The sequence below is a fragment of the Adiantum capillus-veneris genome, chromosome 11 (assembly GCF_014529385.1).
Source record: "Adiantum capillus-veneris isolate H3 chromosome 11, ASM1452938v2, whole genome shotgun sequence".
In the NCBI taxonomy this organism is placed as follows: domain Eukaryota; kingdom Viridiplantae; phylum Streptophyta; class Polypodiopsida; order Polypodiales; family Pteridaceae; genus Adiantum; species Adiantum capillus-veneris.
In genome coordinates this window covers 24,612,670-24,901,027 of record NC_140941.1, presented here as the reverse complement: position 1 = coordinate 24,901,027, position 288,358 = coordinate 24,612,670, and the positions used below count along the sequence as shown (strand labels likewise).

General features: G+C 43.3%; 3 protein-coding genes across 4 annotated transcripts; 2 read left to right on the top strand and 1 right to left on the bottom strand.

The window, feature by feature from the left end:
- Positions 1–21,592: 21,592 nt before the first annotated feature.
- Positions 21,593–23,239, bottom strand: LOC147447009 (NDR1/HIN1-like protein 26). The gene has a single exon (XM_086524231.1). The coding sequence runs from the start codon at positions 23,091–23,093 to the stop codon at positions 22,230–22,232; it is 864 nt and encodes a 287-aa protein (XP_086380357.1). The 5' UTR covers positions 23,094–23,239; the 3' UTR covers positions 21,593–22,229.
- Positions 23,240–70,782: 47,543 nt separating this feature from the next.
- Positions 70,783–170,520, top strand: LOC147447008 (Transducin/WD40 repeat-like superfamily protein). Of its 2 annotated transcripts, none has more exons than XM_086524230.1 (18): positions 70,783–70,918; positions 71,068–71,167; positions 71,273–71,305; positions 91,387–91,487; positions 113,046–113,079; positions 113,363–113,441; positions 113,573–113,664; positions 114,143–114,217; positions 114,299–114,381; positions 114,487–114,619; positions 136,371–136,460; positions 136,675–136,740; positions 136,879–136,970; positions 137,423–137,500; positions 137,581–137,653; positions 169,741–169,832; positions 169,918–170,017; positions 170,099–170,520. In XM_086524230.1, the coding sequence occupies exons 1-18, from the start codon at positions 70,857–70,859 to the stop codon at positions 170,156–170,158; spliced, it is 1,443 nt and encodes a 480-aa protein (XP_086380356.1). In that variant the 5' UTR covers positions 70,783–70,856; the 3' UTR covers positions 170,159–170,520. The 2 variants fall into 2 exon arrangements, with proteins under 2 accessions (XP_086380356.1, XP_086380355.1); XM_086524229.1 differs by having other exon boundaries at positions 91,378–91,487.
- Positions 170,521–217,337: 46,817 nt separating this feature from the next.
- Positions 217,338–240,363, top strand: LOC147447007 (uncharacterized). Its single transcript, XM_086522918.1, has 12 exons — positions 217,338–217,494; positions 236,400–236,484; positions 236,577–236,628; positions 236,799–236,819; positions 236,931–236,984; positions 237,405–237,455; positions 238,782–238,844; positions 238,930–239,031; positions 239,115–239,153; positions 239,234–239,356; positions 239,443–239,535; positions 239,956–240,363. Exons 1-12 carry the CDS (start codon positions 217,386–217,388, stop codon positions 240,112–240,114), a joined length of 951 nt encoding a protein of 316 aa, XP_086379044.1. The 5' UTR covers positions 217,338–217,385; the 3' UTR covers positions 240,115–240,363.
- Positions 240,364–288,358: the final 47,995 nt, after the last annotated feature.

Here is a 288,358-nt window from a genome sequence, read left to right as displayed (position 1 = left end):
GCGAGATAGCACCTTCACCTCCCTATGCAAGTCTCTATTTAGGGTTGCTTCTGCATGAGAGCCTTGTGTAGCTTGTGATGCTTGCCTGAGTTGATTTGAAGCTCCTCCTTAACTTGGTGCACTTCCATTGATGCACCTTCTAGTGCCAATGACATCTCTTGCCGTGTGACGGTGATTGCACTGTTGCGAATGTCCTCAACCGTCATATGAGGTGTCCTTGAGCTGAAGTCCACTACTTCACCCAAGACATAATGCATGTATAACATCTTGGCAAACCACAATGGACAATCCATATGATGCATAGGATGGCCCATAAAATCGAGATATATGTTCTCTCCATTGTCTCGTATGTCTGTATTACTGCATTGTGATAGCTTGAGTCGGCCTTTCTTGATGTTGTCATCTACAACGCCTGGCCATATGGCTTTGACCATTTCTCGGTCAATCTAGAGTTCACCTCTTTCCATTGTGTACCCACTGGGTTGGCCCACTGGGAGCAACGAGCTGCAATTCGAGCGGTGTCATTCACTCCACCGCCTTGACACATGGATCTAAGACGCTCAAAAGCGCGCTTAGCCCTTTGATTATCATTATCCATATCTTGATTAAACACTATACTTCAGTTACGCCATACAAACTTAATGATAATCAATTGCTATAAGAGTAACCACCATTTTACGACAATCAATTGATATAAGAGTAACCACCATTTTACGACAATCAATTGATATAAGAATAACCACCATCTTACGACAATCCATTGATATAAGAGTAACCACCATTTTTTAAATCAATGAATGACAATCAGTGATTCCACGTGGCTTATTTCTTGAAACTTAAGAGAAAAAACAAAACTCATAGAAAATTTGTTGTCTATTGAGATATAACAAAGTGTTTTTATTACTCATACATCATCCATGGAGCATAAATCACAAATTTTAAAAGTGCTTTTATAAGTCAAAAGTCTCAGAAAACCCTGCTTCATAAAGTACATCATATATCCATCAAAAAAAGGCTACACTCATTTCAGAGGGAGGGCGTAAGCATCGTTCTGGCTAGGCTTCAAATCTTTCTAATTCTTCGTCCAAAAGTGCCAAGGTCTTTCTCTCTGTGGATTTCTTCCTCACCCAACCTTCCACAACAATCCTAGATATGGCTTGTACCTCCACTTAAACCTTATGTTTGAACCAATCTGTGTTGTAGTAGTCAGAGTTCTCTCCACAAAACTTACAAAATTGCCATATCACCCATCCTATGGCGTACACATCTGTGGCCTTGGTCCATGGGCACGGGTGATTGCCATCTAGTAACTCAGCAGCTCGCCAAGGATGAAGCTTTTGCCAGTTTTCATCGGTATTGTTGTTCTTTTGTGTCTCTAAGCCAACATGCAGAGACAATCCCCAATCAATTATTCCAATATGGGGAGTGAGATCCTTGGTAAAGTCCAACATGGTGTTCCATGGATGGAGATCATTGTGGATCACTCCCTCGTCATGTGCGAATCGCAATGCCTTCACCAAGGCATGGATCAACGAGGGAGCATGATTGCACAGGCTCTTGATACGTGTTTTCTGGTCTTCAGAGGGCTGCTCCCATTTAAAGTCTGCAGGGATCTTTCCTTTCCCCTCTTGATGCGCTACAAGCGTCGTGAAAGAGCCATGTGGATGGGGCACTGTCTCCATAAGATCACCTAAAGTTCCCCCATTGAAGTAGGGGAATATCAGAAATCATGGCAACATTACAGAGTGGGCAATACTCCTCACAATCCCTCTATGGTTGAGATCTACCCCACTTTCTGATGCAAAGCTTTTCCACTGATGCTTGGCTTGTCCATGGAACTCCTTGGCACAATAAGTATTCGTTGCAGGAAGGAAACCGATCCCTTTGATTTGAACTTGCCACCCTGTGCCATAAGCCCCTGACCCAAGTTTCTTGATCTTCTTAATGGACTTATTTGGAATGCCCAGAGTCATACTACATTCAGAATTGTATATACTGCTCTCCAGGTGACTGGCAGAAGCAGTAGAACCCGATGTTCCCTCAATGGCAGCCTCCTCAATAAACGGTTCTCCAACTTGGTTGCTCCCCACAACTCTGGTGACAGCCATTCGCATTTTCTTGCTTAGGCCAAACTGTGTGTCTATGTGGGATGCTCGCCTTGACCTCTCCTTTTCAGCTCTCCATCTAGTGTTCCAATGCTCTAGCTTACCCTTGTCTACTTCTTGAGGGCATTCCTCTTTCAAATCAGAGGCCACCTTGGGCAAATTGCCCACCCAACTGCTCAGTAATGAGTTTATTGATTCGGTTGTTTTGTTTGGATATAACAACAACATTTTGCGGGCAATCTCACTGTATAATGATTGCAATCTAGACTCATCTGCAACAATCTGCGCTATATCATCGGGATCTAGTGCACTGACGATCGTAATCAACAATTGTCTAATTTTCTTTTTGAACTCTATCATTGAAGTAGCAGAAGGATCCATTTTGCCTGCAATGGTATTATTGCAAACAACACATTGTGAAATATAACTATGTGCCACTGCATTTGGATCTTTTCTACGTGAAAGAAAAAGTGCAATATAGACCATAGATCTCGTACGCTTTTGCAGTGACACACCTAATCGCAATTGCAACCATGTGCCAATGCCTCACCGTACGACAACTTACAAACACATGCTCCTGTCATTCTAGCAGCAACACACCTAATCACAATTGCAACCATGTGCCAAAGCATGAATGATTGGGAGCAACATAAAACATAGTCACCCTACGCTTTTGCAATGACACACCTAGCCGCAATTGCAACCATGTGCCAATGCATCCACGCACGGGGACTTCTTTCAAACAGATGCTCCTGTCATTCTAGCAGCAACACACCTAGTCGCAATTGCAACCATGTGCCGAAGCATGAATGACTGGGAGCAACATAAAACATAGTCAACCTACGCTTTTGCAATGACACACCTAGCCGTAATTGCAACCATGTGCCAATGCATCCACGCACGGTGACTTCTTTCAAACAGATGCTCCTGTCATTCTAGCAGCAACACACCTAGTCGCAATTGCAACCATGTGTCGAAGCATGAATGACTGGGAGCAACATAAAACATAGTCATCCTACGCTTTTGCAATGACACACCTAGTCGCAATTGCAACCATGTGCCAGTGCATCCACGCACGATGGCTTCTTTCAAGATTCAAGCATATGAAGCATTATGAAATTATTTGAGCACACATTCATGCATTATATACTACCGTCAATCTAGCAGCAACACACCTAGTCGCAATTGCAACCATGTGTCGAAGCATGAATGACGGGAAGCAACATAAAACATAGTCATCTTGTGTTTTCGCAATGACACACCTAGCCGCAATTGCAACCATGTGCCAGTGCATCCACACACGGTGACTTCTTTCAAACAGATGCTTCTGTCATTCTAGCAGCAACACACCTAGTCGCAATTGCAACCATGTGTCGAAGCATGAATGACTGAGAGCAACATAAAACATAATCACCCTACGCTTTTGCAATGACACACCTAGCCGCAATTGCAACCATGTGCCAATGCATTCACGCACGGTTACTTCTTTCAAACAAATGCTCCTGTCATTCTAGCAGCAACACACCTAGTCGCAATTGTAACCATGTGCCGAAGCATGAATGACTGGGAGCAATATAAAACATAATCATCGTACGCTTTTGCAATGACACACCTAGCCGCAATTGCAACCATGTTCCAGTGCATCCACGTACAATGATTTGATAAAAGAAATTTTAAACCTTTAAGTTTTAACGCAAAAAACTCAAAAAAACATCAATAAAATAAGGAAGGGTTTAAAAAATTACTGCTACACTGCTTTGAGAATGTGGAAAGCTGCCAGAAAGTTTGGTGAAGACTTTTCAAAGTACCTATTTTGTGAAAAGATAAGCACCGGCGTCACCTTTATATAGCCACGGCGGGCCCGGCGGGCAAATAGCTTTACCCGGCGTGACCGCCGGGAAGATTCACTAGCCCGGCAGGCCCGGCGGGCCAACTAATTAGCCCGGCGGGCTATGAGCCAGTCTTCAGGTCTCCCTGGAGATCAAAAAAGATGAATGTCAATTAACAAAATATTTTTTATTTTGCATTTCTATTGTTATTAACCTGAAATTATAGTGTGATCACGTCATTTTGAAATCCCTGCCTCTTTGATGACTTGATCCACATTCTATGTGATTAGAGTATAAGTACTACATTTTGTAGTTGACTCGGTGCTAGCTGTAGAAGAGGCATTGTTGGTGTTTGTTTCTACATCCTCTATTACCTCCCCATACATCTTACAATTATCGACTAGATACAATGCTTTCCTAGTGACTTGCTCAAATGTGGTGTATGCTTTCAGGTGCAAGTCCTTTTTTAGAGTTTTGTTTCTCATGCCTTCTATAAAGAGAACCGATAAGCAATCATCTTGTGGTAACTCTCGCAGTCAACATCTTTTGATGTATTGCTTGAAGCAAAGTGAAGCTTCTTTCACCTTTTCATTTTTCTTTTGTTTAAAGGCATAACATAACAAGATAATGAAATTAAGAGAAGCTCAATTATTGAACTTAACTTATTATAAGTACACATAAGAAGAGAATGAAATTAAGAGAAGCTATGTCTTGAGTGTCAACACTGGTTCACACATCTGGTAGAAAACCTATCACACTTGAATCATGGAGAGTAAGCCATATGTACTTAGGTTTATCCACCATCCACAACCATAACAATTGAAACACTCTACAGCTCTTGAAAAAGGTAACCACTCTTGTGTGGCACACGTGAATCTTGGAGAGGAACCCATATGTACTTGTGTATCTCCACCATTTGCGGTTGTATCAATTGGACCACTCTACTATGCAACCATCAATGTACATCAGGCAGTGATACTACAAAGTACAAAGTATGTCAGTAAATGGCTCCAGATATAGTAACAAGACTTTGGGATTACAAGAGATCCAAAGATCAAAGTGCTCAAGAAGAGAGAGAGCGCAGCATTACAAGGTGTTGTCCAAGATCTAACTAGGTGTGACAAGGTGTCCCAAAAATGAATAGTGGGTCCTATTTATAGGTCCTTGGACTGGTTTAATTGAATGTGCAATGTCAGTTACCATGGTAAGTCACTAATTTTGAAAGCCTTTGGTATCCGTCAGCCACCTATCAGAGGTTGTTTCCGCCTTCTACATTCCTCCTCCCCTTTCTTGAATTTTGGAATGATATCAAAATTTTCAAAAAATGTTGGTGTCAAAGGTAGCTCCACTGCTTCCTTTATCTCTTGTATTTGGACAGCCAACCAGCAAGCATCCCTCTAGTGTCTGCATAGGACAGCAAAGGTGCCTTGTAAAACCGTTGGATCTAATTCATCTTGGAAAAGGCTAGTGGAAGAGCACCAGTAGTTGAACCAGTGTACGTCCAAACCAACAAACCCAAGTGCCTTCTTCCTTTTAGATGGTGCATGGGATGTGTCTGAAGTGGTACTAATGGATTCTGTGAGAGATTCCTTTAAGCTTTCTATTTTTTTTGTCATCATGTTAAGTGTTGCTTGCATGTGTTGTGAGGTGGACTTCCTTCCCATACAAGATTCAGATAAGGATGTTTCAAGGGAAGACAACTTACGTGTATTTGTTGCTCTAAACAAGCCATAGAGTGAGTATCAAGGCATCTCAGGAATGATGACTCTCGGAGGTGTTGGTGTACGCAAAGATGGAGTAGTCGGTTGTGAGCTCGAAGGGTTTTCTGCAGAAGTATGCGTGCAAAGTGTGGGTTGGTAAACCTTTTGCATAGTTATACGTATTTGCACCATGAATGCTCCACTCTTCGCTCGCCCTCGATTTTTGTGCACCAACTGTGACATGCACACATGCATTCATTGGTCCAATGCATAATTACTGGCAAGATCCTCTTTATGATTTCCTCATTCATTTTCCCCACATGAGCATTATTGGATACTAGTTTCTCATACATCTGGATATGGGCTTCAAACTTTTGGTATCCAAGTTAAGTGTCCCTTCAGTTATTGATCTGGTGTTGATGTTGCCATTGGTTGTGGTACTTGCCTAACAAAGAACAAGTCGAGTGGTTTGTCTTCAACCTCTTGTATTGGATCTATTGGAAGCTCTTCTATTCTAGGATAGTACAACTTAATTTTGGCCCCATTCTATACTCCAGGAAACAATAAACCCGACAAATCTTTGAGTCTTACTATCCACTTCATAAGGGTCTGACCAAGCTATCTTCAAATTCCGCTTCTTTGCCCCCACTTTAGACTGATATAATAGTACCAGATCACCCTTCTAAAATTCTCCCTCACCTTGATTCTACTGTCATGCCAATGTTTCCTCCATTGTTGGACAACTTCTTGTTCTAGCATTGCTCTTTTCTTGATTTCATCTAGCTGTAGCAACTCATCCAACCATTTTTTAAAATTTTGATTGAAGTCTAGTCCATGCTCAATTGCTAGTCTTAAACTAGGAATGGCAAATTCCATTGGAACCACTGCTTCAGTACCATAGACCAGCTTGAATGGCGTCATCCTAGTGGTTACCTTATGAGCACTGCGGTATGCCCATAATGTTGTTTGAAGTTTTGTATCCCATTGATGCAATTCCTTTTGCACAATTTTGGTCAGAATGGGATAGTATGGCGTTGATTTTCTATGCTTTTCTGAAAATAGCTCCATCAAGATTTCCATCATGTCATTGATGAAATGAGTGTCGTGAGCTGACATTACTTTAATAGGACATCCATATTGACATATGATATTCTCATAAATAATAAAGTAGTGGATTTGGCAATGTTTTTTGGAAGCACCTTAGCCTCTACCCACTTGTTGACATAACATGTAGCCATAATGATATATCGGTTCCTTTTGGGAGTCACCTTCTTGAATGGACCCATGAAATCAAGTCCTCATTTCATGACTACTCTTGGTGGCTGTACTAGTGTTAGAGGTTTCATGTCTGTTTCTGTAGACCTTCCCATTCTCTACTGGCAAATATCATAGGTTTTGCAAAAATTGCTGACATCAACCATCATTGTTTGCCACCATAATCCTACCTGAAGAATCTTCTAATGAGTGATGTTAGTTGAGAAATGGCATCCTGTGTCTCCATTTTGAGCCTCTGTTATAACTTGCATTCTTCCCTTCAATGGCACACATCTTTGAAGTACACCATCAATGCCCAACCGCTAAAGTGCTACAACAATGATGGTGAAATTCAGAATTTTAATAATCAGTTCCTTCTTCTTGTTTTGAGACCAGTCATCTAGAAATTTGCCTTGTTGAAGAAAATCATAAACCTCCTACCACTCTAGATTAGGGTCTTCTTCATTTGTGCTCTAAAATAATGTAGTATCTACTGGTTCGTCTCTTAGAGATGTTCAAAACAACCGTCCATACTTCTGGAAAGAAAATCAACTACACAATGTGTTTTCCCTAGCTTGTGGAAAATCTTGAATTTAAATTCCATTAAAAACATCATCCAACTAACTAACCTTCTTAGTATAATCACTTTGATGATCACAAATAATAAAGCCTGATGATCAACACAGAAGTGAAATAACTTGCCCAATAGATAGTTTTTGAATTTAGTAGCATTGAATACCATTCCTAGTATCTCTCTTTCTGTAGTTGAATAGCCTTGTTTATCTCTATTGACCAGATAGTCTATCTTCCCATTGGGTTGGGCCAGTATTACCCCCATTGCCATACCAGAAGCATCAACACGTACGTGAGAGTTAACATCCCAGTTTGGTTGGTGGAGGACTGGCTTCTTGCTACTCGCATATTTTAGCCATTGGAAACTGCATCCACATTCCTTAGTCTAGATGAACTTGTTCCCTTTCTTTGTTATTCATATAGAGGTAATGCCTTGGCTGCAAACATATGAACAAATCTATGATAGAAATTTACATACCCCAGAAATGAACTCAGTTCTGACACAATAGTGGGTGCTCTTGCTTACTGAATGCTCTTGATCTTAACTTCAACTATATTAATGCCGTTACTTGGCCCAGCAGGCAGCTGGCCCTTCTAGACCATAAATACAGATTTGAATGGGTTTAAGCAGATCCTCTTTTCCTTGCACCTTTCGAAGACCATTTCCAGAAAAAAGAAGTGCATTTCTTCCACGGAAAAGATAGTAAAGTCATCCACAAATATGGCCAAAAACTTATGTAAAAATTCACAAAATCTCCATCATGCATCTCTGGAAAGTCGTTGGGGCATTGCAAAGCCCGAATGGCATTACTAAGTATATAAATGCTCCCCATTCAGTGATAAATGTTGTTTTGGACCTATCTTTTGGTGCAATCTTCAATTGATTGCAGACACTATAGCCGTCCATAAAGCTATATATTTCATGGCTTGCAATCTCATATATCGTCATGTCTGTAAATGGTAATGGAAAAGGATCTTTAATGGTTTGGGCATTCATCTTTCTATAGTCAACACATAATCTGAGCTTGCCATTCTTCTTAGGGACTATCACTATGGGAAAAATCCAGTTACTACTTGCTATCTGTGTAATGAAACCAACTGTGAGAAGTTTGTCAATTTATTCCTTAACCTTTTTAGCATAATTAGGGTTCATTCTATACCTTTGCAGCCTAATTGGTTTGGCATGTGGCTTCAGTGGTATCCGACATCGGCAAACCTCTAGATAGACTTCTTTCAGGTGAGTATGTTCCCATGCAAATATGTATTTATACTTTGTGAGAGGTGCCATGGCCTTATATTTAATCTCCTACTTCAGATGTTTGTTGATCTTGATTATTCTAGGGTTTTTCTCGGAGTTGAGATTCCATTCCTCTAGTTCTTGATCATCTGGAAGTAGCCGGTTTGGCCCACCTCCCTTTCTTTTGGCCATTGACTCTTCTTCTTTTCCATTTTGAATGCCTGCAACGTAATCATTGAAAGGGTTGTTGACTTCTAGAATATCATTTTGAACATCCGATGATAGTGCTGCTAGATTTTCCTCATCATAGTTCACTGAACTAGTTCCTCCCTCCTGTCTGAATTTGAACTTCTCTGATGTTGACTATTCTAGTAAGCGGCCATCAATATGAATTGTCCAGTCTCTAAAATTCAGCTCAGTAATTTCTCTGGATACTGTTGATTCTACCGTTTATCTTGTTCTTCATCCATCAGCAATTCACTTGGATCATTTTTGTTAACGGAAAGATGTTAATGGATGCAAGCATTCTTTCAATCTTTTTAGTCCCATATTTCTTACATAATACTTCTGGCTTTAGAGCCTTTCTCCATTTTTTGGTATTATCTGTCTTAATTTTAATCCTTATGTTGGATCCTTAGATTGTCAGGGTTTGATTTGCATAGTCATGAATTGCTCCAGCAGTCTTGAACCAAGGGCCTCCTAGCAACATACCATAGGCTCCTTGTACATCGAATAGCACAAAGCTAGTTTTGAACTTTTCTTTTCCGACTCTTATTTGCATGTTCTTAATAAGTCTAATAGCTTGGACTGCTCTATGGTCAACCATCCTTACTTTGAAGGGACTTAACTTCATCTCCATTATTCTTAGATTTTGCCTTAGATGCTAGCCGAGAATGTTGACTCCTACTCCACCATCCAAAATTACCCCAGACAATGGTTCCCATTGTTTGTGAAGCTCTGGATTATTGGGACCTCAACATCTCAAACAGTTGAACGCATTCACAAACCTTCACATAAATCACATTTTGTTTGTTGCTAGCACTGCTGCTATCCGAATTAGAAGATTTGTCCTCTTGAATGTCTTCACAGTTCCATCCCGTGTTCTCTCATTTGCTTGTTGGTTGGCTATGTGCTGAATCTGCTTGATCCTTCATCTAACCATTGCCTCTAGCCTCAATCAAGTCTTCTTTGACTTGCCTTGTCATCTCATTTACCATAACCTCCACCGTAGCAATCATAGAATCCTTGACGCCATCTGTTGTCTTCTCCTTAATAGGTTCTGAAGACTGAGGTTGTAGCTTTTGAATGGCTCAAGCTTTAGAACATTTTGGTTGTTTTAACAATTTACTTGACAAATTCTCATTGTTTTTTGTTGCTCCCTCTGTTCTTGTCATTCATCTACGACCTTCTCTTTTCCCTTAGCCTTCTGTACCTTTCCCTGTTGTTCCCACTTTGGCTTCAACAATCTGGTTATCTTCTTCATCTAAAAGCTCTTTGATCAATAACCCCATACTTCTAGCGACCACCCTGACTGAAACTGGTTCTGGTGGTTTTTCCTCAGATGATGTCTCTGGTTTTGTCCTTCTAGACACTAGGCAGCAAAGTGGTCATACTTGCCACATTGGTAACAATTCATATTCCATTTTGAAAATCTCCTCTTCCTTTGTCTGTGCTAGTGCTATTCTGGGTACCGTCCTTGAGCAGCCCCAGTACTTGTGATGGCTTCATTCTCTTTACACCCCACTGGCTCCATCTACCTAGGGTACTTCAGGATTAGTGAGTGCAATCATTGACAAATCCTTTCCTTTCTTGAAATGGTGAATCCTAATCCCAATGTGACCAAAGGCTTTACAATAGGTGCACTAAGAGCACTCATTAGACATATGATCCTTTGATCTACACTTGGAACACCAAATTTATGTCTTCTTTAACGAGGGTTTGGTTTTTGCAATCTCAACTATTTTTTTTGAACATTTCCTCTATCTTCCTAGTTCATGACCCCTTCTTTTTTCCTTTATCCCTTGTCATCTGATTCACTTTTAGATGAACTAGAACTAGAACTTTCTACTATAGAAGACTCCTTGTCACTGGATTGTCTTCTCTTATGGCCCCTTTCCTTCTTAGCTTGTTGCTCCAGTTTCAGTGCTCTCTGTACCAAATCATTAAACTTCTTAGTTGGCACTGATACTTCTTGCTCTCTCAATTTCGTACTTTGAAAGCCATTTGAAAACAAGGCTCTCATTTGTTCTCCAAGGGAGGTTCTTGCAGTTGTCTAGTTAGTTCTTTGATTTTCTCCACATAGCTCCTTACGGACAACTTTTCTTGCTTGATCTTATCAAGCTCGCACAGAATGTCTTCATCCCCTGTTATCTGAATAATCCAGCTTAAAGGCCTTGATGAGTTTGTTGTATGATTTTAGTTGGCAAGTTGGATAATGGTAGTATCATTTTTGAGCTGCTTCCTTTAATTGTTTGTGGGAAGTATTTCCCCCATTCATCTTCATCAATGTCCTTCAGCTATGCGTATTGCTCATGGGCTTGAATGTGTACGTCAAGATCATCCCTTTTTCCAGCTTTGAATACTAGAAAAGAAATCTTCAGATTGCTAAAATTTTCATTGCTTCGACTGGCTTTGGCTTTGTGTATCGGCTTTGTTGGGGTAAAGGCGCCCGGGCCGGACGTTCGATGTCTAGCCAACAGTCCACATGCGTACTTGTCCTTATTCATTATACATACATGAATAAGGAGCACCTCACTCACAACTTCCTAAGAGGTTGCTCCACCCACAGATACACACACACACACACACACACACACACACACTGTGTTCCGACTCGAGGCAGGCAACGCTATATTATGTGTAGCTTTTGAAAGCATCGAAGCGATTTGGGGGCGGGGGGGGGGGATACCACGACATCTCGAGCAATAGCTCTTGAACTATCAATTAGTCACTTGAAAGGAGACCTAGGATGCAGACGGCAACAATCAAGTTTGAATTTGGCAAATAGAGCTAGAAGCAAGGCCAACAACAGGCTGTGAGAAGGGCATCGAAGTGGGAACAGAGCTAGACCGTGCACTCGTTCATCAAAGTTAGAGACTCCAAAATTTTTGACAAGCCGGCAAAAATCAAAGGATTTAAAAAAATATATATTTGAAGTAGCTTACACATTTAATGTGTGTAGTCCCTTGCTCCCACCACAACGCCCTCAAGCACCCCCCCCCCCCCCCCCCTCGACTTTCGACCCCGTTCTCACACACCCCGACTCTCCGAGATAGAGCAAGCTAAGAGTGAGTGATTGAAGAAGACTAGAGAGAAAGCTGAGAGTGAGAAATTGAGAGACAGAGATAGGGTGTGAGTGAGAGGTAGAGAGAAAGCGTCCGCTTTTGGCGTGTGCTCATGCACACAGGCACATGCAAATGTAGACGTGTCCAGGTACGGGTGAGTAAGCCCGGACATCACCCTACATTGGCTTGATTTCATCGACCTTCTTGGCAATTTTTCTCTTGCTTCTCTGCATCGTTTTCAACACCAGTTTTGGTGTTTTTTTCGCGTCTCGGTGTTTTCTTCTACGGCTTCGTGTTTAGGGCTTGGCACATTGGTTTCAACATCGATCATGCGGCTATTTGACTAGCGTGCTTTCGCTTGGCAGCGAAAGATGGCATTGGCAACTTTCAACCTCGACACACAGGCGACGATAGAGCGAGAGCGGCATCGGCTCATCTCTAGTGCCCATTCCGGAGCGGATTCGGCTCCGATGTATTCTCCTCAGCCATTATCGCTTCCACACTTTCCCAGTTTTGGCTTCGATGGCACATACCAACAGATACGGCTCTAACGAACCGTTCTAGAGCAGGTTTTTGCCTCAGGCACACTTGGCTCTTGGTAGACGTTTTCGATCAACGAGTTTACCAACCGATGAGGTAGTGTTGTGCCAGTTTCCCATCGATTTTGCTCATAGGTTACACAGTGCAGTCCATAGAGCTTTTGGCACGGTTTGGTGCAGTTTCATGATATGTATGCATTATGCGGATACAATTTGAGCTAGCTATAGCTTGTAGGTAGTAGGTTCACAGGTGTTTTTGAACAGGTACACATCCATAGAGCCACTCAATCAGGAGTGAGTTGTTTTGCCAAGGTTTTGGTAGTCATATGTATGCCATTTGTGGATTTTTCTACTAAGACACTGAGTGTCTATTTCCATGCGTAATTGGTGAGATTTTTAAGTTTTTTGCTCAGTTTTCAGGGAAAACTTTGCTTGATTTTTCTCAAACTCTTGCCATGGTTTATGCGTTTCTTTAGTTTACTCTTTGATGGTATAGTGGTCGATATATTCCCACTTTGACATTGATCGAGTGTTTACTCTCACTTTTGATAGGTTTTGTAGTTTGGACACACTTTGGTGTTCTTGTACCCACTCTTGCAGGAGTGAGGATTAGCATATGCTTGTGTGGCTATAGACAAATAGTCGCAAGTTTCACAGGTTTTTGTATATTTTTGCAGGTAGTTTCTCTTGTGGAATGCATTTTAAACTAGTTTGCGCTCTACTTACGTATATGGTTATGCACTTTACGCTCGGTTGAGCTGTTTGTCCTAGTTTATGCTTGTAGATAGAAAACTTTGGAGAGGTTTTATGCATATGTGAGCATCGGTTTTGATGCAATTCATCATGGTTTTCATGATTGTGTAGTGGTCGAGTGATCTCCCACTTTGTTGCCATTTTGGCATTCACTTATGGCAGCAGACATGTATGACAGTGAGAGACGGTGGTCTTGTTCTTGTCAATATCTACGATGTGGAATTGTGGTCACAGAGGGCAAATTAGGTGTCGATGTTTCAGGCGTATGAGACAGCACCGGAGTTGTATGCAAGATGCAGATACGGATTTGACTCATGTTTAGAGAGGTTGTTCCAATGGCAACCTATGTCAGTGATGGTGTGATGTCATGCTTGCCTCGAGTGTACCTCTTGCAGGTATGTCTATGGATAGCACACTTTCTCCATAGTGGTTACTAGATAGTGATGTTGCTTTCCATGTCACACCATGTCGTTAGTGGTTCAACACATTTTCTAGTGGGAGACTTGGCTGTGTGCACTTGGCCGATGGTTTGGCGTTTGACATAGAGGGTGTAGGAGATGTTTGTTTGTCTTTGCCTAGTGGTGCATCATACATGCTATGGAATGTGCATTATGTTCCTCAACTAAGATAGAGCTTGATCTCAGTGAGTCAGTTAGTAGACTTTGGTTGTTAGAAACTTCTTAGATAGAAGTCTTTCCAAATGCATTGCGGTTCATTAGTGATTGCTAGAGGAGCCCACAGCGGCTTGGTATATCCTACGCATGTGTTTGAGGTTTGAGACAGTGTAGTCTCGATTTTGTTGCTGGCATACTTTGAGCGAGAGACAAGATGTGTCTCTTTCACGGGCGATCTCCACCATGCTCATGAGATAGAGCAATTAGATACATCGTAGGTGCCAGTAGACTCTATAGAGACAGAGGTAGAGCGGCAGTGCTCTAGTGAGACACAATAGGTGTTGTCAGAGTTTGTGCAGGCAGAGGTAGAGCAAGTATGCTCCCTAGAGACACAGATAGGGACAGAACTGACAGATATGGAGTTTTTTTATACACTCATGTTAGAGGCTGATGAGTTGGTGCCAGGACGCACAATTTTGTCTATGGGTGAGAGGGACGTAGGTTTCCTAGTGTCGGTGTTGACACATCCATACGTGATGGGTAGTCTTGATGATGTAGTGATTACAGATAGCACAAGGGAGGCAAGTACAGCGAGGTTTTTGCAGATTTTGTCAGCATTTGGGCGTCTCATGTTCGACTTGTTAGTTTCAATGCTCGATCTAGCAGTTGCACTGGGAGAATTTTCAACAGGGGTTGTCAGTCATGCGATGGCTGACACTAGCACGATGCATAGTGGAGTATTGTAGACCATACAGAGTAGTCTGTAGAATTTACATGTAGGCTCTAGCGTGGCTACGCACACTCGCCTACCACTAGAGCTCATACGACTATGTGTAGATCGACATAGTGAGCCAGTGGGCATAGGTTGAGAGAGTCTCTCACCTAGTTTATTGTACATACTAGTAGTTTAGCTAGTAAGTCTCACTTATTTGTGCATTGCATTTAAGTGGGAGATTGTTGGGGTAAAGGCTCTATGCTTTTTGCTCGGGCTGGACGTTTGGTGTTCGGCCGCCCATCCACATGTGCACATGTCCTTATTCATTATACATATATGAATAATGATCACCTCACTCAGTACTTCTCGAGAAGTTGTTCCACCCACACTAGTCTCGTGCTTCTCCCCTTCCCCGCACACACCACACCACACACGCACGCATGCATCCGCACACACGTGCACTCACATGCTTTTTGTCTTTGGATTTCTTCCTACTATAGTGGTCAGTGTTGGCATCATAGTTCTCTATTTCAGTCTCTAAAACTATGTCTTCTAGTGTCTTCTTAGCTAGCTTATGTAATGGTCGATGAGTTCTTCTACTTCCTTCACTTTCATCAGTATGTTTGTGACATTTTTGAGACCCCAGAGACCTACGCCTCCTCTCAGCCCATTCAACCCTCCTTCGCCTGGAATGCTATAAATCTTGTGATTCCTTAGTAATGCCCCCTCTTGGAGCAACCTCAATCTCATTTTCAAGTTGCGGATCAGTGTCAGAGTTTGGCTCTGTCTCCTCTAGAATCGGACTGAATTGATCTGGGTTATCCCTTAATTGATTAGTTGATTGTGGACCTCGTGTGCTCCTTCTGGGTGCCATCGCTGATATGCAGTAGCTCTAATACCAGCTGGGAGGTAGTTCATCTGTCTTAGATCAACTTAGCTCAAACCACCATGATCGCCAAAATGGAATGAGCTGGATATGTTCAGATAGCTATTCTAGGTTAGTACTTAGAGTTAGTGATATCAGACTTAGAAGGATTAGATCAAACTTCATAACACTGAAAGACGGAACTGGAAGTGAAATGATAAGAGACACATAGACTCGAATTGAAATTGTATTTAAAGAATAATCAGAGAACAACTAGCAGTGATATTGCAAAGTACAAAGTATACCAATAAATGGATGTAGATACAGTAACAAGACTTTGGGATTACAAGATCAAAGTGCTCAAGAAGAGAGAGAGCGCAGGATTACAATGTGTTGTCCAATATCTGACTATGTGTCACAAGGTGTCCCAAAATTGAATAGCGGGTACTATTTATAGGTCCTCGAGGTTAACTGATTGTGCACTATTAGTTATCGTGGTAAGTTATTGCTTTTGAAAGCCTCTGGTATCCGTCAAACACTTTTTACATGTTGTTCCCTCCTTCTACATTCCTCCTCCCCTATCTTGAGTTTTGGTTTAATACCAAAATTTCCAAAAAATGTTGGTGTCAATGCTTCCTTTATCTCTTGTATTTGGGTAGCCAACAAGTAGTCAGCCCTCTAATGTCCACATGGGACTCCAAAGGTGCCTTGTGAAACCATTGGATCTACTTCATCTTGCAAAAGGACAGTAATAGAGCACCAGTAGTTCAACCAGTGTGAGTTGAGCCAAAGGGCCTTGAGAGCAAAGCCTTGTCTTACAAGGAGGCCTAGAAGTTATGCCATTTACACTTTGTTTAAGGCTCTCTACTTTGGACATTTGGGTAGGTAAGGAAACATCCCATCCAAATCTCTCTCACTTTTAGCACAAGGGATTTGGCCAAGGTTCTCCAGCTATGCTTCAAAGGGAGCATAGCATGCCAAACAACTAGATTGCATTGTACTTCATCGAGTAGACCTTTATGCATGACATACTATGCAAGTGTGTGAATTGGGGAGATAATCCATGCAATATAGGGGTATGTTTGGGCCGTGCCAAAGAGAGGGCCCAAGCACACTATGCACTTGCAAAACCACGTGCAAGGAAGAGGTCCATGGTGCACAAGAAAAACCGTCATTCGTGCTCTTGCCAAAGAAGCACAAACAAACTGTTGAGATGGCCTCCAAGGGGCTCGTTTGGCAATCCAAGGATAGATGATGGCAACATTGCAAATGGATTTTTCCCAAAGCTAGGCAAGAGTTGGAGAGATAAGGTGATGGCGGCCAGATATGAGGCCAAATATGGCCCCCTTTTCGTGCTTGCTAACAACATGGTTAAACTAGACGGTCTCCTAATGTCATGAAAATGAATTTTTGTCTACTTCAATGATTTTCACTCTTTAATATTGACCATTCTAAAGAGAGAGAATAAGAAGAGGGGAAGAGCCAATGCAAGGTGTATTTAAGGTGTGTCTCGAAACCAAAAGGAGAGGCAACATTTAGTGTCGAGGGAACTCCTATGGGGATCAAATGTGTTTTTATAGGACAAAAACAACTTAGAAATGTGCTCCAAATGCCTCTAAAAATGTGCAAGAATGCAAGCCAAAGGGGAAGAGGAGTATATTTAATGTAGCTTGAGAACCCTTGCTTATCTGCACATACACAACTCTTCAAAAGGAGAGGTGGAGAGCTTCAACGTGCACTAAGAAGGAGTAAAGAACTAAAGGAAAGGTCTAAAATGGGAAGACCTTCCGAAAACAAACCTAGTGAGACTATTATTTTGATGACACAAAAAAAATGATGCGATCTCTAGAAACGGCCTATTAAACTTATCAAAAACAAAGAGATTTGTTTTCAATGGTTTTCCATTAGAGAAGCGGAAAGGGCTATACGACAGAGATTTCTACAGCAAATAAGGCATGTGTATAAGCTACAAAGCAAGGCTACTTGCTACCAAAAGGCTTACTCCTCTCCCTCTCTCTCATGTAGATCTCCATAGCTATGATGCTTCATCATGCTATCCTAAGCTACATCATCAAGACGAACACTATGTCTTATTCTGGTACATACTGTTGCTTCCTTTCAATCTTCCCCTCTCCCTGGAGTTCTCTTGGCTCACTAAGCATTTAAAGGGCTTAGGATTGAGATCTCCAATGTGTTGTGATGTGCTAGGAAACAATTATGCTAATAGACCATACAGCATACTTTCTCCTTGATTACATAAGTCTATGGTGTGTATGACAAAGTTATATCGATCAAATGACTCTCTTTGGAGAGGTCATTAATACAATCCTTTTGGGGAGGGGGGAGGGAGGGTCAACTCCAAAAATCTAGCCCCTCTACTAGTGTCCATTGTCTCTCTTATTCTTTTATCAGTGTGGGAGCAATTGTGTGTAGATCTAGGTAATGCATGCATCGACAATGAACCTACATTCATGCAAGTAAATCATAGGATTACTCATAAATAATCAAATTTTTTCGTTGCAGTAAACCTAGTTTTTTGGTACCCAAGCATAGGATATGATCATCAAGACATTTAAAAATGTAAAACCTTTTGCCATTGCTATTTATCAATGAAATTTAGTCACTACTTTTTTCTAATCAATTTTAAGTGTATTGATTAATTTGAGAGAGGGACACACACATTTCCACACACCCACATCCGCATGTTGCAAGGGGTGAACTATAGCAGACGTGCATAAAACCCCTCCCCTTTATTGTTAGGCCAACTCCCCTTGACCTGTCGACTCCTTTTTTGGCTTTCCTTAGAGGAGAGTTGAGTTAGGCATACTTCCATTGTTTTCATTTTCAATGATGATTTAGACTTAACTTAAATGTCATTTTGGATTTAAATTATTAAATGAATCCTCTTATTTCACCTTTCATTTCACATCCTCACATGGCTTGACTTCTCTTTAATTCTATTCGATTAAAATGCTAAAGTGAAGCTTCATCTTTTACACCTCTACTAAATTCTACACACACACATCTATATATGTATGTATGTGTGTGTGTGTGTGTGAGCGCAAACCATGCTAAAGGGAAGAAAAATTGATGATATATGTGAGAACTTAATTCAAAAATCCTATAAATTTTAAAAAAATTGCTAGCATTTCCGGTTTTCTTCTTTGCGAGGAGGAAACTCGGTCGCTCAATAAAGAGACATAGCAATGCTTCACCTTATATAATTCTAGTTAAACTCAACCTAATGATTTTATAACTCTCTTATTATTTCTTATTATTGTTTTAGAAAGCCATAGTGACCCTTTCACTTGTTTAAAGAAAAGCTTGAAATGATGCAAGGATCTCCTAATTTTAATTGATTAAAGTGCAATAAAGGTCAATGTGTAATGAAGACTGGTGCAAATGTTCAGGAAATGTGTTCTGAAAATATTTGATTAAAGAAATACGAGTCCTTAGACTCCGGCTCCGACTCAGTGCTTGAAAAAAACCTAGGTTTAGTGTAATCCCACCTCCAAATTTTGAAATTTACCTCTAAATTTTATTTTTGAAGGTGAGAAAACCTACAAATTTTTGAAAAAATTAGTGTATTTTGGTATAAAAACCTTCAAATTTTGTCAATTTACCTCTGTTTTTTCACATATGTAGGTTTGCTAAGTTTTTGGAAAAAAGTTTTTTTCGAGCACAAGCTGAGAGGTAGCTTTTCAGTTGACAAGAATCTGCTTTTTCAACAAGGTGAAGGCTGACATTGGCATTTTGAAAGAAATCGTTGAAAAGAGCGCTTTAATGAATGGACAATTTACAAACACCTTTGAAAAGAAAGCCAAGAAGCCCTTAAAGTCCCCAAGGCCTTCTGAAGTTAGGGGGATGAGGGTTTTGTGGAGTAGGTATAAATACTGCTTACAATAATAAGATAAAAAGACCCATTCATAAACAAAACAAAAGCAAAGATATTTTATGCTTCGTAAGCAAAGATAGGTGTAATAAGTATAGAAAGTAATAAAATAATTTAGCAAATTAGACTTCTATGAGGTACTTAAATGAAAGGCTTCTTTCATAAATTTAAATATTTTAAAAAATCAATAAGTCAATTCTTCACAGCATAAAATCAAACTCTTATGAACACACTTCTTGAACTACTATTCTCTAAGGTCTTTTTGAGCAAGCCAAAAAGACTTAACACCAAAAGTAAAGATTCAATTTTTTATTTTTTTTATTTTTGGCAATAATGCCCCTTTATACATGATCCATGGCCATTTTTGGCACTTTTCCACTGGCATATGATGTCAGTAGATAGGTCAAAAGCAGGCCCAAAAGGTGTGTACTAGTTTTGCCTCTTGATATTCAAATGGTTTTCCACAGGTCATTGATGATGCTACACACTTTTTGGCTTTCTAAAAGAAACTCTTAGTGTTGTGTTGGGCTAGGGAAACTTTCATCGTTTTTAGTGAGGATGGAGAGTACACATCCTGACATGTTTTTACTTTTCTTGCATTCTATTGTTTTAAAATGTTAAAGTGAAGCTTCACAATGCATAATTTTAGCAAATTTTACACACACACACACACACTTTTTTTTTTTGCATTCTATTGTTTTAGAATGCTAAATTGAAGCTTCACCTTGCATAATTGTAATATATTCTATACACACATACACATATATTAATTAGTTTTTTTTTTATTTCACCTTTCATTCCATAACTTCACATGGCTCGTACATTTCTTTCATTTCATAGTTTGATTCCAATCGTTAACGTTCGAGGAAGTCTCTTTTATTAAGCGGCTACTGATCGAGTTTCCTTCTCACAAAAAGAAAACCGAAAATACTAGCAAAATTTTTGAGATTTGCAAAATTTTTGGACGACTTTCTCACATATTTCATCTGTTTTTCTTATGTTTACCATGGTTTACAGCTAGCTAGTTTCGATTTTCAATCGGCTCAAGGCTAAGCTGAGACAATCCTTTCCCAAACACTAATACCGGTTTAATTCAACCTAACAATTTTATCACTTTCTTATTGTTTTTGAAAGCCGTCGTGACCCTTTCACTTGTTCTCATATATATTGAGCTCATTTCTATGCTCACATTTGAAAATTTTGGAGGGCCTTTTAAAAGAGAAAGAAAAAAGAGCTCTTCCAATGAGAGAAGGGCCAACGTTACGTAAAAAAGTAGATGATAGTAGCAAAAATATAAAAAAAGTGTCACTCACTCATTCAATGAACCAATGGTCCTTGAAAATGATCACCTTGGCGCCACTCATTCAATATGGCTTTTGTCATCATTGAAATGCAAAAAATAATCAAAAAATTGTTAGCTAATGTTAAAAGTTGAAGATTCAAACACCGCCAATGCATCTGGAATGCCAAAAAAACTAAAAAACGAATGTCTACTTGCCCTTTCCTGTCACCCGGAGAGGGAGAAAAGGCCAAGAAACCCATAAAAGGTTTTTGTGTCTTTTAAGGGTTTTTTGGCCTTTTCTCCCTCTCCGGGTGTCAGAAAAGGACAAGCAGACAATCATTTTTTAAGGTTTTTTGGCATTCCGAATGCATTGGCAGTGTCATGATCTTCAAATTATAAGACTAGCTAATAGTTTTGTGATTTTTTTTGCATTTGAGTGATGATGAAAGTCATATTGAATAACGACGCCTATCTCATGGAAAAGACAATCGCATTTAATAAAAAGATAACCGTTTTCAAGGATCATCAAAAAATTAGTTTCACTTTTTAGAGTATCTAATTGTCCTTTTGAACGTACTTAATGAGTGCAAATGCATTTTAAGAAAATTCTCTAAAGAGAGAAATAGAATTTCTTAGAAGTCTCCGAAATGACCTTCAAAATCTCCTAATGATAGATATGTAACTCCATTTTGCAATGAGAACTTGATTAATTTCCATCATCTTGTGTTCTTAAGCTTTTTCCAATATTAATTAGGATTAGCGTTGACCAATTATGAATGGGAGACTAACATGTCCTCCTTAATTATGCTAAGGGCCTATCACATTATTCACATTAGTGACTTGATCTATTAATATATCATAAAAAAGAATCACAACTAGAGTATTAATATATCATTAAAAAGAATCACAACTAGAGTCATGCTCAAAGCAAGCCAGGGCATTAACTGTTCACAAAAATCATAACCTCAATCATGAGAATAAATACATCCAAAAACCAACTAGTTTACAAAGGCTCTTGAACGAAAAGCTATAAAAAATAGAAGATTTCAACTATTGATATGAAAAAGTAGGTCCAGTCAATGTGGAAAATGATAAAGTTTGAATGTCCGCCTAACTCTCTTCTCTTCTCCTCCAAGGCTTGATTTAGAAAGCCATAAATGCCATTCCAGCTTACAAAGCTCTATGCAGTAAAAAAAGTCCATGCAATCGGGTAGTCGTGTTAACCCAAAGAAGGTGAGTTTAAACTCATATGGGCATCAGAACCAGAAAGAAAAGAAGCTTTGGATAGCTTCACATGGGGCAATTAAATAAATATAAAAACCTTAAAATTTAACTTGTATGTCTTTCTCGCTCGCTTCTCCTCTATGAGGTCTATGAGATGGCCAAAAAGATAGTGTCTAGTGATTTTGTTGTATGGTGGTGTGTGACGAAAAATTGTTTTGTTTGGTCTCCTCAACTTTCACAAGGTACCGGACGAGCCCTTTTTTTGATCCATAAGTTACTAGGCAATGAGCTAGTACCTTTTGGGAAGTAATTGAAATTTGTAGAGCATGCATGTATGTTTGGCACTTCTCTTGGGATCAAGTCCTAGAGTCTGAGGCGAAGGAGCTTGAATTTGCAACCATCATCAAGAAGTTGGACATTGCCGCGGGTAGGGTTGCTAATTTGAAGATGGCACTTAACACGCACTTTAGAAGTGTGAGATGTCCAACTCCCAATTTTGATGCGCACATGAACGATGGTACGTGCGTGGAAGGTGAGGCTATCGTCATTAGTAAGCCTTGCTTGCAGGGTGGCGCCAAGAGAGGGAGTGAGTGTGATATTGTGGCCCACCATGGGCAATTCCACATATGAGATGTTTCTATGGCCTTGGTAGAAGCGAGGGATCGAACCCTCACCGATCTCCAGCCCTTCATAGAAAAGAGCCGCCCTTATGCTTCTGTAGTCGATTCCGATCTTCTTGTTTGGGTTGCTCATTTTCACCATCAACTGCACCTCTGCGTTCAAGAAGAGCGCGCCCGCCGCCTCTGCTTCAGCTGCTGTGGTGCTATTGCTCATGCTGAACTTTGTCATCTTTGCCTGCGTAATGGTGTACTTGGGCAGCTTTGGATGCAGCACGAGGAAGAATAGCAGCACGAGGATCCCCAGAAACACCACAAATGTGCCCACGATTGCACCCACACAACAGCAGCAGCGCCACATGCATCGTCGGCGGCGGCGTCGCACTAATTGCAGGGGGAGGCCTGCATGCTCTCTTGCTGGGTCTTCTTGCTGATTGAAAGGCACCTGATTGACTGCGATTTGGGTTGTTCCTAGAAGCCTCTGCTTGTGCTGCTCATGCATTTCAGCAGGCGTTTGGGGGTTGGCCTCCTGTTGAGGATTGGCATGTTGGCCTTCAAATGGACAAGGGTAGTGGATGGGAGCACCATAGGGATGCACCTTGTCACCCATAATTGATGATCTGCTGCTTCTTGTAAATCAACGAAGTAATTAAGCTCTGCAAAGGCTCCAAATATGCAGATTGAATAAGAATAAAAGAATTGGATGTGGGCTCAAAAAATAATTGAATCCGAAGAGAAGAGAATTACTAAGCCACAACCTGGGTTAAGAGAGATTTATAGGGCGGCATGCGAGTTGCCAAGATTGACACGCTCACAACGGGCGAGTCAAAAATAGCGTGTGGTGTGTGGTGTAGTTGTTGGTTTTCCAAGAGACGAGAGAGAGAGAGAGAGAGAGAGAGAATATCTAGAAGCAGAAATTTAAAGGTTCGGTCCTAGACTTTCAAGTCTCCTTTCTTTTGCGCATTCACAAGGCCCTCTTTACCTTCTACTTAGATGCTTAACTCGTTAATATGTGGGCTTAACGTTGGGAAGGGGGTTGGGGTGGAATCTCATAAGATCTTGGCTTGGGGGTATTCAAGACCAAAAGGGAAAGGAAGAGAGGAAAAAATGTCCAGGTTACAAAAAATGAGGTGAACTTGTTGGTAACCATTATTTATAGGTCATTTTACCTTACCATACCTCAGAGAATGAGTCTTTGCCAACTCGGTCTTAACCTAGCGGCTCTATGCCTAGGGACCTAGTTTTTACTTTGATAGCATCCTTGGTCATGTGCATGGGCGGCAGCGGGGCAAGATACATACATACATACATATATATATATATATATATATATATAGAGATAGAGAGAGAGAGAGAGAGAGAGAGAGAGAGAAAGGGAGGGGGGGGGGGGGGGGGGGGGAGGGGTGGAAAGTCTAACTCATCTACATACTTTTTGTAATTATCTTTAGCTTGCCAAAAACTTTGGAGGGCCATTCATAGCATATCATTATGTTCTTGTGACTATCTCCACCAATAAAAGTGAGATTGAAAGCCATACATAAGCATAAATAGACTAAACTTAACTTGGTAGTCACATGTTTGGTATTCTACTATTTAAATGGTCACACATTGTAAACACTTCTACTGTTATTGGTTTTCCACTTTGTGAATTGTTTAATTGCTCTCTCTAAGTACTCATTATGAATGCTACATTAGGCGTTTGTGGGTTTTTTTGTGTGTGCATCTACAGCAAAGCCAAGCACAAGTTTTATTTCTTTGGGGAGCTTACAACACAACAAGCTTGTTGCCCACTTTGGCTAGTATACCCATAATAATGTGTTGACCTATTAACGGTAGTGAGCTCAATGCTCCAAATTTAGACGGTGCACAATGGGTGGACTCCACCATGGAAGTTAAATCTGACCTAGAACCATTGGCAGATCCATAGGACTGTAAGTATCGGGTGCACAATGTTGCATGTGTGGAGCGGGAAGGGAAGAGTTGGGTGCCCAATGCATGAGTGTTTGATGTGGGAAGGGAAGAGAGGAGATAGAGAAGAGGAGTCTTTGGGAGAACCACACTATACTAGAATAAGTGTATTTGAGAGGTTCCTTTTTTATGTATGAAGTAGAAGAGTAAATGGTAAGTGTATGTATGGGTTTAGTCACGGGTGGCCCCTATAGCCTCTACCCAACCAATCTTCCACTTAAGGCCACTATGGTCGTAAGTGGCTATGACTAAAGTTAATATGTACAACCATAAAGTGCAACAGTTTCACCCTTGTACAACTATGTTCACCTTACAGTCATTAACGCGATGCAATGTGCAAATTGCCCCATGGCCAAGCTCTTTGTAAGAGCACCCACCACTGGGTTTTCATCAGTGTGAACCTTGATAATCTCCAACCGCTTATATATCAATGCATCCCAAATCAAATGATACCTCATCTCAATGTGTTTTGACTTGGAGTAACACAAAATTCCTTGCCAAAGCAATGACACTCTAACTATCACAATGCAAAAGTAGAACATGCTAGTAAGTGTCTAAGGTTCCCACTAGAAATGTCCACCATAGAGCTTCCTTGGTGGTATATGATGCTACAACATACTCAACCTTTGTAGTAGAAGAAGACATACAATCCTAGAGAGATGACCTCCAAGAAATGGCTCCGGTAGCTAGATGTATACCTCCTATTTTATTTGCAACGCATATAATCCGCATCCGTGTAACAAAAAATAGATGCATTGCTATTAATGAAGCGTAAGCACTTGCTTGTTGTACTCTTCAAGTACAACAAGCAATTGTATACCTCCTATTGTATAATCCGTGTCTGTGTAACCAAAATAGATGCATTGCTATTAATAAAGTTTGAGGCACTTGCTTGTTATATACTTGCTTCGTGTACCCTTCAACTACCTAGGAAAATGTTTCACCACTATCTTATGTTCCTTTCCACGATTAACCTTATATCGAGTAGCTAATAAAAGCTAGGAGCCAAGAAGATCAATACTTGTGACCTAGAAGTTGAATGATGGTTCACTTATCATCTCGATCCTTTATGTTGATGATATGCTCATTGTCGAGAATTCTAAAGATAAGATTGCTATCTTGAAAAATTCCCCTAGCACACAATTTGCGATGAAGAATTTGGGAGATGCAAGTCACTTTCTTTGTATGCATATCAAGAGGGATAGAAAACATGGAATAGTAGACTTATATCAAAAAACATACATCCACAAGGTCTTGTAATGTTTTAATATGGAAGACTACGCTTATATCATGAATCATACATCCACAAGGTCTTGTAATGTTTTGATATGCAGGGGGAAAAGCTTTCATTGAGTACCCCAATGCACGCAAATGCAAAAATTAGCAAGAATGATGCTCTTAAACCTAATGCTAAGAAATATAAAATGGAAAAGGTGCCATATTCTTTAGCACTCGGAAATCTTATGTATGCCATGGTAGCCACGAGATCTGGCATTGCTTTTGCAGTGGGAGAGGTTAGCAGATATATGGAAATTCTTGGTAGAAAGCATTGGGAAATAGTGAAGCACAACTTGAGACATTTGAAAGGTACGTCATACAAGTGCTTACGCTTTGGGAATAGTGATGCATCCATGGTCGTTACATGGATGCGGATTATGCGGGTTGTGTGGATAATCGAAGATCCACATTTGGTTATGTTTTCCTATTTGCTAGAGTAGCTGTGTCATCAAGAGAATGTCTCCAGGATTGTACATCATTGAGAAGGGAATAGACAAGTTCAATAGGGAAGGGTTCCACACATGGCAAATGAAGCTTAGGGCCCCCTAGATGAAGAAGATACTATGGGGAGTGGTCAAAACTCCACCAGATGAACAAGAGGGCGTGCATAACATGGCATTTAGTGCACAAGCTTTAGAAAAGGACAAACGAGCACTTGGGATCATTATCACCGCACTTCACAACAACTATGTCCACTTCATTGATGAATGTACAAGTGCACATAAAGCATAGGTTGTTCTTGAAGAAAATTTGGGGCTAGAGTTAAAAGAAGTAAAGTGAGAGCCTAAAAAGACAACTTTACAAAACCACAATGTATGAAGGAGAGGACATAGCTAGCCTTGTGAATAGACTTAAAAGCATCATAACCCAACTTACTTACATAAAGTGTGATGTACCAGAAGATGACAAAGTGACTGTGCGCACTTCCACCCTCTTATAACAACTTAGTCACCATCCTTGAAGAGAAAGAACTGGCACCAACATTGCAAGATGTCATTAATTCTCTTCAAGAAAAAGAGAAGAAGCAAAAAGGCTCATTGACATCACCAGGTGGATCTTTTCTTGTATCATCACCAAGGGTAGGATATTCAACATGTTCATCAAGTGTAAATAAGTGTTATGATTGTGGGAGAATGGGACTTGTAGCAAAGGATTTCTACCCAACAAGTCTTGCAACAATTGTGGTAAGAAGGGGCATCGTACTTCTTGATGCTACTCAAGTGGAGGCAACAACAGTGGAGAAAGTAGTAGTGGCAGCATCAACAACAGAAACTATAAAGGCAAGAAACTTGTCATAGGATCAGCTCATGTGGTGGATGATGTCCAAAGAACAAGACAAAGACCAAGGCGAGAACAACGTGGTCTACTCTGACAACATACTGTGAAGATTGTAGCCTCTCCAGTTCAAGATGTTTGATCGTTTTTGAAGGAATCTCTTTTGTTGCTTCTCTGCCTGTAAGAAATTTTGCTATGTGCTTGGATTTTGGTGCCTCACACTATACTCAATTGGAAGATATGGTAGTTTGTGGGAAATTGCCCCTATGTGGGATAGGGCCCCTTGTGTGGTTTGAAGCAACAGGACTAGCACGGGAGACTGAGGCCTTTAATGGGAAAGGGGGTGTTTGAGATTAAATATTTTACCCAAAAAAAAGAGATGAATTTGGCTATAGAGAGAGGACAAGCCGAGTGGTTCAGTAGTTTGAGGCAATCAGCGAGCGCAGTGGATTCGTATTATGGCAGGTGAGTATGGGGTTGAATGAGGTGGGGAGCAGCCGGGGCTAAGGTTGCAGGTGCCGAAGCAGAGGGATGAATGCTACTTTTTTCTTTTACCAAGTAAGCATTTGCATTGATTAGTAAGACAAAAAGTTACATTGAATCACCAAGGAAGGGGTAAAAAGACTGGAAGATATATAGGGGTCAATATACTATCCGAGGATTTACAAAAATTGATCAGGGCTCCAAGGCTTGAGAGGCTACACATACAAAGAACATTCATAGATTATCTGCTTCATTTTGGAGTCTGAGGCAAACTCTTGGGCTTCTTCAATTTTCCTAGCCAGCTGGTGAATGTCATCATTCAACTCTTGCAGCCAATCATGGATGACATCCACTATCCCATTGTTTATCAGGTCTTCCTGCCAACGAGTCTCTGAGTACTGACATCCTGTGCCTGTAGATCATGATTTGGTCCAGTTTGAGATTGGCATCCTACACAAAACATTCAAAAAAAATACCTTCAAACTTGGTACATGGAAATTAGCAACAAATATGTAGGAATTTTTGAGCTTCCATATGACCCACAAGAACTCAGTCCTAAATCTATTCCAAAAATTCTGATAGTAATCTAGCTGAGTCCCCTAACAATAGGTGCTTCCAACTAATCTAAAATCCCAAAATGTTGAGAAGAGGCTCAAGGATAGGGTGATTGGTTTGGCAATTAAGAAGTAGGTGAGGGATGTCTTCCACTTCTCTCCTGTATCTGGCACACTTCCCATCACTCTGGTTGCCTTTTCTACTTTTGGTCCCCTATCCAAAGTGCTTTGGGCAGGATTATCCAAAGAAGCACATATTGTTCAGGCTGAATACTTCTATTCCAAATGGCTTGAAACTTGTGGTTCCATTGAATCTTGTCTAGTCCAACATGCCATCTCTTATGTTGAAGGGGGGAAACCAGCTCAGAAGTGAAGTTAGGGGGATTCCTCAGAGCTGCACCACTTTTCCATCTATTATTCTTGGAAGAAGGGGGAACAAAGGATTAATCACAAATCCATTTTAGGTCCTTGGGGAATTGCAAAATCCTTCTTTCCAACAGTTGCACCTCCTAGGGTTGCAACTGGCATGTCTTGATTAGCTGGTCAGTGGATAGCCAAGAATTAGTTGTTTTGTTCCAAAGATCCTCCCATGTTATAAACCCCTTGTGGTGGATTCTCCTGGTTGTTCTAGCTTGAGTTTGGGTAATATAGGGATGGGTTCCCTAGACCACCAAATAGAATTTTCTTTTCTTATCCTGATCTTGAAAGTTTACCTGGTTAAATTCCAAGTAGGGCCTACCTCTCTCCCATGCCTGCCAAACTGACTTGAGTAAAGAAGATCCTACGAAGTAATCTCATGTGGCCCAATGAATGTAGAGACCCAAGGGAGCTTTCTCCAAAGCTTTTGTCCTTTGATATGAAATTCCTTCAGCTTCCTGAACAGTAAACAATTCCATTCAGTACGTCAGGTTGACAAGTGCCATGGTCACTATCTTGATGGAAAGTTTGTTTGCCGAGGCTTTGATATTTTTAACAGCAAGACCTCCAGGTTTTTTGGGGAGAATGCAAATGTCCCATTTCACCTTAGCAGCCCCTTCTTGAAAGGGTCCCCTGCCCATAAAAAATTCTTGCAGGTTTTAATGATATCACTTAGGGTGGGATTCTGGGGGTCTCCAACAGCTAAGAAAGTACAAAAGGTAAGCAGTCATAAAATGGTCTACCTTAACAAACACATAATCCTGATTGGGTTTTGTTGCTTGTTTGTAGAGTTAGTGATGCCCATCTAACCCAGGAGTCTTGTTGGGTTTTAAGGCTTCAAAAGATGATTTTAAATCAAATGTACTAAGGGGGCAGTTAGGAGATAGGACGTAGCTAAATAGATATTTGAGTAGCTTACTTAATGAAAAGAGACAAATTATCACACACGAGAGATTATAGAGTAGAGAGAGAGAGAGAGAGAGAGAGAGCACACATGATATACGTGGTTCACCCAATGTTGGGTACATTCATGGGAAAGCAGCCACTCAATGGATTTAGCACTTCAAACAACAAGGTTACAAAGGGATTATACCCTTAATAGAGCTCCCACCTTTCTTCACTCTCCCCAGCTCACACCCACCTTGTTGCATCAACTTCACACTCCAAAATGTGTGTAGAAATGGCCTCCTTTTATAGGCCAAAAGGATTGCCCTCTCTCATGAGAGGCAACCGTGTGTAGCCGCCCTTGTGTAGACAAGTCCAAATGGACTCTCCAATCCACCCATGTGTGGCCTCCCTTGAGAAGACAAGTCCGCCTTTGAAATTGGCCAGCGGCCATTGACTACCGGCCACCGGCCAAACGACCGGCCATTTTTCGACCATTTTTCGACCGCGGTCCAGCCATAATATTTCGATGAAAAGGAATTTTCCGGCAAAGCCTGAACATTTTGATTTCTGGCGAGTGGTTTTTCTTCACAAACCCCACGATGGCTTCTCCTCATAATGGGGCCTTCCAAATGTGCGTTTTTTAATACAAAAAATTACAAGGGGTAAATCAGGCTCCATACTTAACAATCTCCCACTTGGAGACTAATCTCCAAACCAAACCCGTGTTACCATATACATGTGGTAGTGATGTGTGTGAACACACTAGGACTGCCGGGGCATTTTTTCCCTCTTTAGGAGGTTTTTTCCCCCGAGCATTGTATATACTCCCATCACTCTAGGGCTATCTATCTTTCCATTGCACACTAAGTAATACACTCTCTATTGTGTGCCTTGAGCTTCCTTCGTCTTCTCCAAGCTGTGTGTGTTTCTCTGCAACCCTAATTCCAACAATTGGTATCAGAGCAGGTTGCGTCCTCCTGGGCTTAGTCGCCAGCTGCTCCAGCACACACCTGCTCACTTTCTCCGATTGCAGTGAACTTTGGCGAGCGTTCGCAGGTCAACTAATATTTTGGGACAGCTCGTAGAGCTAGGTCTGCTCAGATTTTTGATTCGGGCTCATTTCGGCCTCCGTTTCCACTACAGGCAGGTCTGCACAAGCAATTTCGTCATTTTGTGCAAAATTTTTGTCAGTGCCGTTTTCTGCATAACAGGTGCCTTACAGTCTTCTACGGTTTGTGCTATATAGCAAGCATTGTTCCCGCTCTGTTTCTCCTATTTTCGGGCAATTTTCACATCATGTGCAACATTTACCATGGCTAACAACAACAACACAGATGTGTTCAAGATGTTTGCTGTTGAGGACAGGTTGGATGGGGACAATTACCCTGTGTGGGCTTATATGATGCAACATGTTCTTTTGTCAAAGGGCATCTGGAACATTGTGCAGGGCATTGATGTATGTCCTGGTTCTGAGGATGTAGGCAATGTTGAGGATGTTGCAGGTCTTGCTGCAAGGATTGCTGCTGTTACAGTTTTTTTGCCGTCTATGGCAAAACACGCTCGTTGGGATGTAAAGGATGCACAGACTCATGCATTGATTGCGTTGTCTGTGAAGCGCACCATTGTTCCTCACATCCGTTCAGTGAAATCTGCAAAACAGGCTTGGGATATTTTGGCTGGTCTTTATGCAAGCCGCAATGAGGCTAAAATTGCTTTGCTACGTAAAGAGCTGGAGTCGAAGATTATGCATGAGGAAGATGATATGGACACTTTCCTTGCTAGTGTCAAGGATATCAATGAGCAACTTATTTCTGCAGGTGAAGTCATTTCAGACAGTTCCCTTGTGCAGACTGTTCTTGATGCCTTACCAGATTCTTACCAGACTTTTGCTAGTACTTGGAGACTTGTGACCCAAGGAAATCCAGAAGTTGTCAAGTTTGATGCATTATGCACATTGCTGTTGCAAGAGTCACTTTCCTAGAAAAAACAGGACTAGACAACATGCAGTTGAACAGGCTTTTATTTCTTCTCAAAGAAAGGGTGGTAACAGCAATGCAGCCACTTCTTATGGTTCTGCTGCGAGTGGCAAAACTTCTATTCCCAATGCTTCTGCGGGAAGCACTTTGTCTGGCAATTCTGGTGATAAGGGCAAAAAGAAGATGCACTGCCATTATTGTAAAGCTAATGATCGCTTGATCAAGTTGTGTCCTAAGTTGAAGGCCAAAGAGGCTAAGAAGAAAGAGGGTGGTTCCACTACAAATGTTGGTTCCACTATAAATGCAGCCATTGTTGAGTCTTCTGTGAAAGGAGACTGTGATGCTGATGTTGATGCAGAATGGGCTTTTAGTGCAGAGTGCACTTACAATCCTGTTGTCCATGATGCATGCTTGTTAGTTGCTGCAGATTCACATGTGTGGTATCTCGACAGTGGTGCTACAAAGCACATTACCTCACATCATGAATTGTTCACCTCTCTTGAGTTTGTCCCTCATGGGAATTTTGTCACTTGTGCCAACAATGCCTCTTATCCAATTCAGGGAGTTGGAAAGATTGTGCTTACTGCTGCAAATGGCAGTTCCTTCACACTTGTTGATGCACTTTATGTACCTGGGATCAAGAAGAATCTCTTGTCTGTATCCGCACTTGCTAGACTTGGACTTGTAGTCAAATTTGTGGATGACAGATGTACAGTTCATGATCTCAGTTTTGGTGATGAAATTGTTGCATCCGGCCTTTTGTGCCGTGGGCTATATAAGCTCACTTTGTATGACAAGTGTGGACAAAATTTTGCAAATGTTGTTGCAGATTCAAGGGCTATTTCATATGCAAAACTTTGGCATGCACGTTCTGGTCATCTAAATTTTGCCAGTTTGCTGCGTTTGCAGAAATCTGATATGGTTGCTTCTTTGCCACCTCTTGAAGCACTTGTCAAACATGGCCTTTGGCCTTCGGGCATTTTTACGGCTAGGGAAGGTGCCCATGGTCTTTTCCCCTCCACACATACCCCTTTGCTACAAATTCTCTGTGGTGTTGTTGTGGTCCCAAGGAAGACGAAGAAACCTTCTGCAGTAAAAACTTTGGCATTTTTTGAGATTGCAGAAAGTGGCTATTGAACAACATAAGGGATCATAAACGAGGCCATAATCATATAATCTGTACTTGTCGCTATAAGCGAGGAGAGTGGAAGATTTGCAAGATTCCACAACACCAGCACGGTTTGGTATTGTGGACACTCTTACATCTTTGAATTAAGGTTATGGACCTAATAAGCATGGCTAATTATTGGAGATGCCGATGCACCGTACGGCTAAGAGATTTTTGATATCTAGGTATTCTTCCCTTTATTTGCTAGCAACACACAAAAATGTCATGGATTCCTTGTTCGATTTTTTGGATATGGAACTTTTCAAGAATCTTCTTTTTTACTTTGAACTTCCTTCACAAGAATCTACTCCTCCTCCTCAAAGCGTGCTTGAAATTTTGGAGGATACTAGCAATCTAATCAACAAAAATGAATACGTCACAAGGAGTGACTTTCAACAATTTGAAGAACGGTTTTGAAAATTGGCAGTTCGCGTCCACTTGCTGGCTACAAATCACCTTACGGAGTTGATCATCTTGTGCATTCCACAGGCTACAATATCTACACTTGGCAGGTGTCAAACTAATCTCAACCAATGTGGCAAAGAGGAGACTTTTGATAGTAGACTTTAAGAAAGCCAAATTGCAAAAGTTTATGTTTCAATTGTATGGGAGAGCATCAACGGAAACATTGTCCCCAGGTACTTGATTCATAGGAATTTTTATGGATTCTGAGTAGTCAATCAATTGTTTTTGCATGCTCTTTAGTGGTTATCTACCCTTTCAAATAACAATAAGATACAATAACCCTTTCAGTTACTTGTATAAGATACAATAGCTTGCTTATCATAGCATATTCAGTCAAGATCTCATCCATGTTACAGTGATGATTTTCTTCTTTAAAGATTTTGACAAGTTCGACTCTTCTTTTTTTAGACACATGTGTGTCAACGGGAGCATCTATTAGCTATGAGCACCATCACTCCATAAATACTTATGTGCAACATGGCTTGCCTTTTGCCATATGGCATAGTGGTTTCCAAAGGTTTGGACTATGCTAATAGCACGTTTTTACGTCACAAGAGAGTGTATATGGAGCATTCAACGACATTATCTTCCGTCATAGATATGGCTATGAGCAAAATTCCAGAAAGTTTTATTTTGCAAACTCAAGACACCTCGCCACAGTAAGGCAACAAGGATAGACAATTTCAAAATTTTCTATATTTTAACTTTAAAATTGGCAATGCTTGCCTATTGTACAAATCAAAGTGCTTTAATAGCATTTACAAGACGCAAGGCGTCTAGCTCGTGCCACGCTCTTGTCATTGACTTCAAATCAACGACATTGGCACACAGTTTTGGACATCCGACACCCTGCGGATATAAGCTCACAAATTACGTAAGACAAAGACTTGTGATGTATCCATGCATGGTGAGGCACGACACTTTTGGTATCGGCTCCATTTGTAGAGGCCGTCGATGTCGCCCCAGACTTACACCTTTGCATGCATGGCATGCCAATGAGAATGACATAATTCCATCTCATTACTATTTACGCTTTTGCTATAATACTAACTACCCTGTCAAGGACAAGATAAGTGACTGATCTCTCAATACATTTTTTATGTTTACTCACAAGCAAAGTGCAGTATTTAAGTCACCTTGATACAATCACGCTCACTTACAAGGTAGGTGGGTTAAGATGTGACTTATGGTATCTCTCTCTACCAGGGAGTTGTACACACACACTGTCGTATGATTATCGGATAAGCTATGATTCAGACCATGTTTGCATAGAAGCTTTCGTAAGGTGCATACAACACATTAGAATAAGGGGTCTTCCTCAGCCCAGCGTTCTCTCTCTCTCTCTCTCTCTCTCTCTCTCTCTCTCTCTCTCTCTCTCTCTCTCTCCACCTTCTATGTGAGAAAGGTGACACTAGGCATGATGTTAGTTCAATATGGTAACAACAAGGGCTAAGAGGTAACAAGAAGGGCCAATAGCTGTCTATTACCACCTATTTTGGAATGGCTAAGAGCCATCTGTTTGTAATCCATCAATGATTGCTTTCAAGCTCCAACAATTATATTCAGTGGAGTACCCATTCATTATAATGGACAAGCAAGCGTCCTACCATTAGCCATTTTTTTGTGCATGATTGTCATACTACACACCTTAAGTGTGAGGATCAAGTGGAGTTTTTGAATGTCTTAAACTCGTAAGGGCTTATCTCTACCAAGGTGTATAGATGCAGCATCATTTCAGACAGCACGGCTGGTCACAAAAAACCAAGATTACTGATTTTTTAGGTTTGGAAAAGACCTAGTGGTGAATACGATTCCATCTTCAGTGGATCTCCTATTTCATCTATAGCACTAAGAGTGTCTATATGTGTACAGTTTTTTGGGGGTACGACCTAGCTAGTGATTACTAAATCACTTATTAAGTGTGATGGTCAATTCTTGGAATCTTCACACTTGCACTTTCAAGGAAAGAAGTCCATATGCTACCAAGGGCTAGTGGATAATTTCAACTTCCAAAGTTGAATTCAGATATTGTTGGCGGCTAGTTGAGCACTTTCCATATAGAGGTCTAACCAAGGGGTTTGCCATGGCCCCTTTTAACCAAGGGGTTTGGATTGCAAAGGCAACATCCAAAGTTATATGTGCAATACTACTTGCATTTCACTAATTTTCAGCTAGTGTTCCTAGGCCTTTGCAAGCGAGAAATTTGGGCAAGTGCCTTTCACTCTACAGATAAGTGTGCACTATGTTCAAAGGTCCAGGTACACATCTGATTTAGTTTTGTTTGATTTTCCATGTAGGATGCATAAACTATGTTTGCATCCATTTTTTCTCCTAAAAGAAATGACAAGGTCATCTAAGAGCCAAGCAATTTGGGTTGTAGTGTCCAAAATAAGTTTCTACATTAAGCAGTTATGGTGTAGAGTTTGATTTGGCACATATTGTCACATGGGAAACAACATGGTCTAGGAACTCAAGGAGTTCAGTTTAGCCAGTGTAGAGCAAGGCTAATTAGGGTCCCTCTCACTCCCGTCATAGAGTGTTTGCAGTTACCTCCGCGCACAAGTACATCTCGTACTTGAAGGATGTTCTTTTTTCAGACACTGTTACATGAGACATATTCCACATTTGGAGAATATGAGTCTTTGGGACTGACACTGGTGCCAACTATTTCAAGTATGTGGGCACAATCACTTGCAGATGAGAGGGAGAGAGAGTGTTCAATGACGTGTGGAACACTCATCGGCTCCCTGATGGTTGCTACTGCACGTTGCATGAGTACCGAACTAGTGGCATCAACTCCCAAACTCGCAGCATGCATGGAGGTTGGCAGAAGAGAGTGAATTGCAGATTGTCGAGGCTCGCCCCTGCATGGCAGGTTGCCAGTCTCACCTAAATATAATTTAGTTATGATCAATGTGGGGCTGTAGTTCTTGGCTGCAGATGTGTGGTGTTGTATGACAAAGGGTTTGTGGGCGGTTGCAGCATGATCAGCGCCAGTGATTGGTAGAGAGAGAAATCTGAGTGCGACTTATATTTTCAGCATCCAGTGGTTGAGGAAGGTTGTCTAGAGCTACTTGTTGATGAGGGAGAGCGAAAAATATGTTGTGTGTGTGAGGCTGGGGGACTTGGAGTCGGAACAAACCACGGCGGTATTTGATGCACATGACAAGATGTTAGCGTGAGTGGATGTCGGTAACACTCATGCATGCAATACATTATACATCCACATGTTATTGACTTTGTCGGATGGCAAGCCAACACTAATCAAGAGATCTCATCGACGGCTGTGGGCCATTATCATCATTCTGTGTGCCTTCACACACACTTCATTTGAATCAGTGTTATTGTTCGAAACCTCTCTCCCCGCTAAATTCTAATAACTTTCGATGCCATTATTTTGGGTTGCACTCTAGGGTTGGTTAATCTACAGGACGACAACCAGTTTTTCTTTTTTGAGCCTCTTGAAATTGTTTCCCTATACAATTGAATCTCAACGACAACTTCTCAGTGTGATAGTCAATTCTTGGAATCTTCACACTTGCACTTTCAAGGAAATAAGTCCATATGCTACCAAGGGCTAGTGGATAATTTCAACTTCCAAAGTTGAATTCAGATATTGTTGGCTGCTAGTTGAGCACTTTCCATATAGAGGTCTAACCAAGGGGTTTGCCATGGCCCCTTTTAACCAAGGGGTTTGGATTGCAAAGGCAACATCCAAAGTTATATGTGCAATACTACTTGCATTTCACTAATTTTCAGCTAGTGTTCCTAGGCCTTTCCAAGCGGGAAATTTGGGCAAGTGCCTTTCACTCTACGGATAAGTGTGCGCTATGTTCAAAGCTCCAGGTACACATCTGATTTAGTTTTGTTTGCTTTTCCATGTAGGATGCATAAACTATGTTTGCATCCATTTTTTCTCCTAAAAGAAATGACAAGGTCATCTAAGAGCCAAGCAATTTGGGCTGTAGTGTCCAAAATAAGTTTCTACATTAAGCAGGTATGGTGCAGGGTCTGATTTGGCACATATTATCACATGGGAAACATATTGTCATGAAGTAGTATTACACTCTCATTATTCTAGATTTGAGAGAGGTATGTACTTCTTGCTATTAACCACTCTTATCTCTCTACAAGCATTTGATTTGTGATAGTTGGCATCACTAATTAGGTTGATTAAGGTGGGTCTTAATCTTGTAATTAGTGTGTGTGCCCTATAGTTTGCTTGTGTGTAGATAGGTTTTATGAAACTCTAGCACCATTCACCTAGTGTGTGTAGCTATTGATGAAGTGCCGTGATTGACATGTGGTGATTGGAGAGGCCAACACCAGTGTAATTAGTGTGTGCTTATCATCAGTGTGCTTGGGGTTTCTAGTCTATGGTAAGTCAGACTTCGGTGGACTTGATGTAGGAGTTGATTGATTAGTGATTAGAGTATGTTTAGAGTTAGTCTTGCCATGGCTAATCTCTACTTGCATTGGAGAGGTGACCTCTTGAATCCTCTATTTCTATTCATCCAATGCTCGTGCTTCCATGCCCTAGCCGGGTTGCCAATCCACGGATTGATAATTATGTGTGGATTGCAATTAGGTCGTGCCTACTCAATGGCATTTGGTATTCAAATTGGGATGAATAATTGGTAGCAATTACCAATTGTGATGATTAGTAGACTAAAAAAGATTGGTGTGCATTGTTGATGGCTCAATTGATATGCAATTGGGGATGATTTTGTGTAATACCATTGTCATGTATGCCATTTTGATTAAATATGGTAAGAAATTTATTGATTGTGCATTTGCAAATTCCATAATCAAGTAGCCTCACAAACCAATATGACAAACCTAAAAGGTTTGGATGATTGCAACTATTTGATATGAGCAATTCAAATGCACTAATCAATACTTGGAGTGTGGATTTGCAAAAAAGACGAATTTTTGTATCGGATGCTTGGTTTGTAGTCATTTGTGTGTGGAAAAGAAAAATCCTTCAAGCTTGCATTGACAAAGGGTGGTATCGTGTATTATGTTTTGACTCAATTGAGAGATAAATTTGTAAATACATGAACAGTTGGATGGGATTGGGTCATGAATATTTCATTGAGACCAAATTTTAAACGATTTTGCAAAATTGATTGAGGGATTAGGCAATAATTATGGGGGTTTAAGGTTAACTTGATGTGGGATAGTGCATAGCACCTTGCTTCATTGCGTGCTTCATTGAAATATGAGTGTGCATGGAAAGTGATTGCATTGGCACAAAATCCGTTGCATTTGAGTCGCCAATGCCCAAGTCGCTAGCACAAACCATGCAGTCAACCTCTTGCTACAATTGCACATAGCCCTTGTTACAGTAGCATGGCCATCGATCTCATAGCATCCATTGGAAATTGACCCAGTATTAGCGAGTCTATCCCTTTTTGGTGGGACCCCATGACCACACACACCTACTGGAAGTTGCAGTGCTACACACTCAATTGGCTGCAATCTTTGCCATACTTGGTGCAAGACACAAATGCAAACACGTGCACACATGAAATTTCTGTGCGGGACTCTCCTATAAGGCAAGCCTCACAAAACCCCCCTCACATACTCAAAACAGACAAGCAGCTATATTGAATGGTGATTTGTTGCTGCCGTGCTCATAGCCCTAGGCCCAAGCTTGGAATCTCTCCATGAACACAGATCCTTGACTTTATTCAAACGCACGCACCCACGATGCCCTGAACCAACCCCACCTCGCGAATCACCACTTTTGGCTTGGAGTCCTCAAACACACACGGTCCCACCTTGTCATTTTTGCAACACGCACACACACACTCAACGTTTTCTGCAGCTGTTTTCTGCAGAGCTGGCCCACCCCGCCTTGGCTCGCCACCACATATGGTCCCTAACTTGGAGGCCTGGATTGGCTCACAGCACCCCGCGCGCTCGCACTCTCTTTAGGGAATGGTCACGTGAGGCTTAGTTAGAACTAAGCCCTGATATCCTCTGGCAAGAGCTCAGCGCCATGACCGTCTGCAAAACAGGTAGAGAGAAGAACAGCAAAGCGCAAGCAGGAGAGAGAAAGATGGCACTGATCGGCAGTGGGTGGGCATAGTTGTGTGACTATGCCTTTAGCACAAAAAAAATCCATGCTGAAACGGGTGCACCACTACAGTCTGCACCCATGTTCTCAATACCTACGCGCGGTTAACTGTGCCGACATACCCGCTGCACACGAGCCATTCAAGTCATCGATTCCCTTTCCTCCCACACCACAGCCCCACACTGTCGATAATCTGGGCACTCAATCCCCGCCCTTGTTGCCGATTCATCTTGCTCCTACCTCTTGCATCTTTGCACAACCTGCTGTTGTAAATACACACCCCATCAACGAGCGTGTGTACACAGTGCACACCATGTTACCATCTCCACCGACCCCACAACCAACCGTCAGACCGAATCCGCATGCAGGCCCACACCAAATACTCTCTCTCTCTCTCTCTCTCTCTCTCTCTCTCTCTCTCTCTCTCTCTCTCTCTCTCTCTCTCTCTCTCTCTCTCTCTCTCTCTCTCTCTCTCTCTCTCTCTCTCTCTGACGACCCTGTAGCTGCAGCCCATCGTGATCAAAAAAATTAAAAAGAGTGTTCTCTTAGGAATTAAGTGAAAATAGAAAATAAAGATCCGTTCCCACATCTTTCATCTCCCCTCCTTTCGAAACAAAAATAACCATGTAGGATACGACCAATTGGCAACAACATGGAGCGATTCAGTGTTCAATTTTGAGCTACATAAATTCAAAAATAGCTCATTAAGAGGAGCACAAAAACAAAAAATGTTTTCCATCGTTGTTTGCTTCAAAATGACTCAAGGATGAATGAGCTATTTTTAGCACACATTTCATTTACATGGATTCTAAGGTGATGGAGCATGTTTTTTTCAGTGCTTGTTTTTAGTGCTTAAGTTCTTCATAGCACTAAACGCCAAACATTATTGACTCATGGTGCAAATAGCATTGCATTGGATGGACATTATGCTTTACATGGATAACATTATGGGACATTGTGTACTTAAACTTGGCTTGCTTATGCATTTTATTGCTTGCTTCGAATGCAAAATTCCTACATATCACTAATCCTTAAGCTTCTTTGAATGACCATGGGAGAGTAGTAAAATTTTGATCTTGTAAGATTTATATGCATAAGTGAATCTCATTGCACCAAATTTTTGGCTTGTGCATGGTTTGATGCTCAAGTTCATTGGCATTTTCATTGCACTACATGAACAAATCTTTTTGGCAAGCATACGAGCTTCATTTGAAAGCTACCTTGACACTAAATTGATGCTTGGGGAAGAGTGTGCATTAAAATTTGAACTTGACATTGCTTGTGCATTTTAGTGCCTCATTTTAATCATTGCAAAGCACTAAAATTATGCTTGTTTGATGGTCAGAGAGAGAATGAAAATTTTGGGCTTGTGACTGAGCATGATTTTAGTGCTTGTATTAGGTGCTCAAATGCTTAAAAGCACTAATGATTTGAGTTGTTTTGAAGGGGTGTGGCAGGAGTGTGCTTTTGTTGATCCAAGAAGGGGTCATCATTGCAATGTATTGCAAAATGTGGCTACTTAGAGCCATTCCACTTCTTTGGATTAAAAATTGTATACATGCCAGCTCATAGCTTGGTTTAAAGTGGAAATGTTTTCATTGGAGCTAGTGTAGACAATTTTTTTGAGAGCTTTCAAGTAAAAGTTTGACTATTGAGAGCCATTCATTTTCATTTCATCAAGTTGCAGTCATCTTTAGCTCATAGATTGCTCTAAAAATGTAAAATTTTATGTGAGCTAGTTGTTAGCCAACTTTTTGGAAAGCTTTAAATTGTAAAATTTGGCTTTGAAGAGCCACTTCATTTCATTCAAAAGTTGCATTATTTTCAACTCTTGGCTTGTTTTTCCATATTTCAAGTTGAGCTAGAAATTAATCTACTTTGAATCATGCATGAGAGATGGTAAAAATTGCAAAATTTGCTTATGTAGAAGCATTTTATCTCTCATGGTTGAGATGTATGCATAAATTTTCTACTTTAGAGCACCATGTGCATAACCAAAGGCACTTTTTTCTTTTGGGTTTTTTCCCTTTGGCATATCTGGGTATTTAAGACCCTAGCTTTAGGTTTTCATTAATGTTTTTTGTGTGCTTTTGAATTTCAATAAAAGTCTTTTGGAGCTTGTGTTTACACTTAGCTTCAAAAGGCTTCTTTTGCAAATAAAACGATCAAGAGGCTTCTCTACACAAAGGGGATGCTTGCTCAAGGATGCTCAAAAGAGCATGAATAGGTGTAATCCTTCCATGATTTTGCTCTTTTGTTTATCTCTTCATTCTCTTGCTTGGCTTAAGTGAAATTTTACTTCTAAGCTAGGCATCCTAAAGTTTCAACACTTTGCTTTGTGAAAATTAACTCATCAAAAAATTAAGTTTTATGTGTGCTAATCATAGGTAATTAGCCTTGACCTTAGGTTAATAAAGGTTCATTTCTCATTAGTCCTAGATTCTTAGTGATAGTCTTAATACTCCATTCATTTTTAACATGACCTAGGGCTATGATTAGAGGCTTTAGTCCTTTAGTCCAATTGCCATTAGCATCTCATATTGGAAGAAATAAAAAAGTGCTAAAAAATGAATCAATGAAGCAACAAAGTGTCAAGAAAAAGTAGCAAAAATGCTACTAGATACGTGAAAAGAAAATTTCTATGTTATGTTGTGTCTTTGTGAGGCCTAGCTCCTTATTGGCACTTGGTAGGCTAGGGGAATCACCTTGGCTCGCTTGGTCAAGGCCCTAAACCTATGCCCTGGGTTGATAGGGATTAGCCATCACCTTGGTAGGCTAGTAGGCTTTTGGAACATCTTCTTGAGGGTTCAACGAGTCGAGAGACACACCTAGACTTGCCTTGGGGTGGTAGCCTTGTGATGTGTTTTACTTTTTTCAATGAATGACAAAAACAAAACTTCCATGAGCTTCAAAAAGCTGTGACAATGTACTAATAGATTAAGAGCTTTTTTATAGCCTATAGACATGCTAGACTTCAATGATTTATTAAGATTGGTCACATAGTTTTTAGGCTAGTAGTTTTATGAACTTGCATTAGCCTAGGGTCATAAATGATTGCTTGTGTTTCATACATAAAACTGAAATTTCAAGTGGTTTAATCTTCACGATAGTTTAAGTGTCTTTTTTGCTTTATGTTGTCTAGTTTTTTACTATGATTCACCCATCTTTTAGAAGCAAAAAATTCACTTTGCATGATTGTTCATTGTGTTTCATGTTTTATTCATTCTTGGTGGCCTTTGATGCTCATTACTTGTTCTTATGTTTTGCAGGTCAACATTTCTTCCATGGACTTGCTTTCTATCATGTCATTGTGTCTTGCTTCACCGGCAGACAAGGACGTGCGCCAAATTAGGAAGGGAGGAATGCTAGCAGTGCTAACACAGGCTACACCGATTATGCATCAAGCGGGAGATATGCTATGGATGTCACAATATTTCTTACTCACTTTGTATAAGTCTTGGGCTCACTTGGAGTTCCAAAGTTGTATGGTAGTTTGAGGGCTCAAGCCTAAACCCATAGTAGAAGGGATTGTGGTAAAAGCCTTTAAAAAGAAGCCTTTAGGCAAGGAGGCTTCATTCTTGAGTATCCAGTCTTGAGGATCCACTTTTTGAGAGCTCTCTCTCTTTAGAGTGTTCACTCTGGGAATCCCCTTGATCTATCAGTGGACATGCTTGCTGCACTGGAATCTCCACCATCTTTGGCAGTAAAACCTCCTCTTCATCAACCAAGCACTCGACTGTAGCATCATCAAGCCCTTCTACTGCAACCAGCTACTCTTCAAGGTTAATCATCTCTACTGGCCTATCAACTTCAACCGCTTGTACTTCAATCACCTCTTCTATCGCTTCATCATGCTCTGCCAAGGTAGAGAGAAACTCTCTCCACACTGCATCATCTTGGTTGTCATCCATAAGTAGGTCCACCTCATCCCTTGTGGCAAGAATATGCACCATCTCCATCCACATATCTCCATTGGTAGGCAAAGACTTCTCCACTTGGTCTCCCTCAAGCACAGTGAATTGCTCTATCCCCTACTCTTCTTGAACATTGGCTATCACCATATCATCAAACACATAATAAGACAGCTTTACCTTTACCAGCTCAGGTTCATAAGATTTTGTTTCCTCGCCATAGGATGTGGACTCATCCGCTCTATGCTCCTTCCTTGTCTCCCAACAACTTGACCTTGTATCTTCTCCATCACCAGCATCATGTACCAACTTCGTACCAGCATCTTTATATGTTTGTTGCTCCACAATTGCTCGACCATCTCCATGGCTTTGCACACTTTCTTCATCTACTTATGAACCCTTAGTATCCACAACCTGATTGCACTCCACTACCTTTTCATGCAAACTTTCCACAAGAATAGGCTTTACCTCTTTAATCTGCTCTAGAACCTCAACATTTGCTACCGCTTTTGTACCCTGGTTCTATTCAACATGGGGCATCTCCCCGTTGACAAGCTCATCCACCATCGGCATAGGTACATCATAAACTGGAAACCGCTTTTGTACCCTGGTTCTATTCAACATGGGGCTTCTCCCCGTTGACAAGCTCATCCACCATTAGCATAGGTACATCATAAACTGGAAACCTCCAAGGAGCATAACAATCATTAACCTTACCTCAACAGGCTCAACACTTCAAACAACTGGAACTGACCAAAGAACACTCTGCTACCGCTACAATAGGCACATAATCTGCAGGATTCAACACGCTCAACTCTTAGCTTTTGCTTACCTTTTGGCTCTTTGTCTTGGCCAGATAGACCATGTCTTCATATGTATCCATGCCATACTCGACCTTTTCTCTGATTCTCGAATGCAAGCACTCTAGCAGCTTTGACAGCTTCAAATACTGATTGCCTTTTACCCCAGCAGCAATCACTAATTGCTTTCAATAGGCTTCAAACTGCTCAAGGAAAATGAAAAAAAATTTACTTACATCCTGGCGTACCACCTTCAGCTTTGCACCAGCTCCTTTTGGAGTATTCACTTCTCAAAAGTGCTCCAAAAATTGATTTTGTAGCTCTTGCCATGATCCCTAATCATTGCTCTTTTAACCATTGAACCAAATCTTGCCCCATCCGTGCATCAGGAGCGGCACTATCTACAGCTTTTTTGCATTCATCAACATATGCATCGACAATAGCCATAGCTCGAAATCTGCTAACCAATCCTCAGGAAATTCAATACCCATAAATAAGGGGCCAAAAACTTGGTTGCACCATCTCTGCCAGCTTCAAACTCGACCACTGAACACTTCGACCTTTAGCAAACGGCTTTCTCGCAATACTCACCAATCTTGTTTAATGGTACAGGTCTTGTGTTCAATTAAGGTTTTTCCAATTCTCGGATCCCTTCTTCAATCTGTGACATTGGATCTTTTACCCCAAAATTCTCCAAGCATTTTCCAACAATCACCCACATGTTTGATTTTATCCGGAGGAGCTTTGCTACCATAATAGTACAAGTCACAAGTGTAGACAATATGTCTATCAATCCCTTAGAGTCCATAGTCTTTCTTGATGAGAGAATTTCTGATGGCGCCATCTTTACATTTGATTTGGCTTCGTACTCTCCCAGGTATGAGGGTAAGGTTTTCAAAGATTGAGGTTGACTCTCTAAAGAGCATATCGATCCCTTATCCCCCTAATATGAGCGAATGTCTAGATCAGCTTGAGATCCTGCCTCGAACTTCTCAATAGGTGGAAGAAAAAAATCCCTCACCTTATTGGTTTTATTGACTCTCTGACTCAACTCTTTCGCATCGTTTGCTTCTTGTATTTTCCTCCAAAGCTCGTCCAAGCCATCATCCTCTTTGTAGGCCTCTGGTATCATAGGATAGAGACTCTCATATGCCTGATATGTGTTCGTTCTCACTACCCTTGGCTTTTCTATTTAAGATATGAAATTCTTGATGGTCCCTTTAGTTTCATGCCTCGGTGGGATTATTGGTGTTGGACCTGGAACTTCTATCCAACTCTTTGGCTTACTTGTCGATGACTCTAGCAAAGCTTGGGCAATTTTGATCATTTTTTGACACATCTCCAACCTTTGCTTTCTAACTCTGCATAAGGATACGTCATCCATTTTTGTTCCTAGTTTTGCTTAGTTTGAAGTCGCGCTTCGTAGGCTTTCACAAGTGCATCTAGAGGTTCATTCACTTTTCAACTAGTACAAATCCTCCAGAACTTGCACTCTTTGGTCTCTTTTTCTTATTAGTTCTTTGGTCTTACTCAAAGTTAGTTTGGTTTTCTAATCTCTAATTTGTCCCTGGTTTGTTTTAACTCCTCTATTAGGGATGTCTATTCATGTTCCTACCTAGCTTTCATGCATGCCTTCCTAGCTTTCCACGTGTTTCGTTGACTTTTTTGTTCATAACTAGGTGCATTTGTATTAGTTCCTCAATTATAGGCTATTCCCTTGCTTTTTGAGCTTGCACTCTTGTGACAACTTGTATAGGTATCACCGTTTCATTTTCTAAACCACTACTTGATGGGATCGCCCCCATTATGTTTAATGTTGTTTTCACAGTTTTATTTGGGTTTTCTGGACAGTCACTGATCAAATGAGTAATACCGCAATCTGGACAATACACATTCACTCTCATAATCTCTCTGTGAGGACAGTCTATCGTAAGGTGGTCACTGCCACACTTGTAGCACGGTCCTAAGGGTTGGTGAGGCGCTCTTGGAGCCACTCTTTGTTGATAGGCAGGTCTTGGTCTTGTTAACCAACCCTTGGCAATGAACAATAATGTGCATTCATCCAAACTGTATCTACCTTCTCCTGCAGCATGAGCTGCTTTTGGTGGTCCAGCATTCCCAATCATGCTCCAAGGTTCAAGTGCTTTTGGATCTTCGGGTGGATAGTATGTTGAACTAGCCTCGTATTCACTTGGCTCTTCGTAATACACAAGCACATGCACTAAATCTTGTCATAAAATCTAATATTTAACTAACCCAAATGATGTTCTCATATTAAATTGGTCATTTAATGTGGGAGAATAAATGGGAACAAGAGTTAGAATATAGACATGTGCTTATGGATCTATCTTGACACAAGGCCAAAGTCAATGGGTCCAAATGAGAGATGGTATGCCAAAGAGTAATGCTAGCTAATGAAGCTTGAAAGACCTTAGGGTTAGCTTCATTAAAGACCTCCATTGGTTATTGTTAAAAGTTCTAGACATAGGACCTTAGACAAGCTAGGGTTGTGCTTGAGGTGCTTGTCGTGCTTGCTGACTAAGGTGCTTGAGGTGCTTGTCATGGTGCTTGTCGTGCTTGCTGACTAAGGTGCTAGAGGGGATTAGTGTTCCAAAAATTCAAGCAGGTGCCTACAAAGGAGGGGGAGAGCCCCAAGATTAGGGGGGGTGTTGAATGGTTCCTTCTTCACCCAAAGGACACCCCTTGCTCAAAGAGTCAAATGAAACACATGTCAAGCCCCTATCTAGGTTTTCCTCATATTGTGCCTAAAGCCTATTGGTTAATCGCTAGAGGGGTCCAATGATAATTTAGCTAATTAAATTAATTGTTTATGCATTTATCAAGTCCTATCTCTCAAAGGGGAAAGGAGGACACTTTTCCTAATGCTAGCATGGTTGCTTGATATGCACTATGCATGTCATTGGCTAGGCTTGTAGGGGTCCAATCAAATGCAAGCATGAGCTACAAGGAGGGGTCGTCCAAAGCAAGCTAGGGGTGTGCTTGGGGGGTATACTCTCTCTCACACACACTCACATGCTCATTCTCACTTGGTGAAAGTGCAAGAACTCCATCTCCTTCTCCAAGCTTGTTGATAAGTTGAGAGCCTACACCAACACTCTTGGCTATGGAATGCAAATCCAACCAAGAACCATGTTTCAATGCTTAAGCTTTCCATCTTCATTACTATGCTATTATGCTATGCTAAACAAGAAGAGTGATGATAAGCCAGGAACTATTTCTTTCTCATATGAATGTTTCTTCTTCCTCTTCCCTACCCTCATTCACCGCTAGCTCTCTCCACCTTCAAAGGTGTTTAAGGTCTTGGGACTGAGGCCGGGGATAAGTTAATGCTTTCATTTAGCTAAATTACGGGCATAATTATGGTGCATGAAGCTCTCTATCTTCATTGCACCATCAAGGTCTTAAGGAAAACAAAGCTTGTATTGTATCAAGTGTCTCTTTATGGGAGAAATTATAATACAACAGCCTTTTGGAGGGGGGACCGGCTACACATAAATTCGGTCCTCAACTATTGTCAAGTTCTCTAATTGTCTCTCTTGGAAAAGTATTGTTCATTCCAAGTTAATTAAGTCTAATGGTTATGTTGCTACCACTAATTAAGTTCACCCTCTATGTTCTCAAAGTAGTCTCATAAAAATGCTCACTTTAGTTCTCTTAATTCCATTATTCTCAATGTTCATAGGCCATTTCCATTGCATTGGTATCATAGCTATTGGTTTCTCTTTTCTTGGTTAAGAAGAGAGGTCCTTAAGTTGTCCATGAAAGGTTGGACTTGTTTATTGCAATAGGGTAAGTGGGATAGGGATCTATTATCTTGGTTGAGAAGTACTTCGTTTGAGGTACACCATTGCGAACTATAGTCTTGATAATGAAGTCTCTCGAGGCTTGCCTTTGGCTTAACCATTATTGAGCTACTAGCAAGCTCAATAGGAACCATAGTCAACTGAGCAATGTTAGACCCTCTCCACTAGTCTTTGCAATCAACAATCTCTAAACCACGGGTGTGGCTGCTTAAGAACTAATTTTCAAAGGTAAAGAAGAGTAGCAACTAAGGTTTTTTAGGGTACCAAAGCACATAGTAATTTATACATAAGTTTAATTAGCATGGCTGACAATAATCAAGAGAATAGAATGAATATTGACAACTTTGATTTTGCACATGAAGGTGCTAATGATGATGCCCCCATGTTTGTTAATTATCATGTTACCAGGTTGCAACAAGCTATGGGCAGCCCTGCATTGCAGGCCGAAGCTATCTAACAACTTCGTGCTACGAGATTTCCCTACCTCTCCAAGAAGAGAGAGAGCTTAGGAAGCCTCTTGATGAGACTCCCAGAAGAAGACTCTCTCCCATAAGAGAGGAGTAATCCAAAGAACAAGAAAGAAGTGAATCACTAAGTTCCTCTGAAGATGTGGCTCTGTTGGGGTATAAAGCCCACTCTGGTCGCCCAGGTAAGTGGGCGGGCCGTCAGGTATGTACACATATTCTTTTGTTAAAACCTAATAAGAACTCACTATGCTCTACACATTACAGTAGAGCGAGTTCACCATATCGTCGTGCTCTTCTTCTCGCACTCTCTCTCGCGTCGCACTTCCGCTCGTACTCCTTCAACTGGTATCAGAGCTCAGATCAAGGCTCGGGGCAGCACTGCAGGAGGCTAGAGCCACCAGCTCAGATTGGAGTGAAATTCGACAGACAAAGACACGGCCCCAAATCTTGTGGGAGAGCCCATAGGGCATGGTGTGCTCAGAATTTCATTCTGAGGTCATCTCCGTCACCGTTCGGCTTCGACAAAGTTCTGCGCAGGCCATTTTCGACAACGTGGTCTCAGCGGGTGCGATCCGACTCTGCAAATTTGGGGTTTCCGGCCTACGACTACGGGTGCTGAGGATATCGACACTCCCAGAGTGTTGATTTGTGGCTGTCTACACATCGAAGGACGGCTCACAGTTCTTGGAGGCGTGTCACATACGACACGGGCGCATCTACACACAGACTGTAGGCGACATCCACTAGTTCATCAGGTAGCTTGTGTTTGCTGCTTGATATTCTAGATTTCATCCTGACATTGCAGGTACTTCCACATGGGATGTATTCTTAGAGATGATGTATGTCTGTTGAGGGTTTGCTGGCTGTGAGTCACGCAGCAAACAACCGTCGCAGCGGTTACAGCATACAGTGGGAAATTTGTGGATGTATGACTTTGTGGGAAGTCTATGTACTGTCAGATTTACTGCAGCCTTTGTTGAGGGTCGAGTGAGGTTTTATTGAGCTGGGGGATTCTCGAATGTTGAGATCCATTCGGTGATACAGGTCTTGGAGCGATCCCTCGAGCACCCTTAGATAGGCAGCTAGGATGTATTGACTGTGAGTTAGACAGTTGGGATTGCATCTTTGCTTTACTGCCGTTGAGGCATTGTCGCAGTCTATGCTTACAGGACAGTGACAGGACAGTCAGAGACAGTACAGGTGCAGGACAGGTTTACCCACAGCTTACAATGTTAGAAAGACATTGGTTTTTTGAGCTGTTTTTTGGTCTGTTTTTAGTACACCATAGCCATTTTACAAAGGAGACTCTGCCAAAATTTCTACAGAATCTGAAGCTTTCTTAGTTCATTTGACAGGTTGATATTGGTTCAGAGGTCAGTTTACAGGGGAAACTCTGCCGAATTTTTCCCAGGAAAGTAAACTACTGTGAAGCGTAGCTATGGCTAGATCACAGGACACTGCTCTTTACGATATCAAGAAGCTGGATGGAACCAATTTCCCATTGTGGAACAAGCAGATTTGGCACGTGTTGGTACAAAAGAAGCAGATAAAACCTATAAAGCTCAAGGGGATAAAACCAGAAGATATGGACAAAGATGAATGGAGCGAAATGGATGAATTGGCACTTTCTACCATTATGCTGACTTTGGCAGAAAGCGTTTACTTCAATGTAGCAGACGAGATGTCGGCTTATCAAGCATGGTTAAAGCTGAGTGATCTTTATGAGAAGCAGAGTGCAGCTTCACAGGTATACTGGCTTAAGAAGCTTGTTGACTTGAAGATGAAAGAAGGGACACCTATGTCCAATCATCTGAATGAATTCAACACAATCTATAGTCAGGTGTCAACTCAAGGTGTCAGGTTTAATGAACCTGTTAGAGCTATGTTCCTGTTGATCACATTGCCGGAAAGTTGGGACACTTTTCGCACAACTTTGAGTAATTCTGCACCTCCAGATGGTTTGAACATAGCAGGTGTAGAAGGAAGTCTGCTTACTGAAGAAACCAATAGAAAGACAATGGACAAAGGCAAAGGAACAGCCTTAGTTCTCAGGGGAAGGACCAAAGAAAAGTACAAAGGTGGAAAGAGGAATCAGTCTCGTAGCAAGCCCCGCAGTGCTAAAGGCAAGAGTGACATAGAATGCTACCATTGTGGCAAGAAGGGTCACATGAAAAGAGACTGCAGAGAATGGAAAGTAGAAAAAGGCAAAGAGAAAGCTGAAGACCATGGTGAGAAGAACAAGTCCTCAGTGAAGATTCAAGAAATAAATGTGACAAACATTGTTGCAGAGGATGACAGTCTAGTGTCAGGAGACATCTACTTCTTGAAGAATACAATGGACTCAGCTCTTCTTACAACATCTGATGGAAATGCACTGAGTGACTGAATTATAGACTCAGGGGCATCACTTCATGTGTCTCCAAACAAGGAGTGGTTTACCTCTTTTGTGACCACTCAGATCATGTTCGGCTAGGCAATGGGCAGACATGTAAGATCTTAGGTGTTGGAGATGTTCAATTGAAGTTTCAGATTGGCTCTTCTTTCACGCTGAAGAATGTGAGACATGTTCCCGCAATTACAAAGAGCTTGATCAGCACAGGTTTACTTGATGATGCTGGCTACGTCACCACTTTTGGACAAAACATGTGGAAGATATCCAAAGGTTCGATGACAGTAGCACATGGAGTAAAGTCTGGAGGACTTTACATGATTTATGTATCAAATGTCTCTAAAAATGTAATCAATGTAACCAAGCAGCCGAACGTTTCTTTGTGGCATAGCCGGTTAGGACATATGTTCAAGAAGGAAATTGTCTCGTTCTGGTTATTTGTCTGGCTTGTCATTTAATGATTTTGAATTCTATGAACATTGTCTGTATGGTAAGCAAACACAGCAGCCACATAAGCATAGAAGCAATAGAAGAGATACACAGTTGGTACTTGTTCATAGTGATTTGTGTGGACCTATGCCTAACCTATCTCTAGGGGGAGCTTGTTACTTTATGACATTTATAGATGATCACTCGAGGAAAGAATGGGTTTACTTTCTCAAGCACAAGGATGAAGCGTTTAGGGTTTTCAAAACGTTTGTGACACTTGTGGAGAATCAGAGTGGCAAGAAGCTTAAATGCTTACGCACTGACAATGGTGGAGAGTATGTTTCAAAGGCCTTTCAGGACTTTTGTGAGTCAAAAGGTATAAAACGTGAACTTACTGCTCTTTACAATCCTCCTCAAAATGGTGTTGCTGAGAGGATGAATAGGACCATACAAGAGAAGGTCAGAAGTATGTTGTCTAATGCACAGCTGCCAAATGGGTTTTGGGTTGAAGCTGTATCAACAGCTGTTCATCTTTTAAATAGATCTCCTAGCAAGGTTTTGCAGAAGGATTCAGTGGCAGAGATGGTATGGTCAGGCAAAATGCCCTCATACAAGCATCTCAGAGTCTTTGGCTGTGAGGCATATACTCACGCTCCAAAGGAATTTAGGAACAAACTTGAGCCAAAGAGTAGAAAGTGCATCTTTCTAGGCTATGGTAATTCTGGTGAGATGGGGTACAGACTTTGGGATCCCGAATCCAGAAAGGTTATCCGCAACAATGATGTTCACTTTAATGAAGCCAAATATCATTCTAAACCAGAGAAAGTTGAGGAGATTAGAAGAGTTGTCTTCCAAGAAGATGGACCTGTACGTGCAAGACAAAATGTCAGGGCTCAAGAAGAGCAAGGACAGGATAGATTGGAACCACAGGTTGTGGCTGATCCTGAGCCACCTATTGTGCGTAGATCTAGACGTGTCATGCGACCTCCTGATAGGTTTGTTCCATCTATGAACTATGTCATGTTGACTGATTGCAATGAGCCTTCATGTTAAATGGAAGTAGTGCAAATGAAGGACTCCGGGAATTGGCAATTGGCCATGCAGTCGGAGATGACAGCTCTGCATAAAAACCAGACATGGAAGCTACTTAAATTACCACGGGGCAAAAAGGCTCTACCCTGTAAATGGGTTTACAGGTATAAGATCACCGCTCATGATAGTCAGCCAAAGTACAAAGCAAGGCTTGTTGCCAAGGGCTTTAAGCAAGAACAAGGCATTGACTTGGATGAAGTCTTCTCTCCGGTGGTCAAAATGACTACATTGAGATGCTTTCTTGCATTGGTTGCCATATTAGATTTGGTGTTGCACCAAATGGATTTCAAGACAGTGTTCTTGCATGGTGATTTAGATGTGGAAATTTACATGCAGCAGCCAGAAGGGTTTGTTGAGAAAGGCAAGGAAGATTGGGTATGCCAGTTGTTAAAGAGTCTTTATGTCTTAAAACAATCACCGAGGGCATGGTACCATAAATTCCACAAGTTTATGCTTTCTCAAGGCTACAAACGTAGTGAGTTCGAGCACTGTCTATATACAAAGAAGGCTAAGGATGGTAGTTGGTTGATCCTTATTTTGTATGTGGATGACATGTTGATTGCTGGCAAGCACTTGGAAGAAATTTCAGCTTTGAAGTCAAAGATGGCAAAATCGTTTGACATGAAAGACATGGGTGAGGCAAGTCATATACTTGGTATGCGCATTGAGAGAGACAGATCCAAGAAGTTGATTTGGTTATCTCAAACAGAGTATATTGACAAGGTTTTGCAACGTTTCAATATGGAGAAGGGAAAGGCATTGAGTGTTCCATTGCCACCATATGTGAAAATTAGCAAACAAGATTGTCCTGTGTCTGAGGAAGAACAGGCTGAAATGGATAAGATTCCATATGCGTCTGCAGTGGGTAGTTTGATGTATGCAATGATTGCTACTCGCCCAGACATTGCATTTGCAGTGGGAGTAGTAAGTCGATACATGTCAAACCCAGGCAAGAAACATTGGGAGGCAATGAAAGGAATATTGAGATACCTGAAAGCTACAAAGAGTATGCGTATATGCTATGGGAGTCAGGAGCTAAGTGTAAAGGGTTTTACAGACTCAGATTATGCAAGTGACTTAGACAACCGAAGGTCTACGTCAGGGTATGTCTTTACATTGGCTGGTGGAGCAGTATCATGGCGTTCTAGATTACAAGATTGTGTTACGTAGTCTACTACAGAGGCTGAATATGTTGCAGCATTAGAGGCATGCAAAGAATCAATTTGGCTTAATCGACTAGTAACAGGTTTGGGAATCAAAAAAGAGATGCCTGTGTTATATTGTGATAGTCAAAGTGCTATACAATTGGCTCGCAATCCAGTTTATCACTCAAAGACAAAGCATGTGGATGTGAAGTATCATTTCATCAGGGAAATGCTCGAGGATAAGCAACTTTAGCTTGTCAAAGTTCACACCACAGAAAATCCTGCTGATCTACTTACAAAAGGACTTCCCTCAGAGAGCTTTGCGCATTTTCGCAAGCAGTTAGGTGTAGGGTAGTACATCACTTCTCTACATCTCTTGTATATTAGCTTGTATAGTAGCTTCTCTCACACTTAAAGTACCACATTGGACTTTAAGTGGGAGGTTGTTGGGGTATAAAGCCCAATGTGGGCGCCCAGGTAAGTGGGCGGGCCGCCAAGTATGTACACATATTCTTTTGTTAAAACCTAATAAGAACTCACTATGCTCTACACATTACAGTAGAGCGAGTTCACCATATCGTCGTGCTCTTCTTCTCGCACTCTCTCTCGCGTCGCACTTCCGCTCGTACTCCTTCAGGCTCCACGAAGACGGCGGTCAAGATGATCACCAACTCCTCTCAAGAGGAAATGGCCAACCCATAGTCCTTCTACTTGTGTCTCCATAAGGGAAGAGAGTAAACGAAGGAAGAAAAAGGCAATAAAGAGGTCACCCTCTTCTCCTTCTTCTTCACCTTCCTCCTCTTCCAACAAAAGCAGAAGCTATTCTCCTAGATAATACAAGACAAGAGGACATCGCAAATCCTACCCTGCTTGGAGAAGGTCCCAAAAGCTTAAGAAGTTCAAAGAGGGACGAAAGAGTATCTCTTTTCTTACCTATGATGGCACCTTTGGTGCTACTAACAAAGTATTGGCCTTCATCCAACAATTCGACACTGCCTTTGGAGACGAGGGCTTTATAGAGTCCTCCAAGCTATGCTATGTAGCTATGCACTTCCAAAACTTTGCTCGTCAATGGTGGGCTAGCCTTTGTGGCAACGGCAAAGCCCCAAAGACATGGAAAACTCTACGAGTTTCCATCATGAAGCAATTCCTTGCAAGCGATGCAAAGGACAGAGTGCTTACTGAATGGTGGAGTTTGAAGTTGATCTCCAATGAGTCTATCCACAAATATGTGGAAAAGTTTTCAGATTTAAATCTCAAGGCTACCGTCTTTCAAAAGAAAGCCTTTGCTGAGCAAAAGCAACAATTTTGTACGGGATTACCTGAAGACATGGCCGAGTATGTCAACTCCCAATGGCTTGGCTCTATCACCAAAGTAATCCACCACACTATGGTTGCTTCGTGCATCAATTCTAGTAAGGGGCTAAAAGGAATGCCAAGCCCATGGAAAACAAAGACAAAATTGAATCAAGAGGAAAGAACAATGTCCAAAACTCTTCCCAAGGCAATTCTAGTAACAACAACAACAATCGGTCCAAGGAGAAGGGAGTTTACAAAGGTAAAAATAAACTCTCTCATGAAGAGGTAGAAGATTTTTGTAAGGGTCATAAATGCTTTAAGTGTGGGGAGCAAGGACATGGCTATCATTCTTGCCCCAAAATAAATGCCCACAATGAAACTCCTAGAGCTTCCACGATTGAAGCTCCAAAAGAGGATGCTCATTGCAAAGTATGCTTGGGGTGTTAAGTATGGAGCCTGATTTACCCTTGTAATTTTCTCAGGTAAAAGCGCACATTTGTAAGGCCCCCATTATGAGGAGAAGCCATCGTGCGTGAAGGAAAATCACTCACCGGAAACCAAAATTTTCACGGACAAAAATCAGGGGCAACTTTAGAGGCGGCCCCCGAGACTTTTTTTTTCGCCGGAATATTATGGCTCGACGGCGGCCGGAAAGTGGTCGAAAAACAACCGGTCGGTTGGCCGGTGGCCGGTAGTCAATGGCCGATGGCCGGTGGTCGGAAGTCAATGGCCGGTGGTCGGTGGCCGGTGGTCGGAAGTCAATGGCCGGTGGCCGAATTCAAAAGCGGACTTGTCTTCTCAAGGGCGGCCACACATGGGTGGATTGGAGGGTCCGATTTGGACTTATTCGCACTAGGGCAGCTACACATGGCTGTCTCTCATAAGAGAGGGCAGCCCTTTTGGCCTATAAAAGGAGGCCATTTCTACACACATTTCACAGTGTGAAGTTGATGCAACAAGGTGAGTGTAAGGTGGTGAGAGTGAAGCAAGGCGGGAGCTCTATCAAGGGTTTAATCCCTTTGTAAACTAATTCTTCTTTTGAAGTGCTAAAGCCATTGAGTGGCTGCTTTCCCGTGGACGTAGCCCACATTGGGTGAACCACGTATATCGTGTGTACTCTCTCTCTCTCTCTACTCTATAATCTCTTGTGTGTGAAATCTATCTCTCTCCATTAAGTAATCTACTCAAAAATCTATTTAGCTACATCTTATTTCCTAACATGGGGAAAGGTAAGGGAGCATGATGCCTTCATCTTGTTTGACCTTGGCTCTACTCACAAATTCATATCAATGGAGTTGGCCACCAAGTTAGGCATTCAAGCTCAAGAGGTGGGAGATGTTGTTGTAGCCGATGGAGCCTTCAAGGGGCAAGAAGCCGTAGTTACTCCCTTGATTGCAAAATTGAGGCTTCATGTCCAAGGCTATGTTGACAAAGAATATTTCTTCATCTCTCCTCTCAAACATGAAGATGTCATCCTAGGGGCACCATGGTTTGACTGTATGGCTGTTAATGTAAAGTTCCTTGAAAGAAGGTTGTATTTCGAGTATACGGAAAAGAACGTGTACATAGATGCTGATGAGCTTGGTCGTACCATACCCCTTGTAAATTCTCTTGCTTTTGACAAATCAATGAAAAGTTCAATTTCTGCGTACATGAATTTTGTCAAACAATCCATAAAAGGTCCTTATGTTTTATCAAATGAAAATGCTAGGAATCAAGAAGAGTTAAACTTGCCTAATTTTCTAAATGGATTCCAAGATGTTTTTATCGATGATATCCCTATGGACTTACCTCCAAAATGAGGGGATGATGACCATCAAATTGAGCTCCTACTAATAAGCTCACCGCCTCACAAGCCTCCTTATCGAGTTTCCCAAGCTCAACAAGAGGAGATTATGAGACAAGTACAAGAATTGGTAGACAAAGGGATGGTGAGGCCTAGCTCCTCTCCCTTTTGTTCTCCAATCCTTTTAGGGCAAAAGAAATATGGTACATACCGCATGTGTGTGGACTATCGAGCGCTAAACCATATCACTATCAAAAACAAATTTCTTGTACCGCGGGTCAAAGATTTGTTTGATAAGCTACAAGGTTCTACCTACTTCATTAAGATTTGACCTTGAAAGTGGCTATCATCAATAAGGATATTGAATGAAGATATCGTAAAGAACACGTTTCGTACAAAGTTTGGTCTTTATGAATATCTAGTCATGCCTTTTGGCTTAACTAATGCACAGCCACATTCAAACATTTAATGGAGAAAATTCTTAGACCCCACTGCAAGTTTACACGAGTGTTCTATTAGGGTAAGCTCACACTTGTGGCACCACATGGGAATGACCCCTTGTCTACTAGGATGGATGAGGAGATGACATGGTCGAATGAGAGAAGGATGCAACCTCTCTGGCCAATGATGTAAAAGCACTAAGCCTACTTAAGAGGCTTCTTTCTAGTTAATCGCTTGCACTTTGAGTCTATCATTGTGTCTATGCTCTCACCTAAAGTTATTGTTATTACCATAGCCAAAATCCTAACCTCCATCTCTCTAACCCTAACTCTAACACCATGGTGAAGCTAAGGCTCCATCCACCATAGCGCAACACTAACCATTGGTGATTAGGGAGACACTTCCTCTACCATATCTACCAACAAGTGGTATTAGAGACTACGGTTCACCCCTAGGCCTAATTGTTTTGCTTTTCATCTTGCCCTAATCATTATCATCACTTAATGAGCTTGGGCACGCTCTTGGAAATACCAATGAGCCACTACCCTTCTTAATTTTAGATTTGTGATTAGTGGCACCTAATAATTGTGTGTGTGCATGCAATTTTTCACTTTTATTGTGTTCATTTTCAACCCATTTTGCATTAGCATTACTCTTGTTGTAGTGTTCATCTGATTGTGTGACTTGTGTGTGTGAAACGTACTCCGCGACGCCGTTCCATAAAGCTCTCACATGCTTAAGTCACTTCTCATTTGTCTCATCAATCAAGATCTCCTAAGTCTCTGCTTTTTCAGCTTGATTAATCTCTACTTTGTGCTTCATTATCTCTTAAACTTTTCATCTAACTTTAGGGATGTGTGTGTGTGTGTGTGTGTGTGTGTGTGTGTGTGTGTGTGTGTGTGTGTGTGTGTGTGTGTGTGTGTGTGTGTGTCAAGCCACTCTTAAAGAGGGTAATAAGGTCGTTTGTATTTTAGTGAATCTCATTGGTCTTACACTTGGTAAAGTCAAGGGGGAAGGTCACCAAACTTGATTGTTGCCTACCCGGAATCTTCGATACGTGCCACACTTGAACTACGCATCATTTGCTTTACAGCTACCTTCGGCCACATTGATCAGCTTTTCAAGTGTGCCATGTTCATCAATTGCCTATCAAGCTACTTCATCTTTGCCCCATCAATTGATCCACATTGTCTGAATGTTGCCTGCCCTGCTCGTTTGAGCTTATCACTGCAAATCTTGTCTACTACCCTCGGCAGCACAACACCATCACCATCGACTGCCTAGCCACAGCCAAGGGCAATATCCCACGATCGGTTAGCCCAACGTTGACTGAATTCAGATCATCTTCATAAACTCACTTTGGGCCTGCCAACTTATCCCCGACTCTACCTAAGCAAGGGATTCCCATAGGCCTGCTCTCAAACCCTTGCAAAAGCTTTGCCACAAATCCTTGAACCACTTGTAAATCCCATTAGCTTTTTAGCCATATCTGTACACGCAAATAGATGATGGTTAGAGTGAAAATATTACAAGGGTCGTGTTCTTGTGTATAATGTGTCTTTATGATTTTGTGCTATGGCTCTTGCTCTTTTACTTTTTATCTTGTTTTTGTGAGTATAAGGATTTATATATACATTCCCTAAGATTGGAGATTAAGAATTCAGGGAGAAAGGTTGAGAGGGGAGTCAGTGAATGATGAATGTTAGCAAACACTCCCCCTTTCCTTGGGTCGATCATATCGTTTGAAATGATGTCGTCGCCCTTTGAAACCAGTTGTTCCAAGTTGTTATAGGTGAAGGCTTTAACCAATAGTTTTTGACCGCCCCTTGCATTTCATCTAGTTGCAAGGGTGGTAAGGTACTCTCCCATGATTTTATTTGCAAGATTTTTGTAGGTGGTGAACTTACAACGGGAGGTGCAAACTCTTTCTTGCTTGTATGGATATGTACAATGGTAGGTGGAGGTTATGTCAAAGCTTCTATTTCCGTATAGGAACTACATGAAGAGCAAGATGTTGGGGTATAAAGCCCAATGTGGTCGCCCAGGTAAGTGGGCGGGCTGCCAGGTATGTACACATATTCTTTTGTAAAAACCTAATAAGAACTCACTATGCTCTACACATTACAAAGAGCGAGTTCACCATATCGTCGTGCTCTTCTTCTCGCACTCTCTCTCGCGTCGCACTTCTGCTCGTACTCCTTCAACTGGTACCAGAGCTCAGATCGAGGCTCGGGGCAGCACTGCAGGAGGCTAGAGTCACCAGCTCAGATTGGAGTGAAATTCGACAAGCAAAGACACGGCCTCGACAAAGTTCTGCGCAGGCCATTTTCGACTACATGGTCTCAGCGGGTGCAGATCCGACTCTGCAAATTTGGGGTTTTCGGCCTACGACTACGGGTGCTGAGGATATCGACACTCCCAGAGTGTTGATTTGTGGCTGTCTACACATCGAAGGACGGCTCATAGTTCTTGGAGGCGTGTCACATACGACACGGGCGCATCTACACACAGACTGTAGGCGACATCCACTAGTTCATCAGGTAGCTTGTGTTTGCTGCTTGATATTCTAGATTTCATCCTGACATTGCAGGTACTTCCACATGGGATGTATTCTTAGAGATGATGTATGTCTGTTGAGGGTTTGCTGGCTGTGAGTCACGCAGCAAACAACCGTCGCAGCGGTTACAGCATACAGTGGGAAATTTGTGGATGTATGACTTTGTGGGAAGTCTATGTACTGTCAGATTTACTGCAGCCTTTGTTGAGGGTCGAGTGAGGTTTTATTGAGCTGGGGGATTCTCGAATGTTGAGATCCATTCGGTGATACAGGTCTTGGAGCGATCCCTCGAGCACCCTTAGATAGGCAGCTAGGATGTATTGACTGTGAGTTAGACAGTTGGGATTGCATCTTTGCTTTACTGCCGTTGAGGCATTGTCGCAGTCTATGCTTACAGGACAGTGACAGGACAGTCAGAGACAGTACAGGTGCAGGACAGGTTTACCCACAGCTTACAATGTTAGAAAGACATTGGTTTTTTGAGCTGTTTTTTGGTCTGTTTTTAGTACACCATAGCCATTTTACAAAGGAGACTCTGCCGAAATTTCTACAGAATCTGAAGCTTTCTTAGTTCATTTGACAGGTTGATATTGGTTCAGAAGTCAGTTTACAGGGGAAACTCTGCCGAATTTTTCCCAGGAAAGTAAACTACTGTGAAGCGTAGCTATGGCTAGATCACAGGACACTGCTCTTTACGATATCAAGAAGCTGGATGGAACCAATTTCCCATTGTGGAACAAGCAGATTTGGCACGTGTTGGTACAAAAGAAGCAGATAAAACCTATAAAGCTCAAGGGGATAAAACCAGAAGATATGGACGAAGATGAATGGAGCGAAATGGATGAATTGGCACTTTCTACCATTATGCTGACTTTGGCAGAAAGCGTTTACTTCAATGTAGCAAACGAGATGTCGGCTTATCAAGCATGGTTAAAGCTGAGTGATCTTTATGAGAAGCAGAGTGCAGCTTCACAGGTATACTGGCTTAAGAAGCTTGTTGACTTGAAGATGAAAGAAGGGACACCTATGTCCAATCATCTGAATGAATTCAACACAATCTATAGTCAGTTGTCAGCTCAAGGTGTCAAGTTTGATGAACCTGTTAGAGCTATGTTCCTGTTGATCACATTGCCGGAAAGTTGGGACACTTTTTGCACAACTTTGAGTAATTCTGCACCTCCAGATGGTTTGAACATAGCAGGTGTAGAAGGAAGTCTGCTTACTGAAGAAACCAATAGAAAGACAATGGACAAAGGCAAAGGAACAGCCTTAGTTGTCAGGGGAAGGACCAAAGAAAAGTACAAAGGTGGAAAGAGGAATCAGTCACGTAGCAAGTCCCGCAGTGCTAAAGGCAAGAGTGACATAGAATGCTACCATTGTGGCAAGAAGGGTCACATGAAAAGAGACTACAGAGAATGGAAAGCAGAAAAAGGCAAAGAGAAAGCTGAAGACCATGGTGAGAAGAACAAGTCCTCAGTGAAGATTCAAGAAATAAATGTGACAAACATTGTTGCAGAGGATGACAGTCTAGTGTCAGGAGACATCTACTTCTTGAAGAATACAATGGACTCAGCTCTTCTTACAGCATCTGATGGTAATGCACTGAGTGACTGGATTATAGACTCGGGGGCATCACTTCATGTGTCTCCAAACAAGGAGTGGTGTACTTCTTATGTGACCACTAAAGATCATGTTCGGCTAGGCAATGGGCAGACATGTGAGATCTTAGGTGTTGGAGATGTTCAATTGAAGTTTCAGAATGGCTCTTCTTTCACGCTTTAGAATGTGAGACATGTTCCCGCAATTACAAAGAGCTTGATCAACACAGGTTTACTTGATGATGCTGGCTACGTCACCACTTTTGGACAGAACATGTGGAAGATATCCAAGGGTTCGATGACAGTAGCACATGGAGTAAAGTCTGGAGGACTTTACATGATTTATGTATCAAATGTCTCTAAAAATGTAATCAATGTAACCGAGCAGCCGAACGTTTCTTTGTGGCATAGCCAGTTAGGACATATGTCCAAGAAGGGAATGGAAATCTTGTCTCGTTCTGGTTATTTTCCTGGCTTTTCATTTAATGATTTTGAATTCTGTGAACATTGTCTGTATGGTAAGCAAACACAACAGCCACATAAGCATAGAAGTAGTAGAAGAGATACACAGTTGGCACTTGTTCATAGTGATTTGTGTGGACCTATGCCTAACCTATCTCTAGGGGGAGCTTCTTACTTTATGACATTTATAGATGATTACTCGAGGAAAGTATGGGTTTACTTTCTCAAGCACAAGGATGAAGTGTTTAGTGTTTTCAAAACGTTTGTGACACTTGTGGAGAATCAGAGTGGCAAGAAGCTTAAATGCTTACGCATTGACAATGGTGGAGAGTATGTTTCAAAGGCCTTTCAGGACTTTTGTGAGTCAAAAGGTATAAAACGTGAACTTACTGCTCCTTACAATCCTCCTCAAAATGGTGTTGCTAAGAGGATGAATAGGACCATACAAGAGAAGGTCAGAAGTATGTTGTCTAATGCACAACTGCCAAATGGGTTTTGGGCTGAAGCTGTATCAACAGCTGTTCATCTTGTAAGTAGATCTCCTAGCAAGGTTTTGCAGAAGGATTCAGTGCCAGAGATGGTATGGTCAGGCAAAATGCCCACATACAAGCATCTCAGAGTCTTTGGCTGTGAGGCATATACTCACGTTCCAAAGGAATTTAGGAACAAACTTGAGCCAAAGAGTAGAAAGTGCATCTTTCTAGGCTATGGTAATTCTGGTGAGATGGGGTACAAACTTTGGGATCCCGAATCCAGAAAGGTTGTCCGCAGCAATGATGTTCACTTTAATGAATCCAAATATCATTCTAAACCAGAGAGGGTTGAGGAGATTAGAAGAGTTGTCTTCCAAGAAGATGGACCTGCACGTGCAAGACAAAATGTCACGGCTCAAGAGGAGCAAGGATAGGATAGAGTGGAACCACAGGTTGTGGCTGAGCCTGAGCCACCTATTGTGCGTAGATCTAGACGTGTCATGCGACCTCCTGATAGGTTTGTTCCATCTATGAACTATGTCATGTTGACTGATTGCAATGAGCCTTCATGTTACAAGGAAGCAGTGCAAATGAAGGACTCTGGGAATTGGCAATTGGCCATGCAGTCAGAGATGACAGCTCTGCATAAAAACCAGACATGGAAGCTAGTTAAATTACCACGGGGCAAAAAGGCTCTACCCTGTAAATGGGTTTACAGGTATAAGATCACCGCTCATGATAGTCAGCCAAAGTACAAAGCAAGGCTTGTTGCCAAGGGCTTTAAGCAAGAACAAGGCATTGACTTTGATGAAGTCTTCTCTCCGGTGGTCAAGATGACTACATTGAGATGCTTTCTTGCATTGGTTGCCATATTAGATTTGGTGTTGCACCAAATGGATGTCCAGACAGCGTTCTTGCATGGTGATTTAGATGTGGAAATTTACATGCAGCAGCCAGAAGGGTTTGTTGAGAAAGGCAAGGAAGATTGGGTATGCCAGTTGTTAAAGAGTCTTTATGGCTTAAAACAATCACCGAGGGCATGGTACCATAAATTCCACAAGTTTATGCTTTCTCAAGGCTACAAACGTAGTGAGTTCGATCACTGTCTATATACAAAGAAGGCTAAGGATGGCAGTTGGCTGATCCTTATTTTGTATGTGGATGACATGTTGATTGCTGGCAAGCACTTGGAAGAAATTTCAGCTTTGAAGTCAAAGATGGCAAAATCGTTTGACATGAAAGACATGGGTGAGGCAAGTCATATACTTGGTATGCGCATTGAGAGAGACAGATCAAAGAAGTTGATTTGGTTATCTCAAATAGAGTATATTGACAAGGTTTTGCAACGTTTCAATATGGACAAGGGAAAGGCACTGAGTGTTCCATTGCCACCATATGTGAAACTTATCAAACAAGATTGTCCTGTGTGTGAGGAAGAACAGGCTGAAATGGATAAGATTCCATATGCGTCTGCAGTGGGTAGTTTGATGTATGCAATGATTGCTACTCGCCCAGACATTGCATTCGCAGTGGGAGTAGTAAGTCGATACATGTCAAACCCAGGCAAGAAACATTGGGAGGCAGTGAAAGGAATATTGAGATACCTGAAAGCTACAAAGAGTATGCGTATATGCTATGGGAGTCAGGAGCTAAGTGTAAAGGGTTTTACAGACTCAGATTATGCAGGTGACTTAGACAACCGAAGGTCTACGTCAGGGTATGTCTTTACATTGGCTGGTGGAGCAGTATCATGGCGTTCTAGATTACAAGATTGTGCTACTCAGTCTACTACAGAGGCTGAATATGTTGCAGCATTAGAGGCATGCAAAGAATCAATTTGGCTTAATCGACTAGTAACGGATTTGGGAATCAAAGAAGAGATGCTTGTGTTATATTGTGATAGTCAAAGTGCTATACAATTGGCTCGCAATCCAGTTTATCACTCAAAGACAAAGCATGTGGATGTGAAATGACAGAATCTTGGAACTGCAAGTAGACATGGTTTTTAGACCAGTCATGCACCATTTTTGCTTCCCTCATGAAAGGACGTCCTAAGATCATCTCCGATGCCATAGTGTGCTTGGAGAAATCCATAACAATGAAGGTAATCCTTATTTTATGTCCAAAGACCTTGATCTTGAGATCTTCTAGCATCCCAATAGGTTTAACAATAGACCCATTGGCCATCTTCACTACGATGGTTGTGGTCACAAGGTGAGGTCTTCCCATAGTTTCCCAGCAATTTTTAGTCACAATGCTAACTCCAGTGCCACCATCAAGGATTCCCTTCATAGTTAATCCCTTAGTAGTGATTGGTATGGTCGCATTGGATTCATCACCCTCAAAGTATTGTCCCAACTTGTTAACAGGTATTTCTATAACAAGGTTCTCGTCTAGGTTGGGTTGTGGATCTAAGTGTTCCTCCTCTATTGGCATCTCCCCAGATCCATCCATCTGTGAAAATTGTGGTAGCCCAAACTTTAGTTCTCCATTTTGGAAGGCTTGAAGAGCTGAGACTAGCTCAGGGTCTTTATATAGTTTGGACATGATGGTGGTTCTAACTTCTGAAGACATGAAATCCATCAATTTGGCAATGTTTAACGGAACCTTTTGGCCTTGAGTCCCTTGAAGTGGGAAAGATGGGATCTCCATTTCTTCGATAAGATCAAGTAGTCCCTCTGTAAACATTCTTTCCATCGAGAAGTGAGTACGCCCACTTTCCCATGACTTTAAGTCACTTTCTTCTTGGATGACACTAGGTATGGCTAAGGGTCTATGGACTTGGTGAGGTTGTTGTTGCGTAGGGAACACGGTGTCTGTAATCTGGATCTGCCTACGTGCTGGTTCTAGATCTCGTTGGGTATCTTCTACCAAAATCCTTAATTGCTTGACTCGCTCAATCTCCTCTATAGGGTTTGGATAAGTTCCTATCTTCTTCTTGGATCCTGGCCATTGTGGCTCATGAACATCTTCCTTGTTGGTTTCTATCTTAGTGGTCGTTTTGGTCTCCATGGTTTCACCTGAATTAGAATCCTCTTCAGCGTCGTTCATATATACGGGGTCGTCACCAGTCCCTATGTTGGTCTTTGAACTGGGGTCTGACTTCGCTGCTTTTTGCGATCTCTTCCTTCGTGTTTTCTTCTTTTTCTGAGATTGGGCAATTGACGCCGTGTCTCTTTCCTCAAGAATATAATTTTGTTTTTGGAGCATCGATCGTGTGAGTACGTTTACTGGTACCACATGTGTACTTTGTGATGGCTCCTCGATAACTTCAATCAAGTTTAATGGCGTGATCTTCGGCGCATTTGGATTATTTGCACATTGGGCAATCAAATGATCTATGCCACATCGATTACACATGAGTATCGGCATTGTAGACGTGCTCACTTGATTGGTTTGCATTAGTGTGGCGTTCTTTTGTAGCCTAATAGGACACTCAGCTACACGATGTGGACCTCCACACTCATAGCATTGAAGAGGTGGTCTCTTAGCAGTGTAATTGATATTTTGACCTCTTGCCGCAAGAGCAGCTACTTGATATATAGGTTTGACTTGTCCCCAATAGTCCTCCATGTAGTATTGTGGACTTTCTTCAAGCACATCCATCCCATAGGCAATATTAGGGTCTATATCTTCCTCACAACCTTCCAAACAAGCAATAGATGACTCACAACCCACTTGATTCACAAAAGTGATTCTCGGATGTGGTGGTTGCGGTCCTAGCACTGGAGGTGGTAAGGGTGTTGTTTGAACGACATTTTGGGCCCTAGGGACCATGTGTTGTGCTGTTTGTTCAAGAGGTGGGGCCGGCATCAATGCAGGCACTCGAGGTGTGTCTGTCCATGCTAAGGTTGGTCTATTGGCCATCGCGCGCTTAAATACTATGCAATCCTTAGCTTGATGACCATACCTCCCACAGGCATTGCAATTCCCATTGAATTTTACTCTAAAAGTAGGGCATTCACTGGTACTATGCGGTCCATAGCATACTGAGCACCATTGTTGCTCCCTTCTTGGATACATATGATTGTTTTGCGGAGCACGATTGTCTCTAAGACTCTCTTGAATAGCCTTGGTGAGATCTGCTAAAGTCATCTCATATATCTTTGGCTCCTTAGCAATAGGCTTTAAGGTCATTGGCTAATGCCCTGATGCTTGCAAGCTAATAGATTTAGTCTCAACAGACACTCTTTCTTCTTGAATCATTAAATTATCCTCCAATTGGATCGCATTGGTGGTGACTGCTTCCCAAGTGGTGATACCTCTAATGACTAGGCCATTGTAGATATCCTCATGTCGTAATCCCCTAATGAATCTATCAAGCAATTGATTATTATTGAAGCGCTCATTTGGATTACAACGAGAATTCAAATGCTTCAGGCGACTAATAAAGTCTCTCACCGACTCTCCTTCCTCTCATTGAGCTTTCTGGAGCTGAGAGGCTACACCCCAAAGCACTCCCTCTTGTATGTATTATTTCAAGAACAATCTCCTAAGAATAGGGTAAATCATTTTTTCTTCCACCCTTAGGGTTCTATACCAATCCCCCGCCTTTCCACTTAAGGTTAGGCTTAAAGCATTGCTCTTATGTAGGTCATTGTGTTCTCCTAGAGAATTGCATATTTGTTCAAACACTTCGATATGCTTTCTCACATCCCCGTCTCCACTAAATTTTTGTGTTAGCTTGGCTATTTGTACTGCTTTACTTCTAGGCTCTCTATCAGGCGTGTTACGCATATTCTCTGCAATAGATCGACCAATAGCTCGGGCAAATGTTGCCAAGTCACCTAAGTGAGCAGGAACCGTGGGTGGAGGTGCTCTAGAGACTACATGTGGAGTAGGTATTGGCATTGGGCTTGGCGCATAGGAAGCCCTTGGGTTCCACGTTGGGTACGATGTTGTGCCATGTGGTGGCCCAAAGTTCATATGTGTGGCCCTAGGCATAGAAGACGTCGGATGTGACATGCTAATGCTCGCTGGTATAGTCCCATGGAAATAAGAACTTGGGTGTTGTGGTTGTGGAGCATAGGTAGTTGAAATAATGGGAGGAGCAGGGAATACATGAGTGTGATGACCCATAGGTGCATACGATTGGTACACACTTGTAGGTACTGCTTGCAGGCATTGAGCTACCATGTAGTGGTGCTTTACTAACAAATGAGGTCCATGGCGTGTTTCTTGGCATGCCCATCATTGGGGTAGGCATGGTAGCCATGGTGTCATCAAGGGAAAGATGAGCTAGACTTGGAAAGGTAAAGCTAGCACTTGTGGGCTCAGATTGCACCGAGACCCTTGGCGAAACAACATATGGGGGATCCATCAGACTTACCGAGGGAGTCTCCATTTGCGATAAGGTCGGTTGTTTAGCCTTTCCTGTATCCAAGAATCTCATGAGACCCGTTGAAGGCATGTTGATCCCCTTGTTCTGTCTCTTTAACTCGATAACCCTATGGATGACCTCACAAACTCTTTGTTGTTGATCCTCCACACTAGTAGCACCCATTGTGGATTGTAGGACATCTAACCAACCCACGTGATAGGTGTGACCTGTGTATAGGTCGGTCAGAGTCTCTGTTTGTAGTTCGTACTCCCAGTTCTCATTTAAGAACACTCCATCTATGATTGAGGTGCTAGGGGTGTCCTTTGAGCTAGATGCAATGTTGCTTTCTAGGGGTTGGCCCTTAGCGGTTGCTAGGTCAGGAGCACTCGATTTCTCTCCTAGCAAAGATATTGACATAGGACCTTTCGATTTTAACTCTCTTCGTTGCTCCGCCTTGTGTAAGCTCTTAATTTCCTTTTCCCTCGCTGCAAGGATATATCGCTCAACCTCTTGCACTTCAGCAAGGCTTCTACCATCGGGTAATATGACTTCACATGCACATTCTCTAAAGGGCATAGGCTCTACGTTGGTCATGAATGGAGAATTTACTTCCCCACCACCCTCATTTATATCATTAGCTCCATGTTTGGACCGAGTGGCTCTACTAAAGGTTTTCTTCAAGCGGCTAAGCACGCTTGGCCCGGACCGTGGACCCATGGCATGCATGTCTTGGCTTGAGCTATCAGGATTAGGCATTGGGAAACCCTCCATGACGTCGTAGTCAGAGGAAGAGTCACTAGCCGCTATGTTCGGGTCTTGGTTTGTACTACCTTGGGTCCTCGCTAAGGGCCCGGAACCTAAGGTAGGTGGATATTGAGAACTCGCGTAAGTCGAAATTCTCTCTAGTTGTTCCGTCTCTAGCACACGACCAGAGCGTAGATGCATGTGCCTTTGACAACCTACAAGCGTCGGCGAATAACCTCGAAGGTTAACTGCTTACCTTTTTTAGGCGTCCGTTTTCACTCGTTTTATTTTTTTTTTAAATTTTATAATGTTTTTAATGTTTTTTAATGATCAGTTTTTTTGATTAAAGTGTGTGATAGCTCGAAACGAGCGTATCACTTAGAGGGTCGCTATGTGCTTTACAACACAATTTTCGGGCATCTAAAGTTCCGTTGGTCCTCAAAAAATTGATTTTTAGCTACGTGTGAAGCTAAAATTTGTAATTTTAAAAGGCGACTGAGGCCTAAGCCTGAGCGTGAGGTTGGGCTTGGGTCTGGGAGATATTCCCGATCCCGGTCCTACCTTTAAAATTTTTTATTTTAAAAAAAAGAAAAAAGGATAAGGTCCCCTCGGCCTGCACGAGAGCACACACACACTCTACCTACCTACTTCCAACTAATACACCTACTGTTACACACTAACACGCTCTATTAGCTCTCACAGATCTACTTCCTACTTACTGTACATTACATTACACAGAACTAACAACCTTAATACTAACACCTTACACACAGAAAAAACACAGTACCTTTGAAAACTCCATTAACAAAAAAAATACACAGTATAACACAAAATCCTTCTTCTCAACACACACACACACCCTCCTTCCTTACCTTTCCTACAATTGAAATTGCACCACAAAAGAAGCACAGAGTGCCATTCAAGCTTAGTGTATGGCATTCCCCGGCAGCGGTGCCAAAAATGTGTGTGTATGTCGCACGTGTCAATGCAAGGAACTTGCCGATGCACCGTGTGCGAGCCACAAATGGCTCCAAGCACACAACAAGCCTAAGCTCAAAGATGACGTTGGTGTGTCACTCACCGCTCTACGCTTCCTGTCGTGGAGAATTCCTCGCCGCGAAGAAGAGGGAGACGCCGCTACGCTGCTCTCAACCGCCTAGCCGCCATCGTGCCGCCGCAATGCTCGATCGCACACACTCTCTCTCTCTCTCTCACGCATACACACACACACACACACACACACACAAGGAGACGAAGAAGAAGAAGAAGAAGATGGAGATGGAGCAAGAGCACTCTTCAATTGCACAAATGAGAGAATAAGTGAATTTTAGGTTTAGTTGACTTTTATATGAGCTCACCCCATTCACACTTGGGTGCCCATGCTTAGCCAACTAATCCCTTGAATGTTCCAGTTAGAGTGCACCTCTCATCGGCGATCACTCTTACCCTTTTCCTATTGGACCGACAAGCTCGGTACCTGACTCTACCAAGTAAATAATACAATGTCCGTCGTAGGTGATAGGGTGTTTGTGAGCCGTGAGGGTTAACACTCTTTCTTGGAAAGATGGGAGAAACAAGATTTGCCTCTTTCTTGGAAAGAAGGTTTACTTAAATTGTTGCCTAAGCAAGCGCTTCGCGAGCGATTCTCTCATTGGCGCCCTATTAATTTGATTCCGATGGTTTACAAGATAATGGCTAAGATGCTGGTGCACTGCATTAAGGACCATATTTTTGCAGGACTCCATCAGGCTCAATATGGTTTCGTTCCACGTTGCCAGATTATTGACAATCTAGCTAATGTTATGGTTGGCATGGAGTCTCAGTAGGATGTGCTCGTTATGCAAGTTGATATTGAAAAGGCCTTTGACACTATACATTGGGACTTCATTGCTGCCACGATGAGGTGCCCAGGGTTTGGTCCTAAATTGGCCAATGTGGTTTATTTCTTGTATGCTTGTAGTATGTCTTCAGGGATCCTGGAAGGTGAATTAACAGAATCTCGGCCTCTTGGGTGTTCGGTCAGGCAAGGTTGCCCTCTTAGTGCTTTGTTGTATGCTATTGCCACTCACCCCCTGTTGATTTATCTTGATCACCTGACCTTTGTTGAGTGTCTTCATGTTTTGTGGCTACCCTCGGGTCGTACCTTCATTGGCCAGGCTTACGCCGATGGCTTGTTGTTTATGCCTCGTAATCAGCAGGCTGATGTTGGAGTGATTATGGAAGCCTTGGAATTGTTTGGCATTGCGGTTGGACTTAGAGTCAACTTTTGTAAATAAAAGCTTTTGCCTCTTCGTTCTTGTGGTTGGCATAGTCTATTGTGTCCAGGTAAGTACAACTGAGTAGTTATGTGTTCTTCCCCTTGTATATGATCCTTTCGGTGGGTTTTCCTCGCTTCGAGGTTTCCCACCAGTAAATTAATCAAATCGATTTACAAAAAAAAAAAAAAGTGTGTGTGTGTGTGTGTGTGTGTGTGTGTGAGAGAGAGAGAGAGAGAGAGAGAGAGAGAGAGAGAGAGAGAGAGAGAGAGAGAGAGAGGGAGAGATGATAAACGCATCCGATGCTATTTTAGTGAGAGGCCCCGTGGACGATTGAGAAGGCGAGAAGAAGTAAAAATTGAGACCTACTACCCTCGTTTGTAATTGACACCCTTATTTTTTTAGAGGGGACATACGATTGAAAATCGGCGTTGCTTTTTGGCGAAGATCACAACCGTTGATCCCGTCGGTGTAATCTCAAACAAATGTAAACTTGTTGTGAACGTGCATGTAAACCAGTAGATGTAAACTAACTATGTGCACTATATTATTGTGGTGTGAACTCGTTGTAGTGTGAACTAAGATCGCGACAGGATAGAACATGCAATATAATGCTACCATTCTCCATGCGTATCAAACTGTACACAACATCGTAGTGGTAAAGCAATGGCCTTGAGATGAGGAAGTTGCGAGGTTGAATCCACCCAACCCTTATTTTTTCCATCGAACGGCCCACAATGGAACAGACCCTAGATCCCTCTAAAATTGAGGGTGTCAAATAGAGAACTGCCCAACTTGAAATTCTCACGCACTTTCCCGCCATTTCCATGGATCAATTCGTCACTCGTGATCGTCACGCCGCTGCAGAGGTCCCGAGCCGTGAGCCAAGGTCTCTCTCTCTCGCTCTCCCCCTTATGACACACACAGAGAGAGAGAGAGAGAGAGAGAGAGAGAGAGAGAGAGAGAGAGAGATTTTGCAGCTTAGGCTTGTGACAATAGAAGGTTGGAGCTGAATTGATGTTGAAGCTTTTGCAACAGGTTGATTACGTGGAAACATGCTCTAACAGAAGTTACAGGCAGGATCGACAGTTCACTCAAACATGCTGTGCTCCAGACTATGCTGCGTTCCCTGTCAGAGGCAAGTTCTGCTATTCTTGTTTTTGGTGTTAAGTACGGGAAATAACAACTTAATGCCAGTGCACTAATGCCAAAGTTTCTGTCTGCTCTCTCTTCTTTTTTCCAGATTGGAAGCTTCCCTCAATATGTTGATAGTCAAGTAACATTGCTTACCCTCTACCTCATCTCTCTCTCTCTCTCTCTCTCTCTCACACACACACACACACACACACACACACTCACACACACACACACACACACACACACACACACATTTTTTTTGTTGTATCTTGTTGATAGAATTTACAAGTGGGAAACCTCTGGCTGCTTGTCTCTGCTCAATGTGTGGATGGAAGACCATCTGTCTGTGGGTGCGTCTCTTGGGCTCTGAGCCTCTCTCTCTCTCTCAGTAATCTCCAATAGATAGAGTCCAAGACATCTCGGATCTTGGTATCTCATAACTCTAGATAGAGGCCCAAAACCCTCTCCAACGAGGTGCCACGTATCTCATAGTATGTTGTATAGTCCATGTCTATGAGGAAAACAAGTGAATCTACTCGATGTTGGAAATTTCTAGAGGCCATTCAAGATGGCCAGTCCATGTGTAGTCCCCATGTCTATCAGATATCACCCATATCTATTGTGCTTCTCATCGTGCGAACACTTGGCCAATCCCATATCATTGACATCCAATTCTCTCAACATTTCCTCTGAGGTATCGTAGAAAGCTGTCTGAGATTGGCCTGTCTTGGCATTAAAGTCTCCCAGAAGAATGACATCCCCAGAGAACTCTTATATGTCCTAATCCAATATCATGTAGGGTGACTACCCCTTGGGCGATGCATATGAGATGTTTTAGGGGCAATATAGCATATTGCAATGTAAAGTGGCCTCCTTGTCTCCGCTCTTACTCTGACCCACATATATTTGGCTCCCCATGTCTATCAGATATCACCCATATCTAGTGTGCTTCTCATTGTGCGAACACTTGGCCAATCCCATATCATTGACATCCAATTCTCTCAACATTTCCTCTGAGATATCGTAGAAAGCTGTCTGAGATTGGCTTGTCCTGGCATTAAAGTCTCCTAGACGAATGACATCTCCATCCCTAGAGAACTCTAATATGTCCTAATCCAATATCATGTAGGGTGACTACCCCTTGGGAGATGCATAATGAGATGTTTTAGGGGCAATATAGCATATTGCAATGTAGAGTGGCCTCCTTGTCTCCGCTCTTACTCTGACCCACATATATATGGCTTTCTCATCTCTCCGAACAATACAAATGAGGGGTTGAAGCTCCTCCTTGAATAGGACTGCCACACCTCTTGATCCACGTCCTCTTTGCGTTGATCTCATAATCGTGTCTGCAAGTAGTCTCCCAATGGTATCCCGTCACTCTAGGTAATGTGTACTAGGAGTCTGATGGGTCTCCGAGTAAAAAATAAGGTCTCTTCCCTTGAAGCTATCCTTAAATGCGTCTACATCTAGCTTCATTGATCCATTACAATTTCCATGCTACCATTTTAAGGTTGGTCCCATAGATCTCGCACTGTCATGCGGTGTGTGTCCAAAACCACTACTCTCCCTCCCTTGTAGAAAGAAATTTTCTCTTTTTCCCTTGCTGCCTTGATCTGTGGAGAGAGAGAGAGAGAGAGAGAGAGAGAGAGAGAGAGAGAGAGAGAGAGAGAGAGAGAGAGAGAGAGAGAGAGAGAGAGAGAGAGAGAGAGAGAGAGAGAGAGAGAGAGAGAGAGAGAGAGATGAAATGAAATGTTATATTAACATTTTCAAAAGGCCAAATTGACCTATGAGACCAGAAAGTTACAATGTGGTGGATCTGATCCAAAGTCAGAGTAACAAGATGACAAAATGACAGAATGACAGAATGACAAAATAAATTACTATGGAATCCTAAACTGCTAGGTGTGAACTAAGCAGCTAAACAGCTAGCTGGGATAGCTAGATCACAGGAGATCCAACATCGGTCGCTGGCGGATCTCATCGATCTCCGAGAGAGAGAGAGAGAGAGAGAGAGAGAGAGAGAGAGAGAGAGAGAGAGATCATCCGCCGAGGTCAGATATGACTCATGGGACCGAAAACAAAACATTACAATGGCTCCATGTATATGAGGGCATTGATACGTATCAATTAAGGACTGAGGACCATCGAGAGGGTAGAAGAAAAGAACAAAAACCTAAGGGGGGTTGGGTGAGGAGATAGTTGGCTTGGGTGTTTGAAATTCTTGTATGTAACACCGAGCCTTTGATTGTGAGGGTTTGTATTAAAATCAAGTGAGTCGTAGAAGATTGAACCTAAAGACACTTAAAATGAACAAAATCGTATCCATGAAAGCTTTATTGTCACGTCCATTGTTGATGATGTGACATTTTGAGCTATTTTTGACCATTTTGGGTTATTTTTGACCTTTTAGCTCAACAGTGTCTTTTCTTGCTCGTAAAAAGCCCAAACGACCTTGGAAAAATCCCTAAAATTGTTGAAAAATACCTTTGGGCTCAAATTATATGTTGAACCTCATTTTTTCCACTTAGCAAGCGCTCTAGATACATCGTTTGTGATCGCTCAAGAAACCTACTATTTTTGGACAAGATCGTTCGCATTGAACTTTCTAGGTGAAACGAGTGTGGCATCTAGATGCACTTGACATATGTACTTTTCTAAACCAGATTGGATATGCTTTTATGTGATAAGACACGCAACAATGCCACGTCTAAGGCCTCGCTTGCTCGACAAGTGTCAGGTGTAGCGGAAGAGTTTAAGGGTTTAGCTCGGATGTAGTACTCTCCGCACAAACACAAGGGACACTTTACTTCACTTGAAAGAATTGAATTGAACTGACTGAAAGAGAGAGACACAAGAGAGAGAGAGAGAGAGAGAGAGAGAGAGAGAGAGAGAGAGAGAGAGAGAGAGAGAGAGAGAGAGAGAGAGAGACGACACCGAATGTTGGGTTGCAAACCCGTAAGGGCCCCCTTGCTTTGCTGCCAGAGCAAGTACTTTCTTTAACCTTGCACATTGTTGATACAATGACTAAATGCTGAGATGCTCATGCTACGGATTCGTAAGATTGAGATATTGAAGGGTACTGTGGGTACTGGGATATTGCGAATATTGAAGGTACTGGGTTACTGCGGGGGGTGTTGAGGTACTGATGGATTCTGTGTCGATGACAATGACGACGACGCCGAGGTACTGATGGATTTTGTGTTGACGACGAGGACGAGGAGGTACTGACGACTTCCGTGTCGACGACGACGACGAGGTACTATGGGTTCTATGTCAACGACGGTGAGGTATTGATGGGTACTGCGGGTACTGAGGATCTCTATGCTGAGCTAGGTAAGAGCCAATCCGAACACGAGGGGTGCTAGATGTTGGGGTATCGTGTCGACGACGACGAAGTTATGGCTGACCATCACGCTAGAATCTGCAACCATGACGCGGCTAGGAGCTGAAGTCTCCTGGCGATTATAAGCTGAATTGTTGGCTGTTCTGGCTAGAAATGCTGATGTCCAAGGGCTGGAAATTCTGATAAAAACCGTTGCTTCATGTTGAGGTTGTAAGGTGCAGCGGAATGAATGTTTGAACTTTGCTCAAGATGAGTGCTCCGAATTGTGCTCAAGGTTCCTTTTATTCTTATGGAAGGGAGAGCCTTTCGTTCCTTTAGTGAGAGAGTGCAATGGACACAAACGAAGTGAATGGACATTGCGTGAAAGTGTATGAGACTGAGAGATAGAGAAGAGAATACGACACCAGAGACGTTGTAAAACCCTCCTCCGAAGGCCCCACTCTCGTTGGCGAGAGTGGTCTACTATTGATTGCACAAATTGATACAATGGGAATGCATGTGGCTGATGAAAGTGTAGGCTATGTTGGTGTTGACGACGGTGATGGCGAGACCGACGTTATGGATGAAATGTAGTGTTCTTCTACTACTGTCCAAAAACGCTGCCCTTGTTGGTCTTTATTGCTAATAATCTGCGGTTCCTTGGTTGAAAACTGATGGTCTTTATGGCTGAAAACTGATGGTCTTCATGGTTGAAAGCTGAAGTTGCTTTCTTGTTGAAGAACGCCAGCCAGAAGGGGGCGACTTGGGTTTATGAAAAACGCTAGGCTGGGAGTCTTCTTGCGGTGAAGCCTTGGAGCAAAAACGCGAGGCCTGGGATCTGCTGGGCGATGGCTACCTGTTGAAGAAATCGCCAATGCTGAGGTTGATGAACACGCTAGGGCTGATGTGGAGGGAAAACGCTAGCATGGGGGGTCTTTGCTTGGAGGGATAATCGCCACCAAGGGGTTCTTGCTTGAGAAGTTGCCTGTTGAGCGGTGGAGCCTAGGTTTGCTTATATACAAACTTACTCAATTTGCCCTACCTACTTTCCAACAAAAGTCACTTAAAAATAATAAGTGAAAAATGTTAAAAATAGGTAAAATAGGCTAAATGCATTGGAAAATTCCCCTGAAGGATTCTGATGGGAATACTTATGATCATGCTGTGTGCAACGAGAGGATACGCATCTACACCAAGTGACTGGTCATGCTCGGTCTGCAAACAGACTCACAAAAGTGCCAGATCACTTCTAATCTAGACTGACTGGACTGACTGAACCCTTGTTGTGTTGTAGCTTGTCCACGGACACATAGGGTTGGATGTGTCACGTGACATCCCCTCCTTTTCAAAGTGAGGTACTGGTACCGAAATGTATGGCATCAAGGGAGATCGCCAATAGCATCTGGAATCTTGTAAGGGACTCTTTGCTAGCCCACTCTCATGTGTGGGTCGTGCGGTACTTGAACTTCATAAAGGTCTGCAACGCTTTCTTCTTTGGGCTGCGCCGAAAGCGACACAAAGTCATCTTTAATGCTTCCACTTCGTCTAAAGTCATGCTTCTTCCTTCTTCAAGAATCTCCATGGCTGAAAATTCTTGAAACCATTTCCAACACAAAACCATGAACATACCTATTCCATGTAAAGTGAGTGGAAAAAATCTTGTCGTCCTAATAGACTGTGCATGCAATGTAGATGAACAAAGAGACGGAGTGCCAAACTGTTAACCACACACATGCAAACAATGAGATCGAATCTTTCTCTTATGATCCAAATCAGTCTGCTTGGCAATTCACAATGGAAATGCCCATGCTTGGTGCTCATACTTTCATGTGCTCGTTCTACGAATGTGTCATGCCAAGGAAGAGACATGGAATGTGACTTCCTTGAATGCAAACAGTTCATCTATTCCATGTAAAGTGAGTGGAAAAAATCTTGTCGTCCTAATAGACTGTGCATGCAATGTAGATGAACAAAGAGACGGAGTGCCAAACTGTTAACCACACACACGCAAACAATGAGATCGAATCTTTCTCTTATGATCCAAATCAGTCTGCTTGGCAATTCACAATGGAAATGCCCATGCTTGGTGCTCATACTTTCATGTGCTCGTTCTACGAATGTGTCATGCCAAGGAAGAGACATGGAATGTGACTTCCTTGAATGCAAACAGTTCATCTTTTCATGACACATCCGTGCTCATCCATGAGTGAAACGTGCACAACGTACAATATGTCATGCCTAGGAAAAGGGATCACATAAAGACGCTGATTAAAATACAAAAAACGATCACGAATGAAACACTCGAACAATGCTGACTAATCATGCGAACACATAATGCTTCCTGTGAGGGTTCTTTGGACCTAGGCTCGAGAGCCAAGATCGGTTCTTTCTGAGAGGGTTCTTTGGACCTAGGCTCGAGAGCCAAGATCGGTTCTTTTTGAAGGGGTTCTTTGGACCTAGGCTCGAGAGCCAAGATCGATCCTTCGTGATTGATCGAGTCTGCAACGAGGTTAGCTTCGCTAGAAAAAGCATCAACTAACTCATCATCCTTGTGAACAATCACGTCTTCTTCATGCAAATCATTGAGGTTCTTGAGGTTTTCTTTCACTTGCAAACCCTGTTAGAGAAGGATCTTCTCTTCACCCGAGTTCTTCTCTTTACCGCGGGCGCACCCCTTGGCGGCCTTGCGCTCACACCAAGGTTGCTTTTTCCCACCTCACGTCGATTGGCCGGCCGCTAAGTGCACGGTCCGCTCTCAATGAGTGAAAAGAGGCACAAGGGGAGGCTGGACAAGCCCTTCTTTCTTGGGATTCCTGTCACTCTTCAAAAACACGATTAGGAATCGACATGCCCAAGCGAACTTGGTTTCGTACGACCGCAACATCCTGACGGTATCTGGGCTAGATCCCCTCTCCTGTGAGCGGGACATAACACACTTCCCCCCTTAAGAACCATTGATGTCCTCATCAATGAAGTGGGGATACTTAGCCTTCAAAGCTCTAACAGGTTCCCAAGTAGCAAACCTTTCAGATTGACCCTTCCATTTAATTAAGTACTCGTCATAAGCCTTTTGACGTGAATGATGGGTACGATGATCTAAAACTGCTTCTGGTTCTCGTGGAATATACTCAATTTGCATATCTTGCCATACATTTTTCTTGATAGGCACAACAACGTCCGCTTCGCCCAATTTCACTTTAAGGAGGCTGACATGAAACACTGGATGTACACTAACATCCGAAGGAAGAGCTAGTTTGTAGGCAACTTGGCCAATTTTCTTTGTGATCAGGACCACAATATCTAGCTGAAAGCTTATAATGCTTTCCTGTTCGCATAGTCTTGGAATCCTTGGGTATCTTCAGATAGACCCATTGTCTCATATCTAGAGTCCTTGGAGACCTCTTTTAACTAGCATAAGTAGTGACTTGATCACGAGCTGTTCTTATACTATCCTTAGCCAATTCGAGTATTTCTTGCATGTCATATAGGAAATCACGAGCTTGGCGTTCCTTGACTTTCTCTAAGCCAAAAGCAATTGGGGATTTAGGCTCAAATCCATACATCAGCATGAACGGGCTAAATCCAGTAGCAAAATGCTTGCTACTATTATAGGCAAACTCTAACTGTGGAAGATACCTTTCCCAATCAGACTGCCTGTGAGAGACATAAGCTCTCAACATGCCCTCTAACGTCTGATTCATCCTCTCAATCTGTCCGTCGGACTCAGGATGGTCAGAAGACGACATACTGAAAGGTGAGCAAAGACATCTCGCCAAAATCGGCAAGTGAACTTAGTATCTCGATCACTAACGATATCTTCTGGCAGACCATACAGCTTATAAAGCTGATCGACAAATAAAACCGCCAACTCATGGCGGTTTACTGTCGACTTCGTTGGTATAAACTTCGCCATTTTTGTGAGTCTATCGACCATAACCCAAATAGCGTCGTTGCCCCGACTAGTATGTGGCAAACCAACGATAAAGTCCATGGAAATACTTTGCCACTTGGCATTTGGGATTTCCAATGGGTGTAGCAGGCCAGCTTTCCTAAGGCGCTCTGTCTTATTGACCCAACACTGAGCGCATCTCTTCACATAGCTCTCTATGTAAGAGCGCATTCTTGGCCAATGGAAATATCGTTTGACCAAAGCCAAAGTTCTCTGGATGCTTGGGTGCCCAGCGTTAGGAACATCGTGGCATTCGCACAAAATCCTTTGTCGAATCTCATCGATTTCCGACACGCAGACTTTACCATTTTTGAACAATAGTCCACCTCTAATGGAATATTGTCGCTGTCTCGTCTCTCCAATACGACTCACTTGGGTCTCCAGACCACCCAAGCCTGTATGCGAGTCATGCCCCGCTTCGACCTCGTTCCATATTTTGCCAAAATGGCCATCGAAACGACATAGCCCTCGGAGAGAGAGATAGAAATCCATCGAGATTTCAGCCATAGACAAGGCATTAACCTCAAGAATCCTGTTGAGTGCATTGGCAACTCGATTGTTGGATCCTTTTTTATAACGGATCTCAAAGTCAAACTCTTGCATAAGCTTAACCCATCTAGCCTTCCGACCCTTGAGATCACCCTGATCACAGATATAGCACAAGGAGTGATGATCTGTCCATACAACAAACGTAGAGCCATACAAGTAGTGCCGCCATTTCCTCAGGGCGTGGACTACAGTATAAAGCTCCTTCTCGTACGTTGGATAATGCATCTCAGCGTCAGAAAGCTTCTTACCTTCAAACGCAACAGGACGTCCATCTTGGTATAATGCCGCACCAATAGCATAATCACTAGAATTCGTTTCAACCACAAATGGTTTGCCAAGATCCACAATGTGCAATATTGGCGCAGTAGTCACCAAGTGCTTTAGTGTCCGAAAGCTCTCGTCGAGACGCTCATTCCAGACAACAGGGGGATTACCTTTACGATGAGGACCCTAAGTCTTTGGCCCTTTCACCCCTCCTTTTAGTAGTTGCATAAGCGAAGCAATAACTTTAGAGTAATCCTTGATAAACTTGCGAAAGAATCTAGTAAAGCCTAAAAAGCACTTTACTTGGCGTACATTCTTCAGAATGGGTCAATTTCTCACTTTATCCAATTTTTCAGGATCGATGCGAATTCCATCGCGAGTAATGATGTGACCCAAGTACAGAAGCTCTTTCTTAAAGAATTCACACTTAGAAGCCTTAGCATAAAGTTTCTGAGTTCTCAGTACTTCAAGAACAATGCGTATATGCACTAGGTGCTCAGACAAACTTCGACTGTAGATTAAGATATCATCGAGAAATACAACAATGAAGTTGCCTAATAATGGTCTCAGCAGATTATTCATCATCTGTTGGAACGTAGCTGGAGCATTGGTCAAACCAAAAGACAAGACCAAAAACTCGTATGACCATAACGCGTATGGAAGCCTGTCTTAGGAATATCTTCCAGTTTGATCCGTATCTGATGATAGCCTGATCACAAGTCTATCTTCGTAAAATACAACGCTCCATGGAGCCGATCTATCAAATCGTCCATGCGCGGGAGCGGGTACTTGTTCTTGATAGTGAGCTTATTCAACCCCTTGTAATCCACGCAGAAGTGCATAGTGTTATCCTTCTTTCGAGAAAGTAGCACTGGCGCTCCCCACGGGGATTTGCTAGGCCGAACAAAACTCCTGTCGAGATAATCCTTCAACTGTCGTTGAATCTCGTCCTCCTCGGTTTTACTAAACCGATAGGGTTGCTTTGAGAAGGGCTGATTACCAACCACCAACTCAATGCTATGATGTACTCCTCTCGAAGGCGGCAAGCTAGGAGGTAGATCATTGGGAAAAACATCCTCGGCATCATTCATGATTTCTCGGATAAGGTTGGATTCGTCGGAATCCCCAAGTTCAATAGAAGAACATGAAACATTTTTTCGAAATTCAGTGACAGAAGTACCAAGCACGAATGAATCAAACCAAGCAGATGGTACACATTGATAAAAGTCAACATCAGAAGACTTTATTTCTTTATACATTTCCAAGGCAGTAACAACTAGTATTGCAAAACCATTATTTACAGACTTCTGATTACAAAGCGATACAGATACATGAGGCATGTTTTGCTTAACAAAAACAAGAGAGTGATGTACATAGTCTATATACAATGAGTCTTGTTTATCATAAAACCATGGAATTCCTAAAATAACGTTTGCTCTGTCCAAGCGCATGATGTGGAAATCCAGGTTCTCTTTGTAGTCAGCCAGCTCGAGCAACAAGTCTGGAACCATCCGATTCCATACATCCGTATCCACTCCACGAGCCATCTTCACGCGATACTCATGGTCACTATCCTGCGTCCGCCGCAGGCTCAGTTTCTGCATCAATTTTGCATCCACAAAATTGTGTGAGCTTCCATTATCAAGGAGTACGGTCACGTCGTGACCATTGATCTTCTCGGGGAAACGGAGAAGATCGTGCTTACCAAACACTTTGGTGCTAAAAGTACAATTAGTGCATGAATTGTGCGCTAAATGATAGATTTCAACTTGAATAACATCAGAGTTACCTAAGATCTCGTGAATTTGAACCAAAGGACGGCCTTGCGGTTTCTTCCTCTTCTTCTTGGGGCAATCCTTGATTTGGTGACCCGTCTGGCCACATCCGAAGCAAGTCCCCTTCTTCATTGCATCAACAACTGAAGCATTTTTGGCTATCTATTTTCCTGAGAAGATCTCGGTGGTGATTTGAACTTATGTTGGAATCGGGGTCGCTTCCTCGAAGCACCCTCACCGGATTGATGGTCTGTAGTTCTTTTCTTCTCATAATTCGCTCCATTTGTTAAATGGAACGTCTTGGCCTTTGCCACTGCATCCTCGACATTAGTCGGGGCTTTGTCTTTGATTAAGGCCCAATGGTAATCCTCGTGTAATCCGAGCAGGTACATGTGCACCGCGTGCGTAGAATCCACCTTGTAGAAGGTGAGGGTCTCTTTGAAAGCTGTCGTATACTTATCAAAAGACACAGTTTTCATCGAAAGACTCTGCAATTTGGCATAAGCTTTCAAAGGGTCCATTTTAGCAAATCCCTCTTGAATTTCACACAAAAATCAGCCCACGTCGTAGGCTTCTCTGTCATGTCGGGCCACCAGGTAAGCGCCTTACTGTGCAGATAAAGAGGAATCGTCTGAATCCTCCGTTCATCATGCTCCCCATGGAGATCAAAGTATGTGGTCCATTGGTGCAGCCAATTATTTACGGCCAATTCCGTACACTCCTTCTCTTCCCCTGAGAAATTTGTAGTTTTGTACGGAATCGTGGCAGTCGGACCACCCTGTGAACGCCCAAAAGCAGCAATCTGCATCTGCAATTGCTGGAGATGGGTTTCGCCCTCGGAAATACGCGCAATCGTCGAACTGAGCCATATTTTCGAGAGTAGAGAGTCGGGAAGTGAGCCCTGCACGACCCCTTCGAGAGAGGCCAAGCGAATGTTCGTATGAACGTTCGCGTTTTCTAGAGCGGTAACATGCTGGTCGAAACTCTAGAAAGTACTTGTAATCCATGTGTAGAGAGCATGCGTGAATGGAATTTGGATATTACTTGGTGCGTCGTCATGCTGCACATCTGAGCTGGAGGAATCCATGGCAAAGTGCGTAAAAAATTGGAAATTTCACGCGAAACTGGGCCTTTTTTGCACTTTCCGTTCGCGAAAAGTTGAAGTTCGAGGAGCTCTACGTGTCGGCGTGAGCGTCTGAAGGCAAGCAGGTGATGGCGGGAGCGCGAGCAGGTGAGAGAGAGGAGTGGTGGGAGAGAAGCAACAGAGCCAAAAAGTCAATTGTCTATAACTTATGAGTCTCTGTAAGTGAGTTTTTTAATAAACTCAGGTTTCAGACCATAGTTTAAAAAGTCGAAATGTCTTGGCCACACTTAAAATAAAAAGAGTCACTTAATTTAAGCAAACCACATTAAAGTGATAGCGTAAAAAAACTTCAATGCATGCTGAAAAAAAAATTCGAGCGCCCATCTGCCTGCAAGTGCCGCGTGGAGAAAAAAAACCCGTTTGTGCACCCAACGTGGGTGCGTGTGTCCACCACGCTCATGAGCACCAATTCGGAGCCAACCTGTCACGCTGCGTTTTTGCAGCCTCAGCTCTCACAAAGGAGGAGAGGACCACGCAGAGTCAAGCAGGTGACTCTTTCTCTCTCTCTCTCTCTCTCTCTGCTTCGCACAGAGGGATTTACAGAGAGAGAGATTCGAAAGGATATATAGCATGCAGAATTTTAATCTAAAACCAGCAATTCAACAAGTAATCCTCCGATTTAATAAGTAATCCATTGAAAAATTCCATTTTTCAGCACTTTTACCTGTCAATCCAAAAATCAGAGGAGACACTTTGACAGCGGCGCATCTTGCACATGCAATGGGGATGACCAACTTTCCCTCCTTGCAACCGAGTACTAGGTCATATTCAAAGCTCTCCAAAGCTGATACCATACAGGCATGCAAGGCATTGTTCGAACCCGATCATCCGAATCTGCAGCATCACAAAGCTCTCTTAGCAGTATTTAGATATTGTTTTTTAGTGAGAGATGCTCAAGGACCAAAGGGGAAATGCGAAGTACCTACCACATTCCCACAATGTGATGGTCTTTATTGTTTAATCAAGAACATACCTTGTGGGTTTCATCAGATCCTCTTTACATCATTGCAGACCAGGGCAAAAAGGTTTAGAGCACAAGTGCAGTCACCTCAATCTAGCTTCCAATGTTTTGCCGCGCCGCTATTAGCTTAGGTGATAAACATCTTCATCAACCCTCTTGAAGTGGATGAGGATGCAGCATTGCCATCGCAGGCAACAAGAAAGTCTCTTGGCACTGATGATCAAAAGAGGAAACAAAAGAAAAGAGTCAAAGTGGTAAAAGATACGGCAGAGATACTACGACCTCTGCCATTTTCAGAGAGGCAGACTCGGGTGACGCATCCTCCACGACGTCCTCCTTCTACCTCTGTCCCCGTCTCTACAATGCCGGAGGCCGTCGGGAGCTTCGCTGTTCTTAGTACGCCCACTCTTGTTATTGAGGCGGTCTCTCTCTCACAGATAACTCTCCCTACTGCTCCCGTCTATACTCCTGCCACTGTTACCACACCCTTCTCACCACTTGTGATACCCTTGCCATTCTCTCCTATCTCTAGCTCACCCTGCAGTGCCTCTTGGGCACCCTACCCCTATTGTCACCCCGACCTCGACTGCAGTGCCTCTTGGGCACTCTACACCTCCAGGTGCTATTGGTGCTTCTTCCAATGGAACAGACTCTACCTCGTTGTTCAAAATCTCTGAAGAGAACCTGCAGGAGTCAAGAAATGCTATTGCAATGATTGAACTTGGTGCCAAGAAATTAGCAGCTACCCACCAAAAGCACTCAGCCACATATGCGGCCATGGAAGGTTGCTTGTGAGTTGCAGAGAGTGCCATTGTTGATAGAGATTCTACCATTTTCGCCTTGCGTTAGGCTTTGCATGTAAAGTCCCAGATAATTGATGACCTCAAAGCTCAAATGCAAGGATTTTGGGACATGCTAGTCCAAGGGGACATGGGGTTTCAGCAGCAGCCTCAGGCTACCATGGAATATGGGTGGGCTCTTCCCGCTAGATCAATACAGACGCCCATGGGATATGGAGAGCACAATCATTGACAGTTTTGGGGAGGTGCTCCATCTCAGCTGCAGTTTGACTACTACCCTCAGGGATTTCAACAGCTTGGCACCGTTGGCTCCTTACCACACATGTCATCTTCACAGATGGCTCCTTGTGATGGCTTTGTAGGCGCACATCGACATGGGTGTGCGAGTCGGCGGCCTCAGTACACTTCAGGCAAGGTATGCCCATCCGTCGAGCAGCAGGTGGCTGCTTCTTTTGTTGAAAGTCGGTTTGTGGAGAGTACTCATAGAGTCCAGAGTTTTCCCATCGATCTGATGGCTCCACCTCTAGAGTTTGATACTTTGGGTGTAGCAGTGGCCACAACTCTTATCTCTTGGATGACAGAATCAGGAGCTCACCATTGTACAGATGCAGTACCTAGTGGTTTTCTTTCATAGTTTTTCAGTATTCCTCTCACCGAGACGGTGAGCGGTCTTGTGGCGGGCAACCTGTAGTAGCAGGCTACAGTGTCACTTTCATAGGACACATAGTTGGTCTAGTATGGTTCACACTGGACGGACTCTTTGGGCTGGGCAGTGATACGTGGCAGGGATACGGACGGTGGTCTAGTGGACATCGTGGCCAGGTCACCACCACCACTTAGTTTGGAGATAGACTTAGATGACTGACATTTATGAGCCGTTGGTGGCTCTTTATGGTTGTACATATGAGTAGTAGCTGTTGGGTCATCATTATCATCTTCTTCATATATGGTCCAGCGTCGTCGTCCAGAGTGGCGAGTCTATACACAGCACGTCTGCACCATCCCTGCACATCTGAGCCTCGACACCCCCATTGTACCTGTGAGTTTCGGGTTGGAGTTGAGTGTGCTGCCACGCCAGAGTCTGTAGTGGTTCCTTTGAGATAGTTGAGTCCATATGTTCTAGTCTGCTGCTGTGTCTTTGTGTTGATTTGGTGTTATCTATTGTCTCTTGCGTTTTCATTCTTTTTTGAGTGAGATGTCATGCACATTGCTCTGAGGAGCACCCACTGTAGAGAGCACGACACACTATCCGTGCTATAGCTCTTGAAATTGGATCTGTGCAGTGTGAACTCATCCTCTCCAATCCACCCAATGTTGCGTAGGCTTTGGTCAATATAGTCAATGCTACTCTCCTCAATGAAAATATAGGCCCAATAAAGGTCACCCCCATAGAGAGAGAGAGAGAGAGAGAGAGAGAGAGAGAGAGAGAGAGAGAGAGAGAGAGAGAGAGAGAATTATCGTCAACGGGGGTCAGATATGACCCATGGGACCGAAAATAGAGCATTACAACAAATGCCTTCAAATAAAGCATAGATACATATCAGTTAAGGGTTGAGGGTCTATCAAAAGGGTGATGTAAAAGAAAAGGGACAAAGACCTAAGGGAGGTCACGTGAGAGGGAAGCTGGTTTGGGAGTTCGGAACTCTTGAATTACTTCTTTACCACCTCGATAGATTGCCTACTTACCTTGTTTGCGAGCTTCGTGCATGTTCTTGAGCTCACTTGAGTTGATTCGGGGTCAATTCTTCGGCGATCCAAAGTTGCTTTCCTTTGAGGAGATGAGACTGGCGTAATAGCTTCGACCGCTCTTCTTTGTCCTTGAGAGTGAGAATACAATGCTCGGTTGGTACATTTCTATGTGTGTTGTTGAACCAAGAGACGGTTTCCGGCTTGATATTTACTGGTTGAAGAATATCATTAAGCTTAGAGATTGCTTCTTCAAGAGTATCCTCATCTGTGCACCATAGTGCATGGAGTCCCTCAATCCTAACCTCTAAGGCTAAGAGATTCTTGCATAGTTACCCGGAACGGGAATGGGGAACGGGAACGGGAGGGTCCAGAACGGGACGGGAACGAGGAGGAGGAGGGGGGGCCGGAACGGGAACGTGGCCGGAATGGTCCACCAAAGTAAGGCTTGAATTACCTCCATTCAGCTTAGTCCCAAATACACTCCTAAACAACCCCAAACTGCCCCCAAATCTGCCTCCTAACCTGCTCTCAAACTGCACCAAATATGTTCCCCAAAAAGCCCCATAATTGCCCCCAAAAGCCCACTTGCTTGCCCCCAAATGCCTACTTTTGTCGGTTCCACCCCGCGTTTCACCGTGCCGCCTCGTTCTCCCCATTCAGGAACACCGTTCCGGTTACACCCCGTTCCAGAACGACGTTCCGTTCCCATCTCCGTTTCGGGAACGGGACTCGTGCGGAACGCAGTTTCGGAACGTTTGGGTTGTGTTCCCCCCGTTCCCTGTTACACTGGATTCTTGTAGCCGATTCTCTTGTAATGCTGCTTGAATTTTAACGTCGATCTTTTTATGTGTTTCCTCGTGGACTTCTTGCCGGGCTTCCTTGACAGTCTCTATGAGAGAGACTTCGACATCATGTGCTTTTGCAAGTAGAGCTTTGCTGTCTACTTCCCTATTATCCTCAAGCTTGTGTAGGCGTTGCTTAAGTTGAGCATTCTCCGCGATGAGATCTTGAATCTGACCCTCTAAGGCTGTTATCCTCGCATCTTGACGAGCGATAGGATCCTTTTTTGGCGCAGCTGCCACAGCAAGAAAGGACTTGCGGGTGCGAGAGATTGGTGTGGAAGACATCTTGTCACAGGGGTGAGAAAGCACCTTTAGTTTATGACTTAGGGTTGTGAGGGCTAGGAGGAATGCCGCAGGTCTACAGAAATTATATGAGGGAGCGATCCCTTGTGTCCAACGTAGATTCAAAACTTAATCAAGCGACTATAGCCGCTTTGCACCATAACAGATCGAGCAACCATAACACATCGACGCAGGTCGAGAGTGACCGTTGCGGATGTCAAGGCACCATGCAGGTGTGATCCAGGGGAGGAGGGGCACCGCGCAGGTCTGATTCAAGGAAGGAGGCTTGTGCTGAGGCTAACGCCTCCCCACAGGGCAGCCTCTCACCCAAGGGGAAGGCTCGATAGTGAAGCTAGGGTTTAGGGCAGAGAGAGAGAGAGAGAGAGAGAGAGAGAGAGAGAGAGAGAGAGAGAGAGAGAGAGAGAGAGAGAGAGAGAGAGAGAGAGAGAGAGAGAGAGAGAGAGAGAGAGAGAGAGAGAGAGAGAGGAGGAGGAGGAGGAGGAGGAGGAGGAGAGTTTTAACGTCGTAGGAAACTATCCCAAGAGACCTTAAAGATCTAGCTGACGAGGACAATTGAACTCAAGACCTGTTATTCAAGAGGGAAATGGCATAACCAATCTACCATACTTGGGTGAGAGAGAGAGAGAGAGAGAGAGAGAGAGAGAGAGAGAGAGAGAGAGAGAGAGAGAGAGAGAGAGAGAGAGATGAAATGTTATATTAACGTCTTCAAAAGGCCAAAGTGACCTATGAGACCAGAAAGTTACAATGCGGTGTATTTGATACAAAGTCAGATTAACAAATAAATTAATCTAGGATAACACAAAGAGAGAGAGAGAGAGAGAGAGAGAGAGAGAGAGAGAGAGAGAGAGAGAGAGAGAGAGAGAGAGAGAGAGTCTTGCATTTCGTGGCTTGACCATGCCAGTACCTTCAGCTCCGGACCTTATCGATCAGGAGTTTGCTGATGACACTATGCTGATGTTGCGCTATTTGCTAGCAGCTCTTGATGCCATGCGGGGAGCCCTGGAGGTTTTTTGCATTGCGAGTGGTGCACGCATTAACTGGCATAAATCCTATGGGTTATTGGTTGGTAGTGATGACATACCTACTTGGGGGGTAATTGATGGTTTCACATGGCTATAGCCAAGTCAGACATGCAGATATTTGGGCTTTCAGGTTGGATTTGACGTTTCCTCAAAGCAACAGTTTGCACTCGTACTGCAGTCTATTCGCAGGAAGCTTTGTCATTGGTCTTCACGTCATCTGTCGTTGGCTGGCCGTGCATTGGTCGCCAACCAGGTCATTCTGGCTACAATATGGTATACGGCCTCCTGTTGGATGCTACATTTTGGAGTGATAGCTCAGCTCCGCAGACTCGTGTGGAACTTTTTATGGAGTGGCACAGATGGGACTACTGATACTCGTGCTCGAGTTCGTTGGTCCACGATTATTCGTCCTAGATCAGAGGGTGGCCTTGGCATTATTGATCCAGAATTACAGAGCCGCGCCCTTCTTACCAAGCTTATTGTTCGGGGTCTTTTTCCCGGCCAAGAACCTTGGAAGATGCTTCTTCAGGTTGCTCTTTCCACAGCGACTCCGCGCCACGGCACTAGAGATGGCCATACTTGGCAAACAGGGTATTGTTTTCTCTTTACGGATGCCCCCTTGTGCACCAGCACTCTCTCACCCTTCATTCGATCGCTCCTTCAGATTTGGGTATCCATGTGACGAGCTATCAAACGCTCACCTCCCTCATGCCGTGAGGAGATTGAGCGCTAGCCTCTCATTTGGAATGATGCAGTTCTTGATTCTTCGGTTAATCCACCCCGTCAGCTTGGAGAGAGGACTCACATTGATTAGGCTGCTTGGGACACTGGCCCTGCTGCCTCTATGCGGCTATTTCATGAGACACGTATGTTGGATGCAGATTTTGTGGCAGAACATTATGACATTGGTCGCGGGGTAACAGACAGACTGCTTGAGATTGGCTCTGCCATTCCTTCACACTTGGACGCAGTCATGCGAGGCACAGTTCAGATGCCTCCACATTGTGGCTGGGAAGGCCTCTTTACTCAAAGCACTCTCTTATTAGTTCGTTTCGACACCATGCTGTTCACAGTTGATACCGACTACTCTTCGGGGATGCATGCTAGGCTGACATATGCTACTACCTCTCCGCGCCTTGTCTACCCCGGCGCTCGATGGGAGGCCATACGAGTTGTTGGCTCCCGCGGGAAGCGTCGTTGTGTTGACCCCCGTTTCGCTTCTGCTGATGCTGCACTTTGGAGGCTTTGGGTGTGGGAGGGTCGTGCCCTATCTCAGCTTTATTGGGACCCAGGAGAGTGGCATTGGCCTCACTCTAACCCCACCGGCGCACATGTATCATTCTTTGAGTACACAGTCAAAATTGGAAGATTCGCATTGATGAGACAACACCCAGAGCAGCCCACTCGTATGCGTTTCTGGTTACATTCAGGTCTCTCCCATGCCTGTCTACAACAGTTTTGGTCAGCCATCTGGGATTTACATGTGGCTCGTCGTATTTCCTTTTTCCTGTGGATGACTGCACATGCGGGACTTCCAGTTGGGACTTGGTTAGCTTCTATGGGTCATGATCCGTTATGTACTCGCTGTTCTTTGCGCCTACCAGAGTCACCTGCACACTGCCTTTGGTCATGCTCGTCTTCTCATGTAGTATGGCTAGCAGTTTGCTTTTTACTTAGCAGAGCTGGTGTTCAGCATGGATTTCTCACTTGGGGATCTGTCTCCTGGTTGATGCCGATGCTCGGACCGCATCTTTTCTACGAGGGCTCAGACACTGATCCAGCTCTTATGCTTACCATGACTGGTTACCGGCGAGGGACTTTAGCTATGTTACCACTAACATTGCACTCTGGAATGTTTGGAGAGCTCGTTGTCTTCATATTCTCAGTGCGGCTCCCCAGCTCCTTCCAGATACCCTCACTGCCATTTGGCTGGACATCATTCACACCCTCATTTGGCAGTGGGATTCTTCCTCAGGTACATCTAGAGCAGCCAAGGCTCGTCGATTTGACTTCCTTCGGCGTTGGGCCCGATCTCCACTCTTCTTCACACTTACAGGTGGACAGATTACATGGCATTATGCACCTCCTCAATGGTTTCTCCTCCACTCATCATATAGACCACCATGAGATTGTTCTAGTCGAGTTGTCACTATAGTGGCTCCCAACCTTACATTCAGCTTGTACACCCCACGTGATAGGCTATTTTGGCATCCGCTGGGGATTATCTTGTACTCAGTAATATACAGCCCTGATTTTTCCGGAAAAAAGAGAGAGAGAGAGAGAGAGAGAGAGAGAGAGAGAGAGAGAGAGAGAGAGAGAGAGAGAGAGAGAGAGAGAGAGAGAGAGAGAGAGAGAGAGAGAGAGAGATGATATGAAATTTTATATTAAACGTCTTCAAAAGGCCAAAATGACCTATGAGATGAAACCGACACAATCTTGGTGGATCTAATCCAATGTTTGGGTACAAAAATGAAAATGAAGTAAGTGAAAGGCTAAAATTATCATCATCATCATCATCATCATCAATGCCCGAGGATACCGACATCGGGCGTTGTCCGAGAAAGTATTGCATAGGTCGTTGAAGAGCTTCGACTATGTCCTCCTGTGTAAATAGTCGTACTCGGCATCTTCCATGTAGTGCTAGAATAGTCTCGATCCTTTGATGGAGCCTCTGTCGATGTCGTGGTTGCCCTTGTAGAAGTAGGCGTCTAGCTCTCTCGAGCTCATTGGCTCTGTCAACTAATATACCTTTGGTATAAGTGGGCTCTGAAGTTTGCTGTGAAGCATGCTCATCTGGCTGCTGAGTCTCTGCTCTAAAGAAGTCAGTGATCTCCCTCTGTGAATGTCTCCCACTGCCTGATCTCCTCAAGAGACTCTCTTTCTGTCTGCGCAGCTCTAGCAAACCAACCTGAGGCAACTCTGATCCTGATATCTCATGACTCTAGCCAATGGTTTAAAATCCTCTTTGAATAGGCAATGAAAGCGGCCTTGTATCTCATAGTGTACTAGACAATGACAAATGTGATGTAACTTTGTCTCTGGCCCTATATGACACAACCGCCATATCCTGGCCTCTATTGGTATTCTCCTAAATCTGCTAGTCTCAATATCTAGCTGATGCGATGATGTGCGCATCTGACCAATAGCACATCGTATCCCATGGGATAAATGAGTGTCCATATAGGCCGGTCTGATCACATATCCATCCTCTGTTAGTCGGAGAAGATGCTCTTTATAGAAGCCATCTTCGTGCCCAACTCTTGTATTGGTTGTATCCATGTGCTCCTGGTAGAGAGAGAGAGAGAGAGAGAGAGAGAGAGAGAGAGAGAGAGAGAGAGTGTGTTAAATAAACGTCATGTAGAGGCCAAACTTGACCTATAGGACGAATCAGATACATATGTAGTGCATTCCACTTCGTGTATAAGGTAAAACAGTAAAAGAAAAAAAAAAAAAGGCAATTTCTGGGGAAACTCTGAGGACTCCTGGCTTGGCATAAAGTTTTATTTAATGTTCAGATTAGGTGAATGCAGAAAGTTTATTTCAAGGATGTTTGTCAAGAATTGCCTATGTTAATGTTATGCTGTTTAGTTTGTGCAGGGCTTGCCACACTCTCGCTCTGAACATGGCTTTCGTTTACATCAAAGTAGCTCCAGTCAATACGTTTCACCTCCATTTCTTGGCACAAGGATCATATACAGGTGACCTGACAACTATTGAGACATTGCTTGGTATTTTTTTGGAAAGCGTGATATTTCGATTTTTGTGTATGTCAGGAATTAGGAGGCATTTTTGTTTCTTTAAGCTTTTCTTTTTGTGAATATCTTTGCCTTGGTGGGAAGTTGCAACATTCTCAAAAACCATGAATGCTAATACAACAATAAGAGATAATGGCAAACATGCAAGACACAAGCGTAGGGTGGGAATAAGTGGCTGCTTCTAAAAAGGGAAGCTGGTGAAAACTTTAGAGAAGTCATCTTGATGAGGCTATAGGTGTTTCTAGAGTGGGGGAATAGTATTTGATGCTCATGCATTCAATGATGACTTTATATTGATGGATGCACTTGGTGTGTTCTAGCTTATTATTCCCATACACTCTGATTTTACTCATCAACTTCAAGCAAATTTAGTAGTGTAGGCTCCTCTTGGGCTCAATAGGGATGGGTTCTAGGTGTCACGATTGTGACTATGTTACAATATTACATCTAGTCCTAGTCGTAGTCGCAGATACGAGAAGTGGCATGCCAAGGACCCCTACTCTTGGATACAGTGACCCAAAAGCCTCACTTAGTAAACTTAGGAATAAGAAGAAGAAGGAACTCAGTAGAACTGGAAAGAAGAATGGAAAGAGAATGATTGCATACAGATGTTTCTTAATGAGTGTCAAACAAGACTAACGATGCAATGAAATACAACAAGGTTTGGAAAGAATGAGCCGGTTACAAGAAGTTCAGGACGAAACAAGCACTCCAGTTACTCAACAGTAGAGAAGGTATACCGAGGACAGACATAGTAGAGACTGAGTGTGCAGGGACATTATAATAACACTGACTTTGGTGGGAATTTAAGTGAAAGAAGAGGGAAGGTTGGTGCAGAACCTATACTATACTATAGGCCGAACGGCTACAGAGATCGAAACAGCTGCAGACGACTTACTCAGAGGGATAATAGCATTTGATTATGGAGCCATTTACTCGTGGCAAGGGCACATCTTCCAAAGTTACAAGCTGGATTGCTCCCTGTGGCAAAATTTCATGTACCATGAATGGGCCTTGCCAAGCTGGGACCAACTTCTTTGCTTTTTCCTGATATCTAGCTTGATACAGTAGCACCAGTGAGCCTTGCATAATTTTTGGCTTTCGAAGATGGCGATCATGCCAAGCCTTGCGATGAAGCTGCTCTGCTTCAAGAGCCTGAGAAGCTAAAAGGCGGCTTTCTTCCAATAGGGCGAGGCGAGAGACAGAGGCAGACCCCAGACCCCCACTGGCACGGAGACTGCCTACTCGTGGAGATCGTGAGTAGAATTCAAAGGGTGTTATTGCTTCCAAACCGAAGGCTAACTGAAATGGGGTGTGATTGGTCGTGGCTTTGAAAGAAGTGCGGTAAGCCCAAAGGGTGCTGTGGATAGCTTGAGCAGAAGGGCTATCAGAACCTTATTGGTGCTCTCAGCCTGCCCATTTGCTCTAGGTAATAGGAGCAAGACTTACGATGGAAAATCTTGTAGTGGACGAGCAAGGTTGAAAGTATTTCATTAACAAAGTGACTGTCCCTATCACTAGTGATCTCCAAGGGACATCCAATGTCACAAATTGGTGACGTGGCTACAATACATCCCCACACTGCAGGAAATGACCCCCGTTGAAGCTGTTGACGTGGCACTGTTGTACGGACAGGCTGTCGTACTGCTGACGTGGCATCCCTTAAAATGCGGCGCAATTTGCGGCCCCAAAAGCAGGGCAGATTTTTGCGTGGATTTTACTTTTTACTGGCTACGCAAGTTGAGAGAGAAAGAGAGAGAAGCTCTTTTGCTTTTGCTTTACCGTGGCTCAAGAGAGAACTTGAGAGAGAAAGAACAAAGCTTTTGATTTTCAGCTTTTGGGGCTTTGGTTTTAGCATCCCTTGTAACCTTTATATTGGTAGTTTGGGCTCTCACTTCTCAGAGCATCTGGACGCAGAGTCTGAGAGTGAGTCCCGGCTACTCGCTTGTACTTTGACTTACAGATTAATACAAAAAGAAATATCGAAAGGGGCGCAAGTCTTTGAGGCCAATATCTATAGGCACGGAACTCCCTTGGGCCAATGTCGAATCAATTGTGAACTGTGAACTGTTTGAAGTGATCTTTTGTGGTGTCGTGGTAGATTCTTGACTTGGATTGTCCAAGTCTGTTACAGTGGTATCAGAGCGCGGCCGATTTCTCTTCTATCGGGAAATCGGATCCTTTTTACGCGGCACTTATGGCTTCAGACAAAGATCAGTCGACTCCCTCTGCATCCGGAGATGCGGGAGGAGAGCATGAAGAAGATTCACGCGAGGAGTATGGCCCGCCTCGGCCTACTCCGGCGGAGCTTCAAGAGATGGAGTGTCCAATTGATCAGTGATGCAACAAAGATGATGCTAAAGTTTGCGAAGGATCCGAAATTTGCAAAATTTATGAGCAAGACCTCCTTCGACGAGGTGTATGCACAATGGTGGCAGACCATTGAACCACCCCCCAAACCAGTACTCGAGAAACCTCCTACCCCAAGGATGTTTACTGAGTAGGAATTAGAAGAGGTGGTTGATGCACGGATTTCTCAGCTTTTTGACGTGCAGAACAAAGCAGAAACGCACGACAAAAAGCAGAAGAAAGGAACTGACTTCCCGGGTTATTTGGGTCGTCAGTCTACTTTTGCCTCGGCTAAAAAGCAGAAGAAGCGTGTGCGGTTGGAAGGATTACCTAGTTCTTCTTCTTCTTCTTCTGAGAGTTCTTCTAGCTCTACTGATTTGAGCGAAGAAGACAGAAAAGGCAAAAAGCGAGGTAAAATGCAAAAGGGCAAGAAAAAGGCAAAGAAGTCTAAATCTCGCCGAGTTTTAGACAATTCTTCAGAGGACTCGTCTTCAGATAGTTCGGACTTCGACGACCGCAAATTATATTCAAAGAAGAATTTTTTTTACAAAGCCAACCAATATAACTTTAGAAGATAAAAGCAAGAAAGTCTGAGAGTTCAAAGAAGGTGGACAGTCAGTTAAATTTAACACTTTTTCTGGTTTTCGAGATGCTTCAAAGGCTTTGGCCTTCATACAGCAGTTTGACATAGCCTTCTCTGGAGAACGTTACTCAGAGCACTCCAAGATTCGGAGAGCTACTTCTTATTTTAGGGGGAATGCTCAAACTTGGTGGTCCACGCTTCTATTGAACAGGAAAGCTATGTCTTCTTGGTTGACTCTCGAGAGTACGAACGCGACATACGAACTGCTTGGAACCATATTCGGATGACCAAGAAGAATACTGAAGGAGTACGAGCGGAAGTGCGGCGCGAGAGAGTGCGAGAAGAAGAGCACGACGATATGGTGAACTCGCTCTACTATAATGTGTAGAGCATAATGAGTTCTTATTAGGTTTTAACAAAAGAGTATGTGTACATACTTGGCGGCCCGCCCACTTACCTGGGCGACCACATTGGGCTTTATACCCCAACAACCTCCCACTTAAAGTCCAATGTGGTACTTTAAGTGTGAGAGAAGCTACTATACAAGCTAATATACAGAGGTGTAGAGAAGTAATGTACTACCCTACACATAACTACTTGCGAAAATGCGCAAAGCTCTCTGAGGGAAGTCCTTTTGTAAGTAGATCAGCAGGATTTTTTGTGGTGTGAACGTTGACAAGCTGAAGTTGCTTATCCTCGAGCATTTCCCTGATGAAATGATACTTGATATCCACATGCTTTGTCTTTGAGTGATAAACTGGATTGCGAGCCAATTGTATAGCACTTTGACTATCACAATATAACACAGGCATCTCTTCTTTGATTCCCAAATCTGTTACTAGTCGATTAAGCCAAATTGATTCTTTGCATGTCTCTGATGCTGCAACATATTCAGTCTCTGTAGTAGACTGAGTAACACAATCTTGTAATCTAGAACGCCTTGATACTGCTCCACTAGCCAATGTAAAGACATACCCTGACGTAGACCTTCGGTTGTCTAAGTCACCTGCATAATCTGAGTCTGTAAAACCCTTTACACTTAGCTCCTGACTCCCATAGCATATACGCATACTCTTTGTAGCTTTCAGGTATCTCAATATTCCTTTCATTGCCTCCCAATGTTTCTTGCTTGGGTTTGACATGTATCAACTTACTACTCCCACTGCAAATGCAATGTCTGGGCGAGTAGCAATCATTGCATACATCAAACTACTCACTGCAGACGCATATGGAATCTTATCCATTTTAGCCTGTTCTTCCTCAGACACAGGACAATCTTGTTTGTTAAGTTTCACATATGGTGGCAATGGAACACTCAATGCCTCTCCCTTCTCTATATTGAAACGTTGCAAAACCTTGTCAATATACTCTGTTTGAGATAACCAAATCAACTTCTTTGATCTGTCTCTCTCAATGCGCATACCAAGTATATGACTTGCCTCACATATGTCTTTCATGTCAAACGATTTGCCATCTTTGACTTCAAAGCTGAAATTTCTTCCAAGTGTTTGCCAGCAATCAACATGTCATCCACATACAAAATAAGGATCAGCCAACTGCCATCCTTAGCTTTCTTTGTATATAGACAGTGATCAAACTCACTACGTTTGTAGCCTTGAGAAAGCATAAACTTGTGGAACTTATGGTATCATGCCCTTGGTGATTGTTTTAAGCCATAAAGACTCTTTAACAATTGGCATACCAAATCCTCCTTGCCTTTCTCAACAAACCCTTCTGGCTGCTGCATGTAAATTTCCACATCTAAATCACCATGCAAGAACGCTGTCTTGACATCCATTTGGTGCAACACCAAATCTAATATGACAACCAATGCAAGAAAGCATCTCAATGTAGTCATCTTGACCACCGGAGAGAAGACTTCATCAAAGTCAATGCTCCTTGCTTAAAGCCCTTGGCAACAAGCCTTGCTTTGTACTCTGGCTGACTATCATGAGCGGTGATCTTATACCTGTAAACCCATTTACAAGGTAGAGCCTTTTTGCCTTGTGGTAATTTAACTAGCTTCCATGTCTGGTTTTTATGCAGAGCTGTCATCTCTGACTGCATGGCCAATTGCCAATTCTCGGAGTCCTTCATTTGCACTGCTTCCTTGTAACATGAAGGCTCATTGCAATCAGTCAACATGACATAGTTCATAGATGGAACAAACCGATCAGGAGGTCGTGAGATCTGTCCCGATTTACGCAAAATAGGTGGCTCAGGCTCAGCCACAACCTGTGGTTCCACTCTATCTTGTCCTTGCTCCTGTTGAGCCCTGACATTTTGTCTTGCATGTGTAGGTTCATCTTCTTGGAAGACAACTCTTCTAATCTTCTCAACCCTCTCTGGTTTAGAATGATATTTGGCTTCATTAAAGTGAACATCATTGCTACGGATAACCTTTCTGGATTCGGGATCCCAAAGTCTGTACCCCATCTCACCAGAATTACCATAGCCTAGAAAGATGCACTTTCTACTCTTTGACTCAAGTTTGTTCCTAAATTCCTTTGGAACATGAGTATATGCCTCACAGCCAAAGACTATGAGATGCTTGTATGAGGGCATTTTGCCTGACCATACCATCTCTGCAACTGAATCCTTCTGCAAAACCTTGCTAGGAGATCTATTTATAAGATGAACAGCTGTTGATACAGCTTCAGCCCAAAACCCATTTGGCAGTTGTGTATTAGACAACATACTTTTGACCTTCTCTTGTATGGTCCTATTCATCCTCTCAGCAACACCATTTTGAGGAGGATTATAAGGAGCAGTAAGTTCACGTTTTATACCTTTTGACTCACAAAAGTCCTGGAAGGCCTTTGAAACATACTCTCCACCATTGTCAGTGTGTAAGCATTTAAGCTTCTTGCCACTCTGATTCTCCACAAGTGTCACAAACGTTTTGAAAACCCTAAACGCTTCATCCTTGTGCTTGAGAAAGTAAACCCATACTTTCCTCGAGTAATCATCTATAAATGTCATAAAGTAAGAAGCTCCCCCTAGAGATAGGTTAGGCATAGGTCCACACAAATCACTATGAACAAGTACCAATTGTGTATCTCTTCTATTGCTTCTATGCTTATGTGGCTGTTGTGTTTGCTTACCATACAGACAATGTTCATAGAATTCAAAATCATTAAATGACAAGCCAGACAAATAACCAGAACGAGACAATTCCCTTCTTGGACATATGTCCTAACCGGCTATGCCACAAAGAAACGTTCGGCTGCTCGGTTACATTGAATACATTTTTAGAGACATTTGATACATAAATCATGTAAAGTCCTCCAGACTTTACTCCATGTGCTACTGTCATCGAACCCTCGGATATCTTCCACATGTTTTGTCCAAAAGTGGTGACGTAGCCAGCATCATCAAGTAAACCTGTGCTGATCAAGCTCTTTGTAATTGCGGGAACATGTCTCACATTCTTCAGCGTGAAAGAAGAGCCATTTTGAAACTTCAATTGAACATCTCCAACACCTAAGATCTCACATGTCTGCCCATTGCCTAGCCGAACATGATCTTTAGTGGTCACATAAGAGGTAAACCACTCCTTGTTTGGAGACACATGAAGTGATGCCCCTGAGTCTATAATCCAGTCACTCAGTGCATTTCCATCAGATGCTGTAAGAAGAGCTGAGTCCATTGTATTCTTCAAGAAGTAGATGCCTTCTGACACTAGACTGTCATCCTCTGCAACAATGTTTGTCACATTTATTTCTTGAATCTTCACTGAGGACTTGTTCTTCTCACCATGGTCTTCAGCTTTCTCTTTGCCTTTTTTTGCTTTCCATTCTCTGCAGTCTCTTTTCATGTGACCCTTCTTGCCACAATGGTAGCATTCTATGTCACTCTTGCCTTTAGCACTGCGGGACTTGCTACGAGACTGATTCCTCTTTTCACCTTTGTCCTTTTCTTTGGTCCTTCCCCTGACAACTAAGGCTGTTCCTTTGCCTTTGTCCATTGTCTTTCTGTTGGTTTCTTCAGTAAGCAGACTGCCTTCTACACCTGCTATGGTCAAACCATCTGGAGGTGCAGAATTACTCAAAGCTGTGCGAAAAGTGTCCCAACTTTCCGGCAATGTGATCAACAGGAACATAGGTCTAACAGGTTTATCAAACTTGACACCTTGAGCTGACAAGTGACTGTAGATGGTTTATTCAAATGATTGGACATAGGTGTCCCTTCTCTCATCTTCAAGTCAGCAAGCTTCTTAAGCTAGTATACCTGTGAAGCTGCACTCTGCTTCTCATAAAGATCACTCAGCTTTGTCCATGCTTCATAAGTCGACATCTCGTCTGCTATATTGAAGTAAACGCTTTCTGCCAAAGTCAACATAATGGTAGAAAGTGCCAATTCATCTATTCGCTCCATTCATCTTCGTCCATATCTTCTGGTTTTATCCCCTTGAGCTTTATAAGTTTTATCTGCTTCTTTTGTACCAACACGTGCCAAATCTGCTTCTTCCACAATGGGAAATTGGTTCCATCCAGCTTCTTGATATTGTAAAGAGCAGTGTCCTTTGATCCAGCCATAACTACGCTTCACAGTAGTTTACTTTCTTGGGAAAAATTCGACAGAGTTTCCCCTGTAAACTGACCTCTAAACCAATATCAACCTGTCAAATGAACCAAGAAAGCTTCAGATTCTGCAAAAATTTCGGCAAAGGCTCCTTTGTAAAATGGCTCTGGTGTACTCAAAAAATAGACCAAAAACAACTCAAAAAACCACTGTCTCTCTAACACTATAAGCTGTGGGTAAACCTGTCCTGCACCTGTACTGTCTCTCACTGTCCTGTAAGCATAGACTGCGACAATGCCTCAATGGCAGTAAAGCAAAGATGCAATCCCAACTATCTAACTCAGTCAATACATCCTAGCTGCCTATCTAAGGGTGCTCGAGGGATCGCTCCAAGACCTGTATCACCGAAAGGATCTCAACATTCGAGAATCCTTCAGCTCAATAAAACCTCACTCGACCCTCAACAAAGGCTGCAGTAAATCTGACAGTACATAGACTTCCCACAAAGTCATACATCCACAAATTTCCCACTGTATGCTGTAATCACTGCGGCGGTTGTTTGTTGCGTGACTCACAGCCAGCAAACCCTCAACAGACATACATCATCTCTGACAATACATCCCATGTGGAAGTACCTGCAATGTCAGGATCAAATCTGGAATATCAAGCAGCAAACACAAGCTACCTGATGAACTAGTAGATGTCGCCTACAGTCTGTGTGTAGGTGCGTCCGTGTCATATGTGACACGTCTCCAAGAACTGTGAGCCGTCCTTCGTTGTGTAGACAGCCACAAATCAGCACTCTGGAAGTGTAGATATCCTCAGCACTTGCAGTCGTAGGCCGAAACCCCAAATTTGCAGAGTCGGATGTGCACCCGCCGAGACTACGTAGTCGAAAATGGCCTGCGCAGAACTTTGTCGAAGCCGAACGGTGGTCCAGATGACCTCAGAATGAAATTCTGAGAACACCAAACCCTTCGGGCTCTCCCACAGGATTTGGGGCCGTGTCTTCGCCTGTCAAATCTCACTCCAATCTGAGCAGGTGACTTTGGCTACCTGCAAATGCTGCCCCGAGCCTCGATCTGAGCTCTGATACCAGTTGAAGGAGTACGAGTGGAAGTGCGACGCGAGAGAGAGTGCGAGAAGAAGAGCACGACAATATGGTGAACTTGCTCTACTGTAATGTGTAGAGCATAGTGAGTTCTTATTAGGTTTTAACAAAAGAATATGTGTACGTACCTGGCGGCCCGTCCACTTACCTGGGTGACTAGATTGGGCTTTATACCCCAACAGATTCTTTGGACACATATTGCGAGAGATGTTGGAGCTATTTTCTACTCGCCTCTTCATTTAAGAAGACCCCGTTCAGAGAGTAGATTGAGCGATTACCTTGGGTCTTCCTAGAGAGATCCGAGATCATTACTTAGAACAAAAGTCAGATTCCATTCAGGAATTGATGAGTCATGCGAAATGGGGATTTGCCATTCACTGTGGCAGTTTGAGCTACCCCACAAATGAAATCATGACACAAAGGAATGAACAGACTTCGAACAATGAAAGTAGAAAGAAGAAGAGTAACCCAAAAAATAAAGAAAAGGATGCACGACCGAAGCTTACTCTTTTACAGAGAGCTTTTTACATCAAAGAGGGGAAGTGCTTCGGATGTAGGGAAACTGGCCATATCTCCGCGAAGTGCGCCAAAAAGGCACCGAAAGAACAGAACGACAACGATGAAGACAAGCCAGAGAGTTCGAGAGCAGCTCAAGACTGTGGACGAAAAAGCAAGATGAAAGCAGGACTGGTTCCAGATTGCATGGGTACTGACCCTAGCACGATTGGTGAGAGTACAGAACTTTGCCGAGCTTGGGGCAAAGTGAAAGTGTAAGGTGCAGCGGAATGAATGTTGAACTTTGCTGCGGGAAGGTGAGATTTGCGAGGTTTGGGGGTTCTACTGCGGAGTCTGACTTTTGAAAATTGAAAACACCGGTGCTATTGTTGCTTCTGTCGCGAAGATATGCAAAAATGCTAGGTCTCTGGCTGATCCAAAAACGCTAGGCTAATTTGGGGTTCTGCAGTGGAAAACTGCTAAAGCTAGGGCTGATCTGCTGTTGTGGGGGAATCTGCTAACGCTAGGGCTGATCTGCTGTCTACTGTCGCCGTGAATGTGCAAGTGCAGAAACGCTGGCTGATTTGATGCAAAAACGCTAGGCCTTTTGCAATGCTGAAAACGCTAGAGTTGTGGCGGGGAATGCTATTGATGGGATCTGATTGGAATTTGATGGTCATGCTGTGTGCAACCAGAGGATATGCATCTAATCTAAGTGTCTGGACATGCACGGTCTGCGAACAGACTCACAAAAGTGCCAGATCACTTCCTATTCTAGACTGACTTGACTGAACGGAACCTTGGTCATGCTGTAGCTTGTCCACGGACACATAGGGTTGGATGTGTCACGTGACAAAAAGACCAAGAAGCCTTGATTTTCTTTGATGGAGGAGCCAAGGCCAACTTCATTTCACCTGAATTGGCGGCGCGGCTCGAGATCACACCCGATCGGATAGGACCACTAGCAGATGCAGTTCTAGCGGCACCCGGCAGGGACGTAGCCATTACACCTGTCATTGGCAAACTTCGGTTGCATTGGTAGGGGTATTTGGGGCATGAGGACTTCTACATAATGCCTTTGGAAGGTTGTGATGTCCTCTTGGGAATTCCTTGGTACCACAAGAACAACGCCGTGGTCGACTATTGGGCGAGGAAAGCGACATTGACCATAGAGAAGGGCAGAACCATTGTACTTGATGTGAAACTTAACGGCGAGTCTGTCCCTATTGTATCGGCTTTGGCCATTTCAAAATTAATGAAATCCAATCTGTTTGTTTACTCGATCTTCTTGAGAGAGATGAATGATGATTATAGGACAAATATGTCTGAACTTAATATAGAACTCCAAGATTTTCTCCACACTCATGCCGATTGCTTCTTAGAGGGCCTGCCAGGCAAGTTACTACTTGCTCGTCCTGAGGATCATATCATTGATCTGATACTTGGAAGCACACCACCGAACCGACCACCTTACCGTGTGAGCCGAGCCCAGAACGAAGAAATTATGAACCAAGTGAAAGACCTCTTGGAAAAGGGTTTTGTTCAGCCTAGTACTTCACCGTATTGCTCTCTAGTGTTGTTGGTTTTGAAGAAAGATGGATCTTGGAGAATGTACATCGATTATAGAGCTCTCAACAAAATCACCATCAAGAACAGATTTCCGATTCCTAGGATCGATGGTATACTCGACAGGTTACAGGGATCCTCGTGCTTTAGGAACATTGACCTGAAGAGTGGATATCATCAGATCCGAATCACCCCGGGAGACGTCTACAAGACAGCCTTTCGGATGACTTTTGGGTTATTTGAGTTTTTGGTGATGCCTTTTGGCTTAACCAATGCTCTTGCAACATTTAACCGGATGATGGACATGATTTTTCGAGAGTACAAAGACTATTTGTTGGCACTTTCTTTGACGATATCATTGTTTTCTCCAAGGGTGAGACAGAACATAGAGAATATCTGCTTCAAGTCTTTCAGGCATTACGAGATCACAAGTTAGTAATTAATGCGAAGAAAAGTGAATTTTTCCAACCAGAGATACACTTTTTGGGACACATTGTCTCAGTAGCAGGAGTGCAGATGGACCCGGCCAAGATAGAGACTATCCGTGATTGGCCCGATTTGAAGAATGTCCATGAAGTTAGAAGATATTTTCACACGGATAAGGGATGGGGAGACAATAGTGGGATATTCCATTCGGGATGGCTACTTGATGAGGAAAACCATGTTGTGCGTTACACAGCCGTTGAGGGAAAAGGTTATGACCGAATGCCACTGTCCACCTTTTACGGGTCACCGCGACATTGCTACCACCTTGAAAGGGGTAGAGAGATACTTCTTTTGGCCGACACTCAAGAAAGATGTGGATGAGTTTGTGCGCAGGTGCTTGGAATGCCAGAAGGTCAAATTTGACAGGCATAAAGCACAGGGATTGTTACAGCCCATACCCACCCGCCCTTGGGAAAGTATTGCAATGGATTACATTTTTGATCTCTCGAGAACAGAGAGTGGTCACGATGGTATCTGGACTGTTATTGACAGGTTTAGCAAGCAAGCTCATTTCATTTCAGTGAAGAAAACAGTCAAGTTGGATCACTTAGCGAGACTGTTTGTGGCCCAGATCTTCAAATTACATGGCATGCCGAGACGATTATCTCCGATAGGGACCCCAGATTTACGAGTTTGTTTTGGAAGGCAATTTGGGAGAACAGTGGCACGCGGTTGCAGTTCTCGTCATCTTTCCACCCGCAGACTGACGAGCAATCTGAGATTGCCAATTCAGTGGTTTTAGATTTATTGAAGTCTTATATCTCCGATTAGAAGACTCAGTGGGAAAAGTATCTATCTTTGGTGGAATTTGCCTACAACAACATGATACGCTCTTCGATAGGGAAGGCGCCATTTGAGATTATTGAAGGTGCTGCGAAGGTTCCACCCTTCCTAAGCACGAAAGATAAAGATTTTTGAAGCTGATGAGTACACACGCGACTTAGACATTGCTTTTGCCAAGGTCCGGCTTTGTAGAAATCTTAGGAAAGACAGAAAAAGGCCCATCGTCTCGATTTGAAATTGAAGGAGGATGATGGGGTGCTATTACGTTTTGAGAAGGTATGCCTGAGAAAGAAAAAGGGAAAGGAGAGGTTTTTTCAAAAGCTTAGTATGCGATACTATGGATCTTTCCAAATCTCCAAAAAGATCAATGATGTCTCCTTCCGATTGAAACTGCCTGACACTTGGAAGATTCACAATGCATTTCATGTGAGTCTTGAAACCTTTTAAAGGTGATGTGCCCGAAGATGGGGAGCCTGATGAGCAACTCGAAGTGAAAGAAAACGAGGAGATCCTTGTTCCTGAACAGATTTTGGCACATAAGGACAGAAAGAATAAGGGTAAAGTAAGAAGGCGGTTCTTGGTTAAATTCAAGGACTATCCTGCATTGGATGCAAAGTGGATGGAGGAGGAGGACCTAGCAGGTACTCCTCAGATTGTGAAACTTTACCTTGAAGCTTTTGGTTTAGCATAGTCTATTCCAATTGGAACCCCGAATTCAGCTTGGCCGGAAATCTGGTGCAGTGGGTATGCACAAGAGGGGAGTTACTCCGCTCCTTTGTCAACAGATGCTACGAATTTTTGATACTAGAGTCATTGATGTCTCTATGAGCTTCAAGGATACTGAGAGCTGACCGTATTCTGTTGTAATGACTTTATGAAATGGAATTCCTTAATATGAAACTAATTTGTTCTTGACTTGTTTTTAAGTGCAGAAACTGATAGACGAAGATTGCAGCATTTTGGTCTGAATGATCTCGATAGACATGGTTGCAATAGGGATTAGTCAATCGGGAATCTATGAGGTCCTGAGTGGATCTAGATGCGATTGCTAATTGCATTGCCGATAAATCATGGTCTGAGATCCGAATAAATGTTGAATGTGATTTGTCATGTGATGTCTTATGATGTCAAGTGATGTCCTATAATGTCATGTGATGTGACTGTTGATTGGTACATGTGTTAGATGTGTGTTCCTAGTGCATCGGTACTAACAGTCAGTGTTTGCTAATGCAGTTTATGGCTTCTGTCTGTTTTGCATGCATAATCGAGGGCGATTACAATGCTTTCAAGAGAGGGGTATGTCACAAACTGGTGACGTGGCTAAAGTACATACGCACACACTACAGGAAATGACCCATGCTGAAGCTGTTGATGTGGCACTGTCGTGCAGACAGGTTGCCGTACTGTTGACGTGGCATCCCGTAGAATGCGGCGTAATTTGCGGCAACAAAAGCAAGGCAGATTTTGCGTGGATTTTGCTTTTTATTGGCTATGCAAGTTGAGAGAGAGAAGCTCTTTTGCTTTTGCTTTATTGTGGCTCAAGAGAGAGCTTGAGAGAGAAAGAACAAAGCTTTTGATTTTCAGCTTTTGGGGCCTTGCTTTTAGCATCCCTTGTAAACCTTTATATTGGTAGTTTGGGCTCTCACTTCTCAGAGCATCTGGACGCAGAGTTTGAGAGTGAGCCCCGGCTACTCGGTTGTACTTTGAGTTACAGATTAATACAAAAAGAAATACCAAAAGGGGCACTAGTCTTTGGGGCCAATATCTCTAGGCACGAAACTTCGCCGGGCCAGTGTCGAATCAATTGTGAACTGTGAACTGTTCGAAGTGATCTTTTGTGGTGTCGCTGTAGATTTTGACTTGGAGTAACCAGGTTTGTTATATCCAAACCTGCACAAATTATCTTCATATAGAAACAGTGCAATCAGTTGTTGCCAGTACCTCTGTCCTCTTGGTTGCATAATCTGTAGCCACCAACAGGTTACCTGGTTGGGCCGGAGGAGCAATTAGACCCACAAAATCTATGCCCCATCTCTCAAAGGGCAACCATGCCATAGAGACCTGCAGAGGACGGTTGGACCGCTTGCTTGGTTTAGTCCACAGCACTGACACACATCGCATACTTTCACATAGGCAATTGTATCTCGAAAAACATAAGGCCACCATAGACCACTCTTTAGAATCTTCTAGGCTGTGATGTGACATGGGTAATGGCTACCAGTGGGACCACTGTGGGCATCCTCCAAAAAATCCTCAACTTCATGAGGGGAGACACAGCGTCTCAGAACACCATCTGGTCCTGACTTGTAGAGTTGGCCTCCAATTAGAGTGAATGGCCTAGACTCCAAAAGCAATCTTCTCTTTTGCAGTGGAGACTCATTCTCAGGGTACAGACCAGTAGATAGCAAATGTAAGACATCGCCATACCATTCTTGAGTGGTATCCACCTTAAAGAGATTGCTATCAGGAAAGTCATCTGCAACCCTTGTGGCTTCTTCACCTGTGTGAATGCGAGAGAGGTGGTCAGGAAGGACATAATGTTTGCCGGGCTTGAGTACCACCTCGAAATCAAACTCTTGAAATAATAGCAACCACTACCATACTCGATCTGCAACTTGCGGCTTATTAAGCAGATATTGCAAGGCATGGTGATCAGTAATAATTGTGAAGTGGACCCCTAATAAATAATGGCGAAATTTTTGTAAAGCATACACAATAGCCAAACCTTCCCTTTCTGTGGTGCTGTAGTTGCGCTCTGCTTTGGTGAGTAGGCGTCTTGCATAGTGAACAGGGCGATCTAGGTTGTACTCCTTACTAGGCTGAGTTAGCACAACACCCACAGCCAATTGACTGGCATTAGTATGCACATGAAAAGGAAGAGACCAATTGGGAGCCACTAGAATAGGCACTTCAGTGAGGCGTTTTTTGAGATATACAAATGCTTCAGCCTCAGGTTTTGACCATTTAAAGGGGACAGTAGCACTGGTGAGTCGGGTCAGTGGTTGAGCCACCTATGCATACATGCGTATAAACCTGCAATGATAGCCTGTGTGGCCTACAAAGCTCTGCACACCTTTTGGGTTGATGGGAGGTGATAACTTCAAGATGGCCACTATCTTCTCTGGATTAGATGCTAAACCTTTTAGCAGACACCACATGGCCTAGAAGTGTGTCCTCAATGACCAAAAAATGACATTTGTTCGGATTGAGCTTCAGGCGTGCCTCTCTGCACATGAGGAAGACAGCAGAGAGCTGAGCGAGGTGCTCTTGTAGATTTTCCATTGGGGTTGAACACTGAGCACCCAAGAAGGTTGAATAATCGTCCATGAAGATGCGAAGATGATTCGTAAGCAAGGGACAAAATATGAGATATACTGTGTGATTGAAGGAAGGTGGAGCATTTTTCAACTTAAACGACATTCTAGTGTAGATGAAAATACCCCAAGGAGTCACAAAAGCCGTTTTGATCTGATCACTTGGATGGATGTCCAACTAATTGTATCCACTGAACCCATCCATGAAACTGTACAATACATGCTCTGCTACATCTTCTAGCACATGCTCAGTGAAAGGTGTGGGAAAACCATATGGGATAGTTACCTTGTTCAGAGCGCGGTAATCTACGTAGACACGGATTTTATTGGACTGCTTCTTAGGTGCTATCACCATGGGTGATAACCACTCAGAGTGCTCCACAGGTACAATGATCCTTGCTTCTTGCATTTTTTCTAGCTTTGACTTGACAGCTTCTGCATACTTTGGGTTGAGCTTGTAAGCTCGACCTCTGACAGGCTTAGCCCCTTCAACCAAAGGAATAATATGGACACCCAATTCTGGTGGGATCCCTTTCAAATCCTTGTAGGACCAAGCAAAAACATCTTTAAAAGAGTGCATGAAAGAGACTACCTGATTGAGTAGCGCGGGATGCTCCCATAACCAAGCTGCTAAGAGGATGTGTTGAGGGTTGTCAGGGTTGCCCGGATTGACTTCTTTGACCGGGTCAGGAGGTATAGCTCAAGAGGGCGCCTCAGAAGATGAAGAGTGAGCTGCCTCTTGGAGCTTCGAAACATCATCGGCTGGCGTTTGATCGATTGAAAACTTCGCATACTCTTCTTGTAACCATCCTGGTGCAAGCTCCTCGAAGGGTAAGTCTTCACACACAACAGAGTGCTTTTGAGTGGGCGAGGCATCAGACTCGGGGGATGTTAAAGGAAGAGGTGGAACGTTAGAGAACTCATGCAAAGGAGATTTCTTTCCCCTTCGGTGATGTGTTATAGGTTCACCAAGGCCGACGATTTCCATCAGAGGAACACTTGAATCATGGTCATTAGGGACTAACACACTTGCTTCTGGGAGTGACACACTTTCTACTGTACGGCTTGGGTCACTGGTGTCAGCCTGAGGATCCGAGAGAGAGATTATATTCACAGGCACATGCGAGGCTTGAATAGAGACCACATAGCACGGTAGCGATGTGGTAGCTTCCAACCAATGTAGCAGGTCTTCGTCAGACCTATCAGGTGGAGTAGGCTGCTCGAGGTCGGGGTTGGACTGTACTGACAACGAGTTGTGATGGACTACTGGATCCATACCTCCTTCGAGTTGAATTGGTTGCATGGGGGAACCAGGAGTATGTATCCACATGGCGTCGTTTCCTCAATCATGAAGTGCCTTAGTATGTTGCAACCATGGTCTACCAATAAGCAAAGTAAATCCTTCCTCCACCTGGGGAAGATTGACCACCACAAAATCCAAGCTAAAGGTGAAGTCTTGTACCTTCAGAGACACCTTGTCTACTATGGCCACTGGATAGACTGTCCTTTGGTCGGCCAATGTAACAGTGAATGGAGGAGGGCGGGTAGGCTGCAACCCGAAAGCCAACATAGTGAACTCTGGCATCAAATTGATCCCAGAACCACCATCGACTATGACGCCGGAGAATTGATGCCCAAGAATAGATACAGTGAGACGAGGACTTTTGTAATTGGTGAGAGGTGCTGTTGGATAGGAAATCATGTAAGACTCTGAGGGCTATACAGGGAGGTGCCCGCCACTAGGCCCTGCACTCAGGTACAGGGACTGAATGACTGAGAGGGTGTCACTTCTCCGAGCCGGAGCATATCGTAAAGGGATACTTGTTGAAAGGTGTTCTTCAAGATTGCTTCCGCTGTGGGCTTAGCTTCTGCGATCTGGGCTTCCTTTGGAACTTTGACCTGTTGCAAGTAAGCCACTGCTTCCAAGAAGGCTCCATCAATGTCTGATAGCATAGAGACTAGCGTGCTCTTAGCACCAATGAAGGGCTCTTTAGTTGGGTCAGGTTGTGGAAGTGGAGATGGATGAGATGGACCTGTTCGCAAGCTAGGACCAAGAGCTGCTCTTTGTGCTTGAGTGAGGACGCCAACAGCGGGCTCCTCCACTTGTTGTGGCCTAACCGTATGAGTAGTAGGTGATGGTTGAGGGATGGTGTTCACTGCGATCAGATTGATCTTCGGAAATGTGAATTCTTGAGTTGGGACTGAAGATGAGGATGCCCTTTGCTTGGGACAATCCTTATTGTAGTGGTCTTTAGGCTCCCGACAATGTCGGCAAGGAGGAGACCATTCAGGTAAAGGACACTTACTTTGGTAATGCCCATATTCTCCACATTTGTAGCATAAGATGGGCCAATTTGATGGACGGAACGGGAAACGAGGTGGTCTTTGCTCTTGTTACATAGAGTTGGAGGTTGATGTGTAGAAGCTCTGAGGGGTTGAGGCAGCATGGGTATAAAAATTTTGAGTATTTGACATACCTTGGATAGTAGGGGTATTGAGCAAAGGTGGCATGTAATTTGGATGGCCATAGGGTGAAACCATATTGGATGTTGGTACTAGCCCTTGTTGGAGAAAAGGACCGAGACTTTGTTGTATTTACCGCAATCCCTTGATATAGTAGCAATCCTTGTCTTCATGTCCAGACTTTTCGCAGAAGTGGCAATAAGCACGAAGGGGACAATCTTGTGGAGGGTGTCTTGGAGAGCGGCATGAGCGGCACCATACCATAGCCTTAGTCTCCTTTTGAGACATAAGCTCTTCTAGCTCTTTCTTGATTTGATCCAAAGCCTCGTGATGTGGGGGCTTCTCCTGTCTAAGAGAGATTGATTTCTCCTCTTGAAGAGCGCGTTGTAGTTTTAGGGGCTTCAAGTTCCCTACGTAGAGAAGTCAAAGGGTTAGATGGACTCTCCAAGAGTACAGATGCAGTCTCTACCTGAGAAGAGTCGATAAAAAACTTCCTTGCCCCCTCTATCCTAGTAGTAGCCACAACAAACTCCTCCAAGGTGGCATTAGGTCGGAGATTCTCTCTCAGTTTTTGTTGAGAAGTCTTTGGAAGAGCCTTCTCTACCCATTTCTTGACCATGAACTCACCTGGTGGCTGAGGAAGCTTGGCGACCAGAGACTTTGTTCGGGTCATGAGTTCTGCAAAAGTCTCTTTGGGCTGAAGCATCAGGTTGGCCAACTCATCCAAAATCCTTTCTTGGAAGTCCCCTGGTCTGAAAGCTTCACAAAATTGCTGTCTTAACGTGGCCCAAGTAGTAAAGTGGTTCTCTGCAAACTGGCTATACCACTTGTCTGCTAAGCCATCCAAGGTAGATGGGAAGAGTACTAAGTAGGCATCTTCTCGGTTGAGCCCACGACCTCTGCAGAGAGAAACAAACCTCTGGGCATGGTCGTCAGCATCTTCTGTGGAGAGACCCTTGAAAGTCGAAAACTTAATATTCACCTTAGCTAGAACGCTGTGAGCTCCTCCATGGTTGTCTGTGCAAGAGCTTGCTGTAACACAGTGGATGAGAAGTTGAAGGGGGTGACGTGGGAGGTGTAGAACTGTTTGAGTGGGAAGGTAGGGGTAATGGGGCTGGTGGACTTCTGCTTGGCATGAAGGGTTGACGCTTCCTGTGGTAGTACTTCAATGGACTTAGTAGTGGGCTTTGTCGCTCTTTTGATTGTCTTGTATGTGTCATGCAGTAACCACAAGCCCACCCAAGCCTTTAGCACGGAGACCTTCACTTACTGCACCAGACTCCACTAGACCAGGGCAAGTGACTAGACCACCTCCTAGTTAGACCTGAACGACAGAGGACTAGACCCAGCCTACTCTGGCTAGACCTGGACGAGAGAGGACTAGACCCAGCCTACTCTTGCTAGACCTAGACGAGGGTGGACGAGAGGGGACTAGACCTGGACGAGTGACTGTAGTAGCTGGTCTAGTATGCTCGACAGACCAAGCTGGACTAAGCTAGTCCATACCAACACATGCAAGAGCTTAAACGAGCTAGCTCCTCGACCTATAGGCACAGTGGAGTGAAACTTCAGTTGAGGTCCCACTAGGCGTGCCAAAAATGAGAGCACCTGTAGCGGAGATAATGTGTCGTGCCCTCTATAGTGGGTGCTTCTCAGTGCAATGTGCGTGATATCTCACTCCACAGAATGCGAACACAGAACAACAGTACGACTCAGCAGATTCTGAACATGAACAGCATGAACATCAACAAACTCAAAGAAATCGATACAGACTCTGGCATGGCAGCACACTCAGCTCCAGCGCAGATCTCATAGGTACAGTGGGGGTGTCGAAGCTCAACTGTGCCGGGATGGTGCAGACGTGCTGTGTATAATTGAAGATAGTGGACTCTAGACGACGGACCACACAAAAGTAGATGATGTATAAAACCCAAAAGCTACGGATATATACAACCATAAAGAACCATAAAGAGCCACCAACGGCTCACTAATATCTAATCTAGCTAAGCCTATCTCTGATGGTGCGTTGGCCACGGTGTCGACTGGACCACCACTCGTATCCTGCCACGTGTCACAGACCCGACAAGAGAGTCCGCCCAATGTGGAACCTGACCAATTGTGACTAACTGCCTGTCCGTGCCAGTGACACTATAGCCCTGCACAGGAAGCATACCAAAATAGGCTAGTCTGCCTCCTCGACAAGAACATCGGATGCTTGATCAAACCCATGGTGCCACTGTCAGAAATGAGCTCTGACCGCTCGGATGGCCAACGGGCTCATCAAGATGACCTTGGCAGCCATCTCGGGAGTCTCAAACTCTATTTGATAGTATTGTCGCCCGAGAAGCTGGATGTCAATGATCTTTCCCAGCTCTGCTAAAAGGCGGGCTTGCAGAAGGTGGCATACCTCTCCTCGACTAAGACGACTGCCAATAAAGACAGAGGTGGCTTGAAGGCGCTCCACCTCTGCTGCGAGACTCGTTTGCTCTGCTGGCGACAGAGCAAGTCGGATGGTGGGCTTGGCGGGGTCAGACGAGGGGGCTTCATGTGAGTCCCTTTGTGGCGGAGCACGAGCTTCCATCTGTGTCTGCTACTGCAAGTGAGGGTGAAGAAGAGAAGGCGTTCTCTTGCTGGAACGAACACGCCAAGCAAATCTGATGAGTTGTTTATGAAGCCCGACAAACAGAACTGTGGGGGGGGGGGGGGGGGGGGGGGGGTGGTTTTCGATGCGGAAGAGGGAGCGGGATGGGGCAAGGGGGGAAGGGCACGGCTGCGGGCAGCAAGCTGGGCAGCGAGAGGGGGAGAGGCAGCGGGGGATAGCGAATGGGGAGGTTAGGGAGGAGGCAAGGAGGGGAGCGTGCAGCGAGGCGAGAAGGAGGGCGGGAAGCGTGAAGCAGCAGCAACGAGCGCAGTTCCAAAAAAAACTGAGCTAACTTTCATGTGTAGTCTCTTAGGAGGGCCTTCTTTAACTCTCTTCATAAATTTTTGGCCTGAAATCTTCTGATTAATTGTCACTGCATTTTTGAGCTGCTTCATTCTCCTACTGCATCTCAAGGCATTGTGGACACCTTCTTCTGTTTCTGTATTACCTTCGTCTGGCTATCTAGCTCTTTCACTTGCTTGTATGTTTGTTGCAATGTGGCTGTCCGGGTAAAAGAGCCATGAAATAATTGTGCCACCTCCTGTGAGGCAGGAGCTACCTTTTTTCTAATGGACCTGGGGGACTTGATTGATTGTCATTAACACCTTGAGGGGAGAGTGCAACTGTTCAGTTGCTTTCTCTTTAACAGCTTGCAATCAAAGGAAAGCACTTCTTGTTTACGTGTCCTTTAGCTTGTTGATGTGAAGCTGCATCAAAGGAATAATTGAAGTGAGTCTTTTTAATCCATCTTTATTTACCTATATGGATGTACCTTAAACTTGGGCAGATGATCATCAAAAGGGCTTGCACACAATGCTGCAAGTTAACTCAAGATTGAATGAGACCATTTAAGCTCTATAGCTTCTAGCACTTCTGTTGAGGCAAATTATTTCCAATCTAATTTTGATGAAATGGAATGGTTTTGAGAAAATGTGAGATTTCAAGAGAACCTATAAGTTTCACTTATTCTCAAGGCCATTTCTTGGATGTCTAGCTGCCTGCGGGCTCCATCACAGGACTAACTGAAGTGAAATGTATTCTTATTTGTCTTTGTGCACTTGTTTGATGCACGTTAAGTGGGGTAAGGGTATCTTAGTCTCATTCTAGTCACCTAGAACGTTCAAATGTGTCTTTGCGTTTTCACCTTGCAGTAATGTATTTTGCTCACAGTGACGTTTTTCTGTAGGCCTTATATTTCTGGTCTTGCCTTTGATTGTAAGGTAAGTCATGTTCAGCATTTTTGTCTGACCATTCAATTATCTCTTCAGATGTAGATGTACACAGATCAATTTTTTCTAGAATCTAGCTTAGCTCAAAGTTTTATTATTACTGTTATCACAGTCATCTTTCACTACTTGATTTGAACATGCAAGATTGATACTCGTACACTTAGCTACATTAAGTGAATCAATAAATTTGATAATGGTAAACATTTATCAAAGTTTGTGTCTTAATTATGTGCCTTTTGCTTCTGAAATAGTTTTTCTCAATCATCAATCCCAGGGTGTGTATTTAGCTGCAGTCACCAACAATGGTTCTCTAGCAGTTCACGATTATGAAAGTTTAATCTGCCATGCTCAAGGTTAGCTGCATGGTCATCGAATTCATCCTGGAACTTTATTGATCATTTTGCTTGCAATACATCTTTTCAGTTGTGCATTCGATCCCTAATCACAATGCCTACTACACAATTTCTGTTTCTTGTTCAACTAGGCTCCAAAAAAACCTCGATGATGGCTGTGATGCAATTATTGGTATGCCCACATCTTGAAGCTGTGGCTTGGAATCCTCAAAATCAGGACGAGGTACATTATTGCGAAAGAAGGTTCTTTACTTTCTTGACCTGCACTTACATGCATATTCACTTGACTTCGTAGGCCAATTTTGGTCCCTCATGTGTCAGCAAAGACCAAAGTTTGCCATTGATGTCTAATTCTTGGTTGAAAGATAGCTCTCTTAATCAATATCTGTCAAAGCTAGGGAAGATTGAAGAGAGAATTTCAGTGAGGTGGGCTACACATTCAATCTTGGATTGAGGTTATGAGTTTCTTGTCAAAGAAGAAAGATCTTCTTGGAATGGTGAGTAGTAGGGTTATCTCCATTTTGTTGAAACTGGACTTCAAGAGTGGTAATTAAGAAGTTAACTGGAAACAAGGCATGATCATTAGTTAGTGGGTACCATTATTGACTGCACTTCGTACATTCTTATATGATTAAATGGATTCCATAAGAGGAAAAGGCATGGCATTGCAAAAAGCTCAGAGCTCACGATGCTGTCTGCAGGTTGCATGCGTTGCAGGCTACGTTGGCAAAGTGTTCTGCTATGATATTTCTCGGGTCTCTGATGATCCATCACAGGTGAGATGTTAAGGAAAAACTTTCTGATGCAATAATCTATCTACATGGACTGTCATTTAGCTAATTGGTGGCGTTTTTAAGGTGCTGAAAGTGAGTGCGAATGCAGAGAAGGTTGAATCTACAGGCTTATCTGATCTTGCTTTTTGCAAACTTGGTGAGAAAAGGTGGTCCTTACATGAACACATTCAATGGAATTTCATCTTGGTCTGCCATAAATAAGTGTTACCAATTCTGGATCATGACTTGGGCTTTATGTTATGCCTACAAAGAATTCTTGCCAGTGGAAGAAAGCATGGTGAAATATATGTCTGGGATAGGAGAATAAACACCATTCCACAATTAGTACTTTCAAGTTCACAGCATGGCCAACTCAATACATTGGCTTTGACAAGAGATGAGCAGGTGAGCTTCGTGAGACCAAGTTCTGCCCTTTGTTTCAATGTTTGATGAACTATATTTGCCTTTTCATTCAATGCCTTGGATACAAACCACTAGTTTGTGTGTGCAAAAATCAATGCTTCCACTCTGTCAAAAAATTCTCACTATGATTCCAATGTCTAGCCTTACAAATCTTCTATGAGGCTCTAAGATTGGCAACAAATAAAGCTCATATTTAATACTCTTGGTTTCCGATTGTGTTTAACAATGCATCTACCAACATGCTACTGCACAGCTTGCTACTTAATCAATGTTGGTGGAGTTTCTTGTTTAGTTAGTAGCTTCTGTTAGAAAGAAAGGAAGATATATTTATGTCTCTGAAAGGCCAAGATGACTCATGACACCAGAACGAGGTACAATTGATGATGATATCTCTCCTTAGAAAGAGTCACAAAAGAAAGAGAGTCATAAAAGCCATGGATCCTGCTGGATTTTTAGGATGGCTCTGAATTCATTTTAGAAGTTGTGTCATTAGGCAGATAGTGATCATGGTATGTTGGGGTGCTAATTGGTTGTGACAGCACAGATTAGATGCACCTGTGTCCAAATAAATGAGGACCGGTCACTGCTTAGTCTCTAGGCTCTGAGCGGAGCAGAATGACAGTTGAATAAGATTGATCAATTACAAGTTTTGTTTTATTTTGTCTGTCTATCAGGATGACATAGACCAAGGCGTCATTATATGCATAGCGTCACCTATCTAACACAACGCATGTACACTACGTGCATGCATGCTTTTATGTACATGTGACCCTCAAAAAACATCCTATAACATGTATCAAATCCTTTTGGGGTGGCCCGGATCATCCACAAAAAGACGTCACAATGGCATATCGTTAAGAGGAAAGTAAAGCATCACATGCATAACCCTCACATGTATCGAATTACGTGAAACGTATTACATTTTATGCATGCTAAATATGAACACTTGCTTTTCTCTCAACCTCAATCGTTAGTGTATGCGACCATCTGTGGGGACATTCTTACTTACGTCCAAATATCATCTCCTCCAAACAAAAACATCCTTTGCCAATGGTGGGAAATGATGCATATAAGGTTGCATTTGGGTGGTCTTGTAAGCCTTGCCCTTACAAGCAATTTAACAAAACGCTGGTGCCAACAAAGTTCATGTGCACCTATTGCACAAGGGGAAGAGCTGCAATTTTGCCCACATGTCTTTCCCCAGAAGAGATCCAAGTCTCTTGAGAAGTTTGGAGTGTATGAAGCCACATAGTTAGTGAGGAAGAAACGGCAAGTTGTTGTTGATCCATCCAACATGGTAAGATCGCGAGTGGCATCGATGTGGATGTCGTTGAAGGAGATCACCAACCTGCGTGCCCTCTCAAGTATACACATCCACTCCTCTTGCATTGGGCCCATCCCTATTCAACCACTTGCAAATCACCCTCGATAAGAATTGGAATACTAAATTGAAGGAAGAGGTGGACAAAGCGGATACTCGATTCTTACACCATGATCACATTTCCTTTTATGTGACTCAACGAGTGTTTAAATTCAACTGACTATGTTTATGATTATTGATTTTCTATGTTTAAATTCAACTGACTATGTGGATGTCGTTGAAGGAGGTCACCAACCTGCGTGCCCTCTCAAGTATACACATCGACTCCTCTTGCATTGGGCCCATCCCTATTCAACCACTTGCAAACCACCCTCGATAAGAATTGGAATACTAAATTGAAGGAAGAGGTGGACAAAGCGGATACTCGATTCTTACACCATGATCACATTTCCTTTTATGTGACTCAACGAGTGTTTAAATTCAACTCACTATGTTTATGATTATTGATTTTCTATGTTACCTTAGCATTTCAACCATCTTAAACACTATCAAATTTGTAACAAGTTCTTTGCTTTGCATTTATTCATGCCTTTGTGTAGCAGGAAACAATGTCGTGCTCTCTGTAGCGCGGATAATGTGTCGTGCTCTCTACAGTGGGTGGTCCTCAGTGCAATGTGCGTGACAATCTCACTCAAACAGACTGAAAAGAAAGGAAACAATAGACATCAACAGAGCTCACAAAGGCACAACAACAGACCAAAACATATGACTCGACTATCTCAAAGACTGATACAGACTCTAGCGTAGCAACACACTCAGCTCCAGCCCAGGACTCACAGGTACAATGGGGGTGTCGAGGCTCAGATGTGCCGGGATGGTGAAGATGTGCTCTGTGTATAGACTCACTTTAGACGACTACTTACAAGATACTCTGACCAAACGCTACTACTCATATATACAATCATAAAGAGCCACCAACGGCTCATAAATGGCATCACCTAAGTCTATCCCCATTGGGTGGCGGTGGTGACCTAGCCACGATGTCCATTATACCACCGTATCCTTGCCACATGTCGATGCCCAACGAGTCCGTCTACTGTCAACCAACCAGACCAAAGACCAACTGTAAACTAACTGTCCTGTGAAAGTGACACTGTAGCCTGCTACAGGTTGCCCGCCACAAGACCGTTGCCCGTCCCGGAGAGCGGAACTGAAGAACTGAAAGATCGGCAATCTACTGTTGGTGGTCGGATGATGGAGGAGGAGGAGGAGGCTGGTAGAAAGGTGGGTAAGGAGATGGAGGCCATGTGTATCGTGAGGGGTAGTGGCCATGAGGAGGGTACATCGGATATGGAGTAGCCACCCCATGAGCAACAAACTTAGTAGGGTGAGTAGGTGGAGCGGGTGGAAACCCCAGGAAAGGACTGGGGAGGCTGAGATGGTGGAACAGGTGGTTGGAATCCAGGGAAGTTGTAGAAGTGCTGAGGGAAAGAGGTGGACTGGGAAGGGGAGACCATAGAGGGTCCATGAAATTGTGATGAAACTGATCCTGCTGGCTTAGACTCCATATTGGTAGGATTTGTTTTCTCTGCTGTTTGAGAATCCCCTGAATGGGCTTTGGAAACATCCGTCTGTATCTGTGTTGCCATAGCAGGAACTTGCGTAGAAACCGGGGCTGTAGCTGTAGTTGTAGTTGTAATTGTCTGTGAAACGGCTACAGCTTGGTATTTGGCACATGAGGGACACACTGTATGTACCACAGGAGAGAGGTCTTGAACTGCTGCGGCCATATCATTTGCCTCTTTTAACTGTATTTGTTGAGTGTGGACAATATGTTTGAGATCCACTACCTGTTGAGTGAGGATCTTTATGCGATCTTGAGCCGTAGCAATTAACATGTCCCTATTCATCGCTCGTTGAAGATGGTTGCGCACTTCCCTTTGCATACTGTCATAGACAGCACGATGCAGACCGTTGGTACCTTGCCATGAGAGGGTTGCATCCATAATCGTCGAAATGGCTCTTCTGTCCGCATCTAAAAGTCTGTCGGCTTGAGGCGCAAAATTAGCATATATGTCATGTTGTTTCGATGTAGGTGTCCTAGAGCTAGATGCCCCTGTAGTATTCCTAGGTGTCCTTGCACTAAGAGTAGTACGTGGTGCTGTCGACACAACTGGAGGTTGTGTTTTGGTGACTGCAACACTACTCACAAGAGGTGGTGTGAAAGTAGAGGTGGCCACAGAAGTAGATATACGCACTGTTGGTGTTGCAGTATGGACGTCATAGATTTTGACCTGTGATTCGGAGATGGGTAGTGTTGCTAGCTGCTCAATCGAATCTTTTTGTACTTTTGTCCTCTTGCGCAAGGTGCCTTTCCCTTTGGCCATTTTGGAACGGCCTTGTGCTTGTTCTTTGGCTGAGAACAGCTGTCGCATCTGCCTTTTGTTGCATAATTTGCACTACCCAATACATAATAGGGGTTGCATAGCAATTGAACCTTTCCGCTTTCCCTTTACGCTGAGTCCGAAAACGCTTTGCCCTGTCCTGTAGCGCTTTAAACAACAGATGGTGAAATGGATACGACAGGCAGTGGTAGAGACAAAAAAAAGCATCGCATATTGTTGGAGAACCTGGAGAAGATGGAACCCCTATTCTTTCCGGTGTGCGCAGTAAAAAATAATACTTTAAAACTGAATACAACTGTTGACTCTTGTGATAGTCTGCATGTGAGTCCAACAACAGTTCTTGGCAAGCATTTGCAGTTTCTTCTGGGGAGAGATTCGAGAAGGTTTTGGTGGCGGGCAAAGGTTCCTAGCACATTCAAAATTCTCATAGACTGTCCGATATCCTCCAATGTAAGTGTAATTCCATTAAGCTTTGGAAAAGTAAGCAAGAGGGCACATAGCTTGGCAGTGGAGATTGTGCAGGACAAGTCGGCTTGAGCCGAATTTTGGAGACCTAGGTGTATCATTTGCTGCGGAGAGAACACCTCTTTAAGTGCCGGGTTTGGTGTCTGTAAATGATATATCATTTGTAAGAGTACCTTCGAAATGGCACCAGAAGGGCGAGGCACCTGGAGAGTGGTGACCTTGCCAACAATGATTGATTGGGGAGAATCTTCCTTAGAAGATTCTCTTGAAAGCTGCTCTGAACTAGGAGTATAGTCTGAGTTATTGTCAAAGCTATCCCCAGAGGAGGCAAAGGACTCTTCCTCGGACTGTAGGTGCTGCTCTCGATTGCTAGTACGAACCATCTTGATACAATATACCGAGAATCTGCAACTGATGAATGCTTACAAACCTGTATTGTTAAGTCCTCACTGTAGCAAGAGCAAAGTCCTTGCTACAAGGTCGAGATCAAGCTGGAGAGAGAGAGAGAGGAACTGGTGATGGCCAGCGATGGAAGCTGATTGACTGAATGGTGAACCAGTGCTTCAATTTATAGACGCTACTTGCTTTTCGCTGGGAAGTGCTTTTCGCAGGGAAAAATAACGCATTTGAAGTATGCTTTAGCCTTAAAGTAAGCGGTGGAACCATTGGCGAGCGAGGGCAGTGGGGAAAAGCTGGCGAGCGAGGGCGATTTTGAAAGAATGCAAGGGCGAGGGCGATGAGGGCGAGGGGGTGGGAGTTCGAGAGGCGAGGGCGATGAGTAGGGCGAGGGGCGAGGGCGAGGGGATATGGGGAGGGCTAGGGCGAGGGGACAAGGGTAGCGCGAGAGGCGAGGGCGAGGGGATATGGGGAGGGCGAGGGTGAGGGGAGGGACAAGGGCGAGGGCAAGGACGAGGAGATAGGGGTAGGGCGAGAGGGGAGGGCGAGGGCGAGGGGATAGGGGGAGGGCAAGGGCGAGGGTGAGGGGGAGGGGGCGAGGAGCTAGGGGTGGGCTAGGGCTAAGGGAGGGGGTTGAGAGGAGAGGCAAGGTCGAGGGGTGAGGGCAGAGGGTTGAAGAAAAATAAGGAGAGAGTTTTAACGTGTAGGAAACTATCCCAAGAGACCTTAAAGATCTAGCTACGAGGAGTTGAACTCAAGACTTGTAATTCAAGAGGGAAATGAAATGGCATGACCAATCTACCACACTTGGTTGATAGAAAAAGCAAGGCGGAGGTGAGGGGAGAGTTAGGGCAACAAGGCTACAGGGTGAGGTGAGGTGATATGGATATTTTTGAGGCACTCAAAAGCACAAAGAATGAGTGAGAGGACATCAGAAGCACCAAACAAGCAAAGGGACTAGCAAGGCATGAGCAGGAAAGATTCCCGAAATCGGAGATCATCTAACCTCTCTGAAAATCCGTGGCAGATAAAACGCGAAGTAAAATTGCTAGTGAAAAAATTACCTTCATAAATACCCCACTCAAGAATACTAAGGCATTTATGCATAGCAAAAGAACCGAGTTTCACTTGAGACGTTATAGATCAAAGAATTTTGTGCTTTGAAAAAGGGCTTAAGCCGGGGTTGAGGAGGTTAGGTTATGTGTAACAAACTTGGACACTCCAAGTCAAGAATCAACCGCGACAGCACCAAATAACCACTTCAAAACAATTCACAGATCACAATAGATTTGCACTGGCCCGGCGGAGTTCCGTGCCTAGAGATATTGGCCCCAAAGACTGGCGCCCCTTTCGGTATTTCTTTTTGTATTAATCAATCATCAAAGTACAAGAGAGCGGTTAGGGTTTCACTCTCAGACTCTGCGTCCAGATGCCCTGAGAAGTGAGGCCCTCACCACTAATTTAAAGGTTACAAGGGATGCCCAAAAGCAAAGCCCCAAAAGCTTTTAAAATCAAAAGCATCAGTTCTCTCTCTCTCTTAGAGAGTCTTTTCTCTTTTTTTTTTTAATAAAAAAAAAGCAAAAGCAAAATTCGCGTCGCTCATCATTTTCCAAAATTTAAAAAAAAAAAATAAAAAAAAATCCGCCTCCGCGATTTCCGGAATTTAGGGTTTTTGGCAAAAATTAGGGTTTGCAGGAATTTTAGGGTTTCTGGCAGAAATTAGGGTTTCTGCTGTCCGCCACGTCATCACTTTGTGACATTATGCCCAAGACTAGAATCATTCCTACACACAACACAGAAGAGGGGTTACATAGGATACAGACAGAGATTGAAGACAGAGAGTGAAGGGGAGGGTTTATCCAATTCTAGAATCAAACCCATTGAACGCAACAGAGTCAGCAGAAGGAGAGCTGTATAAGGAGAGGGTGTATGAGATAATATGAAAAAGAATAGCAGGGATGTCGAAGATAGTGATTCCGACGTTATTTAAGGGTTCAGGAGTCGGCGAAGATCAACACTTGATTTTGGACCGTTTAGTTCGTTGATCGTCAGCTCAAGCATGATAGATTTGATCCTAGATCCATTGACTAAAGGTAGCGGAACTCCTTCGAGGGTGGCTAATTGTACATCTCCGTGGGGTAGAATCTCCATCACCTTATATGGTCCTTGCCATGTTGGGACCAACTTCTTTGCTTTTTTCAGAAACTTAGCTTGATACAGTAGCACCAATGCTCCTTGCGTTATTTGCGGCTTTTTGAGATGGCGATCATGCCAGGCTTTGCGACGAAGCTGCTTTGCTTCCAGAGCCAGAGAAGCCAAACTTCGGCTTTCATCCAGAAGGAAAAGACGAGAGACAGATGCCGACCCCAAATCTCCATTGGCACGCAGACTGCCGACTCGCGGAGATCTTGAGTTGAATTCGAAGGGTGCTATCGCTTCCAAACCGAAAGCTAATTGAAATGGGGTGTGATTGGTTGTGGCTTTGAAAGAAGTTCGATATGCCCAAAGGGTGCCGTGGATAGCTTGAGCCCAAGTCGAAGGATGAAGATGACATGCTTTGCGTAGGAGTGCTATCAAAACCTTATTAGTGCTCTCTGCCTACCCGTTTGCTCTAGGGTAATAGGAACAAGATTTTCGGTGAAAAATCTTGTAGTTGGCAAGCAAGTTTGAAATTGTTTCATTTACAAAGTGACTACCCCTGTCACTGGTGATTTCCAAGGGACATCCAAACCTGCACAAAATATTTTCGTAGAGAAACTTGGCTACCGTAGTGCCACTGCAGTCCGTTGATGCCAGTACCTCTGCCCACTTTGTTGCATAATCTGTAGCCACCAAGAGATACTTCTGATTGCTAGGTTGGGCGGAGGGAGTAATTGGACCTACAAAATCAATGCCCCATCTCTCAAAGGGCTGCCATGCCATAGAGACCTGCAGAGGTCGGTTTGATTGCTTGCTTGGTTTAGGGCCACAACGCTGACATACATCACATACTTTTACATAGGCAATTGCGTCGCAAAAAATACAGGGCCACCATAAGCCACACTGGAGAATTTTCTGGGCAGTAATATGACCAGGGTAATGGCCACCAATGGGACCACTGTGGGCATCCTCCAAAATATACTCGACTTCATGAGGGGAGACACACCGCCTTAGAACACCATCCTGTCCTGACTTGTGTAGTTGGCCCCCAATCAGAGTGAATGGCCTAGACTTCAACAACAGTCTTCTCTTCTGCAGTGGAGAAGCGTTCTCTGGGTATAGGCCAGTATAAAGCAGATGCAAAACATCGCTGTACCATTCCGGAGTGGTATCCACCTTAAAGAGACTGCTATCTGGAAAGTCGTCAGCAACCCCCGTTGCTTCTTCACCTGTGTGAACGCTAGAAAGGTGGTCGGCAAGGACATGATGTTTGCTGGGCCTGAGTACCACTTCAAAATCAAATTCTTGAAATAAGAGTAGCCATCGCCATACTCAACCTGCAACTTGCGGCTTGTTGAGCAGATAGCGCAGGGCATGGTGATCAGTAATAACTGTGAAGTGGACCCCTAATAAATAATGCCGAAATTTTTGCAGAGCATACACAATAGCCAAACCTTCCCTTTCTAGATTCTCCACTGGGGTTGAACATTGAGCACGTGAGAAGGTCGAAAAATCATCCATGAAGATGCGAAGATGATCCGTGAGCAGAGGACAAAAGATGAGATATACCGCCCTATTGAAAGAAGGTGGAGCATTTTTCAACCCAAAAGACATTCTAGTGTAGATGAAAATACCCCAGGGAGTCACAAAGGCCGTTTTCAGTTGATCACTTGGATGGATGCCCAACTGATTGTATCCACTAAACCCATCCATGAAACTGTACAATACATGCCCTGCTACATCTTCGAGCACACGCTCAGTGAAAGGTGTTGGGAAACCATCTCGGATAGTTACCTTGTTAAGAGCGCGGTAATCTACGCACACACGGATTTGGTTGGACTGCTTCTTAGGCGCTATCACCATGGGTGATAACCACTCAGAATGCTCCACAGGTACAATGATCCCTGCCTCTTGCATTTTTTCTAACTCTGACTTGATTGCCTTAGCATACTTCGGGTTGAGCTTGTAAGCTTGGCCTCTTACAGGCTTAGCCCCTTCAACCAGAGGTATAGTGTGGACATCCAATTCTGGTGGGATCCCCTCCAAATCCATGTAGGACCAGGCAAAAACATCTTTAAAAGAGTGTATGAAAGAGATTACCTGAGTGAGTAATGCGGGATGCTCCCATAACCAAGCTGCTAAGAGTACGTGTTGAGGGTTGTCAGGATCTCCCAGGTTGACTTCTTTGACCGGGTCAGGGGGTGTAGCTGGAGAGGGTGCTTCCGAAGATGAGAAGTGAGCTGCCTCTTGGAGCTTCGAGACATCATGTGTAGGTGTTTGATCTATTGGAAACTCCACATACTCTTCTTGTAACCATCCTTTTGGAAGCTCCTCGAAGGGTAAATCTTCAGACCCAGACATAACAGAGTGCTTTTGAAGGGGCGGGGCGTCCGACCTGGGAGATGCTAAAGGAAGGGGGAGATCTTTGTCGAGTTCATACAGAGGAGATTTCTTCGCCCTTCGGTGATGTGTTATAGGTTCTCCGAGACCGAGGGCTTCCATCGGCGGGTCATTCGAAGCATGAGAATTTGGGGCTGACACACTTCTTCGACTGGTCTACTGTCTGCTGAAGGACTTTGGACACCTGTGTCTGCTTGAGAGGTTGGAAGAGAGAATGTTACCGGTGGCACAGGTGAGTTTTGAATAGAGACCACATAGCATGGCATCGATGTGGTAGCTTCCAACCACTGTAGCAGATCCTCGTCAGACCCGTCAGGTGGGATGGGCTGCTCAGGATCGGGATTGGACTGTACTGACAATGAGTTGTGATGAGCCACTGGATCCATCCCTCCTTCGAGTCGAATCGGTTGCATTTGGGAGCCAGGAGTATGTATCCACATGGCGTCGTTTTCCCAATCGTGAAGTGCCTTAGTATGCGGCAACCATGGTCTACCAATTAGCAAATGAAATCCTCCCTCCACCCGAGGAAGACTGACCACCACAAAATCCAAGCTAAATGTGAAGTCTTGTACCCTCAAAGGCACCTTCTCTACTATGTCCACAGGGTAGACTGTCCTCTGGTCTGCCAATGTAACAGTGAATGGAGCAGGGCAGGTAGGTTGCAGACCTAAGGTTGACATGGTAAATTCTGGCATTAGATTGATTCCAGACCCACCATCCACTATGACGCCTGAGAATTGATGTCCAAGAATAGATACAGTGAGACGGGGACTTTTGTAGTCGGCGAGGGGAGCAACTGGATATGAAATCATGTAGGACTCCAAGGGCTGCACATGTAGGTGTCCGCCACTAGGCCCTGTACCAGGGTACTGAAGGGGATCGAGGAGCACCACAGACGGAGAGTGAGAGAGAGAAGGAGACACATGACACACAGATATGGGTGGGGAGACTCCAAGAGTGAGCAGCCCCCTATACACTTATGCTATGTATAAGGTATACAAGTCAGTGGGCGCCCAGACTCTGGGTGGCCGGGCGAGGCACAGACGCCTATACCCCAACAACCTCCCACTTAAAGGCGACTGTGCCTTTAAGCAAGAGAACCTAGTCTAAAGACTACAAAAGGCGAGAGAAAACCGCTCTCAACCGATGCCCACTGGCTGGCTGTGATCGTGTGCATCCGGCTATCCTGCTCCCGTGTAAGTCCATACACCACTAGACGTACCACACACGTACTGCAAGTATGTACGTAATACCTGCATATCTCCCTCGTGCACTATGCCATCATCAGTTAACAAACGACTGACAACCCCAACTGCAAATGCTCCCACTGCAGCTGCGATATCTCGTCTCAAGATCAGCATCTCACACATGAGACCACCGAATGCCGATGCAATGCTAGCGGGCCCTGCTAGCTCTACGGAGCATGCATCAACATATATATCCCTGGCAATAGGCATCTCTAACTGACAAGGCGTGTCAGCCACATGCATCTCCTGACTGTCCACAAAAGACGCATCAACCTGTCGTGCAACCTCAGAGCAAACCAGCTGCTCTAGGTGTCTGCTGGAAGACATATCCTGCACAACTATATCCCCATGCTCACTGTCGAGCATAGAAAGGAATGACTTCATAATCACTGACATCTCAGTCTCCTCTACAATCATCCATTGCAAACATGACCACTCAATCTGCTGTGACTCACTAGAGCTCTCATGCTCTAACTCTGTATGCATAGACTCTTGCACAACGTCCTCCTGTCGTGACTCACTAGAGCAAGACCGCTCTACCTGTCTATCCTGCATAGAAGTATCTCGCACAACTGACTCTCTGCTTTGCTCAGTCACTAGCAAAGCATGCATGTCTGACTCTGTCACCTCTCTGTGTGACTGCTCAAGTCGTGCCCCAACTGTGTGCACAACGAGCTCACTACTCTGCACTCCATGCAAAGCACCCTGCAACCCACAAGCAAAAGAGACTCGCCTGCTCTCTATTTGTCTACCTGGCTGCATGATCACAGAGACAACACCGTCTCTCGCGTGATCCACATGCAATGGGTAACCTGTACCACTCCTGGCACCTCTCGCAATCACTAGCGAACCCAAATGCATCACAAAATCTCGCTCTCGTAGCGAAATCTAACATCCACTATCCCGTAACTGTCTGACTGAGATCAAATCCCGTCTCAGATCTGGCACATAACGCACATGACGCAGGGTAAATCTCATACCACTGGGCAAGGACAAACATACGTCTCTTGCACCCTCAATGTCATACAAAAAACCATCAGCCATGTGCACACAACCGAGTCTCCTACTAGAAAACGTGCTAAACCACTCACGATGCGACGTGACATGGAAAGTAGCATCTGAATCTAGTAACCAATGTGAAGACAATGTGCAATCCGATATGCAATCCGTAGACATAAGATCGTCTGAAGACAAGCTAGATGTAAATGTGACATCGCCGTCACAATCATACTTAGTAACCACCGTACTGATCTCACTAGCATCTGTCATGCCCAAATCTGCATCACGCATCTGTCGCCTCCGTTGTCTCAAACGCCTGAAACATCGACGCCTAATGTGCTCTCTATGTCCACAATGCCAACATGTCAAGTCTCTATGCCGTCGAGACTTGCGTGTGGGACCAATCTCTCCCATGGACATAGAAGTGGGACTAGACTCCCCTGTAGACATGGATGTCGCGTACATAGCATGTAAACTCTACCATAAAGCATGAGTTGTAGTCTCCCTCGAGACCTGCCAGTCAACAGACTCAACCAGATGCAAATGAATCGTAGACATGGCTAACTCATCAAGATCCTGCCAATCATCATCACGCATAGACTTGGGCTTCGTCGATAAACCACGCAAGGGTTTATCCTGCCCCAAATCCGCCAATGCAACAAGCATATGCTCCTTCCAAGCAACAAAATTTGTACCATCAAACTGTGTCAGACCATAACGCTGGAAGTCAAATGAAAAATCAGCCATAATGCTCGCAAAAGAGCAACCAACAATGGGTAGCAAATGTCAACCAAATCAGCCTTAAACTGGCTCGAATCGCATCAACAAAAGTTTGCAAATATGGCTGTAAGATATGGCTGCAAATCAGCCCCAAAACAGCCCCAAAATTCAGCTCTTAAATAGCTACATAAACAAGTCACAAACGTGTCCCAGATCAGCCTACAACTGAGCCATACATGGACACCAGCAAAGAGGAAACAATGGCTGAAAATTCAGCGCCCAAATAAGCCCTCAAACCTGCCTGTAAACTTGTAAACCTGTAGCTGAAACCTGCTGAAAAACCTCAAGCCATTAGTGCTCGAATCCGGCTACCTAGCTCGTAGCCGCACAAGCATACATCACAATACTCACTCCTATGAGTGTGCCAAGATAATTGTACGCCTGTCAAACCCGTGAGCTAATCACAAAGCCCACACTGTGCGGTATTGATGCATACACACGCACAAATCTCCCACCTGCAGAGAACACCGCACGCAAATGCTGAGTGCAACCCGCAAATTCTACCTAGATCGCATAAATGATGCGCATAAAACTCCTGGGAAAATTTCGCTAGAGTTTCGTCAGTAAAACGGCCACAAAACGAGTAAACAAACTGACTGCACTCTCAAAACCATGAGCAACCAAAGCGCATCAAACTGCACTCCAAATGCATGCACCAATCTCCACACTTTGCATACATCATTGCAAACACCTGTAAATCTAGTACACAAATATCTGCTCTACTTGTGACTGCCAAAAAACATGCTCGAGGCATACATTGTCGAGCTCAAAATGCAATCACATTAGTCTCCCTGAGCATCAAACCACATAAGGCATACATTGTATCCTCCCACTTGTGAGGAAACTTGCAGCAAATATCACTCTCACATTTGAGAGCAAACCATGTGTGGAATCCTCGACACACAATAAACAACTGCTGCTGCAGAAAATTCAACGTTCAGAATTTTAAAATTCTGATATGACGAGCGCGTCCGGAGCGTGCCAAAACCCCAAGGTAGACTCCTGGATCACATGTATCCGAGTCCGGGTGTGAAAGCTATGCCAAAAACCTCCGTTTCGACCCAAAAACGCAGCATAAACTGCCAAAAGAGGACTGAAAAATGCAGCTCCTCAACTGTAGCTCGAATGAGGTTTCTGATGGCTCGAATGGCTTCGAAAGGGGGGTAAAACACTAGGACGCTTGGTGGAAACGCTCTCGCAAAGCTGAATTTGCCGATGCCGAAGTCGAAACCCTGTTTGCACTCTTGAAAGTGCGCGCGCGCGGACGCGATTTTGGGAATGAAACTGGCTCTCCGCTGTCGTCGTGACGGTGCACACACGCGCTCCCTCTGCACCTACGCTCTGATTGGGGAGCACCACAGACGGAGAGTGAGAGAGAGAGAAGGAGACACACGACACACACAGATATGGATGGGGAGACTCCAAGAGTGAGCAGTCCCCTATACACTTATGCTATGTATAAGGTATACAAGTCAGTGGGCGCCCAGACTCTGGGCGGCCGGGCAAGGCACAGACGCCTATACCCCAACAGGTACAGAGATTGAATTATTGAGAGGGTGTCACTTCGAAGGGTTGCATCTAATCGGAGCATCTCATAAAGAGACATTATTGAAAGGTGTTCTTCAAGATTGCTTCCGCTGTGGGCTTAGCTCCTACAATTTGGGCCTCCTCGGAAACTTTGACCTGTTGCAAGTCAGCCACTGCTGCCAGGAAGGCTCCATCAATGTCCGAAAGCATAGAGATTGGCCTATTCTTTTCACCACTTACGGATTCGACATTTTGATCAGGTTGCGGAAGTGATGGACAAGATGGTCCTGTTGGCAAACTTAAACCCAGGGCTGCTCTTTGTGCTCGAGTGAGCACGCCAGTAGGCTCTGCCGCTTGTCGTGGCAGAACTGTATGTGTAGCAAGTGCTGGCTGAGGGGTGGTGTTCAATGTGATTAGATTGATCTTCGGAAATGTAAAATCTTGTTGGTTTTGATTCGGGCCTGAAGATGAGGATTCCCTTTGTTTGGGGCAATCCTTACTGTAGTGGTCCTTAGACTCCGGACAATGTCTGCAAGGAGGAGACCCTTCAGGTAAAGGACACTTACTTTGGTAATGTCCATATTCATTGCATCTGTAGCATAAGATTGGTCGATTAGACGGACGAAACGGGGGACGAGGTGGTCGTTGCTCTTGTTGTTGCATGGAGCTGGAGGTTGAGGTGTAGAAGCTTTGGGAAACTGAGGGAGTACTAGCATGATAAAAGCTGGGGAATGCAAAGTTGTTGTGCATACCTTGCTGCATAGGGGGTGTTGTCAGCAGAGGGGGCAACGGGTTTTGATGGCCATAGGGTGAGACCATGTTGGATGCAGGTGCTAGCCCTTGTTGGAGAGAAGGACCTAGACTTTGTTGTATTTGCCGCAATCTTTTGATATAGTAACAATCCTTATCTTCGTGCCCAGATTTTTCGCAAAAGTGGCAATAAGCCCGAAGGGGACAATCTTGTGGAGGATGTCCTGGAGAGCGACAAGAGCTGCACCATACCATAGCTTTAGTCTCCTGCTGAGACCGAAGCTCTTCTAGCTCTCTCTTGATTTGATCCAAAGCCTCAAGGTGCGATGGTTTCTCTTGTCTCAGAGAGATTGATTTCTCTTCTTGGAGAGCGCGTTGTAGTTTTAGGGCTTCAAGTTTCCTGCGCAAGGAAGTCAATGGATCAGCAGGACTACCTTCCGAGAACACAGAGGGAGTCTCTATGTGAGGAGAGTTGTTGAACAGCTTCCTAGCCGCCTCTATCCTAGTAGTAGCTGCGATGAATTCCTCCAGAGTGGCGTCGGGTCTGAGGCTCTCTCGGAGTTTTTACTGAGAGGTTTTGGGGAGCGCCTTCTCCACCCACTTCTTAACCATGAATTCACCGGGTTGCTGGGGAAGCTTGGCAACCAGAGACTTGGTTTTATTCATAAGCTCTGCAAAAGTCTCCTCGGGCTTGAGCACCATGTTGGCCAACTCATCCAACACTTTCTCTTGGTAGTCACCTGGCATGAAAGCTGCACAGAACTATTTTCTTAAGGTTGCCCAAGTTGCAAGGTGATTCTCTGCAAACTGGCTGTACCATTTGTCTGCTAAGCCGTCCAAGGTGGATGAAAAAAGTACCAGATAAGCATCTTCTCTGTTAAGACCACATCCCCTACAAAGAGATACGAACCTCCGTGCATGGTCTTCAACATCTTCTGAAGAGAGTCCTTTGAAGGTGGGGAACTTGATGTTTACCTTGGCCAACACACTAGCCAACGCCTCCATGGGTGGAACCGGATGAAGGAATGGGGGATGTCGTATGTGGAGGTATGGGTGATGAGGTTAATGGACTACTACTAGATACCAAAGGTCGTCTTCTGTTATAGTGCTTCAGAGGGCTCAGTAGTGCGCTTTGACGCTCGACTGACCGCCTTGTACATGTCATGCAGTGACCACCAATCCTACCAAGCTTTGGGCAAGAAGACTCTAACTGCGGGCTGAACAACACTGGTCTAGACCAAGACAAGTGAGAATAGGGACTAGACCACTTGGTCTAGGACTAGTGACTAGACCACCTAGCTGGCAAGACGAGGAGGATTGGACGAGGGCGAGGACTAGACGAGGACCCTGGACGAGGACGAGGATTGGTTGGACCAGGGCGAGAGAGGACTAGACCAGCAGACTATCTACACAGTGCAAGCAAGTGTGCGGAGCTAGGTAGCAACCACTTAGCTTCACGATTTTTATCTCAACAAAGAGAGAGACTTCATTTGAGGTCCCACCGTGATCGCCAAAATGAGAGCACTTGTAGCGTGGATAATGTGTCGTGCTCTCTATAGTGGGTGGTCCTCAGTGCAATGTGCGTGACAATCTCACTCAAACAGACTGAAAAGAAAGGAAACAATAGACATCAACAGAGCTCACAAAGGCACAACAACAGACCAAAACATATGACTCGACTATCTCAAAGACTGATACAGACTCTAGCGTAGCAACACACTCAGCTCCAGCCCAAGACTCACAGGTACAATGGGGGTGTCGAGGCTCAGATGTGTCGGGATGGTGAAGACGTGCTCTGTGTATAGACTCCCTCTAGACGACTATTTACAAGATACTCTGACCAAACGCTACTACTCATATATACAATCATAAAGAGCCACCAACGGCTCATAAATGGCATCACCTAAGTCTATTCCCACTGGGTGGCGATGGTGACCTGGCCACGATGTCCACTAAACCATCGTATCCCTGCCACGTGTCGTTGCCGAGCGAGTCCGTCTATTGTGAACCGACCAGACCAAAGACCAACTGTACACTAATTGTCCTGTGAAAGTGACACTGTAGCCTGCTACACTCTCTAATGTGGGTGGTCCTTAGTGCAGTGTACACAGAAATCTTACTCCATGGCACACAACAATACAATTGAAAGACATATTGGCATCCTTGAAATGAAATACACCAAAGCAATGTACTAGAGGTAGACACAACAAGATAGAGTCCAAACTTATAACTCTCAATTTATTAGCTACAAATTGGCTGGTAGTAGACATAGATCCAAACCAAGTGCTCACAAGGTACAATGGGGTGTCGAGGAACAATGCAAGGAGAGTGCTATGTGTAAGGCTAGACTCTAGACCAAAGACTCATCCAAGACTTGTACTAGAGTGACCATATATACAACCGATACATATCATCCATAATTACTAAGAAATATTATTCACGAACAACTACACATATCTAGATTGTGGTGGGACGTGATGGGTTGGCCACGGTGTCCACTTGGCTACCGATACATATCATCCATAATTGCTAAGAAATATTATTGACGGACAACTACACATATCTAGATTGTGGTGGGACGTGATAGGTTGGCCACCGTGTCCACTTGGGTACCACTCCTCCATGTCCCACCAAGTGCCTTTGGTCCACTAGACCACCAATGACCCTGTCCAACAGTCAAGTGATTGCCCAAGTGTGAACCAAGACCAATTGTGATTGCCTATCGAGTGCATGTGACATTGTAGCCTAGCTATAGTTTGCCTGGCACAAGACCACTCATCGTCCCGGTGAGTGAATCTCGAGCATGAGAGAAAAAATGGCCCAAAACAGCTGTAGTGCTCTCAAGAAACAAAGCATGGTATAGAAAATAATGAAATGATACTCGACATCAGAACTGTTGGTGCTGAATTTTGACTTTGGCTAGAATGCTTGTCAGCTCTTCAACCATTGTCGTAGCCTTCCTGTGCTTTAGCGCTGGTTTTGGAGGAGATAGAGGAGGTGCTGAGTGTGTGGTAGAAGAGGTGACAATGGTGGTGAAGAGGTGGATTCATGGGGAGGTAGTGGAACTGGGGGGGTGGATGACTTTTATTGGGCAAGAAGGGTAGATGCTTGCTGTGGTAGTGTTGGAGAGGGCTCTTGAGAGGGTTGGAACGTGCGTTCTATGTGTCATACTTGAGTAGCCTAAGAACCAACGAGTCTAGTTGGAAGATGACCTCCATGTTCTAGGGCGAGAGGGGGAGATTGGGTGGGTAGGGGCGAGGGGGGGCTAGATAGGGGCGAGGGATGGAAGGGGGTGGGTAGGGGCGAGGGGTGGGTAGGGGGTGTGGGTAGGGGCGAGGGGTGAGTAGGGGGGCGAGGGGTGGGTAAGGGGACTAGGGGCAAGGGGGGAAAGGGTAGGGGCGAGGGGTGGGTAGGGAGGCAAGGGGGTGGGAGGGGGAGGGTAGGGGCGAGGGCTGGTGAGGGGGGCGAGGGGGAGGGACTAGGGGCAAGGGTGAGTGGGCATGGGCGAGGGCTGGTGAGGGGGGGCGAGGGGTGGATAGGGGGGCGAGTGAGTGTGAGGGGGAGGGTAGGGTGTAGGGGATAGGGGGTAGATGGGGGCGAGAGGGTGTGAGGGGGTGGTAGATAGCAAATATTCATCTCCAATGCAAGGTATAGCCGGAAGAATTCGTGTTCCATTGTAGACGAATTCCATGGTCCACTGGCTGAAAGAGGAGATGCTACAGAGCGCAGCAGTTGGTGACGGGAGTTCGCTAGACACAAAGGAGAGCTTTGTTCTGGTCGGAGAAGCAGACACCACTGGGGCTGATGTTAGAGGGGGAGTGAACTCTTGTAGAGGTGATTTCTTCCCACTTCTATGATTCTTCATAGGCTTACCAAATTCAAAGGCTTCCACCAAGGGCGCATCAGGAGTAGCTTATGTGACCTTCAACCTTTGAGTTGGCTAAGGTGGCTCATTAGGTTTAGTTACTGTGGAAACATTGGAAGAGGGTGTACCTTCAGGCAAAGAGTGAATCGAGACTCCAAAATAGGGCATAGATTTGGTAGTATCCAACCACTCCAACAGATGATCATCTGACCCGTCAGGTGGAGTAGGCTGTTCCAATTCAAGGCTAGTTGCTAGGGACAAGGAAGTAATGGATAAGGCATTTGACTTCTAATCAAGGGATTGTGGGTTCAGATCCCACCGGGCGTGCCAAACATGAGAGCACTTGTAGCTCGGATAGTGTGTCGTGCTCTCTACGGTGGGTGCTCCTCAGTGCAATGTGCGTGACATCTGAAACAAAGGAAACAATGGATAACAGTTGATCAACACAGAGACACAACAGCAGACCAGAATATATAGACTCAACTATCTCAAAGAACCGATAGAGACTCTGGCGTGGCAGCACACTCAGCTCCAACCCAAAACTCACGGGTACAATGGGGGTGTCGAGGCTCAGATGCGCAGGGATGATGCAGACATGCTGTGTGTATATACTGCTCCTCTAGATGACGACGCTGGACCATATATCAAGAAGATCCACCAACGGCTCATAAATGTCAGCCACCTAAGTCTATCTGCAAACTGAGTGGTGGTGGTGACCTGGCCACGATGTCCACTAGACCACCGTCCGTATCCCTGCCACGTGTCACTGCCAGCCCAGAGAGTCCGTCCAGTGTGAACCAAACCAGACCAACTGTACTAATTGTGTATCCTGTGAAAGTGACACTGTAGCTTGCTACAGTCAGAGTATCAGGGAACGGACCGAATGAGGCGCTCACGTTCCCAGAATGTGTTCCCAAGCATGGAGCTCCCTAGAAACAAAGACGAGAATAGAACATCGTTCCGTCCCCAAGCAAAACCTGAACGATAAGCGGAACGGGTAGAGCGGCCAGCGGAACGCAGAACGCCGATTGGAAACTACATTTTTTTGAAATTTGGAAATTTTGGCTTAAAAAAAAAAAAAGGAATGTTTGGGCAATGTTGTTTGAACTTTTTTTGGGGGGGGGGGGGGGGGGGGGGGTAGGGGGGTATCCTCTCCTAAATAATCCAAACCCTCTCCCTCAAGCCTCAAGCTCTCAAGGAGACGATTAAAAAAATATGAAAACAAAGAGTCAAGACTCAACCTCAAGGCTCAACGCTCACCCTTTCCCTCAAATCTCAAGCCTTCAGCATAATTGAAAAGCATGCCTAAATAGGATTCTACTTGGACTAATGAGTGTGTCACTGTGTGTGCCTCTCTACTAACATGTAGGTTGAATCAAGCCTAATTTAAGCAGATTTCAGGTTATCGTTTTGGCCCCCGTTCCCGTTCCGCTCTTCCGGACCCCCCGCGTTCCGGGGGCCCTCGTCCCCGTTCTGTGCAAGTTTGAATTTGGTTGATTCCGTCATGGTTAGAGATGTTTGCAGAAAATAAAAGATCTACACAAAACCTATAATGGACTTAAAATAGCATGTTAACTGCCACAACTTGTGACTACAATTTATTCTCTGACGCTTCTCTAACCCTTGCAAAAACCAAGTATTTGAAGGCGGGACTCTCTAAACAAACGTACTAGGGAATTCCGTCATCCTTGCAACCATTTCCGTAAATTTTGCGAAGGGTTAATTGCGATTAGGAGGAAATGGGATTTGAATCCTTCGCTCCTTGTCTAAAGTAATATGAATGGCTACTCTCTTTGAGAATATTCAAGGCAATTTGTTTTTCATGATGGGTACATACACCCAACGTGATGTCTCATACTACTATATGACATCACACTACTATATAGTAGCTGTAAAAACTGCCGTACCAATTGAGCTTCCTACAACACCAAAATGGGAGATCTACAAAACCCAAACCTTAGTAGTCTTGCATGCGAACGCTCTTGCACTTCAAAATGGAGACCAAAATGCTTCCAAATGGAATTTGAGATTGCACGGAATCCCAAACTACATGATCTCCCATCGAAATCGTTGAAATTAGAGATGGTTGAAACTACGTGATCTCCCATTGAAATCGTTGAAATTAGAGATGGTTGCTGATGTCTCCAGAAAATCGTGGGGTGGATATAGCACCAACACATGGGGGAAGAGAATGCAGAAACCCTTATCCTCAACCGGTTCTTCCCGTGTTCTTGCTTGTTGCACAGCTCCTTAGCCACCATTTTGGAAGGGTAGTTGTAGCACTAGTAATGACCCTTGTATCTACTACCTTGTGGTAATGATGAATATAGGCAAGAAGTCATCCAAGGGAACCATGTGTTGAGCTTGATATCTCAACAGATCAGTAGGGTTGAAGCCTACATCTTCTGATTGCTAGGTAATAGTTGCAAAAACGCAGATGCTGGCTGCTGCTGTGGCTGATTGTTGGCAATACAAGGGCTGTAATGAGAGGGCAGGAAATGGCTGCAAGAATATTGAGACAAAGGGCCTGATGCTAGGCGCTACTTGCCGAGGGTCACAGGAAAAATTGCTAGAAGGGAGGGGTGATGAGGGCGCGTGGGTCTGATGTTAAGTCATTGGAAAGTGAAAGGGACAAGGGCTGCTAACGCAGGTGCCACTTCTTAGGGCTGATGCTTGAGACTCTGCAATTATGACGCCTCCAGGGATGTGAGGGTACTGGTTAAATGAGGCCTACCTTGCTTATACGCCTTTAAAACGCCATTCAATCTTGTATCTCTGAATCACCAATTACTTCAATGCATCACTAAAACCTAAAAATGCACTAAATGTGTATTTTATTACACATCGCATGCACATTGATGGGATAGGTGTGAGATTTGAACACACTGGTTCTACTGATCCAAGCTACATGCTAGTGTCATTGGATCCCCACAGAAGAGGAACAACAACACGCAAATACGCTTCATACAATGATTTATGCAAAGAGGGTGCCTCTCCACAGGGCATCTCCCCAGGTATGCTCATAGCGATCATTACAATTTCAGACTTACAGCCCGAGTATCTGCTCCTTTGGGTTGCATAGGCCATGAATGTCTATGTGACCGACCTTCAATCAATTAGGACAGCTTCATCTCCATAGAAGGCCATTCTGCTTTTTATTCTTGCTTTCCTGATTTTAAGCATGCAAACCTTGGTACTCTTTATTTGAAGTTTGGCAAGGTGACATGCCATTATCTAGGTAGATGGAATTGCCAGAAAGCGCCCTCGAGAGCAATCCTTCTTTCATGAAGGTTGATGTTTTAGGTGCATTTTGAAATTGCAACAGGAGACGATAGAGTAAGTTGTCCTTGGTTTGCGTTTCCTTTGGTTTTTTCCCTTTTAAAGTTCTGCGATTATATGTCTGTAAAGGTTGTGACAACCTTCCATGGCTGTTTGGCAGGTTGTTTATGCTGGTAGTAGTTCTGGGCATTTCCTTGCTTGGGATCTGAGGGGTGGAAAAAGCTCTACTGCGTTTATAACTCCTGGAGTGGTATTTGTTTCAGATTCTGTTCAATATCTCATTTTGTATCTTTGTTGCTGATGGCCTTTAACAACATTCAGTTTTAGAGAGGCATTGCATCTGGCTGTTTCAATGTAAACAAGAATGCCGCTTACCAAATCCAGAGGGAAGCATTCTGCACTGTACATCTAATGCTTTCTGCTGACAAATGTTCACCAAATGATTGGTTTACTGTGAAGTGCAGGTTTACAATCCACCATTTGCAGCATGGAAAATGACAACCCTTCTAGAACAGATTCCATCACTTACGGTAAGTCATGTATCATTTATTTGCTTCTTGTCATTTATAATTCTATGCTAACCCATAAAGAGGCCCACTGTGCTCACTTTATGGTGTATGGCGCATCGCATCAAGTGGTCCCTTAATCGGATTCTGTTGGTATTACAGGCTCAAACTGCCATTGAAATGAGTGGAATTCAATCAATTAGCTTGAATCAAGGCTGTGAACAACAGCTTGCCTTTCATTTGCTTAATGGATGGTAATTTTTTTCTTCAGGCTTAAAGAAACATCATCATGAGTCACAAACAATTTAAAAGTGGGAGTTTTGAAGGTGTACGATACATGGTGTACGTGTGGTAAATCGTACCATATATTAAATTGTATGGTATGGCAGACATCTCTGATGCGTTATCTGATGGGTGACATAGAGCATCACTAAGGAGTTGCTCTGTAAGTTCGGTGAATGATACATATAAATACTTTCACATTGGGTAGCAGAGTGATTTTCCCATCCAAATCCACAATTTCTTTATTGAAAATGGAAGTTTTCTTATATGTTCACTAGTAGAGTGCATAGCTGGTCTAGCAGTGGCTCTCTTTGTAATACTTGTCAGAACTTAGAGGTTTAAAATGAAAGCTCATGCTTGAAAACTAAAGCTCCAAATTTTCTTGCATGTTAAGCTTTATAATTATTGTGTTTACATTGTCAAGGTCAGGGGTGCTGGATCTGTCAGGTCTTAAAGTAACCCACATACATTGCCCCCCACCACCATGGTGTTCTGTTGAAGGGTAAGGAAAATCTTTAGCATTTATGTCCTTACCATTGTTGACAAGAACATTTATTGGATTTTTTGAATGCATTCATGTAGAGAAGGTGATTGTGTGCTTAAAAAGGCCGTTCTTCTTCTACGAAGAAAACCAACTTGGTTGTCTGCAAATTCTGTAAGTATAGATGCATAGCAAGTCTCAATGTTTTTTTGTAATGTTTTGTACAGTTCACCTAGAAATGTCGTTTTCAAGGTGTCTTAAAACAATCCACAGTTGAGTATTTGTTTTGGGTTGATGAACAAAAATGTGTTGTCAAGTTTTTCCCGTCAAATCCTATAGAAGGGCTTGTGTATGTAACGGAGCCAATTGTTTAACTTTTTTTGATGATGTAGGGAATTAATGCTTGTAATTCTTTAAATGTTTAAATTCATTACTTTGTATAGTTGTAAGTCATAAAAAATGACAAGTGAATTGTTACAAGCTGCTCTAGTATAAATCTTAAAACATTTTTAGTTACTCTATTATATGCTTAAAACTTATTATATTTCAGTACCTACATTATAAAGCTGATAACTTCTTCCACATTAAGTTGAATTATTAACACATGGAAGGGGCTAGCAGAAGCAAGGGCTGAGCTTGAGTAGAGGGCTTGCCTGAGAGTCTAAACACAGGGGCAGCTTAAACAAGGGGTTTGCTTAGTTATGGATAGGTCGGTGAACCTTGAAGATGAAAGCATTTACCAAGTACCGCCGAAAGCGAAGCACTCTTTCCGGAGGAAGATTAGAAAAGCATGTTATCGGTGGACTAGTTAAGAGCGGGGAAGCTTTCTAAAACCAAAGATGAATTCATGTATGAAAAAGTGCAGGTCACGATTAAGAATGAATTGTGCCTTATGAGGGAGGAGAGAAATTTATGCAGCTATAGAAGCTTGCAAGAATGATGTGTATGCACACATGAAATATGCTCTGCAAAAGGATAAATTTGCTCTAAGATGTACACACTGAAGGGGAAATCCATGCCATTTTGAGAAAAGAGGTGAATGTAATGCATATGTAGTGCAAAAGAAATTGGGTGATGCAATTGCCACTTTTGAATCATGGAAATCGGAAAGGGTAAAGTGCATAAGGGAAGAAGATTCTTTGATTGAAGATCTCAAGGGTGAACACGCGGTATGCAAGGGTAAGCTTGATGCAAGTAAGACAACCCAAGTAGTACACCAAGTTCGCATATACAAGAAGAAATAAAAGAGCTGAAGGTACATGTGGAGAATGGATTGAAGGCCTGGACCAATGTGGTCAAACAGCATCAGGAAAACACTTAATGGATAGAAGCAGTTAAAAAGCAAAAAGCTTGCCTCTCCCCTTCTTCTCCTAGTGTCATAAAGGATACATTGGAGGAGGAGATGAGAAGTGGGCTTTGAATGTACGAGTTGTGAGGTGGAAAGAGGACGAGAGTCCAAAAGAGGGCGCCACCCATAGAGGCATGGAGAGTAGGAAAGGATGCATAGAAGAGAGAGCACTTACAAAAAAGTTATTGATTTAGACAAAAAGAAAACATTGACGCGCCTTGAATGGCCTTTTTTTTTTTTGGAGGATGATCTATTCATATTTAAATAGCACATTGGAAAGGATGCATGCCACGTAAACTTGAGCCTAGAAAGGCTGGAAAATGAATTGTTTATAGAGATGAGAGAGTGATTATTGCAGAGAACAGAGTGCATGGCGGTGCTCGACCTATGGGACCATGCTAAGGTTTGTAGTATGAAATTTCATGGATCACTTTCATTGGATGTAGGTCCTTTGAGGAGACTTTTAGAGGATGAGGTATTGTTCTACAATAAGAAAGTCATGAATGCAAGGCAAGGAACTTGCTCGTAGTCTCAGGGTATAGATGGGAATTAGTGGCAAAGAAAGAAGCTTGTGGGAAAACTAGTAGAGGTTCATGAGGAGTTGCCACCCTTTACAAACAGTTACATCTTCAGACGAAGGATTGTCGCTTTCTTTATAGTGCTATATGCTACTTTGCGCCTTCTACATTCGAATATGCCAGCCCAAATGAGCAATTGCATTATTTGATCATGGTGATAATATTATAGAGTACTCAAGAGGGAGATATCATGTTGGTTGGGGACTTTAATGCAAGGACGGCTTCTTGTCAAGCTTTCTTTTTTGATACATCAGTGAAGGATTTTTGTGATTATCATCATGCAGATCTTGGCATCAAGAGAGTTTCCCGTGAATCTTGAAGATGCACAAAGTATGGTAAATATCTCCTAGAGATGGGAGCTATGCATTGCTTAGCCTTACTCAATTACATAGCTAAATGCTCATCATTAGGAGGATTTACATGTTACTAATAGCGGCATGGTGCTAGCACAATGGATTATGTACTCGCTCCACTTTCTTTGAGAGCTATTAGTTAAAAATCGCCCATTGGGCTACAACACCCCCGAAGGGAAAGATACATGAGAGGAAACTCTCCTAGCTGAAAAAATATGTACAAGTAGGCTAGATCAGGATATAGGGGGTGGGAAGAACCACATTGGTGGGCGGTAATGCCATCGAGGGGTCCCTTGCTCAATAGTGAAGAAGGGGCCCGAACTCCATAGTCGTAGGAAGGCCTATCGACACTCCCTCATGCGATCCGATCCACCTTGAAGCTGGTCAAACTGGCCTCGTAGGGTGTGTATGAGCTCTAGCCAAATGTCTCATTTTGTCTCGGCAGGTGGAACTGCTCTGTCCTCAAAAAATGCGAAAGCAGCGGGCCCACCGTATGAACCACAGTGTCAGGTTGCCGGTCACCTCCAAGGCTGAGGGTGGACCATGCCGTTGAGCTAAATTGTCTAGCTACCTAGTGAGGGGAGCAAACAAAGGACTCGTAGTCATATTTGCTGTGCCATGGGATAGTCCCATAGGCAATGCCTTTGTGTCTCTCTATGATGATCATATGCTGTGCACGCTAAAGGGTGGCCATTGTGCTCCCCATTGCTACGGCCTTGTGAGCAACCAGCCACTGGAACATCGTGGCTCTCTTGGGCTGCCGACTGTCCGAGAGACGCGTCCAAAAGTCTGTCAAGAACTCAGGTAAGAGGCCCTCCCTCTGCCAGTGGTATGTTGTTGCTGGAGAGATCTCACATCGAGCAGTCAAGATGTGACGGCCTAGGCGGGTGTTTTCTTTCTAGAGTACTAGGGTGTGGTTGGCTCAGATCTTTGTAGTGCATACCAACACAGTCTGCACACTGGCGAGATGCCTAATAGCATGAGTGAGGGATTAATTTATCTTATCCCCAAGGAGGGTGACTCCTTGCATGAGATCCGATAGTGGCGACCCATCACCATTCTCAACTCAGCCTACAAAAACCTAGCCAAGGCTCTGAGTTTGAGAATTTAGTCGCTCCTGGAGAGCCTTATCCATGAGACAGAGACTAGTTTTGTCAGGGAGCACATCATCGGGGACAACATTTTCACCTTTTGGGAGGTGTCAGCACTAGCTCGTCTACAAGGAGAGGATCTTGTGATACTCCTCGACTTTGAGAAGGCGTACAACAGAGTAGACTAGGACTTCCTTGAGGGTACTTTGCAGAGGATGGGACTCTCAGATGCATGGATCATGGGAGTGTCAGCTCTCTATAGGTGGGCACATAATCAGGTACTCTTGTTAGGGGGAACAGGGGAGCGTTTTTTGCTGTCACGCTCGGTTCGCCAAGGCTGCTCCCTTGCCCCCTTCCTGTTTCTCTTCTATGCTGAGGCGATGAGCCAGTTTTTGGCATCACACGAGGTTGGATTTTGTGGACTACAACTGCCTATTAGGGGTGAGGAGCTCTTGGATGCTGAGATTGCTGATGACACAGGTTTGGTTTTGGAGGGCCAAGAGGCCAACTTGCACAGGTGTGAGCAGGCTCTTGAGGTGTTTTGTTGTGCTTCAGGAGCATTGATCAAGTGGAGGAAGACAATGGCTTTTTGGGTTGGTAGTGCGCCTATACCTGAGTGGTCGCTTGGCGAGGGCTTTAGGTGAATCCCTCCATGTACACGTATACGCTACTTGGGTTGTCAGGTTTGGGTTGGATCTCTCACCAAAGCAGCAGATAGATCCCCTTCTCCTCTCCATCAGAAGGAAGTTTCTACATTGGAGCTCAACATGATTTTCTCTTGCAAGCAGGGTTGTAGTGGTCAACCAGGTGTTACTGGCTACGATATGGTACATTACATCTTATTGGATTTTTTCGAGTTCTTGCATCATCTAGCTGGAGTGGCTGATAACGATTTCTTGTGATCGATAGGACAGAACACGCAAACAACTCGGGCCAAGGTCTCTTGGCAGGTCTCACTTTACCATGCTCTCAGGGAGGATTGGGGATCACAGACCCAGCACAACAGAGTATAGCCCTCCTTGGGAAGCTGGTGGTCAGAGGTCTTCGTCCAGGGACATAGCCTTGGAAGGAGTTGTTGCAACACAGGATTCCGGCCCGAGTCCCACAGACAGGCCACTCATGAAGCCTTCCACCCGTTGGATTTTCAGAGAGATGTGTAGAGTAGGCCTGAGAAGGTGGGAGGATCATTTTGTGTTGAGCTTGCTTCGGTCTTGGGAGCAGTTGTGAGGGGGCCCTTGAAGCACCTGCCCACTTGCATTGAGGAGTGGTTGCGACAGCCACTTGTTTGGAACCCCTTGGTCAGTACACAGCGGGGTCACTTGGTTGGTAGCAAGCCTCATGTCTCTTGGGGGTCCATGGCAGAGGGTCCAACCCACACATTTGGCGACTAGCTACAATTCTCAGTTCTGACCGAGGAGCTGCAGGGCATGCAACTGCGGGGCATGAGGGGAGCGCAGAGCATGTGTCAGGACATTACAAAGACTATCCCTGTAGAGTGGCACACCCCTCTGGAGTCGGTAGCACCATGCTGGATGGGGGCCCTCACGTGACTGGAGGTTCTCATCTCAGTCAGGGCCTGTAGGGCGAGAGGGTCTTGCAGTTTCTGTGAGGTATAGGGGGAGTGCCAATTACATAGTCTCTTCCGAGGCCTCAGAGGTGGCCGAGTGTTGCTTTCAGAGGATTTGAGTTGTGGGCATCTGTGGGAGGACCTGTGTCATTGATCCTGACCCAATTGCTCTTGAGACTGGCCACTGGCGTCTTTGGGCATGGGAGAGTTGTCCTTTGGCTTGTGTGCAGTGGGACCCAAAGGGAGTGGTTCTAGCAGGACCCCTTCACCTTGGTTGACCACACCCAAGGACTCCCTTCTTTCAGTACACGGCTGGGTTGGGTTGGCACATATTGACAACTTGGAGAGAGGCTCATTTTGTTGCAAAACCACTCATTGGCAAGAGAAGGGTCTCACGTTGGAGTTTCTGATAGGATTTTGGGAGCGGTTGTGGGACAGTCGACAGCCGAGGAGAGCTACCATGGTTCAGTGGCTAGTTGCACATAGAGCTATTGCAGTTGGGAGTTGGCTGGTACACAGTGGCCTCTTGGCAGCATGGGTGGCTTGTGACCCACCCATTAGAGACTCAACGACATTGTTTGTGGGACTGTCCCATGGCACATCAGGTGTGGCTTCCGATTTTGTGACTGATGCCTACGCTTTCTTCAGCCTGACAATACACTTAGGGTGCTACTGCGTAGTCCACACTTACGGGCCAAGCACTCCGGTTCGAGAGGGCTTCAGTCAACGGGATGATCGTGATACAGGATGGTAGGCCTTCATTCCAGCCTGCACACAACGCTCATCCCTCAGGAGTGGAACGGTGATAGAGGTGTTGGGAGCTCATCTGAGGCGTGACACTTCGGTTCATCTGTAGAGCCCGTTGCTTTCGTATTTTTGAGGCTCGTCCTGTTCCATCGGCGAAGACTGTTCGTGACATCTGGCTAGAATTGGTCCACACACTCAGGGGCCAATTCGAGCGCCTTCAGGGTAGCTCTGATCGCATGCAGGAGCGTCGGAGGCTTTTCTGAGATTGTGGCGGCTTGGACCCTTCTTCACTACGGTTCATGGTGCCATAGTTACTCAGAACAGGAAATTGGAACGGGGAACGCAACGGCAACATGTATGAAATGCCATTTCCTGTTTTGGATACTCACGTTGTTAGCGTGCAAACGACAAGGAAAACGAGTGCCTCTATAGCCTTGCACGAATCACACCGTCGGAAGGAAGAACTATTGCACCGCCGAAACCACCTGTGATATAAGCACCTATAAAGATTTATGAAGAACCTTCTAGCATGAAGCACACTTGGAATTAGGAGAAACCAAGGACACAAACGCGTAGCTTGTCTCGAGTAGATGTCCGTAGAGCATCCATAGGTTAAAAACAGATAAAAAATGAGAGAGATATGACCGCTCGAAGTTGGGGGTGTACTCTCTCTTGCTAAAAAATGAGCTCTCTTGAAAGTTTGCAGGTGTTGTAGAGAGTAGCAACTATAAAATGGGGCCTCTTTTTATCTCTTATCCCAAGAGATCTTCTCTCTCTCCTCAGCCGACAAGACTCTCCTTGTAGGCTTCTTTTGATTGGTCCATTTTTGGCCTTATTTAAGTAGGAAATGAAGTGTCAGTGACTTTTGGCTCAAGGGAGGGGGGGGGGGGGGGGGGGGCTAGTATCCAAGGGACCAAAAGAGTGGACAGGTGCTTGGGCAAGAAGTGGGAATCCAAAATGGCGCCATCTTCTCCCCCATGAAGCCCACGAGCCCCCATAGCCAAGGCTTGAGAGAGCTCCTTTCTCCTTTGATACACCCCAAATGAGCACCCCATCCTCCCATTATACTCTCCATTTCCTCCTTCCCCCTTCCAATGTGGGATAATCCCAGTGTCACATGGCATCCTCCTCTTGCACTTCTCCCATTCCCTCCTTTTCCTACAGGAAATTCTTATCCCACCAACCTCCTTTCAAGACCAACTTCTCAGGAGCATGGTGTACCGCTCGGCCACTAAATGCGACGCCGTAAAGCACGGCTCGAAGCTCATCACTTTCGCTATTTCCAAAAAGTTCAAATCTCAGCATTTCTAATTTAAATCATCAAGTTGGCCCAGTTGCCTTTGTCGCATGCATCTGCAACTACTTTCTAAGTCGAGACCGCCACTTCGGACGCACATAACTGATGATGTACAAGTCCAATTCACAAGCTATAAAGCATGGCTGAAAATACTTATTGAAAACCATGTTTTGGGGACTTGAACAACCCAAAACTCCAATACACAAGCCCTGCAAAACAAAACCTTTGAGCATGAATTTTTACATGGTCACTCTCAAGACTTGAAGCACTATGTACACATATATACATGAGGCTAGCTAGCAAGCTTTTTGGCATGATCTATTGGCTTCATGCTCATCCAAAAAATGCTTGACATAGCTTGCCAACCCCCCCTAGCTTGCTTGATCATTCATGACAAGCAGAGGTTTTTTGTGACGGCCCGGGAGTTGGGCTCGTCATGCGAAGGTGCGTGGTGGGCGCGTTTGCCTTCAAAGGGTCCGGCTCGGACGGGACCGGCTCGGGTCAAGGTGCGTTTGCCTTCAAGGGGCCCGGCTCGGACGGGACCGGCTCGGGTCAAGGTGTGTTTGCCTTCAAGGGGCCCGGCTCGGACGGGACCGGCTCGGGTCAAGTTGTGTTTGCCTTCAAGGGGCCCGGCTCGGGTCAAGGTGTGTTTGCCTTCAAGGGGCCCGGCTCGGACGGGACCGGCTCGGGTCGAGTTGGGGTTTGCCTTCAAGACGCCCGGCTCGGGTCGTGTTGCGTTTCGTGGGTCGGCGGCCGTGGTGTGTTTCGCGGGTCTTGCGTTCCGGGTCCCTAGCCCCACGTAGCCCCAAGCTCCCCCGCACTCACGGAGGGTCATAGCGTGCCCTGGGGAACCTTGCGCGGAGCCCCCACGGTGCACGAGTGCGTGGAGTGAGGCTAGCGTGTCTAGGTGGGGGGTCCCCTCCCGTGGCCGTTTTCGGGAGGCTCATACTCCTTATATACACCCCCGGTTGAAGAAAGTTCGACGTCCTCGTCAAACGAAGGGGAAAGAGAGCTTGGCTATGCATGGGCCAAAGGTCTAAGGGGTGCATATAGTGCAAAGTGCGTGAAAACTGTACCCGAATGCAAGTAGATAGTATGCTTTGTTTTTGGAATTTTTGGAATAAGGTGTGTGTATTTTTGTGGGTTTTGGCAGAAGGCTGAAAAATGTATGCTTTGAATGCCCAAGTAGAATTCCCCATACTTGAGCATTCCCCAAAAGGTAACCCGAGGTGCGCGGAGCCACATGCTGCGTTGGCCCGTGCGGAGACTTCTTGAAAGTCGAATTGGAGGTAAAGTCCGTCGCAATGCAGCCCTTGCGAAGTTGCAAGGAAACTTACCGTCATTTGGACGCGCGTTGTAGACGTAGGCTGACACCAGCTTTGGTTTCCAATCGCTGAATCTTGAATCGGGTAAGGTTACTTGGTTAGATGCAGTCTTTAGGTTGAAGTAGCTTTGGTCGTCATGACACCATGAAGGCTTTGGCTGAATCTTCAATCGTCAAACTGATCCCATTGGTCCCTGTGTGGACTTCATTTGGAGGGCTAGCTCGGTGCCCTTTGGTCTCTTGCAGACTTGAATGGGTCTTCAGCTCAGCATAGGCCACAAAAGTGGCCGGGTGCGACGAACTAAGTTGAGTTAGTCCATCGCGTTTTTCTCTTTTCTGATTTTGTTACAAAGAGCCCTATCTGGCTCGCATCTTTCCCTTGTGTTTGGAGTAGTGTTACCAAGTGTGACGGCCCGAGGGTTGGGCGCGTCACGGGAAAAGGTAGTGTGACGGCCCGGGGGGTTGGGCGCGTCACGGGACAGGGTAGTGTGACGGCTCGGGGGTTGGGCGCGTCATGCGAAGGTGTGTGGTGGGCGCGTTTGCCTTCAAAGGGTCTGGCTCGGACGTGACCGGCTCGAGTCAAGGTGCGTTTGCCTTCAAGGGGCCCGGCTCGGGTCAAGGTGTGTTTGCCTTCAAGGGGCCCGGCTCGGACGGGACCGGCTCGGGTCAAGTTGTGTTTGCCTTCAAGGGGCCCGGCTCGGGTCAAGGTGTGTTTGCCTTCAAGGGGCCCGGCTCGGACGGGACCGGCTCGGGTCGAGTTGGGGTTTGCCTTCAAGACGCCCGGCTCGGACGGGACCGGCTCGGGTCGTGTTGCGTTTCGTGGGTCGGCGGTCGTGGTGTGTTTCGCGGGTCTTGCGTTCCGGGTCCCTAGCCCCACGTAGCCCCAAGCTCCCCCGCACTCACGGAGGGTCATAGCGTGCCCTAGGGAACCTTGCGCGGAGCCCCCACGGTGCACGAGTGCGTGGAGTGAGGCTAGCGTGTCTAGGTGGGGGGTCCCCTCCCGTGGCCGTTTTCGGGAGGCTCATACCCCTTATATTTTTAGGGAGAACAACCGGTGTAGCTCATTCCCAGAAACCTCATTCACATTTTCAGATGTGTTCACACTGACTTCTTCCATTGATAGCATCTCATCTGTCACAATTGTCATCAAACGTGCCAGATATTTCTTCAATCGATAACCATTAACATTGTATTTATGCTGTGCACCACCCAAATCTGCCAACTGATATGTCCCATTGTCAAACTTGTTCACAACAGTAAAAGGACCTTCCCACTTAATTTGAAACTTTTCCTAAAAGGTATTGTCCAACTTACTATTGTATCGCAACACAAGATCACCCTTTTCAATCCTCTTATCTTTTACACATTCACTAGCATTTATGTGTGCTTTCTTTGACACTTCCTCATAGTAGCTCAAAGCCAAAACTCTGTCCAATTGCAAACATTGTAAGTCCAATAACCTTTTCTGCCAAGTATCTCTTTGCTCGTCATCTTCCAATGACAACAATTTAAGTGCAAGAATCTCCACTTTAATTGGCAATAATGCTTCTTTACTAGACCAAGTGGTAAGGAGAAAACCCTGTGCTCGTTTTGATAGCAGTTCTATAGGCTCATAATGCACAAGGCAATTCTGAATCCCAAGTTTTTCCACGTGTTTGGATCATCTTTGTCAAGATTCTCACCAACTCTCCATTTGAACCTTTCATTGAGACCATTGCATTGTGGATAATAAGGAGAATTGTACTTGTGCTGTATATTGAGCTTTTCGGGCAGGAAATCAAACAGCTCTCCTCTAAATTCCGGTCCTCTATCAGAAAGTAGTTCTAATGGTACACCAAATTTGCAGCATAAATGTTCATATACAAATTTTCCCATTTCCTTACTGGTAATCTGTTTGACAGCTTTAGCTTCTTGCCAACGTGACAAATAATCCATTGTTGTCAAGATGTAAGCATTCCTTTTACTAGTCATGGGTAAGGGTCCAATGGCATCAAAACCCCATTTTAAAAACACATCAAAAGCTAAAATTGTCTTTCGTAATTCAAGCCTTAAAATTCTCTTTTCCATTTTCTGACAGGATAAACAAGATTTGCACCAATGGTTAACATCCCGCTAAATACTTGGCGACACATAGCCTTTTTGCAAAATCTTATGCAACATAATCTTCATGGCAAAATGGCCTCCATAAGATCCCTCATGATTTTCTTCCAAAATCTTGTAGATTTCTTCTTTTCAAGGTACACAACGCAATACTAAATCACTTCCTTTAAAGCACATCATAAAGCATTTTGTACTTTTTAGCTTTTCTTATAAAAGCATATTTTTTGGATGATGGTAGACTCTCGGGTAAAACACATGTTAACAGAAAATCCACCTCCTCTGATAACATTTCTCTTCCATGATATAAAGGGGCATTTGCTTTCAGCACAAATACACAAGCGATCATTTCTTGGGCAGCATCATGAGCTTCTTCATTTTGAGACCTTTCAATATGCTGCAAACTCCATGCTTCAAACTTTTTGAGTAACAATTTCACCTTGAAGCATAAATTTTTCAGTTTAGGATTCTTATTCTTCCATACTTCCAATACTTGCTTCACGACCAACAAGGCATCTCCTTTGATTTGTAGGCGTCTAATTCCCATCTGTAAACAGATATGCAAGCCACCTTCAAGAGCCATGTACTCTGCTTCATTGTTACTTTTTGCATCAAGTTTGAGCCTTTGTTTCCTTACAAGTTTTCTTTGTACATCATAAATGACAAATCCTCTCGAAGCAGCATCATGACTTCTTCGATAAGTGCCATCAAAATATAACAATGAAGCATTGGATATGACAAGAGTTTCAACCTTTTTCCTTCGCACCACCTCTTCCTTAACCAAAACAAGAGTCTCTTCATAAGTGAGTAAATCTGCTAGGGTAGCCCGAGTACTCTCTTCCACCAAAAAAGTGAATTGAAACTCTTGAAGTTCAATAACCCATTTCATCACTGTTTTTGATATATTTGAATTATTAAACAACTGAGGAAGCAATGAATAACTGGTGAGAAAAGTGAATGACTTTTGCAACAAGTAATGTTTGCAAGCATAAACCATACTGGTCATCACCAATTCAATTTCTGAGTAATCTCTTTCATGAGGAGTCTTCACCGTGCGTGCATAATGCACGGGTTTCATATACTGAGATTCTTTCTCTCTTTGCAACAACATAGCCCCAATGGTATCATCTCTCACTGATGGGTTAACATAAAACTCCTTTTCCCAGTCAAGAGCTTGCATGATGGGTAGTGTACTCAAAACTTCTTTGACTCTGTTAAAAACATCTTCACAATTACGTGTCCACTCCAATGGATCATTCTTAACCGCTTGCTACAATGGATACAATAATTGTGATGCCAAAGGTATGAATCGAGACATATATTTAACCTTCTGTATGAAAGTGGCCAATTGTCTTGTCTCCTTTGGAGATGACGGCAATAACAACGCTTCTATCTTCCTCGGATCTGTCTCAATCCCATTTTTTGAAATTACATGTCCAAGAAGCTTCACTCTTGGTTGTGACAAATGACATTTCTTAGGGTTCAATTGACCTCCACATTCATTATACCTTGCAAAAGTCATTTCAAGATTTTGAACATGCTCTTTCTTTGAAATGTATACACAGAAATCATCTATAAACCCTTTAACAAACTTCCGAAGGAACAGGATAAGGATCCACTCCACTTTTCTTTCAAAAGCTCAAGGTCCATTTGTCAACCCAAAAGGAAGACAACAAAAGCAGAAACAACCCCATGGAGTGATAAAAGTAATCTCCTTCCGGTCTTCAAGAGCAAGGATAAGTTGGAAATACCTTGAATAAGCATCACTGACACTACTATCTTTCAAAACCAGCCACTGCATCTAGAAGTTGATTAATGAAAGGTAAGGGATAAGGATCTTTCTTGGTCACTGCATTTAATGGCTTATAATCAACACAAACTCTCCAATGCCCATTTTTCTTTGAAGTGATTACTACAGGGCTCACCTATTCAACATTATCTACTGGCACAATGAATCCTGAATCCAAAAGTTTATCCACTTCTTCTTTTAAAGCATTCATTTGCTACTTACCCATCCTTCTTAATTTGTGTCTTATTGGTTTTGCCCCTTCAACTAGTTCAATCTTCGTAGGATCTCTAACAAAACCCATTATTTCTTGATATGAAGTGATGAAAAGATTTGGAAACCTGTCCAACATTGTTAAGTACTCCCTTCTTTCTCCTTGTGTCAAATTAGTACTCAACATATTTTGAATCAACCCCTTTTTCACTGGCAATTCCTGTTTAGGTTGCATCAACTCCTCAAGTTGTTCTAAACAGCTTGAAGCATTTATATCCCTTGACACTTGCAATACTTCGCCAATTGATACTTCACCCTCATCACTGGACTAGAAGTAGTGCTACTTTCTGAATGTTCAGAACTGTCTTCACTGGTAACTTCGGATTCATCATTTTCACTCACATCTTTTAGTGCCAAAGGTTGCTTGGTAGTCATATTAAACACCCTCTTTTCACCCTTCTTGCCATACACACAGATTGTGCCCTTGTCCCAATCTTGCATAGCATCAACAACTCTCAACCAAGGTTGTCCCAAAATGAGAGAAAAAGCTCCCAGACCAGTTGACATAACATGAAAGTTTACTATAACCTTCACGTTAAAGACTTCAACTTCCAAATTCTTAATTAGCCCCAAACACTTTACTTTGGCATGGTTTGCTAGTTGAATCCTGAACCTAGAGCTTCCGCATGTAATGAGACCCGGTCTCTCAACACATGACTGTATGATCACACAAACTTGAGCACCTCCATCAATGTAGGCCTCTCCCATGCCCACACCTTTGTGCCAAGCGTTCACCACATGACAAATGTCGGGTAACTCTTCCACAACCAACACTGTGACTTGTCCATACTTCGGCTCTTTCTCTGGATTCATCGATGACTTCCACTGCCTCTTAAGTTTGGGCACCATATTCATCAACGATCCAAAAGTACAATCTACTTTCCTTCCAATCAGGTCTTCCTTTAAGCTATAAGCTGTTTGGCCTTCTCCCAAAGGTAATTCTGCTACTTCAAATGTCTACGAGGTCTTCTCTTCCTCTTAACTTTCGCATCTTCACTCTCTTTCTCTTTCCCTTTCTTCTTACTGAGACCCGGAGCAACAGAGTCTTTCCTCTCTCTTTTGCCTATGGGCATCATATCTGCTTCTTTCTTTTTAACCCGCACAATATGCACATGAACACCAGAGGTTGAGGCCTAATTTTCCTATTTAATACCTTGATCTCCCCGTATATCCACTGCATAATCATTAGCCCTGTTAGGAATCTGCTGAGAAAGTGGAAACATATCACCTCCCATCCTTGTTGGCCTTAGACAATGAGTGTTGATATGACCAAGCTCACCACAATTATAACAAGTAGGGATGAACCTCCTTTGTGGCTTAAAGACACCTTGTCCACGACCCACATTAGCATTAGGTTGAGCTTCGTATGGTTGGACCATTCCTCTACCACGACCATGACCATGACCACCACCAAGAACACTGAGCCGCAATTCCTGCATCAGGTCATCATGTCTTGCATATTTCACTGTAATTGTTCCGTGTTCGCAACCCTTTGAGTAGGTTGGGCTCTCCTGAGCTGACAAGACTCTCCTTGTAGGCTTCTTTCAATTGGTCTATTTTTGGCCTTATTTGGGTAGGAAACGAGGTGTCGGTGACTTTTGGCCCAAGGGAGGGGTGGGCTAGTGTCCAGGGGACAAAAAGAGTAGACAGGCGCTTGGGCAGGTAGTGGGAATCCAAAATGGCGCCATCTTCTCCCCTATGAAGCCCACGAGCGTCCATAGCCAAGGCTTGAGAGAGCTACTCTCTCCTTTGATACACCCCGAATGGACACCCCATCCTCCCCTTATACCCTTCATTTCCTCCTTCCCCCTTTCCATGTGGGATAATCCCAGTGCCACATGGCATTCTCCTCTTGCACTTCTCCCATTCCCTCCTTTCTCCACAGGAAATTCTCAGCCCCAACCTCCTTTCAGGACCAACTCATGGTGCACCGCTCCGACCACCAAATGCAACGCTGTAAAGCACGGCTCGAAGCCCATCACTTCGGCTATTTTTAGAAATTTAAGATCTCAACATTCCTAATTTAAATCATCAAGTTGGCCCAGTTGCCTTTGTCGCATGCATCTGCAACCATTTTCTAAGTCGAGACCGCCCACTTCGGACGCACATAAGTGATGATGTACAAGTCCGATTCACAAGCTATAAAGCACGGCTGAAAATACTTATTGAAAACCATATTTTGGGGACTTGAACAACCCAAAACTCCAGTACACAAGCCCGGCAAAACCAAACCTTGTGCATGAATTTTTACATGGTCACTCCCAAGACTCGAAGCACTATGTACACATATATACATGAGGCTAGTTAGCAAGCTTTTTGGCATGATCTACTGGCTTCATGCTCATCCAAAAAATGCGTGACAATGTTTGAAACACGGAACGGGAAATTGGAATGGGAACGGGGAACGGAAACTTGAAAATGGCCATTCCCTGTAACTATGCATGGTGCGCCCCGATGGCAGTACCGACCACCAGTGTGGCGTTTTTCCCCACCCATCTCCTGCTTTAGCAACCTTTGTACATATTCTGTTTTTTCGTCAGGAGAGTCTCCCCATTAGCGGATGTAGCCCTTGTTTGCTGGGGCGGTTTCTAGCCCATTGGGCAGGTTTGTTAACTAATGAAAGGATCTTTTTCTTGGGGGGGAAAAAATTTCTAAAGAAGATATGCTGTTGACATGCATCCACTTTTTGTTGTTGATCCTCTCTTGGTGCGTTCCATGCTAGAGCCAGGAGGTCTCCATGCACCATAGTGTACGTGGCCTCCTTTTTGCAATTTTGCTCTAGCTCCTACCTACCCTCTTCCTACTACTGACTTAACCTGACGAAGAGAGAATTATAGCTAGCAGGTGTATCTTGTTTAACATGCTTGGAAGAGTTTGGTTCCGCGTTTATGGTAGATCTGCAATCCTTCAGCTTACTTAGCACCCGCAGTTTCCTTTCACATTTTTTAGTGTTTTCTCTCACTGAGACAGTGAGTGGTCTTGTGGTGGGCAACCTATAGCAGGGCTACAATGTCACTTGCACAGGGTAGGTAGTTAGTTATGATCAACGTCACCATGAAACGCGTTTCGACAAGTCAAGACAAGTGAAACGTTTCGGGCCTTGAAACGTTTCGCTCACCAAGTGAAACACAAGTTGTTTCACTAACAACAAGTTACCATAGTTTTAGTTCCAAAGTCGCTAAACGCACGTTTCGGTCTCACATTTCACTGTGCTCTCATTTTGGACTGAAACGTTTCGTGGTGAAACGCCGCTTTTCAGGGTGAAATGTTTCAGCCTTGAAACGTTTCGTGGTTATGTTGGAACTTACGGTTGGTTTGGATTTCATACTGGACGGACTCTCGCCTGGGCAGTGACACATGGCAGTGGTACGGGTGGTGGTCTAGTGGACACCGTGGCCAGATCACCACCACCACAGATTGGAGATAGACGTAGTTGGATTGAGATATTTTGCTAGCCATTGGTGGCTCTTTATGATTGTATATATGTGATTGGTTCTAGTTGTTTTTGGAGACATCATCTACTTTCTATGGTGTAGCATCTTGAGTTTGGAGTCTTGGGTCCAACACTGCACATCTGCACCCTCCCTGCATGTTGGAGCCTCGACACCCCCATTGTGTCTATGAACCCTTGGCTTGGAGCTGAGTGTGTTACCAGCCAGAGTCTGTATGGTTCCATGAGTTTGTTGAGCTCCATTCAATTTTGAGTCTATTGTTGTGCTTTGAGTTGTTTCATTGTTGTGTGATGTTTTCTTTCTGTTGGATTGAGGTTTCATGCATATTGCACTGAGGAGCACTCACTGTAGAGAGCAAAGGGATCCCGCTTAAACCACTCCCCCGGTCCCCACTATACTCATACTAGAGGCGGCACTCCCAAGCCCATAAGTGCTAGTGTTCTGACTCAAGAGTTGACGGGTTAGGTTCTATCACATAAGCCCTCTCACCGATGCCCATAATTGTGATCCACTGAAAACAACACTCGGTCACCTCTAGTGCCCTGGTAGTGACTTTGTAGTGGCGATCCTCTCTCTAAATCTCAAAGAACATGCGGGACCTTGTGTCTGAACAAGCCTTAACTGCGATGAGGACCTCTAATTGAAAGCCCCCATCCAGCAGGGAGCTGTCGGCTCAACAAGGGTGAGCCACTTTGCTGTTATAGCCTCCACAATATCCTGGCACATGCTTTGCACTCCCTTCAAGTCTTGCAGTTGAAGGATTTGAATCTTCTCATGAAGTGTTGTAAATTGTAGCCAGTCATCGAAAGTACGTGTTTGACCCTCCGCCATGGGACCCCAAGAGACGCGAGATGGGCTACCAACCATGTGACCTCACTATGTGCTGACTATGGGGTTCCATGTAAGTGAACAAAGCAGGCTTGTAGTGAAACAGTCCTTCCATCTCTTGCTCAAGCCCATTGTGCGCAACTACATGAAAATCCAATGAGGGGAAGGGCCCGTCGGTCTGTGGGACTCGGGCACGAACTCGGTGATGTAACATTGGTACAACTAAATTGGGGGTCGAGGCTAGAAGTGGTGCCAAGCAATCGTAAGGCTGTCTATAGGTGCAGGATGGAATGCTAGAGCAGGTGTGAAGACCTTGGGCAGGCAAAGGACAATGGAAATGTATGCTTAAGGTGGTTTTCTAGGCCAAAAAGGCTCCAAAGAGGGGAAATTGGGATGGTAGATCCACGTCCAAAGTGCTCAATTGATGCCTTGAAATGTGGTGTTCGAGATGCTATACAAGCCGTACAAACGACTCCTTAAGCGGAGCTACAGGGTGAAAGATATGGCAGCTCAAAGTTGGAAGGTTTTGCAGATCCACAACGGATTGGGCAAGTGATGACAAGTGGCGAGAGCTGGCGTGAATGGGTAGATGCAAAGTGCTCGAGTTGTGGAGCATGCCAGTCTTTCCGGATCATCAATCGGAGCTCGAACGGGAAAGATATGACCAGTGGAGGGAGCCAGTTATGGGCCAAGTTGACTGCATCAGTAGACGTGTCATTTGGTGTTTTTTTTGGACCTCACCAGAGCTTGAGGAGGTAGTGTGTGATGTATGGAGTCGGCCAGAATTGACGGCTCGTCGATCGGAGTCGTGTACACCGAGATACGCCCAATGCAGGCAAGCAACCACTGCAAGCGGGACGGACGTTTTTTTTCCATCATGGGAGCATCACTTTGCGGTCTTGGAGAAGTAGGATTGTGGCAAGGTTTTGGAGTCTCGAGGCCGGCAACATGGGCCATCAAGATGTTTTTACAGGATATTGATTGGATCATGGGGCGCCATAGAGAGGTTTTTTTGGAAGATAATGGAAAGCTTTTGAGGGCTTTCTTATGCAGTGCACTAGGCAGTGCCATATGGTGGCCAATAAAACCCACATGGGATGCGGCATTGGAGAAGCTCATGGTATATATAGTGTAGTGTGGGTGTGGTCCAAGCATCACAAGAGTGAGGCATGGCCTCTTGGAGTTGGTAGCCATGGCGGGTGCCTTCTCGGCATTGCGTGTAGGGCGCTGGTGGCCCAATGTGCGGCAAGGGCGTTTTTGGTGCGCAAAAGCGTCGGGCGGCGGCTTGGATACATCGATGATGTGGCAGGTGCTCGAGGGCCTTGTTCTCACACCAAAAGAGTCCTAATTCTTTTTTGAAAGCAAGGGAACCCCCCACTAGCGAGGTCGTTACTGCTCATGGTATATATAGTGTAGTGTGGGTGTGTAGCCATGGCGGGTGCCTTCTCGGCGCTGCGTGTAGCGCGCTAGTGGCCCAATGTGTGGCAAGTGGCGTTTTTGGCGCGCAAAAGCGTCGGGTGGCGGCTTGGATACATCGATGATGTGGCAGGTGCCCGAGGGCCCTGTTCTCATGCCAAAAGAGTCCCAATTCTTTTTTGAAAGCAAGGGACCCCCCCCACTAGCGAGGTCGTTACTACTCATGGTATATATAGTGTAGTGTGGGTGTGGTCCAAGCATCACAAGAGTGAGGCGTGGCCTCTTGGAGCTGGTAGCCATGGCGAGCGGCTTCCTGGTGTTGCGAGTAGCGTGTGTGGTGGCCGAGCGTGCGGCAAGTGGCATTTTCAGCGGCTTGTGGCGCTGCGAGTGCGCTTAGGCGTCGGACGGCGGCATAGATACATCAATGACGTGGTACGATGCTCGAGGGCCCCATTCTCACGCCGAAAGAGCCCCACTTCTTTTTTGAAAGTAAGGGACTCCACCCACTAGCGAGGCCGCTAGTGCTCGAGGAGGGAGAAGTTAAGTGCAAGGGAGATGAGCAGGAGAGAGACCTCCAAAGTGATTCAAAGGGGCAATTCAGAGCAAGTTTAAAGGGCTCCAATGTGGGTCAAATAGCCGGCCAAAGGGAAAGGTACAAAGAGGGGAGTCCAAGGTGGTAAAGTGAGAGAAAAAGAGAGAAATAAAAATTTGAAAAATGCATGGGGCCACTAGCGACCCCCAAAGCTCACAAGAGAGAGAGAAGAAAGAGGAAAGTCGGTAGGGCCTATCCAAGGGGCAGTTTCCATGCAAGCTTTCTAATTGAGAAGTGAACAAGTATCTGATACTCATCAATTTACTAATAAGGGGCAAATTTTCTTATAAATAGCTATAGAGGGTCCATTTTTGCGGCTTTTTTGCATAGTTAAAGGTCTGCAAGAGCCAAGTTTGGAGCCCGAGGGGTTGTTTTTGTTGGAGCTTGCCATTTTGGCGCTGTGGTGTTTGTAGATGTCACGTGACACATCCAACCCTATGTGTCCGTGGACAAGCTATAGCATGACCATGGTTCAGTTCAGTCAAGTCAGTCTAGAATAGGAAGTGATCTGGCACTTCTGTGAGTCTGTTGTAGACCTTGCATGTCCAAACACTTTGATTAGATGCATATCCTCTAGTTGCACACAACATGATCATCAACATTCCCATCAGAACCCATCAGGAGCATTTTCCAGTGCACAGAACCTATTTTCCCTATTTCTGACATTTTTCACTTATTATTTTTAAGTGACTTTTGTTGGGAAACTGGGTAGGGCAAATTGAGTAGTGAAATATATAAGGAAACCTAGCGCTAGCACTTTCTGGCAAAAGAGGTAGCAGGAACTCAGTTCAACAGGCACCTTCTCAGCAGGACCCCAACAAACCTAGTGTTTTGCACCAAGACCAGCCAGTGTTTCCTTCAATTTGCAGATCAGCCCAGCGTTTTGCAATTGCAGCAGCATGGTGATAGCAAGATATAGCAGATCAGCCCTAGCGTTAGCAGATTCTCCCCGCATGACACCAAATCAGCCTAGCGTTTTTGGAGCAGCATAACAGCTAGCATTTTGCAGTTCCGTCGCGACAAGACAGCAAGTAGACCAGCGTTTTCAATTTTCAGTAGTCAAGCATAGCAGTAGAACCCCCAAACCTCGTAGATCTCACCTTCCCGTAGCAGATCCTCACCGCACGGTGGGATTCATCAAGGTTTACAGTTTCAGCCCGGAAAACGCAGATTTCAGCATCTACGTTTTCAACGCGTCGTCGTCGCATCGTCAGCATCGACATCGTCACCGACATAGAGTCAAAATTCAGCAGAAAAAGATTTGCAGATTTCAGCCATTAGCGTTTTCAGATTTCAGCCCGTCTCGTAGTCGACATCATCGGCAAGTCCAAGCATTGTAGAGATTTGTGCAATCAATAGTAGACCGCTCTCGCCATAGAGAGTGGGGCCTTTGGAGGAGGGTTTGACAAATTCCTGGTGTCGTATTCTTCTCTCTCTATCTCTCAGTCTCATGCACCTTCATTCACAGTGTCTATTCACTTTGTTTGTGTCCATTGCTCTCTCTCACTAAAGGAATGGAAGGCTCTCCCTTCCATAAGTAAAAGGAACCTTGAGCACAGTTCGGAGTGCTCATCTTGAGCAAAGTCAACAATCACTTCCTTTGCGCCTTACATTGGCATCAGAGCTTTGGTAGTGTTTTGTATGATTCAAGGAAAGAACCACAAGAACCATATAATTTTTTTTGCTTGTTGCGGTCGCACGTAACCCAAGTCCTCTTGGGCGTGTTGATTCCTAATCATGTTTTTGAAGAGTGACAAGAAACCCAAGAAAGAAGGGCTTGTCCAGCCTCCCCTTGTGCCTCTTTTCACTCATTGAGAGCGGACCCTGCACTTAGCAGCCGGCCAATCGACGTGAGGTGGGAAAAAGCAACCTTGGTGTGAGCGAAAGGCCGCCAAGGGGTGCACTCGCGGAAAAGAGCAGAACTCGGTGAAGAGAAGATCCTTCTCTAACACAGATTACAAGTGAAAGAAGAACCTCAAGAACTCAAGAACGTCAAGAACCTCAAGAACCCCAAGACCCTCAAGAACCCTAAGACCCTCAAGACCCCCAAGAACCCAAGAACCCAAGACCCAGAAGAACCCAAGACTTCAGTGGATGGTCATCACTCGGAGCGGAATGGATACTTTGCTTGGAGGTGATGAGTATGAGAGAGGCGACGAAGAATTTTCCCCACCAGGAGGTTTTTCCGACCCTCCCCCTTCCCCATCTACACCACGGATTGTACCAAATCCTATGGAGGCTTTGGTCAAGTCGATGATGGACATGATGACACAACAAGAAGCAAATCGTGTTGCCTTGGAGCGTGAGCGTGATCGAGCGCGCTTGGAGACCGAAGAAAGATAGGCAAAGCGTGCGGCACAGAGTGAACGACGCATGCAAGAGTTGGTCTGACATGTTCTCGCCTCGAAGTTCGAGTCAGCCAAAGATGTTGGTAGTTCCTCAAGTGGCGCAAGCCGAGATTCGGACTCCAACAACCCAGTCACAGAGAAGATCCAGTTCAGTAAGCAGTTATGTAGCTTGTCGGTGATGCCATCAATTGGTACCACGCATGACAAGAGGCACAGTTGGCCGCGCACCTAGAGGAAGCTGAGGATGGCGCGTCCCTTTCCTTCAATTGGGCCGACTTCCAAGACAAGCTCAAGGCGCAGTTTATGCCCCCACAGTACCTAACACGGTTGAAAGACGATTGGCGCAATCTCAAGAAAAATGCTATGCCAGTTATGTTTTTTTTCTAATCGTGTTTTGCAGCTCGGCACCCAATTACGCAAATCGGATGATGAGCGCAAAGAGGCTTTCATTTTCGGGTTGGACGACTATATCAGGTTTGATGTCGAAGTACTCGACCCAATCGATCTCAACAAGGCGGTAGCGATTGCTCTCGCACAGGAGATGAAGCACAACAAGGGAAAGCCTAAGGAAAACAAGACTTCCACAAGTACCTCTCAGACTTCGTAGAACACTCAGAACAGTAAGGACGATAAGAATGATAACTCTTTTAACCAATCTTCCAATAGTCTCTCAGAAAAGAACTCTCCAAGTGAACCTAAGGGTAAGGCTAGCACAATTGCTAAACCTAAGCTCACTCCATATGAAAAGGTAGAACAAGGAATTTTAGGAGGATACATCACGTTGGAAGAGCAAAGCACTTATTCTAAGGAAGGTCGTTGTTTTCATTGTCACATTAAGGGTCACATAAAAAGAACATGTCCTAAGCTTGAATCGAATGAATCTAAAGAACCCACAGAACCCACTTCCTCTGTCAATGCAATAAATGAGAACACGATTGTGACCCAAGTCTCTCATTAAGTGTATGGTCATATGAATGGTCAGCGTTTTGTCATATTATCTGACCCAGGCAATATGCATGATTTGATTAGTGACTCTCTTGTCGAGAGAGCCCGCTTGGAGGTTCGCAAACATCTCCTTTCGAGGTGTCTGGCTTCTCTCCCGGTATGGACTCTCTCATCACGCAAGAGTGCCTTGATGTTTTGTTCACTGTTCAACAAGTGTCTCTCCGTAGGAAATTTGTAGTCTCTTCTCTTTCAGGATGTGATATGCTTTTGGGCATTCAATGGTTTCGTGAACATAACCCTCTCATTGATTGGGCAGAAAATACGTTCATTTTCAATGCAAAAAGTGACTCTCCCCTTGTCATTCGTGGAGAGCAAGTTGTTCATTCTTCATCTCTCATTTCTAATATGCAGGCAAAGATTGTCAGAATTCAGGAGGAGACTCTCTCAGTCTTGTCTTCTCCAAAGCATGACGCACATGAGTTGGATAATATTGACAAGCATGATGAATTGCATGATAATGATGAGCGAGATGATTTGCATGATCAAGATGTGATTTCTCACAAGCATAATGATTTGTAGGAAGATGATGTGATTCTTTACAAGGATGATGGTTTAGTTGATACTTTGTCTGGCGAAGCTAACCTCATTGCGGATTCGATCGATCACGAAGGATCGATCTTGGCTCTCGAGCCTAGGTCCCAAGAACCCTCACAAGAAGTATTCTTTGTTCGAGTGATTAGTCAGCACACATTGTCTGAGTGTTTCATTCGTGATCGTTTTCTATATTTTAGTCAGAGTCCTTATGTGATCACTTTTCACAAGCATGCCATATTGTACGTTGAGCACGATTCTCTCATGAATGAGCACGGATGTATGCGGATGACTCATGAAAAGCTGAAAAGTATGCATTCAAGGAATTCACATTCCATGTCTCTTCCTTGGCATGACACAGTTTTTGAAAGAGCACAAGAAGGATTGAGCATTAAGTATGGGCATGTCCATTGTGATTTGCCACAGTTGATTGATTTAGATCAGAAAGAAAAGATTCGATTTCATTGTTTGCATGTGTTTGATGAACAATTTGGCACTCCGTCTCTATGTTCATCTGCATTGTATGCACAGTTTTTTCCAAGGAATATGTTTTTTCCAGTCACTTCATATAGAATGGGTATGTTCATGTTTTTGTGTTGGAAGTGGTTTCAGGAATTTTCAGCCTCGGAGATTCTTGAAGAAGGTAGACGCATGACTACAGACGAAGTTGAAGCATTGAAGGAGCCATAGAGGACTTTGTGTCGCTTTCGGCGCGGCCCAAAAAAGCAAGCGTTGCAGACCTTTATGAAGTTCAAGTATTGCACGACCCACACATTAGAGTGGGCCGGCGAAGAGTCCTTTCCAGGATTTCGGATGTTGTTGGCGATCTCCGTCGACGCCATACAGTTCGGTACCAGTACCTCACTTTGAAAAGGAGGGGATGTCATGTGACACATCCAACCCTACGTGTCCATGGACAACTGTAGCATGACCAGGGTTCAGTTCAGTCAAGTCAGTCTAGAATAGGAAGTGATATGGCACTTTTGTGAGTTTGTTCACAGACCGTGCATGTTCAGACACTTAGATTAGATGCATATCCTCTGGTTGCACAACATGATCATCAGCATCCAATCAAAACCCATCAGGAGCTTTTTCCAGTGCACAAAACCTATTTTTCCTATTTTTGACATTTTTGACTTATTATTTTTAAGTGACTTTTGTTGGGAAATTGGGTAGGGCAAATTGAGTAGTGAAATATATAAGAAAACCTAGCGCTAGCACTTTCTGGCAGAAGAGGCAGCAGGAACTCAGTTCAACAGGCACCTTCTTAGAAGGATCCCAACAGACCTAGCGTTTTGCACCAAGACCAGCCAGCGTTTCCTTCAATTTGCAGGTCAGCCCAGCGTTTTGCAATTGCAGTAGCATGGCGATAACAAGATACAGGAGATCAGCCCTAGCGTTAGCAGATTCTCCCCACAGGGCTGCATGACACCAAATCAGCCTAGCATTTTGGGGGCAGCATAACCAACGCTTTGCAGGTCCGTCGCGACAAGACAACAAGTAGACCAACGTTTTCAGTTTTCAGCAGTCAAGCATCGCAGTAGAACCCTCAAATCTCGCAAATCTCATCTTCCCACAGCAGATTCTCGCCGCACGGTGGGATTCATCAAGGTTTACAGTTTCAGCCCGGAAAACACAGATTTCAGCATCTGCATTTTCAACACGTCGTCGTTGTGTCCTTGCCATTGACATCGTCACCGACATAGAGTCAGAATTCAGCAGATAAAGATTTGCAGATTTCAGCCATTAGCATTTTCAGATTGCAGTCCGTCTCGTCGTCATCCTCATCGTCGTCGACATCATCGGCAAGTCCAAGCATTGTAGAGATTTGTGCAATCAATAGTAGACCGCTCTCCCCATAGAGAGTGGGGCCTTCGGGGGAGGGTTTGAGAACTTCCTGGTGTCGTATTCTTCTGTTTCTATCTCTCAGTCTCATGCACCGTCATTCACAGTATCTATTCACTTTATTTGTGTCCATTGCACTCTCTCACTAAAGGAACGGAAGGCTCTCCCTTCCGTAAGTAAAAGGAACCTTGAGCACATTTCGGAGCACTCATCTTGAGCAAAGTCAACATTCACTTCCGCTGTACCTTACAGTAGAAGCATCTTGCTAAGCAATATCAAGCCATTCCCTCCTTTTTGAAGTCGTTTTTCCCCCTTCCCTCCTTTTGTCTCTTGCTCTTTGTGTGTGTGTGCCGGTATCGATGAATGTGTGTCCACGGATCGCTTTGTGGTGCAAAGAGAGTGAAAATTGAGGTGCAGAGTGTGTCGGAAGTGCTGAAACGAGCCGTGTGGTGTGTCTGTTCTTTCCAAGCGCGTGTGTGTTGTTATTGTGTAAGCAGAGGTGTGTTAGTGCGAGTTGGTTGTTTTGAAGGTGTTTTCTAAGACGATAGGGGTGTTGTGAATACCCTGGGCTATAGAGGCTTTTTTTTTGTGTGTCGGGTGTGTTCCCTATTTCCCCTCTCCATCTTCTGGTGCCCCCACTAAGAAGCACACTGATTGCTCCTAGTTTGACGAAGAAACACAATTTTTTTGCATTGGGAATCATGGCGATGCGAAGCTATGCGCGGATTTTCTTAGGCAAGGAGAATCTAGACGAATGGATTGCGGATTTTGAGCTGTATATGCTATCATTGCGCATGCCCAACAAGGACATCAGGATGCAGACTTTTCCATTGGTGATGTATGGTAAAGCAAAGGTGTGGTACGCAACATTGGAAGGCAAGCCGAGGCAGGTATGGCCGGCTCTATGGACGCGGTTTTGGCATGATTTCCGCAGGGAACCATGCCCGATCGAGATGGATGCGAAGCTTAAAGCGCTCAAGCAAGATGCAAGTGAGGTGTCAACAGGAGCATCTTGGGTCTCTATCTGTTGTGTCTGGTCTGCCTTGGTAGGCTGAGCTTGTGCCATGGGTTGGGTCCTCCTGCGATGACATGCCTTTGCAAGATTGTCCATCTGTCTAAATATGAAGCATTGGTTTCGGAGTCCGGGATACTCCATGCTCTGGTGGATTCATCCACAACTCACCCTAGGTAGCAGGACTACCTTTAGGGGAGGGTGGGTGTGAAGAACCAAAACGTGGATTGTAGGTATACCTGCTGCCTTGGCAGCGACAGAAGCTGTCGTGCGTGATGTCTCTAAGACAGTCCCAATCTTAGAGCCGATCCTGGATAATAGTGGGAGGTACTCTCTTCTCAAGCCGGGGAAGTAGACCGGGTGATTGGTAGATTTGCTTCCTTAACAAGTACATGAGAGGTAGGGTGGAAGCCATGGCGCCAATATTGAAAATGGGCCCTAATTGCTCGGATGGCTAATGGGCTCATCGAAATGACCTTGGTCGCCATCTTGATAGTCTAAAACTCGATTTGGTAGTAGCTGCGTCTGAGGATCGTATGTCAATGCTCTTTTCGAAATCCGAATGGAGCGCCTGAAGGAGGTCACGCACCTCGCCTCTGCTAGGTCGACTGCCAATAAGTTTGCAGATGACAAAGGTGGCCTGGAGGCGCTCCACCTTTGCTGCAAGGCTCGCTTGCTCCGTCGGCGAAAGTGAAAGTCGGATGGTAGGCTCTGCGGGGTTGGGAACGGGTTTCTTTTGAGTCTCTCTGAAATGAAGCAAATGTCTCTATCCGTGTTTGCTACTGCGAAGAGGCAAAAAAGAGGAAGAAAAACTTGGTTCAAGCGCTCGTTAGCCAGGAGGCTTGAGCAATAGGAGGTTGGGGGCAAGGGAGGTGGGAGTGCGAGCGAGGGCGAGGGGGGTTGGGGGAGGGACACAGAAGGGAGTTGAGGGGAGGGGGCACCGGGGCAACAACAACGAGCTCTAGCAAGTTAACTTCAAGCGCTTGCGTATAAGCCCTTTTGTATTACTGTGTTGGAGAAGGATGGATTTATTCTATGATTGAGATAGGGTAGAGGGGCCAATAGCGGGACAAATAACTTGTACGTGACAGATTTTCTTGCTCCATGGCCAATTTTGAGCTGCAAGGGACGCAAAAGATGCGCAGCGAGTAGGGCTTTTAGACGACATAGGTGGCTCCAAAGCTACTGTCAGACAATGCATTTGCGACAGGTTTGCACGATAATCGATGCAAAAAGAGGACGTCAAGACATTAAAGTTGGCAGGAGGCCAATATAGGGACACACGCAATCTGGGTTTGAACCATGGATTCAACGAATGGCAAGACTCCACGTCAGCTCCCCTAAGCCAACAACCCAAGTGCTAGTGTGCTTCTTCTGGGGGGTGCTTAGTGTTGTTATTGGCACCGGTCTCACTACTGGCCCCTCTACCCTACATGGATTCACACCTTGTATTAGCTTCGATTTGTCATAGGACAGCTTCGGGCCTCCTCCCCTTAGCTACAGGTTGAGATAGGTAGATACACTTTCATACACCAAGAGCAATGGATATGTCTGCTGCGACTTTGGCACTATAGATAGAGGAGAATAACATATGTTGATGCTCAGTATGTTATGAGATATGAAGACCATTTCATTCTCTCTTCAAAGATGGATTTGGGTCTCTATCTCGGGTGATGGATTACATAGGCTTAGACATGCTTTATCACGAAGTTCTACACGTTCTAGTAGAGGACTTGGGTGATAGATTTCAAAGCAACAATTCTCACTAGGAACCTAAGACACGTCACTTTTCAGCTCATGGCACTCTACTAGATAGAGCTACAGAGATTAGTCGATCTCGACGTCCTCGTCCATATGTTCACCTTCCAGATGCTTTCACGCTTGCAAATTGCTTCTCTCACGTGCATTCAAGCCCTTCGTTGTAGGTTGGCCACCCTTTCACTCTTGTGGTAGGGATTCTAGACACCTTTAGGTTTTCATTATATAATTTTCCCACTTTATTATTTATTCCCAATGCAATCCTTGTCCACTTCCTCGTCGTCTTGTTTCACCTCTCTCTCTCTCTCTCTCTCTCTCTCTCTCTCTCTCTCTCTCTCTCTCTCGTTATTGCATGTTCGTGTTCCTCTTCCACTGCACACTTTGTCGTGGTATGAGAGAGTAGGAAGTTATTCACGCTTGATCTGCCTTCGCCCAATGCCCTTCCTTGCCCACGCTTCCTTTTTCTACCTTGTATTGACCTCAACGTCAGCGTTTTTGCTTGCTGTGTTCTATTTCTCTTAGCGTTTAAACCATCCCTTAGCGGTGATATTGTAAGTGTTCTTAAAAATCTTGCGATGCCTTTTCCTAGCTACTCGCTTACCTTCACACGTCCATCAAGATTGACGATGCTCTTTAGCGACTGACGCCTGATGCCGCACATCCTTGTACACCGATGTTTATTTTAGCTTTTATTTTACTTCATTTTATTTTGTACCCTTGCATTGTATTGTATTAGATCCACCCAGATTGTATCAGTTTGGTCTTATAGGTCATTTTGGTCTTTGGAAGACATTTAATATAGGGCCCGGCTCGGACGGGACCGGCTCGGGCGTGGTTGCGTTCCATGGGTCGACGGCCGTTTGCGTTTCGCGGGTCTTCGCGGGTCTTGCGTTCCGGGTCCCTAGCCCCACGTAGCCTCAGGCTCCGCCGCACCGCCGACGGGTCATAGCGTGCCCCGGGGAACCTTGCGTAACATTTCATTTCTCTATTTGTGCACTATTTTTGTCAAACTGTCGCATTCTTTCATGCACCTGGGTGCTACTTCTTGAATCCTCATGTTGTTCTTCAAATGGAAAGAGTTGTAATGGCACAATCTGTTTTAGCCGAAAAGAGGAAAGAGATCCGAAAGCAGTAGCAATGGACCATTCTTGATTCCATCTCTAGAAGAAGGACGTGCCAGCTGTGGAAATCCTGAGAAATCCATATGGTTCACGTCAAAGAGTTGTAATGGCGCATGTTGGAGTGGAAGAAGGAAGCAATCGGTGGGGCACCCACATTTGGTCACCGGTAAAGGCTATCTCAATACAAAAGCAAAGACAAAGTCTTTTGGTTTACAAGCTGAACTTCGTGGTGTACAACACTCCACGTATAACATACCGCAGTGGAAGAAGGATGTGTCAAATGTGGAAATTGTAAGAAATGTGGATGGTTCACTTAAGACAGTAAGTCCAGATGGTTTACGTCAGAGAGTTGTAATGACACAATCCGTTTTAGCTCAAAGAAAAAAAGGATAGGGATCCCAGAGCAGTAGCAAAGGATCATGCTTGATCATCCCATACGAGTTGACAGTAAGATTCCATGTCGAGAACAAGAGAGCATCTGCATCTCACTTAGGAACTTTGTGGTGTAGAACTCTCTTCGAATGACGTATCGGAGTGGTGACAAATGATCTGGGTAAAGTAGTCCATGAGGAGGATGAAAATGGCTTTTCTAGACGACCATTATCATGACAAAGGCGCTAAAGAGGAACTTAAAAATGAGCTAAAGGAGAATGAACCAGCCTTCTTAAGAATGAAAATGAGGTTTGTCAATTGTGGAAATCATAAGAAATCCATATGGTGCACTTTAGAAAGCTGCAATGAGACAATCTGATTTAGCCAAATAGACGAGAGAGTTCTAAGAGTAGCAACAAAGAACCATGCTTGATTCTATCCAAAGGATCTGAATCGTCCTTGGGAAGATCCCATTCCAAGAAAAGGAGAGTGAGATCTCACTCAAGAACTTCATGGTATACAGCTCTTTGCGTATGACATATGGGAGTGGAACAAGGATGTGTCATTTGTGGAAATCATCAGAAATCCAGATGGTTCACTTCAAAGAGGTGTAATGACACAACCTGTTCTAGTCAAGGTACAAGAGCAACAACAAAGGACTGTGCTTGATTCCATCCCGTACGAGCTCAATCCTCCTTGGGAAGATCCAATGCCAGAAATATGAGAGCCACATCTCACTCAAGAACTTTGTGGTATACAACTCTCTGCTATGACATGCCAAAGTAAAGGAGGACGTGTCATCTTTGGAAATTGTAAGAAATGAAGCCAGCCCACAGGCTTGTGAGCCCATGAGGGGAGGGGCACCCCCCTTTGCTTATGAGGGGTGTCCAACTGCATTATATATACTTTGAACAATCCACGATCCACAATGCATGTGGGTTTTCCCACACTGACATGTGGCAGTTGTTGAGCTCCACTCCCCCTTTGAACTCCATGATCCCCCATAAAATTGACCATAACACTGTAAATTTGCTCTTAAAACCTGTTTGGGATGCAAACTAAGTCCCGAAAGTCTCGACCAAACCTCGAGCTCAAGGGCAGCATCCCGAATCTCAAAACATTGGCTCGATATCTAGCCTCTTACATGAGCATAAACATGAAGTCATCCCCAAATGTGAGAAATATGAAAGCATATATTTTGAAATTATTGTGCTTGGTTTCACATTTTGACTTTGATTTTTCCATTGATTTTTCTCCTATGTGAAGTACCTTTTCACTTAAGGTGAAGTCATTCTTCACAGAGAAGGAAATACAAGCACCTCCTTTGCCTATGCTTTTCTTGAAGTTGGATCCTCTTAGTGGAGTACTTCGGTGTTTGTTGAAAAATTGGGCCTCTACTCGTGTGGGAACTGCCTCTTATCAAGAGGTGGTGCTTTCAGCTTGTGGGAAATGGCCCTTAGGCAAATGGGGGCCTAGGAGGCTTGAGCTTTTGAAGCCTTCAAAGGCTTTGGTTTGTCTTGAGCTGTGGGGAGCTACTCTTTGGCGGACCACCCGAATTGAAGATTGAAGCAACTTGACCGTGTCCGGGCTTGCTCCAAAAAGGGATGCTTGTGCACGCGGGAATCGTTGCTTGTGGACCTGCCACCGGGATTTGCGCATAATTGATGAGGCTTTTGGTGTCTGCCCATGTCACTTTGCCAAAATTGGGCTCCTGTCAAACCTACGCTGAAGACGGCAAGCTAGTCAACACGCCCACATGCTTTGCTTGTGTGAAGGCTCCCGAAAATAGGATGTTATGCTTCAGCTGTGTAGGGTAAACCACACATTCACACAAGGGATTAATTCATTGGCTAATGAGAGTTCTAATTGCAGGCTTTGTGAAGCATGAAATCTCTCTTTTAGTAGGAGCTTTTAGGTAAATACAAAATTATGCAAAAACTAGTCTAAAAAATGCGTTCCTAATCATGCAATTAAGGACTTACTCTTCCTAATTAAGCCCACCTAACCTAATCAAGCCCATCTAACCAAGGAAATACCCATACATAGCTAAATTAAAACTTGATTAGTGAGAGATGTAACTACCTAGGAGAGATACTAATGGATCTTAATGATGATGAAAAGATGTTAATCACCCTTCATGGCTCTGAAACCATTTGTAGAGATTAGGGAGGATAAAATAGAGAACCGTTCAAGGCATTAACATAATAATGAACACTTGATTGCACACTAGAGATTGGAGTAGAGTGTAGACACAAACGTGTTTCTAGATTGCTTCTAGGTAAGTACAAAGAGGGTCATTATAGAGCTAGTGTAGGCATCTCATTTGGCATCATACCTAACAACATACGAATCTTCAAATTAGCCCAAATCTACTCATGAACTCGTGGGTGCTATTTTAGGCTACTTTAGGGACCCTTTAACTAAGTTTATGTAAGTCCACACCCATTAGAAATGGTCCTCATCGGTACTTTAGGTGTCTTTTTCACTTGCTACCACATGGTTCCATGCTACTTAGGCTTCCCAGTAGACAAGAGGTGTTACACACAAGCATAGGCTAAAGCCCATAAACATAACAGCCGCTAGCGTAAAGAAAAAATGATGTTGGCACGTAAATGCAGCCTATAACCAGCGATTTGTGAGGGGATACCAATGGTATTTTGGTTGTGCATGATGCATGGCAAGGATCCATTGTCATGATCAAACATGCATACTCTAGGAGAATCTCCTTGGTGCCAAGCATGCAGATGTTGCAATGTTTTGGTTTGGGTGTCTAGGGCGCACATGTGGCTATTATGTTTTGCTTGGCGATGCTTATTTGTACTCGTTCAGTTTTTGACCTATAGGATGGAGTTTTCTTTTTGGTGCTTTGCTTGGAGTTGCTGAGGGTAGATAGCTGGTGATTTATTTCTGGTTGACGTAAAAACCACAATATTCACTTTCAACTTTTAACAGCATATGCATTCTTTAAAAGCACTCAATGATCTTTTCTTGCTAATTTTGATTCTCTTATATGATACACTTAGATATTATAGGAAGTGAGTGCTTTAATTCTTTTTCTTTTTAGTTGTTGCCCTTATAAATAACCCTTTTGTTTAGGATATTTAGCTTTTGCATGGTGGTGGACTGCAAGGAAATATATATTATTGTAAAATCCCAAAAAACCTTTTGGCTCTGGCTTTGCCATTCCTCTGGCAAGTCCAATTTTGATTTTACAAAGATGGTGGTGAGAATCATATCATCTAGGAAAGGAGAGTGCACATGTGGCGCGACACGGGGGAAAGGATTGTGGACTCTGGAGTGTGCGCCCCCTCCCGCACAACCAAAAAAAAAAAGAAACAATAAAGGGAACAGGGATCTGTAGAGTTGTGTCTGTTATTGTCGCTCTCTTCTGTTTTTTTCAATGAATTTTCCCTCCACTTCAGTATGCTGTTTTCTCCAAAGAAATGAAAATTACTAAAATTCTGTACATAACTGTGGGCCATTACTGCAAGTAGTCAACATTATATAATTTTAACTGCAGATCTATGCCTGCCCATCTTTTTCAAGCTCAAAAATCAAACTTTTGGATTTTGATCTGGGTCCGAGCTCTCCACATACTGTCGAAGGAACCGAGTATTGTCCTTACTTTCTCAATACACCTGTTTTTAGATAGTCTATGCGGCTTTGTAAGTAACATCATGCACTTGTATGAATACAGAGATGAAGCTTTGGCAGAACATGTCGAAGTCTCAACATCCGCGCCTGTAACAACATGTGCAGCTCATCCTCTTAATGATCAATTTGTAGCTGGGACTATTGTAAGCTCTTTTGTTTTGCAATGGACTTTCTTTGGTGTGGTTGTAATTTCAAACCAATCTGTGGCTTATGTTCTTTGACAGGAAGCATCGATTCTTGTTTTTGGTGACAAGAGGGAGTCGACAGATGAAAATGGGGCCTGAAAGTACCAAGTCGACCCTTATATGGCCTATCATTAGTGTTTCATTTAAATTTGAAAATGGGTTAAGATAAACACTCTTGGGTGACAGTGGCATTTGTAACATGTAAGGGTTCCTTTGACACTTGTTGTATATTGCCTCATATCTGATTGAGATTATGTGAAGTGAAGGGAGGTCAAAACCATGACTTGGGCAGCCAATTGGTTTTGATTGTAACTAGTCCCGTTACTCACTATACTGGTAGCTTCTCTATTATATTTATTAGTGGCTAGATTCCTCCCAACTCAATATCGGCTCGGCACCCTCGCTCCCTCAATTTGTCATTTGTTGCGTCAAACAAAAGGCCTTCCCATTGGTTTCGATCCCTCACCGTTCACTCTTACGTCTCTCGATCTACGCCAACCGAGCACCATCACTTGGTTGCATTCAAAGAGCACTAAGAATTTTTTTAAAAAAATTTGCTTCCCTGTCGTCCACCTCCCCGCACCCTGGTCCGCCGCCTTGCACATGGGCATCCCCGCTGCTGCATCCCCGTCCTTGTCCCTGCCTCCACCTTGTGCTTTGTCCCTCCCTCCCTTCTTCGCGTGATGTTGCATCTGGAAAGATTCGCTTGTTTTTATTTTTTCGAAATCGTTAGGACATACCTGCTAATGAAAAGAAATGAAATGAAATGCTATATTAAACGTCTTCAAAAGGCCAATATGACCTACTATGAGACCAAACAAATACAATCTTGGTGGGTCTAATACAATGTTTGGGTGCTTCATAAAATGAAGTAAAATAAAAGCTAAAATGTACACCAGTGTCCGATGATGTTTGGCATCGGGCGTCGTCCGAGGATGTATTGCATCGGTCGTTGAAGAGTATCGTCAATGTTCAAGGATGTAGTGCATAGGTTGTTGAAGAGTATTGTCAATGTCTACGTTGGTAAATAGTCATAGTGGACATCTCCCATGCTTTGCTAGAATATTCTCGTTCCTTTGATGGAGCCTCCATCGATGAGGTTACCGAGAAACAATAAAGGTTGCATTTTTGCTAAATGGACAACTTATCTTCCACCTCTAGGCTTTCTTCTTGATCGGGTAAAACAGATGCATGATCTTTTCCAGCAAGGTTAACTCTTTGCCCAATTGGCAAGGGTTAAGGCTTTGAATGGAGAAGGAATCTAATCTTCTTTATCCTTTTGAAAAAGCCCTAATCATTCGCTCATCAGGACTTGGTATAATTTTTCACAAAATGCTAGACCTAGATAGCCTTGTTTGTAGAGAGCCATTGCAGTCACTAAATTTTAAAAATAATCCTAGAGAATGAAAGGTGGGGCAGGAACCCAAAAAAAAAAAGAGACATTCACATTGGTAGTTGCATGGTATATTGGTGTTGTATGTAAAACCGTTGCAACACAAAGTTGAATGCAAAAGAAAAAGAAAACAAGTTTCACACCATTTGAATTTTGAGTCCATCCACTCGAGGTCATAGAGCACAAGGCAGCCCCTTAGGAATGCACATTAGGAATGTTTTGGGAACTGTGAATGCTCTTTACTTTGGAAGGTGTTGTGAGTTCTGGCCTAGTGCCTTCTATTCCTTACCACTATGAATTCAAACAAGTCTTTTTTCAAGTGGGACAATGCACATTGAATCAGTTTTGTCAATTTGTCGACATTTAGTTTGATGCTATACTCTTGGAAGAAATTATGTTGTCTAGAACAAAGTATTTGACCGTAGATAGAAAGTGAAGTACTTTGCCTTCTAAATTTGCCCTCATTGCAGTATCCCTTTAGCTCTACTGGCTTGAAAATCTAGAAACACATTGAAAGTTTTCATAGAATATACCGTTAAGAATGGTCATGAGTTTGGTCTAATTTGAATACGGGAGGCTGTCGAGCTTTTCGGCAAGAGGTGGCATTTGCTTCATTCCCCATTGATGCTACAAATGTCACATGATTGACTTGCTCGAATCATCCCTCGTTGGGTCACACCTTCTGTTCACTTGGTGTTCACGTTGCTAGGGATCTTGCCCTTGGACACTTGGGTGCATCCTCCTCTAGGGGTGGGTCACTCGAGGAGGAGGTTCCTAGCAGGTTGCTACGAGTTCTCTCCATCGTTCCCACCATGTGATGAATCAATTAGGTGGCCATGGTGATGCCTATGTGTGACTCTTGCCTAATGGTACGCGGCCCTTGCCCGACCATGTTTCATGGCTAATATTTGGAAGGGATTCTTGTATGGGATTGCCTACATGTGTATGAGTGTTACCAAGAGGGAGGACCATATAATGTCGTGCGTTGGACGAATGAAACTTATATGTGGTGTATGGCTAGTCATTCCAAACTGTACGGACAAATATGAATAAAGGTTCTTTTTTGTATCACGGTGGTTTGCATAAGTCTTATATAGGCAAAGTGGTGCGATAAGGTGTTAGTTTATATTATGAAACTGAGGTTGATGCATTGGTTTGAAGTAATTGTTTTCATTTGCATGTCATGCATGCATTTGAAAATAGCAAAAACATGTTTTTTGCATATATGTGAAGTTATAGCTTTATGTTTGATAAAACTGGTCAGGTTGTTTTGCATCATGGTTGAGTTGATGGGATGATTTCATATGATGTATGGAACGTCGTGGATGAGTGTGGATTCCTCATGTACATAAGTATATTGCTTTGCACCCTTCTAGGTAAAAACTAGCTCTGTGTTACGGGAGTGAGGCGAGGTCATAGTGAATCACTTATGCATGGTTAAACAGTATCAAAATGAAACTTTGAAGTTATGTTTATTTCTAGTCGGAAATCTTTTATGCAAAAAAGGTCATTGTTTAAGATCTATGTGTTGGCTTAGTTTGATTGCACTGAGTATGGTCAATCTCCAAGTGTGGGAGTCTGTTCAATAAGGAATATGGTTTATGGTCAAGGGTTGAGATCCCTTGTGGATTATGGTTATGATTTTGATTGTGGAAGCCAATATGGCTCTTGGATCATTTATTTGAGATATGGTTGTGCTGTCAAAATGTTGTTGAAATTTTTGCAGCTATCCTATGTGCTAAAGTGGTTTGCAGGATGGATGTGGATCCTCTTGAGGAAGGTGGAGTGCTCATCCAGATAGGGTTCAAGGTAAGGGTTTTTGGCTTGGGAATATAGAGCTTGAAGTGCTAAAGGAGCAGGTCTAGACAGCTCGTCAAATGGAGCTATAGAGCAAAAGATATGGTTGTTCAAATTTGGAGTGAGTTACAAATTTGAGACGGATAGGCCAATTGATGGTAGGAGTTTAGAGTTGGTTTCAGTGTATGGATGTGTAGAGCTTGAATTATGGAGCATGTTGTTATTTTCATGTTGCCAATTGGAGTACCGGATGTCACGTTATTTCCAGATGAAGTTTTGTCGGGGGCTAGCTCTGTGCTAGTTGGTCGCCCCAGTTGGTGTGCCATCTAACGGTTTTTTGAGTCTCCCCATGATTTCTATGCATTCTATGTGGCAAGTCAAGGCCATGGGAGCTTACGACTCGTCAATTGGGCATCGGGTCAACATGATACTGGATTTTTAAAATGGCGGCCATTGTTGGCGGGATGGTACCAGGTGTTTTCCTCCCCGTTTTGATCGGCTCAGTTAGAGAGCCCTAGAAGTTTCAAGTGCATCGAGATTTGGGTGGATAGTAACCGGGAATTGGAGTTCTCATTGGGCTACTAGATTTTTGAGCACCAAAGGGAAAGCATGGAAAGTCATGGGAAAAAAAGGAATTTTATGAATGTTTGGGTGAAGTTTTTGGAGAGTTTTGAGGCTTACTCGAGGTGGACACGCCACATGTGGATCGATTTGTAGGCTACATAGCCCAGAGTGCGACATATTGTGGACATAAGAGTGGAGGTAGAGGCTCTTGGAGATTTTTGTGAGTTGGCCATGGCGCTACGCTACGAGCGCTATCTGTGGCACGCTCGGGCGGTCACTGGCATCGATTTTCAATGCAGAGGGGCCAATGCCCCCGTACCTTGAGAAGGTTAATTTTTTTGAATGAGGGTGGGGTTCCCCCTAGGCCTTGCCACAGCACCGTGATGACCAAGGGAAGCCTCACATGAAACTTGAGGGGCAAGTCAAGTCAAAAATAGGGGTGGTACATGCGAGAAACGTAAGGAAAAAAGAAGGTGGTCAGAAGGAGAGGGGAGACTACACAGGCCCAAGGGGGCCAGTTTTTTTTAAGATTTTGGGAGCTCTCAAGGGGGAGTTCTTGAAGCTCAGAGAGGGGCTTGAGAGAGTTCAAGAGGGCTCAGTTTTTGGAGAAGGAGAAGCTCGGAGAGAGCTTGGAGAAATAGGTCGGAGCCAACGAGGGCATCGAGGATATTTGTCGCTCTCAATGAGGAGAGCCGCACGGAGGAGAAGCCAGAGGTTGTCAGAGTTTTTGTTGTGCGTCGTGTTCATGTCGACGAAGCCTTTGTAGTCGAGGTTTGATGGTGTTGTAGACAGTGTTTTTTTGCCATAATTGAAGGAAACCATATCGGTTTTTTGTGCCGTTTCTTTCCCTTTCCCCCTTCTCTTTGCTTCGTTCCAATCATCTGGTGCCAGTGTTGGAGATGTGTGTGCCTCCCCGGGCCTCTGTGTGTGTGAGAGACAAAGAGAGAGCGGTGTGTGTTGTGGCACAATTGTAAACATGCAAAATATGGTGTGGTCTGCTTTTGATTGTGTGAGTTTTGAAGGTGAACTCTAGTGGATTGGGGCGCAGTGATTATCATGGACTATAGAGAGGCAAACTGTTTGTGTGCCAGGTGTGTTCCCCTTTCTCCCCATCCATCTTCTAGTGCCCCCACTCACTGAGGAGCACTGATGCTCCAATTTGAAGTTGAAAGTAGAATTTGAAGATAGCAGAGATGATGGAGCCGAGTTTTGGCCCCATATTTACAGGTGTTAAAGACCTTGAGGATTGATTAGCAGATTTTAAATTGTGGATGTTATTGATACATATGTTGACGGAAGCAGAAAAGCTGCAAACAATGCCGCTGTTGATGCGCGGACGAGCAAAGATTTGGTTCGACAATCTGAAGTTTGATGATTGAAATTCATGGCAGCGTGGTTACTTTGGAAAGGCTGGTGCAAAGCTGAAGGCGGTACGCCAAAACGTAAGTAAGAATTTTTCAATTTTTTGTGAGAAATTTGAAGCATGTTGGAAGCAGTTGGAGGTTGCTCTACTGGGGTTAAAGGCAACTAGTACTTGAAGTTGTCAATTTTTCGCATCCAAAGATCAAAGAAAAGGTTGAATACGATGTTGATACCTATGATGATACTGTGTATTTGGCGAAGGTGAAGAGCACGAAAGTGAAGCGAAAGCTGGAGTTGGGTTTGTTGAAGCCTGTAGATTATGTGCCCGTTGCAAAGGTAGCAAAGTATAGGATGGTTCAACCAAAGGCGATGCCGGTTGTTCAAAGTGGAAATCCTATTGAGATAAGGCCTTTGGTCAATTTTTCTCCTTGGAGGTTTCCAGTTTGTAGAGTACTTGTGCCGATGGTGAACGAGCTTGTCACAGCGAAGATAAGCCCCTTGTCGAAGTGGACCAATGTGACAAAGAGGTAGAAGATGTCGGGTTGCCAGAGCATGCTAAAGAGGTAAAGCGATTTCTTTTGGAAAGCTTGTATGGAAAGGTAGCATAGTTGCAAAAACCAAGGGTTCAGAAGCTGATGAAGAAAGTGGGAAAGTCCTATATAAAGGTCAAGCTTTTGTGGAGCAACAAGAGGATGATGATGTTGATACAAAGTCGGCATATAGTGCTGATGACGATGCAGATACAAGCTGGGAAACAGAGCCAACCTAGTCCAGGTATGAAGATTTTAATCTTTTGTATGTGCATGGGGATACGCTGGATATGTGTGAAGAGCAGGGAGCAGTGCATGCCGATATGCCTAGTGAGGATCAAGTGGAGGAGTCTATGTCCACCTATGAGGATATGCAGGTAGAAGTGGTGCAGGTTTTTCCAAAAAGGGTGAGGTGGCCTTGCCTATTGATGAGAACCAAGGTGATGCAGTGTGGGGAGAGTCTCTCTCTACTTTGGTAGAGCATGATGCAACGGTAGAAGAGGTGGTCGAAGAATAGGTAGTTGAAGATGATAGGTAGGTGGATCAGATCAACCTTCAGGAGCCGTTGGTTGAAGAAGAAGGGCTTGGTGATTATGTCATCAAGTGTGTTGCTGGCAAAGGGGAGAGCATGGATTCAGAGGAGGTGGAGAGTCCACTACATCAAGCATGTTGTATGGAAGATGAGGGAGATTTCCTCGTGGTGTCTAGACTATCAAAAGAGGTAAGCAATACATGGTTGAAGTATATGCTTTTAAGTGCAGCGGTGCAGTTTGTTATCAGCCAGGTACGGAGTTCCATGGAGAGGAGCTCTACTTTACATGGTTGGGTGGGAGAGTCAAAAGTGTTGTTTGATGCAGATGATGTGATTGCAAAGCCGGATGCATTGGTTGGTTCGGGTACTATGCTCGCAGGGCCAGGTTTGTTGATGTGGCAGGTAAATGTGCAAAGAGATTCTAAAGTTCTTTGGGCATACTGTGTGCATGGATGGTTGCGGAGATGGGTGAAACATTGTCGGAAGGTGCTATAGATGGATGGAATGAATGAGTGCCGAGTTTTTTATATGGGTAAAAGCTATGTGATGCAAGGGGTGGGGCACCCCACTTGAGTCTTGGAAGGAGCATGCAAGAGTAGGGCCTTGTACATTAGGAAAAATATGAACCCTCTAGGGGCCCTTTGGGATTAAGGTTAATTAGAGGCCAGCCAATAGGAAGAGGGTGGTGGACACACTCTATACCCTCAAAAAAGTAGGGGGACAAGGTAGCCTTACACCTCTTAATGGCCTCTTACCTAATGAGAAGGTAAGGGAGGTGGCTAGGGGAAAGGGAGGGGGGGGGGGGGACCACTTTGACCTTTTCTCCCCCACTTTTTGGCCCGGATTTAAATATACACTAAAAATTTTAAATTTTCAAAAAATTTCAAATTTCAAGTTTTCCCTCCTTAAAAGGTCCCCTAACCTATTTCATGGTCAAAAAAGTATTTTTGACCTCCAAAAGTAAAAAATGTGCACTAAAAAATTCCAAAAAATTAATTTTTTCCAAAAAAATTCAAAACATCATTTTCCACCCTCCAAAGTCTTTCCAAACCTGTTCTATAGCTAAAAGTGATTTTCTCTCTCTACAAACCCTTTTCCAAGCTCTCCATGGCTGCAACAACCACATGCACCCCCTATAGTCCAACATTATCTCTCTACTAGCTTTCTCCCATCTCCATTGTAGCACCAAGCAAGCTTCTCCCCCATCTCTTCCCCTTGCCCACCACATAGTTCCACACCAAGCTAGCTCCTCTCCCTTCTCTCACTTCCATTACAGCATGAAACAAGATTCTCCTCCTTCTACTTTCATTCACTCGCACTACATGGAAACCTCTACTCCCGAATGTGGAAAAAGCATCAACTCACATGACTTGCATACCACAAGAACAGGAGGTGTGAATAGTGCATGGGCATTGCAAGGATTCATCTCCAACATAAAGATAGAATGGTGAGAAAACTACCCTTGTAGCTTACATTCAAAGCTTAAGATCATCTCCATCTTTAAGTTTATCATGCTGGAGGGAATTAACCTCTTTATGGCTTTCAATGTTTAGGCTTCACACCTCATAACATTGGGTGGTGCTATGTTGTTGATGGATTTGGTGTGCCATCTATAGTTTTGTAGCATGTGATTGAGTCTCACAATGTAAGTAAGTTGTGTTATCTATAGAGAGTCATCAAAGATTTTTCTTATAATTTATTATTTGTATAGTTGTCATTAGATTATTAGAATAATATCATTTTGTACTTTATAACTTTGTGTTCACATAATCTGTTGTTTACTTAAAGAGTCAACTTGTTTTGAGAGGACATGAGCAAGCAACCATGTGAAGAGATGGAAATCACCCTATTTTTGTTCCGTGAGAAACCTTCCACTATCGTGTTAAAAGATTTTGATAAGAATAGTAGGATTTTTGTAGAATCTTGAACCAATAGGTACTCTCTAGGATCTCTTAGAAAAGCCATCCCTATAGTACTACTATCTTCCCTAGTGTCATAGACACACAAATACTCATGTATATGAATCTCTAGATGAGAAAGACAAATACTTGTAAGAGAAGCCTAACAGCAACAACATTGTCTCCATTTGTAATTAGTTTTATGAGGCTGGATTCCTCTATAAATGCAATATAAATATTTCTTTTTGTTAAATGGTGTCGCACTGAGTGAGAGTATTTTATTTAGATTACTGGAGTTTCATACAGATTTGAGAAATATTGTTGATTTTTTTGGATATTCTGATTTGCCTGTAAGATGTTTGAAGTTTCAAGTCTTAATCATTCCACCATGAAGAAATTCATGCAATATTTTGATTTCAGTTTAATCACTAATGGTTATTCTTATTAAGTGGATCATAACCTTTGTCAAGATGTCCTGATTTGGGGATGTTGAATATATATCAATAGCAACATTTCAAAAGTTGAGAAAGCTAAATTCTTGCTTTCCAAAATGTTATTGTTTCCATACTATGCCTATGCCAAGCTTGACTTAGAGAAATGACAACTTGAGATGGAGGTGTAGATATATAGGGGTGACTTATTATTGATTCTTGTTTCATCATATATATTATAAAGCCTTTGAGTTTTCACCTTTTTGAGTAGTGTTGACAAGTTTTTGGTATCAAACCTTCTTGAATATCCCTATTCATTGGCTATTGGTAGCTATTTATTTGGTATTACTAAAGATCATACCAATAGCTATCACCTTGTGAACTTAATTGTTGAATTGCGGATTTGTTTTTTACTATGTAGCTCATTTGGATAGAGAAAGTGTAAACATAAATTATAGATACATGCATTGTTAACATAGAAGATATGTATCACTTGAACCTATATAACTGCTAATCAAGAAACCTTTGGTCGGATACTATAACCATAGGAGTCACATGTGGTTTTAAATACCAAAGAAATGGCTTAACCAAAACATTCCCAAGAACACGAGGTGAACACAAGGAAGTAAAAATTGGCTCCTTGTTTGGTTGATTTCTAGTGCTAAATATTCTGAGTGCACAAAATTTGTGAGGCCTTTGACCTTGGGAGTTCACTAAAGTATATGTAACATAGCACATGTGTTCAACAGAAGGGAATTTATATTCTTGTAAAGTTACAGAAACATGTGTAGGTAAGGCCTATAAGGGCTACTTTCAATCCATTGTGGTGAACACACATGATATAGGAAAATTTGACATAGTGAATACTCCGGACATCAAACACTACAACTCTATCTCATGGCCATACATTAAAACAAAGCCACTATTTGTCATTTAGGAGCCCCAGTGACCCTCAACAAGAGGGACCACAACGGCGCGTAGAATGCCCATCCAGGCATCCACAACGGCGCGTAGAATCATCCAGGCACAAATAGGAACCAAGATATTTCCAAGAAGAGGGGATGGACACAAGGAAGTAGAAAATGGTTGATAAGCATGATACAAGGTTTAGGTATCTGCCATTTGGGGGGGGGGAGGGGTTGCTATGAACACATTAAACTGCCCAGTTCTATCTCATGGCTATGCATTAAAAAAAGCTTGTACTTGTCATTTTAGGGGCCTAGGGACCATCAACAAAAGGGGCCACAAGGGCGCGCAAATTGGCCATCCAAAAATTTTGGATGGCCAATTTACGCGCCCTTGTGGCCCCTCTTGTTGAGGGTCCTTGGGCCCCTATAATGACAAGTACAAGCTTTTTTTAATGCATGGCATGATACAATGTTTAGCTATTTGCCAATGGGCGGGGAGGGGGGGGGGGGGAGTTTGCTATGAATACATTAATTTGCCCAATTCTATCTCATGGCTATGCATCAAAAAAAGCCCGAACTTGTCATTTTAGGGCCCCAGGGACCCTCAACATGAGGGGCCACAAGGGCGCGCAAATCGGCCATCCAAAATTTGTAGTTAGTTTTTTTTAATGCATGGTCATAATTCAAGTGGTCAGTGTTGAACTTTTAGGCTGTTTTCAAGAGCTTCTAGTGTTCAATTGGCTCCGAATCTGTCTGGGCTTGTCTCACATAAATTTGTTTATCTCGTCGCGCTCTTCGACCATCGTGTGATGCAAAAAAATCATATCCTACTCGGATTTTCCAAAAATCAACGTGCAAGTTGGCAATTTCTTAAAAAATGATGTAAAACAGACATTTCTTACTTTTTCCTTAATCTACGGGCTCGAACGGGCATTAAAACCATGGAATCTGAAAATACTCAGAGAACCAATGTTTTTTATTGTGTTAAGGACTGCATTTCCTACATACAAAACTTTCTCAAAATCTCACCCTAACACCTTCAAAAGTGGCTTCCAAGGAGTGCCCTCGATCAAAAATTGAAACTGAAGAAAAACAATCAGAATGAACTCCTAGACTGTGTACAAACTTTAAAATAACCAAAATTTCCTTTTAAAAAAAGTTATTGCTAAAAATTTGAAAATAGACCACCACCCTTGGACTTCCCACAATGATAGAAATCAAAAGGTTCAAGGAGAGGTCTGGTGTCACAAGTGCATGGTAGGAATCTAATCGAAGCTTATTCCGTCAAGATCTCTTATACTTTATTATGTCTTCTCATGTACAATCTTACCAAACAAAAACAAACTTACACTTTAAATGACTACAAATTTTATTTAACTTATCAAACAATCTAAAATATGGTAGACCTAGAGTGCTCTTACACATCAACAAACAAAAAAGTCCAAATTTCTTCTCATTAACTTTGATAAACATACATCTGTGAACACTTTCCAAGGAGTAGTGCGGTCATAGTTCTTACATCCATTCCATGACATGGTATGCTCCTGGGGTGACCTATCACATAAAAATATCTTTGGTAGGAGTGCCCTCATGTTAGGAAAGAGTGTGTTGCTGCTGATGAAAAGTTTTTGCATTGTCCTACTAGGGATCTCTTCATGTCAGCATAATGATTTTTGGTGTAGTGGGAGCCACATTGCCGCTGAGGAGAGCTTTGTGCCACCGTAAAAGCTTCATGTTATGCCAGTTCCTTGAGCCATTCTTGCAAACAACGCCACTCAATTAGCATAGCAAGAGGTCACCTTGTAACAAAAACATGTATGAATTCAACATTTGCAAGCTATATAATGAAGACACTTGTTAAGTATATGTTGTACAAATTTGAAAGTATTTCTATCTAGCTGGGAATAAACAATACAAAAATATACATTAGGATGAGACTACCACCCCTAATAAGCATGGATTTGAAGCACCTACCTGCAAGATGTAACAAAGAAGATTGTTTTAGAGGAAAAGTTGTGACACTTGGCCTCTCTAAACCTGCAGCCTTTCACTATTTGTGCATAAAAGCAACTTTTGTGCCAAGCACTACAAAACAAGTAGAGGCAACACCTTAGACTTCAAAGTTTATGATAAGAAGAACACAATCAAAAGTAAGAACTATATTGTTACCTTGCATAAAGGGGTGTTTTATTCAAATATGTGATGGTATTGGCAAGATATTGAAGAATCGTCAACATTCATCTCACCGATGGTATGACGTTCCTGGGATGACCTCTGCTCACCCTCACGTGCGGCCTTCGGTGCAAACGTTGCGAACAAGCAAATATGTATGCATACGATTTGTGATGTTCTTGAGCACCATGGTAGCTGTTGCATGAGGAAGCAAAGGATGAAAAGAGAGAGGGGGGAGGGAGAGAGAGGAACATGGGAGAAGACAAGGGGGTAGTGGGGGAGAGACAGAGAGTGGAGAAGGGGGCAGGGAGGGAGAGGGAGGAACATGGAAGGAGAGAAGGGGACACTGGGGGAGAGGGAGAGAGGGGAGGAGGAGGAGAGAAGGGGCAGGGAGGGAGAGGAGAGGGAGAAAGGAGGGAGGAGGAAGAGAGAAGAAAGGGGTTTTTTTTTTGAAAAATTGGACTTTTAGTGCTTGTAAGTTTAAAAAAATGTCAAAAAATACTTTTTTGATATGGATATATGTTGGGGGGGAGTTTTAAGTCAAAAATAAGTAAAAATAACTTTCTTTTAAAAAAAGTCAAATTTTGGCTCTTAGTGATCCACGTTTTTGATGATGTGGCCACACCTCTTTACTCCCTTCACTTTCAAAAAGCTAGAGAGAGAAGGTGACCTCCTAGGTCCACATCCTACATGTGTCTAAAAAAAAGGCTAGAAAAGCCTACTCAAAACTAGCTTCTTGAATGCCCTTGTCCCCTTAACCCTACACACCATTAGCCTTAATCCCTAAAAATTAGGATTCCTTACAAGGCCCATGCAAGGTTCATATTTCTTCTAATGATGTATGGTAATGTTTTTTTGGTTTGCTAATAGTGTTTGCCAATTTTTGTAGTTGGTAGAAGACTAAAGAATTTTTTTGGCTCAACATTGAATTTTCAACAAGGAGGTCAGGCAATGATGGTGCATCCAAAGTGTGTCAAACTTAGCAGAGGGTACAGACAGTGATGTGTATGCTTATAGGTGCATGACAAAGGGCTAGAGTAGATGGGAAGAGCCTAGGCAGGCAAGTGGCAGCGGTGATGTATGCTTTATATGGTTTTCTAGACCAAAGGGGCTCCAGATTAGTCCAGATAGGGTGGAGGTGAAAAAGGTTCAAGGTGAGGGTTTTTGGCTTGGGCATATAGAGCTTGAAGTGCTAAAGGAGCAGGTCTAGAAGGCTCATCAAACAAAGCTACATAGCCAAAGATATGGTTGTTCAAAGTTAGAGTGACTTGCAGATCTGAGACGGACAAGCCATGTGATGGTAGGAGGTCAGAGCTAGTTTCAATGTATGGATGTGTAGAGCTCAAATTATGGAGCATGTCGGTTTTTTCAGGTCGCCATTTGGAGTCTCGGATGTCAAGTTATTGCCATATGAAGTTTTGTCTGGGGTAAGCTCTGTGTCGGTTTGCTTGCCCCGATCGGTGTGTCATTTGATGGTTTTCTGAGCCTCGCCAGTATTTCTATGCATTCTATGTGGCAAGTGAAGGCCATGGGAGCTTACAGCTCGTCAGTTGGGCATCGGGTTGACATGATAGTGGATTTTGAAAATGACGGCAGTTGTGGGCGGGATGGTACCAGGTGTTTTCCTCTCCATTTTGATCGGTTCGGTTAGAGGGCCCGGGAAGTTTAAGTGCATCAAGATATGGGCTTATAGTAACGGAGAATCAGAGTTCTCACTTGGCTTCGATGGTTGAGCTACTGGATTTTTGAGCACCAAAGGGCAAGCATGGAAAGTCATGGGAAAAAAAGGGAATTTTATGAATGTTTGGGTGAAGTTTTTGGAGAGTTTTGAGGCCCACTCGAGGTGGACACGCCATGTGGCAGTTAAAAAAACGTACATGCGGAGGTGCAATGTTGGTTTGTAGGCTACATAGCCCAGAGCGTGACATTTTGTGGGCATAAGCATGGAGAGAGAGGCTCTTGGAGCTTTTCGTGAGTTGGCTATGGTGCTGGCAGCCTTGGCGCAACAGGCGCTTGGGCGGTCACTGGCGTCGATTTTGGCCGTCGGCAGTGGCAGGAGTGGCCATTGGCGGCACAGACAGGGGCTGACATGGCAATACAAAGGGGCCAATGCCCGCGTGCCTTGAGAAGGCCAATTTTTATAAATGAGGGTGGGGTTTCCCCCTATGCCTTCTCACGGTGCCGTGACGACCAAGGGAGGCCTCACACAAAACTTGAGGGGCAAGTCAAGCCAAAAATAGGGGTGGTACATGCAAGAAAAGCAAGGAAAAAAAGAAGGTGTCCGGAAGGAGAGGAGAGACTACACACGCCCAGGGGGGGCAATTTCTTGGAGATTTTGGGAGCTCTCGAGGAGGAGTTCTCGAAGCTCAAAGAGGGGCTCGAGAGAGTTCAAGAGGGCTTGGTTTTTGGAGGAGGAGCTCAAAGAGAGCTCAAAGAAACAGGTCGGAGCCAACGAGGGCATCAACAACAATGTTATTTTTTTGCCGCTCTCAACGAGGAGAGCGCACGGAGGCAAAGATGGAGGTTGCCCACGTTTTTGTTGCACGTCGTCGTGTTCATGCCGACGAAGCCTTTGTAGTCGGGGTTTGATGGTGTTTTTTTACCATAATTGAAGCAAACCATATCAATTTTTTGTGCCATTTCTTCCCCCTTTCTCCCCTTCTTCTCTTTGCTCTATTTCAATCATCTGGTGCCGGTGTTGGAGATGTGCGTGCCTCCCCGGGCCTCTGTGTGTGTGAGAGAGAAAGAGAGAGTGGTGTGTGCTATGGCACAATTATAAACAGGTAAAATATGGTGTGTTCTGCTGTCGATTGTGTGAGTTTTGAAGGTGAACTCTAGTAGATTGGGGTCTAGTGATTATCCTGGGCTATAGAGAGGAAGACTGTTTGTGTGCCGGGTTTGTTCCCCTTTCCCCCCATCCAACATCCTTGACAACGGTGCCAATGTTGGCGGACCGACGTGATTGGACGATGCAGCTAGCGAGAATTGAAACCAATATAAATATGTCAATCCGAGGATGTAGCCGACTCAACTAGTGCATGGAAATGTCGAATGCAATGCCCAAACAACAATGTACTAAGGAGAGAGGTGTCACTCTCGAGCAAGGAAGCAACTAAGTGGAAAATACCTAAATCTCCCGTGCGGTATAGCTAACACTCAAATGGTCATAGAGGGGTCAAATGAATTCCAAATGATATGAAACTTGAGATTGGGGGTCTCTAACAAGCTGGCCCAGTTGCCCTTGTCGCATGCACCCGCCATCACCTTCTAAGTTGAGATCGTTCGCTTCGGATGCTCATAACTCATGATCTACAAGTCCGATTCACGAGCTATAAAGCACGGCTGAAAATACTTATTAAAACCCCAATTTTGAGGACTCGAACAACCCAAACATCAGCATTCAAGCTTGGCAAAATCACACCTTTGTACATGGATTTCTATATGGTCTCTTCCAAAACTTGCGGGGCTATATACACATATATACACGAGGCTAGTGGGCAAGCTTTTAGGCATGATCTAGTGAATTTATGCTCATCCAAAAATGCTTGACAACATGTATTCTGTGAAACATAGAAACCTGTCCCGAGTCAAGAGAAAACATCCAGACCCTGTCGGTAATTGGAAAGAAAATTTATCTTTTTGTATGCACATAAGATGAACTCCTCCCTTTTGTCGACTTTTGTCGACAAACAGAAGATCCCTAACATGATCACTAATAAGGAGAATATAATAGAAAATCCATATTGCACATATCGTATGAAAAAGATAACAAGCATTCTTTGAAAAAATGGTTGCTTTGCCACCTCGTATGATGATCCGTTTCATTGTCTTCACCCCCTCTAGCTTTAGGATTTTGATATGTGTGATGGTATCCCATTCCCACATCACCCACCTAAACACATAGAAGCTCAACAACATTCTCCACATCAGTAAACTTTGATACGTCACTCACACATATAGACTTGTCTATGCATACCTCCTCTACATGATCATCTTTAAGCATGTATGTGCATGTTGGAAACCCATCCTCCCTGTGTAAAACCTACACCCCCTCTAAATAGGCATTCCCCTCAAAATAAGCATCATCACATGTTGGACCATATTTATGTAAGTCACTTAGGAAATCATCAAGGATGCCATCCTCATCATGTTTAGCAGCATCTCCATTTGCATGCACTTCTTCCTTAATAGACATAGGCTCTTGCTCTTGTTCATATGCATCAGATGGTACATCCATGGTATCATGTGCAATTTTCATATCATGACATGCATTTCCTTTAAGATTCAAAGACTTGTCACATACCTGTAGATAGTCCGCATTCATAGTGTCCCTCTGTGAATTGATAATGGAACAATCAACATCTTTATCAACAACTTCACCTAGGTTGCTAATGGCATAACCATTAGCTTTAGGTAACTCTGAAAACTCTGCATTACTTTCAATTTTTGGCCCTTCAATTCATGAAACATCTCCCAAAGCATCTTCCTCTGCTGCTAATTTTGCACAAACCTGTTTCCAAAATTCTTCATAGTTTGGTGCCTGCTCATCATCATATTCCATTTCCCTTGCCATATATTCATTACTAGCATGAAAAATCGCTTCTTTAAAGTACTCCCAACAATGCATATTCCCTAGCAAGATCTTCAACTTGTACAGTCAAACTTGGAATAACCAACCATTCAAACGACTTCACCATAAGCTCCTCTGGAACTTCACGTGCTCGGATCTCCACCACCTGCTCTACTTCTTCTTCTTCTTTTCCCTTTTCTCCTCCTTCTTTCCTTTTTCTTCCTTTCCTCTCTTTTTTTTTTTCTTTCTTTTTCTCCCCTTCTTCTTCTTTCTTTAGCTCTTGTCTTCTCCTCTCCTTCCCTTCTTTTTCCTCCCGGCCTTCTCTTCCTTCTTCTTCTTCTTTTCCCTTTCTCTTCCTTCCTTCTTCTTCTTTCCTTCCTTTTGTTTTCCCTTTCTTGTTCTATTCTTTTACTTTCCTTTCCTCCTTTTCTTCTTAGCGACCTTTTCTTTCCCTTCTTTTCTTCTTTCTTTTCCTAGCTGTGCATGGCATGCAACCTTCTAAACAAAGAAAAAACAAGTGTTGCTTAGCCCAAGAGGACAGTACCGACATCACTATTGCCAAAAATCCCCCCTTTTCACACCCATTAAAAACCACCCCTCCCCTTCAAATCTATTGGGCAACCATTTTCTTGGTGACCTTGGGCGGCCCCTCTAGCATGGTTTTGCCAATAGCCCGAGTGGCACCCATTTTTGACCAAAACACTGCCAAGGCATCATGGTTTTTCCAATAGCTCAAGTGGAATTCAATTTCAACCAAAGCATTGCCAAGCATGTCACTCTTTTCCTAGAATTTCCTTGACCATACCCTGCATCAATGCATTCCAAATAATGTCGTCCCGGATATTGAGAGTCGCGTGTGCATTTATTAAAGCTTCAAATATGCCATTCATATCAACCCAAATACCACCAAACATAGCATATAGCTTTCGTATCCGAAAAAATTTACCTAGCACCCATAAATATTGACCAAAGTTTTGTACAATCAAAATGCTTGGCCCACATATTGCCCAAGCCATTGCTAGGCACTTCGTACCCTGTAATTATTACATCTTGAGCTCCTTCTAACAAATAGATTGATCAACAATTCACACCACATCTATCAAACTGCATAATAACTCTCCAATTCTTCATTTTCCACCTATACCCGCGATGTGGCACGACATCGCAAGTACCAACATGCACACAAAAAGCAAGGAAAAAGGAAGAGGAAGGGGAGGAACGACACCAAAAAGTGGGGGAATGGATTAGTATTTCTTAGTAGAGAGATATTACAACCATCACATCACCAAAATGACGAGCTTCAACACGAAATGACTTCAAAATGGGCTTCTTCCAGCTTCCACAGTGCAAAAAACCCCCCCAAATGGGCTAAAAATGTTGCTTTAAATAGCCCCACATGCTATTTCTAGAAATTGCTTGAGCACCGAACACTTGTCCACTTAACTCGTAGATATTGCATGCAAAATCGCCTCTGGACTGGCCCTTTGACTCCTCCTCTCATTGTCGTGCATGAAATTGCATCTTATAGGCATGCATCGACCACTCTCTCTCTCACTATCTTTGAGACATCGTAGGAAGGCCCCTCACCACTAGCGCTAGCGCTAGTTATGGGCTAGCACTATTGGGAGCTCCCACTCTTGTCTTTAAAAAGCTTGGGTGCGCGTAAGGGCCACATGTCAACACCCAATCGGATGCCACATCAGCACCACTCCAACAACAAACGACGAGCGACTCTACCAACAATAACACGCGGGCCACCAGATCCAACCTGATGCGCCAATGCACGATAGACACAATGCCCACCACCGTCACTCAGCAATACACCATGGCCGCAAGCTCCAAGGAGCTCTACCTTCTCAACTCGTTGCTTAATGGAGGTGCACCTTGTAGCTCATATACTGCAAGTTCCAACCGCTAAACCCCACATGCGATTTCTCTATCCCTACCACGTGGTGCTTGGCAGAGGCATGGACACCCTCCAAGAGCCCTCAAAAACACCAAGAACCTCGAAAAACTTCAAATAAAACCTTAGTTTATCCCAACTTGATTGCACTGCAGTTTGGCGCTAGAAGGTCCAATGATCAAGCCGCTGAAACCAACTAAAAGTTCACATTTTTTGCTTCAATTCCATCCGCTTAGTCCACATTTTCACATCAATATGGCTTTGAACGATGCACATCAAAACTGGCAAAAATTGTCAGATCCCTTGCGATCGTCACCAACTTCCCACTTCGACCAGCCATAACTTCCCACTCCGGGCTCCGATTTACATGTAGTCTCATCCTGTTATCTCCATACGTTGCCTAGCATAGTCTAGAGCCTGTTCGAGCTTCAAAAACCTCAAGATGGCATGCCGATTGAGGCGACTTATCTGGTAGAGAGCTTTCCCCAGGTGAAACTTCAACAGGCAATAACTTGGCAATTAGAACTCCAATTGACGATCTGAAAGGGCCAACATGCTCCACATGATGAACTCGACACACCCATATGCTAAAACCTCACATCTACCATGCTTAGGATTTTTTTGAAGTTGAGTCTTTGGTACCCAATATTTCCTAGTTCCATGCATGCATGTATGATGAGGGTAAATCTTGTGTCAAGCAATCAATATAGATGTGGTGCTATGACATGGGTTTTTTGACTTTGAAGCTTGTATATCAACCTTCCATTCTTCTTTGCTATAGACAAATGGTACTTTTAGTTGTTCACCTTTAAGTGTAACTTCCAGGATTCTGACGCCCTAGTCTTAAACAACCTTATATGTTCTCATCCATGGAACTCCCTCAAACTCCTAGTACCAGGCCTTCATTCATGTGCTCATATGGGATGCAAATAAATATGTACAAGTAGGGGATTCCATCCATAAGAAGGTTGAGGTTGATCATACCCAAATTTGGAGTGAAATCCTTGTGAATTGTTCTTACTTGGGCCCAACAATTCTCCAAGCATTGTGTGTAGTTGCCTTCTTGTAAGTGGAACAACTTATGGCATTGATTTTTGCAATTGTATCTATTAAAGCCTTAACTCCAACTCCATTATTCAATGTCACTATGTGTTGAAGCAAAGGATCCCAATCACGCCTATCCGGATGGGCAAGCAAAACCTCTTTCCCTCACTCGTTTATTTTCCTCCTAAGTTGACGTTGTAAATCCCGAACCCAAAAGAGTCTGATTAATTCCAAACCATTATGTACTTAATGAAGAGGCTAGATGCTAGAGCCCATCTCATTTTTTAAGTAAACATCCCTTTCTAGCCAAAAAGCCCAAATTTCTACCTTATATATATAAGCCAAAATTTGTCGTTATTAGAGATCTGTTTTTACTTTGGAGCTCATGTAGTGAAGAGTACGCATGTGCTTGTGCATTCGCTACTCTTTGTATGGGTAAGCATTGCTAATGAAACTTCATGTGTTGCTTCCTCATGCTCTGTATCATGTACATGTTCAATGTGCTATGTTTGAATGTGTGTGTGTGTGCGCGTGCGCGACGCAATGAGCAGTTTTAGCTCTACGTTTCCTAGTGTGTTTAATGGCTTGTTTTGAGTTGTTAAGTGTGTGTTAAGTGAAACTAAGTATGGAAAGAGGTAAGTAGGCCTTAGGAGGAGCCAAACAACCCCTCATTTGTTATTTTTGGTGAAGTTGAGAGGTGGAAACAATTGTAGTTGCCCACCTACACCTACCCGACTGTGACTTTTGCAAGTTTTGGTGTTGGAAACCTATTAAGATTAGAAGTGCTGAAGTTTTATATTTTTGGAGATAGCCAACGTGATGGGCTTCAAGCCGTGTGCTACGGTGCGTCATTCGGTGACCGGAGCAGCAAGTTATGCCTCAGGGAAATTTGTCTGAGAAGTTCTCTTATGCTTTGGGAGAAGCTGGAGATTTTTGGGGAAGTTGACAAGTTTGAGGAAGTTTCCATGTGGCATGGGAGTAATCCCATATGAGAAGAGGAAAGGGGAAAGTGGGGGGTATATAGGGCACTTTGGGAGGCCACTATGGTGTATCAAAGGTAAGAAGAGCTCTCTCAAGGCTTGGCTATGGGGGCTCGTGGGATCATGGGGAGGGAGATGGTGCATTTTTCACTTCCTACTTGCTTGGACACACGCCTGGCCACATTTCTGGTCCATGGGTCACTTGTCCCCACCCCATTCCTTGGTTAAAGGGTCACCGACAGCTCATTTTTCACCCAAAAAAGACCAAAATTGAACCGATTAAAAGGTGCCTGAGGAGAGAACCTTGTCAACTAAGAAGAGAGAGAAAAACCTTGGGGATAAAAGATAAGAAATACCCCATTTTAATGGCTGCAACACCTGCACAACTTCCAGAGAGCTCATTTTTTAGCAAGAAAGAGTGCAACCCCGACTTCGAGCGGCGATAACTCTTTCATACTTCATTTGTTTTTTGCCTATGGATACTCTACGAACATCTCCACAAGACAAGCTTTGCCATGATGTCCTTTGTTTTGCCTGATTTTGAGTGTGTTCCATGCTTGGAGCGTTTTTCATAAATCTCTACAGGTGTTTTCGATCGTGCAATAGTTCTTCCTTCCGACGGTGTGGCTCATGCAAGGCTATAGAGGCATTCATTTTCCTTCTTGTTTGCACGCTAACATTGTTTTGGTGCCCCCACAGAGAAGCAAGTGCTCCTATGCTCCAATTCATGTGAAATATGTTTTTTTCTGCACAAACAGAAAATGTAAAGTGGATGTTGGTTTTTATAAACAACCTCCTATGTATGTGCAAATTTTGGACAACACTTGAGGCGGGTCATATAATTGGATTGCAGCCCTTAGAGGGTCGTGAGGTTTTGTAAACCCAAGCACTAGGGGTCGGGTTATCCAATGTGAGGTGGATTAGGTACTGGAGTGATCCATCGACATCCCTCGAACTTTCAATGTCACATGTAATTGTTTTTGTGGCAATCAAACATGACAGACGAGTTTTCACAGTTTGATGGATTGCCTAATGAGAATGCACCAACTTTTATTTAAAAAATTGGAAGTCAATTGCTTACTACAAAATATACTAGACCAAGCTATCTTGTTGCGGCTACTGCAATATAGCTTACAGGATGAGGCAAAAGTTTGGTTACACAATCATGAAGAGTTGGTGCAGGCACAAACTCCAGGGGTAGTTTTGGACTACAATCGTGTGAAGCAAGATTTTCTGGCACAATACAGATCCATTGAAGTGTCTGATGAAGTTTGGCATGAAATTCTGGGGTACACTCAAAAGAGTAATCAGAGTGTTGATGATTTTGTCATGCAGTTCACCCATTTATGGGATAAATGGGCCCGAGATTTGGGAAATGAGATCCCTCCATCTATGCTAAAGAAGGACCGTTTTGTGGCGAACTTAAAAGAGAGTATGAAGTTCAAAGTTGAATTGAAAAGACACGCCACCTTCAAGGAGGTAGTCGCTATCACTAGAGAGAAAGAATGGAAGGCTTAAAGACTTAATGAGTATGGGAAAGCGGTCCCTGTGCAAAATAATGGTGGCCAAAAGGTAGAAAATTAGGCAGAAGCTGGAGACCAACCTGTTCAAAGGGCTGCTAATACTGAACAGTTACAACAAAATATGCAAGACATGATGACCACGATGCAAAATTGTGACTTAGTGTTCTTGGAGGTGGAGGTGGTCGTGGACGTGGCAGAGGAATGGCCCAGGCATGTGAAGTTCAGCCTAATGCTAATGCAGGTCATGGACAAGGCAGTTTTGAACCGCAAAGAAGATTCATTCCTACTTGTTATAATTGTGGTGAACTTGGTCACATTAGCACTTATTGCTCAAAGCCAACAAGGATGGGAGGTGATATGTTCCCACTTCCCCAATAGATTCCTAACAGGGCTAATGATTATGCATTGGATATACCGGGAGATTAGGGTATTGAATAGGAAAATTAGGCCTCAACCTTTGGTGGTCATGTGGGTATTGTGCAGGTTGAAAAGAAAGAAGCAGATGTGCTGCCCTTGGCAAAAGAGAAAGGGAAGGCTATGCTGCGCCAGGTCCTAGCAAAAAGAAAGGGAAGGAGAAAGAAGGTGAAGATGCAAAAGCCAAGAGGAATAGAAGACCTCATAGACGATTTGAAGTGGCAGATTTACCTTTGGGAGAAGGCCAACTAGCTTACAGTTTAAAGGAAGACCTGATTGCGAGGAAAGTAGATTGTACTTTTGGACAATTGATGAATATGGTGCCCAAATTCAACAGGCAGTGGAAGTCATTAGCAGTGTATTTTTTTTAACCTTGAATATTACTCAAGTTTTTGGCGTGAAAATGAATCTAAATTATATGAATTTGGCGAGCAAAATATTTTAAAATTAAATTTATCATTTTTTCAATAAAATTTTTAATTTAGACCTTAATTGGTCATTTTTTTCAATATTACATGTAAGGATAAAAGGAACATCTCTTACAACTTTTTATATAATAGAAAGAAGTGATTTAAGTACTACCATCTAGACTTTTTAAATAAGTATCAATGTCACAACACACCTTATATGTACTAGGTTTTGCTAGGAGACAACATCTTGTTGAGTAGAGTAAGGTATTTGAAATCTAGATGAAAACAAAATGAGGAAGTGTGAAGACCTCAGACCTCCTACATAAATTCTAGTGAATCAAACCTACTTGACCCTCAATCTCCCCTACCAACAAGTTCTTTAGTGGGCATATCTTTGGCGACTAGCTACCCCAAGATACAAAACCTTATAGCAAAGTCTGGTGAAAAACATCTCAAGGTCTACACCAATGATAGCCAAAAAAAAATTCAAAATTTTCAAGATTCGCCAAATTGACGATTTTTAGCCAATAAAAAAACTAGTCATTAGTGAATCCAGAGAAAGAGCCAAAGCATGGACAAGTCAAAGTGTTGGCTGTGGGAGAGTTACCCAACATTTTTCTTGTAGTGAACGCTTGGCACAAAGGTGTGGGCATGGGAACGGCCTACACTGATGGAGGTGCTCAAGTTTGTGTGATCACACAGTCATGTGTTAAGAGACTGGGTCTCATTACATGAGGAAGCCTTGGGTTTTAGAGTCGACTATCAAACTATGCCAAAGTGAAGTGTTTGGGGATGATTAAGAATTTGGAAGTTGAAGTCTTTGATGTGAAGGTTATAGTAAACTTTCCTGTTATGCCCGCTGATCTGCGAGCTTTTCCTCTCATTTTGGGACGAACTTGATTGAGAGCTGTTGTGCTGTGTAAGATTGGGGCAAGGTCACAATCTATGTGTATGGCTGGAAGGGTGAAAGGAGGGTGTTTGATATGACTACCAAGAAACCTATGGCACTAGAAGATGTGAGTAAGAATGATGACTCTGAAGTTACAAGTGAAGATAGTTATGAAGATTCAAAAAGTAGCTCTGCAAGTATCAAGGAATATAAATGCTTCAAGCCGTTTAGAGCAACTTGAAGATGAGGGTGAAGTGTCATTCTTGTTGTTGGACCAGGAGAAGAAGGAAGTTGGTGAAATGTTGCAAGTATCAAGGAATATAAATGCTTCAAGCCGTTTAGAGCAACTTGAAGAGTTGATGCAACCTAAAGAGGAATTGCCAGTGAAGAGAGAGTTGATTCAAAATATGTTGAGTATTGATTTGACGTAAGGAGAAAGAAGGGAGTACTTAGCAATGTTGGACAGGTTTCCAAATCTTTTTATCACTTCATACCAAGAAATAAGGGGTTTTGTTGGGGATCCTATGAAGATTGAGCTGGTTGAAGGGGCAAAGCCAATACAACAGAAATTAAGAAGGATGGGTAAGGAGCAAATGAATGCTTTAAAGAAAGAAGTGGATAAACTTTTGGATGCAAGGTTCATTGTGCCAGTTGATAATGTTGACTGGGTGAGCCCTGTAGTGGTCACTCCAAAGAAAGATGGGCGTTGGAGAGTTTGTGTTGATTACAAGCCATTAAATACAGTGACCAAGAAAGATCCTTACCCTTTGCCTTTCATTAATCAACTTTTAGACGCAGTGGCTGGTTTTGAAATATACAGTGTCTGTGATGGTTATTGAAGATATTTTCAGCTTATCATTGCTCTTGAAGACTGAAAAAAGACTACTTTTATCACGCCATGGAGTTGTTTTTGCTTTTGCTGCCTTCCTTTTGGGTTGACAAATGGGCCTAGAGCTTTTGAAAGGAAAGTGGATTGGGTCCTTACCCGTTCCTCGGGAAGTTTGTCAAAGGGTTCATAGATGATTTTTGTGTATATAGTTCAAGGAAAGAGCATGTTCAAAATCTTGAAATGACTTTTGCAAGGTACGATCAATGCAGGGGTCAGCTCAACCCTAAGAAATGTCATTTGGCACAGCCACATGTGAAGCTTCTTGGACATGTGATTTCAAAAAATGGAATCAAAGCACATCCAGAGAAAGTGGAGGCTTTATTGTTGCTATCCTCTCCAAAAGATACTAGACAATTGGCCACTTTCATACAGAAAGTTAAATATCTATCTCGTTTTATACCTTTGGCATCGCAACTATTGTATCCATTGCAGCAAACAGTTAAGAATGATCGCTTGGAGTGGTCTTGTGACTATGATGATGCTTTTGACTGTGACTGTGGTCTTGTGACTGTGATGATGCTTTTGACAAAGTGAAACAGGTTTTGAGTACACTACCCATTATGCAAGCTCCGGAAAGGGAAAATGAGTTTTATGTTAACCCATCAGTGGGAGATGATGCCATTGGGGCCATGTTATTGCAAAAGGGCAAGGAATCTCAATATATGAAGCTTGTTCATTATGCTAGCAGAGTGAAGACTCCTCATGAAAGAGATTTATCTAAAATTGAATTGGTGATGTTACCATATACATGTGGTAGTGATGTGTGTGAACACATTAGGACCGCAGGGGCATTTTTTCCCTCTTTAGGAGGTTTTTCCCCCCGTGCATTGTATATACGCCCATCACTCTAGGGCTATCTATCTTTCCATTGCACACTGAGTAATACACTCTCTATTGTGTGCCTTGAGCTTCCTTCGTCTTCTCCAAGCTGTGTGTGTTTCTCTGCAACCCTAATTCCAACAATTGGTATCAGAGCAGGTCACGTCCTCACGGGCTTAGTCGCCAGCTGCTCCAGCACACGCCTGCTCATTTTCTCCGATTTCAGTGAGCTTTGGCGAGCGTTCGCAGGTCTACAAAAATTTTGGGACAGCTCAAAGAGCTGGGTCTGCTCAGAAGTTTGATTTGGGCTCATTTCGGCCTCCGTTTCCACTACATGCAGTACTGCACGGGCTATTTCGTCATTTTGTGCAGAATTTTTGTCAGTGCCGTTTTCTGCTTAACAGGTGCCTTATAGTCTTCTACGGTTTGTGCTATATAGCACAGGTTGTTCTCGCTCCATTTCTCCTATTTTCGGGCAGTTTTCACATCAGGTGCAGCATTTACCATGGCTGACAACAACAACACAGATGTGTTCAAGATGTTTGCTGCTGAGGACAGGTTGGATGGGGACAACTACCCTATGTGGGCTTATATGATGCAACATGTTCTTGTGTCAAAGGGTGTCTGGAACATTGTGCAGGGCATTGATGTACGTTCTGGTTCTGAGGATGTAGGCGATGTTGAGGATGTTGCAGGTCTTACTGCAAGGATTGCAGCTGTTAGAGTTGTTTTGCCTACGGCAGAACAAGCTCGTTGGTATGTTAAGGATGCGCAAGCTCATGCATTGATTGTGTTGTCTCTGAAGCGCACCATTGTTCCTCACATCCGTTCAGCAAAATCTGCAAAACAAGCTTGGGATATTTTAGCAGGTCTTTATGCAAGCCGCAATGAGGCTAAAATTGCTTTGTTGCGTAAAGAGCTGGAGTCGAAGATTATGCATGAGGAAGATGATATGGACACTTTCCTTGCTAGTGTCAAGGATATCAATGAGTAGCTTATTTCTGCAGGTGAAGTCATTTCAGACAGTTCCCTTGTGCAGACTGTTCTTGATACCTTACCAGATTCCTACCAGACTTTTGCTAGTGCTTGGAGACTGATGACCCAAGGAAATCCTGAAGTTGTCAAGTTTGATACATTATGCACATTGCTGTTGCAAGAGTCACTTTCTAGAAAAAACAGGACTAGGCAGCGTGCAGTTGAACAGGCTTTTATTGCTTCTCAAAGAAAGGGTGGTTACAACAATGCAGCCACTTCTTATGGTTCTGCTGCGAGTGGCAAAAATTCTGTTCCTAATGCTTCTGCTGGCAGTACTTCGTCTGGCAATTCTTGTGATAAGGGCAAAAAGAAGATGCGTTGCCATTATTGTAAAGCCAATGATCACTTGATCAAGTCGTGTCCTAAGTTGAAGGCCAAAGAGGCTAAGAAGAAAGAGGGTGGTTCCACTGCAAATGCTGGTTCCACTACAAATGTAGCCATTGTTGAGTCTTCTGTGAAAGGAGACTGTGTTGCTGATGTCGATGCACAATGGGCTTTTAGCGCAGAGTGCACTTACAATCCTGCTGTCCATGATGCATGCTTGTCAGTTGCTGCAGATTCACATGTGTGGTATTTCGACAGTGGTGCTACAAAGCACATTACCTCACATCGTGAATTGTTTACCTCTCTCGAGTCTGTCCCTCATGAGAATTCAGTCACTTGTGCCAACAACGCCTCTTATCCAGTTCAGGGAGTTGGAAAGATTGTGCTCACTGCTGCTAATCGCAGTTCCTTCACACTTGTTGATGCACTTTATGTACCTGGGATCAAGAAGAATCTCTTGTCTGTATCCGCACTTGCTAGACTTGGACTTGTAGTCAAATTTGTGGATGACAGATGTAAAGTTCATGATCTCAATTTTGGTGATGAAATTGTTGCATCTGGGCTTTTGTGCCATGGGCTGTATAAGCTCACTTTGTATGACAAGTGTGGACAAAATTTTGCAAATGCTGTTGCAAATTCAAGGGCTATTTCAGATGCAAAACTTTGGCATGCACGTTTTGGTCATCTGAATTTTGCCAGTTTGCTACGTTTGCAGAAATCTGATATGGTTGCTTCTTTGCCGCCTCTTGAAGCACCTGTCAAACATGTTTGTGAAGGCTGTATTTTGGGTAAGATGCAGCGCTCTAAATTTCCAAAGGATGGTTCAGTTCGGGCCACATGCAGGTTGCAGCTTGTGCATAGTGATGTTTGTGGGCCCATGCAAACTCCGTCCTTGGGCAATTACCTGTACTTCGTGACTTTCATTGATGATTACTCCAGGCATGCATGGGTATTTTCGCTTAAAGCGAAGTTCGAAGTTTTTATTTGCTTCAAACAATTTCTGGCTATGGCTGAAAATGTCTCGAAATGTAGTATGGGCACCCTCCGTTCCGATCGAGGGGGGGAGTATATGTCTCATGAATTTAATGCATTTCTGGCTAGTCGTGGGATAAACACCAATGTACAGTGCCTTATACACCTCAGCAAAATGGTGTTGCTGAGAGGAAAAATAGGTCATTGACGGAAATGGCACGATGTATGGTCAAAAGTCAAGCTTTGCCGCATTCTTTTGGCTTGAGGCCATCATGTGTGCCACTTATGCACTTAACAGGTGTCCTACGAAATCTTTGCATTCTATTACTCCATATGAACCATGGCATGATAGAAAGCCTTCTATTGAGCACATGCGTGTTTTTGGCTGTTTGGCATATGCTTTGGTGCCACAAGTGCAGCGCAGAAAATTGGATGATAAGGCTGTCAAATGTATTTTTGTTGGTTATAGTGCTGAAAGCAAAGGTTACAGGTTGTATCATCCACAAACAAAACGTATTCTGGTTTCACGGGATGTAGTGTTTGTGGAAGATTCTGTTCAGGCCTTGCTGTCATGTACTAGAGACAGTAATGTAAGCTCACAGGACATTTATGACACTTTGTTGCCTCTTTTCAGTGGTGGAAATACGAATGTAAGTTCCAATGAGGAAAATGTAAACCCTATGGGGGTTTCTGAAAATGTTCTAGATCAGCCTATTACTGATGCAGATGTACATGATGTGCTTGAATGAGGAAATGGCTGAAAATGAGCAGGCTAGAGGTATGCCAAAATGGCTGGTGCACACTTTGCGTGACAGTAAATTGGATGCACCTTTGTCTAGTCGTACTCGTTCAGGCTCTCGCCATGCATCTTATGCATCAGATTGTTATGCTTTGGCTGTGTCTAGCTTACATGATGTTGAGGAGCCTCTGACTTTTGATGAAGCACAAAATTCAAAAAATTTGATGGCTGCCATGCAATCAGAATATGATGCACTTATAGAGAATGACACATGGACTTTATGTGATTTGCCTCCTAGCAAAAAGGCCATTGGTACGAAGTGGGTTTACAAGTTGAAACGCAAGCCGGATGGTGAGATCGATCGCCATAAGGCTCGACTTGTTGCAAAGGGTTATGCACAGCAAAAAGGCATAGATTATGAAGAGACTTTTTCTCCCACTTGTCGTATGACTACTGTGTGTTTTCTATGTGCATTGGCAGCTCATTTTGGTTGGGATGTACATCAATCAGACATTGTTACTGCTTTCTTGAATGGTGACATGTTTGAGGAAGTTTATGTAACGCAGCCTCGTGGTTTTGTCATAAAAGGACAAGAGGACAAAGTGTGCAAATGTAACAAGGCTTTGTATGGGTTGAAGCAATCTCCTCGTGCTTGGTATGAGAAAGCTGACACTCATTTGGTCAAACAAGGCTTTCGTAACAGTCCAGCAGAAAGCACATTGTATGTAAAGCGTGAGGGTGATGTACTTCTCATTGTGGTTCTTTATGTTGATGATTTGCTGATCACTGGACCAAATGAGAGACATATTGATGAATTTAAGGCTGATTTGAATGCTACTTTCAAGATGAAAGATTTGGGGATGTTGCATCATTATTTGGGTATACATTTTAAGCAGTGTGATGGTGGTATTGCCTTGTGTCAGAAAAGTTACATAGAGACATTGCTATGTAAGTTTGGACTTGAGGATTGCAAACCTATTGCCACTCCCATGGAAACAGGTTTGAAGTTGAGTCTACATGATGCTGGTGATCCTGCTGATGTCACTCTTTACCAAACTGCTGTTGGCTGCCTCATTTATGTATGCAACACGAGGCCAGATATTCACTTTGCAGTCTCACAGGTCAGCAGATTTATGCATAGCCCAGGGTCTAAGAATTGGCAGGCTGTCAAGAGGATTTTCCGCTACCTTAGTGGCACTTTACATCTTGGCTTGTTTTATCCCAAGGGGGGATCATTGCCGCCAGACTTACATGCTTTTTCAGACTCAGATTGGGCTAGTTGTTTTGACACGCGAGTGTCCACAAGTGGTTTTTGTTTCATGCTTGGAAATTCATGTATATCATGGTTGAGCAAGAAGCAACCTACTGTGGCCACTTCGAGTTGTGAGACTGAGTACAGGGCAGTATTCACAGCTACGGTTGAGTGTGTATGGCTCAGACGCCTCATGGCTAATTTGGGTGTTGGACAGGACACTGCCAACACTATCTACACTGACAGTCAGAGCGCATTGGCAGTTGCGAGGAACCCAGTTTTTCATGCTCGCACAAAGCACATTGAGGTGCATTGCGACTATGTCAAGGAGAGGCTCTCAGCAGGAGAGATCAGCTTGGCTTATGTGCCAACACAGGACAACCTTGCAAATCTTTTCACAAAGGCATTGTCTCGTGAGAAGCTTGAAGCTTTCCGCAAAGCTTTGGGCTTACTCCCTTTTGTGGACTGATCCTGTCCTCAGGGCATGGCACTTCCCTTTACTCATGTGCCAGCTCTCGTTCATCGCATCACTCCAGGGGGGATTTGTTACCATATACATGTGGTAGTGATGTGTGTGAACACATTAGGACCGCCGGGGCATTTTTTCCCTCTTTAGGAGGTTTTTTCCCCATGCATTGTATATACGCCCATCACTCTAGGGCTATCTATCTTTCCATTGCACACTGAGTAATACACTCTCTATTGTGTGCCTTGAGCTTCCTTCGTCTTCTCCAAGCTGTGTGTGTTTCTCTGCAACCCTAATTCCAACAGGTGATGACCAGTATGGTTGTCAGGACACCGGCAAGGCCGGACTAGACAAGGGCAAGGCCGGGCTAGGCGGTGTGGAATGAGGAGTCCCACTAGGGCAAAGGGCCAGGGGCTTTGCTATGTAATGGGTGGTTGGGTGGTGGACTCTCAGGCTCTAGCTTCCCTTGTCTTACACTGGTATCAAAGCTAAGTGCCTATTTTGGGAAAGGGGAAGGCGTGGTGCTTTCTAGCCACACAAGCCTTGCATGTCATGGTCCAACACAGTGGGGATCACCCCTTGCTAAGGTAGTCGACGAAGACGAAGGCCCGTGGGCAGGCGAGCTTGGCATGGAGAGCCGCCGAGTGCAGGAGCACCAAACGGCCGACGCACGGGCTTGTTAGAGGCGCAAGGACCTGCTTGGCGTTTTTTGACACAGGGCCAAAGCACCTCATGCTTTGCATCGTCCACCCCAACCGCTCCAAGCCCCTGCGTGCTACTTGCTCACGGCCATAGCCGACTGTGTGTGTATTTTCCCACTTGAGGGCGCCCAACCCGCTTAGGGGTAGTGGCCATACACAAAAAATTTAAGCATAAGGGGCGGTACCCACAGTGGGTACCCCACCCCACCCTACTCCACTCTACGTGAGAGTACGGCAAGGCCGGAAAGGACGAATCCAGCACACATTCCGACAAAAATTTTCTCTGTATTATGCAGAAACGCAGAGATTTCAAGACCACCAATTTGGCGGAGTTGCAGTACAAGTTTTTGGTGAAATCAAATACCGCTTTCAAGCCTAATTGATTCGGCTATCAAGAACTTGTGGAATTCCATATAGGGCGGACAATTCGAATCACTCTCCACCGGACTACTCTTGATTTTGACGGAGTTAGCAAGGCTCATTATACTTTGCGAGTGCTCTCAATATCAGGTATTTTTTCTGAGTACTCCTTGCACCGCACTGTGTAGCCATGGATTCCGATATCAATATGACATTCAATTTTGAGCAAAGTACTCTTGATGCTGCCAATGATGGCTCGCAGTCGGTCGGATCCTCTCAAGGAGAGTAACCACGACGCTACGGCAGGTGAAGATACTTACGAATTGCTCGATATTCAAGAATTTCGTGCACTTCAGACACGCATGACATTCATGGATGAAAATTTAATAGCTTTAAATGAGAATGTTACTAAACTATCCACATTAGTAATTCAATTAATGCATCAGCAGTCTAAGAGTCCCGCTGACACGCACATGCATGAGCACATTGCCACACAAGGGCATGGCATTTCTAATCTAGGGCAAGGCCCAAATTCTGATATGTTGCATACTCTCACTGCAAAAGAGGTGGATGAATTGTTAAAGAACACCAAACCACCGATTTTTAAGGGAGAAGACCGAGACCGCAATAATGATGTAGTGAATATCTTTCTCAGCTAGTGGGATGGAATTCACGCCTAATGGCATACTCCGGATGCAGTCAGAGCTCTGCAAATGAGTTTAACTCTCCAAGGCAAGGCCTACAAATGGCGGATGTCTCTCAAGGAGAAGAACATCATACCACAGAGTTGGGCAGCTTTTGAAGCAATGTTTAGCAAGGAATTTTTGCCTACAAACGAGGCCGATCGGAATTGGACGGCTTGGGACACATGTTCCATGCACCAATACCCATCACTCCTTGAATATATCTCTCACTATCGGGACATTATCCTCAAGCTGGAAGGTTTAGATACCTTTCAACAAGTACGAAGGTTCATACGAGGTCTGACACCCGAGCTTAAGAAGTATGTCAAGACCCAAGACCCTAAAACACTTGAGGAAGCCATAGTGAAAGCACATATTCATGATGATCCTGATGAGAAGAAAACACATAATAGTCACGTGCCTGCTAATATACATGGTAATACATGCACTCAGTATCGACACAATAAAAGAAAATTTCTAGTTGCCAATTCAGATGCATCTAAAAAACCCAAGGGGTCCAGGGGTCCTCTCTCTCCTGAGGACTTTGATAAAGCCAAGAAAGAAAAATTATGTTTTCAATGTTTGGGAAGAGGTCATGGAAAAAAGGATTGTCCCAAGGGGAAATCTGCTGCTAAGGGCAAGGAGAAAACAGTGCACACGGTGCAACTGCTGCCTCTTGAGTCTTCCTCAAGATTCTCTACAACACACACTGAGGTGGTGCATGAATGTTGTCTCACAGCTTCCATGTGGCAACCAACCTTTGGACCACATGAGTTAGTACGTATGCACAGATATCTCCAAGGGCACAAGGTGCGCATCTTGGTAGATGACGGTGCTACTCACAATTTCATCAATTACGGATTGGTGAAAAAAATCAAACTGCCTCAAACTTCGAGTACCCATCGCTACAAGGTAGCAATGATGAATGGACATGATACTGAAATATGGGATACTCAATGCCGAGCTATTCGATTGGAAGTACAAGGGTACTCTACATGTTTGGATTTTCAGGTTATGAACATGGAAAGGGCTGATTTGGTTCTTGGTAGGGAGTGGTTGCATAGCCTAGGACCATCACTAAAGCGTAGCTATGAGCACAACAGCTTGATGTTTGAATCTCATGGCGCACATGTGTTGTTGTTAGGAGAAAAAGATATACCTTCATCACCACTGATTTGTACCGCTGAGCTTATGCAGCTCGTTTCTGATAATGAAATAGATCAGGTTTTCTTGTGTTACTCATTGTCTCATTTTCTTTTTAACATTGAGTCTGTTGAACATTCCTCAATGCCGCATGCTTCTCTCTCCTCTATTCTACCAATTGCTAATTCTAAACAAGGAAATTATTAAAGGAATTTCAAGATGTATTTCCTAATGATTTGCCATCAAGATTACCACCGACACGATCAGTACAACATAGCATTGACGTGGCTGCAGGCTGTAAACCTGTTAGTAAACCACCTTACCGTATGAGTTATTCAAAAGCTGCTGAGGTGGAAGGTCAGCTTGCTGACTACCTTAGTAGAGGGTTTATACAACCCAGTTCTTCACCATGGGCTTCGCCTATCCTCTTAGTGAAGAAAAAGGACTGCAGTATGTGTATGTGTATAGAATACCATGGCTTAAATGCGGTTACAGTTAAGAACAAATACCCATTGCCCAAAGTAGATGAGTTGTTTGATAAGATAACTCATGCTCGCATTTTTACAAAAATAGACTTGCGGTCAGGATATCACCAAGTCCGTATTCGACTTGCCGATATACCTAAAACTGTATTCCGAACACGGTTTGGACACTACGAGTTTTTGGTGATGCCCTTTGGGTTAACCAATGCGCCCGCAACATTCATGACACTTATGGATAGTGTCTTGAAGCCATATTTGGGCAAATTTGTCATTGTTTTCCTCGATGACATCCTAGTCTATAGCGCTTCTGAAGAAGAACACTTACAATATCTCAGGCAGGTGTTTGAGTTGTTACGCACAAACAAGTTATATGCCAAGGAATCTAAATGTGATTTTCTAAAAGATGAAATTCATTATTTAGGGCATGTTATTTCAGCCAACAGGCTATACATGGATCAATCCAAAGTGGATACCATCCGGAAACGGCCTCCTCCTAAAAATCTGGAAGAATTACATATATTTTTAGGATTTGCAGTTTTTTACCGAAGGTTCATTAAAAACTATGCTCAAATTGATGTTCGTATGACGGATCAACTAAATGGCAAAGGTAAAGCTTTTCAGTGGGGATCCGCTCAACAGCACATTTTCGATACGCTCAAGGATGCATAAGCTACAGCTCGTATACTGGCTATTGTAGATCCTTTGAAACCATTCGTTTTGTAAATGGATGCCAGTGACCGTGCTATTGGAGCAGTCCTGTTACAAGACGAACGACCGATTGCATTTGAAAGCAAGAAGCTTGATGCAGCTCAGCAGAACTATTCTGCTTACGAACGCGAACGATAGGCAATAGTGTCTGCCTTAAAAACATGGCGGCATTATCTGTATGGTGCTCATTTTGAGATTGTGTTTGACCATGAAAGCATCAAATGGTTTACACAACAAACGGATTTAAAGGGTCGAAAAGCCAGGTGGGCCGAGATCCTTCAGGAATATGACACCAAGCTAAAATATCTCAAAGGCCGATACAATGTAGTGGCAGACGCTCTTAGTCGAATGCCAGAGATCAATTCACTCTTGTTCACGGAACTTCGTAGTGAATTTTTAGATTCTCTCAAAGGCAAATATGAGCATGATGAAGCACGTTCCAAAGTGTGGAGCCATGTTCAAAAGAGGGATCCTTCTCACTCCAATGACGGTAGTGTACAGTTAACCTCCACACCTAGTTCTCCTTTATCAAGTGATGAACTACAACGATGGAAGCATTTTCCATCAATAATGGGTACCTAGTCCATAAGGGGAGAGTTTGTGTACCAACGGACACAGACATTCGGCGCCAAATTCTTTATGAATGTCATGATAGTCCAAGTGCAGGGCACCCAGGAATTAGAAAAACTTATGCTCTCGTACGACGACAGTTTTACTGGCCAGGTCTACATGGCTTTGTTCAAGCTTATGTCTTGCATTGCCAAAAATGTCAAGTTAACAAAGCAGAGCACCTGAAAGCAGGAGGACTCTTACATCCTTTGGAGATTCCCAATGGAAAATGGGAAATCATATCTATGGATTTTATTGTAGGTTTACCAACCACTGTACGAGGTCATGACTCAGTATGGATGGTCGTAGACAGGTTGACTAAACTATGTAAGTTTATTCCGACCAAATCAACGGTTAAGACACAAAAATTAGCCAAGTTATTTTTGGACAATCTATACAAATTGTATGGTTTGCCAAGTAACATTGTTAGTGACCGTGATCCCAAGTTTAACAGCCACTTTTGGAGAGCTATGTTTAAACGATTGGGTACACAACTAAACCTCAGTACAGCTGATCATCCAAAAACGGATGGTCAAATGGAACGGGTTAACCAGGTTCTAGAGGATATGCTAAGAGCATACCTCAGCAAAAAGCAGTCAGACTGGGAAAAATACTTACCTATTCTCGAGTTTGCCTACAACAGTTCTAAGCATGTCACAACAAATTTTAGTCCTTTCATGCTCATGTACGGGTTTCAACCTAGGTCACCAGTTACGGTGGGATAGATTGAAGAAGTATCTGGCACATTTGATGACAACTGTGATAGATGAGATGCTATCAATAGAGGGAGACAATGTGGAAACATCTGAAGATGTGGATGAGGTTTCTGGGGATGAGATGCAGTCGTTGTTCACCCTAGAAACCTTTGCTTGTGATGAATGATTAACCATGCTAGGGGCAGGTTGGAAAGCTATGTCAGGCATTTTTTGGATGAGCATAAAGTCAATAGATCATGCCTAAAAGCTTGCCCACTAGCCTTGTGTATATATGTGTACATAGCCCCGCAAGTTTTGGAAGAGACCGTGTAGAAATCCATGTACAAAGGTGTGATTTTTCCAAGCTTAAATACTGATGTTTTGGGTTGTTCAAGTCCCTAAAATCTGGTTTCTAATAATTATTTTCAGTCGTGATTTATAGCTCATGAATCGGACTTGTACATCATGAGTTATGAGTATCCAAAGCGGACCATCTCAGCTTAGAAGGTGATGGCGGGTGCATGCCACAAGGGAAACTGGGCCAACTTGGGGGTCTAAGATTAGAAGTGCCAAAGTTTTACATTTTTGGATATAGTCGAGGAGATGGGCTTCAAGCCATGTGTCACGGTGCGTCATTCGGTGACCGGAGCAGCAAGTTATGCCTTTGGTAAATTTGTCTGAGAAGTCCTCTTATGCTTTGGGAGAAGCTGGAAAATTTTTGGGGAAGTTGGGAAGTTTGAGGAAGTTTCCGTGTGGCATGGGAGTCATCCCACATGAAAAGGGGAAAGTGTAGGTAGGGCACTTTGGGAGGCCACTATGGTGTATCAAAGGTGAGAAGAGCTCTCTCAAGGCTTGGCTATGGGGGCTCGTGGGCTCATGGGGAGGGAGTGGTGAATTTTTGACTTCCCACCTGCCTGGACAAGCACCTGGCCAATTTTTTTTGGTCCATCGACCACTTGCCCCCACCCCATTCCTTTGTCAAAGGGTCACCGACAACTCATTTTTCACCCAAAAAAGGCCAAAATTGAACCAATTAAAAGGTGCCTGAGGAGAGAACCTTCTCGTCTAAGAAGAGAGAGAAAACTCTTGGGGATAAAAGATAAGAAAGCCCCCATTTTAATAGTTGCAACACCTGCACAACTTCCAGAGAGCTCATTTTTTAGCAAGAAAGAGTGCACCCTCGACTTTGAGCTGTGATAACTCTTTCATACTTCAACTGTTTTTGGCCTATGGATATCTACGGACATCTCCACAAGACGAGATTTGTCATGATGTCCTTTGTTTTGCCTGATTTTGAGTGTGCTCCATGCTTGGAGGGTTTTTCATAAATCTCAACAGGTGTTTACCACAAGTGTTTTCGATCGTGCAATAGTTCTTCCTTCCGACGGTGTGGCTCGTGCAAGGCTATAGAGGCATTCATTTTCCTTCTCGTTTGCACGCTAACAACGTTCTATGTTCTCAACACAAAGCTTAAACCGGGTGGATTCAAAAAAAATTGAAGCAAATTCAACATGGTTGCATGGCATTGGACTCAAGGTATGATGTACTGTTGTGAAAATCTTGCAAAATGTGCACACATTATGGTTTTTAGCAGTTGCCTATGTCAGAAGAGTTTTATGCTACTCCATTGTTTGGACAAATTCTACTTATTCCGTTTGATCCAAGAGGGCTAGTTGATGTCTATTGCTTTGTCCAGGGCATGTTTATGTACCATGACACAAGGGACTTATATTGTTTTATATCAACTAACTTTATGCTTGAGGATTTGATGATGTTGGCACATACCGAAAGATGTGCACGTTTAGAGGGGGTGAAGTGATTCTTAGTCCATGAGGACAGAAGTGACGTCTCTATTACCAAAAATCCCCTACTTTCTTCCCACCAAGAAAGTGAGCGTGTAAGAGAGATAGAAAGGTTGAATTTTTTCCTGCCTGTGATAATTCTCTCCCCCCTTTTCTTCTTCTTCTTCTTCTCTTCCCTTTTCTCCTCCTCCTTTCCTTTTCCTTCCTTTCCCATCCTAAATACATTTACCAGACAATGATGCATAAGAAGAATTGTCTAGCCCCCTTAACAATATATGGAAAAAACAATGGCCGGAGGAAAGGGTGGGTGCAAGTAATGGAGAACATCTGGAAGCCAAAGGTTTCACAGCACATGAAGGTATTTTTGTGGAAGGTAATTTGGGGTGCTCTACCAACGGGGGTGAAGATTCAAGGAAGAGGGATTGGGTCAGATCGATGCTTGGGATGCAGGTTGGCTAGTGAAGATCTGGCTCACCTCTTCATGGACTGCCCAACTATCAAAGGCCTCGCAGAGAAAATACGTAAGGGGTCCAAATGGCATACTCAAGTGAGTTCTGAAGGAGTGTATATGCTATGTTGAATATAGACGGGTTATACACAACAATTGCAAAATGGACAACAATGTAGAAAATCAAGATGTTCTTCTTGATTTCATTGAACCTCCTATTGAACCGTATTTCAATCAAACGGAAAGCTGGATCCATGAAGGATGCCATTGTAAAAAACATTAGTGTTTTTATGAAGATATCACCACTTTTGTTTTCGAGGACAAAAACGCTTCTCCAAGGGGGAAGTAATGTCATGTCTAGGGTAAGACTGGGCAGGCCAAGGGCCAGGACGAACATGCAATCAAGTGGTGTTATGTTTGGACAGCTAGGAGCCTATATGTTTGGATGGCTAGGAGACTATATATAGCCAGGTTGAGTGGAGAATTGCATGGTCTAGTCCCCTCTGGTCTCAGATACTGGCAACCAACATACCAATGCATGTGAATGTCACAAATGCTTTGGAAAATATTAGTGGAGGGAGCAACACCTAAGGACTAGATGACTGATTTGGAAACTCAGCAACGACAGATTGTAGAACATATGGCTTTGGTCTATGGCTCTAGTCATAGTAGGGACAAAGAGGGATCTTGCTTAGATGGAAGCCACGACATCCCAGTAAGCAAGGTAAGAAATTGAGGAATATTTTACCTACCAAGGGTAAGAGCGAGATAGAGCAAGTAGGTAGGAGCTACTCTCACCCACATAATCAAAGATGAGTTCATCGTACTAAGAGTAGCAAATGACTCAGATAACCACTATCCTATCAACCTATCAAAGTTTATTCCACTTTTGAATTACCAACAATATTTATTTTATCAAGACGAGAATACATCACTACAATGTTTATCCTTTGGGAAGGCTACTGTTTTGTGGCTTCTGTTATAGTTGTTATGAACATGATAAGAACTGATAATTTTCAACCTAGGTATCTTTCAAATGAGGATGCCTCGACAACTCAAATACTACGTGGGATTCTCAATAACGTCACCACAATGAGAGCTAGTCATGTGAGGGCCATGACTAGCAGTGTAATGGAAATGGCCTATGAACTTTGAGAATAGCCAAATTAAGAAAATTAGAGTGAGCATTTTTGTGAGATTACTTTGAGAACTTGGAGGGTGAACTTAATTGACGATAGCAACATAAACATAGTACTTATTTAACTTGGCATGAACAATACTTTTGCAAGAGAGAGAGTATTAGAGAACATGACAATAGATGAGGACCGGATTTACTTGGAGCCGGTCCCCTCCAAAAGGCGTTTGTATTATAGATTCTCCCATCAAGAGAGACTTTTTGTGTTCTTTGTGACCTTGGTGATGCTATGAAGATGGAAAGCTTCATGCATCACGAGCTTAACATAAACTTTGCAAAAAGCATTAACTATCCCAAGCCTTAGTCCCAAGGCCTCAAACAACTTCGAAGGTGGAGAGAGCTAGCGGGGAATGAGGGTAGGGAAGAGGAAGAAGAAACATTCCATACGAAAACAAAATAGTTCCTCACTTATCATCACTCTTCTTGCTTAGCATAGCATAATAGCATAGTAATGAAGATGAAGAAGATGGCAAGCTTAAGCATTGAAGCATGGCTCTTGGTTGGATTTGCATTCCATAGCCAAGAGTGTTGGTGTAGGCTCTCCACTTTTCAACAAACTTGGAGAAGGAGATGGAGCTCTTGCATTTTGCACTCCATCCAATGAGAGAGAGAGTGTGTGTGTGTGGGAGAGTATACCCCCCCTCTCATGCTTGGTCCACACCTCTCTCTCTCTCTAGTATTATTTTATTATTTCCTTTGGACATGTGTCCTCTTTTTTCTCTTTGAGAGAAAGAACTTAATTATTTATTTTTATGTATCTAAATTCTCATTGGACCCCTTTAAAACCTATCCAATAGCATTCAAACACATCATGAGGACCACATGTGGAGGATCATTTGAACATGTGTCTTTTATGCTTACTAAGTCATTTGGTTGAATAGAATACTTCAAGGACTTATTCAATCAAGCATGGCACATTGATGTCTCCTGAGAGTTATCTTTGAATTGAATACTTCAAGAACTTTAATCATTTAAGCATGTGAGAAACACCTCAAGCTTTTGGGTAAAGTTTCCACTAAAACTTAGCATGCCAACAAGCACCTCATGCTTGGATAGGATTCCCCCCTCAAGGTCAACCCTAGGTTGCCTAAGGTCAAAGGACTTTTGAACACTAACTTTTGGAGTTCCTTAATGAAGCTAACCCTACAGTCTTGAAGCTCCATTAGGTAGCATTTCTCTTTGACATACCATCTCTCATTTGGACCCCTTTACCATTGGCCCCGTCTTGAGATAGATCCGTAAGCACATGTCTATATTCTAACCCTTGTTCCTGTTTATTATCCCACATTAAATGATTAGTTTAATATGATAAAATCATTTGGGTTGGTTAGATGTTATATTTTATGACATTACCTCTCTCTTGAAATCATAATCGTCCTCAAATATGAGGTAAAAGAGATAAAGCCATAGTCATTAATCATTTTGTCTTAGTGGATAGAGGATCCCTTTTTACCCTACGACATCATTCCAAGATGGATGACTAATCCATTTGGTGCTTGGGAGACATAACTGCCGCAAGCATGTCTGCTCTTTAGTCCATTTCAACCTCCCAAGTAGAGTGACAAATTCTACATGGTGTTTGAGACACGTCGTCATCACAAACATGATTCTTAGTATGCATACTACTTAAATTTGTGCACAATAAAGAGAGAATTAGTCTTTTAAGACAAAAACATTGATCATTTAAAAGAAACATGTACATTTGCTTACTCTAATGTAGCATTGTAAGCGTTGACAAGGTTCATACTATCCGTAAGCTGGATTCCTTGCATCCATCTAGCATCTTCAAAAGGATCATTTTTGAACTTAATAAGATACCCTCGGATAATCTTACCATGTCGTAGTACCTTGTCTTCATGTCGAAGGATAGCTTCGGGTTGTAGCACCTCTTCTTGGTCTTCGATTTTGGGAGGGTCTTCAATAATTGGTTCATTTGGAAGCTCTCCTTTGTAATGCTTAAGTAGGCTCACATGAAAGGCATTGTGTATGAGCCAATGGTTAGGCAACTTGAGTTGATAAGCCACCTTATTGATTGGCCTCAAAATTTAAAAAGGACCATAGTATCTTTTTGCTAGTTTAGCATAATACTTTTGATGGCCCATAGGATTTTTGCCCGTTGTTTGCCTCAATCGAGCCTTAGGAAACTTAAGTAAGACCCAATCGTTTTCTTTGAACGTTAAGGCCCTTCTGTGCTTGTCAGCAGCATCTTTTTGCCTTAGTTGAGAGATGGATATAGTCTCCTTAATCTTTTGAAAAGATGCTTGCAGGTTACGGCTATACTCATTGACAATAGATCTTCCCATGTACTTTTAGTAGCAAGGGACTTTTAGGTCTTCCCTCTATGATTTCAAAAGGTGCTTTTCCCATAGAAGTATGGATAGTATTATTATACGCATACTCTACAAGTGGTAAGTACTTTTTTCGTTGTGAGCGTTGATCTACTTCTGTAACATAGGTCTTTAGTAGATCAAGAATCGTAAGATTGGCTATCTCACTTTGGCCATCTGTTTGTGGGTGATACGCCGAAGAGAAATTCAATATTGTACCTAGATTTTTGAAGAGAACTTTCCAAAAATTACTGGTCATTCTAGGATCTCTATCTGACACGATGGATGTTGGCAATCCATGATGTTTGAAAATTTGGGATATGAAGAGAGTTGCCATTTGGTGTGCCTTAATAGTCTTCTTGACAGGGATAAAGTGTGCTTGCTTGCTAAACCTGTCGACTATTGTCCATATTCCAATGTTCCCATGGATAGACTTGGGTAATCCAAAGATAAAATCCATGGATATACTCTCCCATGGTGAATTAGGGATTGGCAACGGCTGGAGTAATCCAGGTTGCTTCCCTCTATCATACTTGGTCTTTTGACATACCACACATTTTGAAACATACTCTTGTATTTTGGGGAAGTTTTTTATCAGGTCACACATCAAATTTGGAATCAATCCGGTCATAGATAAGTGTTGATTTGGAGCAGATCAAGGGTTGATTTACACCAAATTTGGATGGGTTAGAATTGGGGAATGAGTAGCTAGAGTGCAGGTTGATTGGGCACATAGTTTGAAAGTCAAACTAAGACACATTGAGGGTACATGTAGTTATCAACACAAGTGGTTCCTTAGTACTTTGTCAGTCACTATGCTACACACTCTTTGACTAGGTTTACTTAGTTAGATCATGTGAGACCTAAATTTTATGTGTAAGATAGGGGTATGATAGTTTTCTTCATTGATTGTTGTATAAGCATAGAAAGGGGGGTCATATTCCCTAATATGAGCTGTATATAGGGATTTTATTAAAGGTGTCTGCTCGCAGGTGGCGTCCCATTTTGTATATGGAGTGAATCCCCTGGGGCGGTGAGCTTCCTGATAGGAGCTCAATTCGATGGTCATCATCCCCTCGTTTTGGAGGTAAGTCCATGGGGATATCATCGATGAACACATCTTGGAATCCTTTTAGAAAGTTAGACAAGTCTAACTCTTCTTGATTCCTACCATTTTCACTTGATAAACCATTAGCGTCATTAATTGATTCTTTGACAAAAATCATGTACGCAGAAATCGAGCTTTTCATTGACTTATCAAAAGCTGGTGGATTTACAAGTGGTATAGTACGACCAGACTCATTAGAATCTATATACAAGTTATTTCCCCTGTAGGTGAAGTAGATTCTCCTTTTAGGGAACTTCATGTTGGCAGCCATGTGATCAAATCATGGCGCCCCTAGGATAGCATCCTCATGTTGGAGAGGAGAGATGAAAAAGTCTTCTTTGTCGACATAGCTTTGGACATGAGGCCTCAACTTCCCAATCAAGGAGTAACGGAGGCTTGCTGTCCCTTGAAAGTTGTGTCAGCCGTTACAATATCTCCCATCTCAAAAGCTTGAATGCCCAACTTGGTGGCCAACTCCGTCGATATGAAGTTGTGAGTAGAGCCAGGGTCAAACAAGATGAAGGCATCATGCTCCCTTACCTTTCCCCAAGCATAGGAGAGAGATGATCCTTTGCAATGAGCATCCTCTTTTGGAGCTTAGATGGTGGAAGCCCTAGGAGTCTCATTGCGAGCATTTCTTTTGGGACAAGAATGATAACCATGTCCTTGCTCCCCACACTTAAAACATTTGTGATCCTTGCGAAAAGTTTCAAGCTCTTCAGGAGAGAGTTTATTTTTACCTTTGTAAACTCCTTTCTCCTTGGACCGATTGTTGTTGTTGTTGTTATTGGAATGGCCTTGGGAAGAATTTTGGGCTATTTTTTTGCATCAATTTTGTCTTTATTTTCCATGGGCTTAACATTCCGTCTAGCCCCTTGTTGGAAATTGATGTGCGAAGCAACCATGGTATGGTGGATTACTTCACTGATAAAACTAGGTCGTTGAGAGTTGACATACTCGGCCAGCTCTTCAGGTAATCCCACATAGAATTGTTGCTTTTCCTCGGTGAAGTCTATCTTTTGAAAGATAGTAGCCTTGAGATGTAAATGCCAAAAACTTGTCCACATATTTGTGAATAGACTCATGACAGAGTAGCCTCAAGCTGCGCCATTCGGTGAGCACTTTGTCCTTTGCATCACCTTGCAAGGAATTGCTTCATGATGGAAACTCGTAGAGTTTTACATGTCTTTGGGGCTTTGCCGTTGCCACGAAGGCTAGCCCACCATTGACGAGCCGATTTTTGGAAGTGCATTGCTACATGGCGTAGCTTGGAGGACTCCGTGAGGCCCTTGTCTCCAAAGGCTGCATCAAATTGTTGGATGAAGGCCAATACTTTGTTGGTAGCACCAAAGGTGTCATCATAGGTGAGAAAAGGGATACTCTTTCTCCCTCTTTGAACTTCTTTAGCTTTTGTGACCTTTGCCATGCAGGGTAAGGTTTGTGATGTCCTCCCCTCTTGTATTCTCTAGGAGAATAGCCATAGATTTCATCGATAGAGGAGGAAGGTGAAGAAGAAGGAGAAGAGGGTGACCTCTTTTTTACCCTTTTCTTCCTTTGTTTCCTCTCTTCCCTTTTGGAGTGACAAGGAGAAGGACTATGGATTAACCGTTTCCTCTGGGAGGAGTTGGCAATCGTTTAGTCCGCCTTCTTCGTGGAGCCACATCTTTGGAGGAACTTAGGGATTCATTACTTTCTTGATCTTTGGATTTCTCCTCTCGTATGGGAGAGAGTCTTCTTTTGGGGGTCTCATCAACAGGCCTCCTAAGCTCTCTCTCCTTTAAGAGAGGAAAGGAAATCCCATAAGCACGAAGTTGTTGAGTAACTTCGGCTTGCAAAACGGGGTTGCCCATAGCTTGTTGCAACCTAGTAACAAGATAATTAACAAACATGGGGGCATCATCATTAGCACCTTCATGTGCAAAATCAAGTTGTCAATGTTCATTCTACTCTCTTGGTATTGTCAGCCATGTTAATTAAACTTATGTGTTTACTTAGTGTATGCTTTGGCAATTCAAAACCTTAGTTGCTACTCCTCTTAGCCTTTGAAAATGGGCACTTAAGTATCTACACCCACGGCTCGAATTGGTTAATTATAGAGAGTAGTGGAGTGGGTCTAACATAACGAAGTTGCTGAGAGATAGCTCCTTTTGGACTTATTATGGCTCAATAATGGTAAAGCCGTAGGCAAGTCTAAGAAGACTCCATTATTAAGACAAAAGCTCTCGAGGTGTGCACCATATCCCACATAGTGGGCTCAACAAAACCGATAATAGATCCTAGTCCCACTTACCCTAATATAATTAACCAAATCAAACATTAATAGGCTACTTAAGGACCTCTCTTCTTAAGAAAGAAAAAAGAAACCAAATGCTCTAATACCAATGTAATGAAAATGGCCTATGAACTTTGAGAATAGCCGAATTAAGAAAATTAGAGTGAGCATTTTTGTGAGATTACTTTGAGAACTTGGAAAGTGAACTTAATTGATGGTAGCAACATAAACATAGTACTTAATTAACTTGGCATGAACAATACTTTTGAAAGAGAGAGAGTATTAGAGAACATGACAATAGATGAGGACCGGATTTACTTGGAGCCGGTCCCCCCTCCCAAAGGCGTTTGTATTATAGATTCTCCCATCAAAGAGAGACTTTGTTACAATACAATCTTTGTGTTCTTTGTGACCTTGGTGATGCTATGAAGATGGAAAGCTTCATGCATCACGAGCTTAACATAAACTTTGCAAAAAGCATTAACTATCCCAAGCCTCAGTCCCAAGGCCTCAAACACCTTCGAAGGTGGAGAGAGCTAGCGGGGAATGAGGGTAGGGAAGAGGAAGAAGAAACATTCCATACGAAAACAAAATAGTTCCTCACTTATCATCACTCTTCTTGCTTAGCATAGCATAATAGCATAGTAATGAAGATGAAGAAGATGGCAAGCTTAAGCATTGAAGCATGGCTCTTGGTTGGATTTGCATTCCATAGCCAAGAGTGTTGGTGTAGGCTCTCCACTTCTCAACAAACTTAGAGAAGGAGATGGAGCTCTTGCATTTTGCACTCCATCCAATGAGAGAGAGAGTGTGTGTGTGTGGGAGAGTATACCCCCCTCTCATGCTTGGTCCACACCTCTCTCTCTCTCTAGTATTATTTTATTATTTCCTTTGGACATGTGTCCTCTTTTTTCTCTTTGAGAGAAAGAACTTAATTATTTATTTTTATGTATCTAAATTCTCATTGGACCCCTTTAAAACCTATCCAATAGCATTCAAACACATCATGAGGACCACATGTGGAGGATCATTTGAACATGTGTCTTTTATGCTTATTAAGTCATTTGGTTGAATGGAATACTTCAAAGACTTATTCAATCAAGCATGGCACGTTCATGTCTCTTGAGAGTTATCTTTGAATTGAATACTTCAAGAACTTTAATCATTTAAGCATGTGAGAAACACCTCAAGATTTTGGGTAAAGTTTCCACTAAAACTTTGCAAGCCAATAAGCACCTCATGCTTGGGTGAATTCCCACCTCAAGGTCAAGGTCAAAGGACTTTTGAACACTAACTTTTGGAGGTCCTTAATGAAGCTAACCCTACGGTCTTTAAGCTCCATTAGGTAGCATTGCTCTTTGACATACCATCTCTCATTTGGACCCCTTACCATTGGCCCCGTATTGAGATAGATCCGTAAGCACATGTCTATATTCTAACCCTTGTTCCCATTTATTATCCCACATTAAATGATCAACTTAATATGAGAAAATCATTTGGGTTGGTTAGATATTAGATTTTATGACAAGCAGCTCATGAAGTGATGCAGTATAGCTGGGTCATGGCCTTTGTCTTCCGCAATATATGTGACCATGAATCATCATCAATTCTAACGGGTCAAAGTAGTAAATGTTTATAGTTGCTAAGTGTGTGACATAAGTGCACATGTGAACAATTTTGTGATAGAACTACTTCTTGCCTCTTGATAGACACAACCACAAAAGCAATAGAGAGAAGTAAGAGAACTGAGAGAAGGCTTGAATAGCATTGGAGGAAGCAAGAGGAGCTATCATGGAAACATAGTGCTCTACTGAAATATACTCTTAGTATGACCTTGGAAATAAGTAATGCTATCACATTTGGTTGTTTAATGTTACATGAAAAGAAATGAAAACCTCGAGACAGAAAGAGCAAGTAGATATTTAGAATATATGTGGATCATATTTAACTCGGGTTTCATTGAATGTGAATGATATGTCAGTGTAACAAATGAAGGGACCAAAATACAAATTTAAGAAATTGGTCATTGCAAAATTGCATGGAAGACATGCTTTGGTTTTCAATACGCCAAACATTTTAAAGCTTTTGCTAGGTTCAAACGGTGCGGTGACTCATACTTGGGCAATGAACTTTCCTGAGTGGTGAGAATTGGTGGCTAGCAAAGTGGCTATTCTTGTTCAACTCACATTTTCCACTGAAACAAGGTGAATAGTAATAGTGGCTTACATAACTTGATGGGAGAATGTGTGTGGCCCCCAAGTTAATGCCCCTCTTAAACATTAGATATTTTGATTTCTACTTAATGCCTCTCTTAAATAGTCCATAAAGTTGGCAAAAAGGTTAACTTTGTTGTAGCCCTATTAATCCAATGGTCCATAGTTGCATCGAAAAGTTCTAGAGTCTAATAAGGCCTAAAATGTGGTAATTTGCCTATTCTGAATGTTGGGGGGCCGGGGGGGGGGGGGGCTCACCGATTACGATGGTGAGTTAGAAACATGCTCCTTGCTTTTGCTCCATCGATGCTAGGCATCTTCAAGGTATGCCCCTTCCACAGTCCACTTGATGCTCTGTTAGCTTTCTTGAACTTTGAACCCAACTTGAAACCCACCTTTGGCTTTTTTAGGTCAAAATTGAAAGATTTACCGGTTTCTACAGTCGTGTTCAAGGGAAACTCGGAATGTAGCCGTTATTTTGGAATTTAGCCGGTTAAAAATACACTAAACCCTTCAAGCTTCAGTGCTTCCGATATCACGTGTTACTTCTAGAAGCTAATGTGAACGGACTGAACGTACTCTCGTAAGGTGTCAACCGTCTGAACCGACTGAACGTACTTTTTTGAAAAGACAGCATAATAATGATGTGGTTAACGTACAGCATTTAAACTTGACCACGAGTAAAAGGGGGCGTAACTAGTGTACACCCTTGCGCATGGCGACCACTAGTCAAATACACTCGGAACTTACCGAGTCTCTCGGCAATGGCGATGCCCAATCAGGTTCCCTGGTGCGCCATTGCTATTGTAATTGTCATCGGCGTCTCCAACCTCTCTCTCCCCTCTCACTCTCTGCCTTTTATATTACTTCACGGTATGTCAAATTCGCCTCCTCCGCTCTCTGTTGTCGGACTGTTAAGCTGTGTGTGTGTGTGTGTGAGAGAGAGAGAGAGAGAGAGAGAGAGAGAGAGAGAGAGAGAGATTGCTTTGTTTGGGTAAATATATTGGCATAAAGACGGCTGCTCTAGACATCATTACTTTTGTTGCTCCAACACATCGTCAAGAACCTGTTTCAAGATTGTGCTTATCGATGTTGGGACTTTAGTTGCTCTCTATCCCACACTGGAGGTACCTAAATAGACCAGCACCCCTCCCTTTATGGCCTTCCATCCCAATCTTTATATGTCAAGGATTTCTTTTTAGCAGTTGGGATGTGTAAATGGAATTTGACACTCCTTAGATCACTCCGATTCAGTGACCTCCCATGCAAAAGAGGGGGGCCTCAAAAGGCATGCGACTTCGTATCAGCCTCAAGGCTGCTTTGAGAAAGACTTATGCCTAAGTGGCTGTGCAATTTGGTACGAAGTATGCTTATGGAACAGGCCAAACAAGAGAATGAGACCTAAGTAGGAGATTAGCTACACTTCTTCTGGAAAGAGTCGAGCCAACCTGCTCCAAAAGTCGGCTCTCAATTCCTAAATCCAAAAAGTGTACCATGAATCAGAACAACCTTTGCATTGTCAGTTAGACCATCCTCCAAAGACTGGATAGGTCTTTTGGGCTCTAATAAGGAAGTTGGAGCAATGGTACATGTAAGGTTCCCAACGCAGAGGTTGGGGCGACTTGATAGTTAGACCTTCCTTCGTACTTGGGCTCCATGGAAGATATCTCGCTCTTATTTCAAGACGGAAAGATACGAGCGACAGAAGTGAGGGAGACAAAGGTCCTCCACAAGCCAAGTCGATAACCGCAAGAATATGATGGAAGGGAACACCCTATAATTACTAGACTCAAATCTCAACATGCCTAAGATCTATAGATGATGCCTTTTCCCCCATGTTTAAGAGGCACGACCACCAATCATTAATTCCTAGGTATAGTATGAGATTTATTCTTAAATAACCACTAGCCTTGTGAAAATTGCTCGACTAATCGGGTCCACCCATTTATAGATATAGTTCCAGTTGGATATTAGTCTCCCACTTTCCACATCCACTCACGAATGCCACTTTATTGTAATTAGTACCATTCTGTTTTACCTATGCAATTTGTGTCCTTACATTAAGTTTTGGTATTAGTTCATTCATACAGCCCTTAAAACATCACCCAAACAATTGTCAGACAGGAAGCATTGATTCAAGTTGGACTTTAAATGATTCAATAGGTGTAATTCTTGTTATAAATTTTTTGAACTCTTCAATAAGCATTAAGGAGAAATCTTCTCCTTCATGTCTCCATATATTTTGTGAGGTGCAACGAAAATGAAATGGTGAAGATCTAGACTTTACACTTCCACAAATCCTTACTTCTTTCCTTGTTGCTTAGCATGAATGACGGTTTTTTTAGAGAGAGAGAGAGAGAGAGAGAGAGAGAGAGAGAGAGAGAGAGAGAGAGAGAGAGAGAGAGAGAGAGAGAGAGAGAGAGAGGAGAATGACACCCCGATGCGGTCCCAACCAATCCTCTCAGGGCTTCCCACACCGTTGCCGATGTGTATTTACTTTTGATTGCGCAAATGGAATGTACACACATGCAATACCTCAATGCAAACTCTACTGGCTCGAATGCGGAATGTTGCCTTGATAACCCTTCAAAATGAAGCACCTCTAGACTGATTTAATGAACCTTTGGATTCGTCTCGATGAGGGGTTGCTGATGGCCACCAAGGGGTAGATATGGGGTTGATTTGCACTTCTGATATCAGAGGAATAAAGGGCTGAAAACGCAGATGATGATGGAGCCAATAATGAACAGCAATGGGAGCACACGATGTGGCGAGGGAATGGCCGAGGAGAGGCTCAATGGGCTGCCGAAGGTCCGGGCTGCAGCGGAGTGATTAGCGTTAGCGAACGGGAGGCTTTCCGGCGAGAAATATGGTCCAAGAGCTAAAAATGTTGGCTGCAGGGCTGATCTGGGAGCAGGCTCACAATGGAGATCCAAAACGCCAAGGGCTGAATTTGCAGAACATTGGGGGATTTGCAAATTGCTGTCTGATCTGCAAAACACGAGTCTGATGGATGGCGTTGGCTCATAATAATGGAAAACATTGGGGCTGATGCTCCTTTTATGTGACTTTTGAGGTGCCAGGTCAGAAAAATTGTGCCAAGTCGGGAAAATGTGCAAATGTGTACACATGGGAGTTTTCATGTTATAACTCGTTGTTCTATGACCCATTTGACGAACGGACTAGACCGACACATTCTTGTAACCTAGACCTACATGCACGTCATGTCAGATGCTCACCGAAGTGTAATAACATTTATCAAAACGCGTGTACAAACCATTTATGCAAGAGGGTTCCAAAACTAGAAAACCTAATCTGATGGACTCATCTGGATATGCAGGTCCTATGAATAGGCTCACAAAATTGCTGGTACTAATCTTCCTAGGATTCTAGACACTGGTATCCAGAGATATGTACAGAATTGGCTATGAAAGTCAATGAAGCATTTCAACATGGCACTCAGAGCCAAAGTGTACTTGTTTAAGTTTTAGTCAAGTAAGCTGCTTTTACTTATTTTGCTTATGCCTTTTGCTTTGTGGGAGATGTATGCTTTGAATTGGTGGTTTTAAGAAAATGAATTATGAAGAGGAAGGCTTGGTTTACAAGTGCATTGGATAGCGAGTTGTAAATTCGTACCTAAATAGGTTTCTTCCCCCTGTGATGTGTGATCTCTTGGGTGGGCGATTGTTAGTAAATTCCCAAGGGTTTACTCTTGTTTGAATTGTGGTTTTTATAAGGGACTTATGGAGCTTTATCGTATTCATGGATTGAAGGTTTGACGCTTTTTAGTAACATTTGTGTAGAACTGACCCAGTTTTTCATTTGCCCAATGTGTCTGAAAGGTGTTGTCGTCAAAGGTGGCAGCGGAAGATGCAATGAAGACAAGAACTGGCTCGTGATCCGGTGGGCACCTCGACTTCGATCTAGAACACCTGCAATGCCGAACACATAAACAAGGCACACCTGTGGAGAAGAGAGATCACTGAGGTAGAAAGAGTCAGGACATCTTTGAGGTAGAAAGAGACAGACAAGTGAGAATGAGAGAGAAATAAAGATAGAGAGAGAGATCTGGGAAAGGCTCTCCATGCTAATAACAATCTGCTCATACAAGTGACCAAGGGTGGTCCGGCATAGAACTGACATGCCCAATGGATAGACCCGAGGTACACACAACTGTGATTGCTACTGACATTGCCAAAACTGCTCCTGCACACGAGACCACTGACACGGTCTCCACATGTGCATCACCTCCAACATGCTCTTAGAGCATAGATCTGGTGCATCTCCTCCTGGCTAGATCTAGATGTGGATCTAGATCTCGGTCGAGGAAACGTGCCATTGCATGGTCACAAGGGCCTATGAAAGACTGCACTAAGAAAGCGCTGCACCATAGAGGTGATCCAAGCTCTACGCCTGCTGCCCACGAAAAACGTTGGGGTTGAGTGCTGCCCAAAACGTTGGGAGAGGAAAAACGCTAGGGATGGTACTCCTCCTTGCCCGCCATACCCCTCCTAGGGCTGCCCAATGGGGGCACCCTCCACCACAGGGAACCCTCACTCCCTAGCACCTCTCCTTGGAGAAACTGGGATCGACTGGATGAACCAAGAGAGATGCTTGAACTCTAACACCCCCTCTCAGCTCTTGGAAAGGAAGTTGGACCAGGTAGCTGGAGTGAGCAATCTGCAACTGTAAAGAGGGGGTTTCGTTGACGAGGATATCTGCTACAAAACTGCGATGTTGAACATACAAGGCGCCATAGTATTATCCAACCACTACCCCCAAAAGACGTTCGTGAAGTATAATGTTGTCCGTTGAGAGTAAATCTAGCTCTAACAAGAATCTCCAAACTCCAACCGACTCACAAGTTGCACAACTAGCATCTGCAGAAGGTACTGTTGCTGACCGCTCCAAGAGAATGCATCAAAACTGATGGTAAAGGCACAAACTATTGATATCCGAATCATTTCCGAACTCTACAGTTCTCCACCCTTGAGAAAAGAGCCGGAAATTTGCACCTCCGGTCATATGTCACATGCTAGAATCTTCAAGCTTCTACGGGAAGTCTAAGGAATGGGACAACCGAGGCTATTGAGGAATCATATGTCCGATGACAAGGAACCAAAGAACTGCACCAACCATCATATACAATGATGAACTGCAAACTGTATCTAAAGGAACTTTATCGAAACTTAGAGTGAAACTGCTACTGATTCTCAATTGTTTGGAACACATCCCGAGAGAATATCACTCCACTCTCAAAGTGAATCGGGAACAAACATCCAACAGAAAGGAACACACATCAATACTGAGAGTGCAGCTAACAAGGCAAGATCAAAAGACGATCTTGCTCCCAAGCTCTGCAAGAGAAGAACAAGGTGCTGTAAAAAGCCACTAGATAGATTGTCAATCCCGTCCCCTGCACATGGAACCACAAGAATTGTGAGAAGGTAGTCCCGGAAACTGACTCCCAAGTTGGCTCCGCATCCTCCTCTGAAGAGAGAACACTTGAACCATGGATAATTGTCATCACTCTCCAACAGTCTCTGCTTGTGTAGCTGGATCGCTCGGGATAGGTGAATCCTAGAGAAAAAAAGAATATATCTGTGGAACCTGGAACCAAATTTGGGAGAACCAAGAACCGTCTCTCCGCTTTGAAGAATGCCATGGCTAAGGGTAACTGGTTCCTAGTCCGAGAAGGACCACTATCCACGCGTACGAAATAACATGCCAGTCTAAGGATAAGGGAAGTAGGTATGTCCTAAATGGTACAGTCTCCAGGCATCCAAAGCCACAAGAAGTGGGCAAGGAAACACACCGTGCATGGTACTCCATTGAATGGAGCACCCAAAGTCGACCGAAGATAATAACATGGAAGTTCCCTCTGAAAGAGAAGTATCCTCAAAAGTATGCTCTGAGATAACAACTGACTCAACCCACGTTGGAACATAGCAAACACTGTCACTGAAAGCTCCAGAGCTAAAGCTGAGAACTTCCCCCAAGATAGGAAGTCCCCCTCCCGCTCAATCCTGGGAAAAGAGAACGAGTACACCAGAAAGAAATCTGAGACAACGTGGAGTAAAACTGCTTTCTCTGTTACTGAATAGCAAAACCTAAATCTCATGGAACTCGAGACTCAAAGAGAACCACACCATCAAGAAACTTGGACTGCTAAGAATAAGAAGAACTGAAAGATCGTGTTACCTAACGATCATGTTTGCCAAAGAAGCTGTCAGGGTCCAACAAGACCTAGCTACTCAAGCAACCTCCCTGAGATCAAACCAAATGTCGGCCACTTCTCTGCATCTGCCAAGATCAAACCTATAGGTACAATCCAATACAATATGCCAAATTGCATACATACGCGGAAGAGCACATATACTCCTACTATTGTAACTTTCGTCCTTAAAATACTTCATAAAAAATTGTCCTCTGTACTTGTGTTGGAAGAGTTTATACCCACAACTGAACTGTGCAATCAATATCCAATACACAACATGACTCCAATACTCAAAGGGAGAGTAAAGGAACCGGCTCAAGGAACAAGCTCGTGAGGAACGTTGGGGCTGATTTGTAACATGCTAGAAAGCTGGGCAAAAGACCTCAATGTCGTGGCCAAATCTGCACCCGAAAAGGGTTGCCCCCAAGGTTAGAGCTCTCCAAAGGAATGTATGGAAGAAGCATCCAAAGGTTGTTGACTGCGGGAGTAGGAACTAGATGTCCCCACCGTCTATCGACACTACCTGCAAGCCTGTCATCCAAAGGATCTCGACAAATCTGCTGTCGAACATCAAGTAAAAACTGCCCATAGAAGGTTGCAAACTTGTCCCAAAACAGGTGTAGACTAGTGCACAAGGATCATAAACTATCCCACAAGAGATACTGACAAGCTCACAAGAGGGCAAAGAAGTGACCAAATATGTAGGGCCACACTACCATGGGGGAACGAGAGAACATGGAGAAAGGAGAAGTCCAGACTCCAACAAAACCTCCTCGAACTTTTGTCATTGTTGGTTAAGTGTCTGGCACCACATGCTCCACCTCTAAACCTCATCCAAGGAAGTCGGATGATTAAACAAGAAGTGGTTTTGGAGATAGAAATATCCCCCTCTGTTTGTCAAAGCGAACTCCAACACTTGTACTAACATGCACCTAAACTGCTGCATACCGGATGAACAAGGATTAACTGAAGCCGGGACTGTAACTTCCATCCTTAGATGGACAATGGAAAATCAAAGACCATCCTCTGCTTCAAGAAGGGAAGAGATCCTCCTCTAGTATCCATAATCCACAATCTGGTACAAAAGTGTTACCGAATCATCAACCCGCTACCCATTGGATAGGTAGCTCCGACAATTGCAAGAAAGACGTGCATTTGCAAAAGGCACAACATATCTGCCAATCCATCTCCTCGAAGAAAACACAACCATAGAGACCTCCTCCAGAAGTGAGGAAGAAGATCCTATTGCTGTCCAAACACTTCTCTCTGAAGAAGCAGTTGGAAATGAATAGCTCCCCCTCTAGATCCAACAACGGCATGCTCGCTCCCCTTGAGGGAAGGCACGGTAACATGGCTCCACCTAGGAAGAAACCAAAGTAATCCAGCACTTCTACACATCCTGAAGCCTCCATCGGGTTCCCCTTGGTGAAGAGAGGTCGGGGTACTCAAGGGTAAGACGGGGAAGTTGTAGACGAGGATCCAAGGCCTCCACATATGCAAATCTGCCCCAAACTTGGAGAAAACCAGGAAAAAACAGCAAGCCTCTTCTCTCTCAATCATGTCCAAAACAATACCGGATCAGTCAAATCTGAGCATCTAGGGTTGTCGATCACCATAGGGCTCTGATACCATGTCAAAGGTGGCAACGGAAGATGCAATGAAGACAAGAACTGGCTCGTGATCCGGTGGGCACCTCGACTCCGATCTAGAACACCTGCAACGCCGTATACATGAACAAGGCACACCTGTGGAGAAGAGAGATCACTGAGGTAGAGAGGGAGAGGACATCTGAGAATGAGAAAAAAATGAAATGAAATGTTATATTAACGTCTTCAAAAGGCCAAAGTGACCTATGAGACCAGAAAGTTACAATGTGGTGGATCTGATACAAAGTCAGAGTAACAAGATGAAGGAATGACAGAATGACAAAATAAAATACTATGGAATCCTAAATTGCTAGGTGTGGACTAAGCAGCTAAGCAACTAGCTGGGATAGCTAGATCACATGAGATCTAGCATCGGTCGCTGGCGGATCTCATCAATCTCCTCCATGGTCAGTAGTCTGACCAGGCGTCGTGCATGTCGAGCCAAAGTGACCCGAATCCTCTGATGCAGCCTCCGTCGACGCTTTGTAGTCCTCCGCAGTCGTGGGCGTCTGGATCTCCCCAGCTCAGTCGCTCGGTTGATCAATATGCCTTTGGTGTAAAGCAAAGAGCTCTGCTGTGGTAGTAACTCCTCCGGGTGTCTAGTGGCAGCTCTAAAGAAGTCTGTGATTTGTCTCTGAGACTGGCTGGCCTCTCCTCCCATCAGGCTCTCTCTGTGTCTGCGCAGCTCGAGCAAAAACAGACCCAAGCATCTATGATCCTCGTACTGCATGACACTGGAGAGTGGTCCGAAGCCCTCTCTGAACAAGCAGTGGAAGCGGCCGCGTATCTCGTAGTAGACGGGGCAGTGGCATGTGTAGTGCAACTTTGTCTCAGGCTCCAGGTCACACAGGAGGCATGTCGTGGCCTTTGCTGGTACTCCGCTGTATCTGCTAGTCTCGATCCGCAGCTGGTGTGAAGATGTGCATATCTGGCCAATAGCACATCGTATCCCATGAGACAAGTGGGCGTCCATGTATCTGGGCCTCGCCACAAAACCATCCTCCGTAAGCTGGAGGAGATGCTCTCTGTAGGAAGCCATCTTCATGCCCAGCTCCTGTGATGGCTGTATCCATGTTCTCTTGGTGTCTAGCTGAGTCAAGTCCTGGCGAATGAGCCTGGTGATCTCGGACTGTGTAAGAGTCAGAGAGGGCGCATCCAGTGAGTACTGGAAGGGAGGCAATCTGTCTATGCTGAACCCATGCGCCTGAAACCATGATGTCATCTCCCCATACCAACATGCTGTATCTCCTTGCATGGCTAACTGTCGAGAGGACTCAAGTGCAAGGCGTGCATATCTGTCTCTGGGAAGTTCCCACATGCGGTGTATGAAGGAGACAGATCTGGTGAGCGCCTCAACCACCAGTGGGGGGGGCAGCTAGCTCTGCTCGTATAATAGCACGTGGTACTGAAGCCTTGGCTCTAATGAGCCGCGAGATCATAGAGACTAGAGGCTTCTCCATGTCCCCCCATCCATCACTATGGCTTCATAAAGCAATGCAGAAGCCACCAAAGTGTCAAAGAGCCAAAGCTTTGTTCGAGGGTCCTGAAATTGAACCTGTGAACACATCCTTTCCAATCTACCCAATGCTGCATGGGCTCTGGTCAATCTAGTCTCTGCTGCCCTCCTGAATGAAAATGCTGGTCCACTAAAAACCACTCCAAGGTAAGTGTAAGCATCTATATACTCCACCTTCTCCTGGCCGTATGTAAAGGCGGGCGCTGACCTCCTGATCCACTGTGGGGTGGTATTAAATACCATGACCTTAGTTTTACCAAGGTTGACGGACAAACCACTTTCTTGGGCAAACCTATGCAAAGCATCCAAGTGACGTTGCGTCCCCTCCACACACACACAGAGAGAGAGAGAGAGAGAGAGAGAGAGAGAGAGAGAGAGAGAGAGAGAGAGAGAGAGAGAGAGAGAGAGAGAGAGAGAGAGAGAGAGAGAGAGAGAGAGAGAGAGAGAGAGAGAGAGAGAGAGAGAGAGAGAGAGAGAGAGAGAGAGAGAGAGAGAGAGAGAGAGAGAGAGAGAGAGAGAGAGAGAGAGAGAGAGAGAGAGAGAGAGAGAGAGAGAGAGAGAGAGAGAGAGAGAGATGAAATGAAATGAAATATTAACGTCTTCAAAAGGCCAAAATGACCTATGAGACCAAAAAGTTACAATTGGTGAATCTGATACCATGTCTGAGTATGGAAAGTACAAAGAACTAACACTAGAAACATTAAGGAAATGAATCTGAAGCCGATTCGGGGGGGCTGGGGGGGGGGGTAGGGGGATCTCCTGTTGGTGGGTTAAGATGAAATCTCTCACCGGTCGTCGAATCTCATCCACCTCCTCCATGGTAAGTACTCTGGTTGGGCGTCTTGCATGTCGAGCTAGAGTGATCTATATCTTCTGTTGCAGCCTTTGTCGATGGTGGGAGACCCCTCGAGGTCGTGGGCGTCTGGATCTGCCTAGCTCCATGGCTCGGTCAATCAACGTACCTCTAATGTGGGTGGGCTCTGCGATCTGCTGTGGTGACTGCTCCTCTGCCTCTCCCCTGGCTTGTGTAAAGAAATCTGTGATTCGTCTCTCTCTGAGACTGTCTCTCCCTGATGTCCTCAGCAAGCTCTCCCTGGGTCTGCGTATCTCTAGCAGGAACAATCCGAGACATCTCTGATCTTCGTATCTCATGACTCTAGGAAATGGTCCGAAGCCCTCTCTGAACAGACAGTGGAAACGGCGGCGTATCTCATAGTGCGCCGGGCAATGACATGTGTAGTGCAGCTCTGTCTTTGGTTCTAAGTGACATGGGTGACATATCCTGGCCCCTGATGGCACCCCTTGAAATTGGCCAATCTCGATATGGAGCTGATGTGAGGATGTGCGTATCTGCCCAATAGCGCATCGTATCCCATGAGATAAGTGCATATCCATGTATGCAAGCCTAGTCACAAAACCGTCCTCCGTGAGCTGGAGAAGATGCTTTCTATAAAAGGCCATCTTCGTTCCCAACTCCTGTGTCGGCTGTATCCATGTGCTCTTGGTATCTAGCTGAATCAAATCCTGGCTTATGAGTCTGGTGATCTCTGTCCGTGTGAGAGACAGGGAGGGTGCATCTAGGGAGTATTGAAACGGAGGCAATCTATCCATGCTGAAACCATGTGACTGAAACCATGCTGTCATCTGTCCATACCAACATGCTGTATCTCCTTTTAGCGCTAGTTGTCGAGATGACTCCAGGGCAAGCCGAGCATATCTGTCCCCTGGGGAGATCCCATAAACTGTTGATAAAGGATATTGATCTAGTCAATGCCTCAACCACGAGGGGGGGGGGGGGGGGGGGGGGGGGGGGGGGGGATAATCTCATGCGGCCTTGAGGCCTTAGCCCGAATCATCCGAGCGATCATAGAGACCAAAGGCCTCTCCATACATCTCTATCCATCTGTGTTGCCAGATCTCCCATGATGGTCTACTGAGGGTCCCCATATCTGAACTCCGTAGAGCATAGCTGAGGTCACTAGAGTGTCAAAAAGCCAAAGCTTTGTTTGCGGTTCCTGAAACTGAACCTGGGAACACATTCTCTCCAGTCCTCCCAGGGCTGCATATGCTCTCGTCAGTCTAGTCTCTGATGCTCTCCTCAGTGAAAACACCGGTCCACCGAAAGCTACCCCAAGATAGGTATATGCATCTGTGTACTCCACAGTCTCTCGGCCATACGTAAATGTGGGTGCTGACCTCCTGACCCACTGTGGTGTGGTGTTGAATACTATAACCTTGGTTTTTCCAAGGTTGATAGACAATCCACTGTCATGAGCAAATGTATTCAAAGCATCTAAATGACGTTGCATCCCCTCTGGAGAGTCAGAAATCAACACAATATCATCAACATATAGTAACAACGGAATCCATGTCCCTGCTAGCTGAGCCCCTCTGTCTCCTTGACGCTCTACATAGTTTGAAAACTTGTCCACACACATCCCAAAAAGAGTCGGAGATAGGGGGCATCCCTACTTCACTCCAATAGTGGAGTGGACCATGTCAGACATTCCCTCATTAGTGCGTACCTGCCCCATCACTGTCCTGTATAAAGCGTGAATACCCCCCATATCAGCTCTATAGGCACACCCATGTCCTATAGTCTGCGTCTAAGTCTGGCTCTCAGCATTGTGTCAAAGGATTTGCGGAAATCCACAAAGCTATAGTAGATCCTCTTGCGATGGTTTCTACCCTCCTCAATAATGGCTTTGAGTGTCAGAATTTGGTCAAGAGTGGAGAAACCTCTCCTGAATCCTGCTTGCCCTGGTGCTCGTATGCCCTCTCGCTACTCAGCTCCTGTTCAAGAACGGATGCATACAACCTAGCCAATGTGTGACCAACCATGATGGTGCGATAATTCCCGGGAATCATGGGATCTCCTGACTTGAAAATAGGCACAATCGTAGACATACTCCAAGTCTCAGGAAAGCCTTCATACATGGCTCGATTAAACATCATAGGAAGAAGCTCTGCAAGCATGTCTCTGGCATGGTTGAAGTGCTTTGCTACCAGACCATCATGATCATATTCTCTCCTTGTCTTCATCCCGTCAATGGATTTCCTTACCCTCTCGGCAGTAAAGAAAGTACATGTCTCCGGGCATGTCTCTAGTGGGTCTGGCAAAGGTGGTTGCCCTGTTGCTGTGTAGAGGGATGTGGCATATTCCCCCACGTCTATGTGGAGGTGACTGCTGGTGGTGGTGAATGCTCGTGGAATAGCCTCCATGCTTCGCCCGAGTCTTGACTCATAAATAGCTGATACAGATCTAGAGAGAGAGAGAGAGAGAGAGAGAGAGAGAGAGAGAGAGAGAGAGAGAGAGAGAGAGAGAGAGAGAGAGAGAGAGAGAGAGAGAAAAGGCTTTCCATGCTAATAACAATCTGCTCATACAAGTGATCAAGGGTGCATAGTTACATGGGACGGCGGGTCGGGGTCGGGAACGGGGGCGGGACGGCAAAAGTTAAGAAACGGGGATGGGGGTCGGAACGGCAAAAAAAAAAGAGGTTTTTTTGGCATTTTTTGACCTACACACATGCCACACACATAGAGCATCACTTTGACCACAAATTTACACTAAATAGACCAAAGAGCATGAGTCATATAGGCGCAAATGTGCTAATAAAACATTGATGGATACAAAATGAAAAGTGCATGCCACAAGGGCTCAAAAAGGACAAGCCTCAACGATAAAAAAAAGTACAAAGGGCTAGGTAGACTCTAGACTTTAGAGGGATCAATGATCATCAAACTCTGGAAGTGCTTGCCTGCTGAATCTCCATATCGTTGTCGTAGTCGAGGTTGTCAGCGACATATGAGGTCTCGCGAGGCTCGCATTGAGGCTCGAAGTCCTCCTCTAGCTCCTCCCCAAAAGCGTCTCGGCGATAGATGGATTCTCTTGTGCCATTTCCCACTTAGTGAAGGGATCTGCCTTGTGTGTGACGCTCTTGGCAAGCATGCGCAAGTTAGCGCTCACAAACACCAAATCATTGGCCCTTTGGACCCCAAGGCGATTCCTCTTCTTAGAGGCAATGTGGCTGTACACACTCCATAGTTACTCCAAGCAACTAGTGATACATGCTTGGCTAAGGACACGAACAGCTAAACGTTGCAAATGTGGGCATCTCCTCCATAGTCCTCCCACCACAAAACCGAGCTAATCTTGCTGCGATCAACGTGTACATCTACACATCCATAGGAGCCCTTCTTTTGCCTGTAGTTGAGTAGCTCGTCTCTAATCTTGCGCCTAATGTCACTGCTAGGCTCAAGGCGCTCCAATGCAAGCCGCCATCCTTTGCTCACCTCCTTGTCGGTCTCTTGACGCCTTCCCTGAAACTTGGGGTCAAGCAGATAAGTTGCTGCATGAAGTGGAGAGTAGTATCCATTCCACTTCGACTCACACAAGTCACGAATCTCCGCATACTGAATAGGGTCAGGCACAAGCTTCTCAAGTGTCTCTATCATCCAATCCATGGCTTGGTAGACTTTGCCGATACATGGCTGCAAGCCATCCACAACTCGAAGTGGGTGTAGAATAGGCTTGACCATGGCATCAAGAGCCTTCACCTCCTTCCACCAAGCGACGTCGTCGGCCAATTCTCGGCATTTCAATCCTGTTGCTGATGTAGATTCCGGCATGGCCTAGAACTCATCACTGAGAAAGAGGCCCCTTCAAGCTCCGCCACATGTAGACAAGCGGCTTAGCATAAGCCAATTGAATGTACATCTTGTCTCTGCATATATGAGAAAGGATAAGTGGCTCCTCTTTGAGAACTCATGGCGCACTTTTTGATTGTTGAGCACAAAGGAGACAATTTGAGAGGCGTCACCAATGGTGGGTGAAATCCATGACAAGCTCCCTATGTTCTTGAGAAGGTTATTGAGGCAATGCGCCATGCAAAATGTGACATGGATATTTTACGCCTCTCCATCTGCAACCATACAAAGGACATTCTTCGGGTTGATGATCTCTATGGTGCTTGTCCACTCTGCAGCAAGCATCTCCGCGGCCTTGCCATTGTCGGATGTATCATGTGACTCCACAAAGTACATCTTCCTCTGAGAGTAGGCCACCACTCTGTAGATGGACCGCTTGCGGGTGTCGCTCCATCCATCTACAAGGAGAGAGACGCCATTGGTCTCCCACAAATCCTTTGTTGCTTGGGCCGCTTGCTCCACGGCAAGCTTCTCTTTGTCAAGGAGGGTGGTGCGAAGCCTCTCCGATGAAGGTGGCACATAAGAGGAGCCATATTCCCCTATTTTCGTAACCATGGTTCGAAAGTATGGAGACCTATCCACACAAAATAGAGCATGTTGTGTTAGGTTCGAGAGTCGAGAGTTGAGACCCCATAATGAAATACAAAATGGGAGATTGCAATGTGCATATGCCAAGGGAAACTCACTGCAAAGCATGGAAGGCAATGTGGTCGTGAAAGAAGAATCGGGCAACTGACCTATCCACCTCTTCCTTCAATTTAGGATTCCAATTTTTGTTGAGGGTGCTTTGGCAATGCACAATGGAAGCCCCCGATGTAGATGCATTTGTCTTGAATGCTTGAGAGGTGGAGTCAAGATTGGCTTCCCTTTGCTCTCGCGGTGTCGCCGTGGCGGAGGGATCAATGGCAACAAAACGGCCCCTCTTGGCCGGTTCCGCGACCTCATACACCGCGAGCTTCTTAAGAAGCTCCAACCTCTTCTCGGGAGATACTCGAGGGCAAAACTTCACCTCGTGACAGGGTTCATGAAGAAGATGGGCTCGTACTTTGTTTGCACCACCCGTTCTCCTGTACGGGCATAGCTTGCACGTCCATGGTCTTGCACCGCCACCTTTACCACGCGCGGTAGAGTCGACTTCATCCCACCACGACCATGTTTGCACGGCGGGCCTCCTTCGAGGAGAGCCGGCTTGAGAAGTGGAGTTAGCTTGAGATGACATGATGGTGGAGAGAGAGCAGAGCTAAGAGGAGAGCTTGTGTGGAGAGAGAGTAGAGGAGAGCTTCAAAGTTGAGAGGGTAGAAGAGGGAGAGAGTGGGTAGAGAGACTCAAGGGTAGAGCTTGAGCGCCCGAAGGTAGACCATAGAGTCTAAATAGTAGACGGTAGAGGGGAGAGGCTTGTCACTTGAGCCTTCATTGAACTTGAGAGATCCAAAGGCCCAAGGGTGCTTTTATAGCCTCCCAAGGGCCAAAGCCCCCCCCAAAAAAAAAGACGTTGGCTGCTTGTGTCCGTTAAAAACGGTCATATTTTCAACTTTTTAAAAAACTGTCCGTTCCAGGCCGTCCCCGTCCGTCCCCGGTCCGGCAGCCTACGCTCTCGTCGGTCCGATGAAAATCCGGTCGTTCCCTGCCGTTCCCCTCCGTCCCCGGACCAGTTACGGCGGTTATGCGTCCCTAAGCCCCGTCCCCTCCTTCCCCTGTAACTATGCAAGGGTGGTCCGGCATAGAACTGACATCCCAATGGATAGACCCGAGGTACACACAACTGCGACTGCTACTGACACTGCCAATTGCTCCTGCACACAAGACCACTGACACGGTCTCGACATGTGCATCACCTCCAACATGCTCTGAGAGCATAGATCTGGTGCATCTCCTCTTGGCTAGATCTAGATGTGGATCTAGATCTCGGTCGAGGAAACGTGCCACTGCATGGTCACAAGGGCCTATGAAAGGCTGCAATAAGAAAGCTTGCACCATAGAGGTGATCCAAGCTCTGCACCTGCTGCCCACCAAAAACGCTGGGGCTGAGTGCCGCCCAAAACGCTGGGAGAGGAAAAACACTATGGATGGTACTCCTCCCTGCCCGCCATACCCCTCCTAGGGCTGCCCAATGGGGGCATCCTACACCACAAGGACTCTGTGCACAACTTACAGCATCCTATGCCCTGTCCACTTCATATGTAGGCCCAACTCTCCAAGTCGGCCAGCTGTCCAGCAGCCATGACCCTGAATAAATGGGAAAAATAGGAAAACAGTCGAAAGGGGCACCAGAGGCCTAAGGGGGGCACATGGGAAAAATACCACAAGACTGGGGAATAATATTCCCAACGTGTAGGAGCACAAATGGCCATGGAACCAAGCCAAAACCCAAGGCTAAACATGGCTAGACAACCCGACATAAGAAACCTACCTCACATTGACCGGGTATGGTCACAAAACAGCCCTCACTCCCTAGCACTAGTCCCTGTGAGAAACTGGGACCCCAACTGGATGAACCAAGAGAGATGCCTGAACTCTAACAGTTATTACATTTCGGTGGGCATCTAGCAGTACCAGCATGTAGCCTAGGATCAGTGCAACATGATCCCGTTTGTAGGTGAAATGGATCAGTAGGCTGGGAGATATGGTCCCTACAGGACGCTCAAACTTTTGTGTTTGAACTTTGCACATGTGCACTTGGAGGAAATTTTAGCAAGCTCGATGTTTGACGTAGGCACCTTCAAAATTTAAGGCACAAGTACCTGTTCCTCTACCCTTATGTAGTCCATTTTTAGGTTGCTCATCTTGGAGCCTCATCAGCGTTTTTTCTGCCCCGCAACCTGGCTCTTGAACTCCATCGCCCTGCACATTGCTGACCTCAGCCATGGCGGTCTGCACCAGATACATCAGGCCATCTATGCCCATTTCTTGGCACATTTAGGCGCCCCTAGTTTCGGCCATTTACAGCCATAACAGTCCCATTGAATAGCCTGCCCATCTGGTATGTTTTCAACTATGATCCATGCAGCCATGGCTGTGTTTTTAGTAGCCAGAAATCAGCCACCTTCATCCTCACATTTGGTGCTCATATCAGCCCCAAAACATCCCCCGTTGGAGGCCATCTGTAGCCCACATCGAGCATGAACATTGGCACCATCGTTAATCTCTGTTTATGCAGCCAGCTTTCTGTTAGAGTTTGGCATCTCTCTAGATTCCGTCTAATCGGTCCCGGTTTCTTCGAGAGATAGGTGATAGGGTGTGAGGGCTGTTGTGTGGCTGTGCTTGGCCGGAGTGAGGTAGTTTTCTCATGTCGGGATATTTCTTGCCATGTATAGCTCAGCGTTTTGGCTGTTTTTGTGGCCATATAGGCTCTTGGAGGCTTGAGATAGTTTATCTTAGCCCTAGCCTATTTTTCCCCTGGCCCTTGTTGGGCATGCTGCTCAATTTTCCCTAGTGTCCACGTTTTAGCCCTATTTTCGCTTGTCGTGGGGCTGGAGCAGTGGGTCAGGCAGCTACACTAGAGGGGTATAGCAGGGGTAGGCCTTTGCAGTGTGTTGTGCTTAGCCTGCAAGGCGTACCTCTTGGAGCAGCAGCCCTAGCTTGAGAGAGTGGGCAGCCTATAGTGAGGGCAGCCGTGCAGCCCATCCCATCGTTTTTGGTAGCCTGGCGACTTCCCTCTGACAGCAGCTATCTAGCAGCACCTGATTTGAGAAGTCATTGGGTCGGCATTCCCGCATTTATTTCTTCCTTAGGGCAGCCCACACGTGGGTAACCAGTTGCGGAGATAAGAGCACCACAAGTGTGGCCTAGGAGAGCAGAGATCTCCATTGCCTCTAGAGGCCTGAGGGCTCCCATAGAAGGCAGCTTTGAGGGATGTATTTTGACATGTCAATGTCATGGCACCGCCAACCAATGGAATAGGAGAAGAGGCCGAGGAGAATAGATGTAAATCTAAGCCGAGTGATGCGTGAATCTCGTGGAAAATCACGGTGGTGATTGTGGGCAGTGTATGGAATTGTTGACTCAGCAGTTTCACATGCAAGGTAGCTTTTTGGATGCCAATTATTTAGCAGTTAATTTTGGAAAGATTTTGGGGATCAGTTATTAAAGCAATTGACTTTTTGAAGTTTTTGGGAAGTTGTTAAAAGCAAAAGATTTTGGTGCCTAGTTTTAGGATGCTTTTAAAATTTTCTTTTAGGGCCTAGGGCCTTCAAATACAAGGCCTAGCCTCCATTACGAATTGGATCAGGTGCATGGGTGCACACATTTGGAATCTCTTGATGAATAAATAAAGAAATACCGACAAGGTGCTCGACTTGAGGGCCAATACGCTCTGAAGAGGAACTCCACAGTCTCATCTACAAGTGCAAAGTGTTGGCTCCTCAGTTTAGTTTCTGTCTTTTCTATTTCAGTTTGAGTGAAAGATTGAATCATGCGACTGGTGGGTGGTTATAGTGGTATCAGAGCGTCAGCTGTTTGCTTTCCAATTGAAGCTAAGTGGTCTTACTCACAATCAAAGCTATGGAATCTGAAGAAGTTGTGGCGACAAAAGAAGAAGCTTTTTATGCAATCAAGGAAAAGGAAAAGTAGAGAAATCTAGAGATTTTTGTAAAAATAAGCAATAAAAAAATAAAAATGATATACAAATGATAGCAGAGGAAAGAGAAGCAAGGAGGCAGCGGGTTTGACCATTGCCACATCTTAGGTACATAAAGGAGGGTCTCCAGCTCAACATCGACTAGTGAGTCTAGTGCCCAAGTAAATGCTGTACTTGAAGCTAAACAGGAGGAAGAATTGCCAAAGGAAGATGATTTACTCAAGTAAATTGGTCATGTGAATGTGCGAGTGATTTTGTTGCTTGATCTAGGAGCAGAGTATGATTTCATTAGTTTATCATGTGGTGAAGAGCGCTAAGATTGAGGTGACACCTATATCGGCTATTCCCGTATCGTGGTTTGCCAAAGGAGTGGACTCTTCTCTAGCACGCAGTTTTTGCAATATTCACTTAACAATCCAAGACAATGAGTTCCATTGTGATCTCCGTGTTCAAGAAAGGTGAATGGATGCGATGTACTTCTAGGCATTAAATGGTTTATTGTGATCTCCGTGTTCAAGAAAGTTGATTGGAACTTGGAAGACTAACGATATTTTCCTTTGGAAGCGATTCCCTCAATCCGCGATGATCGGAAGAGTGTTTGAAAGTTCTGGGCATTCTTGGTCTTTCAGTTCTTAATCTAATGCAATAGGTTGAAGCCTATGCTTAAGAGGTGGTGATTCATGAAACAACTTTGAATTCAATAGTATAATACATCTGCACAATGGGAGGCTGAGGTTGAGCCTCGAGGAAAGAGCAGTGGAGGCTATAACCAAAAGGCAGGAGTGCATCTGCCATCCAAGGCCAGCCAAGTGCACGTCTAGATGATTCAGGGTTCATTGCGTTTTACATGATTATGGATCTCTTGTGACAGCCTTCATTTAAAAGATTGTGTGTGCGTATTCTGTATACAGGTGATTATGTATACAACCGATACTGTATTGTATTCTGTGTTCCAAGAACGTTTTCTTACCTGTGACCACCTAACAGTACGTATGTGGAACAGACAATACCTTGGTTCCATAACAGCGATTTTTGAGTCCCCACATGTTGTTACACGAGCTAAGGTTATTTTGCATCAGGACCTTCTCCATTCATACAGTCTCCGTTTGTATGCAGGTCTAGGGAATGAATGTGACAAGGAGGGAATGACATGGTTCACGGAGCTGTTAAGCAACCATTCTGGACAAGAAGGCTACTGTGTGTCAGTTTTTATCTTCACTTTTTGTCACATGCATTCTTCATGGAAGTTTATCAGATATATAATTCTCATGCGTGAGTCTTTATTTGTTGTAGAGAGGTGGGAAATGGCATCAAAGACTCCTGGTTTACGTCAATAACAACACAAGTATGTACCTTCTGTTTTTATGCTGTCATTCCCAAAGGAGTTTCCTACTTTTCGTTTGAATATAACATGAAGGCACTCAAAGTGTTCGTGTGAGTGCATGCTGCGTGAACTTGGAAGGACTAGCATCCTAGTGTTTGTCGAAGATTTAATCTGCTTAATTCTATGGGCAGGTGGATGAAGTGTGTGAGACGGTACCAGACTCCTATCATTCCACTCTTTACTATGCAGTTTGAATCTGGTTTGCGCTTTAAGGAAGAGCAGTTTTGATACCAAGGGTTCTGTCTTTATCTCTGCAATACCAGGTCAAGTCATTGTCAGCATTGCAATCCGGGTATAATATTGTTGGCCTCTCTCAGGTCAGTTCTTGGGACAGCCAGTCCTTATCAATCCGCTTTCTTAAACTTTGGTGGTTTGTATGTCGCTGTTGCTGTTCTACCTCGCTAATGACATTTCCCCTAACGCTTCTAATAGGTAGAAACTGGCCTTCCTTAAAATTAGCCACTTCATGAATGCTACTATGTAGAATCTAGACTGTCATTATAGACCACCAAGATGTTGCTTGGTGTATTTAGAGAATTGCTCTATACTTTGAGAACCACATGCTTTTAACTGTGCTTGGATGATTGTTAACAACTTAGCATTTTGATAGAGTTCCACACACATTGGAGATTTCACTATTTGAGTCCTGCTGAAGACATGTTTCTTTATGACTGAAATGGAATTTTTTTTGATAAAGTGCAGAATTTTGACCTTTGGAAGTGTGCTGGCTTTTTCAGGGAAATGTAATTGCTCGTGGTATCATACAATGGTGTGAAGATGGGCCACCTGTAAGATTCTAATCCCCCTTTATGATGTGAAAGATTTTTCGAGGAATATTGACACACACACACACACACAACATTTAATCCACAAGCTACATGTATCACTCAAATAAACAGCTCCTTTACATGTATGTTCTGAACTTTCATGCTAGAAGAAACATATTTGCTAGGATTGAGAGGCTTCTTAGATCCATTTTTTGCAGCTCAAGTGAATTTCACTATTGACATGGTCAAATGAGCCCGTTTCTATCCAAACATATTGATTTAACAGTTTCTTATGCCTAGTCAGTCTTTGTTTCTTACTCAGGTTTGTGCTAGTCTGTTGTAATGTGCAACTAAACGATCATTAATTTTGTTTCATTCTGAAAATTCATCCATATTACCATTGCAGGAGCATTTACCTTTTACACTGGCTGATTACCATACTTGAGAACTGGGTGCATTGTATGCTTATTCAGCACGTAGTCCCAATACTCTATTGAGTTTGGGTGAATGGGCTAGGACATGCTCAAAATTAGGTGGGTACATTGGACAATGTATTGCAGCAGATAGGCTTAACAGATTCAGTTTACTAATGTCAAAAGATGAGAATAATGTGAGTCTGGAAATCGGCTAATGATTCTAAGTTACCTTGTATTCGATCTATATATTTTTGATTCTTCTTTATGAGACAAGCTCGAACATTTCATAAGAGCTCAGTCAGCATATTTCTCAAAGTTCTCTATTCAACTGTTTGCCTATTTGCTGCCCAAAAACATGATGGAGTCTTCATATTAAATACACCGATAAGCACTTTCCTTTTGCATGGTGTTCTATGAATTCTTTGCTGAAACAGGCATTTAATTTATAAGTAAGCTGTCAGGTTTCATTCAAACAGAGCTTTGAGCTTGAAAAAATAATTATTTCATGATTGTTAGTGCTGACAAAAAAACATGACATCTTCTCTCATGGATGTTGGCTTGATTGCACAAGAAGCTGGGAGCGCTCTCAATTATGTCAAGAAAACATTTCTTCCGTGCTCGTCGGCTGCTGTGGAACTCTCTGGCTTTTCAGTTTTCTTAACTAATGGAAGGATCTTTTCTTGCAAAAGAGAAAAACCTTGAACATGGAAGTCAATTTTTTTTTTTGTAAACAAGATGTAGCTCAGCATCTCACATGGTCACATGGGGGTTGGAATATTGAAGAATACTGCTGCACTGAGAGGTTGTGATGATCATGCTGAAGGCTATGAATTGTGCTAACTTTTCTTAAGTTATATGAGATTGAAGTCTTCCTTTTGTCAGCTACTTCGTGTTTTGTTTGGACTTCACCCTATTGAACATCATATTTTAGGTGAACAATTTGATCTCTATAGGTGCTCCTCATGCAGGCACAGCATCAGTTCCGTACTGCGGGGTAAGTCTTTCTTGAACTTGTGAATTGAAGCAAAGCACCAGAAGGGTTAATTCTCAAATTTCTAATAAGAATTTCTGGTATTCAGACGTTGTTTCTCGAGGACGTTGAGCAGGACGCTGAGAGTAAGGTTATCTGCTCACTTGCTGATTTTATGATAAAGCTCGGGGTCTACACTTCTTATGTACAGGTAACAAAACTTGTATATCTTTTGTTAAGTTTAGCGCACACTTTTTGTGCTAGATCTTTTTTGATAGCTAAATTGTTTCTCAGAATCATCTTGGGCCTGCTGGTTATGTGAAAATTCCCACTGTAAGTACATAGCTTCAGTTCAGGTTGAATCTGCTGACATGCAGAGAATGTGGTAGTAAGCTCTGGATTTAAACAAACAGGATCTCAAAGCCTATTACAAGGGATGCAAATTTCTACCGAGACTGAATAATGAGCTTGAAGACTCTCGCAACACGACTTATGTGGAGAGGTTCACCAGCCTGAATCAGCTCATACTCATAATGGTAGGTTTATGGGATTCAACAAATTTGTTCTGGTTGTTTGCAAAGGACAGTTAACAGAGAGGCCATTTTTGGTGTCCTTGTTCCAGTTTGAGAAAGACAATGTCCTCCTTCCACGCGAGACTGCCTGGTTTGGTTTCTATGCAGCTGGTAGTTTAAGCACAGTCCTGGCTTATAACGAGGTAAGCACTTGTGACTGCCTTGTAAACATTGCATGTGACGAGGTAAAGCACTCGTCACTGCCTTGTAAACATTGCACGTGCATAACTATTTTAACCAGACATTACAGTTACCCAAAATTGGCAGGCTAAGTGGTTTGTGTCTTGAGTGTGAGCGGCGATGTGCGATCTCAGCTTACATCTCAAACCTTGTGGCACCAAAAAATGCATTACAAAAGCAATGCAGTAATCTCTGCGTGTTCTGTGTTTTTATGCATTCTTTTACGGCTAAATCAAAGTTGTGCATACTTGCATATGTCATTGTACACGCTTATACTCACATGCTCAAAAATTGTTTTGCAAGGGTGTGCATGCCCGTCTCCACATACAGAATGCATGCTCGAAATGTCATTGAGCTTCTTTGAGCCGTGATGTTCTATGCAGACCGATCTTTACTTGGAAGACTGGATTGGCCTCCGAACGCTAGATGAAGCAGGAAAAGTAAGCTTCCTGTCGTTGCCTCGCGGTCATCTCCAGATAAATGAGACAGAGATGACTAGTCACATTGTACCTTACTTGGTGGATTCAAGTGCAGTCATGTGACTGCAAGCAAGGCAGGGACAAGGGCTTGACTTGCACCTTGTTGAGCACAGAAGATGCCCAAAATCCTTGTGAAAGTTGTAGATTTACATTGATGTAAAACAGATATTGATTGATTTAGTACCTCTCATTCTTGGGTATTGTGAATGATCCTTGCTTCACTCCATATCCGTGTGGGTGCTGAGGCACAAACAGAAAACTCTTTGTAATACCAGAAAGGTCATCGACAAAATAATTGATCGTTCATACTCATATGTGCTTGTATATAAGTTTGATTTTTAAAACTTTTGATTACAGGTGGGCCTCTCCAAATTTAATTAGAGCTTGCTTAGGCTGAAATGTCACATTTGCAGGGCTGAATTGTGTGTTTCTTATGTGTACAAAGGCACTTCCATCCTACCCGCAGTATGAGGAGCCCTTGCAGATTTAATGCAAGCAGTAGAAATTCTAAATTGCAGGATATTGTGAATCCTACACCTCTTGGTATTGTTTGAAATCAAGGTAGCTAGCTGTTTTAGAGAAAACTTCCAATTTGGCATGGGGAAAGTTGCAGATTCAGGTTTTCTGGGGGCCCTTTTCCAAGTCTGTTATTGTTGTTAACTTGTGATATCTCAAGATGGAAATCACACAGATAAAGAAAGGGGCAACCAGCAACACCCTAGGGTATGCACGATAATTAGTATGTCATATTCATGCAAATTTTAGCGGTGTGATGTTTCTGCTACAAAACTTATCAGCAAACACCTTGTCAGTGCTCAAATATCTTGGTCTGTAGTGTAGATTTCTCCTTCCTAGCTTTTGATTCATGGAGTCTATGACGGCTGTTTTGCCCTCCCTTTCAAATGCACGATACTGTTATTTGCAACCGCTATAGATGGTAATTAACAAACCCCTAGGGACATGCATAGTAATTTGAAGTGGGGGGAGAACAACTTGCATAGGCATTAATACCAAGGGAGTTTCAGCCCATGTATAACAGAGTACCCTAATTTTTTTTGTTTTAAAGTGTGTTTTATTGTATTGATGTATGTGATAGTCTTTAGCTCTCATCTCCCCTACCGTGTTCACCATGTTTATTTTGTTACCCCTCCCACCTACCCATCAATGTACTCTCTTTTCATAGTTTTCCATACAGAGTATCAGATTCTAATGGGATGTAACTTTTGGTCTCCATCTGCGACACTTCTGCTGAATTTGCTCTCTCTTGCAGTGTCTCACGCTCCCCCTCACGATTTTGCCACGTGGACAAACGACAAGCGAAGCAACTTGTTATTATGTCGCGGCCAGAAGGGGTGGAGGTTCTCAGAGAAAAATTAGTCTTGCTTGCTAGGCCTTACTATAGAAGGTTGTCGAAGATCAATACAATTCGATAGGCATAAAAGAGAGGATATTATAATGATGAACGATTTTATAAACATGAAATTGAGAGCATTGTAATGACTAATGAAAAATTTGAAAACTTTATACAATTTAGAAGTAGACGACCATGCATATTAGTAATAGTGAGGAAAACATGTAGCTAAGCTAAACTAAAATAAGCATTCACGAACTCTAAAAATAGAAGAGCACTATGTACTTGGGAATCGTGTACAAGTGTTGTTCGAGTGTGCAAGGAAGAGGATGATGTTTGTGTTAAGCTACATAAAAGCAGTAAAAACATTTTGTAATGCAATTAGTCAACCAAGAAAAATGTAGAACATATAATGCACATCATGTAGAAGTGCCATACAAAAGTATGGTGAAGAGTCGGCATTGTGTTCTCTCTAGAAATTAAAAGGCACGGAAGCCGTGCCTTGCTTCGCAGTTTTTATGTGTTGTCCAAGCAAACACATAGGCATGGAGGTTTGGGTGTAGATAACAAACCTTGCAGTATTGTCGAGGAGGAGTCGTGCTTGTCTTTTTCACAAGAATTAAAAATTGCTCATCTCATGGTTGCATGGATGATGTAGTGCCAAGGTTGTGCGACTTGAGATCTTCAAATTGTGAGTGTGTAGGTACTCTTAAACCATCAATTAAGAACACTTTAGATGGAAGGGATACCAAAGCACAATTTTGGCACGTTTTTCCTCCTAAACCATCGATAAAAAACGGTTCAATGGAAGGGATATCGGAGCACAATTTTGGCACGTTGCATTGATATTCATGATTGTCTTCAATCGGTCAAGGTGATCCATTTACATATACTATGTCAAGGTTATTGCTACTACTCCACTGTACTTAAGGTTGTTGCTGCTACATGTTGTAATAAAGCTCAATTGTTGATGCAACGCTTGCTGCACCCAAACTACAACCTTGTAATGATGGTGTTTAGTTGCAAGTTGCACATAGCAACCATGTTCCATGAGAGATGAAACCCAATCTCAGCATTTGAAGTTCCTATGATTGATGCATTTGTGAAGAGCTTGCTGAGTGTATATCATCTCCATCCCTCTTGGTCCTGTCTCTACCTTTATCATCATTGTCATTGCCAACATATTGGTCCAGTCGCCACGTTCATCGTCGTCATCACTACTAGCATATCCTTTATATCTTATATCCTTGCGATCATCGTGCTTTCTATGAGTCCTTTGATCACCATTTGTGTGGCTACAATTCTTTTTATATTCATCCACCCTCGGATGGTCTCTTCGTCTTTCCTACCTTCTCTAATGTCGTTCTTGTCTACCATGATCTTCATCATGGTGTCGATCATGTCTATTGTGATCTCCTCTCTGACTTGTGCCCTCATGTTGACTGTCGTGTTCACGTCTAAATCCTGTCTACCATCACCAATGCTTCTGTGTTGTTACTCTTCTTTCAACGTAGGCTCAATACTCGAGCATGTTTTGTGATCTTTCATTCTCCCCCTGTCGTCAAGAACAGAACATGCATGCATACTACACACACACACACAGAGAGAGAGAGAGAGAGAGAGAGAGAGAGAGAGAGAGAGTCATGCTTACTTTTGTGCTTCTACTTATCTGAAGTTGGGAAGTGCAAACTTGCTGAGCGTGTGCTCTCTTTGAGGCTTGTGGCAAAATTTTCAGCTTTCAGATTTTTTTTGGAAAAATTACCAAAATACGCTCTAATTTGTGAAAATTCCCAAAATAACCCTCAAATTTCAAAAATTCGTAAAATACCCCCAATATTTTGTCATCAATTTCCAAAATGCCCTTCGAATTTTTCAAGATTCCCAAAAATACCCCTGGTTGCTGTGAGATTAATACACGATGCTAAAAGTAGAATTTGAGTTGGTTATATCGGTTTTGGAGATAAATTAAAAACAGATCTGAATTGTCAATAAAAAAGGAATAAAGATTAGAAAATCTTGAACAATCCAACAAAAATAGATCCAAGGGTATTTTTGAAATTTGAGGGTTATTTTGGAAATTTCCACAAATTAGAGGGGTATGTTTTGGCAATTTTCCCAATTTTGTTACTGCTTCTCACACTGTAGCGTGTGGAGAGGAGATTGTGGTGGCACAAGGAGCACCACCACAAGCGTTTCAGATATTGATGAGGGGGGCATGTGTAGAGTGAGAAGCCCAACAGCAAGGAATCGATAGAGCCGACGAGGCCTTCCGGGTGGTGGACCGACAGAGATGACAGCGTTGGGGGTGGCCACGCCCATACGGCCTACAACTTTTGCATTTCTCTAGCAAGTTCTTTACATTACATATAGCGAGCCTCAACAGCAATAATGATCAGTTTGCCCCTCCATCCCTCCACGTGGCTCACTCAAAATCAAAATCACATTAGGTTTTTACCAAGTAAAAAAATCACATTACCAAGTGAAGAGTGATCGCTTTGCATTAAGAACGGAAATGGCATTCTTGAGAGTGCTCATCTGTCGATACACCTATAGAATCTAGTCATTGGCATAGACCTCCTTGCCAACTTGACAAGTCATCTTAACTCAATATGAAGGTAACACTTCTACAACAACGTCAAGAGAGCCTGAGAAAAATTGCTCATCGTAAACGCCGAAGCTTGGAAAATCATGTAAGAATTATCTTCATGAGTGAGGTAATTGAGAAGTCGCCCTCTCCTTCAAGCATGGCTAGCTCTTATTCACACACACAATTACATTCTTAGCATGAAAAAGATAAAAAATCTGCTGCTGTTTTTATTCCCATTTACTTGGAGCATGCTTGAATCATAAGTAGTAGTAGGCCTCAACCTTAAAGATTAATTAGCTCGCTCACCTGCATTAATGTCATGCAACATGCCAAAAACGATGCTCCCACAAGCAAAGCCGAAGTAGACAAGATAATCAAGAAAAGCCACAAGTATTAAGTCGAGCAGGGAATGAGGTGAGGAGAGATGGGCAAGCTATGAAAGGAGCCTTTGACCATGGAGAGATCTTGCATAGCTGGTGAAAGAGGTTTGCCTCTATGCAGACCTCAGGCTGGCCACCTTTTGTAGCAAGTTTTCCAAGGAATTAACTGAGAAGTGTGCAAGTCTGGAAGGCAAGCTTATGCATCCAAGGGATATCATTCTAGTTCTGCAGCTTCGAAGAGCCCTAGAAGAGTTCTCCTTATGAGCACCATCCTTATTGCCACGCTGATGAAAGAAGTCCGAACCGTGCCGAAGCAGTACTCTACATTGCTAACTTTAGTAACAGGAATTACAGGGGACCAAGGGCCCGATGATCCCAGTGCTGTCACAGAACATGAGCTGCATGTCTGTAAAGGTGACTTGGTTATCTGTGGCAACGCTGGTCTATTCGACAGCCTGCATGAAGCAACCATCATCAGGTGCTTGAGAAAGCATTCAAACGATCAACATCTAGGAATTAGCTGGCGAATTTGGCCAAAAAAGCAGATGCATGAGCCTGCACCTTGGGTTTGCTCATTGTCCCGCAATACGGGAATCAAGCGCAGGAACATAAATCTTGCATTGATGCTAGCTCAAATTACTCGTGCTGGATCATTAAAGTAATTTGAGAGCTTTTACGGCTTCAGTCATGCAATGTCCATTACGTCAAAACTGATCCCCAAGTATACACAAGAAGTTTTGGACAAATTCTCACAATAATTCCCACATTGTGACTTACCTCAACATTATTAGCTTCTGTGAAGGAGGCACTACATACCTAGCTAGGTACAATTGGGGGTAGGGGATCGCCGGCCCGGTGGGGGGGCCGGCGGTCCCCTGACCCCAATCGTACCTACCTAGGTATGCGGTGCCTCTCAAGCAAAAGCTCATGATGTTATGCATTGTATGAAAAACATTGAAAAAGACTCCGTTTTCCTACATGAGAAAATGTTTAAATCTTCTTGTGGTATGCACAAGGTTATGTGAAAACTGGTGGAAGCAAGACAATTATACATACATACATACATACATCGCACAAGGAGAACAAAGAGCAAGCTAGATCTCTCTCCATCCATGTGCCCTATCCTAGCTGCAATGGGTAGACGCCGGGCCTTGATCTGAGGTAGCATGGTCACTGGTCAGGCTCACAAGGCATGTCATGAATAGGAGGCGCGCAATTGTGTGTGCCACAGAGAGAGAGAGAGAGAGAGAGAGAGAGAGAGAGAGAGAGAGAGAGAGAGAGAGAGAGACTCATCCCACGATTCCCATGCTTGTAAGCAGACATGCAGCTTTTCTAATGCAGGTATTAAAATAGAAGGTACTTTTGTGGTACTTTTCTAATGCAGTTTCCATTCTAGAGAAGAGTCAAGACGGGCGCAATGCAGGCTTATGCACTGTGCAGCAATGTCGAAGCTTTGTGAGCTCTTCAACCTCATTGCCTCCATGAGTCATGGGCTTCAGAGGGGGCTCTCTCTCTCTATCTCTTCCCCTCTAGTCTCCGCACGCCCACGAGGCTATTGGCTATCTCTGTAGTGTGCATCTCTACATTGCAGTGTTGCACCTATGTGCCCTTTGCGATGCCTTAGGCAATGGTCACGCGAGGCTTAGTTATCAGTTATTTGAATAGATAACTAAGCCTCATTCTTAGTCACATGCAAAAAGAGCATTAAATGACTTACTAAACCTACCCTTTGTAACTATGCCGAATTTAGCATAGTTGTGAAGTTGAAGGCATAGTTGGGAGGATGAATAAATAACTAAGCATCGCGTGACCATGCAAAAGACTTAGTTTTTCATTAAATGCTTTGTCTGTGCATAGTTGGCATAGTTATCAATAACCTGATAACTAAGCCTTGCGTGACCATGCCCTTAGCAACAGACTACAATGAGAGCTGCGCCTGCTCTCTCCCTCCTCGACCATCGTCAACGTTGTGAGCTTTCTCTCTGGCGTGCGATCGCGCATCATGTGTGCGGATGCCCAAGTTGTCTGTACGTGCGGTGGATCTTTCAGCCTAACATTTCTCACAAATGTGCAGCGACGCAGCGCAGCCTACCTTTTTCAAAATTACTGGCCAAAGTTTCATCATTGTCTTTACAAGTGATTATTACTTTATTCAACTAATAAAACTTAAAAGTCTTTTGGAAATCTTGTCTTTGTAATTAGTATCATCTCCTCTCCAACCAATCAATAAATTGCGCATCACTAAGGCTTACCCTTTGGGGGCATACCAAAATTTATATAAATAGTTTCATATTTTTAGTTCACTCATACACATAATGATTCGAATCCTTCACATCTTTCCACAACCCACCACTACCACTACCACTACCACTACCACTACCACTAAGTGTGAATTAAAAAAAATTTAAACTTAAAAAAAACAAGAAGGAAAAAAGTGATAAAATCAAAGGCTGCCTAGTAATAATGATCCAAATTAATGCTTTACAATAATGTAGTGCATGCATGATTGAGGAGAGAGAGAGAGAGACAGTAGCTTGGTGTCCCGTCCACCCTTGATGACTAATTGAACCTCGGTTCCCACCACCTTACTGTTAGCTCCCAGGTGACTCTCACAGAAGTATTCCACCATGATACGTGGATTGGCCCACTACGTAGTGGTTTAAGCAGCAAGCCGAGAACACCATCCATGGATTTGGGTAAATATCCTCTGCATAGAGCTTCAACAACCACTGGCCGTCCTACTACCTCTGTGTCCTTCACCTTCAACACCACAAATGACACAAAAATCAGCACTTGTATATGATTCCATCATCCCACAAACTACGAGCCTTATCTTGAATGCTTTCTATAGTTACTACAGCTGAGAGCTCGAGAAGACCTAGCCATGGAAGTTGCCCATGAAGTAGAGGCCAAGGATAAAACCCGCAACTGAGAGGAGATGGGGCTGATCTTGAAGGCGTGAGAGGCGAGGAAGGCCCAAAAGAGGAGGCCCCCATCCTCCAATACTAGAGTGGCCAGCAACCTGAAAGGGTTTTGAGAGCATTACCAAATACAAAACGCCGCTTATGCAACAAAGGAGGAGGTACATGGAGGCTGAGTGGGGGCAAGAGTTTTTGGTGACCAGAGAATGCTCTAGAAGGTTTAGCATGAGGAGGGAGACAAGGTTAGCCTATGGAGTGCTCAGTATTGGGCTGTTAACCCACGATCATCACGTTGAGTAGCTGGCAGGGGACCCCAAAATGATGTTTTGGAGAAGAGATTTCCAGTGCTTGTCTCTTTAATGAATGCCCACTAACTTCTACGATCGATCACTAAATTCCTACATTGAAAAATTAAAATTTTATTTTAGTCAAGGAAAAAGAGAACCCATCTCTATGGCCTTTGCCATTTGGGCAGGCCAAAAAAACATGTATTTAAAACTACCTTTCACAAATCTTTATAATGAATGCTTTCTTTGGCAGCCAACCAATCAAGAAAATGTACATTTTTGAAAACAAAATTTCCTTTTTCATTAGGAATAAATCACGAGGCTTGTCACCAAGAATACGAGACTATGGTATAACTCATAAAAAATTATCAAAATACCCTTCTAGTTTGTGGAAATTCCCAAAATACCCTTCAAATTTCAAGCATTCTCAAAATATTATTGTATCTATTTTAGTTGGATTGTTCAAGATTTTCAAATCTTTGTTCCTTTTTGACAATTGAGATCCGTTTTTGAGTGTTTAGCATGCAATTTAAGTTGGCACAAATTTACCTTGCAAAAAAAAGGCAATTATGTCTAGAAGTAATGAAGCAATTGATCTCCAAAACCTACATAACCAACCCAAATTAAAGTTTTCGCATCTTGTATGATAGACTATCAGTCAGCTTCTGAAAAGCTGCATATTTTTTATTTTTGGAGAAACTCACAACCAAGGGCATGTTGGAAATTTGGAAAATTTGAAGGGCATTTCGTGAATTTATGACAAAATACTGGGAGTAGTTTGGGATTTTTTGAAATTTGAGGGGTATTTATTCGGTAAACAGACTTCCAAGGACGTCATTGTACACTAGACTGGTACCGGGTGCGGAGTTGCTAATCACAGTATAGAACGTATCCCAAGACGAGGGTAAACTGCATAGCAAGAATATACATTTGATTTTCTCAGTGAGACCAAACCCTGAGTGGTCAATTGAGTGAAAATGATATTGAACTCATTAATGTGAGTAGAAATAGTGCCCTCTTCCTTCATACGAAGGTCAAACGGCTTCTTCATCAAGAAAACCTTATTAGTGGCACTTTTGTTCTCATAACTGGAACACAACTTATCCCATACATCTCTAGCAGTCCTTTCTCCAACTATAGTAAAGTACATAGATTCAACCAAATGCAAACGGAGGGTAGATTTGGCTGTAGCATCAAGTTTCTCCCACTCAACATCTGTATACTCTCCCTCTGGGTGCTTCATGATAGGATCCAGCTGGCCTTTTTGTATAAGAATATGTTGAATGTGCTCTTTCCAGATAGCAAAATTCGTCCCATCAAATTTCCGGATATTGTAAATATCATTTTCACCATCAGATGATATGGCTGAAAGCTAAAGATAATATGGCGATAAACACTGGTAATTCTGAAAAAAAATTGGCAGAGTTTTCCCAGGAAAACTGATAGAATCTCAATCCAAAACTGTCACAAGAGATCAGTAACGCATAAAAAGTAATGCTCTCAGAGCATAAGATAGGTGCATCAACCACTAACTGTGCATAAAAAGTCAAAAGCTGACCCAAGATTGCCAACACGGTGTCAAATACACCTAGCCCTCTCTATACATGTCCTATGGTGAGGCCATGAAAAAGGGGTACTCCAGAAACCTGTATCACCGAAAGGATCTCAACATTCGAGAATCCCCCAGCTCAAGAAAACCTCACGCTATCGACCTCCCAAAAGGTTATGCAGACAAGAAACCAGCCCAGTCTCAGAAAGGGCCTCCCAACCGAGTCTCAAAAATGGTCGGGACTGCCAGAAGCAAGCCAAACCGGCTCCACAAAAGGTACATATGGCAGTTTCCATAACTCAACGTACATCCACTGTCAACAATATTGCAAAGTGCAGTATACCGCTCAAACATGCACCAAATGAAATGTGCAAGCAGTAAACAAATCCCTGCAGGGAGTAAAACCGCTCTCAAAAGAGCTCAAGCACTATCAAAAGTGCCAAAATAATGCATATCCGCATCAAATACTCCCACTGAAATGTGTGCTGATGCTAAACACTGCAACCTGTAAGAAACTTGGATGTCCTGTATGTATGCAAGAACCTGTGAGGAGATGGATGCTTGAAAAACTCGAGACAATTTCGATGCTGAAAAGTGCTCTTAATTAGCCCATAAACACCATCTCAATAGCACATAATAGCCATAAAACGGCTATATACCATCCCAAAATAGTCTCTGAACAACCTGCACCTGTGTCATGTACATGTACCTGTACCTGTAGCAAAAGTGGAGTTGAAAAATACAACTCCTGAAGAGTACCTTGGATGAAGCTTTCGACTACACGAACAGCTTCAAAAGGGGGGTAAAATTGCATGTCACCTGCTAGAAATGCTCTCGGAACACTGAATTTGTTGATATCAAAATCGGAAACCTGTTTGCACTTTTGAAAGTGCGTGCATGCGCGGACGCGAAAACGGCAAGCACAAACCTTGCTCTGATACCAGTTGAAGGTGCCGCGGGAAGCGTGTGCGAGTGCAAGTGCGAGAGCAAAGAGAGAGAAGAGAGACCTGCTTTGGGTGGAGCACACAACAACGTTATCTTGTTGTTGCAGCTCCTTATTCTGTTGTATTAAAGAATAAGTGTATACATGGTTGAGTTAGTAGATGGCTTAGTAGTAAGTGGGATGCCTGGCCAGTTGGCCTGAATCCCAACAAAGACTAGCCAAGATATTTATGGGAAAAAGTAAGAGATATTAATGATTGGAGCATAACTTTGAAGTCAGCTCCTATAGAGGAAGTTTGGTTAGACAATTTACCTCCTGATATGGACAATGATATACAATCCTTGTATGGGGATTGCGGCTCTGAAACATCAGGAATGTCTAAACCAATGACTCTAAAAACACTACCCTCTTATTTAGGAGACAATGAAGATGAGTCCATAGTGTGTAAAACCATTCAGGTAAAAAGAGCGGAACAAACCCTCGAGGTGGAGAACATCCATTCAATCATGTCAACACCCATTCAATGTACTCTTACCTTGGGAGAACTGTTAAAAATCAGATCATATTTATGGAATGATTTACAGAAACCTTTAGAGAAGGTGGGGATAATAGGGCTAATTGAAAAAAATTTGGGTAAATTGAAACATGAAATGGATGACAAGGAGATTAGATCCATCCCTATGAACAAAGTCGAAGAATACTACAAAGGGAAAGAAGGAAGCACAACCCTTTCGGTGAGATATAATGATGTAGAAACCATGGCAAGACTGGATAGTGGAGCTGGCATAGCCATAGCCACAAAAGCAATATAGGAATCATGGGAAAAACCACCCATTAGACAAACTCGAATGAAATTACAATTGGCTGATGGACACATAGAGAGACCCCTAGGACTACTTGAAAAAGTGATAGTTTTTTCCTATGAAATTGATTATCAACGTACTTTTGTGACTTAAGTATGAAATTATCTTGGGAAGCCCATTCATGCTGCAAGTTGTTAGGAAATAAGAAGTAGCTAAATAGATAATTGAGTAGATTACTTAATGGAGAGAGACAGATTTATATACACGAGATTATAGAGTAGAGAGAGAGAGAGAGAGAGAGAGAGAGAGAGAGAGAGAGAGAGAGAGAGAGAGAGAGAGTACACACGATATACGTGGTTCACCCAATGTGGGCTACGTCCACGGGAAAATAGACACTCAATGGCTTTAGTACTTCAAAACAAGAAGTAGTTTACAAAGGGATTATACCCTTAATGGAGCTCCCGCCTTGCTTCACTCTCACCACCTCACACTCACCTTGTTGCATCAACTTCACACTATGAAATGTGTGTAGAAATGGCCTCCTTTTATAGGCCAAAAGGGCTGCCCTCTCTTATGAGAGACAGCCATGTGTAGCCGCCCTTGTGCGAATAAGTCCAAATCGGACCCTCCAATCCGCCCATGTGTGGCCGCCCTTGAGAAGACAAGTCCGCTTTTGAATTCGGCCATCGGCCACCGGCCATTGACTTCCGACCACCGGCCATCGGCCATTGACTACCGGCCACCGACCAACCGACCGGTTGTTTTCCGACCACTTTTCGGTCGCCGTCCGGCCATAATATTCCGGCGAAAAAAAAAGTCTCAGGGGCCTCCGCCCCCGAGGCCTTTAAAGTTGCCCCCGATTCTTGTCCATGAAAATTTTGGTTTCCGGTGAGTGATTTTCCTTCACGCACGATGGCTTCTCCTCATAATGGGGGCCTTACAAATGTGCGCTTTTACCATAGAAAATTACAAGGGTAAATCAGGCTCCATACTTAACAATCTCCCACTTGGAGACTGATCTCCAAACCAAACTTGTGACTGCTTTCCATTCTGGCTTCTTATCCTTGAATGCCGATTGAAGATGAGCAAAAGCTCAACTTCTCCTTGTTGACCACCTTTGTAAACATGTCTGCAGGATTTTCACTTGTATGCACGTTTCCTAGCTTTAGTTGCCCCTCTTCCAAAAGAGTGCGTATGAAGTGATATCTCACCTCAATGTGCTTTGTCCTTGAATGAAAGGCTGAGTTCTTCGCAAGATGGATAGCGCTTTGGCTATCAGTGTACAAGACACAATTGTCTTGTTTGAATCCAAGCTCTTCTAAGAATCTGTGAAGCCACAGAATTTCTTTGCTTGCCTCCGTCATTGCTACATACTCTGCTTCCGTGGTAGAAAGTGAAACCACTTTCTGCAGCTTTGAAGCCCAGCTTACTGCTGTGCCTCCAACCGTGAACACATAGCCAGTAGTGCTCCTTCGAGTATCTTTGTCACCTGCCATATCTGCATCAACATACCCTTCTAGAAAAATATCAATTCCTCCAAAATACAAAGCATTTGTTGTTGTCCCTTTTAGATACCTAAGTATCCACTTCACAACTTGCCAATGCTCTTTACCTGGGTTGTCCATGAACCTACTCACAACTCCCACTGCATGTGCAATGTCTGGCCTTGTCCAGACCATAGCATACATTAGAGAAACTACCGCTGCAGCATATGGAACTTTAGACATATAGGCTATCTCCCCTTGTGTCTTTGGACACATATCCTTCGTTAGTTTAAAATGACCAGCCAAAGGTGTAGAAACTGGTTTTGCATTTTGCATTGCAAACCTTTCTAGTACCTTCTTGATGTAATCTTCTTGAGATAGCTTTATTGTCTTCTTCGTCCTGTCCCTTGATATTTTCATACCAAGTATCCTCTTTGCAGCACCTAAATCTTTCATTGAAAAAGATTTGGACAGCTCCTCTTTTAGGTCTTTGATGTCCTGCATGTTAGCACTTGCAATCAACATGTCATCAACATACAACATTAGGATGATGAATTTCCCATCTCCCAAATTCTTCGTGTAGACGCAGTGATCCGAGTTGCATCTTGTGAATCCATGATCTAACATCCATCGATCAAACTTCAAGTACCATTGTCTTGATGCTTGCTTTAAACCATACAAGCTCTTCTTTAATCTGCAAACCATTTTCTCCTTACCTTTTACTTCATACCCCTTTGGTTGAAGCATGTAGATTTCCTCCTCTAAGTCACCGTGAGGGAATGCCGTATTTACATCCATTTGCTCGAGATTTAGATCATGAGCAGCCACAAGGCTTAAGACACGCCTAATTGAGTTCATTTTTACAACAAGAGAAAATATTTCATTGAAGTCAATACCTTTCTTTTGAGAAAAACCTTTTACCACAAGCCTAGACTTGTACTTTTTCTTCCCACCTTCTTCTTCCTTTAGCTTGTACACCCATTTTTTTTGAAGTGCCCGCTTACCTTTAGGCAACTCAACCAACTCCCATGTTTGGTTGCGATGTAGTGAGTCCATCTCCACTTGCATGCTCTTCGTCCATTCTTCTTTGGATTCATGTTGCATAGCTTCTTCATATGATTCCGGCTCTCCAGAATGTGAGATCAAGAGATGGTTGAAGGAAGGAACAAACCTTTCTGGAGGTCTACTTGCTCTTGTAGATCTTCGGGGAATAGGTTGAGGCTCCTCATTTGGTTGACGTTGTTGCACATTGTCACCGTTTGCAGTCCTTGAGTCTTCACCGTCCTCAAGCTCCATGTACTCATCACCTGTTTCTTTTGTTTGTTTTCTTTCCAAGTAATCTTTGTACATATTTTGTTCGTTAAAAATTACATCCCTACTCCTTAAGATTTTACCATCTTCAGGATTCCATAGGCGATACCCAAAGTCTCCTTCTCCATAGCCAATGAAGAAACACTTTTTGGACTTTGCATCTAACTTTGATCTTAGGCTTCTATCTATGTGCATGAAAGCCTCACACCCAAACACTTTGAGAAATGCATAATTCACCGGTTTACCTGTCCATGCCTCTTCTGGAACTCCCCCATCCAATGCCGTTGAGGGTGACCGATTGATTAAGTACACAGACGTACTTACAGCTTCCGCCCAAAGCTCAAGCGGTAGGCCTGCATGTAGCCGCATGCTTCGTGCTCGTTCCATGATTGTCCTGTTCATCCTTTCCGAAATCCCATTTTGTTGAGGTGTCCGTGGGGTTGTCCTTTGCCTCCGAATGCCATTGCTAGCACAAAAGCTTTCAAAAGCTTGGCTGCAATATTCGCCTCCATTGTCAGATCTGAGGCATTTAACCTTGGTACCTGTTTCATTCTCCACAAAGGCTTTCCACCTTTGAAATATGGAAAATAAATCGGATTTATTCTTCATGACATAAACCCATGTTTTTCTAGTCGCATCGTCTATGAATGTTACATAGTACAATGAGCCACCAAGTGATGGTGTACTTGCAGGACCCCAAACATCAGAATGAACCAACTCAAGTTTTTTATTTTTTCTTTCATTTCCTGATTTTTGAAATTTTACCCTCTTTTGTTTACCATAAACACAATCTTCACAGAACTCTAAGTCCACTTCTTTCAAACCTGGTAGAAGCTTCTTTGTTTGAAGGATTTGCATTCCTTTGGCACTCATATGCCCAAGTCGGTAGTGCCACAACGCACTGTCAACTTTTGTAGTTACTGCACAAGCTGAAGGTTGCGTGCTAACAGTACACAAGTAAAGTGTACCGACTTTTTCACCCTTGGCAACCACCAAAGATCCCTTTGAGATCTTCCACCGTTTGTTTCCGAATGCAATGTTGTGACCTTCATCGTCCAATTGTCCTATGCTTCTCCTTCACATTTCCTCGCTTACGAGAACACCCACAACATCATCAAACTTAAGAGTATTTGTGCCAGAGATAGAATTACTTACAGCCATCACAAGGCTGTCCCAACTATCCGGTAGAGATGATAGTATAAGGAGAGCTCGCACTTCGTCATCGAAATTGATTTTCAATGATGGAAGTTGACTTATGTTTGTGTTAAAGTCATTTAGGTGTTCTGCAACTGAACCATTCTCTGCCATCTTTAGATTGAACAAGCGCTTCATAAGAAATACCTTATTGGATGCCGATGGTTTCTCGTAGAAGTCGTCAAGTGACTTCATCAAGTCCTCCGTGGTCTTCATCTCCGAAACATTGAAGGCCACCGTTGACGCCAAGCTTAACCGGATTGTTCCCAGTGCCTTTCGATCAAGGACAATCCATGCTTCATCTGCCATTGTTGCGGGCTTCTTCGCAAGACCGCCTAGTGGCAAATAGAGATCCTTCTGGTAGAGATAGTCTTCAATCTGCATCTTCCAATGTTGGTAGTTTTTGCCGTTGAACTTCTCAATCTTGAGCTTCCCTTCCTCCGCCATAACTCCCACTCAATTCAAGGAATCCTTTCCTTGAGATAATTTAGCTACGAGCAAACCTTGCTCTGATACCAGTTGTTAGGAAATAAGACGTAGCTAAATAGATAATTGAGTAGATTACTTAATGGAGAGAGACAGATTTATATACACGAGATTATAGAGTAGAGAGAGAGTACACACGATATACGTGGTTCACCCAATGTGGGCTACGTCCACGGGAAAGCAGCCACTCAATGGCTTTAGTACTTCAAAACAAGAAGTAGTTTACAAAGGGATTATACCCTTAATGGAGCTCCCGCCTTGCTTCACTCTCACCACCTCACACTCACCTTGTTGCATCAACTTCGCACTATGAAATGTGTGTAGAAATGGCCTCCTTTTATAGGCCAAAAGGGCTTCCCTCTCTTATGAGAGACAGCCATGTGTAGCCGCCCTTGTGCGAATAAGTCCAAATCGGACCCTCCAATCCGCCCATGTGTGGCCGCCCTTGAGAAGACAAGTCCGCTTTTGAATTCGGCCACCGGCCACCAGCCATTGACTTCCGACCACCTTCCACCGGCCATTGACTTCCGACCACCGGCCATCGGCCATTGACTACCGGCCACCGGCCAACCGACCTGTTGTTTTCCGACCACTTTCCGGCCGTCGTCCGGCCATAATATTCCGGCGAAAAAGAATATTCCGGCGAAAAAAAAGTCTCGGGGGCCTCCGCCCCCGAGGCCTTTAAAGTTGCCCCTGATTCTTGTCCGTGAAATTTTTGGTTTCCGGTCAGTGATTTTCCTTCATGCACGATGGCTTCTCCTCATAATGGGGGCCTTACAAATGTGCGCTTTTACCATAGAAAATTACAAGGGTAAATCAGGCTCCATACTTAACACAAGTACAACTCATTCAAGATTGGGGAAACAATTACCTATACTTAGGATTAATCTCGAAGATCACACTTACAGAGATGTAATGAAAACACCCATTCAAGAATTTAACTGGTTCTCTTCAGTTGAATCAAAGCTTTCATCTTGGTTAAACAAAGATACACCTATTTGGATGTGTGGAGCCTCAGAAAATGAGAAGAGTGTATCTTAGAAAGGGATTGCATAGATGAAGCATATATACCTGAACCATTTCCGAAGCATTTGTTTGAGCCATTTGAGTGGACTTAAACTTTGGCAACAATGAATGTGTATGTGAATACATCTATGCCTACTCAAATTTTCAATGAGAATGATTATGACATAATTCCCATACAAATGATCTCAACTATTCACATTGAAGATGAAGTTCAGGAATCCAAGGACCTAGTGAAAGCTCAACAAGTCTATTCAGACCTCTACTGTGGTGCTATTGATGATGAGTTTGAAGAACATTCATCTACATTTGATGATTCTGAGTAAAAAAAAGAAAATGTTAGAGCCCAACTACTCCTAAAAGGAGGGGAGGAAAAGTTTTTTGAATTTCCAAACCAAAAAATAAGAAAACAAAAATGGTATAGAGAAAAAGAGACACAAAAAAATAATAATCTAGACCTGTGCCATCAGTTTCTAGAAGAACATAGTTTTTGATGCAGATAGATGCATGTGATTGTGTCAAAGACAAAACCACAGGTAGATATCCTTCAGACAACAAACAAGGAACATAAAAAACCTCAAGGAAAATGAGAAAGGAAACTCAATCCAAACCTAAAGATCAGGATATTGAATCATCCATGACACGAGTTGAAAGAAAGAAAAAATACCAAGAGTTGAAGAAAACTCTAAAGGAGATGTATACCACTGAAATGGAAACAACCGAGGAAGAGAGTAAAGAGTGCTCCATGCCAGTACAAGAAATATACTCTCCAAGACCGAAAGATCATAGTCAAACAACCTGTAAGAGAATTAAGAAAACAGGGTGAGTCATATGAAGGACCTGAAAATGCAAAGAAAATAGATATATCCGAACCAAGAGAAGAGCCTAGACCTGCCTACATTGCGAATGACTTGACTAAACAGAAGAGATTTTGCTAAGCTTATTAAAAGAATATCGAGATATCTTTGCTTGGTCAACATCAAAATTTTGCCATTGGGTGTATAGTAGCTCAACCAGGAGATGGAAAAATTGATTTTTCCATTTCTTATGCTAGTAGATAGCTGAATGTGGGAGAGAAGAACTATACAACCACCAAAAGAGAAGTATTAGGGATGATCTATGCCGTAAAAAATTATAGACATTACGTATTAGCCAACAAATTTGTGTTCTTTGTGGACCACCAAGCTTTATTCAACTTGGTCAACAAGCCATGCAATGCAAGAAGAATAGTGAGATGGTTTATCATCCTTTTGGAATTTGATTTCATTGAAGTTGTAAAAAAGGGCACCACACACCAAAGAGTAGATCGTTTATCAAGGATTATTTCAGGAGAACCACCAAAAGGAGTAGATGATGATCTACCAAATGCATATCTGTTCTCCGTGGAAATGATACTCCGTTGGTTAGAAAATATGGTTTCATTGATGACCATAGCTCAAGTGGGTTCTCAAATACCACTTCCTATTACACCAAGATTAATTGGGCAATTGGCTATGTATCAATTACTAGCTAGAAGGTTATACAAAAGAAATTGAGATGGAATACTGCTGTTGTGTATTAATCTTGAGGAGAAAACCCAATACCTAAGTTAAGTACACATTACCATACTAGGACTTCACTTTGCGGAAGACCAAACTATGCAACGAATCTTGAGACTTGGAGTATTTTGGCCAACCATGATAAGTGATGTTCACTCATTTGTAAAAGACTTTGTTCAATGCCAGAAACAAACAACCATACCGCATGTGATATTATTTTAAATATCACTCATTCCTAAGTGGAGTAACTACTAGTCACTTACTTAGAAAGCAAAACATTTCTAGAGGATATGAGTAAACACCGCCAAAGAGCTATTGAAACTAAAGCCAGAGACTATGCTCTTATTGGAAACCAATAGTATTGGAGAGGAAATGATCAACATTTGCATCGTTGTGCAAATGAAGATGATTATATACCCACGCTAGAATAAGCACATGCTGATTAGCCGGAGGTTACTTTTCTAGTGAAACCACCACTAGAGCACTTTTAATGGAAGGCATATGATGGCCAACACTTTTTGCAGATGCCAAAGAATATGTTCGAAGATGTAATGCATGCCAACAACGAGCAAAGAAGCCAACCAACGTAGATAACATGCCTACCAATGATGGGAGCTAGAGATTTTGCAAAATGGGGCATATATTTTGACAGGCCAATACAACCACCTGCTTATAGAACTCAAGCTCAATATATCATTGTAGCTACGGACTATTTGACCAAGTGGACAGAGGCTAATGCAACCAAGAAGAATGATGCTAGAACCACAGTCGCATTCTTGTATGAGAATGTATTCACAAGATATGGACTTCCAATAGAAATTGTCAGTGATAGGGGAACTCATTTCTTGAATGAGGTAATTGAGTATCTGCTGAATGAATTCATGGTCATTCATAACAAATCCGCTCCATATCATTCACAAACAAATGGACAAGCTGAGCACACGAATAAAATTCTTAGCTCGATATTGACTAAAGTGGTTAGTTCAAGACAAACTGATTGGGAAATGAATCTACATGCACCTCTGTGGGCTTATAGAGTTTCATTCAAGACAACTTTGAATGCTATACCCTTCAATCTTGTTTATGGTCTTGATGCCATACTACTGATAGAATTTCTATTGCCGACACTAAGGGTAGCTAAAGATCTTGCGTAGACGGGACATGAATTGTTAGAAAGGCTTAAATATTTAGAAAGGCTTGATGAGCAAAGGCTAACAACTACAACTCACATCTATGTACAAAAACGGAAACAAAAAAAAATTTTTGATTCCGTTTTTGTCACAAAAATTGTCAAAAAAGGAAACCTAGTCTTAGTTTATTACCTTAAGCAACACGTTCCCAAGTTCAAGAAAAAAAAATGGATCGTTTATCATTGAAGACGTATCTCCAAGTGGAGAATTTAAGTTGTCCACTCTAGATGGTGAACCAATGGCTAACTAAATTAGTGAATGCCGCTTAAAGAAGTACCATTGTCCCCTAACCAATGATTTGCTAGAGAAAATGCAATGTAGCAAAGCAAAGAGAGATTAAACGACAACAGGTTATTGATGAAGCTCAAGAGGAAGCTCTACTTTGAGTACTCAAGAGGAAAGCCGCTTTCAAAAATAAAAAACCACCTATTCCCATCAACACTTTGGAACCAGATAAAAGATTATGGAATTACAAAATGATGTAGTGTCAACGGATGATGAATGGCTGGATGGGATTGACCTTCGCATCAAGGTACAACTGAACAATCATAGCACAAATGCATTAGTAGATACCGGAGCTCGAATGAATGCAGTTAGTTATTCCACTTACAAGAAAGCTATGAATCAATCTTTAGCATCGAGAATATGTGTTATCAAAGGATGCAACAAAAACCCAACACCACGATTGGGATTAGTTTAACTGTAGCATGCCCCTAGATAGTAGAACACTTCCGTATCATTAGATGACCATTTGGCAAGGGGGTCCCAAGTAAATAATCTAGGTTTTGGCCACATAACAAAATTGGATTTTGACTCCACGGGCAGCTTATAGATAGCGTCTATACACAATGTACCTAGATGGTTTCAAGAAAACAGTATAGGCAAGCTCACAAACAAAAGGAAACAACTCGAAGACTACAAAGTGTCAAATTTGACATATGACATCAAATTGACTCCGAATAAGCCCAAACTAGATGAGCAGCATCACGACTACGTAGCAGACAAGTCCATGGCTTCAAAAGTGACCAAACAACTCTGCACACCAAGTAGTAACAAAAACTGTTGATTTCAAAGTCGACAAGAGCACGAAGTGATGCTGACACGATCAAATCTTACCAAATTCATTTTAGGACTTGTTTTAGATGTATTGAAGATGTGTAGGTCATAAAATTATATTTTCAAGCAAAAAAAGTTAATAATTGTGATTATTTACTTTTGTACACATTTGGCTTGAAAATCATCATGTCACTTCACCTATCACTTGTACACATCTATCTCATGCCACATGTCAACATTGAGCCCAAAAGATCAAGAAAATCTCAGATTTTGTCAAAAAACGCACCAAAGGCTCTCATGTCCACATTTTGAGTTGATTGTCACAATTTTTGATTTAAATCATCCCATATCTCACAGAGAGACTCTATATCATGTCTAGAACCAATTTGCAACAAAAAAGTCCAATTTGATGAAAAAGTTAATAATCACGATTATTTACTTTTTTGCCAGAATGAGTCTAAATTTCAGCTTTGACCTTATGGGACCAAAGTACATGTTGTGACAAGCCCACCAAAAAGTTTGATCACATTTGGATCAAAAACCCAAAATTCCTTTATATCTATTATTTTAGAGTTTAAAGGCTAAAGATGGCACCATTTCCACCCAGTGCACTCAAAAGAGCCACACTTCACTCAGAGTATCTAAATCACATGTTTTTCAAGCCTATGATATCTAAAATGCAAAACATTGGAAAATTTTCCCAGTTGTAAATAATCTCGATTATTTACTTTAGTTGCAAATTTTTCTTGGATTGCATGGTTTTGATTTTTACATGTTTTTATGCATCTATGCATGCTCCAAAATTGATTTGAAGCAAAATGGACATCATTTGCCACAACAATTTAAACACAGGACATTTCAGAGCGAAAGCTGTATATTTTTTAACTTTGACACTATGTTTTCCTATTAGGTGCAGTGCAAGCGACTGAGAAAGCAAAGAAGAGGATAACTCAGAAAGAAAAGCTGCAAGAATTGCCACCCTACCAATTGGAGCCGAGTTCAATGAAAAAGGCCAAGGTAACCTACCTATCAAAGGAATAGCTTGAAGAACACAACACTACAGTCTTCACTGAAAGATTCAAGAGTGAAGATGGAAACTAGGAAGAGTTGCAGATGCTACCCAAGGAAATCTATGATGTAGCCACGAAGCCAACCACAAAAGAAGCCAACAGAAGGTTAGGGCTTCAAGTATTCTATGATTAAGATCCCTATGGAGTAGATTTTCAAAGAGCCGATGAATTATTATCAACAATCAAAGAGGATGGATCAGATTAGATCATGGATCAACAAGGCCAAAAAGTCAAAGTGGTCATAAACAAGGACATAGTGGCCGAGTCATTAAAGCTTCCAACTGAAGGAATGACAATGAGGTCCAGATATAGGAAAATAGCGGGTACATTCACCAAGGATATAGCTGCTGTCACCTTCTTTGATCTAATTCTGAAGCAAGTGGAAGATTGTGGGACGCATGTCTAACCTCACCATCCTATCTTATTGCAGAATTAGCAAGAACCACGATTAATTTGTCAAACCATGGAATGAAGTTGACTTGACTAGTGCATAGAGGCTACAAGAGGTTGTCAATCTCTTGGAAAACAACTAACAACTCACATCTAACTCAGGCTACACTCAAGTGACTGAAATCAACAAAAGCCAATCGCTCATCGGCAAGCAAATCACATCTGTTACATCATCAAATGACATCCAAACGTAATGAAACTTCTAGGACAAGTTTACAAGACCTAAGCACACATGCCTATGGTCTCAAATCCCACTTTAGGTCAAGTTCCAAAATCGCGATTATTAACAGCAGTGGATTTTTGACCTAGTTGTTTTCGACCCAGAATGCAATTAAATGCTTAGCAATGATGCCCCAATACCCCGCCTATGCTTAGTTTTTGATTTAAAAGTGTAATTTCCTAATTATGATGAAATTAGGCTACGGGTCAGCGACCCCAAAAGCTACAAAATACTGTGAATGGCTTACGTTAATGTGTAGAGCTCTTACCTGTGGTTGCAATGCAACAAATGCATTCACAATGTGACAACCGGAGAGGGAGTAGGAAGCGTGAGAAGGAGAGAAGTGAGCATTGTTAGCTCACGCTGTGTATTTCTTATCCAAAAACTTAATAAAATCTTTACAAAGTTGGATTTTATACCTTAGCCAAGGTCTAAAATGTGTAATGTCCAGCGCCCAAGACCTTTGAGACTCCACACTTATTGTATCTGATACCTAGGTACAATAACTGATCTGTTCTTTACAACTTGGAACTCCCATTGAGCCCGTAACACATTAAAATATTACAATGGCTTGAGATAAATCGGGAATTTACAATATGTGACCATTTTGGAAAAATGTGAAAAATGTGTAACTCCAATCTTTACTGCCATCCGTACGTCTTCAGTCTTTAGCAGTTTCTGTTAACTGACGTTGACTCAGTTAACATCCCCCCCTTCCTATTTTAGTGCCCGTCCCCAGGCACTGTTGAAAAAGTGTCCTTGGAGGCTGTGGAAGTTTTTGATTGGTTGTTGATGGGCTGATCTTCATTTTGTCGTTGGATTTGTTGATGAGGTTTGATTTGCTGCAGCATCTTCATTGGTCTGAATAGTCAATTTTGAGAGATGATATTGTATTCTTTCGTTGTAATAGCATCATGATGAGGTTGCTATTTATTTTTGAAAAGTATGTACAAGGGAAGTAGAATGATGAGGTTCTAAATTGGGGTCAAATACCTGGATGACCAAAGGGAAAAAACCCAATGGGAAAAAAGTGCCTTTGGGATACACGCATTATTGGAGTACTTATTAGCATATGGAATATTAAGTAAGTACTCAAGGGATTATTTGCTGATAGATATGGAATTAAAAGGCAACAAATATGAGAGGGTAGAATGATGGAGCATTGGTTAGTTTGTTGTAGTCCACTCAAGGTGCATAGGTGGAAGCAAAAAGAGTGTCTAATGCATATGTCCAATGATGGGACATTCTATTTATGCATACACAAAAATGCATGGAAAACAATATGATGTGCAAGTAAGATTTTGAGGGGTTCTTCAGAAAGATGGTGTAGCTATAAAAGCATATGACATGGCTTTGCAAGCTGGCACCCCTTTAAGAATGGTTTTTGTTGACGAGGATACGTGCTCTCATCTTACTGTGCACTGTGTGTGAGTGTTGGATTCTACGACATCACCAATTGTAAGTTAATAGACTTTGACTCTTATGCTCATCTCATCTAGCATGAGCGACACGACTTTAGATATGCTCAACTCTTCTAGCTTGAGCGTAAGCCTAATAACTACGACCTTAGCACATAGTTTAATATGACTTGAAGCTTTGGGTCTAATGCTTTGCTCATTTTATGGCTCAGCAGCCCGACTCTGACTATGCCAAAGAGTGTTTTTTGCACCCTGCGAATTGACTTTTTATATTCTTGTGCTTACTACAAACATTTCTTCAAGTAAAAGTAAGCTTGAATCCTCAAAAAGAGGATTAGTGAAGGACCAAGTTGGCATTGAAGGTTTCTTTTGCCATACCTATTTTATCATCTTCGAATCTGCATTCACGTTGGTTGGGTTGTCCTTCTTTGACTGTGAAGACTCTGTTGGAATTAGGGTTGCAGAGAAACACACACAGCTTGGAGAAGACGAAGGAAGCTCAAGGCACACAATAGAGAGTGTGTTACTTAGTGTGCAATGGAAAGATAGATAGCCCTAGAGTGATGGGTGTATATACAATGCACGGGGGGAAAAACCTCCTAAAGAGGGAAAAAATGCTCCGACAGTCCTAGTGTGTTCACACACATCACTACCACATGTATATGGTAACAAATCCCCCCTAGAGTGATGCGGTGAACGAGAGCGGCACATGAGTAAAGGGAAGTGCCATGCCCTGAGGACATGATGAGTCCACAAAGGGGAGTAAGCCCAAAGCTTTGCGGAAAGCTTCAAGCTTCTCACGAGACAATGCCTTTGTGAAAGGATCTGCAAGGTTGTCCTGTGTTGGAACATAAGCCGAGCTGATCTCTCCTGCTAAGAGCCTCTCCCTGACATAGTGGTAATGCACCTCAATGTGCTTTGTGCGAGCATGAAAAACTGGGTTCCTCGCAACTGCCAATGCGCTCTGACTGTCAGTGTAGATAGTGTTGACAGTGTCCTGTCCAACACCCAAATCATCCATAAGGCGTCTGAGCCATACACACTCAACCGTAGCTGTGAAGACTACCCTGTACTCAGCCTCACAACTCGAAGTGGCCACAATAGGTTGCTTCTTGCTCAACCATGATATACATGAAATCCCAAGCATGAAACAAAAACCACTTGTGGACACTCACGTGTCAAAACAACCAGCCCAATCTAAGTCCGAAAAAGCATGTAAGTCTGGTGGCAATGATCCCCCCTTGGGATAAAACAAGCCAAGATGTAAAGTGCCACTAAGGTAGCGGAAAATCCTCTTGACAGCCTGCCAATGCTTAGACCCTGGGCTATGCATAAATCTGTTGACCTGTGAGACTACAAACTGAATATCCGGCCTCGTGTTGCATACATAAATGAGGCAGGCAACAACAGTTTGGTAAAGAGTGACATCAGTAGGATCGCTAGCATCGTGTAGACTCAACTTCAAACCTGTTTCCATGGGAGTGGCAATAGGTGTTGGGGTTAAGGCCTATGTGCCTTGACCGGTCGCCCAGGTCATGGGCGCCCGCCCACTGTTACCCTATACTTATAGTGAGTATACTGTATAGGGGGAGCTGCCACTTCACAGTCTCCCCACCCACATTGTGTGTGTGTCTCCTTCTCTCTCTCTCACTCTCCGTCTGTGGTGCTCCCCGATCCCCTTCAATTGGTATCAGAGCGGAGGTGCGGAGGGAGCGTGTGTGTGCACAGTCACGACGACAGCGGAGAGCCAGTTTCACTCCCGAAATCGCGTCCGCGCGCGAGCGCACTTGCAAGAGTGCAAACAGGGTTTCGACTTCGACATCGGCAAATTCAACTTTCCGAGAGTGTTTCCACCAGGCGTCCTGACGTTTTACCCCCTTTTCAAAGCCATTCGAGCCATCAGAAACCTCATTCGAGCTACGGTTGAGGAGCTGCATTTTTCAGCCCTCTTTTGGCAGTTTATGCTGCGTTTTTGGGTCGAAACGGAGGTTTTTGGCATAGCTTTCACACCCGGACTCGGATACATGTGATCCAGAAGTCTACCTTGGGGTTTTGGCACGCTCAGGACGCGCTCGTCATATCAAAATTTTAAAATTCTGAACGCTGAATTTTTTGCAGTAGCAGTTGTTTATTGTGTGTCGAGGATTCCACACATGGTTTGCTCTCATATGTGAGAGTGATATTTGCTGCAAGTTTCCTCACAGGTGGGAGGATACGATGTATGCCTTATGTGGTTTGATGCTCAGGGAGATTAATGTGATTGCATTTTGAGCTCGGCAATGTATGCCTCGAGCATGTTTTTTGACAGTCACAGGTAGAGAAGATATTTGTGTACTAGATTTGCAGGTGTTTGCAATGATGTATGCAAAGTGTGGAGATTGGTGCATGCATTTGGAGTGCGGTTTGATGCGCTTTGGTTGCTCATGGTTTTGAGCATGCAGTCAGTTTGGTTACTGGTTTTGTGGCCGTTTTACTGACGAAACTCTGGCGAAATTTTCCCAGGAGTTTTATGCGTATCATTTATGCGATCTAGGTAGAGATTGCGGGTTGCACTCAGCATTTGCGTGCGGTGTTCTCTACAAGTGGGAGACTTGTGCATGTGTATGCATCGATACCGCACAGTGTGGGCTTCATGATTAGCTCACAGATTGCAGTGTGATACTAGAGCATGCGAGGCTTGTATTGACATTGCGGGCGCTCTACTTTGGAGTGTGTCTCACAGGCTTTACATTGTGTTTCTAGCCATATTTGTAGACAGTTTCCAGGTGTTGTTGGTGAGGTGGTTTTGCTATCTAGCTTGCTACTTGTGCTCATGGCAGAGACAGGTGATTGATCAGATTGTGACCTCTCACAGATGCGCGTGTTTGATGGGTCAGACTTTGCGGCATGGAGAGAGTGTATGCTTGATACATTGACACAGCGAGGGTTGCATCGACCATTGAGTGGTGATGTAGGTAGACCTTCAAACATGTCTGACAATCAGTGGTAGGAGCTAGAGGAGATGGCACTATCTACGCTCTCTTTACACCTTGCGGAATTTGTATATGCTCTTGTTATGTATGAGACTACTTCGAGAGCACTTTGGCGCAGATTACATGATATGTATGATAGATCTGAGTCATCACGGACTCGTGTGAGACATGTACATTCACGAGCACGCTGACAGGTGACATGTTGGTATTGTGGTCATTCTGGACACGTTAGACGACGCTGTTTTCGTCGTATGCGACATCGTAGGAGACATGGTAGTCTCAGCGATGTATGTAGTGATGCCATGGACTCACTTGCTTTGACAGTTGAGGCACATGTAGTGTTGGAGTATACTAGTGACGGGGATGTCACTTTTACCTCGAGCTATGCACGAGATGCTATACATGTGGATAGTGCACTCCCTTTGCAGTGGTTGCTAGACGCAGATGCTATGTTTCATGTCACGCCACATCATGCATGGTTTTGTAGCTATTCTAGCGGGATGCTTGGCAGTGTACGTTTGACCGATGGATCGGTGCATGCTATAGCAGGTGCAGGAGATGGGAGAGTCATTACCGAGTGGTGCATCTTACTTGTTACGACATGTGCGCTATGTACCAGATTTGACAGTGAGTTTGATCTCGATTGGTCAGCTTAGAGATTGTGGATGTCAGATTTCGCTACGAGAGCGAGATTTTGTGATGCATTTGGGTTCGCTAGTGATTGCGAGAGGTGCCAGGAGTGGTACAGGTTACCCATTGCATGTGGATCACGCGAGAGACGGTGCTGTCTCTGTGATCATGCAGCTAGGTAGAGAGCAAGAGAGCAGGCGAGTATCTTTTTCTTGTGGGTTGCAGGATGCTTTGCATGGAGTGCAGAGCAATGACCTTGTTGTGCAGGTTGCGTCTACGGATGCACAGGTAGAGCGGGACAGCTCTAGTGAGTCACAACAGGATGAGTCATCAGAGGTGATGATAGAGATGACTCACATGGATGCTGAGATGTCAGCTATTGTGGAGTCATTTCTTGATATGCTTATGCCAGAGCTTGATGCAGATTCAGGACAGATGGATACTCTTGGTACACATGTGATATGTGGTGGGCACGAGGAGTCACTCCAGAGCTCGGAGTCAGAGTGCCATGGTCTCTATGATAGGGGACAGGATTACCATGAGTTGAGTTCTGAGTTGGAGGTGGCAGGGGTTGCCAGGGTTGCATCAACATTCGGTGTCCTCATGTACGAGATGATGATCTCGAGGCCCGACATAGCAGCTGCAGTGGGAGCATTTGCAGCAGGGTTGATTAGTTGTTCGATGACTGATCTCGGCATAGAGCATAGGGGAGGTTTGCAGGTATTGGACTGATACTTGTAGGAGTGCATGAGCTCTTGTAGACTCTTTGCAGAGCTTGGAGCTAGCTCTGTGTGGTTTCCGCAGCGAGATGTTTGTCTATCAGTAGAGCCGGATGCACTAGCTCATCGAGAGTCAGTGGGCATAGGTTGAGAGAATATCTCACCTTCTATTAGTTGTACACTAGTAGATCTTGCTTAAAGGCACATTGGCCTTTAAGTGGGAGGTTGTTGGGGTTAAGGCCTATGTGCCTTGACCGGTCGCCCAGGTCATGGGCACCCGCCCACTGTTACCCTATACTTATAGCGAGTATACTGTATAAGGGGAGCTGCCACTTCACAGTCTCCCCACCCACATTGTGTGTGTATCTCCTTCTCTCTCTCTCACTCTCCGTCTGTGGTGCTCCCCGATCCCCTTCAATAGGTTTGCAATCCTCAAGTCCAAACTTACATAGCAATGTCTCTATGTAACTTTTCTGACACAAGGTAATACCACCATCACACTGCTTAAACTGTATACCCAAGTAATGATGCAACAACCCCAAATTTTTCATCTTGAAAGTAGCATTCAAATCAGCCTTAAATTCAGCAATATGTCTCTCATTTGGTCCAGTGATCATCAAATCATCAACATAAAGAACCACAATGAGAAGTACATCACCCTCACGCTTTACATACAATGTGCTTTCTGTTGGACTGTTACGAAAGCCTCGTTTAACCAAATGAGTGTCAGCTTTCTCATAGCAAGCATGAGGAGATTGCTTCAACCCATACAAAGCCTTCTTACATTTGCACACTTTGTCCTCTTGTCCTTTTATGACAAAACCGCGAGGCTGCGTTACATAAACTTCCTCAAATATGTCACCATTCAAGAAAGCAGTAACAATGTCTGATTGATGTACATCCCAACCAAAATGAGCTGCCAATGCACATAGAAAACGTACAGTAGTCATATGACAAGTGGGAGCAAAAGTCTCTTCATAATCTATGCCTTTTTGCTGTGCATAACCTTTTGCAACAAGTCGAGCCTTATGGCGATCGATCTCTCCATCCGGCTTGCATTTCAACTTGTAAACCCACTTCGTACCAATGGCCTTTTTGCCAGGAGGCAAATCACATAAAGTCCATGTGTCATTTTCTATAAGTGCATCATATTCTGATTGCATGGCAGCCATCCAATTTTCTTAATTCTGTGCTTCATCAAAAGACAGAGACTCCTCAACATCATGTAAGCTAGACACAGCCAAAGCATAACAATTTGATGCATAAGATGCATGGCAAGAGCCTGAACGAGTACGACTAGACAAAGGGGCATCCAATTTACTGTCACGCAAAGTGTGCACCAGCCATTTTAGCATACCTCTAGCCTGCTCATTTTCAGCCCTTTCCTCATCAAGTACATCATGTACATCTGCATCAGTAATAGGCTGATCTAAAACATTTTCAGAAACCCCCATAGGCTGTACATTTGTCTCATTGGAACTTACATTCGTATTACTACCACTGAAAAGAGGCAACAAAGTGTCATAAATGTCTTGTGAGCTTACATTACTGTCTCTAGTACATGACAGCAAGGGCTGAACAGAATCTTCCACAAACACTACATCCCGAGAAACCAGAATACATTTTGTTTGCGGATGATACAACTTGTAACCTTTGCTTTCAGCACTATAACCAACAAAAATACATTTGACAACCTTATCATCCAATTTTCTACGCTCCACTTGTGGCACCAAAGTATGCCAAACAGCCAAAAACACGCATGTGCTCAATAGAAGGCTTTCTATCATGCCATGCTTCATATGGAGTAATAGACTGCAAAGCTATTACCTATTAAGTACATAAGTGGCACACATGATGGCCTCAAGCCAAAAGAATGCGGCAAAGCTTGACTTTTGACCATACATAGTGCCATTTCTGTCAATGACTTGTTTTTTCTCTCAGCAACACCATTTTGCGGAGGTGTATAAGGCACTATACATTGGTGTTTTATCCCACGACTAGCCATAAATGTATTAAATTCATGAGACATATACTCCCCCCCTCGATCGGAACGGAGGGTGCCCATAGTACATTTCGAGACATTTTCAACCATAGCCAGAAATTGTTTGAAGCACATAAAAACTTTGGACTTCTCTTTAAGCAGAAATACCCATGCATGCTTGGAGTAATCATCAATGAAAGTCACGAAGTACAGGTAATTGCCCAAGGACGGAGTTTGCATGGGCCCACAAACATCACTATGCACAAGCTGCAACCTGCATGTGGCCCGAACTGAACCATCCTTTGGAAATTTAGAACACTGCATCTTACCCAAAATACAGCCTTCACAAACATGTTTGACAGGTGCTTCAAGAGGCGGCAAAGAAGCAACCATATCAGATTTCTGCAAACACAGCAAACTGGAAAAATTCAGATGACCAAAACGTGCATGCCAAAGTTTTTCATCTGAAATAGCCCTTGAATCTGCAACAGCATTTGAAAAATTTTGTCCACACTTGTCATACAAAGTGAGCTTATACAGCCCACGACACAAAAGCCCAGATGCAACAATTTCATCACCAAAACTGAGATCATGAACTGTACATCTGTCATCCACAAATTTGACTACAAGTCTAATTCTAGCAAGTGCGGATACAGACAAGAGATTCTTCTTGATCCTTGGTACATAAAGTGCATCAACAAGTGTGAAGGAACTGCGATTAGCAGCAGTGAGCACAATCTTTCCAACTCCCTGAACTGGATAAGAGGCGTTGTTGGCACAAGTGACTGAATTCCCATGAGGGACAACAGACTCGGGAGAGGTGAACAATTCACGATGTGAGGTAATGTGATTTGTAGCACCACTGTCGAAATACCACACATGTGAATCTGCAGCAACTGACAAGCATGCATCATGGACAACAGGATTGTAAGTGCACTCTACGCTAAAAGCCCATTCTGCATCAACATCAGCAACACAGTCTCCTTTCACAGAAGACTCAACAATGGCTGCATTTGTAGTGGAACCAACATTTGCAGTGGAACCACCCTCTTTCTTCTTAGCCTCTTTGGCCTTCAACTTAGGACACGACTTGATCAAGTGATCATTGGCTTTACAATAATGGCAACGCATCTTCTTTTTTCCCTTATCACCAGAATTTCAAGACGAATTTCTGCCAGCAGAAGCATTAGGAACAAAATTTTTGCCACTGGCAGCAGAACCATAAGAAGTGGCTGCATTGCTGTTACCACCCTTTCTTTGAGAAGCAATAAAAGCCTGTTCAACTGCACGCTGTCTAGTCTTATTTTTTCTGAAAAGTGACTCTTGCAACAGAAATGTGAATAATGCGTCAAACTTGACAACTTCTGGTTTCCTTGGGTCATAAGTCTCCAAGTACTAACAAAAGTCTGGTAAGAATATGGTAAGGCATCAAGAACAGTCTGCACAAGGGAACTATCTGAAATAACTTCACCTGCAGAAATAAGTTGCTCATTGATATCCTTGACACTAGCAAGGAAAGTGTCCATATCATCTTCCTCATGCATAATCTTCGACTCCAGCTCTTTACACAGCAAAGCAATTTTAGCCTCATTGCGGCTTGCATAAAGACCTGCTAGAATATCCCAAGCTTGTTTTGCAGATTTTGCTGAACGGATGTGAGGAACAATGGTGCGCTTCACAGACAATGCAATCAATGCATGAGCCTGCGCATCCTTAATATCCAACGAGCTTGTTCTACCGTAGGCAAAACAACTCTAACAGCTGCAATCCTTGCAGCAAGACCTGCAACATCCTCAACATCGCCTACATCCTCAGAACCGGGAGGTACATCAATGCCCTGCACAATGTTGCATACACCCTTTAACACAAGAACATGTTGCATCATATAAGCCCACATAGGGTAGTTGTCCCCATCCAACCTGTCCTCAACAACAAACATCTTGAACACATCTGTGTTGTTGTTGTCAGCCATTGTAAATGGTGCACCTGATGTGAAAACTGCACGAAAATAGGAGAAACGGAGTGGGAACAACCTGTGCTATATAGCACAAACCGTAGAAGACTATAAGGCACCTGTTATGCAAAAAACGGCATTGACAGAAATTCTGCACAAAATGACAAAATAGCCTGTGCAGTACTGCTTGTAGTGGAAACGGAGGCCGAAATGAGTCCAAATCAAAATTCTGAGCAGACCAAGCTCTAAGAGCGTACCCAAAATATTTGTCGACCTACAAACGCTTGCCATAGCTCACTGAAATCGAAGAAAGTGAGCAGGCGTGTGCTGGAGCAGCTGGCGACTAAGCCTGGGACGACGTGACCTTCTCTGATACCAATTGTTGGAATTAGGGTTGCAGAGAAACACACACAGCTTGGAGAAGACAAAGGAAGCTCAAGGCACACAATAGAGAGTGTGTTACTTAGTGTGCAATGGAAAGATAGATAGCCCTAGAGTGATGGGCGTATATACAATGCACGGGGGAAAAAACCTCCTAAAGAGGGAAAAACTGCCACGGCGGTCCTAGTGTGTTCACATACATCACTACCACATGTATATGGTAACAGACTCCATTGGTTGTTTGATTCTCCAATTAGGCCTATTGATAGAAGTCTTTGATGTTGTTGGAGGCCTTTGTTCATTTTGGCATCTGGCTTTTGACTATGAGCATTGGAAGACTTAGGAATCCAAACGTCTTGATGACCTTTGTAACTCCTTTGTTGACTTTGTTGAGCTTTAGGTCTTGCTGAGATGTTGAGATCTTCATGCAAGTTTGGTGTAGTTGCAGTTGGCTTGTGGTTGACTGGTAGCCAAATATTTGTATACCCTGTGTAGAATCCTTGTCCAAGAAGAACATTCTTTGAGATCCATCTTTGTTCTGTATCCTTTTGTGAGCCGTGGTTTCAACATCATTCAATGTTGTTCTGTTGTATACCTGCTTCTTAGGTATCCTAGGATATTGTCGAGGTTGATACCTTGTGGCCTTCTTTCTTGGGAGGGACTTGAAGTTACTTCATATGCTCTAACTTGTGGTTTTGGCACCCATATCTGTCTGTTACCTCCATAGTGCTCCTGTTCCTTTAAGCTCCATTGTGATGCTATCCATACCATGTGTTTGTCTTTCTGTGTTGATTTCTGGTCCTTAATCCAAACTGGATCATTGACCTTGACTAAATTGCTCGGAACAAACACTTGCTTGACTTTCCTTTGCTTTCTTGAGTACTTTGGCTGATATATCTTTGCTTTTCTTGGTGTCTCCTTAGAGGTTTAGTTCGGTCAGCAATTGACTTGAAGTTTTGAAAGCCTGGATTTCTTGAAGAAGCTGATCCATGAGGGTTCTTTGATGTAGAGGCATATGTTGTCACACCTTCTTTGCTAATCGGTGGAAGTTCCACTTTAGCTTTACCTTTGTCTGCAAGATTTTTCTTCTTTACCTCTGGTCTCTGTGGCATTCTTTGCTCAATAGCTTTTGTGGTTTCTTTTTGCTCTATTTGATCTGCACTTACTATTGTCTGATTTTCTTTAAGCTCTTCTGAAGATTTGTTTGATGGAGATGGATCATCTTCATTAAGATCTTCCATTTGAATTGTATTTGAGAACTTTGTGTTGTTGTCCGCGGGTGACCAGTCTTGGTCTTCATTCTTTGTTGTCTGTGAAGACTGCATCTTCATTGAACTCTGTATCTCTAGGACCTTTTGGGCCATTGGCATTCCCATTATGATGTCTTCTGGCATATCCTTTGTTGTGACCACGTGGAATTGAGCTTTGATGACCCGTGAACTTACCTCAATGGTGGTGGAGATGATTACCCAGCATTCTGCTCGTTTATTTCTTGATATGCTCACAAATCCAAGAGCGTCTTCCAGTTGTGGTTGGCCAAATCTTTTCCAAGTGCGAAAAGACATGAGGTTCTTATCTAGCTGTAAATCTAGCTTTACTTCTTTTGACAGATTTTCTTCATTCTCACCAATGATGTTGCACTTGATCTTCTCATAATTTCTTTTTGTATTGAGTGATTTTGTGGTGGCGGTGTCTGTGGGTTGAACTTTTTCTACATTGGCTTTGCTTTGATCACTTGCTTCTGTTGATGTCGACTCGTATGACTGTGATACTGCACTTTTTTGCAATTGTTGAGCATTGTCCTCCTGCATTTGAGTAACCTTTGACCTTAATAGGTCCATTGTACTTTCTGGCAGAATCTGCTTCTTCAGAGGAGATTTTGGTGGTGACCTTTGTGTAGCCTTTTGGACTTTAGCTTTCATTGATTTTGACTTTTTTGTCACTTGTTCTGGAAACTTGAGGGTTTGCATCATCTTCAGATAGTCTTTGACTTTAGTCGTACCATCCAAATGAGTTTTTACAATGTCTTGACCTGCTGAGAATCATTGCCATTTGCATCTCGATATGCATATGCGAGCTTGGTCTCATCCAATTGATTGAGCACTATGGGATTTGTTGGTTTTTGACCCTGACTTGTGGAGATCAACTGAAGCTTTTGCCCCCGATGATCTTCATAGAAGAATTTTTCTGCACATTTTGATGGTTTCTGCGTCAATGGAAAACTTCCAACAACCATATGATCTTTCAATGGTTTTTGCTTTGAAGGGGTCTGCTGGGTAGAAGTTCTTGGGCTTCTAATTGGTGTAGCATTTTCTGGTACTAGAGCTGAGCTTGATGACTTTGCAGCTCCCCCCTTCCTAGGGTGATCACTATAGCCTGCTTCATTGTGAGAGCTCAAAACTGTCTGGCTTCGGTTGAGTCTCACCTTTTGGGACTGTGAAGGTACACTTTGTGTAGCACTGTTGATGTTTGGCATCTGTAAACCATTTGCATAGTTTCCTATGTATCTCCTTGAAACATGAAAAATTATTCCCCAAGTTAAGATATAGATAGCATTATCTTTGCCCTAATATTGTCTATCCCATGGGTCTCCTATGATTTGAGCTTTTGTGATTTCATGACCCAATGCATCATAGATGCTAGACTCTCGTCTATATCTACGACTGTTTTGGTCAAAGTATATGCTCGTTTGGTCACAACATCGAAGTTTGATTTTTGACGGAGGAGAGTTTGGCTTTGAACAGATCTCTGCGTTCACTTGAGTAATATCCTTCAACTGTAGAGAGGATGGGCTATAATAGATTCTTTCCTCTGAAATGAACCATCCTTTCTGATCTATCATTGGACTTACTTCTTTGAATTGGTATGTGGGCCATTCAAACACTGGTTGATCCCTTTTGTACAGTTGTCCTTTTTGGTCCACATAGTGTGCATATGAATTATGGGTACCATACAAAGCTAACATCATTCTGTTTGATGTGTCTCATAGACTCGTGAATGATTGCACTCTTGTGTCAGTGGATGCAAAATCATTTGAAAATATAACATTCTTTTCAACCTTTGGTGATATCTCTACACCTTGACTAAATTCATGCAAGAATTTATTGTTCAAAGAATCAATTTTTAGCTTTTCAGGTGTCTGTGCATCTTTATACTGACTTTGAACTTGCAGTGTTTTTATTGGTGCTTCTAATGGTAGTGCAGAATCATTCGATTGCATAAAAAGTGACGAGTTAAATGCACTTACATCGAGATTCGCATTTCCAATTTGCTTTGTATCTTGCTTGGCAGTTGATGTATCCCTATTGTTAGGATTTCTTGGAAAATCTTCAGAAAAATGTCAACCTTTTTGTCCACAATCTGCGCAATACGCCATGACTGGTGGTATTTCAATTGGCTCTGTCATGTCAAACTCTTACTGAGAAGTTTCTGCTTTTATGCTTGCCAAGTTGTTGGCATCTTCTTTTGAAACACTAAGCATCAAGCTATAGATTGCTCCATCTTGACCTTTGTACCGTCTTTGGCTCGGTTCTGCAATTAGATTCGCTTCTATTGGTTGATCTATTGGATCTTCCATTATTGACTCTCGATTGTAGATTTGACCACTATAATCCATGTACAATGACCCTGATTGCATATGCACTAATTGGATGCTTTGCGGGCTTGTGTAGATTTTTGGACAGCCATTTGGGTTGACTTTTTGAACTTCTATCTGTACTTCATCTTTGAGCTTGCAATACCTGGCTCCACTGAAGTCTGTGAACATCTGGGAGTTCTCTAAATCTGGTTTTACTCTGATCAGTAGGATCTTGGCTCCTGTGCTGCTTTTGCTATTCATCAAGTATCTATGGCCTTTTGAATCTGTATACAAGACTTTATCTCCATTGTAGCCAAAAAGCTGTAAAATCTGCTCTGTTGCACTTGTACCTATGTTACCACTGCTACTGGGCTTGCTCTGCTGTACTTGAACTCTAAGCTCGAGATAAGTCCATGTCGACTGGTTCTGTAAAAAACTGTCTCCTAGCAGACTTTGGTATTGATTAGCAAAAAACTTTATGCTCAAGTTTGATAAGACTGCCTTTGCCAAAGTACTTTTGGTAGTCAATTTCTCTTCAACTCACAAGAGTTGATTAACTCTAGCTTGAAAGTGTCAAAATTGATTGCAGCCTTTGAAATGATAAAAATCTAGGCCTTGAATAACCTAACCTGCAGATTAGATTGTTATTCGTTTTTTCCCCTTGACTTGAATTCAGCTCTTGTCAAGCTCCCAATTCTTTGCCTGCAACCTGGTTCTTCAATCTGAGCTAAGTGAGTCAGCAATTGAGATTTCCAAATTCTACTCTTGCAAGGAGCTAAAGGACTAAACTGCAACTTGAAACTGAGTTAAGAGGTACCAATTTGGATCCGATGGAACCCAAAATTGACCAGTGGCCTTGTATTATGTTGTTCTAGCATTGTACAAGCTCAAAAGTCCAAAATATTGTTTCTAGGGTTCAAAAGTAAATAATCCCGATTATTTACTTTCCTCAGTTTCTACACTTTTTTGGCTTGTTTTTCCAAGTAATTACCTTGTTGTGGTCTTTGGACAAGTTTGGTTGAGTTTGATCAAGATTTGTCCAAGTTATGATTTGTTTAGTGTCTGCAGACTCTGATTCCAAGAATTTGGCTTAAGTCTCAAATTTGTGATCCAAATTTCACCAAATTTGATTTGTGGAGTCTACTTGATGTGCTTGACCCTGTGATATACTCAGTTGTGCAAAATTTTTCAATTCTGGAGCAAAAGTAAATAATTGCGATTATTTACTCTAGTTTTTTTTTCTGTTGATAACTTTTTTTTTAAAAAAAGTAAATAATCGTGGTTATTTACTTTTGGTGATTTTGGGTCATTTGAGCAGGTACACTTGTTTAACACATCAAGATAAGCCTATGAGTCAGGTTTCATTGAATTTGAATAAGATTTACCAAGTCACACTCAAGTTCTCGACATTCATTACAAATTTTAGTTTTTATCAAGGTTTTGGTGTGTCTTGTGATCCAAACTTCATGAGCCTTCACAAAAGATGTTTGCAATCATGCTTAGATTCTATGGTATAAATCTTGATCAGTTTTGAGCCAAAAGTTCATAATTGCGATTATTAACTTTTGACCTAAAATGATAACTTTTTTCAACTTTTTTCCTAAACAGCCTTTTTATGATCTCTTTTGAGCCTATGAATCAAGTTAAAACTTAATTTGGACAAGATTCAACAAGTTAGACTCAATTTCTCGACATTCAGTCAGATTTCAGTTTTTAGCAAGTTTTTGGCATGTTTTGTGATCCAAACTCTATGAGCCTTCACAAAAGATGTTTGCAATCATGCTTAGAGTCTATGGTATCAATCTTGGTCAGTTTTGAGCCAAAAGTTCATAATCGCGATTATTAACTTTTGACCTAAAATGACAACTTTTTCCCTAAACAGTCTTTTTATGGTCTCTTTTGAGCCTATGAATCGAGTTAAAACTTAGTTTGGACAAGATTCATCAAGTTTGTCAACTGTTTCGTGTCCGCAGACTCTGATTTCAAGAATCTGGCTTAAGTCTCACTTTTGTGATCCAAATTTCACCAAATTTGATTTGTGGGGTCTACTTGCTATGCTTGACCTTGTGGTATGCCCAAATATGCAAGATTGTCAATTTTTGGAGCAGATGTAAATGATCACGATTATTTACTTATGCTAAATTTTTGCAAGTTTTTGTTCCAATCTTAATATAGATCTGTTAAGCACCTCAAGTTAAGGTCTCTAGCCAAGTTTCATCGAGTTTGGACTATTTTTGGTCAATATGTCATGAGTTTTCTGTCCACAGACTGACTTTGCAAATTTGGTTCACAATTTTCAATCCAATGATCCAAATCTTACCAAATTTGGTTTGTGGGCTTATTACAACATGGTAAAACTAGTGGTATACTGACTTGGTCAAAAAAGTTGAAAAATGGGACAGATGTAAATAATCGCAATTATTTACAATTGGCAACTTTTTTCATCTTTTTGATCAACTGAGCATATACACATGTTATCACATCAATATAAGCCTATGAATCAAGTTTCATCAAGTTTTTCTCCAATTTACACTCAAGACTCAAAAAGTCAGTACAAACTTTAGTTTTTACCCAGTTTTTTGCCAGTTTGGTGATCCAAATCTTTTGGGCCTTTACAAAAGTTGTTTGTATACATGCAAGGAGTCAATGGTATGAACCTTGGTCAAATCTGAGTTGAAAGTTAATAATCACGATTATTAACTTTTGGCCCAAAAATGACACTTTTTGAACTTTTTCACTGGACAGTCTTTTCATGATCTACTTTGAGCTTATAAATCAAGTCAAAACTTAATTTGGCCAAAAATGTCAAGAAAAAGTAAATAATCTGAGTTTTGGCAAACTTTTGAAAATTTTACCTCAAAGTGTCCTTGAGCTTACCCACTGGTTCATACAACTTTTAAGCTTACTCTCTAGTTGGATTGAGTGGTTTGGAGTCTTTTCGTGCTATTGCTAGCCGTAGATTGGAAACTCTATAACTTTACATAAACAACTCATAGATGATTCATTTGGAGTTAGCAATGATTTGAGATCTCACCTTGGATTCTACTTACCCTACTCCTAGATTCTCATGCAATGGGGTTGTGGAAAGTGTCCACAAACACTTGTTTTCTTGTTTTTTATGGTTTCTTGAGCATTGATCTTAAGACTTGTCTCGCCTTTCAGTCATTCTCTAAATCCTAATCTAAATCTACAATCCTACCATCCTAAAGGGACTCAGCAAGTATGATTACTTCCAAGCTACCTCTACACAACAAAAGACGACAATCTTAAGCTATGTGGTTTCTAAAAAGAAAGTTTTACTCTAGGTGAACCTATAGAAAGTTAATGGACAAAGTTACACAAGACGCTCGTGTTTTTCCTAGTTTAGGTCTATTCGTCCCCGACAACAACACCAAATGTGGGACGCATGTCTAACCTCACCATCCTATCTTATTGTAGTATTAGCGAGAACCACAATTAATTTGTCAAACCATGGAACGAATCTGACTCGACTAGTGCATAGAGGCTACAAGAGGTTTTCAATCTCTTGGAAAACAACTAACAACTCGCATCTAACTCAGGCTACACTCAAGTGACTGAAATCACCAAAAGCCAATCACTCATCGGCAAGCAAATCACATCCGTTATAGCATCAAATGACATCCAAACGTAACGAAACTTCTAGGATAAGTTCACAAGACCTAAGCACACATGCCTATGGTCTCAAATCCCACTTTAGGTCAAGTTCCAAAATCGCGATTATTAACAGCAGTGGATTTTGGACCTAGTCGTTTTCGACCCAGAATGCATCTAAATGCTTAGCAATGATGCCCCAATAACCCGCCTATGCTTAGTTTTCGATTTAGAAGTGTAAATTCCTAATTATGATGAAATTAGACCGCGAGTCGGCGACCCAAAAGCTACGAAACACTGTGAATGGCTTACGTCAATGCGTAGAGCTCTTACTTGCGGTTGCAATGCAACAAACGCATTCACAATGTGACAACTGGAGAGGGAGTAAGAAGCGCGAGAAGGAGAGAAGTGAGCGTCGTTAGCTCACGCTGTGTATTTCTTATCCAAAAACTTAATAATTTCTTTACAAAGTTGACTTTTATCCCTTAGCCAAGGTCTAAAATGTGTAATGTCCAGCGCCCAAGACCTTTGAGACTCCACACTTATTGTATCTGCTACCTAGGTACACTAACTGACCTGTTTTTTACAACTTGGAACTTCCATTGAGCCCGTAACACATTAAAATATTACAATGGCTTGAAATAAATCGGGAATTTATAATACGTGACCATTTTGGAAAAATGTGAAAAATGTGTAACTCCAATCTTTACTGCTTCTTCACTTTGATCTTTGATGTGCATTCGTACGTCTTCAGTCTTTAGCAGCTTTTGTTAACTGACGTTGACTCAGTTAACAAGGATCCCACCCGTCTTTATCACCAACACTTTCATTTCCTCTCAAAGAGACCGCCAAGATACGCTACTCCGAATCATGCGGTTGTAACTAGTTTCACGTAAGTGTTGAAGTCAACAACAAGGCAAAAAATAGATCACGTGTAGTACGTGCTTACAACACTTAGAGCACAAAGAAGGAAGGAAAGATAACATATTTGGGTGCTCCAAAAGTTCTAACACAAATCACATACCATGCTATTGGAATGGCCACAAGTTGCCGCCAGCCCCGGATCAGAATACATGGATAGTATCAGCTCAACCCTCTCCATGAACCACTAGATCAAAAAAGAAAAGGGTATATAAATCAAATGAAGAATCAACAGAAATCTCGCATGAGGCCCACAACAGTGAAAGCTCTGACAATGAAGAAAAGAGGGTAAGGAGAAATGAAGAAGAAAGCAGTGGAAGCCCATCAAGAAGAACCGTAGCATAAAAAAGAAAGGTTCAAAAGAGATCAGAAAGAATCATTTGAAAGAAGTGGCCAAGATGCAAGAGAAAACCCGAAGCATGGAGCCCCAGGGAAATCAAGGGCCCTATGACTAAGAACCCCATGAAGAAGATTGAAGAAGATCCAAAGGATCTGATAGAGAAAATGTATGCAGAAGCCGAAGCCTTGAAGGTACAAGAATCTCTAGAAGTGCAAAGGAAAGCAAGAAAAGAGTTGACTGCACAACAAAGTGAACCACATCATGAAGAAGGAGAGATGTCTCCAAGACCCACTTCACCCACCAATGAACAAGAAGATCATCCCATGCCTAGTCCAAGTCCTTTACCCACTGCCAAATCCAATGAAGGCGAGGAAACAAAAGGTGAAGAGAAACAAGAGGAGGAGACTAGTTATGAACAACCCAAGTAAATAAACAAAGATGAAGTTGGATCTTCTAGAACAACACAAGTAGAATCAGTTGAAGCAGCTACAAAGCCTCAAGAAGAATCAGTTGAAGCAGCTACAAAGCCTCAAGAAGATTCAACTGAACCATCTACCAAGCCACAAGCAGAATCCGTTGCACCGTCGAAAGAGCCGCAAACCGAATCTGCTGGAACTTCTAAGTAGCCTCATGTAGAAGCGGAAGAATGGGAAACAACGGACGAAGTGATCATCCAGGTTAATGAGTATGCAAAGCATATGCAGATGATGACAAAAAAGATGCAAACAATAGCTCTTAGCCGTAGTGCTAAAGCTAAAGACTTGGAACATGTAATCAATGCTCTCAAAGGCGAGCTTAAAGACAGGATGATCATCATTGAGAATCTTCAAGAACATATCAAAGAGCTCAAAACGAAGCAGAGAAACACCAAAGTGTCAAGGAGAAGCAACAAAAAGAAATGGAAGATTTAGGAGAGCTTCTCACAAAGCTGTCAGATGTATGCAAAAGCAAGGACCAATAGCTGACTGAAGTAACCAACAAACTTTTAATCGCTACTCAGTTAGTACAAAAGCTCCAAGTGCAATTTAATGTAACAAATAATTCATTGCAATACGGAGAGCAGTGAATGAATGACCAAGCGGCATTTCTAAAGCAGATCAGGGAAAAACCCAACCGTAGCTTCACTCAAGGGAACAGATGAAGTCTACAAGACTTTGTAAAAGAGAAAGAAGGACCTAGAACTTGAGTTGAAGCTGGAACAGACACAAAGACGAGACCTTACCTTAATGCGGGTACAAAGAGAATAGCAATTGCTGAAGGAGATAGAGGAATTAAAGAGAGCACAACTAGTTGTTGAGAGAAGGGAATACGAATGCTCAAGAGGAGGTAGGTACCTCCGAACAACCAAATATAGACATACCATCAGTCTCCTTTGCAGATATGGAAACACAGCCAATAACAGGAAAGATAGGAGAGTCTCAATTCCAAGCACCAATCACTAAGAGACACAAGTGCCAATGGTCCAGCTTTCTAAAGCAAAAAATATGTACTTAAAGAACAGATTTTCCATGAAGTGGATGTTGAATGGAAAGCGGCTATGGATTGGGAGTTGAGAGTTCTTCACTCAGTCAATGTAACACAACTCACTCCCAACCAAATCAATGCTCAATGGCATCAACAGTCATTGCCCTACCCTTTGATAAAGGTGGAGCTATTGTAAGTCAAAGAAAGACTATACAAGGACATGCAAGAAGAAGGGTCAGATGCTCTCCACCCCAAATGGAGAAAGAACTGGCTCAACAAAAACTCAAGGTACCTCATCCTATTTATAAGAGCACCTGCAACAATACAAAAAGACCCTACATTATGTCCTGTACCAAGTGTAAGGAATGGCATAGGACATGGCCAGCACATGAAGCATTGAGGAAGAAGAGACCAACTTGGTTCAACTACCCGAGACTGCCAGCTCCAGAGCAAGGACCAGCAACAACTGAGGAATACATGGTGAAAACCATAACGGGTGCCATGAACTTCTTCAAGTGCCTCCCTGACCTCTCATGTGCAATGCTATATAAAATCTGCAAAATACTGCTCACATGCATTCAAGTTTTTCATGAGCCTGAGCAAACAGGAGCCCCCTGAATGTCTTTCCTACTAGAAGGTAACAAAGTCTTGTGCTACGATTTGAGTGGACAACCTTCATAAGAAGTCCTCTACGGCTTCTATGCCAGATGTATGTTTTTGCCATTAAGCAATATGTTGGCATTCGAAGACGATTTTTATATAGGAGTTTTCACATGGAGGACAAAGATATTTGGGCCAATGTGATTAGCAATTTGACAGCAAGGCTTGTTGGCTATTCTACCATTGAACTTGAAAACAAAGTCACTATTCAGTTTTTGCAAGTCCCTGAGAAAGAAAGCCACATCAGATATCAGAAAGCTCTACAATCACTTAAAGACCACCTCGCCAGCCATCAACCCGAAGACTATTTCAGCCCATGAAACTGTGTCAAGGGATGACACAGTCGAGGAGGGGGCGAATGTTAGCAGCAAGCTAACCTATGTAACATTTTTTGGGAGCTTTTGTTGTAAAAACACTTATTTTTTTGATAAATCGAGAATATTGGAACTCCTATTTTCCAAGTGGATATTTGTAATCGATGAGCCGGGGCTATAAGCTTTTAGATTGTATTAATTTATCCTCAATTAGAGCTCCCAAATGATTAGTTTTTTACCAAAGAAACCTTGGCTAAGGTATAAAAACCAATTTTTGTAAGTTATTGTCAAGTTTTGGATAAGTAATACACAACGTGAGCTAACAACACTCACTTCTCTCCTTCTCATGCTTCCTACTCCCTTGTCGGTTGTCACATTGCAGTGCCGTATGTTGCATTGCAACCGCAAGTAAGAGCTCTATGCATTGATGTAAACATATCATGGTAAACTGTAGCTTTTGGCATCACTGACCCGCGGCCTAATTTCATCATAAGTAGGAATTTAATCTAGGAAATCACAAAATAAGCATATTGGGGCATCATTGCTAAGCATTTCAATGCATTCGGGGTCAAATACAACTAGGTCAAAAACTCACTGTTGTTAATAATTGTATTTTTTTCACCTCATCAAAAGTGAGATTTGAGACCATAAGCATGTGTGCTTAGGTCTTATATACTTGTCCTAGAAGTTTCATAACATCCGGATGTCATTTGATGCTGTAACGGTCATGTTTTGATTGCCGATTAGTGACTAGCTTTGGATGACTTTGGTAATTTGAGTGTAGCTTCTGTTAGATGCAATTTTTTGTTGTTTTCTAAGAGATTAGCACCCTCTTGTAGCCTCTATGCACTAGTCAAGTAAGGTTCGTCCCATGGATTGACAATTATGTTTGTGGTTCTTGCTACGTGTGCAATAAGATAGAAGTGAGGTTAGAAACCCATCCCACATTCATCCACTACCTTTTCCTTGCCTTTCATCTTCTAGACTACTGTTTGTTGCTCCACTTCTTGGTTTGAGCAATCTACTCTCCCTCATTCTCATCTGGGATCTCCTCAATGATCACCCCCTTGCTTTTGGTCACTATCCTGACTGGCACTGGCTTTGATGCCTTCTAGTCAGGTGCTTCTGATTTTGGATCTTTTGGGAAATGGGTTGCAAAGTGCCCATACTCTCCACACCTATAGCAGCTCAAGCTTCACTTTGCAAAATCTCCTCTATCTCTATCTCAACTAGTGCCCCCTTGATACCTTCCCCTGCTAGTAGCAGTAACTCTAGTACTTTTGCTTGCTTTATTATCCTTGGATCCACTAGCCCCATCCGCCTTGATCGCTTGAGGATTTATCAATGCAATCGTTGACAGATCCTTTTTCTTCTTAAAATGGTGGATTTTGATACCACAATTGTTCCATATATGACCATAGGATTTAAATTAGGTACACTTTGAACACTCATGATCTGTTGACTAGCACTTTGAGCACCAAACCTCCATCTTCTTTACTTATAGTCTTGTCTTGGCAATTTCAACAATCTGTTTTGGCATTTCTTCTAGCTTCCAGGTCCATGATTCTTTTTTCTTACTTTTGTCTTTGTCATTTGACTCACTTTCAGATGAAATGGAACTCAAACTGGACTTTTGAACCCATTTAGAAATTAGGCTCTCATTCTTTTCTCTAAAGGAGGATTTTGCACCTGGCTAGTTAGTTCCTTGATTTTCTCTATATATGTTGATTGATGGAACACTAAGAAGGATCATCCATCGTGAGGAGAGCTCCCACGAGCTTTTGAGTGAGTAATCTTGCAAACCGTGTGTCTGTTTTGGGAGTTCTTCATACCATTAGGTTCAAACGGGTAGAGCTACACATTAGGATCATACAGGTTGAGAATCAATGACCTGAATAGATTGCCTATCTTCATGCATGTTTGCTGCACCAAGTGGTTGTGGGCAGGATATAGGTTCAGATTCCATAGGGTAGTGACCTCTTGGTAAGTAGAGTAACCTCAGTGAGTTTTGAGGCCATTTGAGGACTTTTAGTCTTGATTTTGGTAGCATGAGTGTTGTAGGTTTTATTGTAGCCACAAGCTCATAGGATGTCTGGGTTTGATTTCATCGAGTAGCGATTGTCTTAGAAGGTCGCTTAGGTGATTGACAACCATCTATTTGCTTCCATGTGCCTACGGGTCAAGCTACATCCTTAGCCAAAATTTTGGTATGCTGGTTTAATTCTCACTATGCTAGCGTCTTCTCGTGGCATGTCCACCAATATTGGTGCCATTTCCAAAGAGGAAAGCCCTAGGTAGGTGACCTTAGACTAGTCCTATGAGGTAGAAGTCCCTTTGGTTCACTAGAGTCTTGTAACTTTAGTTTAGGCAGGATCCAAGAGTTGGACTCTTGAGATCTAGGAGAGGTGCTAGGGAGCATGTGACTCACCTGGATTTTCCACCATAGGTAGTATTAGTCGTATTTGAGTGTTGATGGTGTGTGAGGGATTTGAGAGATGATAAAAATGATAGCTAGTCTTTGTGAGGCAGTGAAGCATTTTTCTAATCATAAATGCAACACCCCATATGATGTATAGGATTAGTTGTAGATAGAACATGTTGATTATGATCTAGAGCTATTTATCATAGATTTATTTGCTTGTGTGCTTGTTTGCATTTAAAATCCTAGAAAAGTTTGATCTTTAGGGTTAAAATGCAACAAACAAGCTTTTGGGGATATTTGTGCATGACTGAATGATACCGAGTGTATAAGAAAGCATATGCAAGAGATCTATTGAGAAAATTTTCAATTTTGTGACATTAGACATCATATGTGTATGATGTCCTAAGGGCTAGCAAAAGACCAAATTTGACAAAACATACTGCACTAGAGTGTTCAAAAGGGGTGTTTTACCCAAAAGACAAAAGACGGAGTGTAGAAACAAAAAAGAAACTTGTGATTTTGACCATATGTTTGCATGAAAATTGGTAAAAGTGCTTGAAAACTAGTGTTGGAAACTTCTCCATTCTTGTGGATAAGATGTGGACAAAAATCCATCAACAGACATCATACGCGTATGATGTCTGAAGGGTGAATCTGGCATCCAAATTGGCCTTTTGAAATTATACGTAGATTTTGCATGTTGTGTTGAGCACGTACACCAAGTTTAAACTGATATGGACATATAGATTGAGTATTAAGAGCATTTTACTCTTGTGGGAAGCTCCTTGTGAAAAAGTAGTGATTTTGTGAAAGTTTGACTTCCAAAATTTGTTGTGATCACATGTGCCTGTTGTACACATCAAGCAGCACATGTGATAGGAATAGAATTCAAATCTGAGCAGATAGACATCATACATGTATGATATCCTAGAGGCCACATTTGGGGTCAAAAGACACATCTGAGTACACCCTTGTGATCTATAGCAGTTAAGAAGAAAATAGGCAAAATTCTATTGAATTTGAAGGATTTTTGGGCTTGTAAAGGCCAAGAGTTGGATCTAGGAAAAGTGAATGCTTGAATTGAACATACCTAGCACAAAAAGTGTTGAAATCGAGTTTTGAAATCTGTTGTGAGTTGTTTGTGTGGTGGGGGACCTATGGAGTGAGTTTCACCTCATTTTGACCAGCTGGACATCATACATGTATGATGTGTCTGAAGGGAATTTTTAGGGACCAGAGCTGACATCAAAGCTGTCAAGGGTGTTTAGCACCCACCAAAAAAGCTTAGAGACCAAGTTTCATCCAATTTGGATCATCTTTGACTTAGAGGACCTCCTAAAGAAGCTAATAGCAAAACTAAGATAGAATTATGGGTGATAGACCTGCCAAGGAGTGTCTAAAAAATAAAACAAAACTTGGGGTGGATTGAACACATCAAGGAAGTTCTTGACTTGTTATCAATCTTCATTAGTAAACAACCCCACCCTAACTGGTAATCAGGGTTGAGAACCTGATGTAAACATGACTGGACTAAACTTAGTCACAACATTCTTTTGCCTCATGGTAATCAACTCTACCTAGAGAGGCAACCTTCTCAATTTGATTGCTTGGTGCTAACGTACACGCTTAGAATATCCTTTAGCACAATATTGACACTTGTAATCTACCCATCCTCTCTGGATGACTGGAAATATTGATATATGTATCCCCACTATTTATAGACAGTCCTCCAAAATGACTGGTAAATAGGGATCACGATTCACAACATTATTGATTAATCTACAATGTTGGGAACAACCATTTTAGTTAACTTTAGTGAGCTTATTTACAAGAACTGAAATCAAGCCATGACCTCTATTGGTGAGTGGTAGATCTAAATTAATCTCATAGAGTTATTGCACCTATAGTGCAAAATTCTTTAAAAGCTACCAATGTCATGAATGTGCATGCCGCTCCAAATTAGTCTTTGCTAAACACTAGGTACCATAACACCTAGATGTGCATGCATTTAGCAAAAACAAATCCAAACGTGTATATCCATGACCATCCTTGCTAATGCTTATGGCTAATGTTATGCTTGTAGCCCATCAAAAAAGAACCGAATGCTTTTCCCCACAACTATGTGAAAATCGTGGAATGTGAAAATTAATCACATCTAGGTGAAAAAAATACAACATGTTCATGAACAGAACATAGCTTAGCTACATGTACAGACAATCATCCGTTAAAGTTGTTTCAACTTACTTGTAAACTTAACAAGTCTTACTAGGTATCTGGCAATTTCTAGCCATTGAAATTGTTTGCGCTACGACGTGCTCAAAATGGTTGTCAAATAAACGGATTTGACCAGCACCTGGGAACTTTGTCGCAATACATAATTGAAATAACAAGCGCTAGTGTTAGTCCTAGAGACTCCTATTCTCCACATGTGGAGTATGTCTCAAAGAAGGATGTCCAAAAAAAGAACATCCATGAAGTAGGAGAGGTACTTGTGTGTGGAGGTAACTATAAACATTCAGTGACATGAGTGAGTGGGACCCTCATAAACCTTGCTCCACAGTGGCTTAACCAAACTCCATGAGTTCCTAGACCATGTTGTATCCCACGTGACAACATGTGCCAAACAAAGCCCTACATGTAGGTCCATAACTGCAAAAAATGTATTTCAAACACTAGACTCGAAATACTTTGCCCCTACATGACCTTGTCATGTCTTTGAAGAGCAAAATGGATGAAAGCATTCAAGTTGACACAGCCTAATTAGAAAATTCAAGCAAAGCATATTAGATAATGAAATAAAATAAAATCATATGCGTACCTGAAGGTTGAACATAGCGTTCACTTACTCGTAATCAAATGCACATAACGAAATCTCCCATCTAAAAGGTTATAGCAACACTAGTTGAAAGATTAGTGAAAATCAAGTATTATTGCACTTATAACCTTGGGTGTTGCCTTTGTAATCCAAACCCTTGGTTAAAAGCTATAATGTCAAACCCCTTGGTTAGACTCTAGATAAAAACTGCTCAAAACTAGCAGTCAATGGTGATTAACATAGTCTACCGTGTCTAATAGTGATTGGAATCAACTTGGAAAGTT

What these genes read in the sequence shown, in the direction of transcription:
- LOC147447009 (XM_086524231.1), bottom strand. Translation starts at nt 23,093, where the DNA reads ATGGGTGACAAGGTGCATCCCTATGGTGCTCCCATCCACTACCCTTGT.
- LOC147447008 (XM_086524229.1), top strand. Translation starts at nt 70,857, where the DNA reads ATGGATCAATTCGTCACTCGTGATCGTCACGCCGCTGCAGAGGTCCCG. An exon ending in TCTCTGATGATCCATCACAG is followed by an intron (nt 114,218 to 114,298) that starts GTGAGATGTTAA and finishes GGCGTTTTTAAG; the next exon opens with GTGCTGAAAGTGAGTGCGAA. An exon ending in TTTCATTTGCTTAATGGATG is followed by an intron (nt 136,971 to 137,422) that starts GTAATTTTTTTC and finishes TACATTGTCAAG; the next exon opens with GTCAGGGGTGCTGGATCTGT.
- LOC147447007 (XM_086522918.1), top strand. Translation starts at nt 217,386, where the DNA reads ATGGCGATGCCCAATCAGGTTCCCTGGTGCGCCATTGCTATTGTAATT. An exon ending in TTACGTCAATAACAACACAA is followed by an intron (nt 236,629 to 236,798) that starts GTATGTACCTTC and finishes TTCTATGGGCAG; the next exon opens with GTGGATGAAGTGTGTGAGAC. An exon ending in GGTGTGAAGATGGGCCACCT is followed by an intron (nt 237,456 to 238,781) that starts GTAAGATTCTAA and finishes ATCATATTTTAG; the next exon opens with GTGAACAATTTGATCTCTAT.